Source organism: Amborella trichopoda, chromosome 10 (genome assembly GCF_054954075.1).
Source record: "Amborella trichopoda isolate Santa Cruz 75 chromosome 10, AtrichopodaSantaCruz75HAP2 v2.0, whole genome shotgun sequence".
Lineage (NCBI taxonomy): Eukaryota > Viridiplantae > Streptophyta > Magnoliopsida > Amborellales > Amborellaceae > Amborella > Amborella trichopoda.
This window is the reverse complement of record NC_142345.1, coordinates 39,153,489-39,441,846: the sequence shown is the minus strand read 5'-3', so window position 1 is coordinate 39,441,846 and position 288,358 is coordinate 39,153,489. Positions and strand designations below refer to the sequence as shown.

At 36.3% G+C, this 288,358-nt stretch overlaps 13 protein-coding genes, 2 long non-coding RNA genes, 1 other non-coding gene and 2 pseudogenes across 94 annotated transcripts in view; 10 read left to right on the top strand and 8 right to left on the bottom strand.

Annotated features, from left to right (window-relative positions):
- The first annotated feature begins 2,984 nt into the window (after positions 1–2,984).
- Positions 2,985–10,639, top strand: LOC18434042 (2-aminoethanethiol dioxygenase, putative (DUF1637)). Of its 7 annotated transcripts, none has more exons than XR_016042044.1 (7): positions 2,985–3,244; positions 7,669–7,830; positions 8,239–8,402; positions 9,172–9,325; positions 9,632–9,832; positions 9,928–10,103; positions 10,291–10,639. XR_016042044.1 is itself a non-coding variant. In XM_088848801.1 (6 exons), exons 3-6 carry the CDS (start codon positions 8,322–8,324, stop codon positions 10,041–10,043), a joined length of 552 nt encoding a protein of 183 aa, XP_088704927.1. In that variant the 5' UTR covers positions 3,024–3,435; positions 7,669–7,830; positions 8,239–8,321; the 3' UTR covers positions 10,044–10,248. The 7 variants fall into 7 exon arrangements, 2 of the variants coding, with proteins under 2 accessions (XP_011623281.1, XP_088704927.1); XR_016042043.1 differs by having other exon boundaries at positions 10,277–10,639; XR_016042045.1 differs by having other exon boundaries at positions 3,028–3,435; positions 10,277–10,639.
- Positions 10,640–16,675: 6,036 nt separating this feature from the next.
- On the bottom strand, positions 16,676–36,144 carry LOC18434043 (uncharacterized; annotated as a pseudogene). The gene is made up of 6 exons (XR_016043452.1): positions 34,183–36,144; positions 33,948–34,095; positions 27,238–27,358; positions 26,924–27,118; positions 25,461–25,522; positions 16,676–20,047 (listed from the first exon to the last, which is right to left on the bottom strand). The product of XR_016043452.1 is annotated as an uncharacterized LOC18434043 (transcript).
- On the bottom strand, positions 25,693–26,666 carry LOC110007225 (putative disease resistance protein RF9). The gene has a single exon (XM_088848800.1). The coding sequence runs from the start codon at positions 26,562–26,564 to the stop codon at positions 26,046–26,048; it is 519 nt and encodes a 172-aa protein (XP_088704926.1). The 5' UTR covers positions 26,565–26,666; the 3' UTR covers positions 25,693–26,045.
- On the bottom strand, positions 27,445–29,517 carry LOC148780221 (putative disease resistance protein At1g50180; annotated as a pseudogene). The gene has a single exon (XR_016042028.1). The product of XR_016042028.1 is annotated as a putative disease resistance protein At1g50180 (transcript).
- Positions 33,167–50,353, bottom strand: LOC18434052 (uncharacterized). 27 transcript variants are annotated; one of them, XR_016042034.1, is made up of 11 exons: positions 49,913–50,353; positions 49,234–49,314; positions 47,517–47,576; positions 45,858–45,941; positions 43,565–43,608; positions 43,247–43,289; positions 40,992–41,063; positions 40,802–40,903; positions 40,378–40,555; positions 39,778–39,850; positions 33,167–36,307 (listed from the first exon to the last, which is right to left on the bottom strand). XR_016042034.1 is itself a non-coding variant. In XM_011624980.3 (8 exons), exons 1-8 carry the CDS (start codon positions 50,235–50,237, stop codon positions 40,627–40,629), a joined length of 831 nt encoding a protein of 276 aa, XP_011623282.1. In that variant the 5' UTR covers positions 50,238–50,353; the 3' UTR covers positions 40,250–40,626. The 27 variants fall into 27 exon arrangements, 11 of the variants coding, with proteins under 11 accessions (XP_011623282.1, XP_006844190.1, XP_020522798.1 ...); XR_002280931.2 differs by lacking the exon at positions 45,858–45,941 and having other exon boundaries at positions 49,875–50,353; XR_016042042.1 differs by lacking the exon at positions 45,858–45,941.
- Positions 50,354–61,791: 11,438 nt separating this feature from the next.
- LOC148780220 (uncharacterized) lies at positions 61,792–62,899 on the top strand. Its single transcript, XR_016042027.1, has 2 exons — positions 61,792–61,874; positions 62,006–62,899. It is a non-coding gene; the product is annotated as an uncharacterized LOC148780220 (long non-coding RNA).
- Positions 62,900–79,909: 17,010 nt separating this feature from the next.
- LOC105420640 (SKP1-like protein 12) lies at positions 79,910–83,278 on the top strand. The gene is made up of 2 exons (XM_011625028.3): positions 79,910–80,472; positions 82,994–83,278. Exons 1-2 carry the CDS (start codon positions 80,167–80,169, stop codon positions 83,165–83,167), a joined length of 480 nt encoding a protein of 159 aa, XP_011623330.2. The 5' UTR covers positions 79,910–80,166; the 3' UTR covers positions 83,168–83,278.
- Positions 83,279–89,688: 6,410 nt separating this feature from the next.
- Positions 89,689–95,982, bottom strand: ENO1 (enolase 1). Its single transcript, XM_088848792.1, has 7 exons — positions 95,160–95,982; positions 93,046–93,353; positions 92,752–92,906; positions 92,023–92,340; positions 91,492–91,638; positions 90,530–90,580; positions 89,689–90,059 (listed from the first exon to the last, which is right to left on the bottom strand). The coding sequence occupies exons 1-7, from the start codon at positions 95,594–95,596 to the stop codon at positions 89,994–89,996; spliced, it is 1,482 nt and encodes a 493-aa protein (XP_088704918.1). The 5' UTR covers positions 95,597–95,982; the 3' UTR covers positions 89,689–89,993.
- Positions 95,983–116,616: 20,634 nt separating this feature from the next.
- On the top strand, positions 116,617–163,709 carry LOC18434055 (ARM repeat superfamily protein). 21 transcript variants are annotated; one of them, XR_016042026.1, is made up of 35 exons: positions 116,617–116,932; positions 117,203–117,264; positions 117,416–117,508; positions 117,933–118,040; positions 118,298–118,413; positions 118,584–118,670; positions 118,764–118,880; positions 119,036–119,099; positions 119,252–119,394; positions 121,302–121,349; positions 123,099–123,167; positions 129,395–129,470; positions 135,373–135,503; positions 143,932–143,991; positions 144,159–144,225; positions 144,320–144,384; positions 144,471–144,532; positions 144,643–144,766; positions 144,842–144,899; positions 145,047–145,159; positions 146,212–146,418; positions 149,623–149,700; positions 149,850–149,912; positions 150,092–150,187; positions 150,321–150,430; positions 153,494–153,683; positions 156,195–156,309; positions 158,121–158,233; positions 158,310–158,387; positions 158,781–158,846; positions 160,833–160,961; positions 161,529–161,585; positions 161,730–161,810; positions 163,094–163,156; positions 163,285–163,709. XR_016042026.1 is itself a non-coding variant. In XM_088848790.1 (34 exons), exons 4-33 carry the CDS (start codon positions 117,938–117,940, stop codon positions 163,139–163,141), a joined length of 2,727 nt encoding a protein of 908 aa, XP_088704916.1. In that variant the 5' UTR covers positions 116,617–116,932; positions 117,203–117,264; positions 117,416–117,508; positions 117,933–117,937; the 3' UTR covers positions 163,142–163,156; positions 163,285–163,709. The 21 variants fall into 21 exon arrangements, 6 of the variants coding, with proteins under 6 accessions (XP_088704916.1, XP_020522635.1, XP_011623283.1 ...); XR_016042019.1 differs by having other exon boundaries at positions 117,869–118,040; positions 145,051–145,159; positions 149,816–149,912; positions 150,092–150,176; XR_016042017.1 differs by having other exon boundaries at positions 117,869–118,040.
- Positions 163,710–169,534: 5,825 nt separating this feature from the next.
- LOC18434057 (sialyltransferase-like protein 2) lies at positions 169,535–188,281 on the top strand. Of its 11 annotated transcripts, none has more exons than XR_016042006.1 (13): positions 169,535–169,742; positions 172,028–172,137; positions 172,279–172,352; positions 173,891–173,977; positions 174,070–174,147; positions 174,639–174,739; positions 182,557–182,749; positions 182,861–182,951; positions 183,126–183,190; positions 186,427–186,577; positions 186,692–186,756; positions 186,856–186,965; positions 187,497–188,281. XR_016042006.1 is itself a non-coding variant. In XM_006844132.4 (13 exons), the coding sequence occupies exons 2-13, from the start codon at positions 172,050–172,052 to the stop codon at positions 187,690–187,692; spliced, it is 1,320 nt and encodes a 439-aa protein (XP_006844195.2). In that variant the 5' UTR covers positions 169,535–169,742; positions 172,028–172,049; the 3' UTR covers positions 187,693–188,281. The 11 variants fall into 11 exon arrangements, 4 of the variants coding, with proteins under 4 accessions (XP_006844195.2, XP_020522629.2, XP_088704913.1 ...); XR_016042005.1 differs by having other exon boundaries at positions 186,675–186,756; XR_016042004.1 differs by having other exon boundaries at positions 186,423–186,577.
- Positions 188,282–189,582: 1,301 nt separating this feature from the next.
- On the bottom strand, positions 189,583–202,356 carry LOC18434058 (transcription initiation factor TFIID subunit 10). 2 transcript variants are annotated; one of them, XM_020667090.2, is made up of 6 exons: positions 201,785–202,356; positions 201,488–201,552; positions 194,056–194,130; positions 190,359–190,416; positions 190,227–190,277; positions 189,583–189,883 (listed from the first exon to the last, which is right to left on the bottom strand). In XM_020667090.2, the coding sequence occupies exons 1-6, from the start codon at positions 201,863–201,865 to the stop codon at positions 189,803–189,805; spliced, it is 411 nt and encodes a 136-aa protein (XP_020522749.1). In that variant the 5' UTR covers positions 201,866–202,356; the 3' UTR covers positions 189,583–189,802. The 2 variants fall into 2 exon arrangements, with proteins under 2 accessions (XP_020522749.1, XP_020522750.1); XM_020667091.2 differs by having other exon boundaries at positions 194,056–194,118.
- A 2,204-nt stretch (positions 202,357–204,560) lies between these two features.
- LOC18434059 (non-specific lipid transfer protein GPI-anchored 26) lies at positions 204,561–212,511 on the top strand. Its single transcript, XM_006844134.4, has 3 exons — positions 204,561–205,181; positions 209,648–209,707; positions 212,222–212,511. The coding sequence occupies exons 1-3, from the start codon at positions 204,803–204,805 to the stop codon at positions 212,329–212,331; spliced, it is 549 nt and encodes a 182-aa protein (XP_006844197.2). The 5' UTR covers positions 204,561–204,802; the 3' UTR covers positions 212,332–212,511.
- An 8,077-nt stretch (positions 212,512–220,588) lies between these two features.
- TSBTYPE2 (tryptophan synthase beta type 2) lies at positions 220,589–228,708 on the top strand. Of its 3 annotated transcripts, XM_006844135.4 has the most exons (7): positions 220,589–220,939; positions 224,331–224,664; positions 225,275–225,491; positions 226,375–226,687; positions 227,155–227,379; positions 227,469–227,567; positions 228,040–228,708. In XM_006844135.4, the coding sequence occupies exons 1-7, from the start codon at positions 220,873–220,875 to the stop codon at positions 228,288–228,290; spliced, it is 1,506 nt and encodes a 501-aa protein (XP_006844198.1). In that variant the 5' UTR covers positions 220,589–220,872; the 3' UTR covers positions 228,291–228,708. The 3 variants fall into 3 exon arrangements, with proteins under 3 accessions (XP_006844198.1, XP_088704912.1, XP_088704910.1); XM_088848784.1 differs by lacking the exon at positions 224,331–224,664 and having other exon boundaries at positions 220,727–220,939; XM_088848786.1 differs by lacking the exons at positions 224,331–224,664; positions 225,275–225,491; positions 226,375–226,687 and having other exon boundaries at positions 220,713–220,939.
- Positions 228,709–231,305: 2,597 nt separating this feature from the next.
- Positions 231,306–247,550, bottom strand: LOC18434061 (sarcolemmal membrane-associated protein). 2 transcript variants are annotated; one of them, XM_088848783.1, is made up of 5 exons: positions 247,106–247,550; positions 234,112–234,675; positions 232,546–232,697; positions 232,244–232,347; positions 231,306–231,798 (listed from the first exon to the last, which is right to left on the bottom strand). In XM_088848783.1, the coding sequence occupies exons 2-5, from the start codon at positions 234,648–234,650 to the stop codon at positions 231,526–231,528; spliced, it is 1,068 nt and encodes a 355-aa protein (XP_088704909.1). In that variant the 5' UTR covers positions 234,651–234,675; positions 247,106–247,550; the 3' UTR covers positions 231,306–231,525. The 2 variants fall into 2 exon arrangements, with proteins under 2 accessions (XP_088704909.1, XP_006844199.1); XM_006844136.4 differs by having other exon boundaries at positions 247,394–247,550.
- Positions 237,639–237,786, bottom strand: LOC148780219 (small nucleolar RNA snoR2/U65). Its single transcript, XR_016043501.1, has one exon. It is a non-coding gene; the product is annotated as a small nucleolar RNA snoR2/U65 (small nucleolar RNA).
- Positions 247,551–253,703: 6,153 nt separating the features above from the next.
- On the top strand, positions 253,704–262,723 carry LOC18434063 (zinc finger (C3HC4-type RING finger) family protein / BRCT domain-containing protein). 6 transcript variants are annotated; one of them, XM_006844138.4, is made up of 8 exons: positions 253,704–253,880; positions 254,698–254,846; positions 255,028–255,161; positions 255,609–255,780; positions 256,062–256,202; positions 256,671–257,174; positions 261,613–261,789; positions 262,382–262,723. In XM_006844138.4, exons 1-8 carry the CDS (start codon positions 253,847–253,849, stop codon positions 262,562–262,564), a joined length of 1,494 nt encoding a protein of 497 aa, XP_006844201.1. In that variant the 5' UTR covers positions 253,704–253,846; the 3' UTR covers positions 262,565–262,723. The 6 variants fall into 6 exon arrangements, 4 of the variants coding, with proteins under 4 accessions (XP_006844201.1, XP_011623285.1, XP_088704907.1 ...); XR_016042002.1 differs by having other exon boundaries at positions 253,705–253,880; positions 256,062–256,191; XR_016042003.1 differs by having other exon boundaries at positions 253,705–253,880; positions 256,062–256,191; positions 262,379–262,723.
- A 2,832-nt stretch (positions 262,724–265,555) lies between these two features.
- LOC18434064 (aspartate/glutamate/uridylate kinase family protein) lies at positions 265,556–274,034 on the top strand. 6 transcript variants are annotated; one of them, XR_016042001.1, is made up of 7 exons: positions 265,556–266,398; positions 267,472–267,616; positions 267,735–267,788; positions 267,942–268,033; positions 272,486–272,719; positions 272,913–273,089; positions 273,247–274,034. XR_016042001.1 is itself a non-coding variant. In XM_006844139.4 (7 exons), exons 1-7 carry the CDS (start codon positions 265,710–265,712, stop codon positions 273,342–273,344), a joined length of 1,482 nt encoding a protein of 493 aa, XP_006844202.1. In that variant the 5' UTR covers positions 265,556–265,709; the 3' UTR covers positions 273,345–274,034. The 6 variants fall into 6 exon arrangements, 4 of the variants coding, with proteins under 4 accessions (XP_006844202.1, XP_011623287.1, XP_088704906.1 ...); XR_016042000.1 differs by having other exon boundaries at positions 267,927–268,033; XM_006844139.4 differs by having other exon boundaries at positions 272,486–272,712.
- A 14,110-nt stretch (positions 274,035–288,144) lies between these two features.
- Positions 288,145–288,358, top strand: part of LOC105420641 (uncharacterized) — a 2,780-nt gene continuing 2,566 nt past the window's right edge. The window contains exon 1 of the long non-coding RNA XR_016041999.1: positions 288,145–288,358. This exon is cut by the window's right edge and continues 743 nt beyond it. This is a non-coding gene — a long non-coding RNA (uncharacterized LOC105420641).

The following is a 288,358-nucleotide window of genomic DNA, read 5'->3' as shown; positions in this document are numbered from 1 at the left end:
CTCCTAGTGCACTTGATGAAACTTGATCCCAACCTTATCGGCTCTCCGTCACGGCTTCCTTCTTTACGGCTTCGCCAGGCATGTGAAACAATCGCAAGTAATATACAAGCAATTTAGATAAGGTGTGTAATCATGTCCCAGATAAAAATGGCTAGCCCTCCCAAGATCTAGCTGATTTTTGGATCCTTTCTACCACAATGTCCCATACAACTTAGGAATCCAACCCTCTTTTAGAAGAAGGCCAAGCTATTTACCTGGCAATGAATGGATTCCACACCTGAGCATCTTGCAAGATATCAAATTAGCTCCATCTCGTAAGCCATGCCAATTAGCTTGGTTTCTCCATATTTACGTTAACTTGGTTTCTCCACGTTTACGTGCAATCTGCAGACTACTTCAAACACCTTAGGAACAACCAAGGGTTCTTCATTTGTTCTAATGTCGCATCACAAAAAAATAAGTGTATCATTTGCTTATTACGAATAGGACATTACTAGATCAATGTTTGCCATTTGAAATCCCTAGAGCATGAACAGTGAGCAAGATAGGTTGGCTAATCCACTCAAGGCCTTTCTTGTTTTTGACAAATGTGATATGCTCACATCTCATCTCAAAGGATAGAGGCATCAGAAATAGTAAGGCAAGAAAAAGACACCCGCTTTTAGTTAAACCATTCACCACCGAATTTGCCTCCTTATACACATGAGAAAAAGTAACTATACACACAGAATAAATATCCATAACCTGCAGTTGTAGCGACTTTAAGCTCCAAGGTTGCCTAATCTACTTGAGGCCTTACTAGATCCTTTGGCCATGCCAAGGTCTGAGAATTTAGCCTAAATAAAGGTGTGCAAGGACCTAGTCTTGCCCTCAGCATTGAATGCTATAGGGTATGCTGTTGACTATAATCTAGTTGTTTAGTCCCTAGTAGAGCATGCGGCATAGTCCCAAAGGGATCTTTGTTGTACGCACAAGATCCGTTAGTGTTGGCCTCATTTGGGTAAGGTAGATCTCTTATGAGATTGAAATATGCTCTAGGGGCAATTGGGTTTCAGTTCATCTATATCTCTCACCATGTCGCTTCGAGTTGTTCCAATCAGATCTACTAGTATTAACACCCCTACACAATGACTTGGCTCCCATTGTGGTGGCTCCCGTGTTGCCACGTACATCAGTTTCGCCATGCCTGGCCATAACTGCTCGACCACCGCTATGGGCTACTCTTCATACATTCTTTGACATTCTATGTCAGCATCTGTGTTTGACTTCCACCTAACCTGGTTCTTGCGCTCTTTGCACACAAGGGTGGCAACCCATCCTCTTGTGGATCTTCTTCTACGAGGTTTCTCCTCCATCTATTCCTCAACTGCATCTTTTGAACTTTGATGGTTGCCTTCTTCCATGATCTTGAACTTGTATTCCTAGTCCCCCACCCTCAAGAGGATGAAGAGATATGATTTGTCCCTTCATCTTTTGAATATTGAATATCAGGACATCCAACATGAGGAACCCTTCTAGGAGCACTGCGATGGGGGAGATCCTGATCCCATGATGTGGCTTCCATAGTGCAACGCACAATCAAATCAGTGAATAATTGGAGCCTGAGCAAGGACTTTGCTGGAAGCCTTGTAGGAGAACTCAGAACTATCTCTTTCTGAGATGACCATTATTTTGCACGAAGTGCTATTCATTACTCACAAAAAAAAGAAGAAGTGGTAGCCATTTGTTTTGAGAGGTTTTGTAGCATGTAGAATGGGATGCAACTTAGAAGTTCATTCTCAAAACAAAGAAAACACAAGAATATGGAGTAGAAGTTCATTCTCAAAACAAAGAAAACACCGGTATAATTTCAAAGAATGTTCATAAATTCGGTGATCCAAATTAAAAATCGCCTTAGGACGTCCCAGACCGCCTCTCCCCCAAATTCGCCGGTCGAACCGCTCTGTACTAGTTTTGTTAAAGAGAATTAGACAAATCAACCAGTTATCACAATTTTGAATTTACAAATATACAATGTGGGACAATCTTCCTTTTAACCCTTTCGAACATTTCATTGCTTACTCCATAGTGTTAGGAACTTGGGACGAATGAACTCTGACCAATAAAAAAAAATGTGGGGTGAATAATACTAGTTCATTGAGATATTTATAAAGAAAAAATACAATACTAATTTATGGTATATTTAAAAATAAAAATAATATTAATTTATAGGATTTTTTTTAAAAAAAAATCAATACCAACTCATGGGATAGTTTAAAGTAAAAAAATAACGGTGGCTTTATGGGTACCATTAGTCCGATCAATTTAAAATCTATTTTCGAGTTGTTCTATCTATTATTCTATATTGTAAGTATGAATTTATTTATTTTTTAATTTTATTAAAATATGATTGTAAATTCATGTTTTCTAATTCTATATTTTTATCCATATTTTATTATACATTAGATCTATTTATTTGTACGGGTCATACTCTCTATTAAAACAAAAAGCCCAAAGCTATCATGCACTTCCTTTTTTTTCACGATAAATTTGAGTAAGAGAGATCACTTTATTGCAATGCATGGCATTTTAAATTTCATCTTGACTATAAAATGGATGTAATGGGTAACAAATACTTATACATGAGACATGCTCTCAATACTTATGTACTTTTAATAAAACAATAAAAAATATAGTGCAATAACATAATTAAAAACTATATGTTTTAAAGAAACTTTAGTTAGTTTTTTATTTGTTTTTAATGTTGGATCTTGCTCATCTGGTCGATCCTCCGATCAATCGAACCCAATTTTCAGGATGGACAATCCAGATCATCGATCTGTTGTCAAACCTTGATTTCAAACAATATTCGAAAGAAAAATATCCATTAAGCGTAAATAGTAATTTTGTCTGAATTGGCTTCCACCAAAATCTCATACAATTTTTTAGGAGAAATTTGTTTGTAAGAAAAGGGTACTTGTGTAATTTTTGTATATCATCAAGACGTTTCTACAAGCCTTTGAAAAGTTACCAATTTCAGAGCCTTGAGGGCAAGCACAGGGCCACAGTGACCGCAACGCACACAGTAGAGAGAGAGAGGTTAGAGAGAGAAAGACTCGTAAAGACGAGAGGACGATTCCGACCACAAAAGGGATGGGAAAAAGCTCAGTTCAAGCCCTCTACGATCTCTGCAAGAAGACATTCACTTCCTCCACGCCGACTCCTCCTCCTTCTCACTCCATCAGAAAGCTCTCCGCTCTCATGGGTACTTTCTCTTTCTTACTCTTTTTCTCGATGATTTATCTCTCTATTCAGTTCTTTCTCTCTCTCGATTTTCCTTTTATTTTCTCTCTTTTAGGTCTTTCTTTACACAGTGGGTACTCTCTATTTCTCTCTCTGGCACTTCAACTGCTGTTCTGCCTATATCTCTTGCACTTCACCTGAAAATTTAGATAGGTAAAGCGAGTTTGTGCATTAGAGAGATTCTTTTATGATTGAATTGGGGAATTGATAGTGCTTTGTCTTTGCGTATTTTGGTCGGCTATTATACTGAATGTGCTGCATACAACTTGAATCTTTCTGGTTTTTAAAGTCATATTATCATGTTTTGGCGATATGGATCCTGCATATGTGATCTCGATTCAATACTTGCTAGGAATTTGTCAAATTTGTGGGTGTAAATAGAACATATTTTCCCTAAATGTTCCTCTAAACAAACATGGAAATTGAATTGCTGCAATGGAACTCTTTATCGTCGTCTTTGATTTTCTTTTCATTGCAGGAGTAATTATCTATCCTTTTTTGTCACTTTTAAGGGCAGAGTCCTCACTATGTTGGAGTTAGCAGTGATTATGGACCTTATGAAAGAGAGCACAACTTGGGATTGATTATTTCTGAATACCCCCCAATACTCTTAGGGCATCGGTTGCTTAATTAGCAACTATCAAAGTTAAATTTGATTGCTACCATAGCTGGAGGCTGCCATAAATCGAACTAGACAGTATCGAGACCCTGGAAAGAAGCACCTAAGCCCATAACAATTTGAAATCCAATAGGTACCAACTTTGGAAACGCTTATGTTCCTATGTGCAAAAAATTAATAGAGATGAGATATGTTCTTCAATCACTGGGATCCTAGATTCTCTACCTGTAAAATCTTCTTGCTGTGTTCCAATTGTTGAACTGGCGATTCAAAAATTGTAGAAGAGTAATTTAGCCTTTTTCTTTTCTATGCTATTGTAGAGATTTGAGAGAATGTTCTCGAGGTGGGGAGAGAAAGCAAGAGTCGTAGTGGACTATATGAAACTTAGTTGTTATAATTAAAGATTGTATGGGAGTTTGTCGGAAAATCCTCTATAAATAGAGGTGTTTTTGTGTTAAGTGAGTATGAGAAAGAAGGGTGAAAAATTGTAGAGAGTGAGAGAGAAGAGAGGTTTGTGACAGACTTCGAGGTAATCTAGGAGCTCTACTCTGGCCTTTGGCCCTAATGTTTGTTTATTTTATTTGTGTTTATTAATATACATTTGTTTTAATTTTGTATGTGTAGTTTGAATTTTATTTCCTTATAATATGGAGTGTTATCTTGTTTGAAAATCACCCCTAAAACAAAAGTGTACCTCCCCCTTCTAGTTCTATTTAAGTTGTTAAACAAGATTCCTATTAAAATGGCGTGCTCTCTTTCTCTCATGATAAATAATATTTCTCAACTCCTCCTTTTAGTGCTGTGATTGATGACCAAAAAACAATTCAATGAGATGGAGTAAACCATGGAGGCACTCGTGAAGGACATAAAGCCTTGAAAGAGGAAGTTGAAGATTTGTCTATCAAACTTGAAGCAAACTAAAAAAGGAAATTTTTGAATTAAGGGGGAATGTTGAAATGGTAATTCAAAATTTTTAAAGGGTAATTTAGTCTTTTGCGTCTCTAGATTATTGTGGAGATTTGAGAGAATGTCTGGAGTTGGGGAGAGAAATAAAGAGTCATATTAGAAAATAGGAAAATGAGTTGTCATGAATTAATGGTTGTATGGGGATTTGTGGGAATATTATCTATAAAAGAGGTCTTTTTGTTTTAAGTGAGTATGAGAAAGAAGTGTGGAAATTTGTAGAGAGAGAGAAGAGAGGTTCGTGATAGACTTGGAGGTAATTTAGGAGCTCTTGCATGGCCTTTCGCTACTTGATGTTTATCTGTTTTATGTGTAGCTGTTTTATTTTTTTATGTTCAGTTTGATGCGTCTTTCCTTTAAATATGGAGTGTTGTCTTCTCTGAAAATCACCCCCTAAAAAGGTGCATACCTCCCCTGTCCATTTCTAGTTAAGTCGTTAAACAAGATTCCTATTAGAATTGCCCTCTCTATTTCTCATGGTGAACAATATTTCTCACCCCCTTCTATTAGCATGAGCTGCATGACATACCTCCTCCTTTTTGGACATTCTTAAGATTCCAATATGGTATCAGAGCTCATACTCAGATTATCTTGGGAATATTACAATTGGACTTTCTACCCGTTTCTCTTCCTCTCTCGCCCCCCCCCCAAATTTTTAACATGGAAAACAGGTTCTAACGAACCACAATCCAATTAAATGAGCAGTAAGTTATTTATGGAGGTGATGGCCGAAGGCTCCATTAATGAACAACAAATTCACTTACTTAAAGACAAAGAAGCGCCCAAAGAATAACATTCATTGCAGATACTAAGAATGTTAAAACGATAAAGGAAGGTCCCGACCAGGTATAGAGATGACCAAAATTTTGTGAATGTTACTTCTTGTTTCTTTGTAGGTTCATTAGATGATGTTTTACCATCTACATATGAATATGGTAATGGATTTCCCAGGTGGGGAAATGCCAAGGGCACAATGATCGATTTGGCCAAGATTGCTCAAAAGTGTTACTCCTATTACTTGCAAGTGGGTTTTTCATCGATATTAGACTAGGCTTGTGGTTCATTTGTTCTCTCAAAAGTATGGGTTAGATTGTGGGAAGCCTTTTAGCGTGGTCACAAAGATGACTATGTTAAAAACCATTTTTGCACTAACTAGAAGCAAAGAAAGGTGGTTATGGCCGATGGATGTGAAGAACACATTCCTCTCTGGCGGCGTAGATCAAGTTATTTACGTGATACAACCTCCAGATTTGAGTCTAAGCGACATCCCGTATGTGTAAATAAAGGATGCTCTTTATGGTTTTAAAACATGCACCTCGGGCTTAGTTTGGAAAAATTGTTGCTTGTCTTTTTTTTTTTTTTTTTTTGTGGTTATAAAGTTTCTAATGCCAACTGGAGTTTATTTCTTTAAAATAATGAATAAGAAAATTCCCATTATATTGTTGTATGTGGTTGACTTAAATTGCCACTGGTGAGATGTCAAAAAGCTTGAATGAAGACGTGGCCAACAACTTTCTATTCGATTTGAAATAACGGATCTTGGGGAGGACTCTTATTTCCTTGTGGTAGATTGAATCTGGGCCGATTTGATGGTCACGACTGTATCTCGTATTTGAATTTTAACTTTTTTATACAAATCTAAATCACATGAAATTTGGGGTGTCCACTCTTGTCATCAAGGCGCACCTTATAAAAATAAAAAATAATTCGAAAACTAAATTGACCAAAATACCCCTGAAAATTTTAGGGGTATTTTAGTCCATTTAATTTTTATGAGTTATTTTTTTTGATATTTTTATTAGATTCGCTTATTTTTAAGAATAGTCGCTTCAAATTTTAAGTAATTTGGATTTGTAGAAAAAAAATTAAAAGTAAAATACAAACTGCAATTGTAAATGTTGGATCGACCCAGATTCAATCTGGGCTATTGGATGTTTACTGAGTTGTGAGTTAGCAGGCTGACCTCAGACTCTCCCATATATATATTATATAATTTACATGAACAAAGGAGATAATACAAAATTGTGCGAACTATCAAGATATCAACTTATGAGCCATACTATAAAGCTCTGAGAGCGAGTTGATTGAGCAATGACTAAATCATGAAACAAGTTTATTAAAAAACTAATTTGGTTTTATGCCAAGGAGGTCAACAACCAAGGCTATTTTCCTACTTAGGCAACTGATTGAGAAGTTTAGGACGAAGAGAAAACACCTTCACATGGTCTTTATTGATCTAGAGAAAGCTTATGATAACGTACCTTGAGATTTGATTTGGTGGGTGTTGGAAAAAAAAAGAGTCTCCAAACACCATATCGACTTGGTGAGAGATATGTACGATGGAGCGATAATTAGTGTACGAACAACTAGTAGAGAGACGAATGAGTTTTCAGTGACAATAAGTCTACATCAGGGGTCAGCATTGAGCCTATACCTCTTTGTCTTAGCTATGGATGACTTAACTAGGCACCTACAGGATGAGGTACCGTGGTGCATGTTCACAGATGACATAGTTTTGATCAATGAGACCCGAAACTGCGTCAACACAAAGTTAGAAACTTGAAGGGATGCTCTAGAATCTAAAGGTTTTAAAATTAGCTGGACTAAGACAGAATTGTTGCCAAACATGCCTTAAGTTTTTTCTTAGGGCTGTCAAACATGCCTATTGCACGTCAGATTTTAAAGGGAGATCTGTGAATTTCTTTCCCAGGTCTGCATGTAAGCACTAGTATATTCATTTCTTAAACACATGAGACATGTACTCAAGTCTGCAACCACCACTACTGACCTTGCTTCGTTGGCAGCACGCGAGGTCCTCTATCAGCTAATAGAGGAGATTGATCCTTTCAAGTGGGAGGCTTGTTTTTATGGCATCCTCAGATGTTTCTTGTGGAGCAAAATGGTTAATGTTCGGTTGATGCATCCAATAATGTCTGAATTTGAAAGTTCTTAAATGAGCTGACTAGGTTGGTGTGCTTTTCTTTATCCTTTGTATTTCTTTCACTTGTGTGCGTTTTCTCGAATTTCAAGACAAAGAACTGAAAACTGGGTTCCCAATGTCTTGGTTTAATCATGTTGTTTTGGATCTACATATTTACAGGCATCAGGTCTTCGAAAGCTTTCTGCTTAAATTGGGAGTCCATTCTCCCATCTTAAACTCAGAAAAAATAATTTTATTGTCCCAATGCCATGAATTCTACTTTATGGTTTTGTTTGCAATCTTGGATTTGCTTTTTTGCATCATTTAGCTCTATATTTTATATGCATTACTCACAATGGTTGACACTCTTTTTTTACCTATTTGTTGCATCCACACTAGATCAGATTGCAAATGTAAGTTTTGACGGCTTAATTTCTGCTAAATACTTTTACAGATGCATTTGAACCTGAGGATGTTGGGCTTAGAGAAGATTCTTCTGAGGATCGTGGTCATGGATGTTTTGGACAAAATAGACTAATGAATAATCTTTCGACAAGACTAGCTCGATGGGCTCAACCAATCACATACCTGCACATACATGAATGTAATAATTTTACAGTTAAGTAATCAGTTACTTTATGCAATCAGTTACTTTTACTTTCTGACAATTACTTTTCTCATTGTGATATCATGCTTTTGGTTCTAGGTATCCTCATTAAGATAATATGTTTCCTTGACAGTTGCCTTTTGCCTTCTATATTTTATTCCATATTTCATGGTAAATATTTGTTATGAATATATGTCTTAATATTATACATGCTGGATAACAATATGATACACCACTTGTACTTTTTGGGGTTTGTATTGTCAGTTGCAATTTGTCAGATGCATTGTTCAGAATTGTTTATTGTCAAAGTTGGATTTCTCTCCTCATTGAAAAATTGATGCTAAATCAGGGAATGGTAGTCCCACATGTTCGAGGTCTAGTAGGATTTATTGTTTGGTTTTGATGACCTGCTTAAGGTGTGATGCTGGAACGAGATGTTAATGGTTGTATTTTTAGAATAAGTGTGATGGTGTTGTGATGTATAGGAAGGTCTATAATTCCTACTTTTATTTTGTCATTTTACTCTGCTTTAATCCAAAGTTTATACATCCTTCATCATTAGAAAATTGTAGGGAAACATACCAAGTCTGCTATATGCAACGAGACATCCAGCTTTTGTTCAATTTTGCTGCTGTTTGAAGGTTGTGGCTTGATTTGTTTTTCCTTCATTCTTTAATATTTAGTAATACTTAAAATTGGCGGAAAAATTACTTGAAAGTAGTTTGAATTCCTGTTGTTACTGATGTTCCAAGTGAAGTAAATCATTTCTCCATTTTGCAGATTGGTATATTTTGCCTTCCGACTTCATCAGGTATTCCTCTCCATGACCATCCTGGAATGACTGTCTGGAGCAAAGTACTTTATGGATCCATGCATGTCAAATCCTATGACTGGGTTGAGCCAGCGTGTATACGAACAGAGGCCAACTCCCAATGTAAATCTCTAAGCCTTCCTCTTGCCTCCTTCCAAAGCTACTTGATTTCGAGAAATATAGGAGCTGTCCTCAATGGTTTCTATGGAAAAAAGAGAATATCCAAATTTTTAAGATATCTTACTTTGGAGTCCAGCCCAGTCGATTTGTAGCGGTTAGTGTGGGGTCAGTGTGTTAGCGAAAGTACCAAATGTCTCAAAGTCAATTACTTTTCAACTATCTCAAGTTTCTTAAATGTTGGTTGAACTTGTTTCTTCTGATTATTTTAGTGATTGTTTCAAATGATTCATCTCCTTTCATCTGTTGCAGTGAGATTGGCAAAGTTGAGGGTTGATAATGTTTTAACGGCACCATGTGAGACTTCTGTTTTGTTCCCAAGAAGTGGTGGTAATATACATTGCTTCACTGCTATTACTTCATGCGCTGTGCTTGATGTCCTTGCTCCTCCTTACTCTGAAGCTGCTGGACGGAACTGCACCTACTACAATGATTACCCCCTTTCAAGTTTGGGTAAAGACCATAATCAATATGCCTCTTTTTCTTGTGATTAATGATTTGTGAAGTCTTATCTTTTGTACCAACTTCCTTGATTTGAGTTGTTGCAGAAAATGGATTTGATTTACACGATGAAGAAAGTTTTGCTTGGCTTGAGGAGGTCGAAGCACCGGACGATTTTTACATCCGCTCTGGCAAGTATAAGGGACCGGCAGTACAACCTTAGTGCCAATTTGCCACTGGACTTGATATTTGCAGTTTACCATCACACCTTCTATTTTCGACGGTATATTTGTTGTTCTTGTCTGATGGTCTTCTTTACTGTAATTATTTGACTTTGAACAGATGAAAGTAGAGTTCACCACCATTAATTGTAACGTAGTACATAATGATAGATCATTTGCATTAAAATTTTAGTTTCAAAAGTTAAATGTACTTCTCTTTTTATTTGGTAAATAGGGTTTTCTTTGCAGTGGTTCTACGGCAGGAACAATGCCAGCCACTATTAGTAGAACTTAAAGAATTATAGAGGAAACTTCAGTGAGTGTGATCGCTCTCTTAAGGTATGTAGCTCTAACAAACTGAACCACCCTAATCTGGCCACTGAGTTGACATGTATAGTCTTCTAAGGTTAGGGCCTTCAAACTGTACTTACCCAAAAAACCAAGAAGGAAAGGCCTTCAAACTCCACATCATATAGATTGCATTATTTGCATATATCAGTCTATTTATTCAGGCTGAAGCTTCGATCTTCTTTTGTGCCCATATAATATTTAACAAGCTGATGATTCACTCATCTACCTAATCTCAACTACCCAAAAAGAATTTCCTATGGTTTTCTTCATTTTTCAGGGTTTACTCCAATGTAGTGGCCCTTGATGTAAATGTTCTCATCTTTTGTGTCTAAAGTTTTTAATTTCGAAATTAACATGTTCAATATTCCAAATTGAAATAAAACCCCATAAAAAATGGCAAATGCAAGTATGGAGAGTGTTTAGGTAATTTTATAATGGGAAAAGTTTATATAAGGTTGCAACCTTAAAATGTAGAACTACAAATGCACCTCAAAAATCCATCGGAAAAGGTTGTTTCAATGTTGAAAAAGCCTCTAATTGATCATCTCGACATCTAGATGTATGAATATGAAAAAAAAAAGAAGAAGATTTTGAGTTCTAGAAATAGTGCATCTTGCAACACATTATCTAGACTGTCTATTTTCAAGATTTTCATATGTTTATAGATCTACTTGATTTTAACCATTTTTAGAGTTATAAAATTTTATAATTAGATATGAAAATAGATTTTCAGATAATCCTACAAATTTTTAACACAAAAAATACATGTTATGATAAAGTGTGGAGGTGCACTTTAATTGGATTGTTTATGGTTGCAACCTTATAGAAACCACACCCTTTCATAATACTTGTTAAAACAGGTGGTAAAAAATTTCTATAAGTTGTCTATATTCCATAGTTTCCACTTATTCTGAACACATGGTTATGCAGGTAATTAAATGTTTTAAATTAGCTGCTCCTTCCCTGTCATAAAATTAAAACGGCATATGGTTGTGTGATATGTAGTGTCACACAACCGGTGGTTTAAAAAACGGATCGGTGACCCGGATCGAACATCCTAAAAACCGATCCGGATCGGCGAATCGGTGATCCGGATCGGAAATCGGGCCGGATCACTCGGATTAAGCCTTAAAAAAATTCAAAAAAATTATTAAAATTCATTATAAATGTTGTATTTTAGGAATCCAATAAGAAATGGGGGTACTACATTATTAACTTTTATTGTTTTCATCGATTTATGAATATTGAGATGTTCTTTCTCTGTATGAACTTATGTTGACCATTAAATTTACATTAAACAAAAGAAATCATAGCATTATCATGAATTAATTATATAATCATATATGGACTACAATAAAGAGTTGACTAAATCGATGAAAATTTGGTCACTAAAATCTCGAATTGGCGGAAAACCTTAATCCGCTAAAAAAACCCAAATTATTACAACCTAACTAACTATAATATTATATACCAATAATTTTTTTATTATATAAATAATAACAAATCCAAATTATTTTATAATATCATCTACTTTAAAATGTATTATTGAAAACTGTAAGAAAAATAGTACACTACATGATTTATAATACAAAAATTAATAAATAAAATAAAAGATTTGGTTATCAACATAGAAATTATTAAAATGCGTATCAATTTTATTTAATTTTTTAGGTTTCTAGAATAAATTAGTGAAAGAGATTGTTAGTAGAAAGTGAGAGATTTCAAATGGTTTCATTGTATGAATCCTATCTTTAAATTAATATTACTAAATTTATGTTAAAGACCATCATGTTATAAAAATAAAAAATATAATTAGACCATTTATTCTTAGGTTGTATTAAGAAATACCTTTTATTTTTTTGACAAGAAATACTTATTGTGTTATCTTTTATTTTTTTTTACAAGAAAAATATGATACTTGTTGATTATCGTTGTTTTTTTTTTTTTGACAAAATAAGAAGATGTTGTACTACATTTTTTTTTGCTTGTTGTATTACTTTTTATTTTTTTTTACAAGAAAAATAAAAAAATGATGTTGCCAAAGTACATTTTATTTTTTTATGCCTTTTGTTTTATTTTTTTGCAAGAAATACTTGTTATATTACCTTGTATTTTTTTTACAAGAAAAATAAAAAAATGTTGTATTATATTTTTTATCTTTATCTTGAAAAGCTTTTTATTTTTTATTTTTTCTAATTTTTTACAATAGTATTTTCTGCCTTTGTTTATTTTTGTTATCAAAATTTTTTTTTATGCCTTTTGTTTTATTTTTTTGCGAGAAATACTTTTTATATTACCTTGTATTTGTTTTACAAGGAAAATAAAAAAATGTTGTATTATATTTCTTATCTTTATCTTGAAATGTTTTTTATTTTTTATTATTTAAGCTTTTTTTATAATAAGAAAAGCTTTTTATTTTTTCTATTTTATTTCAAGCTTTTTATTCATTATCTTGAAAAGCTTTTTATTTTTTATCTTTATCTCTATTTTTTATCTTTATCTTAAAAAAAATGTTGTATTATAAACGACGACGCGCGGGGTTCGAAGTCAAGGCGCCCGCGCGAAAATTCAAGGTTGTCAACCAACACCACCACATCGCCTGATAGGATTCAGTAGCTTATATAATATAATACATATTGAATCATCTTGTTTGAATGACTTTTTGTGAGAATTATCCCATGTCGAAGGATGAGAGATCCTTTGTTCTCTATAAAGTGTTGTGTACTAGTCATTTAGCCACGCGTGTAGAAATGCTATGGGGCATACGAGCGAGGTGAATTGTCACGTGTGGAGGGTTGCCACGTGTCGCTCTCGTGAGGCGGCTACGTGTAAATCCAAAACTTTTCGGTGAGACTCGCGATTCACTATTGGGAATAGTCAAGAATCGCCTGGTTATCTCTGGACACGGGCGATTCTCAATTTTTTCGTTGAACTGGCTCGGTAACTGACGATTTCCGAGTCGAACCGGGCGAGTCTGGCTCGACTCGACGAGTTTCAAACACTGTACACAACCTTTTCACCATCTGAATTGCAGTAAACCTTTTCACCATCTGAATTGCAGTAAATCACAGTAGTGATTTCTGTATGACGGAAATGTGTTTGATGAGTAAGCCCGCTGACTCTTTAACAGCCATCTTTAAGATGAATGTTGTGTAAAACACATGGGGTTAAATCATATATGAACGGTGCTAAAAAAAATCCTAAAAACAATTCACATTTGAAAGTTCATTTTTTTTTTCCTTTTTTAATTTTTATGATCAACTTAGGTTTGATGATGAATCCCTAAATTTTGGATAAAAAATATATCTTCAAGGTAAATTTTAGAAGGGGGATGCATGTGAACAATATGATGCCTCTCCATTGTCCCGGCCTTTGTTATCTTGACCATGGCCCCACCGCTGAGTGAATTGGTCCCAAACAATCCTTATCTCAAAATAGCCAGAATCGAGCTTATCTCTTTGAAAAGGGGATTATGCGTCTCTTGATTTATGAAAAAAAAGCTTACATACCGTTGAGTTTTGGCAAAAACTTTTTGCAAATTCGAACATTGTGTAATTTTTATAACATTGTGCCTTTCTTATCATATTTATGATTCATCATCATCATCGAAGTCTTATTCCAACTATCTTGATCATATTTACTAAACGATTATAAATGCACAGTATCAACAGCTGATTGAGATTATCACACATTACAAATCCTTTTGGAATACAACTTGTTATCAAACTCACACAGTCCCTTCTCTCGGAACCCAAATTCCAATATCACCTCGCACTACTTTGCACTCATCCCATTCCAAGACATTGCAGCTGTAACTTGTCAAGCCTTTGCTTTTGAGCTCCGAGGCGAAGGAACGTTTCTCCATTCCTCTCTCTCTATCAAGCCTTTGTTTTTGAGCTCTGGGGCGAAGGAACGTTTCTCCATTCCTCTCACTCTATCTCTCTGCACAAACGCCATATAAATAACGATTCACTTCATAGCAAACACCATGCACACAAACAACCTTCTTAGCAACTGAGCATAGCCACTTGTAGGCACTGGCAGTGGCAGTGGCAGGTCATGCAACTCGTTTCCATCTTTGAATCCAGGAATCGAATATCCATTAGTAATCAGTGAACTTTGCTGCCAGTGGCAGGTCATGCAACTCGTTTCCATCTTTGAATCCAGGAATCGAATATCCATTAGTAATCAGTGGACTTTGCAAGTATCTTCAATGCAAAATCCCATAACCTTTGGGCGTGAACCGGCCCACTTATTGGGTTGTAGACATTAAACATATCATCGACCTTAGGTGACCTTGGTAAGTAACTTAGGATCCTATTACTGTAAGACCAAATGCATAAACAAGAACTTTGTGGGCTAGTTATGCAATAGGAAAGGCGACTTTCTTGATACAGGAAAGATGAAAATTTCCATGCTTTGGCCACTTATGGAGTAGAAAGGGTAATTTGTCAAAATAGGAAAGTTCAGATTCTCTTGTGGTTTAGGCAAAAATTTCGCTAGTGAGGGGAGTACTTGAGATTTGGCTGAAGAAATTTTGGAAGAGGAAACCAATTCATACCACAATTTGCACACGCATTTGAACTTGCATATATATTTTGTGGTGGGTGCCAGCAAAATTGTTTGATTTCTTCCCATATGTAAGTGATCTTTGTGGCTCTTGGCTTATACTTATGCAACCAGTCACTTATTTGGCTATAAGGCACCCTTTTACTGTTGGTTTCTCTCACCCATGTTCCATCCTGTCAATGACTCTTCTCTATTTCCCCCTCTCCCATTTTGAATACCCCAAGTCCTAATCAAATAAATAATTTGTTTATAGTCGATACTCTCTGTGAGCGATTTAAGACAGTTTAGATTAGTTGGACAAACTATAGAACAAAACAAGATCAAAGTTGAGAAATAAAATTGTTTCTACTCATCAGGGCACTAAATCCTTTGTGATCCTCAATGAACCCCATGAAATTGATGTGCATGATTGTTATTGAAAACCCTAATACGATGGGATGAGGGCAATGCGTAAAAAAAGAAAGAGAAAACAAGGAATGATAATCACACAGTGAACAAATCTAAAAGAAATACCACTAAAGAACACCAAGATTCATGCATCATCTGAAATGTCATTATGTAGACAAGAAAAGAAGACCAATGGATTTTACTATCACAAGTTTAAAGGTACAAAACGTCTTGCCTCAGAGAAATCTCACTCTCACTTGAGTGAAAACATATATAGAGCTTATACACCGTCTCAAGCCCTAACTTAGCCCAAGGAATTGTATACATAAGGTAAAATACCCCATAAGAACCAAAAATTTTCAAATCAGAAGCTCCTACTTAAAAATTTTGCATACAATTTCTATCACGAGTTGGGACTTCCGGCAATGACTGCAGCCAAGACCCTGCAGATTTAGGACCGCATCAAAAGAGGGTGGGATGTCCTTAGAATAAATGGTAAGTTACACCATAGAATTTGAAAAGGGCATGATTTGCATAGGATTATAACCTTAAACAATTAAAGTAAGGTGCACATCTAAATCTTATCATAGCATATACATTTGGTATAAAAAGTCCTTAGATTGGTTTGAAAATCTATTTTGATATCTATTTACAAAATTTTAAACTCCAAAAATGGTTCAAATCAAGTAGATTTGTAAACACATGTAAATCTTGAAAATGGACGGTCCAAATAATATGTTGCAAGATGCACAAGTTTTAGGGCTAGAAATTAACTTTTTCTGCTATATCCATATACCTCGGTATCGAGGTGATCCATTAAGGGGTTTTCCATCTTCAAACCAGCTTTTTCCTATGGGTTTTGCAGGTACGTTTAAGGTTGCAACCTTTGTAAACTTCTTCCATTTGAAAATACAATATGTTCAAGGTCTATTTACAAGTCCATGATTATTCTAGTAATGCGTAAGATGTACCATAGAATTGTCCATGAAATATAAATGAGAATGGAAGAAAATACAATATGTTCAAGGTCTATTTACAAGTCCATGATTATTCTAGTAATGCGTAAGATGTACCATAGAATTGTCCATGAAATATAAATGAGATTCACGAGCTTATAACCCAAAATAACATGATTAGAAGTGCTGTATTCGTTATAGTTGTTACTGAGAAACAAATACATCTGCGTATTTATTTTTTCCTCCATCTAGAGACAATATCCAGGTACATACTATGAATGCATACCTGTTGAGACGTTGGATTGCCCCCAACACATTTGACAACAACGTAATCCAGTAAAATATACAAAGTAAAAAAGAGATTTTATCTAGGGACAAAAAAACAGATTAATGAAGTATGCTCTCTTAGCACAATAAACAAAAACCCAAAAGGAGTAAATACGACTGTCGATCGCTACAACAACCACCAAACAAGGAGCAAAGTCAAAGTGATTCCTCATGTTTCTTTTCACCATCAACAAAAACCATCTCCCATCTACAAAATTAACAAGAAATACAATTACTCCAAGAAATCAAGAGAAAGATGACAAGAAGTCTGAATATTCCAGGTAACCCCGAAGGCCATAACCTTTCTAAAGGTGTTCACTTTTCCATTGACCATCTACAGAATCACGGTACATATGTTCAGCAAAAGGGATATGTTGCACCTTGTAATGGTCTTCATTCCTAAGCCGAATCACAAACTCATCAGACACGGATTCAAGTGTCAAGAATTGAAGAGAAATCAAGTGTTGAAAACCTTCAGGCAGTGCCTTCAGATTCTTGCATTCCGAAATGGATACCATACGGAGGACGGGCATACCACCCTGCTCCACTTCTCCCCAGTTTTCCAAATTAGGCAAATCGATTAGAAAGAGAATTTGAAGCTTAGGAAACCCTTGTGCTCTGCATTCTCCTAGCTGCGAACCCAAGTACGCTTGCACGAGATTCAGATGCATGAGATTGGGCAAAGTTTGAAAGATATCAAATGGATCCTCTGTCAAATTGGAACAGCCTAATTCTATCACGGTGAGGGAAGAATTAAACCAACTTGGCTGCGTCTCCAACCTCCCGAAAAGACGCAGTTTCTGAAGACTCCTCATTTGTGGAAGAGATACTAATTCTCTCACCCATAAACCACCCTCGAAGTATATGCACAAGGAATGCATCGATTTCATTTCTTGGATAGAGGCGCACAACGTCTCACCATCTTCCTCACTCAGTAATTCAATCGTTTGCGAACGAAGTTGCGTCAAGTTGGCTAGGTATCTTATAAACATTGAATCCGCAGCTACACCTTTCAATATTTGGAGGTTAGTCAAGCCTCCAATCCTTTCTGGAGCTTTTAAACCTCGTACTCCAATAATACACCCTGTAAATATTTTCAAACATGTCAAAGCTTCCATATTTGAGATCCCAATCGGCAAAATTAGATTTTTGTTACAGTTCAAGTGTAGAGTTTGGAGGCGTGTTAAGTTCGCCACAGCTTCTGTGACCTCCACGAGTTCATCCGAACCCCATCGCCCTAGTGCCAGGTATCTAAGAAGAATGAGCTGCCCCACTTCTTCTGGCACGCGTTTCAATTCCATGCCTTGAAGGTCCAAAACCCTCAAAAATCTGGATCCGCACAACAAGCCAGGCATAACCGGGCCAGTTTCTGTTTCTGTTTGTATATCTCTACGAGTGAAGAACTTGAAGATTGTTCTGAGACAAGATATGAATCTCGAGCTACACAACGAGCCAGGTATAACTGATCCGGCATCTGAATTTCTGCCTATTTCTCTATCTATGTTGAGCATGAGGAACGTTCGGAGACGAGACAGGTCCATGGGTTTATAGCTGCTCATGGATACTCGCCGAGTCGTTGTCTCAAGTTTCTGATTTTGGCCATCATGAAATACTCCAAACTTCTCTCTTTCCAATAAGGAAACGCCAAGTGCACGTACTACATCGTGCACTCGACATTCTCTGACTTGCCCACTCTTACCGGTTCTTCCCACAAGAATCAAATTCCTATCGAGCAGGTCTTTAAAGTATTCCTCAGCTACCTCCTCCTCGGTCATTCCTGGTCTTCCTTCTATGAATCCCTCTGCTATCCATTGCCTAACCAATTGCGAACGGGAAATGTTGTAGTCCTCTGGGAATAAGCAACAATATAAGAAACAATGCCTCTGGAGAGGCGGTAAATCCTTGTAAGACAGTAACAAAACACCCCTCACTAGTTCGCCCCTCACCAATTCAAAATTGGACCGATTGTTCAATTCCCATTCTAGACTTCGGTGAACCTGTTCCCATACACGTGGGTTCCTATCCTTCTTAGACATCATAGCCCCAATAGCCACAATCGCCAATGGCAGACCCCCACATTTTTTAACAATGAGATGTGCTTCATCCTCTATTTCTGGAGGGCATGCATTTTCAGCTTCCATGCAAAATGCATTTATGCAGAAGAGCGACCAGGCATCTTCTTCCGAAAGAAATTCAAGTTCATAGACTTCTCTCCTGACATGTATTGGTGTAGCTACTCCTGCAATGCGAGTCGTAATGATGAACCTACTGGAATTCTCTTAATCCGGAAATGCAGTGCGCAATTCTGCCCATACCCCTTCACTCCATACATCATCCAACACCACAAGGAAAGTCTTATCTACTAAACACCGACGGAGCTCTTGTCGCAAAGAACTCGCGTCCATTTTCTGCACATGCTCACGCTCTTTATCACCCAGAAATTGTACAGTCTTATTTACTGAATACCCACGGTTATCTACTGAATATAACCCACGGTTATCTACTGAATATAACGCGTTATCTACTGAATATAACCCACGGTTATCTACTGAATACAACCCACGGTTATCTAGTCGCAAAGAACTCGCGTCCATTTTCTGCACATGCTCACGCTGTTTATCACTCAGAAATTGTACTAGGATGGTGCTTAAAATCCTTTCTGGTGTGAATGACTGTGACACAGTAACCCAAGCTCGGCAATGAAAATGTCCCTTAACCCTAGGTGCATTATAAATTGCGTGTGCAAGAGTAGTTTTGCCCAAACCACCCATTCCAACAATGGAGATTACCTTGAGTTGTGGCTCACCTTGCAGCAACCACCCTTCTATTCTTTCAATTTTACTCTCAATTCCAAAGATATGTCCTCCATCGACCAAAGAAGAAAGTGATCGTGAATATACAGTTGTCGCGACCATGGCATTTGAGGAGCTGGCTTCTTCATGACGTCGAATGGGCCAGTTCTTTCTTTCTTGGATCTCCCAAGCAAGCGATCTAATATTCTTTCTTTCTTGGATCTCCCAAGCGTGCGATCTAATATCCTGCATCTTTGTTGCAAATAGGTGTTGAATTTTCACACGACGAGGCTCACAGGAAAGGCAGCCCATGAATCCCGTCCTTTGATGTATACTCTCCATCTGGACCATGTATTCATCAAGGGTGTCTTCAGCATCATAGGCCCAGTCTCGCACTTGCCCCATCCATTTATCCACCACTCCATCTCTCTCTTTTATTTTATCTGCGTCTTTGAGGCACTCTAACGTGATTTCGAGCTGGGATTTGATCCATTCAACATCGGCACCGACTCCTGATAGCAGTCGAACTTCGTTATGGACTACTTCATTCAATTTTCCTAACAGAAACGTTACCACAGCATCAGCCATGCCTCTTTGATCTCGCCTAATGCCCTGCCCTGCCCTCTTTCAAAGCAACACACAGATTTTGCGGGCTTTTTATTTTGCGATGCTTTGCTTTGCTGTGTGGCCGGCCATTTGAGCATGATGACCAAAACGATTTCCACCACTGGTGACTTTGTCAGTTGGTGGTGTTTGAAATCTTGTAAAGAGTTCGAAAAAGTCAGCATATTTTTTCTTTAATTTATTTTTGCTTTATAGCTGTGTTTAAAGGGAAAATTACAAAAAAAAAAAACTCCATCCTAATGGACTTTTACTTACTTTTAACTTTCACCCAATTTTTCTTAGCAACTTCCCAAAAAAATCATCTTTCTCAGCAAATACCCCTATACAAAAAGTTTCGAACCGCCGATTCCAGTAAAAAATAATCATGGGACCGCCACCATGAAACGCTGGACCACCATCATGAAAGGCCGTAATGGCCATTCCAAAAAAAATAATTGAAAACCTCGAACCGCCCATTCCAGTAAAAAATAATGGTGGGACCGCCACCACCATCATGAAAATAATTGAAAACCTCAAACTGTCCATGCCAGTAAAAAATAATCGTCGGACCGCCATCATGATACGCTGGACCACCATCATGAAAGGCCGTACTGGTCATTCCAACAAAAATAACTGCCGGACATTATATAGTGGGATATTTGCTAGAAAAAGTTGGGTGGGAGATAAAGTGTGTAAAAATTCCATTTTAGAGGGTTTTTGTAATTTTAATTGCTTTAAATAATGTGTTACAGAAAAGAGTGGAAACAGATTGCCTTTCAATTATGAATTATTTTCTCTTTTCAGCTGTGATTTCTCCTCATCTTCTCAAACTTTTGAGTTCCGTATGGCCCACATTAACATAATGCACTGTGATTTTTCAAAGGTGCCATTTTTGACACACCATGGCTTAAAATATAAGGAAAATTTATGTGCGGACCAGAAAAATTTTCTGGAATTATTTGTTGGTTCATAATTTAAAAAATTTCGCTCGGAGGTCGGTCTTTTTTCCATTTAATCAAGTTTTGCGCCAGTTTTTTTTGTTTACTTTTTATTTTTTTGTTGAATTCTTGGACTGCCCGATACGGAAGTCACCACTTTTGGGGTGGTCTGATGTTTCAAACTATAGACTTCCCCAATGTTGGCACTTAGATGTTCAAGACACGAGACTCGTCTCCATACTTAAAACGCTGTGAAGTTTGGAGTTTTCTATCGTCTCAAACATTGATTCACCTTAAACTTAAAAATATGTGTATGAAGAGGTCCGATGTCTTGAACATCGAACTGCCCAACCTTGGGCAGCCTAATGCTTGAAACATTAGACTAATCCATTGAGGCTATCTGGTCAATCAAAGATACTAGAGTTCAACAAAATTTTAAAAAAATCTTTTTCGTACCAAGAAAGTTTTATGATAGCCTGAAAATTTATTTTCATCGTTAATTGTAAAATTTTAAGCTTCAAAAATAGTATAGACCAAGCAGATCCATAAATACTTGAAAATTCGGTTTAGATATAAGATGCACTATTCCAAGACTTGAAGTCCTTTTTTTTTTAACATGCATCTCAATGTTGAGATGATTTGATTTGAGTGCTTTTCAATGTCGAAAAAAATTTATAGTGAATATTTTATGTGTGTTATAATTTGATTGTTTAGAGCCTCAACCTTAGATGAACTTTTTTCATATTTAAAAGTTTGTTTGCTAGCGATGATATAGGAAAGGTGAGTCCTCGATACAAGAAAGATGAGAATTTGCATGCAGTAGGAAGGATTCGCTCATGGTTTGGGCTAAATTTTTGCTGGTGAGAGGAACGCTTGAGACTTGGTTAAAGAAAATTTGGAAGAGGAAACCAATTCTACCACTCGTGATTTCATCGGTTGGTGGCGTTTGAAAACGTAAATAGGCAAACTTTTTCGTTTTGTTGGTTCCTGTAAAATTGTTTTTATTATATGAAAAAAAAAAATTATATGATTAAGTATAAAAGTATTTTTATAACAATTAGTTTTAATGCATCTTTTCACATTAATCGGCAATTAATTGATGTAAAAAAAATTTAAGATGAAATTAATAATTTCACGCAAACTAAACTTGTGTAATTATTTTCCATTTACAGCCGTGATTGTTTGAACTTTGAGCCTCTTAGGGGAACTTTCGCCTTAAATAATGAGTTCGAGAACATTCGGAAAAGGACACGAAACAGGTCCCATCAATTATAAATTATTTTCTCTTTCCATCTGCGATTCTTTGGATTTCTCTTCCCTCTTTTCAAACTTTTTAACTAGTTATGGCCCACATTGAAAAGGAGTGAAGTTTTTATGCGGCTCAGGCTTTATAAAAAACAAACTAAAGCCTCATCTAGAAAGTACTTTCATCATCAGAAATCTTTATGATGCTTTAAAATTAATTTTCAACATCAATAATAAAATTTGAAACTCAAAAAATGATCCTGATCTTGTGGATATACAAACACTTAATTTTTAATGTGAAATGGATAGTTTAGATAATTTGTTGCAATATACATTATTTTTAGAATTTGAAATCCAAATTCTTTTCCACAACAATAATGTTCAAGCTGAGTAGATCGACTTAAATGTTTTTCTACACTTAGAATTACAATTTTTGATGAATTATGAGATGAGGCTTTACTTATTTTGATAGAGTTGCAACCCTATCAAATTAAACCTTATATGTTGTCTCAAGCCCTAACTAAACCCAAGGAACTGTATGCATAAGGTAAAAACCCCATAGAAAACAAATTTTTTTGAATCGGGAGCTCCCGCTCAAAAAAAATTTGTATACAATTTTTGTTAGTAGTTAGGACCTCAGGCAATGATAGCAGCCAAAACATGTCATATTTGGGGCAGGTCGAAAGAAGGTGGGATGTCCTCTGAATGAATGGTTGGGTTACACCATAGAATTTGAAAAGGGTGCGGTTTGCATAAGGCTACAACCTTAAACAATTGAAGTAAGGTGCACATCCAAATTTTATCATAAGATGTAACTTTGGTGTAAAAATTTCTTAGAATGGCTTGAGAATCTATTTTGATATCTAATTATAAAACTTTAAACAAATCAAGTATATCTGTAAACAAATGAAAATCATGAAAATGGACAGATCCAAATGGTATGCTGCAAGATGCACAACTTTTGGGACTAGAACTTTTTTTTTATTCGAAGAGACGATTGATGTAAACCTAGGAACTGAGAAGGACTCAAGGTTAACCAAGATTGAAACCTCCTTATCTTCTGAAGAACGGGAAAATGTGATTTCCCTTCTCAAGGAATATCATGATATCTTCGCCTGGTCATACGATGATATGCTAGAGCTAGATCCCACATTGGTGCAACATCACATAATATTCAACGAAGGGGTCAAGCCTGTAAGGTAGAAACTTCGACGTCAAAAGACCCAGCTTGAGTTAAAAATTAAAGAAGAAATCGACAAACTGCTCAAGGCGAATTTAATTACCCTCGTCAATTACTCAGAATGGTTGGCCAAAATAGTGGTCGTACCCAAGAAAGACGGGAGGATCCGAGTGTGTCGACTACCGAGACCTCAACAAGGCATGTTCCAAAGACAATTTTCCATTACCAAACATAGATGCCTTGGTCGACAACACTGCGAGGCACGAGATGTTGTCATTCATGGACGGCTTATCGGGTTACAACCAAATCTTCATGGCAAAAGAAGACCAAACCAAGACGTCATTCATAATGCAATGAGGAATCTACTGTTACAAAGTCATGCCCTTCGGTTCTCAAAAATGTAGGAGCAACTTATCAACGGGCAATGACTAGCATCTTCCACGATCTAATGCATACCATTATGGAAGACTGTGTCGATGACATTCTGGTCAAGTCGAAGACCAGGTCTGATCATCTCACCAACCTGAAAACCATTTTTGAAAGACTCCGAAAACATCAACTCAAACTCAATTCACAAAAATGTGCCTTTGGAGTTGAATCCGGCAAATTACTAGGCTTTATAGTAAGCCAAAGTGGAATTGAGGTTGCCCCGTCCAAAATACAAGCCATCACTGAATGCCTCCTCCCCGAAACATCAAAGAAATCCGCGGGCTTTAAGGTCGCATACAAGCCATAAGACGATTCATTTCACAATTGACGGATAAGTGCGCACATGACGAGGACTCCTGTTTACCCCAGGAGTCTCGCGTCAATCGAGGTTGGGCCCTCAGGCTGCCCTGAACCATAGGATTGCCATGCATGGTACGGGCGGTGCAGGGGGCGTCCGTAATGCGTCTCAACCGAGGGTGGCCTGGGACATCATGCGAGGTCAGGGCGGGCTGCCACATGCCTCGATCCATGACTATGACGCACGGGCTGCCAAGGAGTCTGTATGTAAGGACATGCATGCTAGGGTAACTGTCCGAGCCAAGACGGGATATGCCCGAGAGTGGCACATGCTGGGACAGTTCGAGGTTGGCAACACCCGCGGGTGGTGTCGCGTCTTGGTGCCCCACAGCCTTGGCAGTCCAGTCCAGGCAAGGGGGGGTAGAGGGGGGAGAAGCTTGGAGGTCTGTGCCCCGAACCTTCCCAGACGAGGTCGAGGTGACCGGGTCATAATGGACACATGTAAGGCATGCAGGGGAAGGGGGACCATATGGTCCGGCGTCCCCGAGCATAGCCGTAGATACGGGGATGTGAAGCTCCCCGACCTAGGAAAGAGGGATCGGAGGATCCCATAGCAAAACTAGAGAGAGGAGTTAGAGATGGACATCTAGAGACGGCTCAAGCCAACGATAGGGTACGTGTCCCCAGTGGAGTCGCCAGCTGATGTCGGGGTGTTGGTCCAGGCTTCCCCGCACGGTGTCACGCATGGCATTGGAGGGAGCTCTCTCTCAAACAACCGCGGAGGTCCGGGGTGTGAGGCGCATGCGGGTCCCCTTTATGTAGATAGGAGGCCGACAGTGAGAAAGATTTTACGACTAGGGGCACGGGCGCCCTTGCATTGTGGTTGGGTTGGGGGACACGCCCGGACGGATTGCCCTCTTATATGAATAACGAAGCCTTCCGGCTGTAGGTCAGCGCGGTTTGGTCAAGAGCCCTCCCCAAGTCTTCGATCTCTCTTTCCTCTCTCTACTTTGGTTGTGCGGGGTCTCCATATATATTGATAATGATGCGATCTATTATGGGGTTATCCCACATCAAAACAACCTTTTTCAATAGGTTTTTGAGGTGCACCTTAATTATACAGTTTAAGGTTGTAATCTTTGTAAACTTCTTCCATTTGAAAATACAATATGTTCAAGTCTATTTACAAGTCCATGATTATTATAATGATGTGTAAGATCTACTAGAGATTTTTCCATCTCAAGACTATAAATAAGATTACTGAGCTTATAACCCAAAATAACATAATTGGAAGTGGTCTATTCGTTATAGTTATTACTGCGAAACAAGATACATCTGCATATACCTGTTGAGACGTTGGATTGGCCCCACCACATTTCACAACATAATCCACAGCGAACACAGCACCTGTTGTTCAAATGGCAGAAGGCACCTGTAAAATATACAAAGTAAAAAAGAGAAATTTTATGTAGAGAGAAAAAACAGATCAGTAAAGTATGCTAAGTGAGAAGGCTACTTATTCTCTTACTAATGGTGACTGACAATAAACAAAAACCCAAAAATCCAAAAGGAGTAAATACGAGAAAGATAATACTGTAGATTGCTTACAACAACCACCAAACAAGAAGCAAAGACAAAGTCATTCCTCTTGTTTCTTTTCACCATCAACAAAAACCACCTCCCATCTACAACATTAACAAGAAATTACAATTCCTCCAAAAAATCAAGAGAAAGATGACAAGAAATCTGAATATTCCAGGTAACACCAAAGGCAAAGTTTGAAAGATATCAAATGGATCCTCTGTCAAATTGGAACAGCCTAATTCTATCACGGTGAGCGAGGAATTAAACCAACTTGGCTGCGTCTCCAACCTCCCAAAAAGACGCAGTTTCTGAAGAGTCCTCATTTGTGGAAGAGATACTAATTCTCTCACCATAAACCACCCTGGCAGTATATGCACAAGGAATGCATCGATTTCATTTCTTGGATAGAGGCGCACAACGTCTCACCATCTTCCTCACTCAGTAATTCAATCATTAGTGAACGAAGTTTCGTCAAGTTGGCTAGGTATCTTACAAACATTGAATCCACAGCTACACCTTTCAATATTTGGAGGTAAATCAACCCTCCAGTCCTTTCTGGAGCTTTTAAACCTCTTACTCCAATGCCATTAGTCCCTGTAAATATTTTCAAACATGTCAAAGCTTCCATATTTGAGATCCCACTCAGCAAAATTAGATCTTTGTTACAGTTCAAGTGCAGAGTTTGGAGGTGTGTTAGGTTCGCCGCAGCTTCTGTGACCTCTATGAGTTCATCTGAGCCCGATCGCCCTAGTGCCAGGTATCTAAGAAGAATGAGCTGCCCCACTTCTTCTGGCATGCGCTTAAATTCCATGCCTTGAAGGTCCAAAACCCTCAAATATCTGGATCCGCACAACAAGCCAGGCATAACTGGGCCATGTTTCGATTCTGTTTGTATATCTCTACGAGTGAAGAACTTGAGGATCGTTCTTAGACAAGATATGAATCTCAAGCTACACAACGAGCCAGGCATAACTTATCCGCGATCTGAATTTCTTCCTATTTCTCTATCCATGTCGAACGTGAGGAACGTTCACAGACGATACAGGTCCATGGGTTTATAGATACATGAAGTACTGCTGCTCATGGAGACTCGCCGAGTCTCTGCCTCAAGTTTCTGATTTTGGCCATCATGAAATACTCCAAACTTCTCTCTTTCCGATAAGGAAACGCCAAGTGCACGCACTACATCGTGCACCCGACATTCTCGGGCTTGTCCACTCGTACCTGTTCTTCCCACAAGAATCAAATTCCTATCGAACAAGTCTTTAAAGTATTCCTCAGTTACCTCCTCCTCTGTCATTCCTGGTCTTCCTTCTATGAATCCCTCTGCTGTCCATTGCCTCGCGAACGTGAAATGTTGTAGTCCTCCGGGAATAAGCAACAATATAAGAAACAATGCCTCTGGAGATGCAGCAAATCCTGGTAAGACAGTAACAAAACACCCCTCACTAGTTCGCCCCTCACCAATTCAAAATTGGACCGATTGTTCAATTCCCATTCTAGACAGCGGTGAACCTGTTCCCATACACGTGCGTTACTATCCTTCTTAGACATCATGGCCCCAATAGCCACAATCGCCAATGGCAGACCCCCACATTTTTTAACAATGAGATGTGCTTCATCCTTTACTTCTGGAGGGCATGCATTTTCAGCTTCCATCTAAAATGCATTTATGAATAAGAGCGGCCAGGCATCAGAAAGAAATTCAAGATCATAGACTTCTCTCCTGACATATATCAGTGTAGCTACTCCTGCAATGTGAGTCGTAATGTTGAACCGACTGGAATTCTCTGAATCCGGAAATGCAGTGCGCACTTCTGCCCATACCCCTTCACTCCATACATCATCCAACACCACAAAGAATTTCTCATCTTCAAGTACCCACGAAGCTCTTGTCGTAAAGAATGCACGCCCATTTTCTGTACACACTCTCGTTCTTCATGACCAAGAAATTCTACTAGGGTGCTGCTTAAAATCCTTTCTAGTGTGAATGACTGTGACATAGTAACCCAAGCACGACAACGAAATGTTCCTTAACACTTCGCCTTTCATAAATTGTTTGTGCAAGAGTAGTTTTTCCCAAACCACCCATTCCAACCATGGAGATTACCTTGAGTTGTGGCTCACCCTGCAGCGACCACCCGTCTATTTTTTTCACTTTACTGTCAATTCCAAGTGGTCTCTTGTCCAAAGAAGAAAGTGAACGTGAATATATAGTTGTAGCCATGGCATTTGAGGAGCTTGCTTCCTTTTTTCCGTTGAATCATGAGCAAGTTCCTTTTCTCTATAATCCCACTTTGTTTAATTTGCTGCATTTTTGTTGCAAATTGGTGTCGAGCTATCTCTTCATTGACAGCACGAGTTGGAGAGAGAACGTAGGGAATGAATCCACTCCTTTGTTGAATACTCTCCATCTGGACGATGAATTCATCAAGGATGTCTTCAGCATCATAAGCCCACTCTCGGACACCATCAATCAAAGAATCCACTATTTCATATCTCTCTTTTAATTTATCTGCAAAATTGAGGAACTCCTTCGTGATTTCAAGCTCGTGTTCGATCCATTGAACTTGGTCACGGGCTCCTAAGAGTAGCATACGCTCTTCATTCAATTTTTCTAACAAAGATTTGATCACAGAGGCAGCCATCTCTCCCTATCTCCAGCAATGAGTTGCCCTCTTTCAAGCTACGCACAAATTTTTGCAGGCTTCTTTATTTGGTGCTTATCTCCAAGAAAGAGTTAGATTGAGATCGCTTAATGGCCCCTTCGAAGCAGTGCATAATTTTTGCAGGCTTTATACTTTCTTTCCAGTGCTTTGCTGTGTGGCCCCAAAACGATTTCCACCACTTGTGGATTTGTCGGTTGGTGTCGTTTGGAATGTGGTAAGTAGCAATTTTTTCCTTTAGTTTATTTTTGTTTTATAACTGTGATTGTTTGAATCCACTTTCGTGGAACTTTCTAAATTGCTTTAAATAATGCGTTGCAGAAAAAAAAGTGGAAACAGTTCTCCTTCGATTATGAATTATTCTCACTTTCCAGCTGTGATTCTTTCGAATTCTCCTCCATTTTCTCTCAAACTCTTGACTACGGCCCCCATTAACATAATGCAGTGTGACTTTACAAAGGTTCCATTTTTGACACGCCATGGCTTAAAATATAAGGAAAATTTATGTGCGGACCAGAAAAATTTTCTGGAATTATTTGTTGCTTCGTAATTTACAAAATTTTGTTCGGAGGTCGGTCTTTTTGCCATTTACTTTAATCAAGTTTTGCCTCCTCCATTATTATGTTGTCGACAAGGGACAGTTTGTTTTTTTTTTTTTTTCCTTTCTTCTCTCTTTTTTTTTTTTTTTTTGTTTTTTTTGTTTTTGGCACTCTTGGACTGCCCGATAAGCTAGATATCGGACGTCACCAATTCTAGGGTGCTCTGATGTTTCAAACTATAGACTTCCCCAAGGTTGGCACTTAGATGTATGAGACACCAAACTCGTCTCCATACTTAAAACTATGTCAAGTTTGGAGTTCTTTGTCGTCTCAAACATCGAACCACCTTAAACTTAAAAATATGTGTATGAAGAGGTCCGATGTCTCAAACATCGAATTGCTCAACCTTGGGCCAATCCAATGCTTGAAGCATTAGACTAATCCATTGAGGCTATCTGATCAATCAGAAGATACTAAAGTTCAACAAAATTTTAAAAAAATCTTTTCTATACCAAAAAAAATTTATGGTAGCTTGGAAATTTACTTTCATCCCTAATTATAAAATTTTATGCTTTAAAACCAATGTAGAGCAAGTAGATCTATAAACACTTGAAAATTGACAGTCTAGAAACAAGATGCACTATTCCAAGACTTGAAGTCTGTTTTTACATGTATCTCAAAGTCGAGATGATTTGATTTTGGCGCTTTTCAGCAATGAAAAAATATTTCTAGTGAATTTTTTATGTGTGTCATAATTTGTTTGTTTAGAGCCTTAACCTTATATAAACTTTTTCCATATTTAAAACTTTTGCTAGTGAGGGGCAAAATTTTTGTTTGTTGGTGAGAAGAGTGCTTGAAACTTGGCTAAAGAAAATTTGGAAGAGGAAACCAATTCATACCATTGTGTCTCTTCCACCATGTTCCATCTTGTCCGTGACTCTTTTTTATTTCTCCCTCTCCCACTTTGAAAACCCCAAGTCCTAATCAAATAAATAATTTAGAAAAATTATAATTGATATTCTCTATGAGCAATTCGAGACAGTTTACATTAGTTGGACAAAGTATAGAACAAAACAAGATCAAAGTTGAATAAAATAAAATTGTTTCCACTCATCAGGGCACTAAATCCTCTGTGATCCTCAATGAACCCATGATATTGATGTGCAGGATTGTTATTCAAGACCCCTAATAAGATGGGATGAGGACAATGAAAAAACAAAAGATGGAAGGAGAGAAAACAATGAATGACAACCGCACAGTGAACAAATCTAAAAGAAATACCCCAAAAGAACACCGAGCTTCATGCGTCATCAGTAATGTGATTATGTCAACTAGCAAAGAAGATCAGTTAGACCTTATATGTTGTCTCAAGCCCTAACTATACCCAAGGATCTGTATGCATAAGGTAAAAACTCCATAGAAACCTTTTTTTTTAATCGGGCACTCCCGCGCAAATTAATTTTGCATATAATTTCTGTTAGGAGTGACGACCTCAGGCACAGCAGACCCTCATATTTCGAGCAGCATCGAAAGAGGGTGGGACGTCCTTAGAATGAATGGCTAGTTACACCATAGAATTCGAAAAGAGGGTGTGATTTGCCTAAGGTTACAACATTAGGCAATTGAAGTAAGGTGCACATCCAAATTTTATCATAAGATATAATTTTGGTGTAAAAATTTCTTAGAATGGCCTGAGAATCTATTTTGATATCCAATTATAAAAATTTAAACAAATCAAGTGTATCCGTAAACAAATGAAAATCTTCAAAATGGACGGTCCAAATGATATGTCGCAAGATGCACAACTTTTGGGACGATAACTTCTTTTCTTTTCTTTTCTTTTTTCATATCCATATATCTTGGTAACAAGGTGATCTATTATGGAGCTTTCCAACATAGGTTTTAGGTTTTTGAGGTACCCCTTAATTTATACAATTTAAGGTTGTATTCTTTGTAAATTTCTCCCATTTGAAAATACAATATGTTCAAGTCTATTTACAAGCCCATGATTATTATAGTGATGCGTAAGATCTATTAGAGATTTTTCCATCTCACGACTATAAATAAGATTAATGAGCTTATAACCCAAAATAACATAATGGGAAGTGCCCTATTCGTTATATTTGTTACTGAGAAACAAGATAAATCTACCTATTTGTTGCTGCTCCCTTGGGTGTCTAGAAACTCTATGAGGACTATGGAATAAGAGTAAGCGAAGGCTATGCCACCCATGACTTGGAAGGTGTGTCATGCTTTCTGCATTTCCATGATCGGGCCCTGCCAATGCTGATGTTGATCCCGGTTCTGCTCCTTCGATACATTTTCAAATGGCAATTTTCATATGGTTTGAGCTGCGGGTTTACTTTTATTGTGATGCTTAAGCCTCACCTTGACCTTTTCCATTGCCCAATTAATTGATGAATTGTGATGGAGGGAGAATGGGATCCATGACTAAATGGTTAAAAAATAAATCGATTTTATTTGAATGGAGAAAACCATATGAGAGCTCTTTTTGGCGATTTGAATACCCCAATTTTCTATGATAAATTGGTTTTATTTGAAACCAATTAAAGAGCTCATCAACAAAATTGCTAAGGAGAAGACTTTCAAAGGGAGCATGAAAATCGTCAAGGGGAGAGAGAGTTAACGGTATTTTGAATACCCCTTCTCTCGTCTCTCTCTAGATCCCCTCCAAAGATTTTGATAGCAGCAATGGGCATGAGGTACCCCCTCTTTCTCTCTCTAGATCCCTTAGAGATGTTCTTTTTCTCTGGTTTCACCCCCATATGAGGAAATCCCCAAAGTGGTGTCCGATATGTCGAACATCGAACAACTCTATTATTTTGTAAAAAAATTTGACCCTCCTCATGTCCGTTATTTGCATGGTCGATTAAGAGGGCAACTTTAAAAAAAAAAAAAAACTAGGAAGGAGTGGGGTGCCTTCCTCCCATAGTGTTCGTACGTAATTTCCTCTAAAACATATATTCAATTGCCTTACATAAATTGCCTTACGATCTACCGATAATTGGCCCTTTTTTATTGAGATGGTATATTATGTTTCTAACCATCCGATTTCAAATTGGACAATTTGGGTGTCTTAAACTTCGAAAATTCTTTTTGAGCTTTAAACGTAGTTAATAATATACTCAATTGCCTCCCTATTTGAAATCCGACGGACATTCTAACCAACTTCTAGGGGCAAAGGGGTGCTCTCCCATTCCTCTCTCTCTCTCCATGTCAAAACGAACTTGCTATTTGCACCATTTTGTCCATTACACCTATATCTAGAAGATGCCCTTGAGGGGGTCAAAATATGATACGAACTTCTTTGTGTCCAACACAGGAAGTGCCCTTGCAGGTTTTTTTGGAAAGAAACGGCAGATCGGTTCGGTTCGATATTTCAATATTGGACCAAACTCACGGGCGATCCAATTTCTAAGGCATCCGACTATTCTCGTGATTCGTAAGATCAACTGAAGATTTGTCCATCTCAAGATTACAAATGATATTCACGACCGTAATAAACCAAAGGAGATGTATACAGTGATACCATTCACTTTTCCCGTACAAGAAGGTAACAATTATTATTGACCACCAAATGTGAAATCCAATTGATAGGGCGGGCTGCATTATTAATTGGGCACAAAGCCCTACATGAAATTTTTTTAATGTTGAAAAACGTTTTCACATCCAATAGCTAAGAAATTTATGACCTAAAAATTTTTGTGACCCCCTTGTGCTAAAAATAAATGGTCTTATAGTATATAATCCCTAAACCAAAATCACATTTTTAAAATTACTCTATTCGTTATATTTGTTCGAGTGAAACCAAGACAAATGTAACTATATTTTCCTGTCTGGATTGAATTAACATCACAAAACAATATCCATGTACATACTAGGAGTTTGTGCCTGTTGCGACTTGGGATTGCTCCCAATACACATCACAACAACGCAGTCACAGCAAAGCCAACACCATGGCAAGAGACACCAGCAAAGTATGCAAAATGAAAAGAGAATATCCATCTAGAGAGACAAACAGACCAATAAAGTATGCTAATATAATACAAAAATACTTTCCAAAGTGGGAAGGCTCTTATTTTCTAACTATGGTGATGACCCAAAGACACCAAAGGAGTTTGCAAGAGATATGATGAAGTCAATTCTCTTATAAAGGTGCTCATAACAAAGACCCAAAACTAAGGGATTCTTCATATTACTTTCCTTTTCACAACCAACTAAAAACACCTCCACCAAGAACATTTATTAAGAAAATTCCCTTTCTCCAAAAATAGAGACGAACAAACAAAAGTAGCAAATGAAGAGATTTTAAGGGGATACAACAGGGGGGGAAACAATTCATAGAAAGATACAAGAAATCTGAATATGCTGGTTTACAAGGGTGCAAGAATGAATGAAGCTCTAAAGGTCATAACCTCTCTAAAGGATTTCAGCCTTCCATTCACCTTCTTCAACTTCATAGTAGTCATGCCTAACAACAGGCATATGTTGCACTTTGTAATGGTCTTCATTCTTTAGCCGATTCACAAACTCATCAGACATGAAATCAAGTTGCAAGGTCTGAAGGGAACTCAGGTATTGGAAGCCTTCCGGCAATGCCTTCAGATTCTTGTAGATGAACATGCGTACTCCATGCAGGTTGGGCAAAGCACCCTTCTCTACCTCACCCCACTCTCTCAAGTCAGTTAACTTTGACAGAAGGAGATATTGAAGCTTAGGAAACCCCTCTGCGCTGCATTCTCCTATTCGCTCACCCAAGTATGCATGAGATTGGGCAAAGTTTGAAAGATACCAAATGGATCCTCCCTCAGAGAACAAAAGGTTACTTCTATAACGGTGAGGGACGAGAGGGAAGAATTAAACCAACTTGGTAGCTTCTCTAGTTTTCCCCAAAGACGTAGTTTCTGAAGAGTCCTCATTTGGGGAGACGATAATAATTCCCTCCCCTCTAAAGGACCCAGGGATTGGGAGGATATCCAAGGAACGCAACAATTTCATTTTGTGGATGGAGGCGCAGAACACCTCCCCATCTACGTCCGTCTTTAGCTCAATATTCAACGAACGAAGCTGCATCAAATTGGCCAGGTATCTGGCAAACTTTGAATCAATGGCTACATTTTTCAAAGTTCGGAGGTTAGTCAAGCCTCCAGTTCTTTCTGGAGCATTTAAGCTCTCATAGAGCCCCCATAAGACAATTTCAAGCATGTCAAACTCTTCATATTTGATATCCCACTCGGCAAATTACCCTCTCCCCTACAATTCAAGTGTAGAGTTTGGAGGCGTGTTATCTGAGTGCGATCGCCGTAGTGCCAGGTACCTAAGAAGAATGAGTTGCCCCACTTCTTCTGGCAAACGCTCAAGTTCCAAGCCTTGAAGGTCCAAAACCCTTAAAAATCTTGATCCACACAACAAACCAGGTATAACCGGGCCAAGTACTGATTCTGTTTGTATATCTTTACGAGTGAAGAAAACAAGGAATGTTCTGAGACAACATATGAATCTTGAGCTACACAACAAGCCAGGCATAACAGATCCAGGAACTGAATTTGTTCCTGTTTCTATATTTATGTCGAAAGTGAGGAACGTTCGGAGACGAGACATTTCCATGGGTTTATGGATACATGAAGCACTGCTGCTCATGGAGACTCTCCGAGTCTTTGTCTCAAGTTTCTGATTTTGGTCATCATGAAATACTCCAAACTTCTCTCTTTGCAATAAAGAAACGCCAAGTGCACGTACTACATCGTGCACCCGACATGCTTTGACTTGCCCACTCTTACCGATTTTCGTCACAAGAATCAAATTCCTATCGAGCAAGTCTTTAAACTATTCCTCAGCTACCTCCTCATCTATCATTCTTGGTCTTTTCTCTATAAATCCCTCAGCTATCCATTGCCTAACCAATTTCAAATGGGAAATCTCATAGTCCTCGGGGTATGAGCAACAATATAAGCAACAATGCTTTAGGAGAGGCGGCAAATCCTTGTAAGTCAGCAACAAAACACCCCTCACCACATCGCCCCTCACCAATTCAAAATTGGATTGATTATTCAATTTCCATTCTAGACTGCATTGAACTTGTGCCCATACTCGTGGATTCCTGTCCTTCTTAGACATCATGCCCCCAATAGCAACAATCGCCAATGGTAGACCCCCACATTTCTTAACAATGAGACTTGCTTCATCCACTAGTTCTAGGGGACATGCATTTTGAGCTTCCTCCCAAAATGCATTTTCAGAAAAGAGGGACCAAGCATCATATTTCGACAGCAATTCAAGGGGATAGACTACACTGCTTACATGTAATGGTGTAGCCACGTCTCCAATACGAGTCGTAATGATGAACCGATTGGCATTACCTGTATCTGGAAATGAAGTATACACTTCTGCCCACACCAGATCACTCCATACATCATCCAACACCACAAGGAAAGTCTTATCTACTAAGTACCCACGGAGCTCTTGTCGCAAAGAACTCACATCCATTTTCGCACACGCTCACGGTCTTTATCACTCAGAAATTGTACTAGGATGGTGCTTAAAATCCTTTCCGGTGTGAATGACTGACACAGTAATCCAAGGACGACAATGAAAATGTTCTTTAATACTGCGCCTATTATAAATTGTTTGTGCAAGAGTAGTTTTTCCCAAACCACCCACGCCAACAATGGAGATTACCTTGTGTTGTGGCTCACCTTGCAGCAACCACCCTTCTACTCTTTCCACTTTACGCTCAATTCCAATGATATGTGCTCCCTCAACCAAAGAAGAAAGTGATCGTGAATTTACAGTTGTTGTAGCCATGACATTTGAGGAGCTCGCTGCTTCATCACGTTGAATCATGGGCCAGTTCCTTCTCTCTAAAATATCAGCACGCAATCTAATATTCTGCATATTTCTTGCAAATTGGTGTTTAACTTTCACTTCCTTGACAAGACGAGGCTCATAGAAAAGGCAGCCCAACACTCCCCATCTGGACAATGAATTCATCAAGGATGTCTTCAGCATCATAGGACCAGTCTCGCACCTGCCCCACCCAAATATCCACCACTCCATCTCTCTCTTTTATGTTATCAGCGTCTTTGAGGAACTCTTTCGTGATTTCAAGCTGGGGCTTGATCCATTCAACATCGGCACCAAGTCCCGAGATTAGTCGAACTTCTTTATCAGGTAGTTCACTCAATTTTCCTAACATAAACGTTACCACAGCATCAGCCATCTCTGTGTGTCTCCAGCAAAGTGCTAGTAGATTGATATGAGATCACCAAATGGTCTTCTCCGAGCAATTCACAAATTTTGCAGCATTCTGATTTTCTGAACTCTGATGCTTTGCTATGTGGCCGACCATTTTACAGAATCATGACCAAAGTGGTTTCCACCACCTGCAAATTCATCAGTTTGTATGTTTCTGATGTCATGAAGGGTTCTTGATTACTTCGAATAAGTGCACACTTTTCCATGAATTATTTTGGCTTTACAGCTGAGATTTTACGAATCTCTTCTTCCTTTACTCACATATGGAATAAGAAAAAGAGGAAACGGTTCCAAGAATTACTCTCTCTTTCCAGCTATGATTCTTTGATTTTCTCCTACTATTTGCATCAAAACTTAAAAATTGGTTACGGCCCATATCAAAATAATGAAATCTAACTTGAAAGAATAATTTCTCCTTTTGTCAAGCTCAAGCCTACATCTGGAATTGGACAAACAGAAAATGGTTCCCATGAATTACTCTCTTTTTCCATCTGTTGATTCTCTGTATTTCTCCTCCTTTTTCACTCAAGCCTTATAAATTGCTCATGGCCCGTATCGAAATAAATAAATGTGCCTTGAAAGAATGACTTAAAAAGGCACCGTAGCTTCACTCACACAACAAACCACAACAGCACCAAAACACTCTACTTTTTCTCATGGATCGAGGACCCCACCCACTCTTATCTAATGGGTGTGGTTTCTATAAGGCTGCAACCTTAAACAATCCAATTAAGGCACACCTCCAAATTTTATGATAACATGTAATTTTAATATAAAAAACTCTTAAGATTATCTGAAAATCCATTTTTATATCTAATTATAAAATTTAAAACTTCAAAAATGATTAACATAAAATATATCTATAAACATATGAAAATCTTGAAAATTGACGGTCTTAGATAATGTGTTGCAAGATGCACCATTTATGGGACTCAAAATCTTTTTTTTTTTTTTTACATATTCATACATCTCAATGTCAAAATGATCAAGTAGAGGGTTTTTCAATATTAAAACAACCTCCTACAAGGGATTTTTGAGGTGCATCTATATTTCTACATTTTAAAGTTGCAACCTTATATAAACTTTTTCCTCATCTAATTCCTAAGTATTAGTGATCCTAAAAGCCTTCAAATATGCTTGATCTTAGATGGACGGTGCATAATAGATTTTTAGACAGCTGTCCAAGTAGAGCGGTCCTGATGCAGCAATTTCGCAATTTCATAATTGAAACCTTAAACAAGTAGGGTCATTTTAATAATTTTCTAAATTGATTTCTATGGGAAAAATATCATTTAAATGCTGAAATCACCTAGATGGACATACCTGAACATGTAAGTTCCATCACGCTCAGCTACCCCTTTAAATGTATGTTAAAATGACCAAACTGTCCCCATTTCAGAATTGGAAACTTGAATAATTAGGGTCATTTTGATAACTTTCCCGCAAAAAAGTAGCTCGAGCCTAACCCTAGTTGTTCAAGGTTACAAAAACTTAATAACATTTACGATTAAAAAAATAATCATTTGATAACTTTTTACTACGAACCTTGTACATTTGCAAGTATCCGTTGGGATTATACAAATCAAGTAAGGTTGGCAATGGACCCAATGGGGAGACCCAACCTCCGGTCCAGGTATGGGTCCAAATTTTGGACCCAAAAAGTTGGGACCAGGTCCGGGTCCAGCCAAACCCAACTCAAATCATATGACTTATGTTATGGCGGTATTCGTAAATGTCGCCTATACGTTGGTTTTTTAGGAATTTTTAGTTATGTAAAACAGTAAGGAATTTGGGTATATGTGGGTATTTATAATTGTTGTGCAATACCGTAAATGTTGCAAAAAATATAGATATATGATGGTAAAAAAAAAAAAGGTGACGAAAAAAAAAAAAAAGGGAAACTCATAGTCATAAGGTGGTAATAGACCCGACCAAACCCGGGACCCGACAAATCCAAATATGGGTCCAAATTTTGAAGGTCGGGTCCAAATCCAAAACCGAGACCCAAATACTATTCTGGTTCAAGGAGGACCCGACCGTTGCCACCCCTAAACACAAATACGACCAGATTATCAAAATGCTCTACTTGTTCAAGGTTGCAAATTATGGGTGACATCTTAAATAACCTAGTGCAAGGTGATTTAACCGTGAAATTGATATTTCACTTTTTTACAAATGGAAATGGAATCTCTCTCTGTTGCTCTCTCTCCATTGAGTCTTAAGAAGATTTTTTGGGTACCATAAGAAGCCGTTTTGTTACAACAGGATAGATCAAAAAGCAAATATTTCCAATGATTGAAGGCTCTCATTATTTTCTTTACTACAATTGCTTCACAAATTTAGGCCTTCTTTATTTTCTTTAACTAATCCTCGCATTTACGGCTGCATTGGAATACTGGCGCAAGTCAGGTATCAAGAGGTTTTCTTTCTCATATCGGCAAGTGTTTTTGTAATAATCGAATATTGGAACTTCCAATTAAGTGAAGCATGCCAATTAAATATTGAAGGGAAAAGTTTATATAGAGTCTAAACAATCAAATGAGAACCCACCTCAAAATTTTCACTAGACAAGGTTGTTTTGATGCCCAAATATCATCAATTCGACCATCTCGACATCAAGATGCATGAAAATGATAAAAAAATAAATTTTAATTTTGAAAATAATGCATCTTGTAATGCACTTTTGGACCGTCAAAATTTTCAAGTTTTCATAGATCTGCTCAATCCATACTATTTTTTAAGCTTTAAATTTTATAATTAAAGATGAAAATATATTTTAAGGCAATCACAAAAATTTCCAGTATTGAAACCATATTTCTCGATATTGTTTGAAGGTGGGCTCTAATTTGATTGTTTAGAGCCTCGACTCTACATAAACAGCACCCAATATTAAATGGGAATCAAATTAATCCAAAATTAATGAAACTACTAGCCCTTCAACCAAAAGAAAGATTACTTTAATTTGCATGTAAACGTAGTTACTCTTATATATGTTTGATTCATCTATTTAAACAAAATATCCAGGGCACCCACGATTTAAATCCTTCTGCTCAAATTCGAATAGTCTCATTGTAGTTCTGGACTCTGGAAAACTAATTTCCAAGATATTCTTCCTTGGAAATGAACCATCTCTAGTGATTCCAAATGATTGCCCACCAAATTGGGGGAGAAATCTTCCATCACCCTTGTTGTTACCCCATTTTTAGAGAAAAAAACATTTTCCAACTAAATAGGTGCAAACTTTTATTCTCTAAATATGAATTTTCTTTAGCACCCCAACCCAGTCAGCTGGCCCTTAAAATCTAGGGCCTAAGCCACAAAATATGGCCCATGGGTCGGAGCAGGGCCGAGAAACTATGGCCCAAGGGTAGGGCCAGGGCCGAGTTTGGGCCAAGGCCGGCCCGGTTCAGCGCTCTCTTTTTATTTATTCTCTCCTACTATTTTAAATTTTTTTTGGCCCTTTGACCTAGCCCTATCTTCTTTTGCCCGAGCCAGGCCGGCCATATGGAGAATAGTCCTGGGCTAGGGCCAGGCAAGCCCAACCCGTTGACAGCCCCACCATTCCTTCTCAGTTTTGGGCAGTGGAGATGAACCATACCTCTAGTTGACAATACAATGGCGAGGGAACTGATCATCTCTGCTCATTGCCATTGAGAACAGATGGTGGAGACCTACATGTAGTATACAACAATGATCATTCGGTACAGCGGACTTTCCCAAAGAATAAATCCCTCACAAAACCATCTCATAAGGGAATGTTTACTAGGATAGAATTTGGCTTTCAAACAGTTTGCTAGCAGCTTCTCAACCATCCATTGTTGATATCAGATGGTTAAGGAGATAATTGCATAGCGTTTAAAATCTGGATGATATTGATGATTGCTTTTCCATTATATGATATGGGTACAGAACTACAAATCAAGCAGTGAAGAATACGTATACTACATGGACACCAGAGTTTCGCCCATGGAGAGAAATGAAGGAATAGAAGTATTGAACTTCTAAAGGGACAAATTGAAAGAGAAAAGGTGAAAGCTCTCAACAATAACGGTTCATTTTTAAGTGCACAATTTCACGAACATTTTCTTTAATTTCATAAAAATTAGAAAATTATATACGGATGAAGAATATCCCATGGCAAGAAGCCAAGAATACAAATTTCACAAGACAATGACAAGGAGAATATAAGGAGTATTACCTTCTTTGTCTGTTCATAAAATGACAGAGAAGCCTTGAATCAGCAACGCAGCATGCCATCAAATTGCTTTCTCAAGCCATCTTGGCAATGATAATGAAACTTTCATACCAAGTCGGCTCAGAAATACAGCATATAAAACATGCAGTAAGAACACGAAGAACCCACAGTTGAGTAAAAGCTGTTTGAAGACAGAAGGGCGAAAGAAGGGTCAGGTTTGGAGTATGGAAGAAATTTGCATGACACTAAATTTCAATTGTGGCTTCTGATGTTCTCTCTCCCTTGCGTATTTTTGTCAAGGACTGGATCCTGACATCTCTATGAGTTCAAGATGACACCCAGATAAATTTGCTGTTTGGTGGCTTCCAATTATATTCCAAAGAATTACCAAGTAGTAGAAGTGATTCTAAGGAATACGCAACATTACCAGAGTCCCAAATATTGTATATACGGCGTCCATCGATGGGATTGAGTTCATGCCCAAAGCTGCAAGCATGTAAGTGAGAGAAGCATGTATGTTTATGGTGATCTGCAAATCAGGAAAAGAGATGTCCAGAAATGATTTTCCATCTAGAAGATTAAAAAAAGACAATAGCATGAGAAATTGGAATATTTACCAGAGCAAGTATGTTTTCTCTCAACAAGAATGAGGATATCAACACATAGCCTATTGCGCCCATTGCACGAACCTACATAGAAAAAACTCTCTTTTGAGACAGAGTACGAGCATTTGGAAAGGTTGAAATAACAGAAAAAGTGGCAAGAGAGCCCTTGTTAGTCCTCCCAGGTGCAGAATCACCAGGATTGACAATATGTAAAGGAAACCATGCACATAATTACCAATCCATGCATTTTCGCAATTATATATTAGTTTGCCTCCATACAAACATCCATTAGGATTAGAACCTCTCCTCATGGTCAACTGTGCTTGACTGAGGTTCTCGCACAACGAGACCTAGGAGGAGATTCTGCAACTCCTTACGTAGTTCCTGATAAGGATAGCTCTTCTTTCTTCAGCAAGGGGCGTTTTTTGACCCAACAATATGTCAAGGAAACCACGCACATAATTACCAATCCATGCATTTACGCAATTATACATATTAGATATTAATTGGCCTCCATACAAACATCCATTAGGATTAGGACCATTGTAGGGCATCAATTCATATCATGACAGCACTGAACATAACAAAGAACTAGGCAGTTAAGTACCTAGCAAAAACATGCATCTAGATATGCTAAACAAATAACCTCATAAACCAAGAAAAAGAACTTTCAGACTCATATCTGGTCAAATTTACTTAACCATAGTACTGAATGCCACTGATTTCTAGGGAACGCACTTATCCAAGTCAAGTTCCTTTTACTCAGCACAACTTTCAGAGAGTTTGTTTACTCATCTAGAATTCAGACGAACCTGGCCATGCTCATGAAATGAAAAAGACCAAACCACTATTTTCACTAGGAAACAATACTGAATATGCTAATTTTCTTAGGATGTCTGTCCGCCATCATCAGGCAATGAAAGCACTTGGTTTTCTTTGATTTAATCACCGCCACTCAACGTCTCATGTCTCCCTCGACGATTAGGATTCTAGATTTTTTCTATATTTGGGACTCTTATGCATAAGGATTTTCAAATTAATTCGGTTGCAATATTTACACTGATGGATTTACACCTTTTTCTTCCACATTATCCTGGATCTAGATGATTTACAACTTTTTAGAAAGCACCCCACACCCACCTACTCATGCACGCACATCTGCACACTCACATATACAGGTAATTCTTGCATATAAAGTTGTCAAGAAAAGTGTGTATCGTAACAATACATTCGTCTTTTATTGGGATATTACAAAATCCGAAAAAATTTAAATCCAAAAATAAATGGATAATTCTAGGGGTTTTCAAGTTCATGTATTTCTTCAATTATGACTCAATTATGAGTCTATAGATATTACAAACTTTGGAAATATTAAATTCATTTAGGATATAGTCTTGCCAAATTCAATCAGCCTGTCTCCTATCTTTATGTCTTTTCAAAATGGAAACAATTTGTCCAAAATTAAAATGCCAAGAACATCTACTCTCCTAAATTTTCTCCTTTTGTGTCTTCCTCTCTCCAATTGCATGCCCATGCATTGCATTGCCTGTTGCATTGCATTGCCTGTACACCGGTGACAATGAATCATAGTCAAATCCCTGGTATCACCCATGATTGGCTGCCTTTATGAAAGAATTTTCAGTTAGAAATATCAGAAAACCATTGAACTCAGACAAATCTATTTACAAATAAAATGTAACATGAACATGCATTTTCAGTGGGACGTTTTGTTACCCTTAAGGAACGGCATACTCCAATAATTCTATAAATAACCCAGCAAGAAGGCAGAAGTTAATAAGTTAAATTTGAATATTTTTTCTTTGAATATTTCTCTTTGGTAATCAGTTACGAATTTATAATGGTGGAAACCTGCGACAAATTAAGTACCTCTCTAGCATATAGATAATGCCAATATACAATCAATCATCTTCTACAGAGTAAGAGCATATAAAGAACATAACTAAGATCAAATCAATCAATTTATAAAAAAAAAATTTAAGATCAAATTAATCGAGGAAAATGAGAAGAACTCAGCCCAGAGCATAAATTACCAAAAATCTTAAGGAAATTGCTAATTTTGACCATATTTCTGCTTCCCACTCAAAAACATGAGACCAATACTGCCAGGCAGAAGTTTGCCATACCCACACGGAATTTGGGAGGGAAACACGAGTGACAATAGATATTTCCAATAGCGTTTTTATAATAATTCTTAATCAAAACGCTGGCATAAATATAAAATCAAAGACTTAGCAATAGAGACTTGCCAAGGAGCAAAAGATGATGGATAATAGCCAATTAACTCCCAACCTGTGAAGAAGAAGAACATAGATCCAATTAGAGGAAATTGTGAGAAACCGATTTACTCCAAAGATGTATTCCTCTAAACCAAGAAGAATCAGGCAATGCAGTGAACAATGACTGTATTCACAGCAAGGAATAACTGCAGAAATTAAGGGTTTTTTTGTGTGTGTGTGTGTAGAAGAAAATAGAGATTGAAATGAACAATAAGTATGCAGTTTCATTGAAAATATAAAAAATAAAAAGAAATGAACGATGAGTATGAAGATCTCAAGGTAGAGTACCTCCACAAAGAACCCATGGCCAAACCAACGAGCCCATGCATAAGCTGCAGTTAATGAGGCAGTGAAGACTTCAATCATGGGTTCTGGTAACACATATCATCTAATCTCAAAGAATAATAAGAAATCTGCATGCAAAGAAAGTCGAATTTTCCTTGTTTTGACGACTAATGTGCAAGCAAACTTAGAATGTCCAAATGGAAACATAACTCCATGTGTCTCAATCTCTATGCCTAGAAAGTACTATTGGGTACAAAAGCTCAACCTGTGAGGATAATGAAGATGGTATTGCTTCAACTCAAGTTATGTGTATATAAAAGATCAGCACGTATCAAACCATCAGATGATTCATCACCTAAATCCTAAACTGACTATATAAAGTTTCAAATCTCAACTTCAAAATACAAAAGGCGCCATTTCTATTAGGATGGATGTGAATACAAATAATTTCAGGTATCAGGAGATAGAGAATATATTTCTGTGGTGCAATGTTCTTGTTTTACAGGTACTGTTACTGATTATCAGTTATGTAGAGCATTCAAGTAGGTCGTCTAAACATTACAAAGATACTTCCAGAGAATATTACAGCCCAATAAATGGACAAGATGACTAGCAGTGGAGGAAATTAGCCATAGACACAAGACAAATCCAAAAAGTATTGAAGAAAGTAAGAAAGAAACAACAAACCCTCCTAGCTAACAGGCAGTATAGCAGAACTTGGAGCAGACCATGCCCTTCACAAAGCCTAACCCCCACCCCCAACATGAAGCCTGAGCCCCAAACAAAACACTGACCTACCTTATGTATGCTTCTCTAAGCATAGTACCTAAAAAAGAAAGAAAATGGCAAAATTACATATGGACCAGATTTCTTACCCAATATTATGGTCTGGCCCATATTTTTCCCACATTTATGCGGAAACTACCCCCCTAGCCGGCTCTTCTTCTTATTCATTTTTGCTCGCCATGTCTGACATATCCAACATAGGACAGGTGGGAAATTCACCTCCCTACCCGACATTTCCAACACATGACAAGTGGGAAATTTATCATTCTATCTATTTCCTATTGCAATCAAAAAATTCAATTTTCTATTTTCTGTCTAGAATTCTCTATATTCATTTTTTAATTTTTAGAAAGAATGATGCCAAAATATTTAAAATTAATAGAGAACTTATTTTTGAATTTTTAAAATAAAATCAAAAATAAATTCTCTATTTATTTTTGAATTTTAAATTTTTCTAAAACAAAATTCAAAAATAAATTATCCATTTATTCATAAATATCTTCAAAAGTAGATAAATAATTCATTTTTTAAATGAATAATGCCAGGATACTCAAAAATAAATAGTAAAATTATTATTAAATTCATTTTACAAATTTAAAAATAAATTATCTTATTTTTCAATACTTTGGCATCAAGATTTCTAAAAAAAATTCCAAAATAAATAGAGAACTTTTAGAAAGAAAATAGAAAATAGAATTCTTTAAACTCAATAGAATAATAAAAAAAATGGAGTATTTTCCACTCGTCCTATGTTGGAAATGTCGGATAGCGAAGTGAATTTCCCACTTATCTTATGTAGGATATGTCGAAAGTTGACAAAACTAGAGAAAAAAAAAAGGGGGGAGTGGCGAAGGGGGTTTAATCTCTAGGTAAATTTGAGTAAAATATGGACAGACCGTAATATTTGGGGAAAAATCTGGTCCATACGTAATTTTGCCAAGGAACAAAAAATGCATGTTTCTCCAAGCCTTGGTGAACTCTAGGACCTACCCCCATCCTTGATCCCAAACCTAACCAAAATATATTGGCCATGGGCCCATGGCATTCAGTAACCTTCTCAAAAATGCATTATAAGGTCTTTCCAATTATTAAACAAAAAAAAAAAAGTTCCCTTGTACCCATATTTTTCTAAGGAATCCAATATCCATATGTTTTCCTCAAAAAAAAAAAAAAAAGCAACAACTGTCCCTTGTTTCGTTCACTTAAAAAGGGAGTCACAAAATCTCATGAATCAATCCGATCAAAACTTGAATGGAAGTGACCGAACTGTGGGAAGACTTTTTTATCCCAAAACTACATAACCTGGAATCAAACTTTAAGCCTCTTATTAGGTGCAGGGAGAAGTCATTCACAATTCTGAGGCAAAAACTTGTCAAAAGACTTACTGCCAATTATTCAATATTGTATAACTTCTTTAGCTTGTAGTGGATAATAAATTTTTTAGCACTTCACTTAAATATTCACCTCCTCTATCGGTCAATCATGGTAACACCATCCACACATAACTTACCTTTCACAAGCACGCACAACATAATGAAGTGGGGCAGCATCAAATTTGGCTGAAGCTTATGGTTGGTCCTGCACTTTCTCGTTCCTTTGGATCATCAAATAGTTAAATCAATCACAGAAGCTTTTGTAAGGGATGGCAATCATTTTGTTATCGCCTTCTTGGCAGATTATCACTATAGATCATGTTTCAGGGATTTTGCTAAAACGTCTACATGCTTTAAAGATAGCATATATATCTAAGGGAAAATTAGTAATATCCTATTTTCTCTACTATGTTGTAATTATTTCAACATATATGATTTTTTTAAGCTCATTATTTGTATGCATATGGTGTCCTTTCATCTGAGGCGGGGCCATTCAGTCCACAAAACTCATTTTCGATTCATATGACTTTGCTATGGCAGTTGGTTTAGCAAAAGCTACACCTACAGCTAGTACTACGTTCCATAAACAAAGAGGGTTAAATGATAAGAGTCCTTGGTGGCATACCAGACCCTATTCAGGAGTTCCAAATTTCAGGAATGAGGCCATTTTTTAACCTCCGTCCATTTAGAAGTTAAAAATGGCCTGTTTGTCCGGCCGCTATATTTTTGGGTGATAGGCTTTTTCAACCCCCTTGCCAAAGGGGACGCCACCAAAATGACCATCTAGGTAAAAGGAAACATGCTTTCCTCTATCCTTTTAATAGACGGGATTCACTTTTGTTTTTTGAGTAATTTACGTATGGAGACAAAAAAATAGAAAATATGAAATAGGCCAATTTTGGGCAGAAATTATGCGAAGGTCGGTCAACCTGTGTTTTTTTTTTTCAAAGTTGCCCCTCAATCCGAGGATGGGATCCTCAAACCGCTTTTTATTTTTATTTTATTTTTTGTTTGAGTTCTTTCAATAGTAGGGCAGTGCGCTAGTGTGAGGGGCAGAGCCCAATCCAGAAGGCAGTCTATAGTTGGCATCTTCAAGCCGTATTATTTCTCAGCAAACAAATGAGCTAATGCAATCCGAGGAACAAATGAGCTAATGCAGTCTGAGGATGCCAACCTCAGACCACACTGAAGAGCACTAGAGAAGGCTGTCCGAGAATGGGCAGCTCGGACCGCCTCTGAATGCTTAACAAAGTCAGTCTTTGCGGTCCGAGGACACCAACCTTGGACCTCTTTGAAGAGCACTACAGAAGGCGGTCCGATGATGCTAACATCGGACCAATTGGGCACTACCACAAGCATTAGGGCACAGCCCTATTATCAAAAAAGCTCAAAAAAAAAAAAAAAAAATTAAAATGCGGTCTGAGGATGGTATCCTCAAACCAAGGGGAAATTTTGTAAAAAATAAAAACCTTCAAGTTGACCGACCTTCCGCATAATTTTTCCCAAAATTTACTCATTTCGTATTTTAGTATTTTTTTCTTATGTCCGTACGCAATTCACTCTTTTTTTTTAATATCATTTTAATAGACTTGTTGGGCCATCCAAATAGGACCTTCGTTTGCACTCCCATCAAATTATTGATGAAACCAAAATAATTAATTCATATAAAGGAACTCAAAACTACAAATTCCAACTCACAATAGCATCATATGAAATGCATCCAAATTCACAAGAAAAGAAGTTAATAACAGAACTTAAAGCAAACAAAAAGGAGGACTAGTTTTGAAAATGCTTACCAGGTAGGTTAATGCCTTTACTGGGCCAGATAATGTAAGCAATAACATCGCAGTTGCCACCTGCTTAACAAATTGGAGCGAATATAAAGCATACATCACGCAGATAAGTATCACATTCCATTGAAAAAATGTTGGCTCTATGGAAAGAGCAAAAAGGTACCATCCCATTAAGTGGACACAGATTTGTATGCTGAAACTAGAGGTTGCAGTAGGTCTTATAAAGCATATTAGAACCACCAGAGCCCCTCCATGATCTGGAAAGAAAGACTTGGTTTTGTGAACAATATAAGGCAAAAGGTAAGCAGTGGCTGAAATGCTCAATTCGGGCTAGACTCCTGGATTGGGAGAGATCCCCAGTTTAAGTTCTTCCCAACTATTTTCTTCGGCCATTAGGAGTGAAACAACAATGGGAGAGATCATTGAAGGGTCTGGCCACTCCATGGTTTGGACCCATGTCCAAGAAGACCATTGAAGTCAGACAAGATTGAGGCTTTCAAAAAAATGTGCAGCTTATGTTCAATACCTTCTTCTCGCCTACAGTGGAGGATAGACTCATATGGGCACCAAAGTAGAGGCAAGTTCTCAGTTAGGCCGATTTGCAAATCATTACTTGGAGTGGCAAGGTTAACTCAGCTGCTAGAATTGTGTGGTTCATCCCAGGCCCTCATAAGACCCAGGCTTTGCTTGGCTGACAGTGCTATGCAAAGCCAAAACCGAAACAGTAAGTCACATGTATCTATGTTGTTTTTTTACATGACAAATTTGGACGTTCTTCTTGTGATAATTTGGCTTGGTCTGGGTCATTGTGGATGCCTTACTCTCTCAATAGTACTCCCCAGCACTCCCGAAGATGGATTTAAGCTGTGGTGGCTTACCTCGTTGGTAGTCCTTTGGCTGCTGAGGAAAGATAGGAATAAGAGATGCTTTAATAACAAAATTCAAGAAGTGGCAAGTACCAAGGAAAACATACAAGCCACAGCCATTTCGTGGGCAAGAACCAGGAAGGAGTTCTGGGGATGACCAATCAACAAATTTGAAACAAAGTGGAAGAAGATTGCCACATCAAGGGTAACCAAGGAAAGCCAGACCTAACCAGTGGCCACCGCCTCCTGAAGGCAGAGTCAAGCTGAACTTTGATGGGTGCTCCAAGGGGAACCCGGGTTCAGCAGGGGTTGGGGGGGTATTGAGGAATTGCCAGGGCATAATTCTCAATGACATACTTTGGGCCTCTACTAAACTATTCCTCATGCAAAGCAGAGGTGATATCCATGTTAACTAGGGTTAAAAGTATGGCTATGAGGCAGAGTGGCATTATAGAAGAGGGAGACTCTATCAATGTAGTTGCGGGGGGCAGGTGGAAAGGAATCATGTCCCTGGAAGCTACAGAATTTCATCAGAGAAATTTGGAATCTTGTCATGAAACTAAAGGCCACCTTTACTCATACAGGTAGAGAGTCTAATGAAGAGGCAAACAACCTTTCAAGACAAGGATGCCAAACCAGGAGTTGACACATACCATCTTTGAAGTGGCCGGGGAAAATTCATTCCAACTTTGTAGAGTGTAGTATATATATATACTCATTTTCATAAATGGGGAATAAATATACTTGTACATCATTTTTATTAATAGAAATACCCTTAAGGGAAAAAAAAATTGTTGGCTCCTCTAATACCTTTCTATGCATGTAAAAACACAAGTATGTGATTAGAAACATACCATGGTTTTTCTTCCAGCTGCAACACCCCATCGCATTGAGGATATTACAATCGGCAATGAGAAGAAACAACCAAAGTAATTCTGGAAAGGGAATATATAGTATATATGTCAGGTAATGTTAACTTGCATAAGCAACCATAAAATATAAACCACATGCTAAAGTGAATGTATATTTTTTCTTGTAAGTGATAAAAGTGATATAAATTAAATTGGAATAAAAAAATTAACAGTTCTTGGTTTCATGGTTATTAGTTCTTTCCATATTACTCCTTTTAATCCCATTTTCGTAAATTTTTTTTTTTGTTTCATGAATCAGAATCCTCCTAAAAAGCTGAGATGAAACCAAGAGAGTTGCAAGTTTACAAAATGGCGACCTAAAAGACTAAGACTAAACTGAAGAAAAGCTTCAAAGTTTACAAAAGGGGGCCCTATAAAACTAAGATGAAAACAGATGAGAACAATTTCAGAAATGGAAACCTTTAAAGCAAGTAAATTCCTCAGAAATACCCAATTCTACACAGATAAATAAACAAATAAAAGGAATTAAATCTGGAGTCAGTAAAAATACCCATTTTCCACGATAAAGAAACAAAAAACAACAATCGCATATGAAAAAGCTTAAAAAATTGCTGAAAATTTACCTCAATGGCAAGAGAATTGCTGAGAAAATAAGCCAAACCTGCAACAGCTGCAAACATTGCGCACTCCACTAGTCTTAGAGTACTCTGGAAAACTTCTCTTTCCTCTTCTACATCCTCAAACTCCATCAAAGCTCCACCATCTCCATGTACAGGAATTAGGGGTTCTTTATGGCCAGGAGCTTCTCTTTCAGCGGCTGAATTAGGATTTTGGAGCTTCCTCTTATAGAAAAAATGGGGGAAAGAGAGGGAAGAGAAGTCATTTTTGTGACTGTGAAAGGAATTGGACTTGCGGAAAGCTCTTGAGGCGGAGAAGAAGACCTTTGGAAAATGGAAGCTTGTGGGGAAATTGCAGAGAAGAGACATGAGGTTCTCTGCTCAACGTTCGCAGCTTTCAGAGTGCATTTCCAGCCCTCTCTCTCTCTCTCTCTCTCTCTCTCTCTTCAGCCATTAGATTTTTTTGGCACCTAGAGAGTGCTCCCGCAGAATCACACTACGCACTTAATATCTCGGGCAGAAGGTCCCTTTAGGACTTAGGAGTGCCTTCGAGATTTTTGTAAGTATTAATGTTTAGGGGCTGGACGGCATTTCTACAATACGCGGTCACGAGGTATAAAGCATCCATCCTTAAGATGGATGCAAATAGGTAGTCTATCTAAATATAATTTTAATTAATGATTCAAATGTTTTTTTAATATAATTATTATTTTTAGTTTTTTTAAAAAAAATTATATTCATGATCTCCATGTTAAAAATTATATATAGTCTAAAAATTAGAAACAAATTATATTTAAAAAATATATTTATTGCCAAACCCACATTTCTATATGTGCGGGCTTGGCAGGATGCTAACAGCGTCCTAATGTTTATGAAGTATTGGAAACCACAACTCGGGCAGATTGCTCGGCCCACGTCTGATCAAAAGTATCGGACCGAGTCCTCTCGAATAGTGTCAAGTACTTTAGTGACAAAAAAATTGGTTAAACAAATTAAAAAAAAAAAAGATGAAGAAATATTTAAAGTAAGATTAAGCAAAACATATCAAAATGAGGTTTAAAAAGTCTAAAAAATAGATTTTAAAAAGTTAACTTACAATTTATTTTTTAGATATTTCAAAACAGATGGGAAAATATAAAAACCAAACATTTGTAGTCAAAGCACTTTTCAGTCTTTGCCAAAATGATAGAAAACATAATATATATATATATATATATATATATATATATATATATATATATATATATATATATATATATATTCTAAATAAATTCATTACTTTTTTAGAATTTTTTATATTTGTTTGAATTTTTTAATATCCTCGAGTTTGACACCCAACTCGGGACATCTAAGGCTCGAGCTCAAATAACTCGATTGAGTAGTTTCTACTCAATCGACTTTCCAAACACCGATTTATATAATTAAGCTATGGTGAACGCGTGTCACAAAAATAAAGAGAGTTCCTCTAATGAGAGAGGATATATTATAGGGAAAATTATAAGTAGCCCTCAATAATACACTTCTTATGCAACTTACCCCCAACCGAACTTTTTCTCTCATTTTTTTCCCAAAATATACTCTTTTAGCAAATACCCCCAAGTACAAAAAGGCGCATTTCACGTGGGCTGCCGGACTGCCATGAACCCATTGTCGGACCCATTAAACTAAAAAACATGTCGGATTGCGTTCATTCTCTACCAGACCGCATTGTCTCCAGGAAAAATGTGTCGAACCGCTTGTTCAATTTGCCAGACTGCACTTTTGCCTAGAAAAAAAAAGTGCCGGAGCGCATGTCTATTCTACGGGACCGTACTTTTGTCTAGAAACGGCAATGCCAGACCACTTATTCAATTTGTCGGGCCGCAGTTTTGACCAGAACCAAAGTGCCAAACTGCGTATCTATTCTGCTGAATCGCAGTTTTGACCAGAATATGGGATCGTTTGTTTTAACTGTCGAACCGCAGTTTTGACCAAAAGGAAAAGTATCGGACCGCTTGTTTTGACTGCGGGACTGTAGTTTTAACCGAAGAAGGGAAAGTAAAGAGAGACTGGCGTGGGTAAAAGTGTTAGGGTAGTTTAGTTCTTTTTTGGTTTTTTTTTTTGGTTTTTTTTTTTTTTTGGGTGGGGGGTGGGGTTATTTCCTAAAAAAATATGTTTTGAGGTAAAAAATGAGAAAAAAATTAGGCTGGAGGTAAGTTGCATAGGAAGTGTAACCTTGAGGTTTTTTTTAATTTTCCCTATAATTACTTTGGGACTAGGGCTCCATCTAATACCTTGGAGTACAAATGTATTTTTAATTTTATTATTTTAAATTTTTTTATTATTCTTCTATAATCATTACATTTCTTCATGCGGTGCATGTGAATCCATTATGCTAGAAACAATACTCTCTTCATGCATTACGCTTTTTTAGTACGTAGTGAGTTCTCTCACGGAATCACAACACCCGTTTAATATTTTGGAAAAAGACTATAAAGAGAACATTTAATTTTTATACATGGAGGTCACATTTATTTGTAACCATCACATGTGAAATCCAATAGCTTGAATGTGTCATAGAGTTTGTGAAAATTTCCTTTGAACTTTGAGTTTGATCAAGAGTTTGTGAAAATTTCCTTTGAACTTTGAGTTTGATCAAGAGTTTGTGAAAATTTCCTTTGAACTTTGAGTTTGATCAAGAGTTTGTGAAAATTTCCTTTGAACTTTGAGTTTGATCAAGAGTTTGTGAAAATTTCCTTTGAACTTTGAGTTTGATCAATAGAAAAAATGCAGCCGCCCAATTTCATTTATAATGATCAAGATTATTTGTGACCACATTGCACCTAAGATAAACATATATTTTTAGGCATTTATACTTACATTTTTAATCCACCTTTAAAGGACAGACACATATCCTAAGAATAAATGAAGATCCTATAGTGAGAAAGAATATACGAGGTAAGGACTCTTAGCATTTAGGTTATTGTACCTAGGGGCTAAAGATTGTGTACTTTTAATTGTACCTTTAAAAGTACCTTTAAAAAGCTTTGGAGTACATTAAAAGTAGCATTTAGGTTATTGTACCTCATAAGATTGTGTTAATTTTAAGGTACATAGAAATGTTAAAGGATATTGTTAGCTCCACCTAATACCTTGGAGTTAAAAATGTATTTGTAATTTCTATTATTATTATTTTAATTATTCTTTTGTTTTTCATTACATTCTAAGTTCACCGCATGTAATCTACTATGTTAGAAAAAGAAAAAAGAAATTAAGGAAAATATATATATATTTGGAAATTAAAAGATGGGATTGTATAGTTTTACTTAAAATATAGTCATGTAATTTTTAGTCCTTTTGAACAAAAAAGGTACGGAGAAATTTCGCCTCATTAGATTTTGTCTTTGGCTTTAGCTCTCCCAGAAGTCTTATTTTCTCTCATCTTTCATTTCTTTTCCGTATTCCCCATTTTTCATCCTCTCATTGAAAATCTAATACATTCTTCCATCTTCTTCAAAAGCATTAATTTTTTTATAATTTATGCCGAGAACTCTTTTATTTTGACATAATTTTTCCCCAAATTGCCTTGAAATCTAAGAGACATGTAGTTAGGACTAACACGTGAGGGTAGACCTTAGATAAACTATATAACAATTGGGAAAGGTTTCTATACTTCCCCTACATCATAGAAGATCTATGCTTTCCCTATCATCCAACCGTCCAATTTTGATCAAGAGAGTCACTCACCGTTCGATCTTGATCCGACGTCTCAAAATATTTTATTTTTAGTTTTTTTATACAAATTTTATGAATATGAAATTTGGTATGTATCATCTTCTAATTGGAACGCACCTATAAAAAAATATTAAAAATAATTTTTTGATAAAATATAATGACCAAAATACCCCTTAAAATTTTCATGGGTATTTTGGTCATTTTATTTTATTAGAAATATTTTTTATATATTTTTCACTAGTGCGAGTTTAATAGAGGATTGGATGTCCAAAATTTAGTGTCAAAATAGTTTATAGAAAAAAAATTAAAAATAAAATAATATAGAAACGTGACATTGTGATTGAGGCAATCTTAGCCCTCCATTTTTTTTTTGACAAATGTTCAAACTTATATTAAACTCTATAAAACAATTATAGAATTAGAAATAACCAAAGAGGGGAGCCTCCTGCCCCTTGCCAATACATCAGCTCAAGAATTAGCTTCACGATAAATATGAACAAAAGACACCGTGAGAGAGAGAAATATCCATGACCCTAAGCCAAAGTGAACGAAACTTACAAGGCACCCGCTGCTCCCTATTACATTGACTACATTCAAGAAGTTGCCTTCAATCCAAACAATATCCCCACAATTCATCTCCTTGAAAAACTTCAACTCATGGTACACCACACTTAGTTCAGCCCCTATTAGCAGTGGCATAACCAATGGGACCAGCAAAGAAGAAGATGACATTATCTCCACCATCTCTGAGCACACCACCTATACCCGCAATACCTGGATTACTTTGGGAACTACCGTCAAAATTAATCTTTAAAGTTCCTGCCAATGGTGGTGTCCAGAATGATTTGGGACAACAATTCCTTCCTCCAAGCAGAAAATGATTGTTGAGATTTGAAAAAACATCGATCTTAGTTACCTCCCCTCCCTCCCTTCCCTAGTGACTGAAAACCATGACCAAATCATCGATTTAATTACATAAATCAAGCATTCCAAAGAAAGGGAGGCATCCTCAAAAGCTCTTCTATTTCTTTCCTTCTAAACTTCCCATAGAATAACCCCTTTGGCTACATTCCACAAAATTCTAGCACCTTTGGGCAAATGAGGTGCCGACAGTTGAGAAACAATCTTGTCCACCGCCGCTGGAAGAGTCAAACTAATGTTTGTCAGACCAAACTAATAAAAGGACAATGAAGTAACAAACGATCAACAGACTCACCATCAGCTTTACATAGTAGGCAGACATTGGGGAGAATCCTACCTCTTTTGATCAAATTATCGATTGTTAAGATTTTGTTCATTGAGGCTAACCAAATAAAGACCTGAACCTTATGAGGTGTGAGCCACTTCCAAACTTTGGCCACTTGGGGGAACAACCACTGCCATCAATCATTAAAAAGGAGATTATAACACGACTTTACAGTGAAGAGGCCATCACTTTCCAGTACCCAGACCATCTCATCTACAAGCCCTAGAGAGACATACACCTCATCGAGCAATTTCATCAAACTGCATCACTGCTCAAGCCAATTATCGTTAATCCTGTTACAAATCAAAGGAATGTTTCAAGACCAGGCAACTCCTCTTCTCTCAATCACATCACAAACCTTAACATCTTGCATCATAACCACATCAAATAACTCTGGAAAGATAGATTTAAGAGGATATTCCGCAGCTCAAATATGATGCCAAAAAGAAATTGAAACCCCATTTCCCATAGACCATCTACAGGAGCCAGCAACAACAAGTCTACAGCTGGCAATGTTCCTCCATAGATGCAAAGTTTTACCACGTTCCCCTTTCCCAAGCCAAAAACCCATTCGATCAATACCATATTTCACTATAAGAACCTGATACCAGAGTTGGTCTCTAAACTGAAGACTACGCCACCACCATTTGCACAAAAGTGCTTGATTTACCAGTTTAATTTTCCTAATACCCAAACTTCCATCCTTTTTTGGTGTGTCCCACCTTAACAAATGAAACTTTCGTTGCTCGTTACTAGATCCACATAAAAAGTCTCTCATCATCTTCTCAATCTTACGTGCTATTGCTACCGGCATTTGGATAAGAGACATTTGATAAATAGGGAGGTTGGCAAGACAGGCTTTTAAAAGAGTCACCCTACCCCCCAAAGAGAGATACTTTGGTTTCCATAAATCCAACAGAGCTTGAACTCTCTCCAGTACTCTATCTCAGACTGCTATTGGGAATCTGGAATCAGAGATCCTCAAACCCAAATAAAGAATGGGAAAAGTATCCACTTTGCATCCCATCACCCTTGCAAAATCACCCACTACCATTTCTCTACAATTTTATCCCTACAATCGATGACTTATGTAAATTCACTTTAAAGCCAATAGTCACCTCACAAATATCCAGAAACAGAGTCACCTTCTTCACCTGTGAAGAATCTGCATCGCAGAAAATAAGGGTATCATCAGCATATTGCAAATAGGAAATAATAAGATCAAAATTAGCCACCGCAAACCCAAAAAAATGGCCAGGCCCTTCTACGTTATTTAACATTAAGCTAAAACACTTCGAGTAAATAGTAAAAAAGAAAAGGGATAGAGGGTCCCCCTGACGAAGCCCTCTCGATGCCTGGAAGAAACCGACAGGACTACCCTTAAACAGCACAAAAAAATGTGCAAAGGACAGGCATCCAAAAATCCAACTACGCCACCTCTCTCCAAACCCCATGCATTTCAAAATATCCAACAAAATCCGTCATTCCACACGATCATAGGCCTTCTCCATATCCAGCTTCAATAAAATACCAAGCTTCCAACTGAGCACTCTGGAATGGATGCATTCTTGAGCAATAAGAACACTATCAATAATCTGTCTATCTTTGATAAAGGCCGATTAGTTTACCGATATCACCATAGATAAGACAGTTTTTAGTCACTCAGCTAACACTTTCGCCAAAATCTTATAGAGACTGGTAATAAGACTAATAAGGCGAATATCCGAAAGATACGAAATGACGGCCTTCTTAGGGATTAGTGCCATAAAAGTGTTCACCCTTTTGAATAAGTCACCCCTAATCATAAAACCCCAGACAAACTCCAAAAGCTTCATCTTTACCAAATCCCAAAACTGATGAAAAAACGTGAGAGGGAAGCCATTTGGACCTGGGGCTTTATCTCCTGGCATAGAAAAAACTGTCTTTTTAACTCTTTCCAATGAAATGTCCCGCTCTAAAGAAATTCTTAAATCACTTGGAAGAGTTTTGAAAGGCAATCTATAAAAGGAAGGGGTGAATTTAACTTCTTTGGAGAAAGCCCGCTTGAAATGGTTGAGGACAGCTCCTTTCATTGCATTATCATCATCCACATCTATCTCAGGGATAGATAATTTTGAGATCTCATTTTGCCTTCTCCTGGCACAAGCAATAGCATGGAAATACTTCATGTTGAGATCACCTTCTTTCAGTTACTTCAAACGTGACCTTTGTCGCCAATAGACCTCCTCTGACCTCCGAAGTTCTTCCAATTCTTTAACCTTTTAACACCTTAGAGCCACAATCTGCTCCGACAACACCCCATTGTCTTGAACATTAAGATCAAACGTCTCTAATCAGCGAGAGCAATATCAATCTTTCTCTTCATGTCATACCTATTTTCCTTCTTACAAACCAGCAATTTGTGTTTGACATTTAAGAGTTTTAGCCCTCCATTCAGAATGGACTGTTAGATAAGGGGAAATACATAAGTTTTATGCTGTAGGGGAAGCATAGAAAGCTTGCCCATAAAAATTTACCAACATCTTTTGATTTATTTTCAAAATATAGGTCAAAGTATACATGACCATGAGTTGGAATAGTAGAAAAAAGGCAAATAACTAATGGATAGGGTTTCTATGAGTTGATTGACTCACATGTGCATGTGCGGCCCTCTTTAAAATTCATCTTAAACAAGGATTTTAGATCTAAATTTTTTTTAGAGATTCGTAATCTTAGCCATGGGTCTTGAATATGAAAAATAATAATAACAACATTAATTTTTAAGACCATTTTTTATACTTTTTTCATGCACGATTTGGGTGCCCTCTTTCTCCCACAGGGCCACATCCATCTTAAGAAGGACGTAGGATCCCCTAACCTGCGAAGAGCTTTTCGTTACTAAATTGTCGAAAAGTTTTATGATAGTACAATATCCATCCCTGGCGCTCGAAAATTTCCATGCAAACCCTTGGGTGGGGGTGTCATGACCCATCATCTTTATTAGAAGTGCTTAGGGCAGGGCTTGAACCCTAGCCCCAGGCCCACCCTCATCCCCATAGGGCCAATCTAGGCCCAGCCCAACCCTGATTGAGCCAAAAAGGACCTGGGCATTTTTAGGGCCAGGCCAACTAAAATAAAAAAGAATAAAAAAATAAAAAGAGGGTTGGCCCAACCCTACTCTCAGGTTTTAGTTGCCCCACCCTAAGGCCCTACATCCCCATTTTTACTTTGTAGCCGGGCCTACGTTTTAAGAGCCAGGTTGACTGGGCTAGGCCGGCCACCACGCCTATTGCCACCCTTAGATGTACTGAGCTGTCTTAGCAAAAATAAAAATAAAAATAAAATGATGGAAACTTATTAATACCCCAAAGTTGACATTTCTAGATAACATCCCCCCAACCAAAATTTTTTTATATATATATAATTTTTATCCTAAAAAATACTTTTCTAGCAAATAACCTCCACGTCATAAAAAAATAAAAAAAAACCAAAATACCCCTCAAAGTTAAAAAACCTCTCTCTCCTATTTCCCACCCACGATCTTTTTTTTCAAATGCGGTCAAGTGAAGATTACTTGTGGTTCGACAGTTTCTCTCCTCGGTCCGACATTTTCTCTCCTCGGTCACCATTTTCCTTTTCCCAATGGATGTTTGTCTCTCATGATGTGTGCACGAAATGTTCCTATTTTGGTTCATTCCTATATGAATTTACCCCATTTCAATAAGAGGGGAACCTTACCATGTGTCCCTTGCTAGTAATATACGTGTTGTTGGGAAATGCCAGGCATCAGATAGTGATTAGATGACTCTCAGAAGATTAAGTTTTTTTAAAAACCGTTTTATCAGGAATGAGAAGCAGCGATCTTAATGGAGAATAGGTGGGACCGATCAATTCCTAGTTAGAACTAAGTATCAACCTAATTTTGATAGACTTACCCTGTTCTGAAAGAGAACTGGACGAGTTTGACAGAGAATCGGGCAATCTGGATCATCTAAATCACCCAGTTTAAACGTATTTTAATTTTTTTATTATTTTTCGATCATTCTTACTTTTTATATGAAGTTATTTTTAAAAGATGTAGTTTCTATAAGACCTAGGCCTTATAAAGATAAAGTAAAGCCTCACCTCGAAAATTTGTCCAGAAAATACTTATCGTATAGGTAATCCTAATAAGATTCTAAGATCTATTTCTACTAGCGATTATGAAATTTGTAGCTCAAAAAGTAGAATAGATCTTGTGGATCTATGAACACTTGAAAATAGATGGAATAGATCTTGTGGATCTATGAACACTTGAAAATAGATGGAATAGATCTTGTGGATCTATGAACACTTGAAAATAGATGGTCAAGATAATATGTTACAATATACATTATTTTTAGAACATGAATTTCTATTTTTTTTCACAATTATGATGGTCAAGGTCGAGATGATTGATTTGAAGGTCTTCCGACACAAGAACTATAATTTCCAATGAATTTTGGGATGAGGCCTCACTTTTTTCTATAAAGCGTTGACCTTATTTTAACATATTCCTAATTTAAATTCTTTTAAAACCAATTCTCGTACTGGAGAATTAGTCTGATCCACCCCCACTAGGTAATTTCAAATTGGACGAGCAGGTGACCAATCCAACCTACTGATTCGGGAAACAGTGACCTATGACATCGAGTAAACCCCTTCCAATTATGTATAACCCCTAGACCTTAATTTCTAGGCATAGCCTCACACACACACCCCACTCACCCCTAAAAAAAAAAAAAAACTTTTTAGATCGCACGAGTAACCCACATCGCCAATCACATGATTTTACATCCAAATCGATAATGATTGTGACTTTTTTGTATCATAAGTAAATTGTTTCATTGTATATATTTTTTTATTTTATCATCCAATTCCGAAAGAGAAAAATAACTTTGTTTTGGATAAAATACCCCGTATATAAAGCCAAGATTCTATCCCGTTCCTATATTTTCGTTTTCAAAGCTTTTTAAAAAGTTTCTCTTTCTAAAATATTGGTATATAAGATAGTTTTTTTCTTAAAACAATTTTGAGAAAGTTTCTCACTCTAAAAACTTAAAATTTAGAAATAGGTTGCTAGGTGGTCAGGGTGGTGAGACGTCCCAACATGATGTCTTCAGTTCTATTCCAACCACTAGTAGGGGAATCAATTCTCAATGAAAAAAAACTTGATATCGAAGATAGTTTCTCTGTAAAAATTTCAAGATAATCTCTTTATCTAAAAATGCAAATTTCAAGTTTTTATGCGGAGAATTCTCAGATCATACACAATAAATTTTCATCCAAAACAAATCTACTTTCTTCTTTAAGGGGCAGCTGCACAAGTAAATGGTTATTGGGTTGCTTGTAAGATTTCAAACACATTGGGGGGTCATACCCGAGAAAGTATTGACGGGGGTACACATAATTTTCCCTAAATAATTACTTTATAAAGTTTAAACCTACAAGAAGAGGAAGATCCATCACAGCATGGAGTATTAATGGGGGAGTAATTGATAGCAGCAGGCCAACCAGGTGGCTCAATAGAGCAAGCAAGCTCAACTCGTTCTATCTCCCATCAATGACCTAATCTCTGCCACAAATGACATATGCTTTCAATTTTGCTCGATATTATCATAAATTTTTATGCAGAAATTCCCATTTGCCGAACAAATTATCATGGATACACAAGCTAGAAACCAGTAAAAATTGGCCAAAATCATTAAAAGGCTACAAAAGAGAAACATTCTAATGTATAGTTGTGATATTGATGATTATGAAGATAACAATAATAAAATAATAAAGACCTCGTGAACTATAATCTAAGAAACTTTTTAAAAAAATTAAAAAGGCCGCTTTTGAATTTGATGGTTAAGATATCATTGGCCCCAAAAAAATCTAACATATAATAGAAATAATGATAATAAATTAATAATGATGATGAGAAGGACGATGACAAGAGAGCTTATGCTATATTTCAATTGAAAAATTAAGTAATAAAATTTTACGAATTGAGGAATCGGACCGGAACCAAACAGCTAGTTCGAATCAAGAATTATTGGGGTTGGGTCTATTTAAATATCAGGATCTGGCTGATTCTGACCGTCATAGAACTAGTCCAACTTTATTTTTAAATCTTTTTAGCAGTCAATTCACTCGGCTGGATCGTTGGTATGGACTACCATTCCTACGATCTGGACCAAATTTCCAGATAGGTGATCCATATCATTGATCCTTGATTTTAAACCTCGATAAAGAATATTGTTATGTTTATAGTCATAGTTTAGAAAAAAAAATTGATCCTAACCAGAATTGTTCAATTCAGGTCAGTGGTTTAAAAAACGGATCGGTGGCCCGGATCGGGCACCCCAAAAACCCATCCGGATCTGTGGATCGACGATCCGGATCGAAAATCGGCCGAATCAGTCGGATTAAGCTGTAAAAAAAAATATAAAAAAACTATTAAAATTTATTATAAATATTGTTTTTTAGGAATCCAATAAGAAATCGAGGTACTATATTATTATTTTTTATTTTTTTCATCAATATATGAATATTGAGATATTTTTTCTCTATATAAACTTATTTTAACCATTAAATTACATCACACAAAATTTATTTTAACCAATAAATTATATTATTTGTTTTGGCAAAAAATTTTTATTTTTATGACAAAAAAAAGAAATTTGACAAGAAAAATACCACTAATCAATTGATCCTAGCCGGTTTTCTTCGGGGGCGATGCAGGTCATGGGGTATTTTTAATTTGTTTATCACTTTATAGGAGCTCTGGGCCAAGTTTAGTTAGGAAATATGAGAATGAAGTGGTGAGGTTGTACTTGTACAGGGTAATGTAAAACCTTTGTAAGGCCTCTATCAAGGGTTACCTGTCATTTCATTAGAAGTTTGGACCCTTTCTCGGTTTCGTTCCATTATAAATATCCTTCCTGGGGAATGATCTCTCATTCAATCGCTCCATGTCTCACTGTTTTTCGACGATCACGATTTTGCGATTTTCTCTCTCATATACGTTGGTGGATCGCTTTTCTTCACTAAACCAACTCGGAGTTCACTCTCTCTCTAACCCCTGATTTATTCTTTCTAACTGCAAATAACTCTCTCTCTTCATTCTCTTCTTAACTGAGATTACTCTCTTTCTTAATTCTCTCTCTAACTGTAAATTACTCTCTCTCTCTAGATGCAAGACCGAGAGAAAGGCATTTCAGGATGGTGGAGCTCAGAGCCAAACCCCCCTGCAAACTCCACTCTCTCTCTACCCACCCCCCAGTTGGCATTTGCGCCTTCTGTCTCCAAAAAAACTCATCAACCTTTCACTCTCTCTCCTCACCCATCTCAGATTCAGGCCAAGACACCTCAAAGTCTGACATTTTTTGGGTCCGCAAAATTTCCTCTCTCATCAAGGAGAGAGATCCACAACCCATCAGACCAGACTCCACAGAAGTGCTCAAGAGAATCGTTTCTCTCTCTAACATCTTGAGGAGAGAGAAGCACCCACAACCCACTCGAAAGAAATCCTTCCTCTTCTCTCTCTACCACATTGAGAGAGAAGAATTACCCACGATCCCACCATGAAAGAAGCACCTCTCTCTCTCCCAAATTGATGGAAGAGAAGAAATATCTGCAACCCCACCATGAGAGAAAATCTTCTCTCTCTACCATGTTGGTGAGAGAAGAAAAACCCACCTCCCAATAATGACAGAAAAGCTTTTCTCGTGTACATAAAGCGACAGTGCAAGAAAAACAAGAAGAAATCTCAGAAAAACCAGATGGATTTTACTTGCAAAAAGGAAGGCTCTGGTAATGGTGCACGTGGCATTGATGAGAGAAGAGAGATGTTTGGGGTGTTTGATTATTTGCGCATTTTACCGTGTAAACCAAACTACAGTTGTATTGTAGATGGTATAAATTTGAGAGAGAGTGACAAGAGATGGCAGGCTTGGAATTGGGCCGGCAGGGAGTCTAGAAAAGATAGAGATGTGAGGGAGCAGACTGTGGATTAAAAACTCCTGTGATTTTGAGTTTATGAGAGTATTCTGATTTTGGCATTTTGCAGAAGTAGTTTAAAGTGTAATTTGTTAGTGCGGTTGCATATCTAGAAAGGAATTCCGACAAAAATTTATTTTAACTTCATTACACACCTCAAGCCCTCCAATTGGACATCTAATGGGTAGGATTAATTGTGATCAAATTGTACTAAAGATAAATAATTTCATAGTACACAATCCCTTAGAAAGATGGAAACTAGTTTGGTGCAGCTAAGCTTGCACATATTACTATACATGCCGAAGATCTAAACTATCCACCGAAACATAATACCTTGGGTAATTGTCCTCTAAAGAAAAAGTAAATCAATTGTTCAAATTTTTTTTCAAAAGATAACATTTTTAGTTTTAAAAATTTATTTAATTTTACAAATTAATAATCTCCATGTTAAAGATTATATATCCCGATAAAATTTAAGATCAAATTTTATGTCAAAAATAAATTATTAAGGGCCCGCATGCTAACCGTGTCCTTGAAAGATAGTTATTATCATTGAAAAAATGGCACTTTTATGAATCCAAGTAGAAATGAGTACCCTCTCAAAACTTTATTTTTGAGATGGATTTTTTGACTTAATTTTTAAAGACATCATTTTTAACATAGAGATAATGAATTTGAAAAATAAATAAATCTTAAAAATTAAAGAAAATAATTTTATACAAAAAAACATTTAGATAGTTAGTTCAATAATTTTTAGATTGACCACCAAGTGGTGTCCATCTTTAAAATGGATACTTCGGGGGACACAAATGTAGAAATGTGTCCCTGATGCACAGAACAATTTTCTTTCAGAATAAAATAAAAAAGGGAAAAGTTTGTATAAAGCAGAGGCTCTAAAAGATCAAATTTGAGCCTATCTCAAAACTTTCACTAAAAGAGGTTGTTTTGATGCCCAAATATCCTCAAATTGATCATCTCGATATCAAGATGCATGGACATGAGAAAAAAAAATAGATTTCAAGTTTCATAGATAGTGTATTTTATAACATATTTTAGACCGTCAATTTTCAAGATTTTCAAGTTTTCATGGATATGTCGATCTATACTAATTTTGAAGCTTTGAACGTTATAAATAAAGATGGAAATATATTTTAAGGCTATCACAAAAATTTCTAATATTAAAACCACATTTCTCGATACTATTTGAAGGTAGGCTCTAATTTGATTGTTTAGAGCCTAGGCTCAATACAAACCGCACCCATAAAAAAAAGATAGTTACAACTCCATTGAAAAACCAGGATCGGCAGGATGAATCAACAGGTTGTCTAGATCAAGTTGCTGAAACAAATAATATTAAAATATTATTTTTATATTTCGAGATAATTTAAAGGGATTTAAAAAAAAACTATTTTCTTATTTTTAGAATTTAAAATAATTCTATATCTTTCAAATTTCATCCTCAACTCCATCTCAATTGAAGTATATTTTAGTTTCATCTTTTCTTAATACATATGGTCATGCTCAATATTGTAATACCCATATTTTTCATTACACATACCTCTAAAAAATATTAAAAATTTATTTAAAATAATAAATGACAAAATACCCAACAATATTTAGTAATTTTATGTATCTTGAATTATTTTTAAATATTTGTTATAGGTGTATAATAGTGAGAACTATAGAGTACCAAATTTGAACTTGATCCAATATATAGAAAAAAGAAGAAGATAAAACTAAAATACAATTTATACTCTTAAAAAGTGAGACTTGCATGTAATCTATACAATATATGAGATTGAATTGAGCATTAGAATGGAAACCTATTAAGTGGTAGTTTCCAATTTCAGAGAAACCTAGAATGAGAAATAGGCAATCCTGAGCCAAATACTGTTTACAAAAAATAAGGGTTCTTAGAAAGCGGGAATCAAAAAAAAAGATAGGGATAGAGACTCAACGGAAGCTATTCCAACAATGGAGTTGACTTCGTCGGTAGAGGAATCAATCCATATATAGGATTCCAAAAGGGATGATCCTATGTATTGGTATTGAATTGAAATATTCAACGATTAATTACGACCTTTTTTTTTTATTTTGAAAATATAATAAGAACTTCCATGAGCTTCTATAATTAGAAAATCCACAAATATAACGAAGTAAATTGAGTAGGAACTAAACAATTTGTTCGATCCGGATCTGATTCTTAATATAGGCAAAGAACCAGATCTGTCCCCCATCGCTCTGAATGGGTTATATTTCAATCTGGATCGTCGTGGTATGGCAATTTCCTAGGATAAAAGATCATCTGTATGGACTGGAGTTGTGAGTACATGTTATTCACTCTCTGAGGCATGTTTGGTCAAACCACTAAACACATTCACCATTGTCTTTCGAAGACATTAAGCGCGGAAGCATACCACAATCTCTCATCTCCTTTTTTTCTCTGGCAAACGCTCAAACCCCATTCCCAAAATCTGGCTTCCCAAAATCTGGCTCCCCTCTTTCTTATGAGGACCCAGTTTTTATGCTGCCAAGCCCGCACATGTAAAAATCCGGGCCTATAAATAAATATATTTAATTTTTAAAGACATGTTATCTCTAACATGGAGATTATGAATATGAAAAACTAAGTAAATTTTAAAAACTAGATATAATAATTCTAGTAAGAAGACATTTAGACCATTAGTTCCCATTGTTTTAGACGGAACACTTACTTGCATCCGTAAATAGGTGCTTTACACTTTTTGGACTGCATATGTAGTCATGTGGTCCAGCCCACATGAAACAAATTTCCTTCTTATTATTCTAGTGAGTTTCTTTAGATGTTCATGTAGCTCTTACTTCTACAGTGCTCTTTGCAGAGGTGAAAAGCGAAAATCACAAGGGTAAGGTTTGCATAAGGTCTCAACCTTAAATAATTCAAGCAAAGCGCATCTCCACACCTTGTCGAAAGGTATAATTTTGCGGTTGAAAATTTTAAGAGTAATGATACAATGAGACCCTCCCACACTCATGTGAGTAGGATCCCAAATGATCAACATTAAATTTTGACATAGATCTTTAGTAAAGTTATCCATAAACCCATTCACCCAAGTCTCACACCCATGTGATAAATTTTTTAGAGATCTACATCAAACTTTAATGGTGATCCTTTGGGGTCCTACTCATATAGGTACGGGAGGGTCTCTATTTAACATCTATTTATAAAATTTAAAACTCAAAAAATGATGTAAATCAGTTGAATTTACAAATACTTGAATATAGACAATCTAGGTTTTATGTTACACAAGGAATAATCGTTAGGACTTGAAATTATTCTTTTTTTTCCATATCCTTTACGCTGAGGTCAAAAAATCAATTAGACGGTATTTCAGTATCAAAACATCCTTTTTCGATAGATTTTTGAGTTGTGCCTTACTTCTGCAATCTAAGGTTGACACCTTCCAAATCAAAACCTATCTCAATCTTTAGGAGTCTTCAAGTTTTAAAAGTTTTTGTGCAAAGTCTCGGTGTTGAAGCCAGTTTTATTGATGTTCAGTAGAATTCGTTGATATTTCTGTACAAATTTACATAGAAACCAGCGTGTCGAGAGTCGGGACTGGAGGCGAGTTAGATGTGCAACTCGACAGGCCAAATAAATGCTAAAAAAATTAGAAAAATGCACAAAGAATATTAAAAAAAAAAAGAAAACACTGACTCACATAATGGTTAGAAATACGTGTTCAAAAGATTTTGTTAATGTTTAAGATCATTTGGGAACTTTCGTTGTTTTGCCTTTTATTCAAAAATTTCTGAAATGGACGCGGTTAGCATGCCGCCAAGCCCACACATGTAGAAATGCGGGCTAGGCAATAAATATTTTTTTAAAATATAATTTGAACTTAATTTTTAGAGAATATATAATCTTTAACATGGAGATTAGGAATATGAAAAACAAAATAAATTTTGACGATTAGAAATAATAATTATCTTAGAAAAACATTTGGACCGTTAGTTACAATTGTTTTTAGATGGACCACCTATTTGCATCCATCTTTAAGATGGATGCTTTATACCTTTTGACCGCATATTGTAGAAATGCAGTCCAACCCGCATGAAACAATTGTTATTCTGAAATATTCAATGTATGAATCCCCTTTTCAAATAATCCATCTTTTATATCTTTTTTCATCTTATTTAGTCTCCTAATGATTCTATTAATCCTCTAGATTTTTCTGATTTTAAATATTTTTTGACATTTTTTAGTTTTCTTTTTTGACTTTTATTGGGTGTATCTAACTCAGCTGAGTTATTCATCTCGAGCAAAGGCTGAGAACCTTGGCCAAGTTGATTTTTTATACATTGCTAAAAACTATTGGTGAAAGTCAAAATTCAATAATTTCATCTTGAAAATAACTGAATCTACTGATCTTTTTAGTTATAAATGATCTAAACTATGTAAATTCAATCATTTCTAGTGAAAATCCAATGAAATTTACTAATATTTTTGCAGTAGAGTTTATCAAAAGGAAAATTTTGCAAACCACTTTGTCTCCTTCATGGCTTGAATTACTTCTATAACTGATTTGATTTTTCGGTTTATCCAATGTTCAAACACTTGGTGGAGTCAACTCAGACTCGGCCAGGTTACTCGGTCCAGGACGAAGTCAAGCTGAATTTAGCTATGTATAATATCCAAGTGCATAACCTGTTGTGCTTAGCTGCTCTTAGAACTTTATGTTTTAATTTTTGGCTGTTTTGATAAATAATTGGTCAAAACAATTATTATGTGGGCTATATATTAAGCCTTGTTGTTGATCAAAATTGATTAAACTTTGATAAATTTTGATCAGTTCATAAAGAGTTTATCATCTTTTTCCTTGTTTTGTTTTTTGTTTAAACCTACTCTAATCAGCTGATGCTTGTATTTCTTCTTCATTTTTTATCCAAATTCATTGAGATTTGGTTATAGTAGAATCTGATTCATTTGTTATCAATGCCTAAAAATTGAGAACTTTGGCTGGAAGCTTCTCGCGTTTAGGGGAAAATGTAGACTTTTTATTAAACCTGCCCCAATCCACCCTTCGATTACTCCATATTTATAATCCATATCCATTGAAAGTTGGTTCCAGTTGGATGTTATTCAAACCTCTATAAGATCCATACTAGTTTGTTGGATCAAAGTCTAGAATTTTAGAGATTTGGCCCGAAAATTCTTGGTTTTGGGAAAATGCAGGTCTTTTTGTTAAACCCTATGTCAATCCTCCTATGGCTCAATTTCCCCCTTTTTTTTTCCCCAAATGCATCATTATTTTATTGATTGCGTCTTTAATTAATTTCATTGCATTTTTCTGCTTTTTGGATTCTTCTGATGTTATTTCTTCCTCGAGCCCTATGTTCAAAAATCACTCCTTTCTTTTTTATTTTGGCAAAAGAGTTGTAACTTTGTTGAAATTTCTCCATTGATCATATCTATGATGCGTATTCAAACTTATCTTCAATATTTTTTTTCCTGTACCTTTTTAAATTTTTGACGTCTTCATTACATCATCTTAAAAATTGAAGTCCTAACAATAGCATTCGTTACTTTGCCCAAGTTCAAGATTAGGCACTATATATATATATATATATATATATATATAGAGGAAAAACGCAACGCATATAGGCCAAAATGAATCGTGATTTTACCTACCTCCATCATCGTCTAAAGTTCATCGTGTTGTCACGATTGTTCAATAGTATTTTATTTTTCATTTTTTTTTTACAAATCGGAATGACTTGAAATTTGGAGCGTGTATTCATCAAAAATAGGGGAATATTCAAAAATTATAAAAAAAATATTTTACAAGAAACATATTGATCAAAATACCCCCAAAAATTTTCGGAGGTATTTTGGTCAATTTAGTTTATACGGATACTTTTTTTTAGATTTTTATTAGATGAGCCTCAGTAAGATTTACATATCCTCCAAATTTCAGGCCATTCTGATTTGTAAAAATAAAATGAAAAATAAAACACTATCGGATAATCGTGACCGTGCGATGAAATTTGGACGATGATGAAAGTAGGCAAAATCACTAATCATTTTCGCTAATAGGCGTTGGAAAGATTTTTCCGTATATATATATATATATATATATATATATATATATATATATATATATATATATATATATATATAGGAATGGATTCAGTACGCCTACTAGCTGACCGCTGGGGCGATTTGATGGTCAGTACCTCTTTCCGTGTTTGAATTTTAATTTTTTTTCTATAAATTCAAATCGTTTAAAATTTTAGGTATATATTCTTCTCATCAAAAAGCACCTAATAAAAATATAAAAAAAAATAATCCATATACATAAAATTGACCAAAATACCCTTAAAAATTTAAAAGGGTATTTTAGTCAATATTTTTCATGTAAAATATTTTTTTTATATTTTTCAAAGATTCACCTACTTTTATGTATATATAATCTAAATTTCAGATTATTCCAATTTGTAGAAAAAAAATTTAAATTAAAAAACTAACGGACATCTAATATTATCAAATCGGCCTCGATTCAATCTAGGCCATTGGCGTTTCTTGTAGCAGTACGCCATTGGGCTGACATGATCTTTTCCTTATATATATATATATATATATATATATATATATGGATGGAAAAAGATGGGATTGGCCCACTAGCTTATATAAACATATGCACCCAACGGCCCAGATTGAATCGGGGCCAATTTGACGATCACGGATGTTTGGTAGTGCTTAAATTTTTATTTTTTTTTCTACAAATCCAAGTTATCTTAAATTTTAGATATGTGTTCTTCTCATGAAGGCACACCTTATAAAAATTATTCGTGAGAAACAAAATGACCAAAATACCCCTCAAAAAATTTTCGGAGTATTTTGATCAATTTATTTCATGTAAAATATTTTTTCGATATTTTTCTAAGATTCACTTATTTTTGATAAATACATGTTTAAAATTCAAGTAATTTGGATATGTAGAAAAAAAATAAAATTCAAGTACTACCGGACATCTGTGATCGTTAGATCGGCCAAGATTCAATTTGGGCCTTCATATGAGCTAGTGGGATAATCCCAACTTTTCTCACACTTATTTTTTATAAACACACGCCTAAATTTTCAAGTGATTTGGATCTATAAAAAAAAATAAAAAATTCATGCACTACCGGACATCCGTGATCGTCAGATCGGCCCAGAATCAATCTGGAACGTTGGGTTCATATGTTTATATGAGCTAGTGAGATAATCCCATCTTTTCTCATATATATATATATATATATATATATATATATATATATATACAAGATACTAAGACGCCCATTGACTTATATATGCATCTGAGCCCAATGGCCTATATTTAATCCGGGTCAATTTTCTAATAGTCACGACCTTATTTTGTATTTTAATTTTAATTATTTTTCTACAAATCTAAATTATATCAAATTTTAAACGTCCATTCTTCTCATTAAAGCTTACCTAATAAAAGTACTAAAATAATAATTCATGAAAAATAAATTGACCAAAATACCCCTAAAACAATTTGAGCGTATTTTGGTCAATTTATTTATTGAAAATTATTTTTTGATATTTTTTTAAAAAAAATACACACCTAAAATGTCAAGTTATTTAGATTTATATAAAAAGAATTTAAAATTCAAATACAAAATAAAATCGTGACCGTCATATCAGTTCAAATTCAATATGGACCGTTGGACTCATATATTGATATGAGCTAGTGGGTCAACTTCAATATTTTCATATATATATATATATATATATATATATATATATATATATATATATATATAAGTAATAACACGACAAAAATATATATATAAAAGTAATAACACGACAAAAATAATGGCTCCATCCGCTGATTTATCATGTGGTATCTTTTTTAGATGAGCCATATTCAATGGAAGCGCAGTCTAGACTGCAAGGGCGGAATATATGCACCAATATTCTCATCTATAAATTTTATACTAATATAGTAGTACATGTTTCCATTTATAAATCTCATACTAATGTAGTACTATGTGTTGCTGGGATAAACCTGAGCATACATTTCATGTTGTTGAGACACATGATGTGTGATTATATGGAGTTAAAGTGCAACTTGCATGACTTTCTTCCCATATTTCAATTCGGTATATCGTGTAAATCTTTATTATATCGAATATATTGGGTACAATTATTGTTTAACTTAGTTCTTGCATGTATTTTATATCGAATATGTGGGTTAAAATTGTTTTTTAACTCAATTCCTTGAGTTATTGGAGGAGACTGATTTCTATGATACATAATTATTGGTTTTAGTATAATTTTTTTTTAAAAAAATTATTCTCTCTTTAAAGAAAAAAAAGTTAACGTGCTAGGATAAAAAAAGTAGTCTTAAGGATGCTACAAAGTCATCAAACCAAAAAAGAAGACAAAAAAGTTGATAAGATTTATAATGCACAAATTGATGATTATTAATAAAAGCTTTTGAACATTGTCAAAAAAAATTAGTGTCTCAGAAGATGAAATGTTACATTCCGACTGCCAAAGAAAAAAGACATGCTTATCAACAGTCTCACTCACTATAAAACCAGCTTAAAAATCAATATTATGCCTCTCTTCCAAGTTGAAGATGAATGGAAAGGAAGTTGAAGATGAATGGAAAGGAAGTATCCAGTAAATATGCAGTTATGATTATGTGTTGCTACTTTGATTTCTTTGAAAACAATATGATGCGATGGGTAAGTGCAGGAGAAACCAAACTTCCTAGATGTTTCACTAGAATAGCATCAGAGATGGGAGTTGAGCTGAGAGTTGGTTATTGGGCCAAGTCTTTATCTTATTTTTCTTCTTTCTTTGTTATGGGCTAGTCAGAAACCATGAAGGTTGAATTATTTACGTCTTATTGTTATGGGCAAGTCAGAAACAATGAAGGTTGAGTTTTTTACGTCTCGTTTGTTGTATTTTCTTTCTTTCCTGGTTATTTTTATTTTGCTTGTTTTCCTTGTTATGGGCGGGCAAGTCAGAAACAATAAAGGTTGAGTTATTTACATCTTGTCTGTTTTATTTTTTTTCTTTTTTGATTATTTTTATTTTATTTTCATCACATGTGTATAAGGAGTGCCAGATTCAAAAATTTCTTTCCTCATTATTTTTATTTTATTTTTGTCTCATGTATATAATATAGTTTGATTCACTCTTGTCAAATCATTTTTTTTAACTTTGTACACTCTACATTGTTACTTTTATAGTTGAATGTATCTGAAGAGAACTACGTCTATAATTGAGTGAATATATCTTAAGAGCACTACTTTTATAATTGAATGTATCTTAAGAGAACTAATTTGACATGAGTATGAAGTTGTATTTCTTTTCATGTGAGGTATGCCTATGATTGAAACGTGGAATTTATCCCTCAAGAAAATCAAACGTTTATAGGGTTCAGTCGTCAAAATGGATATATCAGTGTTTTTCAAAATTTTGTTCCGAATCAGAATTGGGCTATCTGGATCGGAAATCATTAGGGCCGAGCCAGTTCTAGTAAACACCATGGCCAGTTTTGGTTGGTTCTCAACAACCGGTATGTTCAAACTGGTTTACTAGAGAACCGGTTCCCAGATATTTAATTTTTATTTTTATTTATCACATATTTCATATTTGTGTCATTTCAATTTCGCATCTTAGTTTTTTAACATTTCTAATTTGCATTTTAATATTTTTATAGGAGGGGTGGACCATGGCTCATTCCTTCACGTGGCCCATAACTCTTCATTGGAGGCATGACAAATTATACAATATCCCTACTTTTTATAAGGAAAATTTTATCTATACACACTGTTTTATAAAACCATTTCTTAAGAGACCCAATGTTTCAAAACTTTTCTAACAACATAAGTATCCAAACTGTTATATCTTCTACCCCTAGATGCAAATAAGCCTCTTTGACCACCCATTCTTGACCAAAATAAAATATTAAAAAACATCTCTTTCTATTTGTGTCCCTTCTATCTAAATGTCTCTCTCTGGTTTTTTGAAAACGAGTTCAGAGAGAAAGAGAGAGAGTTTAGAGAGAGATATATTTATAGATAAAAAGGAAAGAAATTTAGATAAAAAGGATACATATATAAAAAGATGTTATTTAACATTTTGTTTAAGTTTAAAATGTGTGGTTTGCAAGAATTAAAATATACACTAGTTGGAATTTCCTATGCTCCCATAAAAGTTTTGAAACCTTAGATCTATTTAGAAATGATTTCTCAAAACTGGTGTACATAAATATTTTCCCTTTTTATAACCTTGTGCTCCCCCACTCAATTTCATACAAGTTATGTCGGATTATACCATGGGGTCATGCTTGAGCATTATAAACCTCATGATGGAATACATAGAGATAGGTATACAAGTTTGAGAAAACGATTAAATCAAAGGGCTTATAGACTTTAAATATGATGTTTTTTAAATAAAATTCAAATCACATTCATTTAGTATCTCATAAATATTTGCTCTCTCTCTCTCACTCTCACTTTATCGTTAAATGTTGAAATAGAGTGTGTGTGAGTTTAATCAAGTTATCAATTAATAGAATAGCCCCTACTAATTACCCAATATGCCGTGGAAATAACTTATTATAAACAAAAACTTGTGCTAATAATAATAAATCAATTTCTTGATCTAAACCATCCATGTTTTAGTCGTAAATAATGTGAGTGTATAATGTCTTAAAAATCTATTTTACTGGACAAATATCTATATCGTATCAATGTTATTATTTAATAAACAACTCACACAAACCATGTTATTTTTTTTGATAGATGTCTAGGTTTCTAGTTTCCTACATAAAGATAATTGTCTCCAATGAAAGTAACTCTCCATCTATATAAATGTTCAAAGGAAAAATGTTCCATGCGGGCTGGACCATATTTCCATATACGCGGTCCAGAAAGCGTAAAGCATCGATCTTAAAGATGGATGCAAGTAGGTGTTCCATCTAAAAACAATGGAAGCTAATGGTCCAAATGTTTCTTACTAGAATTATTATTTTTAGTTTATAATTTTTTTAATTACTATTTTTCATATTCATGATCTCCATGTTAGAGATTACATGTCCTTACAAATTAAGCCTTAAAATCCGTCTCAAAAATAGATTTCTTAAGAGGGCCACATTTCTACGGGGTTCGCCGCATAGAAACCGGGTCTATGTTTAGATACTTCTCCACAAATAGTATATGATAATGATAATTTATAGTGGTAGTTTTGGATTTACATTTTCTTAAAAGTCCTAAAGTTCATCCTTTTTTCTTAGCTTTTGCACACGGTTAGTTGCGGGCATTTCAATATATCTCAAACTAGAAGTTGAACTTTATACTTTGTTTTCCAGTTTTGAACTTATTTATATTATATACACGAGTCTTTTGTATTTGTAGGTAGTAAACAGGTTACAAATGCTAGTGATCAAATATGCTGCAAATTTTCTGTAAATTTTCAGCAATACTCCAATTGCACTAATCTTTGTGAGAACAATAAACACTTTTTGAAAATAGATGAGGAAGAACGACTTGGCAATTACTTGAACAGTAATAGTTTTTTTTTTTTTTTTTTATGTATGTTTACATAGGTAACACTCATATGATATTCTATGTGTTGAATGTTTTGAACTGCAGACGATGTTGGCCATCGCCGTCTGCAACACAACGAGAAGGCAGCACAACCTTTCGCGGGCGGCGATAGGCAACACTGTCTGCAATAGGCTCGGGGTACACAAAAGAATCCTGCAGGCGGTGATAGGCATTGCCGCGACCCTTTGCAGGCGGCGATAGGCATTGCCGCGACCCTTCACGGGTGGCGATAGGTATTGTCGTCTGCGATAGGCACAGGACACCAAAAACATGTCCACGGATGGCGATGACTATTGTTGTCTGCGCTTGAGCAGGACACCGAAGACACGCCTGCAAACGACGATGAGTAGTGTCGTATACGACTCGTGAGAAGAAAGAAAGATGGTTTGCGGTTGGCAATGCACATCGCCGTGCGTACCCGCTGCTGGAGCACAGACCGGCTCACCGTGTGTTCCTTTAGACAGTGTTATGCACAACAACGACTAACATTGTGCGTGAACCATGTTGAGGGAAAGAGACGAATGAAGAGAGAGAGAGAGAGAGAGAGAGAGGAAGAAGCTCGCCATCGCCATGCACGACCAGCGAAGTCACAGGAGGGGGAAGAAAGAAAGAGGCATGCATGACACTACCACTGCCGTACACGACCTCTGGGAAAGACTCAGTAGAGAAGAAGAAAGAGAAGGGGAGAGACGAAAAGATAAAAAAATAAAATTGAAGAGAGAACAAGGGAAGAGAGAGAAAATACTTAAAAGGTGAGAGGGATACCACTCTAAACTTTCTCTCTCCTCTCTGTCTCTAAGCCGTGCTCAAGAGAACTCAAGAAAAGCTTGATTTTTATTGATCAAAAGTTTAAGGCTTGTACAATGATTTTGAGAGATCAAAAAAAACTCAGAACCCCCTATCAATGAGAGGTAGCGTCTATTTATAGACTAGGGCTAAAATATGGGTGGATTACCCAAAGCTAACTCTAATTGATGATAATTAAATTTTATTGGAATTAAAAAAATAAGAAAATAAGGTGCAAAATGACTGATTTGCTCCTATCTAATAATTAAAAAAATTCCAAAACAGTCCCTGTTGAGAACTTGGGACGTTCTTAATTCTTCTCGGACGATCCATTGACGATCCGGCATCCGAATGAACAAAAAATAATTGCCATCGTGTAGGGCTTGATGCTACGATCATTTTGATATCAATTTTAAGCCATGAATCACACTTTAAAGGCATAATCACGAAACTTAAAATTTGAATACATATTAAAATTTTGATTAATAGTGCGTCTTCATGTCGATATTTTTCTGTGATTTTTTCGCTAAATCGCACTGAGCATGTCACCACGATCACGTTGCGACAAACGGGACACGATTTGGCGTCCAAACAAAGTTTTGGCAATCCTAGACTTTGGCAGAATTTGGGATTCCAGCTGCCGAAATTTATGGTGACTTCAACTTGATCTCGTGTAAAATTTGACCGTTCATCACGTGCAGAGTTCGGACTAATAATAGTCACAGACCATTTGCACGCGATACAACTGGTCTCACATCGATCGGGTAAGCGGGCACTGTGATATGGCCATTCGAGTGACCGGAGGTACTGCTGGAAATATGCAACATGCGGCTTCGAACCACGAACTTCTCTCTAGCTTTTCTCCTGGCTCGATCATCGTCACGGGACATGCCACATATCAAAACACTCTTCTTGAGGAGACGAACACGCTCCAATAAGTTTGAGCGTGACCTGATCTCAGACGAGTGAGATATGAGTGTCGCAAGTCACTATGCGTGACTGTCCCTTTAATGGAGATTCCTTGTAGGGTAGCCACACGGGAATAGTGTGCAGCTCCTTCTGTTTTGGTATTTTACCCATAACTTCTTTCTAGAGTGTTCGTTTAAGCTGAAATTTGACCCCCGTGAGTTTTCAATTGTGTCGAATCTAATGACGGTGGTCCCACGGCCGTTTGATGCTCCAAAGACAGGGTTGTAGTGATAAGAGTCCATTTCTGGGTGCTAAAGGTTGATTCTGCTGAAACTGTTTTTCAGTATGCACTGCCTTAAACATGTCGGAATGTGACAAAGCTTGGTAGGAGGCTTTTTGGAGTCCTTATCAAGTCGTTATGAGACTGTCAAAATTTTCACTGTTTGTCATGCTTTATTGACTAGCTTCTCTTTTTTATTCCGCATCGGGGACCCATGGCGCTGAAAAATGTCTTCAAACAGCCACATGCCTAACATACAGATGTATCGATATTCTCTCTCTCTATTCACCCAATATAAAGAAAAGAGAAATAATATCATGCAACTGTTGTATAATGTATAATGCAACCATCTTCAAAAACCATGTTAGAGACGTGTTTGACACAAGTTTTTAAATGTACACTCTTTTCATTGTGAAGAACAGCCACAGAAAAAGAAAATTTTGAAAAACTTCTCTAGAAAGTTTTTATTCTGGCTCAATTAATATAAACTGTCTATTTTATTGAGATGGTTAGATATAGGCCTCAGAAGGATTTTTTTATTCCCAAAATTTTTATATAATGTTATCATCATTATATTAATAATACTAAAAAAAAAAAAGAAGTAATTTTGAATTGGTTAATGCCTAGATCATAAAATTCACCAAATGGATGGTCGAGATTCATTGCTAGATGGGTATTTATTTTGACCATATCTAGGGTGCAAATTGAATTTTTTTTCGTAGGATTGATTATAAGGATAAAGAGAGTGTGTGTGCAAAATTTGGGGTCATACAAATGCCAAAAATATGATTTTCTAGAAGTGTAGTTGCATTATACTACTATACTACCGTTGCATTAGATCATTTTCCTAAAAAAAATATAGTCATTTAGCACACAATTATTCTCGGATGAAGTTTTATAAGGCTTAGGCTCTATGAAAACAAAATAAAGCCGCACCTCAAATCTTCGTCCAAAAACCACTTTTTGCAATTGAAATATCCATGATGGATCTAATTCAATTTCCAACACCAATGATAAATTTTGAAACTAAGAAAATGCTACAGATCTTGCCGATATATGGACATTTAATTTTAGGGTAAAATGGATGGTCTGGAAAAAAATTTTCAATATACATAACTTTTACAGCTTAAAATCCTAATTTTTTTCACAACTAATATGTTTATGCCGAGATTATCAATATAAAAGTCTTCCAATATTTGAATTGAATCATTTTGATTAAGTATAAGGTAAGGCTTTCCTTATTTTGAGAAGGCTTCAAGCCTGACAAAGTATTTTCCTTATTTCCCCTTGCCAAGGGCTACATACCCAACATGCATCGTAATATGTGTGCTCTTTTTTTCTCTAGTTCGGACCCTTTCTTATTTTCATGTCTAGGTCCGGTGACTTTAAATCCAATCAGGTCTGGACCCGGACCCGACGCGACTTGTTGCCACACCTATTTGGATATAGAAATTAGATACGGTATGCATAGCTCTCTCTCTTAAAACGCTCTTTACTCCTCACCATGGTAAAGGTTTTTTTTTTTTTTTACGCATCTCACTGTCTTAAATTTTATTCCTCCTATAAACAAATAAAATAGGTATTTACCATCTATCTTCCGCTAAATATGGTAAGCATATTTCTCTTTTCCTCTTCTAAATTTTATTCTCTTGTAGAAAATGGCATGCTCAATGTTCGTGCACTAAATGGTATCTTGGATGTGGTGCATAGTATTTTGTCCAATAGATAAGGATTGATTTTATTGAATGAAATTTTTTTTACTAAGAATTTTATTGAATGAATTTTTTTACCAAGAATTTTATTGAATGAAATTATTAGATTGATTTTAAACAATGATCAATTTTACACATAACTAGTAAGAAGCACGTCAGCTCTATTCAAACCACACCCATATAGAAATCTTAACTCTCGAATTAAGATATGGAAACAATCTCTCTCTTTTATCAACCCATCACGCACAAATTTTAGGAAAGGTGGGATAAAAAAATATCCTATTTCTCAAAGCTTCTATAAAAATATCTTGTATCTCCTAAAATGTCTCATTCTCTCTCTTTTGTGCGTGCTTTCTCTTTCTCAAAGTCTCTCATTCTCTATATTTAATGTGTACTATCTCTTTATCAAATTAACATATGGAAACAATATCTCTATCTCTCTCATTAAGATAGGAAAACAATATTAATTCTCTAATTAAGATATGGAAACAATATCTCTTTTTTATCAACCCATCACTAAATTTTAGGAAAGGTGGGATAAACAAATATCCTATTTCTCAAAGCTTCCATGAAAATCTCTTATATCTCCTAAAATGTCTCATTATCTCTCTTTTGTGTATACTTTCTCTTTCTCAAAGTCTCTCATTCTCTATCTCTTATGCGTACTCTCTCTTTATCAAATTAACATACGGAAACAATATCTCTCTCTCATTAAGATAGGAAAACAATATTGATTCTCGAATTAAGATAGGGAAACAATCTCTTTCTTTTATCAACCCATCACGTACAAATTTTAAGAAAAATGGGATAAAAAAATATCCTATTTCTCAAAGCTTCTATAAAAATCTCTTATATCTCCTAAAATGTCTCATTATCACTCTTTTGTGCGTACTTTCTCTTTCTCAAAGTCTCTCATTCTCTATCTCTTATGTGTACTCTCTCTTTATCAAATTAACATATGGAAACAATATCTCTATCAACAATATTGATATCTCTATCTTATGTGTACATATATTCTCCCTCTTCCCCTAAACTGAAGAATATGTCCTACAATCTCTATTCTCTATTCCCGAAGAATATGTCCTACAATCTCTATAGAATTAGCATGTAGTACAGTATAGATAGATATAATAATGCAATATAGATAAATATAGATACGGCAATACAAAAATACGGTATTTTAAATTTTATTCTCGTATAGGAAATGTTATGTGGTCTAATGTTTAGATAAGGATGAATTTTATTGTAATAAAGGAACGTATTGAATGGTATTATTAGATCGATTTTAGATAAAGATCAATTTTACGCAAATTCTAGAAACACAAAAATATGGCGCATCTCTCTCTCAAAAAACGTAAAAAATGAATGAAGCAACTTTTCCATTTATCGTAGACATGATAACATGATTATTTATAAACACTTTAAAAATATTAAAATATTCTACAGATAGTTTTATTTGCATTATGAATATGTATTAATTATTAATACATAATGTTATTTTCAGTTATCATGTATTTAAATATATATCGATTGTTATTATTACTACGTAATGATATTTGCAAAAGCATGTTATCATATGAATATATGGTGAGGAGAAGAAGCATCGTGTAAGAAGACAGAACAAATAAACAAAAATCTTTTTCTTCTCATCAATGGTAATCCAATTATCTCCATTTCTTAAAACTAGATAAGTTAAGCAGTTATATAAATCTTTTTTTTGTTTTTTCCTATCTCCTTCCTATAATCTAGGAAATATAAGATATATAGGGGTTAGCGCCCAAGAGCCTATATAAGTTTCAAACGATTTGCGGTTTTAGACAGAGAAGCAGGGTTCAGAGATTACAAAAAAGTTTGGTTAAAGTTTCTCTCTTTTCAGAGAAAGAGAGAGAGTTGAGAGAGTTTTATAAAGTAGAGAGTGAAGGACCGATTGTAGTTTTAGACAGAGAAACCGGGTGGAGAAGTTGGGTTAGAGTTTATCTGGTAACAGAGAAAGAGAGATAGTTTTATTAAGTAAAGAGTGAAAGACACTTAAGGAAGAAGACAAAAGAGAAGAAGATGATCTCCTTGAGAAGCAGTGACGATAATGTATTTGAATTGGCAGAAGAAGCTGTCATGCAATGTGAAACTATTAAGAATATCATAGAGGATGGGTGTACTGCTAGTGAGAAGTGTATCCCACTCCCTAATGTTTCGAGCGAGACTCTTTCGAAGGTGATCGACTACCTCAATCACCATGTGAAGTATGACAAAAGAAAGGGGAAAGTGGGAGAGGAAGAGAAGAAGAAGGCTGAGTGGGAACTCACAGAGTGGGATGAGAAGTTTTTTAGCAATGATATGCAAACCCTCTTCGATATCACTCTGGTACAGATACTTTCTCTCCTCTTCTTTATTTCTCTTTCCTGTTTCCTTTTAGTATTTTCTTTTTTGGGTTTTTTCCTGATTATTTGCTTGGAATTTTATTTTACTGTCTTGTTTTAACTTTGCTAATGCATCATCACTTTTGATCACATAAAAGAACTGGTTCTGTTTTATTCATGGATTTCTTTCTCTGAGTTTGCTTTTTTATCTCATGATGGACTAATTTCTCCATGGATTTCTTTTTTCCTTAAAAAGGTTATAGCAATGTTGCCTTTCTTCTTTTGTTCTTTGAAGTAAAATTTCTTATTTGAACAATTATGTGAAAATTTGTTTTGCTTAGCTGTACTTATGCCTTGATTATGTTACATCATAAGCAGAGTGTTTTCTTCAATGGACTGATTTGTGGAAGTATTTTTATTGTAATGATCCTTTTATTGTAGTATTTGACTATCTCCCTCTCTTTAAGTCTCAAATTAGGTTTTCTTTGAGATTTTAGTTTGTGTTTATTTTAGTGTTTGTAAGTTGATTCTGTGTAGTGGGGTTCTAATAGGATATATAGTAGGGATGAAAGGGCATAATGGATCAATGTGTAGTGGGGTTCTAATAGGATATATAGTAGGGATGAAAGGGCATAATGGATCAATAGCTATGATCTCATTTGAGCTTTTATGGTTTTTAGTTTTTACTTATTGAAGTTCTTTAAACAGTGGTTTAGGGAGTTGAGGGGAGTCTTTGAATATTTACCTCTTATTATTAATTTATTCTAGAGAAGAAAATAAGCTTGTGATGCTTTGGTGATGGACTTCCTTATTTGGTTACTTTGTGCATCAATTGGTATTTGGTGGTTTAATTTTTGCATGTTCCAATATTTTATTATTAGGGCTTGAGTCAAGAGGTTGATTAATTTGGAGGGTTATGCACTGTTTTGAGGGCAGCTTTGGTTGAACCTCGTGACTAAAGTTTTCACTGCTACATGTTTATTATTGGAAGTTCCATGCGAACTTTTTTTTTTTTTGGTATGAATTTACTCTCTGGACACCTTAGTTTAATAGTTTGTTGTTTTTTCTTGTCTGAAATTGTGAACATTTCATGGGGCTAGTTATTTTATATGAATTTAAGCTTTTGTCCATGATGTTTTTTTGGCGAAGTGAAAATATGTTAAACTCCTATTTTCTCTATCATTGTCAAGTCAGGTGAAGTGCTCATATGTTAAACTTCTATTTTCTCTATCATTGTCACTTCAGGTGAAGTGCCCATACGTTAAAATCCTATTTTCTCCATAATTGTTCAGTCAACTCGTCATCTTTCCATATGTTTGAGCATGATATTGTGATTGATCTTGTTATATATATGTGTGTGTATTCAGCAGTGATTTCCCTTCTGGACTTGGTATTTAATATATCGTAGCTTTATTGTTGACAACTTAGGCAGTCCTTTGATCAGGGGACTGACACATTAATACATCATAGCTCATAGCTTTATTGAGTGGTTCTTATTAATGTATTAAAAATAAATAAATAAAAAAAATAAAGCTCGAAAGCCCTGCTAGGTGACTATCAAAATATGGTGATCAAACTTTCAAAAGAAAAAAAGAAGAAGAAGAATAAGCAATAAAGTTGGCTACTTGTGGCCATCTGGTTTTCTTTCAATGGAAAGGAACTTTGATATGAAACAAATATTTCAATCTTTTGACAAACTAATCTTTTAAGGATGTTGTAGTGGTATCCCGTATTCTTCTATTTAGCCATAATGTAAATTTCTCAATCCTCACCTTTTAGGATAATTATCTAGAACAAGCATTTACTTTTGTTTACTGCTTGTAATACTATGTGTAATGCATGTTGTGAATCTTTTGTCCTTCTGGATTGAGTGCTTGACATGGTAAGAATGAGCTGATGATTTTATGGGACTTTTAAGTTATGCATGTTGTAAATCTTGTGTCTTGCTAGATTGAGATTGGCATGGTGTTTGGGTACCTGACTCACCATTGAGTTGAATTTATCGTACCATTGAGTGGAATTTATCATACATGTATTATTTCTCCCTTGTAAGGTACTGCTATTCATTCTTGTTCTACAAGATGACCAATAGATTTATTTTTCTATGTTATTAATTTATAGAATTAATAGTTTTGTATAAATGTCCCTAGTATTAATTTTTCTTGTATTAATTTTTGTAATAATTTCTATGCTATTCGCTCTTGTATTAATTTTTCTATGCTACAATGTCTCTAGTGCTATTAATTTATATAAATGTGAATCTATCCTATTCACAGCTCGCGGTAGATATGTTACATTTTATTTTTCTCACTTAATTTTGTTTTTTGTTAGTTGAACCCAAGAGGATTGTTTGAATTGTTATTTGTGCCATCATTATCTTCCTTTCTTTTTTTTCTCTTTTGAGGCTCCGAATGTTTTAAGTTTTTGTGAATTCTCTTGACTTCATAGAACAAACGATACCTCTCTGTGGGTTTCTATTTCTTCCATATTGATATTCATTGTGTCACTGCGTATTGTTTTTGCAGGCAGCAAATTACCTGAAGGTCAAGAGCTTATTTGACAAGACTTGCATGACTATTGCCAATCACATGAAGGATTGGAGTCCCGAAGAGATTTGGATGACTTTTGGAATTCAAAATGGTATTTCGCCTGAAGAAGTAGAGCAAGTGAAGATGGAAAACCAGTGGGCTTTTGAATGAGTCCCAGTTGCTTGTTATATTTCCCTTTTTCCCGGATATGTTTTATTTTACTTTCATCCTATGTTTAAATTTTGGTAATAATAATTCACCTCCAAAGGTGGCATTTTTTTAGATGGACATAAATATTCCTACATAAAGAATAATACATACTCAAATACAAAATATGTATAAAATTCCAAAAAAATAAAATAAAGTTACACATGTAAAGAGTTTTAAAATTTTCATCAATAATTCATATTGCTCACAATGGCTATGATATATTTTCACATATGTTTTTTCAGAAAAACATAAAACAAAAAATACTTACTGATTCAAATAAGAGAGATTCAAAATTTTGAATGTATTTTTTTAAATTTTTATTTTTAGAGATGTAGGAGAAATTTTTTATTTTTTTAGTGATCAATTTGGGACGATGTTGGGGGATTAAATATGCGTTGAATTCTTGTTGTGACGGACCAAGAGGGAATTTATTAACTGTTATGGGTAGGCAGTGTCAGTTACGTTATTAGTCCTTTGATTTATGTTAGGAGATATCGTATTGGGGTAACGTAAAAGCGCATGGAGTCAGGAAAAAATAGTTTTTTTTGTTTTGGTAATTCAGTGCAGATGATGAGTCCTTACGTACCCGCTTTTGAAATTCATTTTTGAAATCGTTACTTACGTACCCGCTTTTGAAATTCATTTTTGAAATCGTTAGTAGTTTTTTAATGCGTGAGGTGAAAATAGAAACTTAGATCTTGACAACCCGCTTTTGAAATTGATTTTTGAAATCATTAGTAGTTTTTGAATGCGTCAGGTGAAAATAAAAACTTAGATCTTAGCAAGGGCACAAGTGTGCTACCACGATCTCAACCCCATTCTTTTTTAAAAAAAATAACTTAGATCTTGGCAAGGGCACAAGTGTGCTACCACGATCTCAACCCCATTCTTTTTTAAAAAAAATAGTTCTACTTAGAGGAGAGAGATAGAGTAACTTTAGGGTTTTTTTTTTTTCCTTTTAAATAAATTGTGGTCTGCCAGTAGTTGAGGTAAGAGGTCCCCTTATGAAGGAACTCTTTGCTTTTTCCTTTTTTTGTGTGGGGAACTCTTTTTACCAAGAAAGCAGAATTTAATTTCATAGGCTCCTTTCGCATCAGTTAGTATCTCCTCCATTCTTACGATTACCTATGGAAAATAAAACAAAACCATGAACAACATGCCTGTGAGAGTTGCACGGGGTTATCTCCCAGGAGAACAATGACCATAAAACCATGAACAACATGCCCGTGAGAGTTACACGGGGTTATCTCCTAGGAGAACAATAACCACCCCAGAGAGCCTTCCATTCAACCAAAATAACTAAAGAATAATCAGGGACATGGCTCATAGGGTTTCCCATCCTCTTCAAATAAATAGCAAGCAAACCATCAAATATGAAACACCAATATTATGAAATTTGTGTACCCGCAATGGACTTCCTAAAGCATCAAGCTGATCTTGACGGGATTTGGTTTATCTAAGGTTTCATTGGGGTTCGGTATTGTGTTATCAGTGTTTAAAAAATCAACTCGGTCAAGGTACTTGGATCCAGGCCAAGGTCTCGAATCCAGGCCAAGGTACTCGAATCCAGGCCAAGGTACTCAGACCCTGGCCATGGAGATTTACTAAAAAAAAGGAGACTAATGAAAGTAAATAGAGGAAGGTGATTTACTAAAAAAAAAGAGACTAAATAGGGGAAGGTTGGTCCTGGGAGCCTTGATAGGATCTCATAGTTTAGACAACCCGGTTTGTCTAAAGTTCTATTGAGATTCGGTACTATGTTATCAGTGTTCAAAAAATCGACTCGACCAAAGAACTCAGATCCTAGCCATGGTGACTTACTAAAAAAACAAGGGAGAATAATGAAAGTAAATAGGTGAAGGTTAGGCCTAGGAGGCTTGGAAGGATCTCATAGTTTAGACAACCTGGTTTGTCTAAGGCTCTATTGGGGTTCGGTATTGTGTTATCAATGTTCAAAAAATCAACTAAGCCAAGGTACTCGGACCCTGGCCAAGGTACTCAGACCCTGGCCAAAGCGACTTACTAAAAAAAAAAAAAAAATAATGAAAGTAAATAGGCAAAGGTTGAGCCTAGGAGGCTTGGCATGATCTCATAGTTTAGACAACCTGGTTTGTCTAAGGTTCTATTGGGGTTCGGTATTGTGTTATCAATGTTCAAAAAATCGACTCGGCCAAGGTACTCTGACCCTGGCTGAGGCAGTTCATGTCATGCTAAAAAAAAAAAAGGGAATATGAAAGAAAATAGGCTTGTCTAAGGTTCTATTGGGTCGGTATTGTGTTATCAATGTTCAAAAAATCGACTCGGCCAAGGTACTCTGACCCTGCCTGAGGCAGTTCATGTCGTGCTAAAAAAAAAAAAAGGGAATATGAAAGAAATTAGGCGGTCGGGCTTGGGAGGCTTTGAACCGAGGACATGAGGTAGTAGAGACGTATATAATGGCCAACTAACCACTTAGACGCAGCTTAAATAAGGTTACGAATAGCAATATAAATAGAAAATCGGTACATTGTACTCGGCCTCATCCATAGGCCATGCTCGAGTAACTCAATCGAGCCAAGTTACCTCAGCCGAGTCTAGAAACACTATGTGTTATTGATTGTGTGAAGTAGCAACAGTATGGTAAGAGGGAACAAACTGCTATCCGGTTACTGAGTAGGCATTATGTAGTGATAATTGGTCAGAAGCGATCTGAGTTTGTGGCATTAACAGTTATATTACTTGGTTTGGGCAGAGTTTAGAGGGAATTGTTGGTGCTGAGAATAATTTGTGGTGGTGTGGGTACAATCCATTTGCGACCACAACATCCATTTGATCAAGTCACACAGTGGCAATGGTGTGGGGCCACTCTTGTTGATAAAGGGCCTCTAGAGTAGATCATATTGTGTCTTGGTACAATTTCGAATCTAAATTAGATCATAGTTAGCACGTCTGGAAGTAACAATGCATCTGGTAAATTAAAAAGTGGATAATGAATCAATGGCCAAAAAAAATCAGGGCAAAAAATCGTTTGCCAAAAATTAGGTAATTTTAAAATGTGAACATTTCGGATCTAACTCAAAAAAACGGATTGACAAACTGGATATGAATAGTGCCACAAAATAAAATGACAATTCACTACTATAAAAATATAATATAGAGTTATTGAAAAATAACTTAATCTCGGTAGCATTTAGGGTCCTGCTTGATTAACTTTTTGTCTAGATTTTTATTATACACAATGACATGATAGGCTTCTCTTGCTCTCACGACATGAAACATGTACTCACCTTATTGGGAGCATGCAATAGAAGAACAACAATACAAAATACAATAATTTACATTAACGAATAACAAGAACAACAACCGAATTATAGGTTCATTGTTTAGTAAAATACAAAGAACTAAGTAAATGATTGTAGCTAACAGAAAACCAAAAATCCAAAAAAAATGAAATTGCAGTAAATCTAATTTTGTCTTTTGTGTTCACCAGTTAACAACAAAATAACCAAAAGACATGAAATTAATCATTTACAAAGAGAGTCACAAACGGCTTACTTGTACTGAATGTTATGGAGTGATGGAATATACCTCTCTTCGTTTTTTCAACGATACTCTTGGTTTGGAGAAAAAGAAGATTCAGTAATGAGTTAATCTTCCGGTATCACTGCAATCATTTTGAGAGACTGTTTTTTTGGGGAGTATCTTTTTCCTGAATTACATTGGTAACTTTTTCTGCTATTTTTTTTTGGGGGGAAGGGGATATGTTGGTTAGTGCTTGAGGGGATTCTTTATTAAATCAAGATCCGTTATTTAATCTCAATTTTAGTAAGATTATTTCAAAAATGCAATTCCAAGATTCCAAATAATTGAATAGACATGATGTTTCAAGACTGTGAAAAACGATAACAAACTTCAAGTTTTTTACATATCACAAAAAAATAAAGATTTTTTGAAAAAATTGTATTTTAATTATAGACTTGCTAACCAGATTACACGCTTCCAAGGAAAGCTTTCTTGCATATAAAATTTTGTGTACTTGTTGCCAATTGGCTATATCTTTCCTCAAATCAAAAATCACTTTTGATGTTATCATTTTGTCAAAATAATGAGAACCTATGCTTCGCGTTGATTTTCTTTAATTATTTCTGCTAAAAAATTTATCCCTATTAATCGCCAAGATGAAATCCATAGTTCGAAACGGCTGTTAAAAAGGTCAAGCCCTGCGGGCTATGGCACTTTGCAAGAAAATAATGCCTCCCAAACTTGTTCAAGAAAAGAAGCAATATTGCACTATAGTGGCCATTGTTTATAGGTAGTTTAGCTGGGGGAATGGTGCTTAAAACATAGTGCAAGTTTGATTTGCAAAGCGCTGCAACCGTCAATATAAATGGGCATGTCTAAAGAGAACATTTATCTTCCGTCAATATAAATGGGCATGTCTATAGAGAACATTTATCTTTTGTCTTTTAAATTTTAAAATGGGTGGTATATTTTTGTACATGAAAGTAACAAGTGTCTTAAATTTCAAAATGGATGGTTATAAAAGTGTCACTGAATAGACATAAAGCTCAAAAAAACAATTTCTTAGACTTCATAACTCGCTTTAGTCATCCAATTTGACATCTAATGAGTGGGAATGATTGTGACTTCGACGTATAAAAATAAATGGAAAAAGTTTATATAAGGGCAAGGCCCTAAACAATCAAATTAAGATGTATCTTAAAAATTCAAAAGAAGAGGATGTTTCGATGTTGAAAAACCTTCAATTCGATTATCTCAATATCAAAATTTATGGACATGAGAAATGAGAAAAAATAGATTTCAAGCACTGGAAATAATGCATCCTATAATGTATTATCTAGACAGTCAATTTTCAACTTTTTCAAGTGCTCATAGATATGCTTGATCTACACTAATTTTGAATATTTAGATTTAAAAAATAGAGATGAAAAATAAATTTTCAGGTCATCTTAAAAAATTTTTATACTAAAACAACATATTTCGGCACTATTTAAAAGTGTAATGTACTTTGATTGTTAGAGCCTCAGGCTTATACAAACCACACCCAAGATGAATTCTCTTTTGTAGACAATCCCATTATATATATGGGTTTTGTTATGGTACACCACTTTGTGGTGTAGATCTTTAAAGTGCACAACATTTTTTTATACGAAAATACCCTTGAATTGTAATACAAAATTTTTCAAATAAGGACATTTTTTGTCATTTAGAATGGTAGAATGGATATTTTTATAAAAAAATAGTGATATTTTATTAATAGTTAAAAACAATTAATGCATCTTGTAGGTGACACCATATCGGTGATATCATTGTCCACTATTGGTAATAAATGTTTTTGTTTCTATTAGTATTTCTAGTTTAGCTTTGATTAATTACTTAAAATGCCCCTAAACAAAAAGTTATTATACCACAGGATAAGTGTAGTTAAATGTCTAAAATGTTGAGCACTTTAAGGGTCTACACCGAAAGTGGTGTAGCCCAACAAAACCCTATATATATATATATATATATATATATATATATATATATATATATATATATATATATATATATATATATATATATATGGTGTAGTTTTTATAAGATTGCAACCTTAAACAATCCAATTAAGGCGCCCCTTCAAATTTTATCATAACATATAATTTTAGTGAAAAAATTCTTAAGATTATCTAAAAATCTATTTTCATATCTAATTATAAAATTTTAAACTCCAAAAATGGTTAAAATCAAGTAAATCTATAAATATATGAAAATATTGAAAACTGACGGTCTAGATAATGTATTGCAAGATGCACTATTTCTAAGACTCAATTTTTTTTTTTCTTTTCATATTCATACATCTCGATGTCGAGATAATCAATTAGAGGTTTTTTCAACATTAAAACAACATTTTCCGATGGAGTTTTGAGATGCATCTATACTTCAACATTTTAAGGTTGCAACCTTATATAAACTTTTTCCATATATATATATATATATATATGGGTTCAATTGGCATACAAATGCATCCGTAGGTGTAGATGTAGATGTAAGGTGCACCTTCAAATTTTATCATGGTATATAATTTTGATGTAAAATGTTTTTAGAATTACCTCAAAATTTATTTTTACATCCAATTATAAAATTTTTAATTTCAAAATCGTTAAAATCAAATAGATATATAGACTTATGAAAATCTTGAAAATGAACAGAATAGATAATATGTTGTAAAATACACTAGTTCTATGGCTTAAAATCTTTTTATTTTTCATAGTCATACATCTCAATGTCGAGATAATCAGGGTTTTTCAACATTAAAACTACCTTTTCCGATGGATTTTTTAAGGGCATCCATAGTTCTACATTATAAGGTAGCATCTTTATATAAACTTTTTCCTTCCTAAAAATAGTGCATCTTATAACAAGTTACATGGACCTTCTATTTTTAAGAATTTCAAGTGTTAGTAGATCTATTTCAAATTTCATAACTAGGGACAAATAAATTTTCAAGCCATAATATGGTATTCAACACCGGAGCTATACCTCCAAGTAATTTTAGAGGTGCCCCTTACTTTCTATAGTATAAGGATATACAAACATCACCCCAGTAAAAGTAGAAACAAAAACCAACAATTCTCTATTTAACCAACAATTAACTCTGCAGCAACCATTTCAAATATTGCCCCTTTAACATGCTCAACACCCCAAATTGATGCTTCATTCAAAAATCTTTCTCTCTCTCTTCAGAGAGAAAAAAAAACCTCATTTAGCTTATTAGCATTTCTCACCCAAACTCGAAATGACACTCCTACGGAGATCTGAAAGCTTCACCAGCATACCGCACATTCCCAAGCTCCTCTTCGATGCGCAGAAGCTAAAGGCATTTAGAAAAGAGAAAACTCAGTAAGTGTGCTGCTAAATTCAAACCAAAACAAAGAACTTAGTACATTTAGTGATGTAACTTCACGAAAGTAGTAGCCAAAGATAACCCCAGGCATCCCTGTAACCTAACATACTTCTCACTGACTACCCAAAGATTCCTCCGCACTAAAATGAAAATGGATTTCCGTATTCAAAAGACATGGAGTAGACAAAATATCCAATCATAAATGAAAAGTGAAAGTGAACATCTAAGAATTCGAGTTCCTCAAAAGCCACCCCGAACAAGAATAAAGAAAGGCATAATTTAGTTCTGTTCCCACAGCAAGACATGCATAAAGCATATGATGTCAAAACTGTAGTCAGTTCTACTCTTTTTTATTTAATAATAGAAAAAAGGACAATCCATTCCATTTGTGAATAAGAAATTCCCTTTCATTCAATGACAGAAGGGTGATATTCAACCTGATTATACTTGGCTAACCGCTCACTCCGACAGGGTGCTCCAGTCTTGATCTGCCAGGTCAAGAAAAAACAAATAAGGACCTTCTAACCATTTATCCTATTTGAACTTCTTTAATAAGACACCCGGCTCGAACCTATCTATCATCATAGTTTGCCTCTATACCTCATATTTCTTTTTAACATTCCTAATTTGTATTCAATTAAAACAAAGTTTAAATCAATTACGTAAAATGCTCAACTTTTCTTTCTTCTATCTTTCCTTCAATACATGTAAGACATATTTGCCTGTATAGGATAGCATTTACAATATAAAAGCATTACAAAATAATGCTTTCCGATGTGTCACAGAAACTGGTTCCTCATGATACTACTAGGATACAAGGATGCAAAATGTGTGTGTGTGTGTGTCTCTCTCTCTCTCTCTCTATGCAAAATGTGTGTGTGTGTGTGTCTCTCTCTCTCTCTCTCTCACACACACACACTCCCCGCATGGCCCCACATACTTGTCTGTGAACACATGTTCTTGACTGTGGCTACACAGATCATATATGATTAATAACAAAGCACTATAAGAGCAATAATATCATTATCATCATCATCACAATCATCATCAATCACCACCGCCATCACCACCACTATTATAACCATTACTGCTACTGCAGCTACTACTACTGTCACTGTTGTTGTTGCTGCTATGAGAACATAATGCAATTATTGCTGTGAGGACACTATGTGCAACCAGAATTTGCGACCTTCCTGAGTGATTGCTAAGCAATTTCACATGGAACACATCCAGTGTGACCTTATTTACGTACACATTTTTTACTGAGACTGAACTTTATATAAAATAAAATTATTGAGATTCACATTCTCGACTGAAAGAAAATGACACGAAAAAACTCAATTTCTTGACTCATATGAAACACTGCCCAGGATGCAAAAAACACAATAAGACTGCACACCTGCCCACTTGCTAGGCCAACGGAGAGGTCTGCAATAAAATTGTCCTCAGTCTCACCACTCCTGTGGCTGACCATCACACCCCATCCTGCAGCTTTCGAATCGAGAGCAGCCCGAATGGATTCTGTGATAGTTCCAATTTGGTTAACCTGCAACCAACAACTATCCATTATTAGATGGTTAAGAAAAATAAAAAGATGGTGTTGCATTTCTTCATATTATCATACATTGATTTGCCCAAAGTTGAAACAGTCGTAGAATACTTCCAAATTCACAGAACATGGAATGTTTACAATTTTATGATCCATGCCTATCATTTACCTGTCATTTCTTCATCACGAATTTGAGTAGCTCAAATCTTACATACTCAAAAGAAATAAAATTGGATCTTGAGAAAATCATTTGTTTGTTATTATCAGGATAGAAAAAAACCACTTTCAAAGGGAAGCCATCCACCAGCTACATACAAGCAAATAAAATGTCTGTATAATACTAAAATGATGCATCCAAATGATTGTGGTAAGAAGACTTACTTTCAAGAGCAAACCATTGCAAGCCTTCTTCTGGATTGCCTCCGCTATCCTTTTTGGATTAGTAACCAGCAAATCATCCCCGACTAGTTGAATGTCAACCGAAGAACACAATGAAGCCCATGAGCTCCAATCATCTTGGTCAAAAGGATCTTCAATGGAAACAATTGGGAAGTCCCTAGCAAACTCTTTGTACAATTCACACAGGCTGTGAGCCCTATATACGCTGGACCCATCATTTGGCTCATTTTTAAAGTCCAAGTCATATCTTCCATCTTTCATGAAGAATTCTGATGCTGCAACATCCATACCTATTTTGATCTGCAAAAATGTGTATCAAGCTTAAGTCGTTCCTAAACAAACAATATCATAAGATTGTAGATATTGCACACATACGAGTGCGTGAACACACTCACACACACAGACCAACAATTGCACAAGTCACCACCTCCAAGCGACCTTGCAAGTGTCCTCTGCACCATGATGTGCAGCTTGCACACCCATGGCCTTGCACACCCGTTGGGTCAATTATAAAGACCCTTTATTTTTCTAAAGATATCCTAGGTGTTCTATGTTCAAAAAACTAATGGGACATGACAATCACATGTCTCATACTAGTGCTATAGTTGTCATTTCTTGTTCAAACTGATGCTCATTCTTTTTTGAAGAGCCATGCTATTGTTGTGGAACCCTTAACAAAGAAAACGGTTATTTTATTTTTTAGGTCAATACCTTGCCAGTGTAACCAGCTTTTTCGATTGCATCAACAAGTAATACAAGTCCCTCCCTATTATCCTGAACATTTGGGGCAAATCCCCCTTCATCTCCAACATTGCACGCATCTTGGCCATACTTTGCCTTGATGATGCCCTTCAGGATGTGATAAACTGTTCCATACTCAAAGCCAAACCATCATTCTTTGTATCTAGATACTCAAAAGAATGAGCAACTAAGTCAATCCATCAAAATAGGCAAATAAGCAAATAAAGGGGGCATAGGATAGATAAAAATATGGCAGAAGTTCACCTTCACTACCCATTTGTAGAGCCTCTGCAAATGAAGAGGCACCTACTGGTAATATCATGAACTCTTGCATTGCCAAGTTGTTACCAGCATGACTTCCTCCATTAATAACATTGAAAGCAGGGACAGGCATAACAAGCTCCTTAGTTCCAGATAGTTCCTGAATGTGTTTGTATAAAGGAATTCCTTTTGCTCCGGCGCCAGCTCTGCACACGCTTAGAGACACTCCCAATATGGCATTAGCCCCAAACTTGGACTTATTTGGAGTACCATCAAATTCCAGCATGATGGAATCCACGTCCTCTTGGTTCCTGATCGCAAGAGCACATAATAATCAAGCCATCAAATTTCTATGTAAAGAAAAAGGTAAAGGTATGCCTGATAGTCAACTATTTCCAAAAGAAAAAGCAATTGAATGTATACTTCAATGAATAATGACATAACTAAATGAAAAGCACAAAGGGAGAAAAGAGATTCACACAAGGCTTCTAAAAGTACCCTAATTAGGGAGAACATATTAGGTAACAAAAAATCGTTTTCTAGCAATCATTTTCATAGGTTAGAATACCCACTAAGTAAAGCAGTGCCCTATAAAGCTGTATGAACAGGGAATTCAACATATTTAGCAAAAACTCATCGATAACCACAGAGAAAAATTCAACATTCATAATCCCGATTACAAAAATATCAAATAAGTTTTGAAAGACTCACATGCAACCAGCACTAGCAAATGTGCACACAAGCATTTAGTTGCCAGACAATAAATAAGACTGTCAGCCCCTAAAGAACATATTTCGTTTCGGTGTCCATATGGCAAACTAGTAACCTATATGACACTCTGTAACTCATGAACAAAGGGATGCACTAAATGAAGGTAACTTTGCAAAACCCAATAAACAACTCTAGGTTGTACCTTCATGTTTGATAAGTCACAAATTTTTATTATAGAGAAATAACAGAATTACAATTTATTTGTTGGGGCTTCAGACAGCAAGACAGCCCAAAACCCCATGCCGCTTTTGATACATGTGACCTTTGAGTTTGCTCTTTAGAAATGTGGACAGGGGCCTTGGAGCCAGAAGGAGAACTTCATGCTAAGGTGATCAGAGAAACCACTTTAAGACACTTGACAATGTTAACTCAATTTCCTTCATTGGATAAACTTTAAAGTATAAATACTAAATCTAATAAATTAAAATATGATGCAAAATAATCATTAGTTCAAGATGAATAAATGACAAACATTCATTCAGATTTCATATTTCAAGGAATCAACCCTTAAAAATTACGCCTCATCACTTATAAACTCATTCTTTGTCATTTTTAAACATGACTGGCAACACACTCCACCCAAAATACAGCAGATTTTAACTTGAGTTAATCAAATTTCAATCCCAAAATTAATTGACCATCCCTGCAATTTTTCTTCGGTAATTTAGGAAATAGGTAATATGCATAAGAATGTACAGGCATGCAAACTGTTTCAGATACAGTTGAACTCAAGGTTGTCTGCATCTGGATGAACTTAGAGAGCAAGGTAGATTATAATACTAAACTCATCCACTATAATCGACATTAGATCACAAAGTAACCAGCATTATCTAAGCAAATAAACACAACTAAACTAAGCACTAGTACAACATGAAATTCGACATTGTCCCCCATTCCAATAAAATCGGACTTCTTAATTCCCATCAACACCACATAAAGTTCAGCTGGACATTCCAAATTTTCAGAAATATGATGCAAATTGATATGTCAGATTCCACAATATTTCAGAGGAATACAAAATAATAAATCAAAAGATTCCATCCGTACGTAAGTATATACAATATCCAAATTCTCCACATCAAAATTCAAAAATATATCGAAACAATAAAAATTCAACACAATTCAGACTCCCATTTCCTCAACAAACTGAACATATAATCACATTTACGAGCTTTAAAAAAATTAGAACCTTTTAACCAAAAAAGTTCGAGAAAATCACAGAATCAGACAAATAAAAAGCTTACAAAGAAAATCCCAGAATCATTTCCGATAAAAGGCTGCCGAGAACAGTTCAACCAAAAATAAAAGCTCGAAGTTTTCGAGATATCACTGAGAATAACATTTACCTAACATCCACACCAATCAACTTAGGAGCAAGGATCTCATTAATGTTCTTAACAGCATTAAGGACCCCTTTCCCTCCATAAACAGATTTATCTCCATCTCTCAACTCCAAAGCTTCATAGATACCAGTCGATGCACCACTCGGAACAGCTGATCTGTAAACATCGTCAGTCACGAGATCAACCTCAACCGTCGGATTCCCCCTGCTATCAATGATCTGCCTCGCCTTCAAATTCTTAACCCTAAACTCACCCCCTGCCTTCGTCACAGCAGGAGCGTCTGCTACTGCAGCTCTAATGGCAAGGCCCCTGGTTTTTCTCGGTTTTATGTAAGAGAATTCAGGGGAAAGAAACGGTTTCGAGGATGAAAGCCCTAGGTTTTGAGGAGATAAAGACTTGGAGGAAGAGATTGAAGAAGAAAAGCTTTGGGATAATGCCATTTTTTGCACAGAGAGAAGAGCGATGCAAGGATTTTCTAGAGAAAAATACGCAGGGTTTTCTCTAGAAAGAGAGATGCAGGATTTTCTCTAGTGAGAGATGCAACGTCTTCTCCAGAGGGAGAGAGGAAGGGACTGAGAGAGAGAGGTTGGCGTTTTTTTTTTTTTTTTTTTTGAAGGGGTGGGGGTTGGTGGGGTTTTTAGAAAGGGGGAGGAGGAGTGTGGGAAAGTCCGCCAAAATGGAAGTGGGCGGGCGATGAAAGCAGCGTTTGATTGACGACGAGTGAGAGACCATTGTCCTCTCCTGTTGAGAGAGAGAGAGAGAGAGAAGGGCAGTAGATCAAGAGGTTGGTGGGAGAACCTTTTGGGTTGTTAGGAAATTTGAAAATATGAAATTTGTGCATGATATACCCGAATATGAAAATTTTGAAAAATTATTATAAATGTCTTAATTGTTTTTTAAAAAATGACTTCAACTTTCATAAATCTCTTGGACGTTTTTTTTTTTCTCAATTTTGATTTTTTTTAACAAAAATAACTTTCACGATATTCGTATTACCATAAATGCTATCGGGGTATTTTAAATGGCGTAATGACCACGCTAAACATTTTGATAATTTAAATACCGTAATGACCAAACCAAGCATTACGGTACTTTAAAGACTGTACGGTACTTTAAAGTAACGTAATGATTAGCCTGATTATTATGGTATTTTAAGTACCGTAATGTTTAGCCTGGTCATGATGCGGTAGCTATTACGGTAATACGACTGCCGTGAAGGCTATTTTTTGTCAAAATTGAAGAAAAAATATGTGGACGAGGTTTATGAAAGTTGAGAGTTTTTTTTTTATTAGGTAAAAATTAAATTATATTTCTGATAATTCCTCTAACTTTTAATATATTTTCATAGTCCTACAAAAACTTAAGAAAAATAAATAAAAAGGGATGAAAGGGATAGTTTTACTAAGGGTATTGGCCTCCTTCTCATAACCAATTCTGTTATGGCATATTTCTAGTTTGAATCGGCGATTCTCAATTGTAATTATCAAGTTTTAAAACACTTATTACAATCAATGACTCCAAATTTCACTGTAGGTTATAAGAAACGAAGACTTAAGCTTCTACAAATCTCTAGCAACAAGTTCCAGCTAATGAAAATAGGAATTGGAGCTTTAATTCTCGTTCTTGATAGCTCTAGAAATGTTCTTTCTCTATTTCAATTACTGATGTATCAGTTAATTTGCATCATTGTAAGTGTTCCAAATCGATACTGCGATAATGATGATGGATTTGCAGGTATTTCACGAAGGCTTTGGTCTCCTCAATCCACTTAAAACAAATGAAAACTTGAGTCGCTGCAACAGGAGTTCAACTCAAAGTCACAAACTTCACTGGTAAAGATAGTAACGCCACTTTGGAGTTTGGATGGACCACTTGTTCAAGGTATTTTCGTAAGGGATTGTATATTATGAGACCATTTATCTTTGTTATAATGATGTAACAATTACTCATAGCTATTAGATATCAAATTGGATGGTTTGAGGTGTGTCACGAGATTCAAAACATAAATAAAATTAAACTTTAAATATAATCAATGACACTCCTATAACCACCTGATTTAAAATCTGATGGATAAGAATGTTTGTGACCTCCTTATAGCAAAAGAAAATTGTATCTTTAAATACTTGCCCTTTCTATAATGGGAAAGTATATAATGATATCATTTACCTTTTGAATCATGAAGTACAATTAATCTTGACCATTGGATGTCAAATCGGGTGGCTGCATTTATTTTATTGACCAAGCTCAAAGTTCAAAAAAAAAATTCTCGAACTTTGTGACATACCTAAACTATCATATTTTACATCGGATGGTTGTAATTAATCGTGACCTCTTTATATAAAAAGTAAATGGTCTCATTGCATACAATCCTCTCTATAATTGTAGCCCTCTTACTATAAAAGTACAAGGGATCATATACAATGATACCATTTACTTTTGATATAAGGAAGTCACAATTATTAATAACCATCCCAAGTGAAATTTGATGGATTAGGTTTTGACTTTGATCAATGGAGTAAATGCAGCCATCTAAATTCACATCCAATAACCAAGATTAATTATAATACCAACGGTAAATGGTCTTATTGCATACTTTCCCACTTTATAAACAATAAATTAAAAAGTGCATGCTCAACTTGTTATTAGAAGCAAGACTCGATCATCTGCCTCGCTTACACAAATGGGCCATTCCCAGTGCCCAACATAGATGAAACAAGAGAAAGCAAAACATTATCGAGAATTGTTAGTATTCTTCTAGAATTACAAATGCCAAATATTTTCTATTTTACAATCAATTCCCTTTTTCCTGTATTTTTTTATTCCTGAGATATCCCCAATTCGGACATCGAATATTCTTTTGTTGATGAAGGACCTAGTTTTGAGCATTCGATGTCTGAACGATATTTTTGTGATCCGGCTAGTTCAGACGTCCAATTTTGAATCATTATTTAAGTATAAAACAAGAACAAGTGGCCGAAACTAATCTTTTGCTTGAAAATATTGACAATTTGTCAGGTTTGGACATTCAATGTCTAAACCTAACTATTTACTTTTTTTTGAGTAAAAGACCAATTCACTCAAAAAATTTGACAAGTGGCCGGATTTGGATGTTGAATGCTAAATTTAGGTACTTGCGTTTCTTAAGTCAAATATCAATTCGGACATCTAATGTCTGAACCAACATAGTTACCAAAAAAACACTTCGGACCTTAAGTAATTAGAGAATAAAAATACATGAAAAAGTGAGATATGAGATAAAATGGAAAATATGTTAATATCCTTTTCTAAAAAGTGATACGTTTTTTTTCCATAAATACCTCTTAGATAAGATAATCTTTATTTCCATAAATATCTCAGGCCATCCATCCTAGCCCCTACATGGTGAAGTTCATTGGGACGAAGTTAAAGAGCATATACAAATAAAGGAAAAGTAAGCAGTAATACAAAGCAATTTGTGTTAGTATTTTTAGTTTTGGAAAAAATAATACTATGTAATATTTCAAAATAATGTACCATCTTTTGCTGCCCTTTTTCACCCACATTTCTAGCATTTTGTACAAAATGGCTAATTGACAATCACATCAAACGCCTATTTGACTATGGACAGATAATGTTAGACATCCTCACTATATGTCTTCTTGCATGGTAATGGTCATCTTAGCGGTATGTTGTTAACACAAAAAGTAGACCATGCAAAATGGGGTATCATCTTCATTTTAGCTGTTTTCTAGTTAATTGAAGTCTAACATGATATATAATTCCACAAAATGACATGATTACTTAGAAAACAATAGATATTTCAAATTCCTAAGGGGTTCGAAATAAATATTTGGTCAAAGGTGGCAGGAAATTCAAAAGAAAGCAAACTAAATAGGGGTGGGGATTGGGTCGGGCCGACCCAATTGAGTCTAGGTCTGGACCCAACAGATTGGATATGGATCTACTTTACCTTGACCCAACAGATTGGATATGGGTCTACTTTACCTTGACCCAACACCTATTAGGTCCGAGTTAGATACTGTCAAGGTCAGGTTGGGGTCAATCCAACCCAATCCTATCCAATATATTAATATAAATACATATTAAAAATATTAAATATAATCTAAAATATTTATCTATTGTTTTTTTTATTTATTTATAGATATGTCGGATTTGGGTCAAAATTGACCCAAACCCGACCCAACCCATTCCCACCCCTCAAGCTGAAGCACTAAGGGTACTTGGACGGCATGTAAATCGTCAATATAGTGGCTTCACGTAGTATTTGTCCTATTTCCTATTTGGGGCAGGTAGGGCTCGCAATGGACAGGTGGCCTTGCTGGCCATATAAAACTAGGTCCTAGGCCACAAATTACGGTCCGAAGGCCGGCCCACCCGGCCTTGTCTAGCCTTGGCTTCCTCTTCCGTTCTACATGTCCATCCAAATTGGCCCTTAATTTACCTCTCAAGAAAAGCATTTGGCCCTTAATTTGTGAGCAATGCAAACAAATTAGCATTGCCCTTGCTTTCTGCTTATTCTATGAAGCCTTTTCATAATTTATTGACTCGGAGAAACCCTCTAGAGCTTAGTGTTTTGCTTTGAAGTTGCAAGTTAACTATTCAAAGAATAGACATGCCAATAAGAATCGAAGTAAAAGAACAAGGCAAACATTTGAAAGAAAAAGAAGGTTATGAGAGTAAATAGTTGGCATATATAGCCATTCAAATAATGAAAAAGTTTATATAGAGTCGAGGCTTTAAACAATTAAATTTGAGCCTACATCAAAAATTTCATTAAAAGAAGTTGTTTTGATGCCCAAATATCTTCAAATTGATCATCTAGACATCAAGAAGCATGAACATGAGAAAAAAATGGATTTCAAGTTTTTGAAATCTGTATTTTGTAACGCATTTTTTAACCGTCAATTTTCAAGATTTTCAAGCTTTCATAGATATGTCAATCTACACTATTTTTTAAGCTTTAAACTTTATAAATAAATATAAAAATATATTTGAAGGCTATCACAAAGATTTCCAATATTGAAACCACATTTCTCGACACTATTTAAAAATAAGCTCTAATGTGATCATTTAGAGCCTAAGCTCTATACAAACAGCACCCTTCAAATAATACTAATATTTGGGTTAGATGTTAGGTGCACAACATGAGCAAGTTGGAAGGTCAAGCATGCCTGCCCTCCCACATGCATTGAACAAAGGTTGGTAGGCGATGGCGGCGATTGATGCAAGAAGGTTATATATGCAAGAGCAATGTTACTTGGTCAGCTATGCCCCAGTATAATACCATTTTTTAAGGAAAAAGTTTATATAAGGGCAAGGCTCTAAAGACTTAAATTAAGGTGCGTCTCAAAAATTTATTAAAAGATGTTGCAAAAAAAATTCTCAAATTCATCATCCCAACTTCAAGATATATGGACACGAAAAAAAAAAAAGATTTCAAGTCTTGGAAATAGTGCATCATATAATGCATTTTTTGACCGTCAATTTTCAAGATTTTTAAGTGTTTATAGTTCTACTCAATCTACACTATTAGTGAAGCTTTAAATTTTATAATTAGAGATAAAAATAAATTTTCGGGTCATATATTGAAACAACTTCCTTTGATGGTTTAGGGCCTCGGCCTTATACAAACCACGTCTTTTTTTTGAATGCCCACTTATCATTCCATGGAGAAAGCTACACACATGGTTGCCACTAAAATGGTGGCGTAATTTTATTGGTGCTCTTATTTTGATCGGACAATTGAGAACATGTATCATTATTTGAAGGCAAAAGTGTGTATAAAGATGCAACCTTAGTAAAACTAAGGTGCACTTCAAAGAGTCATCATAAAATATTTTCTTAATGTTGAAAAACCTTCTAATTGATCATCTCAACATCAAGATATATGAATATGAAAAAGAAATCAAGATTTCGAATCCTAAAAATAGTGTATTTTACAACACATTATATGGACCGTCCATTTTCAAGATTTCCATGTGCTTATAGATCTACTTAATGTGAACCATTTTTTGGAGTTTAAAATTTTCTAATTAGATATAAAAATAGATTTTCATGTCATCCTAAGAAATCTTGACACCAAAATTAAATTTATGATAAAATTTGGAGGCATGCCTTAATTTGATTGTTTAAGGTTGCAACCTTATATGAACCACACCCTTATTTGAATTTTATAGTTTTATAAACCAGTGTGAGTTAAATTTTAGAGGTTGTGGCTTTAAAAAATATATCAAAAGATAGAAATTATAAAAATAAAATATCTAAGTAGCCCTACAAGTTGTATGGTTATTTTGGTTATTTTATTTTTCTAGAATTATATGTTAAGAAAAAATTTATATAAGGTGCCAACTTTATACTTTAGAAACAAGTTGCACTTAAAACCTACTGGATAAGGTTGTTTCGAAGATGGAAAACTTCCAAATTGATCTTGACCTTGATATTCATAGGTATGAGGAAAAAGAAAAGGGGATTTCAACTCCTGAAAATAGTTCATCAATAAATTATCTGGATCGTCCATTTTCAGATTTCCAAGTGTTTATAGATCTACTTGATAGTCACCATTTTCATAACTCTAAGAATTAGGGGTGGCAATAGATTTTCATCCCATATCAAGGCTTTTCAGCATCGAAACTGCATCTTTCGACATAGGTTGGGATGTGCCTTACTTCGACAATACAAGGTTGCCACCTGATGCAAACCTCACCCTTATATTTATATAGTTTACATGTCTGCAAGTGTGAGAAGCATGTGTGCCTAAAACTCATTATGATGGGCAAAAAAAAAAAAAAAATTAAGTTGCTAACAATCATTTAGTAGATTTTTCCATTTGATTATATTTGGCAAAGTGATATACAATTCTGCTGGTGACACTATACACAAAAATGAGGCAAAAGGACTTAAAGCAAATAATGTTTTCAGACCCCTTCGCTAGTTCACCCTGTGATCGAATTAGACTTTCTCCATACGTGTATGAATTATGTCGCTGGTTAGTCTGGTTTTCTATCTTTGCCAAAATGGATCTCAGTTTTGAGAGACTCTCTATCAGATCGTTTGCCCACCAGATTGCATTTTTCGAATCCCCTTCGATCATCGAGCTGTGAAACTTGCCTAGTTGCCCTCCATGAGATGAACAATTACAAGGGCCTTTATATCCTCCTTATATGTGGTTGCTTCGCAAATGGGCATTGAGAAGGTGAAGATATGTCTTCCTACATGGTCGCGAACCACAGCTTCCCCCACTTTCCTCACAAGATACCATTGGAGTTAAATTTTATATCCCTTGTGGATGTTATGATTTAAGAACCCTTTTAAATGGGGCAAACAAGAATCTCAAAAGTTGGATCCCACCAAGATCGTATACTTATCCAGCTAGAAATAAAATAGGAGAGACCACCAGCATTATTCACAAAATTGCCCGATCTAACTGCTAACTGGCTTGTTAGATCGGAATCGGCCACCGGCCGATTCCGGTTTTGGGCGGATAGGGTGATCAACCGGTTTTTATTTTTTATTTTTTAAAAAAATGTATATAAATTCTAAAAAATAAGGAATGTGATTTGTAATACATTTTTAAATATTCTTTACAGTATGGTAAAGATTATAAATTGTTTCGGTCATTAATACTCATTTTTATATTTTCCCATCTTTTTTATAAAATTTTAAAAATAGCCCTTAAAAGTCTTCATTTGAATGTGTTTTATTTTAATCATTCTTTATATTCATTTCATATTTTAGTAGATTTTTTTAGTGTCTTTTTTATTTTTTTCAACACTTTTTTGACCGCCTGAGACTTGCCCGGTTAGAGCGGTTGAATTGGCCGGTTAGGCCGGTTAAACCGCTTCCAAGTCCATGTCCGGTTAACCATTCCGGTTCGATTTTACGAGCAGTAAGCACAAGCCATAATATAAGAAATAAAGCATAAAATACACATCACATAAACATAAAGATTTATGTGGTTCACCCCAAGATGTCTACATCCACGGGTACAACAAACTAAAATCCACTATACCAATGAAAGTTACAAATACAAAATCCAGTCGAGCAAACCTTTTAGACCCAATCTCCAGTCTCCCGACCGACACCACTCGTCAATCTCTCATCTCTGTTCCACAGCTAAACCACTTTCAAGAATAGACCCATCTTTGTTCCACATCAAAACCATTATCTAGGAAGAAAACTTAAAAGCAACCAATACTTTCTCTCTCTAAAAGGGAAAACCACCCAAAATCTTCATAAGAACCAGTTATCTATAAGAAATCAGCTTCTCAATCTACAGGAAGCACAATGTGAAGTTTTATTATATAAGAAACCCTATTCTCTCTAAATGGGAGGCCTTGTGGTTCTCTCCATATGTAGCTCTCTTCTCTCTGAAGGGAAGACCGTATCTCTCATGCACAAGAGACCCTTGCTTCTCTCTCTAGAGGAAGTCACTTTTCCCATATGGTGACCCGAATAGGGCACACCAATTCTCTAAACTTTCATGCCATATATATAAGGTTGGGAATCCACGCCAAATAGAAAACTTCCTAATCGTTTTGGATTTTATTTTCTTTTAAGAAACTTATAAATATCAATCCCAATCCCACATAATACGAGATTTTCTTATGTGGGTGATTTTGGATAATGGCTATATCTAACAATCTCCACCTTGATATCAAAATCACCTGCTTACCTTGCCAACATCCAATAGATAACTTTATGAATTCATCATCTTTTGCCAAATAAATTATTTCATCACTCTTGTTGAAAAATTGTGCTCACCGTCATATTTCTCCACCTCAAATAAAACAGTCGCATACTTTGCCATGTGTTTTTCTTCAACCGAATGTACGAACATTGGCCTTGTAGTGAACCATGCGCTTTGATACCAATTGATAGGATTTAATAACTCTCTTAGATGCGGAAATAAGAAGCCTAAAAGTTTGATCCCACCAAGATCGTGTACTTATCCAGCTAGAAACAAAATAAGAGAGAGCACGAGCCATAATACGATAAATAAAGCATGAAACACATACATTATAATAATACAAATATTACATGATTCACCCCAAGAGGGCTACATCCACGACCACGAAAAACTGAAATCCACTATACCAATGAAAATTACATAATGGATTTTGGGACATAGATATACATCTCTAACCCTCAACAAAACGCAATCGAGTAAACTCTTTTAGACCCATCCTACCAACTGGTACCACTCGCAATCTCTCATCTCTATGCCATAGCTAAACCATTGTCCAGGAATAGATCAATCTTTGTTGCACATCTATACATAATAGATTTTGGATCATAGAGATACATCTCTAACCCTCAACAAAACCCAGTCGAGTAAACCCTTTTAGACCCAATCTCCCAACCAGCATCACCCGTCGATCTCTTATCTTTATTCCACGAATAAACACATCTTTTATCTCTATTCCATAGCTAAACTATTGTCCAGCAATAGACCCATCTCTGTTCCACATTTAAACCACTGTCTTGGAATAAAACCTTAAGAGCAACCGAGACTTTCTCACTCTAAATGGGGAAACCACCCAAAATCTTCATGGGAACCACTTCTTTACAAGAAATTTGCCTCTCAAATCTTTTTAGACCCAATCTCCCAACGAGTACCACCCATCAAACTCTCATCTCTATTCCACAGTTAAGTCCCCAATGATCTCTCATCTTTATTCCACAACTAAATCACTATCCATGAATAAACACATCTCTGTTCCACATCTAAACCACTGTCTAGGAAGAAAACCTTAAGAGTAATCGAGACTTTTTCTCTCTAAAACGGGAAACCATCCAAAATCTTCATAAGAACTGCTTCTTTACAAAAAAATCAGCCTCTCAATCTACATAAAGCACAATGCGGAGTTTCTCGCCATAAGAAGTTCTATTCTCTCTGAAGGGGAGGCCTTATCTCTTATGCACAAGAGGCCCCTGTCTCTCTCTCTCTAGAGAAAGTCACATTTCCCATATGGTGACCCAAATGGGGCACACCAATTCTTTGCACTTTTATACCATATATATAAGGCTAGAAGTTCACACCAAATAGAAAACTTCCTATAAGTGTTACATATATCTCAAAAACCAATAGATATGTCCAATAGTCCTAATCTTTTTTTTTTTTTTTATTTCATTTAAAAAACTTATCAATATCAATCTCAATCTCAATCCCACATAATATGGGATTTTCTTATGTAGGTGATTTTGGATAATTACCATATGCAGCATTGGAAGAGGGATGCAAGCCCTTGATCTAGCCTTTTCCAGTGGGTTCAATTTTATGATTCTTTGAAGTTGTTGATGACAATCTACAGTTTTGTAACCCCATAATTCCTTTAATGTTTGGGCCCATCATATATGTTAGTTTTAATGTTGTTGGGGACTGTCTATACCTAAGTGACAATGCTTTCAAAGGCCATGTTATCGTTTTCACTCAGTAAGAGGTAAACGTTGCCTTGAGGGAGTGATCATTCACGCCTTGGATCAGAAATATTGAAATTTTATTTGTTTCGTATTTTTGCATGATTCACCCTCTGTTTCCAACAAAACCATGATGAGATTAGATCGCTTATGGCATGAGGGATAGGCGACTGAACCATTTAAGAATAACCAACCATACTTAAACTGCAGAACTGCACTATTAGGATAAATGATTTATGGGTTCCACTTGGTATGTGCATCCCACTGGTACATATAGATAGATGGATAAGGGATTAATTACACTGATGCCAAATTGTGGCACCCATTTGGATTTAGACCTATAAACTATGAAATTGATCACAAACAAGATTGGATTCAAACCCACAAATCTCATATTAAACAATATTTTATCTTTTAGTTTCTTAACAAATGGTTAACAACTTTTATTACATCATTAAAGTTGTACAATTATATACATCAATCTATATTAAACAATATTTCTCTAGAGCAGAATGGCAGATTAGAATTTATGTAGCTGACCTCAATTAATTAGAAAAAAGCTATGATGATGATGATGAATCCATACTAAACAAAATTACTGGTATATCTGTTGTTCATTCCCAACAATGGATGGTACCATGACTAATGAGTTAAGAGAGGATAATATCCATTAATAATGGGAATCGGGCACAAATGTTTATCCGATTCAAGTACAAGTTTTTCCGATGTGTATGGACATTATAAACCTGGGGGAACGTATTATACACCGTATATTTATTGATGCATGCTAAATTGAACACGATAGGACCATCTACCATCCAATAATGAAAGTAGACTTTAAACAATACTAGACATATCTAGGTGTATATGTTTTCTTATAACCATGGCCTGATCTCCATGAATTGTCTTCAAGAATGGTTGATGGACACGGTCCGATCTCCATGAATTGTCATCAAGAATGGTTGATGGACAACGATAACATCGCACCATGAACATATCTTTGTATACTTTCCCAACTCTTATGCTGCTCTTCGTTGGGTTCCAATCCATCACCATCCACCGTATTTATCATATGGTAATGAAATTAATACATGAAATTCCCTGAAGTCATTAGAATTTGGAAAAGTATATAATGAGACCATTTACCTTTGGTATAAGGTCGTTGCAATTAATCTTGACCATTGAATGTGAAATTGGACAACTGCATTTATTTCCTTGACCAAGCTCATAGTTCAAAAAAAATTTCCTCGAACTTTGTGACACACTCACACTATCAGAATTCACATCGGATAGTTATAAGTAATTCTGACATCCATGTACCAAAACTAAATAGTCTTATTATATACAATGCTTTAGAATCATGTAGTATAGTTTTGGGGAGTACAATTCTTCATGACCACGAAATAGCACTGATCATGATAATTGACACCTTCAAATCCTGGTGATAGATAAAAGATACCAGAAGATTTCCACTCCCGCATACATATACTCCCTTGCATAAAACCCCATCTAGAATTAATTTTAAGACCCCAAAATTTGGGGATGTAATATCTTCAACTCATCGATCAACCTCGATAATTTTTTTCCCAATTTTACCCTTTATGTACTTGAAAAAAAAAGTCTCGAGATTGAATAAAGACCATCCAATTTTTAGATGATGATATCTAAGTGTTAGGAAAATCAAAATTTCCATTATTATTTTTTTAGAATATTCACTAGAAATTCTAAAGTGGTTCCCAAAATTTCATATTGAAAACATCCTTCTAGTAGTTCTTTTGATTGAAATTTTGAAACATCCCAAATTTTCATATGGAAATTATACTAAGGGGGCATAGTATAATGCTCATAAAACATTGTATCTTCCTAAGGGCAACCTGTATAGTGTTCGCCCTTCCTCATTCTAGGGTCCTATAGGCATTTGTTTTAGCATGCATCATGAAATAAGAAATGAACAATTGTTTCATGCAGGCTGGACCGTACTTGTACAATATGCAGTTTGGAGGTATAAACCATCAATCTTAAAGATGGATGCAAAACCATCTAAAAACAATTGTAACTAACGGTCCAAATGTTTTCTTAATATAATTATCAATTTTAGTTTTCAAAATTTATTTATTTGTTCATAGTCATGATCTCCACGATAAAGATTATATATTCTCTTAAAACTAAGATCAAATTATATTTAAAAGTATATTTATTGCCAAGCCCAAATTTCTACGTGTGTGGGCTTGGCTGCATGCTAACCACGTCCATAAAAAATTAGACACCAAGTTTTTAGGGGAGAGGAAAAAACAATGCTTTTAAGAATAGATAAAGGGTGCAGTTTGCATAGAGCCTAGGCTCTAAACATTCAAATTAGAGCCTACCTTTAAATAGTATCGAGAAATGTGATTTCAATATTGAAAATCTTTGTGATAGCCTTAAAATATATTTTCATCTTTATTTATAGAGTTTAAAGCTTCAAAAATAGTGTATATCAACATATATATGAAAACTCGAAAATCTTGAAAATTGACAGTCTAAAAATGTGTTAAAAAATATACTATTTCCAAAACTTGAAAACCATTTTTTTTTCATGTCCATACATCTTGATGCCGAGATGATAAATTTGAGAATATTTGGGAATCAAAATAACCTCTTATAATGAAATTTTTGGGGTAGCCTCTAGTTTGATTGTTTAGAGCCTCGACTCTGTATAAACTTTTCTCATAGATAAAACTAGTAGATGAGTATGAGGCCAAAAAAATGTCATCAGAGACATGAGGATGGAGGTAGAAGACGAGGATGATGGAGAGCGTGTAGGTCGTGTCCATATTGTTGAAGGTTTGAAGGTGGATGTGGTTAAGGTAAAGTATGATTTGGGTTCTGGTCTTTTTGCTGATGCTGGTTTTCCTATTGTGGGTTCCTTTTCCCCTTCATCTACTGGCATCTTTCGGTTGAGTGATTGGGCTAGAAGGGGATGAAATCTCTCTTATGCTCCAAAGGTCAAGATTTTTTGGGAGAGTAAGATTGTATTTTTGCTCAATCCAAAGATGATGTTGTGACTGCTCTATCTAATTGGTTTGTTCATATTAGAGGGAAGCTTTTGTTGTTGGATGTTTGGAAACCTTCCTCCCATCTGTCTTATATGCCAAAAGAGAGTCTTTGGATTCGTTTAGATGATATTCATTTTCATGCGTGGACCCTGGCCAATATTCGTTTGATAGCAAATTGTTGTGGGGAATTTTGTGATATCGATATGGATTCCTTTGCCGGGCCTGATCTCCGTGCAATTAGAGTTCTTATTTGGAAATTGAGTGGGGTCCCTATCCCAAAGGTTGTTAGACTATTGGTGGGTCACGATTATTCTGCTATTTCTATTTCTTCTGAGAAGCGTATTTTGCAATCTGTAGCGATGGTCTCTACGGATGATGTTTAGGAAGAATGGAAGATGGTTTCATGCCGAAAAGGAAAGAACCAAAACCGAATAGCAGTCGTGGGGAAAGTTTTTTCAATGGCTGATAATCGGAAAGTAAAACCGTCGTCCGTAAAGAAAGGAAGATTTCAAAATTCAGAAACCGTGGATTCTAATGGGGCGTTTCAAGGAAGATTAGACGCTTTCTAAGGAAATCGTTATAAACAAGTCAGACGTTGCTGATGGTCCTGCAGGTGCACTGGTGTATGACAATACTTTTGAAAGTGATGGGGCGGCAGCTCAAGTTCCGGAGAAGATGATTGACGTGCCGACGATTGAGATGCTGGTACGGTCAGACCATCAATAGTCTTTCTCCTTCTGCCCGAGAACGGTAGTCTCACCTGCAACTATTCCTCCTGCTAAGTTGCTGAAACCCGCGAAGGTGCACCATTGGAGTTGGCTCTTAATCTTCTCGGTGCTGGTGGCGGCGGGTTACCACAGAGGTTCAAAGGTGTTTGTTCAGGCTTTGCTAGCTATCTTAGCTAAGATGTACTGCTGAGACACCATAGGGCCACTCTCCGGGCTACAGTCTCTCCTCACCCTTCCTTCGGTTTGTTGAATGTGGATCCCTTAGCAATTGTGGCGATTGATGATTCTGAGGACAAGCAAGTGTTAGCTGGGGATGGTGATGATCGTCAAAATCTGAAAATGCAAGCATTGGTGGAGCTTGATGCTTCATGTTATCTTGCGCTGGTTGAGGTGGAAGAGACTCCGCCATTAAGAGTAATCCCAGCGCCTGCTCCCCTATTACTCCAGTTCACTGCTTCGAGGACGGAGACAAGGATCGCATAAGTGGAACCAGAGCTCTCTACTCCTGGTGAGGTTGCCGTCTATCCTGGAAAGGAACTGGATGACTCATGCATGGTGGCTAAAGTTCGTACTGTGGTCACAGACTCAGAGATGGACTTCAATATCCCTATCGGAGTAGTTTTCAAGGACATCATCGAGAAAAAGAGAATGGAGAATAAGAAGGTGGCTGAGAAAGAAAACGCCATGGCGGATGATTCCTTGGTTTTGGGTCAGGGCTCACTTATCATGAACGCTTCACCTACACTGACTGCTACTGAGAGAGGTATTATTATTGATGATGAACCTGCTGAAGATAGCTCTGATTCTTCGGATGATGTAGAGGTGTTGGGTGGAAGGTTGGAAGAGGCCATGGTTTTGGAGGATGCCCTTTTTGCCTCCTTTAAGGATGGTCCAAGTTTGTCTTCTGCGCCTTCCTTTTAACGTTAATTTTCTCATCGAATGTGCGAGGTCTAGGTGAATGGAAAAGGGATGTTTAAATATAGACCTACTATTGTAATTCTCCAAGACACTAAACTTCCTGCTTAGGGAAGTATGGGGATCAACTGTTGTTGATTTTGTGGGTAATAATGTTGTTGGTGCCTCAGGGGGTTTATGGGTTTTTTGGGATCCTTATGTGGTTTAATCTTTTCAGTGATGTTTAAATTAAACTTTTTACTTGTTGGCTTTGTGGGTCCCCATTCTGCCTTTAAGTTGGGCCTGGTGAATGTTTATGGTCCGCACACTATTGCTGCTAAGGAAGGTTTTATTAATGATTTGTCTAATGTCTTTCGGTTTACTGATTTTTCGTTGTCTTGGGGGGATTTCAATTTCATCAGATGGTCGGATGAAAATAGTAATGGGGGTGCTATGAATAGTTCAATGCACATGTTTAATCAGTTTATTGAGTCCAATGCTCTATTTAATTTGCTAATTTCGGGGTCTCGATTTACATGGACCAATGGAAGCTTGATTAACCTTTCTATGTCTAAACTTTATAGGTTTCTAATTTTATGTAATTAGTCTGAATTTTTCCCTCTAGCTTTTGTTAGGGCATTGCCTAGACTGTCATCAGATCATACCCCTGTTATCTTATGCACCAAGAAGGTCTCTTTGGGCCCTGCTCTGTTTAGATTGGATATTGGTTGGGTCTATGATAAGGAGGTGATCGGCTTGATCAAGAGTACTTGGGAAAATACTATTTCCTCTGGATCAAGAGACTTTCAGATGCACAAGAAATTGCTTAATGTTAGGCATAAGCTGATTATTTGGAAGAAAAACAACCGGGTTTCTACTAAAGGTAGGATTGACGAAATCCTTTCTAAAATCCAGTTGGTTGATGAATTGATAGAATCCACCGGGGTGTTGTCTAATGAGTTGGCAATTGAGAGAAATTCTTGTGCCAAGGAGCTTGAGGAACTTAGAAGGGTGGAAGAAGCATATTGGAGACAACGATCACGTGTTAAATGGCTAAAAGAAGGTGACCTAAATACTAAATTCTTTCATGCTATGGCCAATGCACGCACGCGAGATAATGATATTTTGGGCTAAGTTATTTAGGGTATTGACTTTGATAGTGATGGGGGAATGTCTAATGCTATTATCTCTTTCAGAAGCCTTTACCACCGAGATTAGGTTTACTCCGAGATTTGAGAGGGTGGGATTTAAAGTTCTTCCTGCTAATTTGGCTTCTTTTTTGGAATGTGGTGTTACCATGGAAGAACTCAAAAATATGGTGGTACCAGTGTTTTCTCTACCTGGTGATAAGGCTCCTAGGCCAGATGGTTTCCCCTTAGTCTTCTTCCATAACTTTCTGGGAGTTAGTTTTTGCTGAACTTCTTGAGATGGTAAAGGGTTTCTTAAGGACTGGAGAACTATTTAGGGGTATCAACTCTACCTTTATTGCTCTTATTCCTAAGAAATCTGTCATTGAAGGTTTGGGAGACATTAGACCTATCAGCCTCTTAACAAGCTTGTATAAGATTATTGCTAAGGTGTTGGCTGAGCGTCTGAAGGTGGTCTTGCCTTTCATCATTTTTGGTCCTCGGTTGGCATTCATTCAAGATAGTATTACTGATAGTGTCCTGATGGCTCAGGAGTGTATCCACTCTAGGGTTTTGAGTGGGAATCCGGGGTTGGTAATTAAATTGGATATGGAGAAAGCATATGATAGGGTTGAGTGGGGTGTGCTTTTGGAATCATGAAGACTATGGGTTTTGGGGAGAAATGACAAAGTTGGATTTATTGATGTCTCTCTTCAGTTCACTTTTTGGTTTTGTAAAATGGAAGTCCAGTTAGTTACTTTAAAACTTCAAGGGGTATTCGACAAGGTGACACTCTTTCACCTTTTCTATTCACAATTTACACATAGTGCCTTTGTTTGCTCATAAAAAATGTTGCAGCTAAAGGCCATTTTGTAGGTTTTCAATTGCCTAATAACGGTCCTTGTATCACTCACCTTCAATACACTGATGATACACTGCTTTTTTATGACGCGAAAGAGGATTTTGTCTTTAACATCGCATTGTTCCTTAAATGTTGTGAAGTGGCTTTGGGGTTGAAGTTTTAATTTTCAGAAAATTGAAATGTTCGGAGTTAATTTTAATGAGGATTTATTGGAGAACATGGCACTGCTGTTAGGCTCTAAGGTCGAACACTTTCCAATGACGTACCTTGGGCTGCCTATTTCAGATGGACGGTTGCCTATTGCCGTTTCGGACAAAGTCATCTAGAGAATTCAAACCAAGTAAGATCTGTGGAAGTTCCGACATTTATCTTTGGGGGGTAGAATTACTTTGATTAAAGCTTGCCTATCTATCCTACCTATTTATCAGATGATAGCCTCAGTGGCAAAGAGAATCGAAATGCTTACGCGTAATTTCCTTTGGGGCTCCTTGAGTGATTCTAAAAAGTTCCATCTTTTACGATGGGATAAAGTGTGCACACCAAAGAGAGAAGGTGGCATAGGGTTAAAGAAGGTTAAGTTGGCCAATCAGATGCTTTTATGCAAATGGTAGTGGAGCAGCCTTTGGCTAAATGATTATTTATGGTATAAAGTGATAACATCAAAATATGGGAGGATCGATTCAAGATGTGAGTGGGATAGTGGAATAACATTAGAGGTATGTCCCCTTGCTGGAAAGCTATCTCCTTTTGTAAAGCTCTAGTACATAGGGATATTCAATGGTCTTTGGATAATGGTCGTTGCATCTCATTTTGGCATCATAAGTGGCTAGGGGACGCGCCTTTAAAAATTGTTTTCCCCTTTGTTTTCCATCGAATGGAAAATAAGAACGTGATCATTCATGATTTATTGGATGCGAGGGGGAATAAGAGGGATTTGGATATTAATTTTGTCTACAATAGCATCTCAGAAAATACGCTTTCCCAGTTTTCAGATCTTCTCTCGATATTAAATACTGTTTATATACCAGTTGACCAGAAGGCAGGTGACGAGATAATTTGGGATCATACTAAAGATGGTCAGTTTTCGGTGAAATTGATGTATGACCTTCTTTTTCATGATAGATGGAGGTAGTCTAATCCAGAGTTAGCAAATATTTGGAAGTGGCCGGTACCCCCAAAGGTGCAAGCATTTATGTGGCTGGTTTTGCAATACAAGGTCCTTACTACTGACAACCTTATTAAGAGAGGAAATTTTTTGCCCAATGTATGTTTGCTATGTAAGAATTATGGGGGATCAGGTCCCCATCTCTTTCTTCATTGTCCGTTTACCTATGGAATTTGGTGCTGGTTTTTGGGACAACTACAGGTCCCATTGGTTCTACCTACGGATGCTTTTGGTATACTATGTGATTTATCTGTTCATTCTTCACCACAAACAAGAGCGCTTATTTGGGATTGCTCGAGGAATGATTATTTGGGAAATTTAGAAGGAAAAAAACAGAAGAGTATTCGAGGGTAAATCGTTGCCTTGGGAAAGAGTGTTGGAGAAGATACTGCATTCTATTTGGATAACTTATCAATTCAAAAGATTGGGAGAGACATTGTTGAGATTGATATTATATTTAATCTGACTACTCTTTTCCAACTAGGAGGCTGGAAATACATAGTTGTTGGTAGATGGTCCTCGCCCTATTATGAAGTTTTTAAATTGAATTTTGATGGTAGCTCTCTTGGGAACCCAGGTACTATCGGTTATGGAGGGAGTTGTGAGGGACTGGGAGGGTCGGGTTATCTTTAATTATGTAGGTCCGTTAGGAGTGCAGACAACGAATTATGTGGAGTGCTTTGCACTTCTTCAGGGTCTTAGATTGTTTAAGACTAAGAATTTGGGATTTAATTGTGTGGTGAAAGGGGACTCTCTGAATGTTATAAACTGGTGTAATAAGGTTAAGAAGATTCCGTGGGAGCTTAGATCGTTCTTGTTGGAAATTTTTTATCTCTCTCGGTCTCTTTTTATTTCCTTTGTTCATGTTTTGCGGGAGGCCAATGGTGTGGCGGATACCTTAGGGAAACAGGGTTGTTCTTCTGTTGATTTGTGGGTCTTTGATGTAACTGTTCTTTAGTCTGTTGTATTTCTTTGATTCTTTAATAAGATTATAGAACTTTCATCAAAAAAAAAAAAAAAGAGTATGAGGCCCTAGAAGATAATTTTCAACCCAAAAGTTTGTACACTTCCTCGTGGTCAAAAGATGAATAGCTTTTCAAAAAAATTAATGGTTAGTTATGTTGGAAATTCGGTTGCATGAAATAGGGGCAAAAGATAGTACAATTTTAGAAAAACAAAAGCTCGAGTCCTTGTTTTCGCGCACACAAGGTTTCTTTTGATACTCCAAAATCTCTATGCACTCGAGCTTGAAACCCACACAGCTCCAAAATCTCTATGCACCCGAGCACTCGAGCTTGAAACCAACAGTAGATATCCAAGTCTTGTATTTAGAGAGAGAGAGATTAGTCTTAGAATTTTAGGGAGAGAGGCATGTTGAGATAGAGAGGTTCATAGTGTACCATCAAGAGCCATTGTGCGTGTGTGTCGCGCACTTTGCGTGCTCCACGCATTCACCAACACTCTCTCTTTTGATCTAAGAGTATAAGGCATGTGTATGCCTATACTTAAATACTATTCAATTTACTCTCTCATCTTCAATGTAATACTAAAACCCCACAGATTTCTCTCTCTACAAATACAGTTTAGGAAAAAAACCATAAAAATCATATAGTTATTTTGAAACACACACAAGTATTTTTTGAAACAAAAAAACTAAGAAGTTCTTAGATAGCTAGATCCATCTCTCTTTGAAATAGACATCTTGCTCCCGGGTTATTTTTTTTTAGGAAAAACTTTCCTTTCTATTTTTCCATGCAACTAGGTTTAAGAAAAAACATGTGCAGAATTTAGTGTACGTAAAATGCCCCTCTAACCATAGTTATAAAGACTGGACCGAACCAATGGTCCAAATGGTCAAGATCGCAAGCAATGTCTTAGCTAATCTAGTCCATAGGAAAAATCAAATTTGGTAAAAAACCAGTATTTAACCCACTGTGGCCGGTCCTATCACCCGATTTCTATTGGTTAAACCTAGTCAAAGTGTTAAACAAAGTCGACAATATTTTTCTTAATATATTATTATTATTCATAGTTTTTTCAATATTTTTTAAGTTTAGTCAATTGATTCAACTAGCAGTTAGACATGTTTTGACTAGACCAAACACTTTTTTTTTGACAATGAGTAGATCAAATACTTAATCGGTTTACTAGCTGATCCAATGTGCCGATCTTAATAAAATTTTCTAAAACCCTAAAAATGAGGGAGGCCAGAGCGCCAAGAGCGGTAGGCCAAAGGCTTCACTTCATCCTTGGGCAGAGGAAGTAAGTTCGTGATGCGTTTGCATCATGTTCTCCTGGTCATCACCACCCACATCATTCCAATTAGGGTGCGGTTTATATAAGATCGAGGCTCTAAATAATGAAAATAAGGCACACCTTCAAATAATGTCAAAAGTTGTTTTTTAAGTATTGAAAATCTTTGTGATGGCTTGGAAATTTATTTTTATATCTAATTATAAAATTTTAAAGTTTAAAAAATAGTATAGATCTATGAACACTTGAAAATCTTGAAAATTGACGGTCAAAAAATGCATTCCAGTTTGCACTATTTCTAAACCTTTTTTTTTAGCTAAGTCATGGGGGGAGAAGCCCACTACTCATTTTTCATTGATAAGAATAAGACAAAAATACAATTTATAATTTGTAAAAGGAACTTGTGCAACATTAAGAAGTAAAAAGAGATTAAGAAAATCTAGCAGTCTAACGTGCCAAACAATTGCATTGGATAAAACTGTAGCTTTTTTGACAAGCGAGTCAACCATCATATTAACCTCGCGATATGTATGAGATAAGGACTATGTTCGGTTGTTGAACTTATAATGGTAATTAGTGGCTATGATATGGAGAGACCACATCGCCTTACCTTATTTTTAAAACTTGAAATCTATTTTTTTCTCATATTCATGCATCTTGAGGTTTAGATGACCGATTTGAAGATTATTGAACATCTAAGCAACCTCTTCTAGTAAAATTTTCGATGTGGACCTTAATTTGAACTTTTAGTAGGTCGCACTTATATGGACTTTTTCCTTACAATTATTACACGGAGGACCTTGGTTTTCTCATAGTCCGCAGGATTATCTATTATGTGGCAAACTTTTCCAGCGCCATCCCATAAGAACCGTTTTACTGAGCAAGTCGCCTCGCCTTTGTAAATTGTAACGCTGATAAACCCTGTATTCTCAATCTCACAACAAGTCTCCTCCCTCTAAAAGGCTCTTTCTAGATTCTAAGGAACGCTTTCTAACAAAGAGCGGGAAAAAGCTAAGACTCATCCAGTTAGGGTTTCTGGAGCACTCTTCGTAGATTAGGTTTTCCAGTGACGCGAATCACTGAAACTATGTATAGAACCAATATCAGTTGAATTGCTTAGCTTCCTTCACAGGAGTGACATCGTGTTTTAGCTTGAAGTATCAACAATGGAGGCACCAAATGTTATTGATCAAGACCAGCAATGGCTTCTGAATTGCTTGACTGCAACTCTTGATACTGATCGTGATGTTCGGTCTTTCGCCGAGGCTTCGCTCCAGCAAGCTTCTCTGCAACCAGGTAGCTCGCCATGTGGATAGGCATTACAGATACTCTGCAGATAGAGGATGGTTTATTCAGTGTTTTAGTGGATGAATATGTGAATTGCTCTAATTGCAGTGTTTAGTAGATCAAAATGTGATTGTTAACTTACATATTCCTCGTTCTGCATATCTTGTAACTGACTGATATTGAATTCAGTGTTGAAGCTGCATATTGAATCCAGTGTTGAAGCTGCTTGTGTTTAGAGTAACTGATTGTGGTTTTTGTACTGTTGAATATTTGCTGAAGGTTTTGGAGTGGCCTTGTCGAAGGTTACAGTGAACAGAGATATTCCTCTGGGACTGCGTCAAATATCCTTTTGAAAATGGTCTAAAGTTCGTTACTTAGCATTGTATTTAATTCAGTAGCTGAATTGTCCACATTATAACTACATTCCCTTTCTTTAAACAAGTTTTGATAATGATTTTTCAATTGCGTGGTCGGACTTAACCTTCTTTTCACCTAGCTGCTGTCTTGTTGAAGCAATTTGTGAAGCAACATTGGCAAGAAGATGACCCAAATTACATACAGCCAGTGGTTTCTCCTGCTGAGAAGGCTAGACCCACATGCCATATATATTTGAACTTGATTTATAAATGTTATAACTGCTCTTATTTCAACATCTTCTCTTTTAAGTTCAAATTTTAGAATTGACAGGCTCTTATTAACATAATCACGAGTTTATTTATTCTTTCTTTATAATAACCTTGAGGTTTTGAATTAGATTTTCTATGTTGTGGACAATTTATGAAGGGATTCATGTTCACTCCTCTGTATAACATTAGTTATTGTCCATTGCGTGTGCTATTTATTTTCCCATTTTCCAATTTGTTTTAGCTTTGAAGTTTCCTTGCAAGCACGATACCACCACCGTATCATGTTGTATTCTAATCTTTTATTTATTGGGAAAACCAGGCTCTTATCCGCAATCTTCTTCCCTTGGCTTTGGATGACCCTCATGGTAAAATCTGTGTGGCAGTTGGCATGGCAGTGGCATCCATTGCCCAGTATGATTGGCCAGAGCAATGGCCTGAGTTGATGCCTTTTCTTTTGAAGCTAATCAGTGATCAGACAAATATGAATGGAGGTAATTCTCAGGGATGTAAATCAAATTGTGTTATGCATTTATTAATAGTTGCTCATTCTTTTAGGGAAAAAAGCTCTCTATATTAATGAAGAAAAGCAAAAATGTTTGTTTCATACAAGTCATGTTGTTTCATATAAGTCATGTTGTTAGTTGAAGAGCCTTTTCCACTTTGACTAGTATATGGTTGAATATTTTTTATTACTAAATTCAATAACTTTTTTCATAAATAGTTTTCTCATTGTTTGATCTTTTTGCAGTACGTGGATCTCTACGATGTTTGGTTGTTCTCTCTGGTGATTTGGATGACACTGTGGTGCCGACTTTAGTGCCTGTTCTCTTTCCATGCTTATACAACATCGTCTCCTCCTCACATGTTAGTCATACATCTATCATTTATCCTGCTGAACATAATAATGGGGCAAATGTAATGTACTTAGATTTATTTTTTGTTTATATGATTTTCCATGTGGTTCTGACTCTTGGTCCTGAAATTGGTAAAGGATATGCTTTCATTTTCACTTTGATGATCAAATAATTTTATAGGTTTATGACAAGAATATGAGAAGGAAAGCTCTTTCAATATTTCATAGCTGCGCGTCAACATTGGGGGCAATGACTGGTGTCTATAAGGTACTGCATATGGCATCTGGTGGTATTGTATTATGTGAATGCACAAATCACATGTCTTGTTAGCTTCAACCAATTTAACTTCTGTTGATGTAGACAGAAACAATGCAATTGATGATGCCAATGATAAAAGCATGGATGGAACAATTTTCATGTGTTTTACAACCTCCAATGCGTACTGAGGATCCTGATGATTGGAGCATTAGGATGGAGGTAGGTTTCATGTTGTTGATGAGCACATAAAATTTAGACTCATTTATGGAGCTGTCTCCCTCACCCACCTCCTTCTTTTTCTTTTGTTGATCACTGGTCAGTGAGATTTTGAATGGTCAAATGATGTTTGGTTGTTGGTCTTCTTTCATTGCTAGGTATTGAAGTGTTTAATCCAATTAGTACAAAATTTTCCCAGTCTCGCAAAAGAGGAGTTCACCAGTAAGTTCTTTGGTCCTGAAGCTTGGTATAGATATGATCTTGTTAGTGTTCAGATAATCTGCATTCTTTGAATTTATAATTTATTGATTCTGTGAGTTATAATCATGTCTACCTTTTTTCATTATGAGTAACTTAATCATGTCATGTCACAGTTATCTTGGCGTCATTATGGAAAACCTTCGTGTCATGTCTTAGAGTATATGAATTATCTGCGATTCGAGGAACAGATGATCCTTATTCTGGAAGAGTGGATTCAGAGGGTGGGGACGTTAGCCTTGAGGCTTTTGTTATTCAGGTGCATATTAGATTGGATTCTTCTCTGTAGACGAGAATGCATTGCATGATCCATTTGAATAGTTATTCTGGAGAGAATGAATAAATGACTGTTTGTATGTGATTCCAGTTTGAATGATCACATTTGAAACTGCTTTATGGCGTGGAGCATGCGATGGATCTTATACATGATTGTGTTCAGTGCAGATAAATCTTGCTTTCAACTGTTGCGCGGAGTTGACTGAAATATGTCGTTTAAAGTATCCATTCCATCTTTCGCTGCTGAACTCATCACTCGCTATTTTCTATTAGACTCCCACTCAATTCTCCTGGGCTGCTGTTTCTCTCTTGTATTTCACCAGTTGGCTCTTGTGAGCTACTCATTTGCGTTTTTTAAGGGATCATCTCTTTTTGTCTGTAAGACAATGAGAGGAACTTACTCTTGCTTTGGGTCAGTACCTCATCAAGACACAAGCATTATGGTGTTGGTGTGTTTCTGTACTCGATCATGTGTGAAATTATGTGTTTGGCTATGTTTCTACTCTTGTATGCTACATGTCACAGCTGTTGAGTGTTCCTATTTTTTTTTTGGTTTTGTTCTGTTTGCTCTGTGATTGTAAAAAACAATGCCGGCTGGGGACTTGTCATAATCCTGAGCTGAGTTGACTCAATGAGACTTGGCTGAGTATCAAATAGTCTTCGTTTACCTGGTAGTGACCTTAGGCGAGATACTCAGACAAGTTCCAAGTGGACACACTGTATGGTTGGGATGCTATGTCCTAGTCTTTTTGATTTCATTGGCTCAATCATGCTTCACAATGGGCTGCACAGGTTCAACAAGTGCTTTTTTGAGTGTAAAGGGTGAATACTTTCGTTACTCGAGGGGTAGACTGTGCATGGATTATGTAGAGATTTCCCACTGTTTGGTGGATTTTTGTGGGAAAAGGCTTTGGGTGGATGATTTAGGAAACTGACATGTTTGGCGAGTTGGCTGCAACAAAGTGGTAGTAGGGGCTATGAAGGGTTCAACCATCAAATTTCAGTGCAAAATGGATTTGTTTATGGTAGTTTTCGTGAGGCTTCTCAGAAGCAGAAGCAGTGAGAATTTGGGTGGATATCTTCCTCAAAAGCAATTCTTTGGAGCTCCTTCCCTTGGAAATGTCTTAGCTATACTCCTGTAAATCTATAGTTTCAGTTTGTGGGAGTTACTAGAGATTGTTTGCTATGATATTCTCTCAAATGGGGCTGTTAATTGGACCTTGTAGTCTTATCTCATCATTACAATGTGAATGTGTGCCCCAGTGATTTCCTTTTTATTCACTTCCATTTTCTAATTGGAAAAGATGCGGGACCTTCTTTTTTGTTTCTTGTTGGTGTTCGTTAAGTTTCGTACTCTTCATGTGAGGATGTGTGGTATATTCTATTTCTGTGCTGGCATCTACATTGCAGTTAATGATGAGAAACTGTAGTGGTGCCTTTGTTGCACATGGATCTGAATTCCATCCCATGTTTTCATCATGTATTGATGATTTGATATTGGGAAATTAGTTGTTCCACCTTTCTCATGTGTTTGTTTCACAGATAGGACATATGTTTTGAACTATGCTAGCATGTATGATGCCTTCTTGGCAAGTAGAATCTTGTATATGTTGTGTAGAATTGGGTTTCTCCTATTGATGTTGCACTTTGCAAGTTGTCAGAATCATTCTGTATGCATAGTTAACATTTTTATCGCATTGTGATGGCAGTAGCATTATGTTCATTGTAGCTTATGATAGTTCAATTCTCTTGATTGCGTAAATACTTAATGTTGCCGTGCATGATGCTGTTTCCCTTGGCTTTTCTTGTTTGGCATGATTGTTGAGACCCTTATTTATTTTTTGTAGTGCTTTTAGCATTAGTTTCTCTTATGGATTTCTTTTGTTGCAGTTATTTGAGTTTCTATTGACCATTGTGGGTGACTCCAAGCTAGTGAAGGTAATAGTTCTCTCTTTCCAAAAAATCCTATCACAAATTGCTCAAATATCTGGCATTCTAGAAGGATTAGTTTATTATCCTCATTCTATTGCAACATTCTTTTTTGTTGACTAACTGTATTATCGATAAAAAATGGTGTGTTACAACCTGTTGTGCAAGTATATGTAATATGATCAAGGTAATGATATACAGGAGGAGGTATCTTTTGAGTATTAAATCGGTGGGATAAAAGGGGTATGTCTGTGCATTCCTTCTTGAGCTAAGGAATCTGCAAATTGGTTCAACACCCACAAATGAGTGCTCTCGCTAGACTCCTTATCTTGTCGGAGATTCTGTTCTGAGATTAGCCATTCTAGTCTAATGCATAATTCCAGTTGAGTAAATTGTCATACCTAGGCAGTAATAACTTTAACATGATAGGTGGACATCTTTCAGTACATATTGATGCTGTGCTCAATTTGAAGTTCGGATTACAATTTTCTTAAGAAAGAAATGACATTTTGGTCATTGCCTTTGTGTGGGGCTCTCTCTCTGCATCTTTCTGATGGAATTGTTGTCTCAGTGCTTTTCGTACACTTAAAGTAAACATCATTGGTCAGAAGCTGCATGGGACTAGAATTACACTTGTCTTCTTTACTCTATCTTTGCACTGGACAAGATTCGCCTCTGTTTTATTTTCTCTTCAGTGAAGCCAGAAAGGAGCCAATCTGCCGATATCTACAAGAAATCTTATTATACATTCTTAATCATATATTCCTAGAGCTCAATGTTAGTTATTAGCTGTATCCTGTTGACTAAGAAGAGTTTATTCTTGAAAGATATCTGTATGAATAGAGCATCCTATTAATGAGATGAATAAAGTTAAGGCACTAACGATTTAAGATATTTTTGGATTCCTACTCAGACCTAGTAGCAGCAGGTGCTTTTTGACTGGCAGTAGGAGGGTGGTCTTCCCCCCTTTTTAGTGATTGTATAATATGAGACCATTAACCATTGTTACATGGAGGTCACAATCACTCCTGGCCATTAATGTCAAATTAGATGGCTTGGGGTGTGTCACGAAGTTCGAGAAATCTTGTTTTGAACTTTTAGTCTAGTTAACGACACACTTGCAACTGCTTGATTTAAAATCTGATAGATAAGAGTGATTATGACCGTCTTGTACTAAAAGTAAATGGTCGTTTTGTATACTTCCCTTCCAAGAAAAAGAAAAAACGAAAAGAAAAGCCTTTTGTATACTCACGGGAGTTGAAAGGTGCACTTTTGTAATTATGTGAAGTGACTTTATACTAATACAAGTTAATCATTACAAAGAAAAAAAGAAAAACTACAAGAATCATTTCTTAACTAAATTCATTGCTATGTTATTTCCAGTTCTAGTTTTTAAAGGGTCGTCAGGATTCAAGCCATTGGATGTCTGATTTTTTTATTTTCATAGCCCTTTTCTGAACATACAATTTGATGATTATTAGTATACTTACATTTTGATACATAATCACTATATTGATTCTATATCCATTTATCTTTTTACGACTCCACTGTTCTTGTGCTTTTCCTTTAACTTACCCCCAAGTCCATTACCTGATGCTATGTGAATGTAATGACAAGTATTATTTTCCATGTATACAAAAGGATATTTACCTATAATGAGTATAATGAATAACTATTTTGCAGTTTGTATAGCATCATAGTGGTAGTAGACTTGTGATTATTGTTTGAAGCTCATGTATTTGGTGATGCTTGTTCTAGGTTGTTGGGTGTAATCTTATAGAGCTGGTATATTATACTATTGATTTCCTTCAGATGACAGAGGAACAGGTATTCTCAAATCTTAACAATAATATATTTTTGGTTTTACCTTCTTTTTTGAATTTCATCAATTCTGCATTTGGCAGAACTTGTGAACTACTATACCATTATTGTGTGCCTAGTCAAAGGGGGGTTATTACTGGTGAACATTTTTATGGCTCATAATAAGAAAATTTTAAAGAATTTTTGAGCGAGAGGAGCTCTTTGAGAAAGTAATTGTGCCCCTCACAATTCTTGTGGTGGTTCTTTCATTGTATATATAATGGTAATACAAGGTGTAATAGACACCTTCCTATCTTGTGACATGCAATATACACTTTCCTGTTTTGTTACATTCTTCTCTCAAAAGGAAAGAGTAATGCACTTTCCTATCTTGTTTTGAATTTTGTTTCTATTACTCCACCTCAAACTCAGTTGAGGAGGCATTTGAAGCCCGAGTTTGAAGCAAAGATCTTGAAAAACATCTCGTGGCAAAGGCTTGGTGAAGATATCAGCTACTTGATTGCCAGATGAAACAAAACGAGTGATAAATAATCCAAGAGCAACCTTTGCATGCACAAAATGATAGTCTCACTCAATGTGCTTTGTTTGGGCATGAAAAACAATATTAACTGTCATGTGGAGAGCACTAATATTGTCATAAAAAAGTGTTGGTGGCTTAGGCAGAGGCACCCCAATATCGCGAAGAATAAAAGAAAGCCATGTCAATTTTGCAGCAGTGGATGATATAGATTGATATTCCGTTTCAGCAGTGGAACGAGCCACAATCGATTGTTTCTTAGCACTCGTATGCAGTTGAAACCAAGATAGGTGCAAAAACTAGTGGTTGAATGGCGAGTATTTGGACACCCAGCCCAATCTGCATCAGAGAAAGCATATAACTCAAGGGAACTAATTAGATAAGATTCTTATACCACAGGACTGTGTACCATTGTCCATTGAGATAACAAAGGATCTGCTTCACTGCTTGAAAATGTGCAATTATAGGGGCATGCATAAATTGACACATTGTATTAACACAATGGGAAAGTCAGGCCGTGTTATGGTAATGTATTGGAGTGTGCCAACAATGCTCCGATAAAGGGATGGATCAGGAAATGGATTAGAATTTTCATGAATATTATTCTTCGGTGTCATGGGTGTGGAAATAGATTTGGCGTCGAGCATCTAAGCACGACCAAGAAGATCCTGGGCATATTTACGTTGCGATAAAAAAATTCCACCTGAAAAATAATATACCTCTATGCCAAGAAAGTAATGAAGAGGTCTAAGATCTTTCATTGCAAATTCTTTTCCAAGTTTGGAAATAAACTATTTTAAAAGATCTGAATTATCACTAGTAACAATAATATCATTAACATAAAGGAGAAGGATAATAGTACCTTTAGTTGTGCGAGAAGCAAATAGAGATGAGTCCGTTATGCTGCAATAGGACCCCAATGATAATAAATATGCACTAGCCAAATAATATTCAAAGACAACTTAGAGGGCTCTGAAATTCTCTCTACATTTGGCGCACCCTTTTACTATTTTGTCTACTCTCTCTGACCACTCTCTCTAAGCTTAAACAATATCTCTCTTTCTCTCTCTCTCTCTCTCTCTCTCTCTCTCTCTCTCTCGCATACACATGACCATAGACAGCCTACTAGGACACTAGAAATTCTCTTTTCATGACACCTTATCCTAAGGATCTTTTAGAAAGCCGCATATTACCTCCTTAAGCCACATGTGACTCCATATCTTTCCTACAACTCCTAAGGAACTAAACTGTCTTTTTTAATGTTGTAGAACACTATAAAAAGCATCGCTACATGAGATAGAGTGGTATGTGGATAACCACTCACATGGTATTTTGCACAGAGAGAGAGAGAGAGAGAGAGAGAGAGAGAGAGAGAGAGAGAGAGAGAGAGAGAGAGAGAGAGAGAGAGAGAGAGAGAGAGAGAGAGAGAGAGAGAGAGTCTCTGCATGAGATAATCACGCACCTCTAGATTATCTCTATCTCGGGGGGGCATCTTTGTTTATCTCACATGAGAATTCTCTTCTCATGAGTGATTCCACATGGGTGATTCTCCATGTGAATGATATCACATGTATTATTTCACATGAAAAACTCAAGTGGAGGTTTCGCAAAAATATGGAGAATCACTCATTTAAAATCACAAAAATATCCCAAAAAACTTGGTGTAGGAATTTGGAGAAATAAAATGTCACCACCTTGGTAGGATTTGAGGAAATAGTCCAAAGTCATTCGAATTACTTTAAGGGGCCATGCAACTTGGAAGGGCGTTTTGAAATTTTGGTTCAATATGGAAAAGGGTTTCTCGAGAAGAATGGACGACACGAAAATGGATATTTGGGGTTTTTTGACCAAAAACATTATTTTTGGGATTATTTAGTTTTGGAAAAGGAAATTTTGAATTTTTGGACTAGAAAAAAGATTTTTAGAGAGTTGTCAACAAGATTTTGAAGGACTTTGTTTGAATTTGGTAGAACTTCTGCGGGCATGTTAGTAGAACTTTGGAATCCCTCATGGGTTTTTGGAAAATCTGGAGGACTAGGGCTTAAACTATTGAAGGTAGGAAGTACCTTGATGGGATTTGGACAAATCTTGGAGGCAACATCTGGACACACAAGAGGAATTAGATAGAGGGGGACTTTCTCAAGGAGAAACCTTTGTTTCTGACATGCGGATGCTCTCTCTTTCTCTAGGTGTGTAATTCTTTCACTTGCTTTTATGTATGTTTGAAACAAGGGTAGAAGACTCTTTTTATAGTGTCCTGTGAGGTTAAGATGATAGTTTAGTTGCTTAGGAGTTGTAGGAAAGATAGGGAGTCATGTGGGCCTAGGGAGGTGGTTTGTGGCTTTTAGAAGATTCGTAGGACAAGGTGTCTTGATAAGAGATTTTAGGGTCTTAGTTTATTGTTAACAATTGAGTGTAGGCTAGAGAGAGAGAGACATGTCTTTTGGGCACCAAGGAAGTGTTTAGAGAGAATGGGCAAAATTATAGGAGGGGACCTCGTGATTGGAGAGAGAGGAGCTTATCTTCTCTGCGATAGGAGAGAGATTCAAGGGTCTTCTGGAATCTGGATTCTCTTGGAATATTTTCTGCATGGGTTTGGATGAATTTGGAATTCTTTGAGTCCATGATTGGTGACCTTAAATGTGAAAGTTCATTTTTATTTGCTAGAAATGGACTTGTCTCTAAGTGGGACTTCTAAGTTCCTCCTGCTTTGTGCTGTTTTGTTGGAGACCAGGGGAAATTCTTAAAATTATTGCATGGATGAGAGAGAGAGACTTCTCTCCTAATTATTGTGCATATGTGTGTGTGTTGAGAGAGAGAGAGAGAGAGAGGGAGATTCTCTCTCCTTGATTGTAGAAGAGTTGGAGTTTTTAAATGTCTTAGTATTTTTGATTGACGATTTTGTCGGAAGATATCAGTCTTCCAGGGATTGTGCTTGCTTGCAAGAGAGAGAAAAGTATATCATTTTCCTATTTTATGGGATGCATGCTTATGTATGGACGAAAGAAATATTTCTCTCTCCTCTTTAGATAGAGGCTCACGTGAGGCTAAGCTTTGTTTTCATAAAAAATCCAAAGTAGTCTTTCCAATAATAGGCCACAAAGTATTTGCAACCTCAAATTTGGGATTTTAAACCTGTTAATTAGAGTGGCAATTGTGAACCAAACCATGAGGATGGTATGCTGTATATGCACCCACATTGGGTTGTTGAGCTGAATCCTGAATCAACTTAGTTTTAAAAACTGGTTGATACATACTTGTGTGGTTGGCATCATTGTTCATGTAATTTAGTACATGTAACATAATGCATTTAGTGTAAGATCAACCAATAGGATGTGCTTTAACATGTGCGATTCAGTTAGTTTATGAAGGGCATAATTTTCAACTTGAATATCTGTTTGGAACGCTTCAAATGTCAAATGGAAGATCTTTTTTTTGAGAATGTTAACTGTTGTGTTACTAAAGTGGTTATACAAAAAATGAAGCACCCAAATGACAGGTGTTTGTGTACAAAAACCACTTAGGGGCCCAAAAAATTCTATGCAAGCATAGTTACAAAAAGATAAGACAAAAGATGATTAAAGCTTAAAAAGATGCTCAAGGGGCTCCTAGGTGCTCTGCTATGAGGCGCCTTCTTTAGCATGGGTGACGGCTGCGGTGTTGGCCTCCCTCCAAGTCTGCTGCCATACCACGTGTATGTCCCTACAGAGATCGAAAAGATCTCATCAAAGATGCGTACCAATCTCCAGGGGCAGGGGGATGATCTGGATGCCCAAGCTATGACGTTGTCAGAATCACCCTCGATGATGAGGGTTTCACTCCATGACAGAACACATTTACAGAGGCCCACAAGAAGGGCTAGAACTTTGGCCACAGTAGAGTTGGTGTTTCCAATGAAATGGGAGTAGGATAGAAGGGTAGTTCCATTGGAGTCTCTGAAAATTCCCCCCATTCCATCAAAAGCAGGGTTGCCAAGGGAGCAACTGTCGAAGTTGAGCTTTACTTGGCCCAGCTCAAGTGGTCTCCAGAGCGAGAAGCTTGGGATCTCTCCCAGATCTAAGACTACTTTCTCTGCAATTTTTATCTGGTTTGGATTTTTCTAGCTCCAAATCATCAAAAGCCTTATGTATAAATTATAGTATTAATTAGGTTTAGGGTTTAATTTAATTTGGAATGTTAGTGTCCTTTTTAAATGTTTATATGTTTGTTTTTCCAAATTTGCAATTAGAATATAGTTTCCAATTTTGTTGAATAGTTCTAGAAGAGATTCTTTGATCTTTTGTTGTGTTCTAGTTTTCTTAAACTGCAAAGGAATTAGTTGCCTAATTTTGTAAGAAGCTTGAGTTCCCAAAATCTAGGAGAGTTAGAAACAACTTTAGTCCCAAGGTGAGTTAAATAGACAGAGGGTCAACCTCTATGAATGCCTGTGTAGGCCACCAATTCAGTTGAAGTTTGATTAATAAAATTCATTTTTTTAATATTAGTGTGAAGCCATCTTTGAGGGAGTCTTTCCTTCATCTCTAGAGGAGTGATTCTTCTAGGCCTTTTTGTGGTGTGATGCCACAAACCCTAGAATTTGTGTTGGTGTGATACTATATAAAAGACTAGGCCTGTTCTTCACCCAAACCCCCTGTCCTTTGTTCACCAACTCTCTTAATATCTCTATATCCTGCCAATTTTATAAGCTGCCTTGTCTTCATCATTTCAGCACCCTGAACATGAACTTATTTCAATCATTATCAAAACCTAAGGCTAAATAATACCAAAACCCTATCCTTGCTGCCCACAATTCAACTGAAAAATTCCTAACCCTAATAACCAATTAGATCCCTCTAAACCATGCTACACTCGTGTAGAAGCCAAGGTCACTTGGATCCTATGTCAATGTAGAAGTTTAATAATAGTGAATCGAATGCCTGTGTTGTTCTCATTTTTGTTATCATCATCAACGTCAGAGCCTTTTGCCTTACTATTTGGGGTCGGCTATACAAATCCTGGTCTGCCATTTTGCTCTATTAAGGGCCATACCCTTAGTGAGGCCATAAGGCTCCATATCTTTTCTCACTACTTCCAACCATGTCCTTTTGAGCTTACTTTTTATCTTTTTTGAGTTGAACCAACTTGTACCTCCTAACAAGTGCTATATTGGATTTGCGCTGCATATGGCTAGCCCACCTAAGTCTACTTTTTCTTATGTCATCGCCTCTTAGAGCCACGCCTATGTTCTCCCGAATGTATTCATTTACTAATGGGTACCCGTACTCAAGACTACACTAACTATAAGCACTAACGACAACAAATTCTATCCCTTCTTATCTTGTCACTCATCCATCTCAACATTCTCATCTAAGCTACATCATCCTATGGATATGTTGTTTCTTGGTCGTCCAGTATTCCGCCCCATAAAGCGATGCTGGTCTCACAACTGTCCTGTAGAATTTCCCCTGTAGCTTTCTTGGTATGCGGCTATCACATAAAACTCCTGTTGCATCGCTCGACTTTGCCCACCTAGCCCGAATTCTATGTGCGACATCTTCCTCAATCCCTCCATTTTCTTGCAGTATGTGGTGGTATTATTCAATTGACTGTAGTCTTGAGCATTTCCAATTCTCATGACTAGTATCCATATTTTTATGAGTGTATTCTCTAGTTTCGTTATATCTATTACAGACATTATGATTGTTACTTTGATTGCTTTTTTTTCCTTCTCTTGCAGGTGCAAACTTGGTCTTCAGATGCCAACCAATATGTTGCTGATGAGGATGATGTTACGTATAGTTGTCGTGTCTCAGGTAGTTACTTGCTGTCCATATTGTGGGTTGACTTCCCTTTGTGAAGCAGCTTAACATGACGTACCTCTTCTATTTGCTTTATGTTTCTGGATGTCTTGTTTCACCAAATTGTTATGAGTCACATATCTTGTGTTTTTCTTATTTTTGGTGTAAAGTACATTTGATCCACAAGATCATTTGAGACCTTCAGAAATAAGAGTTTTGCCGCTCTCTAGCGGCAAGTCACAGCCTAATTGTAGGTTGTGGTGAACGTGAACCTACTCATCGAGCATTTTGGTTCCTTACTTGATCTGCTTGCCTGAATGTTTTCTTCAGTAATACTTTCTTTTTGGCTAATGATTTATTTGGTGTTGATTAATGATTATCCATCGAAATTCATTTATCGTATGAGTGTTTACTGGAAATTAGTTGTTAGAAAATGAAATGAGAAGTTGAGAATTATCCTTGTGGATGAACCAAAAAAAAATGAAATGTACTGGCGCTAGATAGTTGTGTTGTTATCTTGTGTGTTGCTTTTCTTACGTTCAAAAGCCAGCTTCCTGAAGAGCAGTAACCTGGTCACTATTGTAGGATTAATGAGGCAAGGAATTAAACATTGTTTTGCATTGTCAATAATGAAAAAGGAAAAAGAGATCATGTCAGGATAGTTGAATTGATCCTTTTTCTTCAAAGTTTTTCGAACTGAGAAAATTTTGTGAGGTTTGAAGGATCATCCGAAAGCTTACCCCATTTTATTACAATCATTTTTAAGGTGCTAATGAGGTTATTAGAAGACTTTTGGGGTGAGTTAGGGCTGCCACCGGGCCGGACTAGGGCGGGCTCGAGCCCGATCCCGAATAAGCTTGAGACTGGCGGACCTGTTCTGGTATGGAAAAATAAGTTTCAGGTCTGACCTGAGCCTGGCTCGAAAATCTTTGGGGTAGCTTGGGCCGAGCCTGTCCTTTCTTACCTTAGAAAAGAATATGCCATTTGGGGGAAGAAAAATTGGGGATGGGGCACGTGACTAGGGAAAGAGAGAGAGAGAGGGCACGTTTCTCTCTCTTCCTACCCCAACCACCCACCGATTCTCTCTCCTTTTACCCACCTCTTTCCTCTCTCTCTCTCTCCCTTAACCACTTACCGCCTCTTCTCTCTCGTCCTCTCCCAACCACCTGCTCCCTCCTCTCTTCTCTCCCAACCACCACTGGCTCTTCTCTATCTCCCCTCCTCCCCAAAAAAAAGAACCACTATCGCCTCTTCTCTCTCTCTCTCCCCCTCTCTCTCTATCTCCCTACAACCACCTACCATCTCTCTCTCCAACACACCACATCTGTCTTTTTTGAGGGGCAGTTTCTTCTGCAACTGCCTCCCTTTCTCTCTAAACTCTTGAAATTTCTTATTTCGTTTTCTCTCTCTAAAAAGTGAAATGCATTTTGATTTTGCCTCACCGTTAAATGGCAGCCCACTTGGTTCTGCCTGCCTTCCTCTCTCTCTCTTTGAGAAGATGAGAGCAGTCAGTCATAGTGGTTGTGCTCAAAACCCCTTCATGTGATCCTTCAAAAGATCACTACTTCTTCACTAATAGCTTTCTCTCTCTTCTTCTTACCCACCTTTCGTTTAGCAGCTCTCGTACTCTCGGTCTGCAATGAGGCCACCATCTTTTGCCTCCATCTCACTTTTCTGGCAAAACCCACATTGGAAAATGTCTATTTCTCCCCAGAAAACGTGGTCATGGGGCCAAGAACAGTTTCACTCATGTATTTGCTCAAGGAAGAAGAAACCCATCTCTCTAAAGAGCTTGAAACCCATCAGAGTTTCAAGCTTTTGGTAACGAAAGAGAAGAATGAGAACCCTTTAGTTCCCCTATTAAACACCACTTTAGATAACAGGATGAGATGGTTCAAAAGAAACAGGTCCAGGTTCAGGATTCTCGAGTCCAGGCCTCTCACTAAGCAGTTCTCTGCAAGAGCAAGGGGTTTCTTCAGTTATTCATGTAGGCTCTGTTTCGCAGTGAAGAGTGTGTTCAAGTCTCACCCAAGTGCCTGCCTTCTCATGCTCTCAAAAGCAATGGATTCGAGGAAAGGGACCATCGTTAACCAAAGGTTGCACGGTGATGGCAATTGCCCCTAATTTCGAGACGCCACTGCCTCTCTTTCTCCTCCAACACACTGCATCATGGCTTTGAGGTAGGGTTTTCTAGAGAGAGAGAAAGAGAGAGGGTTGCGAGAGAGAGAGAGAATGTACATTTTTCTTTGATAAACACACTCTTATTGTGTTTTGGCATGTCATTTTCGTTCGGTTGAAAATGTGCATCTTAGTAATTTTATTTTATATAAAATCTAGTCTCAGTAAACATTTATAAGAAAATAAGGTCATGCTGGATGTGTTTCATGTGATAATGCGTACCTATGATTCAGAAGGTTGAGGATAGTGCCTCCATGACACAAATGGTATATGTTCATAATGGTAATAGCAACAACAACGACAATAGTAGTAGTAGCTGCAGTAGGAGTAATGGTAAGAATAACGGTGCTGGTGGTGGTGATTTATGATGATGACGTTGGTAATTGTTCTTAAAGTGTTTTGTTATAAATCACATATGATCTGCCTAGCCATCCTCAAGAACATGTGCTTACAGATAAGTATGTGGGGCCATGCGGTGTGTGTGTGTGTGAGTAAGAGAGAGAGGAAGAGAAAGAGAGAGAGAGGGGGGGGGGGGAGACAGACAAGTATGTGGGCCATGCAGGGAGGGAGGGCTTCGGTAAAGAGAGTTTTTGAGAGAGAAAAAAAGAGGGGGGCCACTATGTTTCGACGCCGACCCAGCCCGAAATTAATCTGATCTACCCTTCTTGTTGTATTGAACTTCCCCTTCAATTTCATTATCAAGAAAAAAAGAAAAAAAGAAACTTCCCTTTCAATTTCATTGGTATGTGACGATCACCTAGATTCCAAAAGCACATCTCCACTTCATCTGCTTAGATTTAATTCTGTGAGCAACATCTTCCTCAATCTCTTCTTTCTTATGGATAATTGACGAAAGATATCAAAAGTAATATCTTTTAGGTATTTCTTGGTCATCAATCTTAATTAATTCCTCGTTTTGCACTTATACTAGTATATATATAATAACTATATATAATATTAGAGAAAAGTATACAATGAGACCATTTATCTTTGGTACAAGGTGGTCACAATTAATCTTGACCATTGGATGTGAAATTAGTGGCTACATTTATTACATTCACCAAGCTCAAAGTTCAAAAGAATTTTTTTTGAACTTTGTGACACATCTAAGCTATCAGATTTCACATCGGATGGTTGTTAGTAATTGTGACCTCTTTGTATAAAAGGTAAATGGTCTCATAGTATACAATCCCTTATATTAATACTATTACCAAAATAATAAATATTAATAATATTAGTAATAACAAAATTAATAGTAATTAATGTATTGAATAATAATAGCATTTCATCATCATCAGAGCCTTTTCCCAACTATTTGGGGTTGGCTATACGAATCGTGGTCTGCTTTTTTGCTTTATCAAGGACCATGCCCTTAGTGAGGCCATAAGTCCCCATATTTTTTCTCACTACTTCTAACCATTTCTTTTTGGGCCAACCCTTTACCCTTTTAGAGCCTTCCACTTGAACCAACACCTACCTCCTACCACGTGATGTACTGGTTCTACGTTGTACATGGCCAGCCTAGCTATATCTACTTTCTCTCATCTTATCGTCTATTGGAGCCACACCTAAGTTCTCCCTAATGTATTCATTTCAAATTCTATCATTTCTTGTTTTGCCACTCATCCATCTCAATATCCATCTCAACTATACTCATCTTATGGGTATGTTATTTCTTGATCGCTCAACATTCTGCCCCATAAATCAAAGCTGGTCTCACAACTATTCTATAGAGCTTCCCCTTCAGCTTCATTGGTAATCGGCGATCACATAAAACTCCAGATGCACATCTCCAGTTCACCCACCTAACTCCAATTCTATGCGCGACATCTTCTTCAATCTCTCCATTTTTATTGATTATGAACAAATAATAATAGCACATCATCATCATCATCGTCAGAGTATTTTCCAACTAATTGGGTCAGCTAATAATAGCATATAATAATAAATAAATTAAATATTATTAGATTCTTATTATATTATTATAAATTTGAATAATATTAGTATTAAAACTCATAATAGACTATTGTAGTACATATTTATAATATTATTATTACAATATTACTATTGTTGTTGTTATCATCATCATTATCAGAATTTTTCCCAACTATTTGGGGTCGGCTACAAGAAGGGTGAGGACCTTAAACTTTTCTTTAACCCATCTCAAACCCTGGTAAAGGAGTTCCCTTAACCCTTCTCAAGCCTTGGTAGAGGAGGTGGGTTGCCTTAGGTAGGCAGCCAACATAAAGTTTTGCTAAAACTTTTCATGTTATTATGTTATTATTATTATTATTATCACTACTACTATTACTAATAATAATAATTTTAAAATAATATTTGATAATGTACTCAATAAATTAGAGTAAATAATAAATATGCAAACCAAGTTATTCAAACAGATGACCCGAACAAGGAATTTGCGTAACCTAGGTTCCATTTAGCAGCTATCGAAACAGTCCTGTCCCAATACCAAAGTTTGACATAATCAGATTATGATTCAAACCTGGTTTGCTTACTTAGGGAGCCAAACGACCCATGTGTCTTTAGTAGCATCACAATATTGTATGGCCCGCTGCTTATAAATGGTATGCAGTATGTCTGATAAGTAGAAGTGTATGCGTTATTGTGTTTGTACTTGTGAGACTTGGTACCACGCAATTGATTTGGGATCTCAGTAACCACCATCCCTATTGCCATACACACATGGTGGTAATGGTTTGTAACTGTTTGGCACTCTGCTCAAAGGTCCACCATATTCGTCAGATGATGCTGTGGGCCATCACCAGCATCTAACGGTGATCATCTGATAATGGGTATCCTTCATGGATCATGTGGAGTTGCGTTTTATTGGATCATTTCCGAAGAAAAAGAGTTTGTTGGGTTTAGACCATTTTTTCCCTGTCAAGGAACAAAGGGCGCAACACCATTGTTCAGAGATGGAATCCTTGCATACCCCCTTGGGTTCCATCCAGTGGGGAATATTTTTCTCAACTGGAACCTAATTTAGGCATCACAGGTATGTCATTACTGTTGTGTCAGTTAACTATTTCTCCTGTTTTCTTTACATTCCTTCAGTCTCATAATTTATTAGTGCTAAAGTAATTTCATCAAATGTAAAATGTTCAGCAGCAAAATGCAAAAATGCCTACTCTCCAAATTTCCAGATATATCAATCAATAAATGAAATATTTATAAATGTTTGCATGAAACATTAATGTCTTGGCATGATGGTATGCTTTGATGATTCATTCAACTTCCCCTTTATGTAGAAAATTACTTTAGAAATATGGAATTTTTTTTTCACGATGTGTGAGCGGTCCTTATTTTTTAACGTATTTGTGTTGCTAAATCTGTATCCTCTTTTGAGGAATGCATGGAGCTTCATCTATTGCACTCTTTAACTTTCGAAATATACAGTGCTTTTTTGTTCTCTTTTGTAATTTCAAGTGGTTTGAGCAGTCTTTATAAACAACTTGTCACATATTTCTTTTGCTAAATCAGTATCCCCGTTAAGGAATGCTTGGAATTTTATACTTGAATACTTTCGAAGAGTTAAAAGTTCACTGGTAAATTTCTATGATGTAATGTCATGTTGTGCAGCATATGTCATATCAATTTATTCAGACTTAGTTGATGGTTTTTGTTTTACAATTTGTTGCATGTTTGCTTTTAGTCCTTTTTGGAAAGCGTCTGCGTTTCGGGAACTTGTGTGCTAATGGACTTAGTTATTTCCTATCAGGGATCTTATTGTTAGAAGAAGTTGTTAATGCATATGAGGAAGAAGGGATAAAGGCCATATTAGAAGCTGTGCAAAAGCGATCAAGGGAGTCTTCTGAAGCTAAGGCTTCTGGTGCTGCAGATTGGTGGAAGGTGAGTTGCCTAGACTGAGATGTTTTACCATACTTATTGCATTATAAGCATATTACTGCATCAGTACATATTTGCAAAGACTTTGTGGTAGAACCATATTTACATGTTCATAAACTGAAAATTGTTCACATAATTACTATTGGACAGCAAAATGAGGGGGCTGAATTCCTCATGAACCTATTTTTCTTCTTAATTGACAAACTCATGGACAAAAACCCATATTCCCACAAATTCTCCTCTAAGACCCGTTTCTCTCTTTAAGGCCTCGGTAAGAGCCAAGCAAACCAGATGTTTACCATTCTTTCAGGGTTTTAGTTCTAGAGAAAGGAAAACAATTATAGTGGATTACATACTTTAGTGGGACTGTGTTGGTTGACTGACAAGGGTTGGGCGGTCTATAGCCCTGGTCATAATTGAAACCTGTTTCTCTAGGCATAAGCACTACCATTGAGGGTTTCAAGAGGGTCATCTTTTATTGAGGTCGGAGAGATGCCTAAGGATGGTTTGAAGGCCAATAGAGCTTTGTAGTCTCATGCGCACATTTGTAGGCCAGTGAGTGCAAGGGCAAAATCCAAAACAAACTTTTGCATAGCATGTATATATTATAATCGCATTCTAAGAAGCAACCCTACAAAGGGATATGTGAATAGAGAGAGTTCCCCTTGCATCATAGTGATATGTGCGTGTGACGTGCCCTTAAGGGGGGGAATCCGTAATCCACATTCTTCGAAATTGTGGATCTGCTATTTATTGACCCCGTTTTGACGAGCCAATCATGGGCCTTTGCATGAGATTATGGGTTATGGCTTTCGTTGGGTTGGTTTGAGAAGATAGCTTTGGGATCACGGTTACTGGCATGGATGGAGGGCTCGTGCCCTGACAGTCACTTTTTCTTGACCCAGTGATACCAATCCACTTATAGATGTATTTCTAAGTGTTCTATGTTTTTTTTTTGTTTTTTTTTTAACTTTAGAAATATTGTTTTTCAACCTTATCTATGACTATGTGTTTTTCTAAAATTAATTTATTGCTTAAAACTCTAAAAAGGACAGTGTTGTAATTTCTAAAAGTTCCAGGGGCATTGTGAGACCCATGTGGGCATCAAGGGCCCAACCCCACACATTGGGGCCCTACATGTGTGGGATGTGTGGGCACATGGCCCACACATCCCAGCCTAGTGAGGGGTGCCCTTGTCATTTCTTTAATTGTTAAGGATTGAGTAATGTTAATAATGTTTTAAAAAGATGTTAATGTTAACTTCATCCCAAAAAAAAAAAAATCTTTCAAAAAGATGTTATTTGATTTGGTTACTTATGTTTTCACCAAAGCAGTTTTTAATTAGTTCTTCTATTTTGACTTTTAATTTCTATAGTAATTATAAGTTTTATTTCTACGTGAATAAGAGTTCAAATTTTATGGGATTATGGAAGACCTAGTTCTAGTCTAGATAGAAGTGGATGAGATTCAAAGATTCAAAGGATGAGATGCATCCCTAAATCATAATGACTGATTTTTGGGATAGATGGCTCGTATTTGTTTATCTCACACCTCACAGATAACTTAGCAGTCCTATAACCAAGTAGAATTCTAATTCAGATAGGCATACCCTAGACCCCTTAAAAGCTATAAATAGAGAGTGGCTCTCCTCATTCTATCCATCTTATTTCATAGTCTCTCTCTCTCTCTCTCTCTCTCTCTCTCTCCCCATGCCCCTCTCTTACTATCTCATCTCTCTCTAGTCTCTCTCATTACGTGGCATGCATCACCTTAGTAGCCCTAAGGAGATGGCACACACTACCTAGGGCTCATAGAGGGAGGCAAGCCCTACCCTAAAAAGCTTAAGAGAGTCGTGCCTTGTGGCATGCCCTAAAAGAACCTAAGGGCACATTTGGTTTCCTAGCTTTTCAATCCTGTGGAAATGTGTATCTTAGAATTGGTATTTATTGGAATTGGCATTTCCTGAAATATGGGCATGTGCTGTTTGAATAGCATCTGGTAGAGACCAGAAAGATGCAATTTCACTGTTTGGATTTCCTGGAATATGTTTTTTCTGGAGATTCCAAATTTTTTATGAATTATTTCAAAAAAGAAACTATTTTCCAATGATGTGATAATTGAATCCTTTTTTTTAGTGTTTGTCCAAATGACGTGACATTTCAAAATTACAGAGTTTGCAATACCGAGTTTGCAATGTCATTTCTAACAACACCCTAAATTTGATGCAATAGATTACTCATAAAGACGTATTTTATGGTGAAGCAACAACATCTGCGATAGGTCTGAATTTCATTTTATTTGCGCCATCAGATCGCATTGCTATACCTTTCACCGAGATGAATGCAAGAGATGTAGGGAGAGAGAAAGAGATGAATACAAGATAGAGAGATATATAGCGAGAGAGGCTCATAATGGACCCAAGTGGGCCATACGATAGATAAACATTCACAGTTACAGCGTTTAAAACAATTAATCTGAAAAACTCTACGTTTGGTTGGTGTGTAAATATTTCCCCAAGAAAAGTAAACCACTTGCTAAATGTCTACTGCTGTGAAGTTTAAACTCTTGAGAACAATCACGGTTCTAAGAGAACCATGTTGGCCTTTTAACACATGGGAATCATCATCGTTCTAAGAGAAGTGTATATATATATATATCAAACCATGTTGGCCTTTTAACACATGGGAATCATCATCGTTCTAAGAGAACTGTGTATCTATATATATCATGTCACCATTTTGATTGTAATCTAATGAAACCACACTTCTAGAAAATAATGTTTGTTGCATTTATATGACCCCAAATTTTGTACACACACTCTCTTCATCCCAATAAGGGGGAAATTTTCAAAAATATCCATTTTCTTTGAAAAATTCTGAAGAGCCCCAATTTTTTCAAGAACCTCATCTCTACCCAATATTTTTATTAGGACCGTGAAAGTCATCACGAGCCAAATAGGTCCATGATGCGCATAAATCCACTTTCTAAATGTGTACTGCTGTGAAGTTTTAAACTCATTAGAACCATCATGATTCTAAGAGAACCATGGTGGCCTTTTAACAAATGGGAACCATCATTGTTCTAAGAGAGCTGTGATGGTCTTTTAACTTAGGGAAAAGTTTATATAAGGTTGCAACCTTAAAATGTAGAATCACATATGCACCTCAAAAATCTATCGGAAATGTTGTTTTAATGTTGAAAAAACCCTCTAATCGATCATCTCGACATTGAGATGTATGAATTTGAAAAAAAAAGTTTTTGAGTCCTGGAAATAGTGCATCTTGCAATACATTGTCTAGACCGTCCATTTTCAAGATTTTCATATATTTATAGATCTACTTGATTTTAACTACTTTTGGAATTTAAAAATTTCTAATTAGGTATGAAAATAGATTTTAAGATAATACTAAGAATTTTTTATAAAAAAATTACATGTGATGATAAATTTTTAAGGTGCGCCTTAATTGGATTGTTTATGGTTGCATCCTTATAGAAACCGCACCCTTTTAACTTATGTGAACCATCATGGTTCGAATGGAACCTTGATAGCCTCTTGATGAAGCTGTGCTATCATTGACTTATTTGGCCCATGATGACCATCATCTTGAAGGGCATTTGAGGCACAAACAAATGAACAGTAAAATTTTTTTTGGCATGAATGAGGTTTTTAAAACATTGGGTCTTTTTCAATTTTTTTGAAAAAAAGGGTTATTTTTTATAATTTCTCAATAAACTACAGATCATTTTGAGGTCTAGATGTGGTCAAAATCGGTCCCCTCCAATAATGAATCTAGACCATCAATTTGGTAAATTTCAATATCTAGGCGTTTACAAATTCCAAATCGATATTTTCTTTTTAACATTGTTAATCTAATGATAATAAAACTATCAAAAAAATTTGGATAGGAAATAAAATACTTCTAAGGCTTAGATCTAAGCATATAAAATGTGCTAAAAAACACTTTTTTCGGGCCTGTTTTCAAATTTTGCCTTTTGTGATTGTTCATTGGAATGAAAAGAGTGTAATATATATTTAAAAAATGCGGGGCTAGACTGCATTTCTACAATATGCGGTCCGGAGGTATAAAGCATCTGTCATGGATGAAAATACGTGGTCTAAAACAATTATAACTAATGGTCTAAATGTTTTCTTAATGTAATTTTTATTTCTAGTTTTCAATTTTTTTTTTTTTTTTTTTAATATTCATGATCTCCATATTAAAGATTATATATTCTCTGAAAATTAGGATCAAATTATATTTAAAAAATATATTTATTGCTAAGCCCTGCTATAATATGCGGGCTGGCAGCGTCCAAATTGTGGTCAAGCAAGTAGCACTAACATAGTTTTTGAAGATTATTTCATTACATTACTATAGATCTGTTGCATGAAATCATACACACACACTCTCTTTCTCTCTCTCTATATATATTTGAGATATGTACGAGGAAGCGTTAGCTAGTGTGCAGACAACTAGTAGAGAAAAGTGAATTCTCAGTGATAATGGGCCTACATCAGGGGTCAGCACTGAGCTCATATCTCTTTGGTTTGGTTATGGATGAGTTAACAACTATGTACAAGATAAGGTACCGTGGTTTATGTTCCTTGCGGATGACATAGTTTCAATGTTTTAATAAGCGGTAGGTAACACCTAGGCGGTCGGGGGGGTCCAGGCCGCCCATCGCCTAGGCAAGTGCCCAGAACTTGGTGGGCCTAGTAATTTTTTTTTTTTTTTGGTTTTTCTTTCTTTTAAATAGCCTCTAATGAGTTTTAGATTTCAAATAAACCTAAAACCCACAATTTTGCCCTTTTAGTATTTAAAAAATGACACAAAAATACCCTCAAGGAGCCGCATTTCCGCCGGGCGCCTAGGCGGGTTCAAGGGCGCGTTTAGGCGGGTTCCTGGGTGCCTAGGGATATCTGCCTAGTTTGGCTTCCAAGGCCTGGGCGATTCTGGACCGCCTAGGCACTGGGCGGTCAGGTTTTTAAAACTATGCCTAGTTTTGATCCATGAGACTAAAAACGACGTCAACGCAAAGTTAGAATGTCAGAAGGATGCTCTAGAATCTAAAACTTTTAAAATTAGTCTCACTAAGACAATATATGAAATGTAAATTTAGTAATAATAGGAGTAGAACAAGAAAGTAGTTAAGATAGATGGTCATGAAGTACTTAAAAGAGATTGTTTTCAATGTCTAGAGTCGATAATCCAGGAGATTGGAGAGATTGAGGAAGATGCCGCACATAGATTTAGAGCTGGGTGGGCGAAGTGGAGAAGTGCATCTGGAGTTTTATGTGATTGCTGCATACTTTTGAAACTGAAGGCGAAGTTTCCTACGATGGCTGTAAGTCCAGGCATGCTTTATAGGATATAATGTTGGGTGATCAAGAAACAACATATCCATAGGATGTGCATAACTAAAAAGAGGATGTTGCGATAGATCGGTGACAAGACAAGAAATAATAGAATTCAAAACGAATGCATATGAGGAAACTTAGGTGTGGTTTCAACAGGCGATGAGATAAGAGAAAGTAGACTTAGGTGAGCTGGCCATGTGTAGCATAGACCTAATACAACACCGGTTAGGTGGTACAATTTGGTTTAAATGGAAGGCTCTAAAAGGGTAAGAGAAAGGCCCAAAAAGACATGGATAGAGGTAGTGAGAAAATATATGGTGACTTTTGGTTTTACTGAGGGTATGGCCCGTGATAAAGAAGAATGGGGAACATGATTCATGTAATCGATTCCAAATGATTGGGATAAGGCTTGGATGACGACGATGGCGATGATAAAAGTCGATTAGTCTCTGATCTAAATAGTCTTCTAAACAAAAGTTTACTCAACTCTATATGCTTAACGATTGGATTCTCAAGTAGCTTAACGACTGAACTCGTTGTAGGTTGAGTTAAGTTTAGTTTAGGTTTAGTAGGTTCAAGCTAGTAGCTAAGGCAAGCAAGTAGGTTAGTGTATGGCTGGTAGCTAGTAGTTTATATATATATATATATATATATATATATACTCAGTAAAGACCAATTCAGTCTTCAAACCACCTCCAGAGCTCAGTAAAGACCAATTCGTGACGGTGGCGAACACTATTCATTTTCTCCTATAGGCGTTTTTAAGCTTTTTCCTATATATATATATATATATAATATTACTAATTGCTTTGTTTTGCACTTTACATACCCAAAGTAACTGGTGAATGAAAATCTATTTCCTTTCTATGGTTATCCTACATTTGTAGCTTTCTTTCAACAAGATTGGGAAGCAATGCGTGTCCTAGGGTGTTCATTATGTGGTCAAAGAATGCACCAGAGGGAAAAACATGAAATGTAGGTGTACCTTTACTTTTCCTTTTAAGTACGTATGAAGAAATGTTTTTGTATCCTATGTGGGAATGATCTCCAATATACCTATATGGAAATGATTTTGTATCTAACTTATTTTTAGGGTATAGAAGTGAAACATCAGTTGTTTAGGCTTGCAGCTGTGGCAGCTATCCAACTCCAGAGGGTACCAGCGACTTGGATACCTGGACTTGTATGTTTCATTTTCTGCCGGACTAGGGTTCTTGCTTGAACCATATTGAGTATATTATCCTTGCTAAGAGGATAGATGTGGTTATTTTGATTATCCATGTGATTTAAAAGAGGGCTGAATTTTCCTTTCTAGGAAGTTTCTTTGATAAATGAAATTTGATCTTTTTTGGAAGGAGAATTATGCTATTGTGAATTATGTTATGTTGCCCTCATACACATACATGAATTTGCTCGTTTTATTCTAAGTTTAGTAATCAAAGTGTTCAATTTGGACGTCATTGGACTATGAATGGGAGCTGGAACCTGTCGGGTCTAATTTATGAATCTCAACTGGTTAGAACCAGTTCAAATCGGTCTAAAAAGGTCAAAGCCGGTTTGAACTGGCAGGTTAACCAATTGGACCAGTGCGAACGTTTTGGTTCAGCCTGGATTTGACGGGTTCGGACCAATTTTTTTAACATTTTTTGGTTTCTTGAATTTTTCCCGACTTCTCTTGACTGGTGAGCTAGCTCCTTTTGGCACATCTTCTGTTTTTATGCATTTTTTTCAGGCCATCTGAGTGATGGACTGGCTGGTTTGAACCAGATCGGTGCCCTCACAGGTTCAATAACTGATCTGATTCTGATAACATTTATTGGAGGATCCTTGGGATTTGGTTTGCTCCCTAGCTGAATAAACTTACCAAGTCCTGAGTTTACTGATTTGAGTTTTAATTAAATATCTCTTGAAATTAAATTAAGAACTTAAGGCTTACATGTTATCGACTGGTCAGACCAGTGGATTGAATCTTATAAAGGCCAGTTTAGTTGAAACCTGAGTTCTGAAACTCTTGCAATTACTTTTCTTTAAAACTTGTGCCGAGACTAGTTGTCTTGGCCAACTCATTGAGTTATATAATAGACGTACTGTACGACAATATCTGCTAATACAGTGAATGAATGAAACCCTTCATTGATACTTGGGTGGTGGTGAAGTTTTAAACAGTGCTCCAGTTCCTGGTGGACAGGATTAGTCTCTATCTAGATATGTTCTGATTAAGCATATGAAAGATACTAGATCAAAACTTTGGTTTGTACCAAGTACAGGGCAAATGACTATGTGCCTGAAAGGAAGTTTACAATGTAATTAAAATGTAGGAAAACGGCTACGGCATATGTTTCATGACCACAGAGTCAATGAATAATGCTCCATTGGACTTTAGAAAAAGAAATCAACACATCAATCTGGGCGTGTGCATTTGTGTTAGCATGCACCATATCAGTGATATGCATGTGCATGTTTTAGTTCTTATGCTTCCTTTCCTGTGCCCATATATGTTCCACATTCAACCTGTTAACCTAGTTTTATATCTATATGCATGATGCCCTGCCCACAAATCTGTGCTGGATGAAGTAATAGAAAGGGATATCATTAGTTGCTTTGGTTGGTCTGCTCCAAATATTCATCTAGACCCAGCTGAAGATGTCTCAAAACTGGTTAGAAGTAGTGAGAGCTTTTGGCTGCTCAAATTGCCTGAGTCTGGTCAGCTTGGGTTTGCTGTCAATTTTTTTTTTTGACCGTTGTTGTTCTTTCCAGATGGATTGGCTGGGGGCACTTTCTGGGAGCTTTCTGAATTTTTTTACTTTGGCATATGCGTGTATGTGTACTGCCTACTGCACTCATTGACTTTCTGATTTGTTCATGCCAGTGGATTTGAGGGGCATGGCTGTCTGATAGGTTGCAAACAATCTGACATTTATATTTGATCATCATTTTTTAAGATGATGGTTTTTCTGGTTCTTTCATTATTCAATTTTTGCTCTACTGTTGTTATATTTCTTTCATATCCTAATGGTCTTCACTTGAATATCCTGTTGGACTTACACACTTTCTAACATTCATTGATGGCAGTTGAGGGAGGCAGCTATTTTTGCTTTAGGTTCTCTTTCAGAGTCATTTCATGGAGAACAGGTTTGTCTGTATTCTTTTGCTCAGAGTCCAATTATAATCTGTATCCCACGAATTATGAAATGCAATCTTGTGCTTTCTTCTGGTATTGTAATATACAGGATTAAATAATTTCAATTCCTTGAAACTTCGGTAGTCTAACATTTTTCTACATGGTTTATTCTTGCTAGGTTGATGGAGTGACTCTCGGCTTTAAAGATCTTTTAGAGCATATTCTTACTGAAGATGTCCAGATAAGTATGGCATTCTTCTATTGCTGTATTTGTTGGCGATGTACGAAAAAATATACGTAATAAATATTACTTAGTTATATCTTTTGCTGTCACTGCAGGGGCGCATGAGTATCCTTTTCTTCATGCACGTGCTTTTTGGGCTGTTGCCAAGTTTTCCTCTGTGGTAAATAATGCCTGTTCTTTGGCCTTTTAGAATTTCAAATATCTCTTTGAAATTTTCTAGTTAATTATTTGCTTTACAATGGGCAGGTTGGCCGTAGGATTCATGAACAGTATCTCTATGCTGCTATGAAAGCAATTGCTTCAGATAGGTAAGTTTTCATCATTTATTGACTAGATAGTCGCATCTATACCAATAAATTGAGTATTATATAACATTTACATTAGTACTCGACTATCAAGAACATTTCAATTTTTACAGCCGTTCACCTGTAATAATTGGTGCTTGCCGAGCTCTCTCCCAGCTCTTACCAGAGTCAAGCCCAGAGATTGTTCAGCCACACATAATGGGACTGCTTTCTGCTGTAACTGAACTTCTTAAGCAGGTGTGTATGTCTCCAGAAAATGGTTCCTTCTCTTAACTATTTTGTTCTGCTCATTGAAAAGTTTGTCGTTTGCAGGCTTCTGACGAAACACTTCACTTGGTGTTAGAAACACTGCAAGCAGCAATTAAGGCAGGTCTGACCTATTTTGTTTATTTGAGTCAACTTATTTATGATGTTCTGAGGCTCTGAGCCAGATCATAAGTACATTGTGCAATACCTGATGGCTTTTACTGGTATGTTTAATGTAAATTGCTGTTCGTTTGTGTTTTTGAATTGACAGGGAGTTCTGCATCGTCAGCTTTAGAACCAATTCTCTCTCCTTTGATCCTTAACATGTGGGTGCACTATGTTTCAGATCCATTTATCAGCATTGACCTTGTTGAAGTTTTAGAGGTGGGTGCTGAATTGTGTATGTTTTTGTTTATTGGCTTTTTATATAAAAGCCTTTGATTCTGACTGGCAGTTGATATGCTTACACTTTAATATCTTTAGGTAGATCCTGTTTCATATCATTAGTTGGCATGACAGTCTTTACGAGGGTTTCTGGGCTTCCAAATTTGCTTCTCTGGGAATGATTGTAAAAAATTACATTGAATTGGCTATCTCTGATAGCACAACCAGTTATCTCAAGGTAGGGCTTGTCTGACTCATCTCTGTAAAGCCACTTGATCACATTTCTAGAGTGAGAGTTGATAGGGCTTGTGTAAATGTTCCTTGGGGAGAGTGTTACTTCCTAGTAGTGACCTTTTTTGGTGATGATTTAATGAAGTAAAATAAATATGGTCAATGTTGAGGTATGCTAGAAACAAACAGTGACTGCTCATAATAGATAGAGATCCCAAAATACTGTTACCTTTCCTATCAACACCTCAGTTTGCTAAACTACCTACAAGAGGTGTTGCTTCCCTAGGCATGTGGTAGCTTCTTGCTGTGGTAGTGTTCTTTGCATAGTTACCGGGATTGGGAGCGAGGTCAGATCCCAGATTGGGATCGAGACCACGGGATCAGGAGATGCACAAAGATCTGTGGGATAGGGATCAAGATTTGTACACATTAGTTAAAGGAATCGTGAACTCAATATGAAGGGAGCACAATCCAAATATGTCTAGGACAAATAATATAGGTATATGAGATCGAGGTTTGTCCAACGTAGAATGGAGGCTGCCCTAGAGCAGTTAATTAGGGTACTCTAGCTTGGGAATGAAGCCCATTAAACGATATGATTAATGTTTTTTTCGAAGTCAAAAACCATAGTAATACAAATAATCCTATGTTTAGAATATCTTTTTGTTACCATTGGAGTGTATTCATAAGGCAGAAGTGAAACTACAATCCCAAAAAGTGGATTCAAATTTCAGTCCTCAGGTATGAAAAAAGCTCTGGTGTTTGATGAAAATGCAGTGTCCTTGTTTTCCCTCAATTTGGGTTCGTCCTTCTGCTTACAGGTGATTGGGCATGCATCTGGTCTAACACTCTCTAGATACAAAGCAAAAAAAAACAGAGTCCAAGGACGAAGAAGGGGTCAATCTGCAAAGAATCTTTGTAATGGTGGATATGGTCATTGAGAGGACATTAGAGTCGAAGATCAATTCAATAAAGCTTATAGAGATTCCAGCAAGTAAGGATTTGAGGAGGACATGACGAAACTTTAGGTTTGCAGCTACTGTCTTTTATCTGCGGGTTCCATAAGTGTTTATTTTTGTGACTTACAAGTTAAAAGTTCATACTTCAAGCATCAAACCCTAGTCGCCATTGTGGGCATTGAGAATGTTTCTCAATTTGTTGATCTCAATACTGAAAGCTGATTCAGATTTAACAAGTTTTAGAGAAATATGCTCTTGTATATATATATATATATATATATATATATATATATATAAGAGAGAGAGAGAGAGAGAGAGAGAGAGAGAGAGAGAGAGAGATTATGAGCTAGGGAGTTAGAGAGAGGATGGGTGGGGGGAGAGGGTGTGGTCAATGCATGCGACTTGAATTGTATTGGTGATCTTAGGTACCAATGTAAACGAAACTCGATTTCTTGTTGGTGGAGGCTCGATTCCACTTAGTCATGGACCCATGTTTGGGATGAGAGGGATTTGGTTCCCATTAACTAGGGATCTAGATCCCCAGTTTTGTGGATCTAAAAAACATTTGGAATGGGATCCTTTGTCCCAAAGTGCAGGATCGAGCTTCCGGAGCTGGATCTCCCCCTCTCAAAGTGCTTTTGTCGAAGAATGGCAAATCTAGATGGGTTCTTGTGGTCCACCAATGCAGCCATTCCAGGCACCTAGCAAAATAACCTGGGCTGGTCATAAAATTAGATTGGGAGAAAGCTTATGACCATGTAAACTAGGTTATCTTGGATGAAATGCTCTCTAGGATGGGTTTTGGTAGTCGTTGGAGGAACTGGATGAAAGCGTGTTACTCCCACCCTTCTTCTCTATATTCATTAAGAGGTCACCCGAAGGATTCTTCCCCTCCTCTAGGGCCTTAGCAGGGCAAGTCCCTTTCCCCATTCTTATTTGCTATAATGGCCGAGTTATTCAGCCAGTTCATCTCTCGGATGTTATTTCAGAAAGATTCCATGGTTTAAGTCTGGACCCCAGGGCCCTATCACCACCCACCTCCAATATGCCGACGACAACCTCGTTTTCTGCGGTGCCTCCCAGTAGGAACTTGATAACCTTCTACTCTTTCTAAAATGTTTCGAGTTCTCCATGGCTTTCAAAGTAAACCTCAACAAATCTAAGATGATAGAGCATTGCTCTGGACCTCCAAGTTACAACGAGCTTTGCGGACAGTTGGGGGGGCCAGGCGGAATCTCTTCCTTCTAATTATTTGGGATTGCTACTGTGGATTGGCAAACCAAAGAAGCGTTGTTTGTCCCACATGGTCGATAAGGTGGATCACAAACTTTCTGGCTGGAAGGGCCACTTTCTCTCTCTGTCAGGGAGTCTAACCCTCATTAAGGCAACTCTTGCCAATATTCCGGTGTACCAGCTGTCCCTCTTCCACATGCCGACAGCAGTCGAAGTCCATCCTCTTCTCCTTTGCTCTATTCAAAAGCCATATTCGCTTTCATCCCAGGGAAGGAAGGTGCTTTTGTTTCTGGTACGACCTTTGGTTTGGACATACCCCCCTCACAGACCAGTACCCATCCTTCTTCAGACTATCCCAGAACCAAGGAACGTTGGTGGCCGATGAACTGACCCTCTTGGGTCCCACTAGAACATGGAACCCGACCTTTAGGAGAGCACTTAATGAAGCTGAAAGTGCTGACTTTATAGACCTCGCTGCAGCCCTCCATAACTGGTTCCTCGCACCTCAGGGCCCTGATCTCATCATTTGGACTGAAGTCCCTTGGGAAATTCTTGGTTTCCTCCTTTTACCCTAAACATTTGCAGCCACTCACTTTCCCATTGTCACTCACTTCCTTGGTAGCACAAGCCTGGTCTTCCTTTGCCCCTACAAAAATGCAAATCTTTTCGTGGTTGGCCTTGTCCGAGAGGGTCCTCACGGTTGACCAAATGCAAAGGAAGATGGGAAGGCCCCTAACAGATGCGTTTTGTGCTATGCATAGAGGAAAGCAACACCTATCTCTTCCTCTTGTGCCCCTTTGCCCATGAAATTTGGGGAGCTCTCCTCCGGTTCTTCATATGGCAATAGGTAACACCGACATCTGTCACTCACCTTTTCAGCTCTCTGCACCCCTTCCGTTTGCCAAAAGCAGGCATCTTACTGTGGAAGGCTTCGTTGGCAGCCACTCTTATGAGCTTTGTGGATTGAGCATAACGATAGGATCTTCCGAGGTGGACAAGCTTCGTCGGCTGAACTCTTTGTCAACATCAAATCCTTGGTAATCTTTTGGGCTACCAACCACAAGCATTTCAAAGGTTTATCCCATGCCGCATTCTATCAAGACTGGGAAGCTATTCTTTTCTTAAGACAAACCCGCATCTCACGAGCTTCCCTTTGGAAGCCATCAGACCTAGGACAAATCAAGCTCAACTTTGATGGTTGCTCCCTAGACAACCCTAGCCCCACAGGAATTGGGGCTCTCCCTAGGGACCACAGTGGCTCTACCCTCGTTTCCTTCTCCAAAAATATCAGACACTTATTCTATAACAGCAGAAGCATTGGCTCTTCTAGAGGGCGTCAAACAGCTCAATCCTCAGTGGAACTCCTCGGTAGTGATCGAGGGAGACTTTAAGAGCGTGATAAGTTGGACTTTTGCATCTACTCCCTAACTTGGTCACTCACTCAAATTTTTGATGAAATTGCTCACATCTGCAAGGATATGCAAGTCTTATGGAGGCATACTTAGTGGGAATCATAGCAGGAAGCTGACAGTCTCGCTAAGGGGGCTGCTACATCATCACTGCACAACCCCTTAAGCCCCTTTTTTTGATGGACTTTGACTTGGAAGTGTCTTGTGTACCTACTTGGTTACTAATTACTGGCCTAATGATTCTATCTACAGGGTTCCCTACTTAGGGGTGGCCTTTAATTTATTGTGCAGCGCACCCCTTGGTGGCTTGCACATTTTTTGTATGCAGAGCTCCCGGCCTGTGGAAAGCCTATATTTTTTTTGTCTTGGACCCCTCTTTACTCCTTAATGGAAATAGTAAAGCTAACATGTTCAGAAAAAATATATGCTTCCTTTATCGCATGTTTTCAACTCTAAGAATTCACCCAATTTTTTTTTCAACTCTATGACTTAGTTGATTTGTTGTTGAAGCATTTTAAGGACAGATACGCTTCTTTGTATTTACTTTATCATGTCTTGTCTAGAGGAGCATGGTTGCTGCTGTTTTATTTTGGGTTTAGTGTGATGAAATTTTTGTACTCTGACTTCTCAGGCAATCAAGAATGTTCCTGGATGTCTGCAGCCTCTTGTCTCGCGGATTTTACCTTCCATTGCCCCTGTTTTGGAAAATGTATGTATGATTGGGATTGCAAGATGCCTCAATTTTAAAGCTTTTGATAAGCCAGAATCTCTTTTTTCTTTTGTTTCTGGTAGGCATTGAAATTCAGAACTTTGTTATTATGCAGCATGGTTCTTATTGTGGTATTTGGAATTTGATAGCCGCAGCAGCAGCCTGAAGGATTGGTTGCAGGTTCATTGGATATATTGACTATGTTGTTGAAGGTAAGGACATTATTACATTATTATTGCTTTGTGTGTGTTCTACTGGAAGTTTTAATTTTGTATATGACTACTTTGTTTTCATTTTACAGAATATCCCTCGTGAAATCATATGTCTCATTTGGTTTTTGCTTTAAATTTCAAAGTGGCATATGTATAAGCTTTTTGATCCTGTTTTGCAGAATGCTCCTGTGGAAGTCGTAAAAGTGGCATTTGAGGTTTGCTTCAATTCTATCATCAAGATAGTTATTCAAAGTGAGGATCATGGTGAGATGCAAGTAAGCTTTCTTATCTGTAATGTGTGGTGCTTTTCATTGTTTTGGTTAAGTCATCCCTGTATGGACGTTCATTCCACTTATTTATTTAATTATTTTCCATTTCCAATTGCTTGGGGGTTTGATGCTTCTGCAGAATGCAACAGAATGCTTAGCTGCGTTTGTACTAGGGGGTAAAGCAGAATTGCTCTCTTGGGGAGGAGATCCTGGGTTTACATTGAGAAGTCTGCTGGATGCGGCTTCAAGGTTTGTGTTTCTTGCTCGTTGCATTGTATAGTATCATTTTAAGTTGAATTCAATGTTGGGAAAGTCGTGGGGTGGCGCCTAGGCGATGGGGGAGCTAAGCTACCGTGGCGGGTGCCAGCGAACCCAATTGTCCATTGTTTTTTATTGTTTTATTTTTTATGTTTTTTAAGGTTTGGTTAAATACCAAATCCCCTGGATTTGAGTTCAAATGCCTAATTTTTTTTTAAAAAAAAAAAGAAATTAAGAAGAAGAAGAAGAAACCAAACAGTGAACCCATGCATTTGATTTGGCTTAGGTTTAATGAATTTCGGGCTTCAAATCCTAATCCAAATTGGTAAACAAAATTAAAACACATCAAAACAATACTAACCACATTCTAAAGATGAAATAAATAAAAAATATTGCAAATAAAAAAAAACATAATTATCTATAAATATCTTATGACAAATATATAATTGCTCATAAAACCCTAATCCAAAATTTGAAAATCTATAGCCTGTAAAATGGAATCCTTCAAGCCTTGAAAGGGTGAGCTTTGGTTCCCAAAAACCTCTTTTTACATCCCCTTCAAGCGCCAAAAGATTGGGCGCAAATGGCTTTCGATTTCACAAGAAATCGAAAATTTTGGATTTTCGTTTGATCTTGGATTACTCACATGAATTCCGTATATGAGTATGTTTTTGGCTTGAAATTGGTTCTCCAAGGGATTTGGGGGGCTAAAATGACCCCCCATGGTTTTAATACAAAGAAATTTTGGGTTAAAAGACTGAAAATGCTCCTGACCGAGGGGCACTTTCACCCCTCTCTGAAAGTTTTCTTGGACTATCTGGACAACCAGCCTGGGCTGCCAGCCTAGGCGGTCGCCTTTATGCATGTCCCCCCCCCCTCCCGCCTAGGCTTCGGTGATGCTCCCAAGCCCTTTGGCCGACTAGGCAGCCCGCCTAGGCAGTTGGGCTGGCGTATTTTCCATCATTGGTTGAATTAGTGCAGCTATATTGTAGAATGGAAACTTTAATGCAATTCTATGGCTAAATATAGCTAGTGTAATGAATTTGTATTTGCAAAGAAGTATTTTTCCTTTTCAATCTTCCACTTTTTGTATTTGGGTCCCACTCATACAAACCTTGCAATATTATTGAAAATGTCATGTCATCCTTTCCGAATTTGATATTGGTCGTTTTCCTTCTATGGATTTTGGAAATATTTGTGTGTACATTCAACTCTTATACTGCCATGATGTGGATTTATGATTAATGTAAATCCTGATGGTTAATTATCACAAAGCGAAGTAGTAAAACATGATCATATTTATGATACCTGTATTATGGATCAATCTCATTAGAATTGGGCCAACTCTTAATGTTTAGGAGTTTGGTCTTGTCAAAACCTGTCCAATCACAAGTTTAACTAGTTGTACCAGATTTTTGTAAAAATAAAATTGTGAGAATAGTTTAAAGGAAAAAGTTTATATAAGGTTGCAACCTTAAAATGTAGAATTAAACATGCGCCTTTGAAATCCATTGGAAAAGGTTGTTTTAATGTTGAAAAACCCTCTAATTGTTCATCTTGACACCGAAATGTATGAATATGAAAAAAAAAAGAAAAAGATTTTGAATCCCAAAATAGTGCATCTTGCAACACATTATCTAGACCGTCCATTTTCCAAATTTTCATATGTTTATAGATCTATTTGGTTTTAACCATTTTTGAAGTTGAAAATTTTACAATTAGATATGAAAATATATAGGGACTTATGACGTCACTGAGGATATGACCTTTAATAGAGCAGAATGGAGAACCAGGATTCATTTAGCTGATTCCAATTAATTGGAAAAATGCTAAAATGATGATGATGATATGAAAATAGATTTTTATGTAATCCTAAGAATTTTTTACACCAAAATTACATGTTATGATAAAATTTGTGGGTGCGCCTTAATTGGATTGTTTAAGGTTGCAACCTTATATAAACCACACCCTAGTTTAAAAATATAAGATATTACAAAATAAGTCTTCGTAGCTGGTCAAACAAGTAAAAAAGAGTTTGGTCAAATATTGGTTTTGACTGCATTTTACTAAACCAGGTCCTTGTGTTGGACCAAATAGGCCAAGGCACCGGTTAGCAGTTTGACTGGTTGGACTAACTAGTGCAGTCCAGCCTGATAACGCCGTCGTAGAAAACATCAAAAGCTACTAATAATGATTAGAAATGAGTCAAATCACTGTAAATCAGATTATGCCTTGCCGTTCTGGAACATTATAGTTGAATTTGTCTTACTCTTTATGCTATTGATAACCTAGGTCACAAGGATGTCACCATCCATGGTTGTGTAATTGGCATGATATGTCTAATATGGTTCCTTAAACAGTGGCATGTCAGACACAAAACTCTCGTTTAATGGTAGAGTCTGAGCATTGGTACCTTAAGGTGCTTGTGTGGCCATGTATAAACTTCAAATGCTAATTAATATATGTAGAACTAATATACACATGGCCAATATATCCCATTTGAGCTATTCTAGAAAAATGTGAGCACTGCACACTTCTAAAGAAGCATGTCTTAAATACCACACATGACAGATGTGTTTAAGTCATGAGCTTTGTAATTGGAAGTAGGACACATGCCTCCCTATATCTTAATACACTTGACGATGGGTGAGCAGGGCGTTGTCAGTGCTAGATAAAATAAATATCGAACGCACTTGGCAACACTGACCGGATGTGTCAGCTGCCGGATGTGTCAGCTGGAGTATCTGATGTGATGACACATGGTCAGTTATGGTCTTGGTGCCTGACACGCTTCATGCCAAAGCATGCAGAACACCCTTTTCTTTGCCCCAAAGTTGGTCAATAACCGTAGTCATTTTCTAGAAATCCATAGTGCTATTTTGAGCTTAAAGAATTTTTTATTCTATGTTATTTAGATTTTCTCACAATGCATCTTCTTTGAGCCTCGTGTAGATAGTGTGCTATCAGAAGACACAGCCTGTTTATTATGCTTGTCCCATTTGTATTTGGTGGTCTATGCTATGTGGAGCTGACCTGAAAATGATCTGCATGCAGGCTTCTGGACCCTAATTTGGACAGCTCTGGATCACTCTTTGTGGGTAGCTACATTCTACAACTTATTTTGCATATGCCTTCTCAAATGGCACAGCACATTCGGGATCTTGTTGCTGCCATTGTCAGGCGCATGGAATCTTGTCAGATAGCTGGCTTGAAAAGTGCACTGCTACTCGTCCTTGCCAGACTGGTGCTTTTCGCTTCTATTATTATTTTGAAAATCTGAAGTGAACATGCAGCATTTATGAAATTGAATCAAAGTTTTCAATGGCTTTGGTGTGATTTTTATATTCTGTTCATTCTACCCACCCAGAGATCAAACATGGAGAAAAACTTTTCACTTCATGTCTTGTACTAGTGTATGGTACTCTTCTTCAATATGGTTTCTCTTTTGTTTCTTTTCCAAATGGAATAGATTTGAATTTATTGCCCTATCAAAGGCATCTGGATGAAAGAATAATTGGACAGAGAATGCATGTGACAAGCCTCTTGTATTCTACTCTAAATAGCATCTAGTTTGGGTAATAAGGTATTGCTCTTCATTTATTTGTATTGGAAATGGAAATTGCTATTTGGGGCTAATCTAGACATTGGACAACTTATATCGGTGACATTTATTCTGTCCACTGGTGCTCATGATCGTTTGACTGCTTCATTGGTCATAAGAAGCGTTTGAAATGTATTGCTGCAACTGCAGGACAAAGTTAGTAGACAGATGTTTTCAGGTGGGATCTTTGCAAGAAGCTGGGTATGTTTTTTATGTAATTTTGAGTTTTTATAAGGTTTTTAGTTCTTCGTACCCTTTCTGCAGTTGAACATGGGGTTGTATCAATCATTGTTATTAGGTACGATATCTAGTGAAAGTAATGGAACAATCTCTCAATTAGCTTTGAGGGCACTGCTTTCTATAGAATCTACCCAGTCTCAATCTATGTTTTCCAGTTAAGCAGATGACAGTTGAGCTAAGTTCTCATGTAACATTCTGAACTTCATGAGCATAGAATCAGGAGACCTAATGCTATGGTACCTCATCTTGGGATTCTTGATGAGATGGAGCATGAGTAAAATCGATGGTTAGCAGAGGTGTTGTCCCTATTCTTGTGAGCGCATCCGGCTGAAGCGATTGATATTAGCCTTACCCATGCTTCATTATTTGGAAAGAAGCACCTATTCCTGTTAGCGAAGGAAACATCAAAACTAGTTTTTGAGGACATGGGACGCGTACGTTAATCTTAAATGGCGTATGTGTGACGATCTTAAATGGCGTATGTGTGACAATCGTCACAGGCATGTCTGGTTTCGTTATCATGTTTTCTGTGATGATCTAAAAGTTTCTGTTCAAGGCATGACTGGTTTCGTTATCATGTTTTCTGTGATGATCTAAAAGTTTCTGTTCATGGCATGGATCTTTATAATTCACTGTAATTAAATCTAGAATTTTGGTGTGTATTAGCCATTTCTGGCTCATTAGATGCATGTTCAGGATATTGCTGCTGTACCCATGTCATTGTCTTTGCGGTTCCAATCCTTAAGGTTCCCAAAGGTGTCACTTTGATAAAATTTTAAACAGTTTTGGTAATTCAGGCTTTGACTGCCTGTTAATATTTGATATGCGCCTCCAATCTTGAGCATAGTACTGGAAATTCCTTGGAAATGTCTCAGGGATTGGCAGCCGGAATGGGCCAATAGATGATTGTTTTTTCGGAATCACATAAAGATCACTAGGGGGGCATTAACTTTAGGAACAGAAACAACACCCAAGCATAAGGTTCCTGCCGCTAAGGCATTGTGCAAGATTATGGCCACTCGGCAAAGGGCCACTACATATACATCTCCATTGACTTCGTATTACACTACACACTACAATTTGGCTGCTTTCTGGCCCTTCCAATGGTTATTAGGAAAAGGGTTTAGTGTTGTGTAGACCTTTCAATAATGTCAATATCCATGGGAATGAGGAATTGACTTGGACTTAAGTGGTTAGCAGTTGACTTTAGCAACGTTACTTCTGAAGTTTGATTCCTATTGCCGAACTACCCAAAAAAAATATGTAAAGATATCTCCCTGGGGCTCAGAGAATTCTGGTGCAATCTGGTGACCTTACAGTTTTTGCTTTTAAATCAATTTGATGCATCAACATGGAAATTATTTGGACCAAAAAGTTATATGTCAGTATCAGTGTTGGAATATGGACAGTCATATCCCTGGATTTGATAGTATTGTGAAGCTTATGTGGAGTGCGTTGCAATTCCTATTAGTAATTTGGCTTCATCTAGCAGCTCTTGTAAACTTAGTGGGAATTGTGTGGAATTACTTCATGCCACATGTGGTTGCTCATGAATGCAATCAACCGGTTGAGCTGGTCTTTGGAAATGTATGTTTCTTGGGCTGTGAATTTCCAAAGCAAAATCCGGAGGCACAATTGAAGAAATGGAGATAGGGGTACAAACTTTATCTGCTGTCTGTCTTCGTGATGTTTTCTGCTATAATCCCATCCTCTCTCTCTCTCTCCAATCTTTTTGTTTATTGTTATCAGTGGATCTTCCAGAAATATTTAGAAGCTGGTTAATGCTGTTGGTATTCCCATAACTGTACATGAGATAGCGTTCATTTCTATGCTTGCAATGCCAAGTTATATACGTGGGCCTTTACTTCTTTCCAACATTGTCGTGTCTCATGCTGAGTGGTTTTTCCTTTGCAGGTTCATCTCAGTGCCCCAAATGTTGGCCATTTCATTGATTTGATGATTAGTTTGCCAGCAAAAGGTCATGACAATGCTCTTCCTTATGTGATGTCTGAGTGGACCAAGCAACAGGGTGAGTTTAATTCATTTTTTCAATTCAAACTACAAACATACTACAGAACAGTTCTTTGAAGTGCCAAGATGTGAACCTTCTATACGCATATTCATTGTTCACAGTGGTGCTCAAGATATCTATCATCTATACACATTCTCAAAAAAAAAAAAAGGATATCTATCATCTATACACATTCTAAAAAAAAATAAAATATCATCTATACTATAAAACGGCTTTTTAGCTATTGAAACTTCATGTCTTTTATTCATGAATCCATAATGGACATTTTGTACTGAAATGTCGTTTACCATCTACCAATGATAGGGATTGGTGTACCAAAGGTTGAGGTTGACTTGGGGGTTTTTATGAACTTGTGTTTGAGATTCACTCTTGTGTGTGAGATTCACTTAGGGACTTCAATCTTTCGGAAAATTTATGGCCTTTACTGCTCTTGCGGCTTCATGCAGTACATTCCTGTCTTATGGGGTTTAGCTTAGCTATTCACTCCCCAACTAAACCTTGTTCTCTAAGAATACCTGATATTACCTCATGATACATTCTTTCCTTCTCAAGTGTACCTATCAGCATATTATTTGCAGTCTGTAGGGTTTTAGTTGTTTCCGGAACTCTTGTATTTAGCTGTAAAAGTCTGAAGCAATCAATAAAATAGAAAACACCATGGGAAAACCTGAATCAATCAATAAAAAGAAAAAACTACAGGAAGCGTGAAGCTGATATGGGAGGAGAGGCCTTAAAGCATAGTGGATGGTATTTGCATCGCACATGGAGCTTGGTTTGTATTGGTTCATATAATCTGTGACACCTTATCAAACTACGTTCACTGATGCATCTTTGATGCTTCATTTGGTTGACAATGCTTTCGTATTCTTTGAAGAAACTAATTTTACTTGGATGTGGACAGATAAGTGTGTCATGTTTCTAGAGGAATGTAGGGTGTTTAACTACTTGAGGTCCATAACTTGGATCCATGGGCACACACACAATACCAAGCAAATGTTGAAAATGATTAGAGATTTACAGTCTCATGCAACAATTACAAGGAAAGCACTGGGGTACATTTGCACATTGAAAGTTAGAAAAATCACTGTCGATTGATTGGCAAATTAGTATGAACATCAGTATGTTTTGATGGAAATGTGGCTTGGGTTAATGAGCAGATCCTCTTGAAGTCCTGAAGCAAGGAGATTTAAGTGAGAATTCATACCATTATAGAGGATATTGTTTTCTTGTCATAGATTGAAACTTCCACTAGCAGATGGCTTGACAGAAAATAAAACATATGGTAACTATAACAAAAGGAAGTTAAAAGAGTTGGAATAAAGGGTTACACAAGTCCATAAGACCTGGACACTTTCCCAGTTTCTAAGCTACAGGATTTTCCCTTTCAAGTTGGGGATATATTTGGTTGTAGATCAGTGTTAAAGAGTTTTGGGTATTAAGGATGTTTGCTAGTGATTTCTCTAATTGCGTTTGTAATATAAAGAGATGGCAGGCGGCACTTTCTTCATTTTCAAATTAATTTTGCATGCTGCTTAATAAACTATCGAGGCTATATTTTTTCTCATGTAGTTCCTAGCTGATGGAATGTGTGGCAGTTTCTTGAAATAAATTGTCCCTCTTCTTGATAATTGAAATTAGTCCTCTTCTGATTATGTTAAAGTTTCATATGGTCCTTTACATTGCTATGGAAAATCATCTCTCCTAATTCCGGAGTAAAGTTTTTTCTTTTATAGGTTTGTGGAGGTGGAATTTTGTGTTTGATTATTTTCCGTCCTATCAAACTGATCTTTTTGTGGAATTCATTATAGGAGAAATGCAAGGAGCCTATCAAATTAAGGTTACAACAACTGCTCTGGCTCTTTTACTTTCCTCACAACATGCAGAACTGGCAAAAATATCTGTTCAGGGGCATCTTATTAAGGTATGCTGGCATTGTAGAGCTTTACTTACTAGGACTCTTCAAAAACATTGAAATTTATTCTTGGATATGAATTTAGTCAAGTGCAGGAATAGTGACTCGTTCAAAAGCTAAGCTTGCTCCTGATCAATGGACACTGATGCCCCTTCCCGCAAAGGTACTATATTTTTGGTTCGCTTTTCTTTGGCTGAGGAGCACTGCAAAGGTTTGGTTATCTGTAACAGAAAAATTAATGGTTAGCAGGACACGTACATTTTGTTCCTCTAGTATTTTTGTTTATTATCATTTTTGTTTATTACCTTTTTTATTTCATCTTTACAAAGCCATGCGATGGCAGGCATGCTGGTCCTGCAGACTTCTTTCCTATAAACCCTCATGGTTTTTATGTTTGCATGTATGCCTAGTTAACTAGCTAACTGACTAAACAATTTTCTACCTTATAAAAGAAAAAAATAACTTCACACACATCCAGAGTGAATATTCACGAAACCCTAAAATATGTTTTGTTGCTGTAACATAATGAAAAATTATAATGTTTTGGCTTTGACAGATACTTGCTTTACTGGCGGACGTGCTGATTGAGATTCAAGAGCAAGTTCTTTCTGGAGATGATGTGGTAATAATTTCTCCTCGATTTTTAGTGTTTAGCAGTTAGTGTGTGCATGAGCTTGTCCTTGTGGGCTTATTTGTGCTTAATGGCCAAAACTGTATTTTTTGCTAGTAATGCTGAGCCAAATTGGAATTGCCCGATTCCGCTCGGGAGCAGGGTACTGTGCTGGTTATTGCTGGACTTGGGCATGTCGCCTAGTAACCCCTTTCATGTTAAAATAGGGTAGATAAAGGCTTTTTTAGCTACCCATTAATTGAACCCCAATTTTGATTGATTTGAACACAAATCGCTCCCACTTAGACCCCCAAAATTCCTTCTTTTCATCAAAAGTTCATTTGGACGAGATTTTTTCATCAAAATCTAGCCTTGTTGTAAGCCTCATAACCCAATCAGCCTTTCTTGCAATTTTTCTCGTAATTCTCAACCTAATTATCTGTAAATTTGCTATGAAATTTTGGTTTTGAAGCCCTCTAATAGACCTCTAAAACAATATGTTGGATCGAAAAGCAAAACAGAAGTAGAGAGTCCAAATTTTGGGAATTTTGACTGAAACTCGATAGACTTTGATTTCTCTCTCATTGTTTCACCAAATTCATTCAATTTTTTCCCAGAATGTTCCCATCACATTGACCTACAAATGGCCTAACAAATATTTTTTAATCAAAGCCAAAAATTCTGAGATCGATTTTTGTTTTTTTGTCCCACCATTTTCGTCCAATTTGTTTTTTTAATTTATTTATTTTGATTGCTTCCTATTAGATGGAATCAAGTATTTGATATTGAATATTTGATTTAGTTTTTTTTTTTTTTTTTTTTTTTTTTTTTTAAGATTGGCCAAGTTAGCCAAGTCGACTCAGTGATACAGATGGTTGGACTCAGGGCTGGTGGATGACCTATTCGACCCACCGGTCTGAGTTTTTAAATACTGGCTTTTGTAAGAGGCATGTGTTTGATGATTGAATTGCGTGGTTTGCTTGAGGCGTACACTTTCACCTGTGCAGCTCAAGACAGGCTTAGAGCTACTGTTGTTTTTTTTTTCCCTCTTTGTGTGTGTGTGTTGTGTAGCCCTTCTAAAAACTCTTTTACTGCACAGGGGGTAATATAATTCCATTATAGGAATTGTTTTCTCTAATAACTAGTCAAAAACTAAATTGTCTTCTAAAACCTAATTTTAAGAATATTTGTCTATGACATTGTGCGCCCTTCAGCAACTTAATTATTTATTAGGTGATCTCACTTCGGCAACTTCAATAGTTCCTCACTCATCCTAGAACATCTAGGAGATTGTTCAGGGTACACAGGCACAAATTTCATTCTCCACAAGGAGTTTCTGTTTTGCTTTTCCTTTGTTTTGAAAAAAAATTTCTCTTCTTTCTGTGAACGCTCTTGGGGTCCAAGATGATCACATGCAACATGTTGAAGTTTTTTGTGAGAATTGGGATTTATAGAAAAGTTTTGGTCTGTGAAATTTATTTTGCTGCCTCTGCTGTTTAGTTCCTTTGGAAAGGTTCTTGTATTATGATGTGCATTCTCCCACTTGGGGAGATGCTAAGGTGACCCACCCTCCAAGTGCAATGAGGGTAGAATGGTTCTTGTATTTTTCCTTAGTTCAATAGAAGCTAAGAAGAGGACTTGATGATAACCTTGCAGATGTTAATACCTGCACTTGCCAGTAGTTACCAATAAATATTTCATAATGTTTTGTATCAATGCGTGTTTTCTAGTAACATATTTATGAGTGAAATCATGTGAACGACAGTATTTTAGATTTCGAACCAGATGGTCTTGAATTTCCTTCTGAATATTATGAATATCCTTTCACTTTACAACCTATTTATTTTATCTTGTTTTAGGTTAAATTCCTATATTAAATGTCTAAAATGCCTCAAGCTCACTTCATAATTTAGGATAGCCATATTTCATGCATGAGCATGCATACGTGCTGTTAGGATTAATTTGTCCATCAAATATGCTTATGGAGCATTGTTGCAGGACTCCGACTGGGAAGAACTGGAGGCAGAAGGTGAAACTCGCCTGGATATCCTGCACTCAGTCAGAGCTCTTTCAAACAAAAGACCCACAATTGATCAACTTGATGCCATGAAGAGTGTCTTCAATGAGGTGTAGTAAATGTTCTTTTTGTAAATTGCCAGTTGTATTACTTGGATGCCTATATGTGTCATATGCATCTAACGTTCAGTTTAAAAGCCCAATACAGTGTGGCATGCATGCACCTGCGTGTGCTGGCATGCACACACTCACACATCGCACATGCACACGCATATGCACATGGAATGGACACAGACACTCACACTCACACTCACACTCACACGCACATGCACACGCACACGCACACGCACACGCACACGCACACGCACACGCACACGCACACGCACACGCACATATAGTATAAGTTGCAAAAATAGAATGCAAGGCCTCACCACAAAGGTATGTGCTCTATGTTGTTGGGACCCAGGAGGTGTTGACGCATGTCGAAGCATCAATATGTGTTGACATGTGACATCAGCCCAAGGTTGGGGGCAACACTAATTGCCATGTGAAGCTCCCTACTGATATTTGCTCACATATGCTTGTACAATATATGTACACTTATTTTATTTGTTGGTGTGTTTTGTGTATACCTTTGATTTACTGAGACAATTGTCAATTTTTGTGCTGAAATTCTAGAACCAAGATGATGACTATGAAGATGACTTTGTAAAGGGTGTTGATCCTCTTAATGAGGTCTGTTACTTTTAACACCATAATGTTTCCACTTCATGCATTTGAGTTTATTTATTATGTCACCTAGATTACTGCACACATAAATTATTAAAAAACAAACTCCTAATTTCTAGTACTTTTAACTTACTATATTGTGTATTGCAGATCAATTTGTCAGTCTATCTTGTGGATTTCCTCAAAACATTTTCAAGTACCAACAAACCATCATTTGATCTTCTTTGCCAGGTATCTCTTGAAGTAACTTGGTCTGTTGCTGTAAAAAAATTGCTGCATCCTTTGACTTCGATGGTCATTCCTTCTTAAGTAATCTAGATGGTTATATAGACGATCTTGCTGTGCCCACTTGGTGTCTGGTAGCATGATTTGAGCCTCATACCCTCTTGCATGTAATAAGTATGCTCTTTCTTAGAGGATTTTCTTCAAGCTGCTACATTTAATTAATAGCAGCTACTGGTACAGAGGGCGGTGTAGCAGGGTAGACTTTTTAAGAGCCCCTCTTCTTAATTCAATTCATCAATAAATGATTCAAGAATGAATTAGATGTCAGTCCCCTGTGCATTCTTTTCTCTCCGTGACGCGTACGTTGAGACGTGTAACCTTTGCACACGGCAGTTTCTTCTTTCATTAGGAGTGAGCGAATTGCATGTAGAAGAAATTGTAGGGGCTTATAGTTTAATTGGTCGAAATGTACTGTCGGTGATATCCTATTGTAGTTCGGTGATCAAATGGAACTCTGAACTGGTCAAAACCGGTCTGAACTTGCTAGTTCAGGCTGGTCAAACCGGTGTGACCTGGCAGGTTTAGACTGGCTTGTCCAAAATTTTAGATTTTTATTACTCCTTTGTTTTTTCTTCAGACTGGTCTGACCTGTGAATCGACCTGTCCAACTGGTGCCCTAACTGGTTCGTGACTGGTCTGTGCTTGATAATGCCGATTTGGATAGTTTTTCTTGCATCATCTTTGAAATTTTAGGTGCTGCGTCTATTAGCTTTTGAGATAAAAACATGGAATGAAACAAAGGCATCATATTTTTCGTTTCTCACTGTGCTTCAGCAAATGCCTTGGGCATTCTTTTCCGTATTCATCTATCCAAGGGTTTTGTCATTATGCATATTTTTTTGTTGTTTTTCCTTGGTCTGTGGCATGATATTCCTTGTGTTTGATGCCTTGGGACGAAATCTCTGCATCAAAGCATTGCTTAAACAAATTTCATGTGCTGCTTTTTTAGTCATTCACGACTGTTATTCATTCCCATGCTTTCCTTCGTCGTTAGTGTTGGCAAGTTTCCTATGACAAGTCATATTTGGAAGTTAAGATTATAAATAAATATTGTATTCTCTCTATCACCATCTCCCCAGCCAGTGTTGGTGCTTACTGCTTGCTTAATGAGAGAGGTTCTTCCACATTACCCTCACTAAATTATGTATGGTGCCAGCTCTTCAATCTTATGCCCTTTTCTTTTTCATCGAATATCTTTTTTAAATTTGATTAAAATTTGAAACATGCAGAGTCTGACGGATGCCCAGAGGAGTGCCATACATGCAGTTGTGAAATAACATCCTGTTTCTAAGGTGTTGAATCATTAATCTTGAGGCTGAGCCTCCTTTTTTGACGAATAATCTAGACTTTGATTCTATTTTTTTTTCTCCTTCAATATGAAGTTTCTCCTTAATCATTTGTTTCCACTGTTCATTTGCAGTGAAAAACGATTTGAATATTTTCTCATTTTTCAAACCAGAACCTGTTCCAAAAAGCGGAAAGATTTTCTCACTGGAGGGATTGCAGAACTTAGTCTCCGTTTAATCAAACACTGTGATTATGTTTGGGTTGATAGGAGAGGCCTTAGTTGGAACTATCAAATGAGAGTGGGTTCAATCTTGGTGACAGATTTTGTAATTTATTCCAGGAAAAAGAAAAAATTTTGTGAAGTTCATTTGTAACAGTTGGGACGATGTTCACTTATGGACTGATTTAGTTGTGGCATTTTTTGAATACGTGGTCCGCATAAGGAGTGTGGAAATTCATTGTTGTATGAAGAGTGTTGGTCTCACTATGTATTTGAGCGTTTGTGGCTTTACGCCCTTGAATGAAAAGTAGCAGTGGTCGCTGCCATGGTTTTTTTTATACGCTGTTGTTTCGACCTGTTTTGTTTGGAGTAAAAGTATGATCAGGAAAGCCCCTCTCTCTCTCTCTCTCTCTCTCACAGCTTGTGCCCTCGATCCTTTATTCTTTTATTTAGTTAGGAAATTATCATTGAGGTGCTAAAAATATGCTCCTGATTATATTTAAGTTTTATTTATTTATTTATTTATATTTCACTCCGGTGCCACTTTAAAAATATTGAGAAGATGTTAGAAAAATAATTTTCTTTTTTTAAAAATGAGAATGTATAATATTTTCTCAAAAAGATATTGTCATGAGAATCAATAAATTTTGTTATTTACATTTTTTTTGTTTGGCATTTATTTATTTATGGAAGAAAAAACACCTTAAAACCTACCTTGTATCTTATCAGTTGCCAACAACAAGGAAGTCCGTCATCATCATTATCATTCAAGCTTTTTTTTTAACTAATTGGGGTCGGTTACATAAATCTTAGTACATTTCTGCTCCATTAAAGGCCATATTTTCAGTGAGGTTCTAAATCCACATCTTTATTTAGTATTTACAACTATGTGTTCAAGTTTTGCCCTTTCTAAGGCTTCCACTTGAACTAATTTGCCATGCTATATTAAATTTGCACTGCACATAACTAAACTGTTGAAGTCTATTTTATCTGATCTCATTTATGGTACCATCTAAGTTCTCCTAATGTATTCATTTCGAATTCCATCCTTTTTTGTCTTGCCACTCATCCAACTCAACATTTTCATTTCAGTTACACTCATTCATAAAGCAAAGTTGGTATTCACAAACAATTTTATAGAACTTACTCATCAGCTTCATTGATATGTAGCGATCACATAAAACTTCGGTTGCACATCTCCACTTTGCACGCTCAGTCTAATCTTATGTGTGACATCTTATTTATTTTTTTCATTTTTGTAGATTATCGACTAAGAATACACGAATATGAAGTGCTTCATCTATTTAAAAATTAATTTTTCAATTGTACTCTTTAATTCTCTACAAGTAAGAAGACACAAATATCCTAAAATAAAACTAAAAACAAAATCCCATCTGTATTATTTTCTCGAGGTTGGGAGAAGCTCAACTTTGAACTTGAAGATTCAAATGTTGGATAAAAGACTATCTCAGTTGTCACTATATTGATAAACCTTTGGAGTTTGAATGCTCACCTTCTATAAATTTTATCAGTTTCTTTAGCTAAGCATATTTTTGGATTCCTTTTAGGGCCTTCATATACCCGGTGTCTAGTTCTATTACATCAATACCAAGTATCTTGGAGAAATTCCTTTTTTTATTGAATTTAAGGTGGTGGGAAACCTCCCGTCTTAATGAGGAATCACTTGTGAGTGCTCCATTTTAATTTGCTTAGAAGAAATTTTCCTTTGAATTTTTTATCATCTTTGGTTAAATTAGGAATTTTTGCTTTTTCATTGTGAAGTCGAACTTATTTTGGTGTCCTTGTAGACCTTGGTTAGAATTTAGTGTCCTTGTGGAGCTTGGTTAGAATTTAACTTTTCGTTGCTTTGGTAGTTCACTCGATCCAAAATATTATCAACCGCAATCAATCAATCATTAAAGCCCTCTATGTGGAGCTTCCCACAAAACTACAAGAGGTCAACATTAATGTTTAGATCTGATTAAAGCTCCACAGGTCGTGGTTCTTGCCTCTAAACTTGCTCATTATGTATGGGATGGGCCCCGCGATCGTGGAGCTCAGTTAATGCCTTAGGTGAGATTTGGTGCTAGATCTAGGGGATTACGAGCCGCCCCCTCCTGGACATTGTCGGGTCGACCAGCCAGGTCGATTGGTTAACCCAATCCATTTAACGCCCCTAAGGCGGTGGGTTCATTACTCCTGTTCTATCTAATTTTGAAATGTTACAAAAACATCTTGGGAATTTGAACCTGGACACTTGTGTTTTTTTAAGTTGGGGGCGGTTGGAACGTCCAATATCAGAATCTCTCTCCAACTTCAAGAATTTTAAGTGAATGGGGCACTACACTAGGCGTCCAAACCCACCTCACACTTAAAAAGAATCTTAAGTGAGTGTATTCAGCCACCTAGTGTCCAAACCTGCCCCCTCACGTTCTTATTAAGTGCGAGATAGAATCAGACATTCGATGTCAAACATTCATTACCAGCCCCCTTAGGTTCTTATTAAGTGCGAGATAGAATCAGACATTCGATGTCAAACATTCATTGTTTGAATTTTTCAGACATCTCGAACTTAAAGAATTTTAAGTGAAGGGGGCGCTGCTGTAGGCGTCCCAACCTATCTCACACTTGCAAAGAATCTTAAATGAGCGGCTTCAGCCACCTAGTGTCCAAACCTGCCCCTTAGGTTCTTATTAGTGCGAGTTAGATTTAAACAGTGATGTCCAACATTGATTGTCTGAATCTAATTTGCACTAAAAAATCAGAAGTCGAGATGTGCTAAAACAGATATGTACATAATTTTTCCTTAAAATTATTTCAAGGTGCACATTACTTTGATTATTTAAAGTCTCCGCTCTATACTCCACCCTTATTAAAATGGCCTTATTTAAGATTTATTTTGAGGTTGTGCCAGAGAAAAATTTTTTTTTAAAAATAAACCTCTAATGTACATTGGGATACTTTGACCCTTAATGATCTTGTAAAAGATTTCAATCGGATAATAATAATTTCCCCTATTTTCTAAGTACATGACTTCATAGGCTAGATCCACCTGGCCAGTTTTGATTCTCAAGGTCAAAGATTCTTTAGTTGGAAAGAGGGGTTTCATGGAGAAAGAGATAGAGGGTGAACTTGTTTAAATGAGAAATAATTTGATAGAGTTGGAACCCTATCAACACTCACAAAAATTGCAGTTATAGCTATCTGAAAACCCTCAAATTCATCATCTCAATTTTAACCATTATAGTTGTGAAAATTAGAAAAGGGATTTTAAATCCTAAAAATAATTTCTACGGTATCATATTCTAGATTATTTATTTTACCCTAAAAATAAGTATTAACAGATCCATACGAGTTGTATATTGGAAAATTATGTAAATATCTGTTTTAGTTTTCATTATTATTAAAATACCGAATACTTTTCATTATTACTTATATGTACATTTTTTGAACTTCGTAATAAATTTTTTTTAAAAAAGACAAAACTACCTATTTTCAGTTCTTCAAATAGCCGAAATTTTGTTTTCTCAATAAACCCTGTCTCTCCCTCCTCTCTCATCTCTCTCTCTCTCTTTTTCTGGTTTAAACCATCGAGCATGAATGTTTCAGGATCTCCATTTTAGGGCTTCTGGCCTCTCATACTTCATCAGGGGTTGTGTTATTTGTCACAGAGGAGAGAGAAGCGCAAACTCATGAGGAAGAGGGGAGAGCTTTGGTGCAGCGGCAAAATCACCAGATTTAGCGACCAAAGGAAAGGTTCACGGTTCTTTGGCTCGAACCAGTGTTTTAAAAAACATCGAGTCGAACTGGACTCGCTCGATTCGACTCGAAAATCGTAAAAAGTGGATCGTATCGGCTAAAAAATCGGAAATCGTCCGGTCCTAGAGAGAACCGGACGATTCTGTACAGTGACTCGCCTATTCACTGTACGGAATCGGCGAGTCCGAACAGTGAATCGGCGAGTCCCGTACGGTTTTTTTTTTTTTTTTTTTTGTAATCCATGATAGATTTTTTGTAATCCATGATCGAATTTTTTGTAATCCATGATCGAAATGTTTGTTTTTTTTTTTTGTAATTCATGATCGAATTTTTTGTTTTGTTTTTTTTTTTTTGTAACCCATGATAGAATTTTTTGTAATCCATGATCGAATGTTTTGTAATACATGATCGAAATATTTGTTTTTTTTTTTGTAATCCATGATTGAATTTTTTGTTTTTTGCTTTTTTTGGAACTCATGATAGAGTTTTTTGTAATCCATGATTGAATTTTTTGTAATCCATGATCGAATTGTTTTTTTCTTTTTTTGTAATCCACGATTGAATTTTTTGTTTTTTTTTGTAATCCATGATCGAATTTTATGTAATCCATGATCGAATTTTATGTAATCCATGATCGAATTTTTTGTAATCCATGATTGAATTTTTTTTTTTTTTAATCCATGATCGAATTTTTTTTTGTAATCCATGATAGAATTTTTGAAAAATTTGTAATTTTTTTTTTTTAATCCATGATCAATTTTTTTTTTGTAATCCATGATAGAATTTTTTGAAAATTTGTGATTTTTTTTTTAACCCATGATCGATTTTTTTGAAAATTTGTTTTTTTTTTTTTTTAATCCATATTATTCAAAGAGAAAATGAGAGAGATGATGATTCTGAGGCCACCCTATCCCAGCCATATTATTCACATATCGAGTCCCAACAGCAACAGTGTAGGGATGAGCACGACAGTGCAGGTGAGCATGAAGGATGGACAATCTTCGGGGATTTTAGATTGGGAACACAACAAAACACTAACACTCAGGGATTTGAGAATAGTCAGACGCCTGTTAATATCGATGATTCGTTTTTAGATCGAATCAATGAATTGTTAAACAAATTCAATCAATGGCACCAGCGTGACCAAGAAGAACAATAACGTCGTCTATCATTTTATTTTTAGATCATATGTTACTAATTTTATGCTTTATTGTAGTCCATGTATGTTGATATACTTATTCTATGATAATTATATGTTTATCCTTTTGTGTGATGTAAATTAAATGCTGAATGGCGGTTCATGCAGGGAAAGAACATATCAATATTCGCATATTCATTCAAAAACATGAAAATTCTTAATGGAGTACCCTCATTTCTTATTGAATACCTAAAAAACAATATTTATAATGAGTTTTAATAATTTTTTCGGATTTTTTTTAAGCTTTATTCTGACCGATTCACCCGATTCCCGATCCGAATTCGCCGATCCGAAATGGTTTTTTAGAAGCTCGATCCGGATCACCGATCCGTTTTTTAAACCATTGGCTCGAACTGGTAAAGTGAGGGGGCAAACCCCAAACATACGGAAGCAAGATGAGAAGACCCAAAAATAAGGAAGCAAGATGAGAAGAAGAAGAAGCACAGAGGAAAGGCTCACAAGTGAATACAGTACAACCGCCACTTCGTCACAACTGATTGGTTTTGGGAAGAATAGGGGACCCAACTCCTTAGAGTAGATTGCGGAGTCAAATATTATGAGAAGCTTCATTACTCGTGACTTTGGATAGGGTTTGATTTTTGTCTTTTACTTTTGAAAAATTTACTCTTTTTTTCATTTCTTAGTGGAGTAAATCTGTTAAGTATTTATAGGAGTCTCAAGGCTTCAAGTATTTGAGAGAAACAAGGTTACTAAAAGACAAAAACCAAAATCGGATTTTGAAGAACCTAAAATTTTATGTTTTTCAAAAGCTAAATTTTGTTGAAAAACCAAAAATAGATAGTTTTTATTTTTTTTAAAAAAACAATTGTTATGAAGTCTAAAAAAGAGACATATCAATAATAACGGAAAGCACTTGATATTTTTGTAATAACCTAACGAAATTAAAACAGAAGGCAAAAATGCTAGTCTTTTTTTTAAAAACAATTGTTATCGATATGAAGTATAAAAAAAAGGTCGATATTTTTTTAATAACAAAAACTAAAACGGATGGCGAAAATGCTCGTGGTGAGGCTTTACTTTGTTTCCTACCCTAGGCCTTAGAGAAGCTTATTTTATTGCTTTTGAAATTTAGTGGGCGTCCACAGGGTTCCTTGGACCTGAGGGTCTAAGTAGATTAAGTTTTACGGAGCGGGGCGCGCGTCCATTTGGTTCTATTTGTGCGTGTTTTACAGACTTGATCGCGGAAGACGCAGTTCAAAGAGCTGCTCCGCGAACTGCTTCACCTCTTCCAGAAACGAACTCGGCTTCTCCTTTTTCTCCACTCTCTGGAATCGGGTCCCGAGTCTATCTTTTTTCTACAGCAATAGATTCAGTTTTTTCGATTTACGATTACTGGTTTTCCGCATCAGATCTGAAGAGCCATCGTTTCATTTATGGACTGAAAAAAAAGCAGGTTTTTCTTCTCCTCTGATGAACCCTCTTGCTAATTCTTTCCGTGGAAATGCATGTCCTTCAATTTTCTCCACTTATTCTCTGAGGAATAATGGAATTTTGCTATGGTTTTTGCTTGATTTATGCCTTTTTGATATATTTTGGGCACTATTTCTTCTTGCAAGTTAATTCCATTGGATGATTGATTATCAAGTGTAATCGTTCAATGTCTTTTATTGTTGTATTTTGCATGGCTCAATTGAACCTATTGAAAATGCTGGCTATAACAAGTAGTTTATTACATTGGATTATAGATTAAGTTTTTCACTCAATGCCTCTTACTTTTAACTCAGCATGGATCAGTTGAATCTGCTGAAAATGAGGGCCATAACTAATTGTGATACTTAAGTGTTTCTTTTCCTAAAATTTTAAGGAGATTTGCTATATTTCCTATGTGAGGTTTGGTTATTAACTGTGGAATTTCTTGTGGTGACTTAAGAACTTTGTAAAATAAGTATAAGTTCTTTCATTCTCAAAAAAAAAAAAAAAGAGATGTTTCTTGATGTATGTACCTTGTGTATAATACTTTCATCTCAAATGTGATTGATCTTGCTAGGATCACAACCACAGTGTCTAAAGGGAGCAGGATGACCTTCATTTATATTTTTCACTTTTAATTTTCAAAAGGCCAATTCCTTTGTCAGCGTAGAGCAGCATTGTACGAATCTTTTGTTAGGTCATAGGTAATGATTCAGCTCAGTGATTTGACAATTTCTGATGCTGATAATGTTGAATTAAGCTTGATATAATCGACAAATTTATGAAAGAACATTGTTTTTCTGAATGAAAAAGTTATGGAGAACACTTGTTAATCAACATTTATTTCCCATCACGGTGGTGCAATTATTGATGTAATGTATCTTTCCTCCAATTTAAAGAAAATTTCACCTAATTTTTAATAATTTGAGATGTAACTCTGAAATTTGGGGAGATGACCATATGTTCGATGGAGGATGGATGTGGTCCTTACAACCCGCCAGAGACTTGGGGAATTTATGCAATGTAACGAACAAGGCTACCAATTAGCAACCCAGATGTTTGGCTAGGATGTTGTGACCAGTGATCACGGACTCGACCGAGTTACTCGGCCTCGGTCAATGGTGGAGGCTAGTAGAAGTAAGCTTAGTAGAAGTAAAATACCTTTCTTCTTAGTCTTTCTCATATTTTGTGTCTCTCTAAAGGGGGGCAGATCTGCCCCCCTTTTTTTCCTCTCTCTTGGAAATTCCCAAGGTCATCTCTCTTCGTTTAAAAGGGGGCCAGATCTGCCCCCTCTTCATCTCTCTCTCTCTCTCTCTCTAAAAGGGCCCATTCCCTTCCTGTCTTTTCTCTCTCAAAAACCCTCTCCCTCTCTAAAATTTCCCACATTAGGGATTGATGCTTCAAGGCATCCAAAACTGGGTTTGTCATTCTTTTTCTGTGCAACTCAGCTTGATTGTGTGCCTTCTTGTCTTCCTCGTGCATCCTCTTCTTTCTTCTTTCTCAAAGAAAAGCCCCAACCCTCACCACCAATATTAAGAGGTTAGAAAGAGAATAGAGAAAGCTGTTGGGGGCTGATATGAGAAGCCAAGAGAGAAGAGAGAAAGATTTTGGAGGCATCGAGTGCAACAGGTGGTCACAATGAGCTATGGTGCACGACATGCGCGATGCGGGGTTTTTTCTATTTTTTTTCCTATTTTTTGTATTTCCTTTTTTACCCATTTGTATAGGATTTGGCCAACTCCACTGGGACTCGGCTGAATAACTCGGCTCAAGCCAGGGCCGAGTACTGGGCGCTGGCCGATTTCGAAGACACTGATTGTGACCACTGACAAACAAGGGACATTATAGATAGTCCTGGTATAAACTTTCTAGGGCAAACTCATTTTGTGAGGGTAGAATTAATACCTATTCTGCTATCAATCTTTGACATTATAGTCGTGCACGGAGAAACCCTAGAAGCCAATTGATTCAATTTGCAAGTTTATTTTCAACAGCCTGTCATATTTGTGCTTCAAAAGAATATTTGTTGACAAACTCTACCTGCTATGAAAAATGTGTTAGCCAAATTTAATCATATGCATTACCTCTGAACAATGCTTTAGCTTGGCTTTCTTTCTTTTATTGTTATGCATGGTAATCTAAAGTAAACTAGCTACTGGCGACTCACGCTTTCCATTTAATTTAATTGGTATCAGGAAATCTTTTCAAATGCAATCCCAGAAATCTAACTTTATGTGCTTCTAACATCTTTTTTTTTTTCTTTTTTAGTAATTGATCAGGGGGTAATAAAATGAAGGTTCTGCAGTTGGGACTGGCAGTGGCTGTAACCGCAGGGATTGCTGCAACTATCATTTATATTGTTGGGGTCTCGACAATTGGTACAGATTGATATGAATTTTTATATGACATTTAGCCTTCTTCCACTTAGCTTGTGTTGTTGTAAGGCTCATGCCTGTTTTAGTTCATGCTTATGTATTTGTTATGAGCTAGCTGAAGTTTCTTCTTGATTGTCTTGCTAGGCCAAAAATATGTACTCTCGGATGAAGACGTGAAATCTTTGGAATCTCTGCAGACAAGTTTCAAGAAGTGCGTGGTGAGGAATCTTTGGATTGCTATTTGGTTCTAGGCATTATGGATATCATATCTAAAAGGCAAATTGTGGTTAAAGTTGACTGCAGTGATTTCATATAATTTATGTAGGATAGGATTTGTCGACATGGTCTAAGACGGGTGAGGACTTTAAACTTTCCCTTAACCTGTCCCAAGCCCAGGTAAATTTTCCATGAATTTGGGATACAGACTAGGATTTATATAGTCAACCCTAATTAATTGGGAAAAGGCTCTGACAATGATGATGATAGGATATATCTGCAAATTTGGCAAAGCATTTCCTTAACATAAATAATCTTGGAATTGTATACTATAAGACCACTCACTTTTAGTACAAGGAAGTCACAATCACCTTTAGCCATTGGATGTGAAATCTGACAATTTAAAATCAGTTACATAGTTTGAAAAAGTTTACTTTGGACTTTGTTTCCTATCAATGACACACCTCCAACGACTTGATTTCATATCTAAAAGCGAATGATGATTGTGACTTCCTTATACCAAAAGTAAATGGTCTCATTACATACATTTCCCTTCTTGCTATACTCTTGTAGTCAGGAGAGTCTGTCTTTTCCGGACATAAATAATTTTTTGGGCATATAGGGTTGAGTTAGAAAATTTCCTAGCAATTGACCAAATGTTTTTCTATTAATTTTCCATGTTGTAAAATTGTATGTAAATCTGTTCACATATTGTATATTTACAAACCATGATTTTACTGTATATGTACACACTTACAAACCATGATTTTACTGTATATGTACACACTATGATTTTACGACTGTAACCTATTTTGCTTGGACATAAAAAATATGGATCCAACTTTGTCGCTGAAGCAGGATACAGAACTTCTTTATAAATGACAATAATCATTCAAGTAATGATGAAACAAAAAGTTGAACATATTATACTAATGATATCATTAATCACTGTAAGCAATAATTTCTATCTAATTCTAAAACCATAATACCTTCTCTTGAGTTTGCTTTGTCTGTTATTCTTGCTTTAGCATTTTCTTGTTCTTTAATTCCATCAAGTGTTTCCTTTTGAAGCAAAAATAACTGCAGGACAGGAATGTCCATTACTAGGCTTACTCCAAGGACCATGTCCGGCCTATATTACAACCATATTCTTGTCCCATTCCATCAATCAACAATTTTTGTAGTAGTATCAGTGTCAGACAGGTGTTGTTGGACATTGGAAGCTTCATCTGATTTTCCTTATGTTTAATGTGTAAGTTGGGTTATGATATCCTTTTTCTTAGGGATGCCTGGTCTAATTTATTTGCCACCATTTGACAAAGAAGAGGGCTTACTCCCCATGATTCAAGGCATTTGAGACCTTGTTGATTTTGTTGCTGATTGCGCCAAATTGTTCTGCTCTTACATCGTTTTATTCTGTGTGACTTGAATGATCTCATGTGCATTTTAAAGATAATTTAAAACTTTTAGGATGTAATGTTAGAAGTGTTTTATGGTTGTAATGAATTAGTTCTCATGTTGTGTACTGTATACGATGCAGCGTGCAAATGGCTTAGGTTTGCAAGCATTCAGCAAAGATCACTGCCAAATTACACTTGGTTTTCCTAGTGATACTGTACCCAAATGGGTGAGTTTTCTGCTTCATCTTGCGTATTTTATCAGATAGACCAACGTTCCTTTTTCTTTCTGTCCTAACTTTTTTTGAATTACGAATTCCAGGAGGATCCTAAGACTGGGGAGCTTGAAGGGTTATCATTTGATTTTAATCTATGTGAAGCATTGGCTACATGGGAACAAGTAAGCTTTTTGGTCTTGAACATTGTCATTAAGTTGCTGTGACTCTTTAGCATTGCCAGAACAGGGAGCCCAAAGGCATAATTACTCTTGTTGTATCTAACATTTGTTGAGGCACATGCTGGCTGTGAATGATTGAGCCACTTGATATTGTGGCTGTTCACTGAAGCATCTTTCTGCATTCTATACTTTTTGTCATTTTTTCTGTAATTGTTTCTATTCATTTAAAAATTTGGCTCGTCTTGTAGTCAATGACAAGAAGACAATGGCAAAAGTTGAAAACCGAAAGTTATTACTCAGGCTGTCAAAAAGTTTATTGTTTAGAACTATAGAAAAGCTCTATATTTTCTGTCACATTTTACATGTATTCTCGTAAGAGATCTTCATTTTCTATTTCAAATGGGGAAAATTTGCAACCCGATTGGCTACATCAGGAGTTGAGTGCTCTTTCTTCTATCCTTCCGTAGTAAGTTGAAGTGATTTGACATGGGCAGGTTCGGAATAGTACTACAATTCTTACCAAGGAGTTCATTGATGCTCTTCCGAATGGATGGCAGGAGTATGCTTGGCGTAGGATCAATAAAGGCATTCAACTGTTAGTATGATCACTTGTTATGTCAAGCTCTTTCTTTGTCAAATGTGAATGTGCAGGTCCATAATTTGTCCCATTGTTAAACAGTAACATCAAAAAATGCAGACAGGTAAAAAGAAAATAAAAAATAAAAAAAAATAAAAGCTTAATATGATTTTTTTATTATGAGAACTAGATGCACTTGAAGGCATCATACTTGTAATAATAAAAAAAAGTACTACTGGGTTGTTTTCAGGAATTTGGAGAACTGATCTATCACTTCCTACATTCTTCCGGACCGAGGTTTTAGGAGGGAATAAAAAGCCGCCTAGGCGGGCACCCTAATACCTGAGGTAGCCTCAAAGAAAAAAGGCGGAGGGGGAGAGAGAGAGAGAGAGAGAGAGAGAGAGAGAGAGAGAGAGAGAGAACACATGCACAATACGGCATACACACCTACACAACATAATGAGTCAGATATATAGAGAGAGGAGTGAGACTGGTGAAAGTGAGAGACATAGTAATAACATACCCACAAACCTCCCCATTTTTCAATAGAGAGAATGGTAGAAAAGCAAGTGAGAGAGGGAGGAACAAAATACATACACACAACACAACAAACATACAGGTGCAGTGTAATCTTTCTCTCAAACACACACCACAACACATTTGCATAACATAATCTCGATCTCTCCCCTCCACTCTTATCTCTGTTACACATACACCCCCTCACAAAGCACAGCACATACATAGTGCATGGACACACACAAAACAGCCAAGATGGTGCCGTGGCAAGGCACTTTATGCATGCCTAGTTGACCCCCATCCTGCCTGGGCCTAGGCGGGGTCAGCGGCTGTTCTGCACGTCAAGGCGTGACCTAGATGTCCAACACGGATGCCTTAATGCATTGTCCCGGACAATACCTTTATAATAGTTTTGTGTAACGCCCCCATTAGGTTAATTGTTGTCAAATATTTCCAAAGGTCCCCACTCGTGGATGAGTGTAGTGAAGGTTGCATTAATTGTGGATACCATTCTATCATGTAATTCTACATTCTATGGAAAAAGTTTATATAAGGTTGCAACTTTAAAATGTAGAATTACAGATGCACCTCATATTGCCATCAGAAAAAGTTGTTTTAATATTGAAAAACCCTCTAATTGATCATCTTGACATCGAGATGTTTGAATATGAAAAAAAAAAAAAAAAGATTTGAGTCTAAAAAATAGTGCATCTTGCAATATATTATCTTTTTTTTTTTATACTGTTAATAACTTCGTTGAATGAACTGGTAAGGTACAAGAGTGTGGTCCTACCGAAAGGGACCAAGACCAAAAAGCAACGAAAGGGAGGCCTCTAAAGAGGCCCAAAGACAAAAAGAAGTAATAAAAAACACCTAACCAGTAACACCAATAACACCTCCCAATCTAGCTACAAGCCTTCCGCAGATGGTGTAATCCTCACTCCTTCTTTGGAGAGGGAGTCCGCCAAGGCGTTGCTCTCTCGCCAAACGTGACTCCAAGATATCGAGATGGTCGAGTAAAGATGGCCAATTTCTTCAAATGTGAGGGCCAGAGACCACGGGTAGGGGGCTGCTGCCAATGCGCTATGAATGACTTTGAGGGAATCTCCTTCAACAATAAGCGGAGACGTCCAACCCATAGCATACACACGCGAACCTTCAAGAAGGCCGAGGGCTCCAGCAGTATGAGCATCTGAATGCCCTATGGATTTGGAAAATGATGCCAAAATATGGCCCTCGTGATCCCGTAGGAGCCCTCCAATGCTTGACTGTCCAGGGTTGCCTAAGGAACACCCATCAAAGTTCAGCTTAATGGATCCCGAGGGAGGCGGCGACCAAAGAGAAGATCTAGAGGTCTTGGTATGAGCAAGATGGAGGAGAGGCCGCTAAGAGAGAAGGAAAGCTGACCTATTGACCCCTTTGAAAACTTTGTGGTTAGAAACCTAGAAGGAAACCAAGGATTTAATCTGGTCGAATATCACTTCAAGGGACCTGAAAATTCCTTGAAAAATCCGATTGTTCCGCTCAATCCAGACGGACCAAAGAAGGGCGGAAATGGAAGTCTTCCAGAGCAAACGACTTGGGGCCCCCCAAGGGAGCAACTGGGTAGAGGAAAAGAGGCAAGGGATCGAAGAGGGGAGAGGCCACGCCACTGAAACAGTAGGAGAAGAAAACCCCACAAGGAATGGGCATAAGGGCAGTGAAGAAAGAGGTGAGAGTTGGTCTCCTCTGCCTCTAGACACATCGTGCACCAGTTGGCGATGGGGATACCTCTTCTCTGATGGAGGTCTACGGTCAAGGCTCTTTGGTGAAGGGTCAGCCAAGTGAAGAATTGAATTGGGTGGAACCACAAAGATCCAAGCCCGAGCAGCAACGGAGGGGGGGTTAAGGGGAAAGGTAGGGGGTTGAGATAGTTTACGATAGAAAGAAGCTACCGAAAAGGTGCCCAAAGGGGAGGGGCACCAAATCAGCCTATCAGAACCCCTCAATGGAATAAAGTGTTGTTCCAGCAAAAGAGCGAGGTTAAGAAAGTCTTCCGTCTCTGTTTCGCGAAGTGACCTCCTGAAGATGGGACTCCAAACTTTTCCGTGTCCAACGATTTTGCAAGCCTCGGAAACCAGCTCATACTGGTTTACCGTGAGAAGGAAAAGGGAAGGGAAGAGATCCTGCAAGATAGAAGATCCAACCCACAAGTCGAACCAGAAAAGAGTCTGACGGCCATCCCTAGCAAGAATCCTGGAGTTACATTTAAAAGACTTAAGAGTACTCTAAAGGATACTCCAAACGCCGGAAGATCTGCTGTAGGTTTTCAAGGTGAGTAGCCAAGAAGAAGGTTGAAGATTGTATTTCCCTTGTAACACAGACTTCCAAAGGTGATTGGGTTGCATCGCAAACCACCACCACCACTTTCCTAACAGAGCCGTATTATTGAGCTTCAAATCTCCAATACCAAGTTCTCCAAGATGCCGTGTTGCTCGCACTTTATCCCAAGCCACAAGGTGGAACTTGCACTTATCACTATCTCCTTCCCCAAAAAATTGTTTCATCAAAAAATTGAGGCGCTTGATGATTGATGCCGACATCTTGAAGAGGGACATCTGAAAGATCGAAATGGAAGAAAGGGTAGCTTTGATGACGGTTGTTCTTTCGGATGGAGAGAGAAACCGACCTTTCCAACAAGCTAACCTACAATCAAACTTATCGATGATATGAGCCCATGCACTAAGTTTCGGTCTACCAATGCAAAGGGGAAGACCGAGGTAGGTGGAAGGAAGGGATTCTACAGAGCAACCCCAACTATCCACCAAAACATGCGTGATGCTAGGGTCGAGGGCAACCCCAATCATCTTGGATTTACCTAAATTTATTTTGAGCCCTGTAGCCCACTTAAACAGTTTGAGAAAGCGAACGACAATATTTGTCTCTTGGGGGGAAGCCTGGCAGAAGACAAGAGTATCATCGGCGTATTGGAGGTGTGAGATCACAGGACCCCTGGACCCACACTGGAATCCATGAATGAGAGCAGCATAAAAAAGGCGAGAGATTGAGCGACTAAACACGTCTGCCACTATGGCGAAAAGAAAAGGTGAGAGGGGATCACCATGGTGTAATTCCCCCGAGCCCAGGAAGAAACCCTTCGGTGAGCCATTGATAAGAATCGAGAAGCATGGGCTGGAAATGCAGCCCCAAATCCAAGACCCCCACGTATGATCAAAAGCCATCCGGGGTTGGGCTTCGTCTAGGACGGCCCAATCAACGTGATCGTAGGCTTTGGTCCAATCCAATTTAACAATCAAACCTAGATGCTTGGCAAGATGCCTCGAATGAATATGCACTCATGGGCCACCAAAGCCCCGTTGAGAATTTGCCCATCTTTCACAATGGCTCCTTGCTGAGGGGAGATAACTAAACGGAGAACTTATTTGAGGCAGGAAGCCAACACTTTGGTCAATATTTTGAAAGAGCTATTAAGGAGACTGATAGGACGGAAGTCCTTGAGTTCCTCAGGGCCCTCGATCTTAGGGATCAGGGAAATGAAAGTAGCGTTCAAGGCTTTGTGAAAAATACCTCGCTCGAAGAATTCCTCAAAGAAAGCCAGGATCTTTGGGTGGAGCACATGCCAGAAAGAAGAGAAGAAGGCAACAGGGAAACCGTCCGGGCTATGGGCTTTGTCTTGGTCGAGGTTGTGAATAGCCCTCAAAATTTTGGCTTCAAAAAAGGGGAGTTCCAACCAAGCTACTTTCTTGGTAGGAATAGACAGGAATGATAGGTCGCCTCGCCCAAGCGGGGTTTGGGGCTAGAAGGTGCTGCAAAAAGGTTTTGAAAATACTCTATGATGGCCAAGTGGATTTCTGCAGGTTGTTCCAAGATAGAGCTACCCACTTTGATACGAGTGATCGTGTTGTCCCGCCTCCTACAATTGACAGTTTTGTGGAAGAAAGCTGCATTGAGATCATTGAATTTCAACCATTTGAGGTGTGACCTTTAATACCAATAAATTTCCTCTTTCTTGAGAATCGAAAAGTAATCAAACTTTAAGGCAGTCTGCAATTCTCTTTCAGAGACTGATAGAGGCTTGGATTCTTCTTGTTGATCCCACTGTTGAATTGCCCCAAAAGAAGAAGCTTTCAAAGTTCTAAAGTTGTTGGGAGAATTGATCCTCCACCCCTTCATTGACTCTTTAAGAATCTGGATCTTTTTTTGCAATTGAAAGCCAGCGCGACCTGAAACCTAAGGCGAGAAAGAATTCCACCAGATAGGGATCTGCCGACGGAATTCGGCCTCTTTGAGCCACCATAACTCGAGTTTGAAAGGCTTGGACCCTCTCGGGGCAGGGTTGGTATCAAGCAAAATTAGGCAACGATCCAAAGTGGGTTTGGGAAGTGCCGAGGCGAAAGAGCCCAGGAAAGTGGCGTCCCACTCGGGCTAAGGAGATGGTGCAACTTGGAGAGGGTGGGATCATCTGAATGGTTAGACCACGTGAATTAAGCACCTTGCAATGGGATATCGATCAGCTGTTGCGAGTAATGAAGTCCGAAAATTTCATCATGGCCGGAGTGAAATGCACCCTAGCAATGAAGTCCGAGAATTTCATCATGGCCAGTGAAACGCGACCTCGAATTTCTTTCGAAGGAGAATTTAGTGACATTGAAATCTCCCCCCAAATGCCTAACTGCAGGGGAAAAGGTAGCCACCTGTTCGAGCTCGTCCCACAAGAGCTCGCAAAGGGAGTTCGAGTGAGGGCCATAAATCGTCGCAAATTTCCAGAGAAAGCCATCGATCCGTCAGGAGAGGACCACCGAAACAGAAAAAAGACCAGTGAGGGAGTGGCTCAAAGAGTACAGGGAAGGATCCCAAATGACCCAGATGCCTCCCGAAGCCCCCGAGGTAGGGAGGGCTAACCATTGATTGGGTCTGCGGCCTCAAAGTAATTTGATTTGGGATAGAGAAGGGGCCGGAAGTTTAGTTTCACAGAGGGCAATGAGCGCAGGTGAAGTTGATTTGTAATGTCTCGGATAGCCGAAGTTTTGGCAGAGCTACCCAATTCGCCCACATTCCATGATAGGATTAACATGAATGAAGTCTGGACGGGTTGGTGCTCTTCTAACTGAGCGTCTAAGCTTAGACTTTGATGGAGGCGGAGGAGTCATGACATTGTTGGGTCCCGGATCCACCACCAGGATGGCCAGTAACGGGAGTTGGTTCTCGGCACACTAACCTGGGAAAGGGGGTTGGCCAAGATGAAATCTTGCAAATCATGCTTTGGGCCATCAAATTTAATGCCCATGGATCGCATCACCAGAGGATAATCCCCTTGGATTAGGTCTAGGGCGTTGAGAGACCTAGAATCAGAAGGGGAGGGGAAGGTCGAAGAGGACGAGGAAAGGATAGAGGGAGGGATGGCGACCTCACCGGAGGGCTTCAACAGGGTAGGGGGTGAAGACAGGGAAGGGGGCAAAGAATCAAGAGGGGCATGCGAGAAGCAGAAAGGTGAGGGGTGGGCCACCAAAGAGAGAGGAGAGCAAGGGGTAGGCGAAGGGCGAGAGCAATCCGCAGACAGTTTGGGAGGTGCCGACGAAGGGCGAATAGACGAGGGCCGCAAGAGAGCATGGGGTAGAGACACTTGCGCGGGCCAAAAAAGGGGGGGCCTGACAGGTAGAGAACCAAGTGTGGCCTGCTAAGGGGCCTGACTATAGACATGTTGATTCGATCCCGAAGACTGCAGACGGGGGTCAGCCACCGATGACTTACCATGTCCCAAAACAAAAGACAGAGGGATGGCCGCGTGGTGGGAAGCCACGAAAGCGTCGCAGCAAGAAGACGAGGGATCCAACGGTTGCGAGCCATCCACCTGGTCACCAGCTTTGGTAGAATCGATAGAAGGGGGATTCGGAAGAGGATCTAATGGCTCGTGGATGATCACGTGGCACTGGGTCATAGGAGACAGTAGGAAGAGATGAGGGCGAGGATCAACAACAACGATAGGGGTGTACGTGGTGCATAGAGAGGAATGGTAGTAGAAGAAGGCGGCTGGTCAGAAGCAAGACTGCCATCTGTCGACCCAAGAGGAGACTGGCTGGGGTCGAGGAGTACGGCAGAGCACGTAGGTGAACACGCATCAACCTTGGGGCAGGGGGGGTAGGTGATGCCAGTTTGGTCCCCAGGGAGGGTGTGCGCCATGCGATAGCCAGATGGACCGTTGAGAAGACCCAACTTCCCGTGTGAGCGAGAGACCTAGATCCAACGTCTGGGATCGACAGGGGCTACGGGAGGTGGCGCCGTCGAGCTGAAAAAATGAAGGGGAAGGCAGCGACGCTTGCTGCCAGGTGCATAACACCCTGAAAAAATGTCCATCCACCTCTAACCAAAGAGAGAAGGGAATCGCACTAGGGTCCAAGACTTTCACGAGTACTTGGATAGCTCCCATGGGGAGACCCTCTATTGATTTCTAATAAATAGACACCAGCTTCCCACAAGCATTTCCGAGTGTCCTGAATGTGTCTGCTGTCCAAGCATGGAGTGAGATACCAAAAAATCTTACCCAAACCTTTTGAGCTTTGAAAGCACCACTCTCCGGGGACCAAGGCGAGAGAGAAATGGCTGCACCTTTGAATCTGGCTGAGTTAAACTTCCCCGCGATGGAGGCGACGCTTGCTACAGGCAAAAAGAACATCTTACCCCCCGCTAATCTTCTGCAAATTAAGTCGGGGATGCCCCAAAGACGCTTGGCCCATCTTTCGATCCCACGAATATCATCCCGACGAGGGGAGAAAGAACCTATGAGAGCCGTAGATAGTTTGGATGCAAGCACCAGGTCACAAACACCGTGCAGGCAGCCAGGAGGAAGTTGCATGGAAGAGGGGGCTTCAGCTGCAGGTTGAGAAGGGTGGCCGTGGTGTATGGGGGGGAGGGACGAGTACTGGGGGGCTCAGGTGGATGGGGGTGGAAGAGGTTCGCAAAGGATTTTCTCATTGGATCTCCCAGAGAGATTGTGTATTATCTAGACCATCCATTTTCAAGATTTTCAAATGTTTATAGATCTACTTAATTTTAATCATTTCTGAAGTTTAAAATTTTATAATTAGATATGAAAATATATATTCAGATAATCCTAGTAATTTTTTACGCCAAAATTACATGTTATGATAAAATTTGGAGGTGCGCCTTAATTAGATTGTTTATGGTTGCAACCTTATGGAAACCACACCCATATTCTATATGCGATTCTCAAACCATTTAAGTACCAAATTTGTCTTATGAATTTTTTACTGTTCATAGTTGAGAAGATTGTAACCTACAGATTGTTCATTGTTCTACAGCAACCAATGTCAGAATAAGACACTGTGCATGGAGAAACTTGCTTTGGTCTTACCCAACACTCCCCCCTTTGTGCCGCGGCGGTTTGGTCGTTGTGCTGTTATTGGTAACTCAGGTGATCTGCTGAAAACAAGATTTGGAAAGGAGATTGATGGCTATGACGCCGTTGTTCGAGAAAATGGTGCCCCAATTCAGGTATGACGAAGTAACGAGGTTTAATGATTCTTGGCTTCACTTATCATGCATGTGTTACAAAGCAGGACAGTTGGCTACATTTATCGAGAATGTTCTCTGCTGCTGCTACAGAACTATACAGAGTATGTGGGCACCAAGAGTACATTCCGTCTTCTGAATAGAGGATCAGCCAAAGCACTTGATAAAGTTGCAGAATTGGATGGTAACTAGGAATAACATAGCATCTTTTCTTCTTTTTTTTGTCTCAATGGATTGTCTAAATCCCAATGCGATACCCACCACGCCAATGAGTTCTTTAATAGGAATTACATGACTGCTTTGTTTTCTGAGACTGTCTTTCTACTCAAGGAACTGATTTAGGATTCTTATTATGCAGTAACAGGGAAGGAGGTCTTGATCATCAAAACTACAATCCATGATATTATGAGCAAAATGATTCGGGTATGCAGTCTTTTACTGGTGTAAATTGGTACATAAACTGGCGAATATTGCTTGTCACATTTGATGCATGTTGGGAGTCACCACTGTATCAGGTCTGCTAAAAGGTGCCTTCTGCTCAAGAAAATTTATTAGAAATTGGAAATTCAGAATATAAGGTTACCAATATGACTACTTAGTGGCATTTGGTTTCTGAAACATAAGCCATCAAACTCATCTATGAAATGATATTTGCGTATTTATGTGAGTAAACTAACAGGAAGACATGAAAAATGTGAAAGAAAATAGAGCAAATTACTTATGGATATTTTTTGGGATGGGGGTGTCAATTACCAAATGGGATGTCATTTGCCCGAAATTACGAGCATCACCCCCCCTCCCCCCCTCTCCTGCAGTGTTTATTTTTCCTAATTTGCCCCCAGGTCTGGCAATGTAAACACCAGACAAGGGGCCTATTCTTAAGTGAAATGCTCTTTGTTGTCTGGTACTTCAAATACCGGACAGCTAACCTCATCAAATTCTCTCTCTCGCTGCCTCTCTCCCACCTAAACTCTCTCTCCATCTTCTGCCCCTCTCTCTCTCTTGCTGCCTCTTGTTCACCCCTCTCTCTCTGACTCTCTCCCCCCTCCCCCTCCCTCTCCCTCCCACTGTCTCTCTCTCACCCTCTCTGCCCCCGTCTCAATCTCTCGCTCTCTCAATCTCTCACTCACTCACCCCTCTCTTCCCCCCCCCCTGCTACTTCTCGCTCACCCCTGTCTGCCCCTCTCTCAATCGCTCGCTCAACCTCTCTGCCCCTCTCTCAATCTTTCACTGACCTCAAACTCCTCACGCACCTCTGCAACCAAAAACTCTCTCTCGCTAAGCACCACCCCCACTTCGCTCACTAAACCATGGCCGATGATCTCTCTCTCTCTCTCTCTCTCTCAACCATTGCCGGTAATTTGGAGGTGGAAAACATGTCCATCATGTAATTTTTTCCTTAAATTTTTTGATAGTTTAGGATGAATCTTCTTGGTTTTGTGATAAAACAATTGTAAAGAATTAGTGGGATTTCTTCTTTGAACATGGTTACAAAACACTCATACCCACCTTTTTTTTTATTGGGTGGAAGCATGGTTACAGCCATACCCATTATCCATCTGATTGGCTGGTGATTACACTCATACCAACCTTTTCCTTGTAGTCATGTGTTACAAAATAATTAAATCAAAGAAATTACGTGTTACGCAAAGAGGAATGCTTCAAGCCTCAGTGAAAAGCATAAGATTCATTACAATTTCAAATTGTAAATATTAACTGAGTCATGTAAAAACACTCAAAAAATGAATAACTATGACAACACAAAAAAGAAAAGAAAATATCGAAACGAATAACAAAAACAACAACCACATTAATCTCAACTTCTCTCTACAAAAACTATAAAAGTAAATTAATTTCAACATTTGTTACATGCTTCCAAGAAAATCGCTGCTAATTTTTTACAATCTCTTTCACAACAAAACGAAGAAGACTCATCCTAAAATATAAAAAAGGTTAAATAAATAATAATAATAGAGTGAACAAAACAAAATTGAATATAAAAAAAACAAGAAACATGAAGTAGCTTCATCAACTTCTATAGGGTGACAAGAGAGCTCTTAGATGAGAAAACTTCAACTTTAGGTGGAAGACAACCAATGCTTGGAAGATTAAAGCCCAACTCACAAGCCCTATATTTGTGAAATATTCTTCCAGTGCTCTCTCTCTCTGTCTCTCTCTCTCTCTCTCTCTCTCTCTCTCTCTCTCTCTCTCTCTCTGTTTTCCTTGAATTCATCTTTGAAAGAATGTCTTTATAGGCAGTCATGTGGCCCCCTAGGACCTAGCTGGAAGCGAAATTCTTGTAATCTTGTTGCAAGGCATGCATTGGGGGCCATGACTGAAATCTTGAACATGTTCGCCGGAATCTTGAGAATCTTTGGGTATCATCATTGCAGGAATCCTAAATTGTTTGGTTGCGTTAATCTCGAATGGGCTCACCAACATCTTGCATATGGTGGTTGAAATCATAGGTAAGGTCATCGGAATCTTGCTTATGGTTGCCAAAACATGTAAAGAGAGGGAGGGGAGAGTCTTATTGGGGTAATGTGAGTGAGAATTGTGGAGATAGGATGAGAGATAGTAGGATTGTCTTGGTATGAAGAGAGAGAAAGGGATAAGGAAAGGGGATCAATGGCGGTGGGGATGTGTTCATATGGAGAAAGAGAGAGAACCAGGGAGAGAGAGAACCAGGGAGAGAGGTGTTCATATGGAGAAAGAGAGAGAACCAGGGAGAGAGGTCCAGTGGGTTTAAGGCTTTGGATATCGTCTTTGAGATCAGAAAAATGAACAAAGCACTAGTTCAAACAGTAGTAGTATGGCCATGTGAAGTTTCCATTGAGTGAGAGGCCTTGACGAAGTCCCCATGGAGTCATAGCGAGCAAGAGAGAGTTATAGCGAGCAAGAGAGTTACAGTGAGCAACAAAGCGAGTTTTGTTTGGCTGTAAAAAATAGTAGTTTGTTTTATAGGCGAGATGTTATTTAGGACGGAAATTAAGTTCAATAGAGAAAAAGATGGTTTGGAATGGGAATTTGTAATGCAAATTCGAGGAAGTCCTTGCTACTAGGAAAATACTCCATATTTTAATTTTCTACTAGGTGGCGCCTCAAGGCAATGCAGAGGCCTAGGCGCCTCATACAGGCCAAGACAAGCGTTTCTACATGGGTCAACTTGAGGTGTTTGCTTCACACCTAAGCTGAGGCACCTTCCTCAGTTTGCAAATGGCCCAAGGAAGGAACATGCCTTCGGTCATGAATTTTCGTTTTTCTCCCACACTGAGGCTGAGGAAAACTCTATGGAAAATCAAATCCAGAATTTTTGGATTTGATTCTTAGGGAAATATCACTAGAGGTTATTAAAGGATATCTTGGGTGATTTAAAACTCGATATTCATTCAAAACATTGAGGACTGAAGATCGAGCAACAAAGGTGAGTCATTTTTTGTTAAAGTTCTTAGCATCTGAGATCTTTCATGATGTCTTTGTGGTTATCTTGCATGTGTGAAATGTGATTCAACTTTTAGCCAATCACTTGCAAACTTCTGATTTTAAGATAAGAAAAGAAGAAGATGACCTTTAAGTGTTTCATGCGAGGCCTCTTAACACTGGCTAGTGATAATTTTCTTGCCTGGTTCACACTAATATTTGTTGTCCTGTCTAGGAAGTTCCAATCCACAACCCAGTATATCTTATGCTGGGAACATCCTTTGGCTCAGCTGCAAAGGGCACTGGACTAAAGGCACTTGAATTTGCTCTCTCAGTCTGTGACTCTGTTGATATGTATGGTTTTACTGTAGACCCTGGATACAAAGAATGGTAAGCAAGCACTCTTTAGCAGTTATATATACAATTTATGGTTTGGGCTTTGCTTGAAACAGGAGAAGCATTTCCCATCTGGTTGTTATTTATTCAGGACTAGATATTTTTCAGAGTCCAGACAAGGGCACACTCCCCTACATGGAAGGGCATACTACCAGATGATGGAGTGTTTAGGGGTAATCTCTCTTTAATGGTATACAACGAAGTTAAATTTGGTAAGTCTCCTTCCATTTTATACGTGGGAATGATATCTTAAATTGTCCTCTCTGACTCAGCTTATCAAAATTCACTCCCCAATGAGAGCAGAGTTCAACCGCAATTTGGAGGGGCTCCCAAGCAAAAGTACACTTTATGCTGCAAGAATTGCATTCGAGAAGGTTTTGGGGTAAATATCTTCTCTGGAAATTTCCTTCTCTTTCTATCAATAAACAATTATTCCTTGACTTTTTGATAACAAGTTATTCTTCATTTTTCATTTCTTTGATATGCTGAATTGATTAGTCTGAACTTCGTTTATTAGATAGAAGGCAATAATTCGGATTAACATGGTGCTAGTTCCAGGCCACAAGCACAGTTACAAATATCACCAATTAAAGAACTTGCAAAAATATCTCAAGTAGTGTTAATGAACAAATATTTTCCAAAATGTTGCCAGATCTTCCTCCTATTTTAAATTCCCCTGAGTCTGTCTCTAGAGAAAGTTGCAAGTGATAAAAAAATGCTCTTTTATGGAGTTTGCATTTTTTCTAGTCTTCGTGTCTTCTCCCAACGATTTCTTAACAAACCCAAAATTTTAAACATTCCCAAGTAATTTACCTTGCAAAGGAATTCCCTAGAATGAGATCTTTCACACTACGAAAATGGCCTTTTTTTGGGTATTCACTACAAAAATGACTCGATTCTTAATCTTGGGCAGGAGAGCTGGAGCTAGCATGGAAGACCCACTTGCAGCATGTTCAATCGTGAAGAGGTGTAGCGAAGATGAATCTTTGAGGCTCTCAATCCTAAGAAAGGCAGCCTTAGATCACCACCAGTACGTTAAAGGTGCGACTATGTACACATTAGAACATAGGGTTGTAAATGGAATGGTTTGCATTCTCCCCAAAGCTTAAAATGATTTCACATCAGCATGATCTGATGGTCGAGAAGCTTCAGCATGCCAGATGGCAGTAAGGATTAGGGTGGGGGTTTTTCCTGGCTTTAGTATGGTCAGGAACTAAAGTAGAACCTTGATGAGAAAAGATTTGAACAGTTGAGAGGTTCTTCCTATTTTCATTTCTCTCTGCTAATTTGGTGTCTATTTCATGAATGGGATTGGTGATGTCGACCCTTTTCTACCCACCCTAAAAGGCCTACGTCTTGATTTTTGTTTGAAATCATAAAATCATGGTGTTTTGCCCTTCATGAGTTCAGGAAGGTCAGATTTTCAGGAGGGTCGGGGTTGGTGTCAAATTTTGTGATTCAGTTGTATGAAGATTTTTGTTCTGATGGTTGTTCTTATTGAATTAATTTTCCTTTGGAAATTCAATCATCAAGAATTATGAAGAATGTGGGTCTGGTGATGGTGTTCTTATTGGATTTTCGTTTTGATAGTGGACGCGGCATTTTGAAGGGCCGCGCCATTGTAAATGGTATCATTGACTGGTATTGACCCCTTACAATGGTGGCAGTTTAAATAAAATAAAAAAAGGCATTACCAAACCCAGGCAAACGTTTATCTTAGGTTTTAATTGGATTTATTTGTTTCATTCGGCATTTGCTACCTTCATGGTTTTGACGTTTTGGTTTTATATGGACACGTTTGAGTCTAATGTTTTGAGACGACACATGCAACAGTGGCAAAGCCAAAAGAGTGTCATATATGTGGTGAAACATGTATTAAATTGGTTTGTGTACTGTAATCTCTCTCTCTCTCGCTATCTCTCTCTATCTCTACATGGACGTGGATGTATGTTTAAAATTAGGGAGATTTATCAAAATACCATGGACTATTTAACATTTTACAAATTTACAACTATTCCAACTCATGATTATGTGTCGTAAACTACATCAGTAAAATGTTAAATAGTTTCCTTCTGATATTTTGATAAATGTCCCTTAAGATTGAAATAGCTAGTGGCATGTGGTCTTCTTGTAAAGTTAAATTGGAGTATTGTCAAATGTGCTCTGCATGGGGGCAGCGATGGCAAGACAAGTGGTGCCAAGAGAAAACAAAAAAATAACGACTCCAGTATACGGGAAGGCCATGAAGCTCCTCGCCAAAAGAAATGAAAGGTATGTGAGTTGGGGTTTCACAAACAAGAATTACAATAAAATAGATAAGATCAAAGTGCCAAAGAGAGCATTAAAGGAGATATCTTTCATGAAAAGTTCACTTTTGGTAATGAGGTGAGTTTGTAAAAGTATTGAAGAAAATAGAAAGAGGCAGTAAAGCCAAACACAACAGAGAAACGTTAGGAAAAGGAAAAGAAGTTAGGGTCATGGACATGGAGGTGGCATCCCCACACCTAGACACCACATTGTGGTCCTCCAGCCCTACCACTAACACCTTAAAAAATATAACTCCTAATCTATTGAAAAAAACAGGTAAGGGCAGTCTTTCCTACTGAATTACCCCAAAAAAAAAAAAAGTTCCTTTCAAAAATATTACAAGTTCAATGGACAGCAAAATCAGGCAAAAAATTGAACTAGGATATACCCAGGAGAAATAAAGATGCAGAGAAGTTCAGAGAATGGGTAAAAATGGAGAGAGAGAGAGAGATCTAGGAACATTTCTGGAAACCAAACATGTGGATAATTGAATTTTGGGCCATTTTCCCCAATAGCAGCGCAAACGTATTTCCATTTCATGATGCTCATTTTTAGTCATCTTTACAAAATCCCAGCCTCATATGTCAATTTCTTGATACTCAAAACTTCTATAAGGAAACACTTCCTTAAATTTGAAGTATCACGCGAATCAACCATAAAATTTCGTTGGGAAGGCTCGAAGCTGAGGAAAGTTACACTAAGCATGATACATGGATCTCATTAATCAATTTGAAAAGTTTCCAGATGTTTCACACACAAAACGTGCTCACTCTCTTTAGTATGATACATGTACTCAAAACAACAAACTAAAAAATGGACTAATAAAAGTAAACCCCGAGTATTGTATGACATAACAGCGATCCATTTCTAAACAGAACAAGTATACAAGGCTCGTACAACTGAATTTGTGCACTAATCATCCCTAGCTGCAGATTCCATTCCAGTTGATGGGCTCTCAGCAAAATATTCTTGGCGCTTCATGTTCACCCCATACTGTAAACACATAAAATAATCATCCGAGTTAACGATTTTGAGAAACAATTCTTCCATCATTAGTAGTAAACATAAATAAGTTTTTCTCGTCATCTGCCAAAAAATTTTAAGAAATGAAAGGGCTTGGTAATAAATCAAGAGAACAGGTTGCAGTTGACTGGCAAGGCCATTTAAAAAGGGTAAACCATAGAGACCTGATATTTTTATGTATTCATTTTATGTTGTAGCATATGACACTAATCAGATCAGTATCAGACCAAGCCAAACCATCTTATGGAAGCAATGCCTAGTATAAAATATTATTCAAACATTGCTAGAAGATCATTCCATGGAGGGTACTTACTTCACGTAATGCCTTAGAGAGATCGTCGTTTGTCAAAATGAGGCGCTTATCCTGATCATTATTACCAGCATTAGTAGTAGAACTACAACACAGACATTACATAACTTGCACATAATTTACAATTCACTATACCTTTTGCAGTTTGTCTCTCTTATCCTTGACAACTGCTGATTGCCTAGCTTTGCACAGCCTGTTACAGAACGTAAATACTAGAAAAAAAATTCTAAAACTGACAAGAGCAACATGGTGTGAAACCCATTCAAAGAACCCACACCAGAAATTCTTTAGAAGCACCTATGTTATATGTGGCTTGTGATCAATATGTAAAATATCAGCAAACAACCTGCCTATCATCTCTCGCAATTCGTCCTAGGGATTTCAATCAGTTTTTCAGTCAATAGTTGATTTCCAAAGGAGCTTATGAGATCGGCTCCATTTCCTATTTTCAGCATGTGGACATCACAAGCTTCATCAAAATCTTCTCAACACCAGCGAAGTCCCTGTGAATCTTGTGCAGTGGAAATTGGGCAAGGAATGGACAAGCGAGTGCTAGTTGGAACACTTGCAATTAAGGCCTATTGCGTGAGAAAAGCATCATCACAATGATACAGTAGAACCTCCATAAATTAATTTACTTGGTAGGAAACTCTGTTGATTAACTTGGGTTATTAATTTTAATAAATTGTAAAGAACAAGTTAGAACCAACTAGTAAGCATTTTCAAAGTAAGGAAGAAAACTACATAACACCTGACACACTGCCAATTGAAAATGTTTCATTGTTGAAGTAGTTAATATGACACAACTCCAGAATATTTTCGTCTTTTGGAAGTTGAAAAACTACATGAAATAGGAATAGTTTCCCAAAATATGGGGTCATATGGAGGAAGGTGAGTTCTTTGGGTAAAGAGGTTTCCTTTGGTTGAAAGGTGAGTTGTTCTGTTAAGGGCTTGGGTCCAGTAAGAAAAGACCCAAGGAGTTTTGAGTAGTATGGCCACATCAGGTCATGCCCCAATATACTCGTGGACGATCTCAAGTGAACCCCATAAGAGTGGGAGTTTCGACCTGTATTCCGCTTCTTTCTCATTTCCTGTATTATACAGCATGTTTCACTTTATTGGTCCTTGACACAAGCATGTGGTAACCAAAGCCACCATTTTAGTAACTTCCACATAATTTCTCTCTATGAATGTAGCACATTGGTCCCACAAATACGGAATACCAAAGGCAACCTATAAACTATCTATAGGTGCTATATAGCAAAAAGCTTCATCTCTAAATTTTAAATTTATTGCAATTTTGAAAGTGTGGAAATTTTACTTAAGTTTGAGATCCTTGTGAAACCATTCCAGTGGTTACAGTTGAGGGTAACCATGGTCAGAACCCTTCATCTTGGGTTGCACCTTTGGGGAGCAATATTTTCCATGCACCAATGGTATCAAAGAGGATCCTCTGCAAGAGATGGTGTTGATTCATGATGGTGACATGACCCACACAAGGACTGTTTGATCAATGGGTTGAGGATAAGTGGCTTTTAGCAAAAGATTGAAGCCTTAAAAGATCTTGGTCTTGGTGTAAGTAGCTGTTTTTTCAGATTTTTCACACAATCTAGAAGTCATAGAATGTGAATCACAGCCAATTTTTGATAAATATCTGGATGGAGATTCAGCCGACCTCAATTAATTGGGAAAAGGCTAGATGATGATGATGATCTGGATGGAGATCCAGATGTTGCAGAAAATCCTATTTCATATCAGAAGGGAATTTTGAAATTTGGGTACTCAAAACATTGGCAAGAGAGAAACATTCAAAGGGCATATGTACGGGAGTTCTTCATTGAGACATTGAGAACACAAGAAAAAGAGACATGGACCTCTTGGGTGCCTTCAATTTGTGTGCTTTCAAAACATACATGTATCATGCAGCTGGTTGATGTTGGATGTGAGTAATGGGGGCAATGTCTTCCTCTTTTGCTATGCATAGCCAGACCTGCTTAAAGAATTTGCAATAAACAACTATTAAAGGCGGTATGGACTACCACGGTCGCATGTGTGATAAAGGACAGCAGTAATGTCCTGGCTACTGCAGCAGAGTGTGCAGGCCATGATGGAGCATGGTCTGTAATATGCAGCAGCTGAGATGTGGACCACCACTACAGGGTGTATGCACAGCAGCGGCACTGTATAAAGCACTGTAGTAGGTGTAGGGACCACAGTAGTGTCTGAATCACGCACTGCAGTAGACCTATTATTTCCACATCTGCAAGTGAGTGACACCTGCAAGTGATGCATGGCCTCTCTCTCTCTCTCTTCCCATTTGACCAGTCTTCTTTTCACACATCTCAAGACTATAACCACGAGTTTTTGGAGCTAAACCAGACCTGAAACCAGAGAGAAAACAAAAAACTCATAGAAAACCTAATCCGAAACTCATCTTTCTTCTTCCTCTCTCTTTTCTAAAAACACTTGGTCATCAATTATCACTGTGTCCCCTTTCTCTCTTTTCAAAGTGTGGGTTGCTCCCATATCAAACAAAGGGTTTGTGCTCCCCATTAGCAATGTATTTTCCTCTCTCAAACCAGTGGAAGTGAGTTTCCTCCATTGAGAGAAGTGACAAATTGGCATGTTATTGTAGTATCTTGGATTCTCTGTAGGATTGAGGGCTAGAGAGAACAATAGTGCTTTATTGGGTGATTGTATCTGAGGGCTGATTTGCCAAACACCCTGTTGTATATTGGGCTACCAAGTGGTGGGCATCAATAACACTAAAATAATGTCTCTATTATTGTTCATCCTAGTCCAAAGAAGAAGCACATCATGAAGTCTGTTGAAGCCTTATTTTCTTCAAAATCAAGTTTAATGGACACCAAAACCAACACTGACATCCATATTTTCTAAGCCATATATGAGGGACTATAATTGAAACTTCGTAGCTTCCATGCCCACAATAACCCCAGTTTTGTATTCTACACTTCTTGACTGGCTACAAGATGGATATTATCAACCACCCCCTAGAAATCCAACACATAAATATGCAATACACGAATGACCAATTTGTCTGAATCCACTCTCACTAAGTCATGACACATAGCCAATAGGAGTAGCCCATCCTTTCACTTCTAATCAACATGATGGGAAAATTTTCCACTCCAGAGAAATCATTAAATTGGATTTTGGAGAGCAAATAAAACACCAGGTGTTGTAGCATCTGCCTTCTACAAATAGGCTCAATAAACTAGCATGTAACATGGTCGGTTTTACCAAGTATATATGGATGTGCTGTGTTCAAACAAGCCCCAAGCTCACCCATCAAGGGGAATCATCAGAGAAGTTTCTAATTTTTCAAAATGTACCAAACAAATAAGTGCACAAATACGCCATACAATTGGCGTAAATGATAGGTGAATTTTGTTGCATGCCACACAATAAACTTATCCTAAATAATCCAAAAAAAAGATCACCAATTCGTAATGCCCAAAGTAAATGCAAGCACCACTAGTAATTTCCACTACAATGAAGTACAATACAACGCAGCTTGTTACTAGCCAGCAGCATAGATATAAAGAAATGATAATGTTGGATAAAAACTGTGTGAGGTCAAGCAGGCACCGAATACTAGCCTACAGAACATTAAAACAACTTAGCAATATGTTACACTACGAAAAAAATCAACTAACATAATGGGTAAAATAATCATATTTTTTTTCTCATAACTCACAATTTCACATTTCCTTTATGTATACTCAAAATGATAAGAAATGGCCAAGATGCATGAAGAAAAAAAAACTTGGCATGTTAAAAGAACAGTCAAGTATGGGAAGAAGAAACATACTGAAGAGCATCATTCGCAATTTCTGCAATGAATTTTTGGGTTGCGAGTGCCACCAATCTAGTTCTGCAATCAAACCTAGCAAGAGCAATGTAAGTTCCTGTAGGGTATGAATTGGAAAGCCAGTAAGGTATTACAGATCAATTTCAACTGTGAACCTTTATGCAAAAAAAGACAGAACAAATTCTCGTTATCTCAAACTCATATGTGCATATTTTAAATAAAAATAGAAAATTACAACATGACAGAAGATATGGTAATTCTATTTCACTTTTCTGGTTTGTTTATCTTCTTCAACCCGTCGTCCCTAATCAGCTTGTCCTTAGAAATGGTTTTTATGTGAAAGAGAAGAGAAGCCAAACACATAAAAGATAACATAAGATTTTCATCACAAAGGAAAAGAAAGCACTTCCAAACACTATCTTTAATTAATCATACTTCAAAAGTTATCTAAAACCATAATAACCTACACTATAAGGGCAATCTGGTATGACTCAGTAACTACCAACCAATACTGAAGTCTTACTAATGCATTAAAGAAAATAGAAATCTACTTATTTATTTAGTTATACATGATAAGTGTGTTGACTACCATTTGACCAATAATTGATAGGCTCTAGTGTTTTTTTTATTAAAATAATATCCAAATCCAGCTTTTTTGTCCTTATCATAAAAACACTTGCAACTCTTATTTTACATACCCGTGGGAGGATGACTGGCACCACAGCACGTGACATTTTTTTTTAAAGGGAAATTTATTAAAATATGCAGAACAGGATTCGTTTAGCCAACCCCAAATAGTTGGGATAAGGCTCAGATGATGATGATGATGAGGGGAAATTTGTGAAAATACACCTCACATTTTAATTATTTAACATGTTACGCTTTATTACTATTCCAAGTCAAAATCATGTGCATTTTGATGGGTATTTTGAAATTAATTCAGAGTATATGGGTTCACATGTTAAATTGTTAATCTCTTCTTGAAGATGTTGACTTTAATATTAAGTAGTAAAGAGAGATGTACAAAAAATGAGGCAACCCAGAACATGGGTGCCATGTATAAAAACCCACTTTAGGGGCCCAAACAATGCTCTACAGCAAGAACAGAAAAAAGTAGATACAAAAAGGGGGACTAAGTGCGAAACAAATTGCCAAAAATGTCTGTGGAGGAGCTGACGATGCTCCCTCCCTAGCTACATCGTCGGCTACTACATTGGTTTCCCTGAAAATATGCCTCCATGAGACTCACGTAGTCCTGCAAATCAGTAAAATCTCAGAAAAAATATGGTCGAATCTCCAAGGGCAGAATGCAGAGCCAGAAGCCCAGGCGATGATTTTCTAGATCCCCTTTGACTACCAAATTGGAACTCCAGCTAGGATTGAATTTTCGAAGGCCCTACAAGAGAGGGAGAGCCTACGCTAAAGTGGAATCAGCAGAGAGAATGGGGAGGGAAAGGAAAGAAAAAGGCTGCCGTCGTTGGTTCTGTAGATGGCCCCAATGCCGGAAGGTCCCAAGTTGCCGAGCGAGCAACCATCGAAATTCAGCTTAGTTTGGCCTGGTTCCGATGGTCTCCACATGGATGCCCGTATGATCCTGACGGGTCTCAGTCTCAAAAGTTGCTGCCAATTGAGATGGAGGTCAGAAAACGAGAAATCTCTAAATAACTTTTGGTTTTTGGCCCAGAAGGAGATCAAAGTTTGGACTATGTCAATCAATATAACCACTGTGGCTCTCTCCCCCCCTAAAGATTATGTTGTTCGTTTCTAAACAAATTACCTGTAGAGTGGCAGCCATTGAAGCCCTCTGGAGGAGATTGCCTGACCTGGGCCAAGAGGAGCTAAGGCAGGCAGCAAAGAGGTGAGGGACCGATTGAGGGGTAACCCACCACCAATGAACAGTTGAAGAAGGTTGCTCCATAGGGCTCTTGCGATGTCGTAGTTGATGAAGAGATGTGCAATGGTATCTTCAGCCTCCAAACAAGTCACGCATCTATTGGGTAATGGGAGACCCCTTCTTTGGATATGATCGATGGTCAAGGTTGTTTCATAAAGAGCAATCCAGCTAAAGACCTGACTCTTGGGTGGAATGCAAGAGAACAACGCTTTAGCCACATCGAGGGGAGGCTGCTGGTTGGGTTAGTGGCGAGGTGATAAAGCGAAAAAAGGAGGGCATGGAAAATATTCCAGGCACAGCTGGTACCCATATGATTTTGTCAGCCCCATCTGGAAGGAGGAACACCGAGTGGAGGAGTGCTGCTATTGCCACAAACTCCTCCACTTCATGATCCACAATGGGCCTTCTGAAGTTAGGACTCCAAGATCTAACTGAACCCAACCTTAGAAAGTTATCAGCCATACTAGAATGGTTATCACAAGCGAGGAGGAAAAGGTTGGGGAACTGGTCCCTTAGCGGGTAATGATGAGGCAGATGCCTTAGCAAAGCAGAGCTAGTCTCAACTCTCCCCAGGGGAATTCCGACCCCCCTAGCACTCATCCCTTCTTTTTTGGTTCTGTTGTAGAGTCCCATGTAACTTCAAAGGTTTTTGACAGGGCACCTAGTTAAGGGGAGTGCCTAAAACTCTCTTGTATCTTTTTTTTTTAGAATAATACTCTCCCTTGTATCTTTATATTCTATTAATACCAAGTCAACTTTATCCAAAAAAGAAACTGGTCCCTTAGCAGGGTATCACCCATCCAAAGGTTGGACCAGAACATCACCCTATTGCCCTCTCTCGGACAATAACAAATATGTTGTAAAAAGAGGTTGAGTCTAACGTTGCCGCTGTTCCTGCACGCTGGGAGCCAGGCTTCAAATCAATGGCAAAATTTGTGGCAAATGACCTCCCTCCACAGTTGATTGGGGTTGCGTGGCATAATGCCACCACCACTTGCCCAAGAGTGCAATGTTATTTGATCTGAGGCAACAAAAGCTCAGTCCACCTTGGGCTTTAGTCATGCACACCTTAATCCAAGAGATGAGATGGTACTTGTGGCCTCCTTACCCCGACCAAAGGAAGTCCCACATCAGCTTCTCTAATCGAGCAGCTATTGAGGCTGGCATATGGAACATGGACGTCTGAAAGATAGGAGTGTAAGAAAGGGTGGCCTTGATGTGAGTCTGCCAGCTGAGGAAAGGAACTTTCCTTTCCAGCCTACGAGCCTCCAATTGAACTTGTCGATGATATGACTCCATTGATTGAGTCTAGGTACGCCCAGGCACAATGGGAGTCCCAAGTAAGTGGAAGTGAGGTCGTCGACCGAACAAGCCCACCTTTCAACCAAACTATGAACCAAGTGGTCATCAGCACACACCCCTATCATCTTAAACTTAGTCAAGTTCACCCTAAAGCCAATGGCCATTTCAAAGCATTTGAGGAAAAGGAGGAGGTATTTGATTTGTAATACATTTTTAAATATTCTTTACATTATGGTAAAGATTAAAAATTGTTTTGGTCATTAATACTCACTTTTATATTTTCCTATCTTTTTTAGAAAATTTTAAAAATAGCCCTTGGAAAATATAAAATGGGTTAAAATCCATTTTTTTCATTAATTTTCAACTTCATTTGAATGTGTTTTGTTTTAATCATTCTTTATATGTTTTTCATATTTTAGTAGATTTTTTTTGTATTTTTTTCAACATTGTTTTGACCGCTCGGGACTTACCCGATTAGAGCGGTTGAATCGGCCAATTTACCAGTTAGGCCGGTTAAATTGCTTCCATGCCCATGTACGGTTAACCGTTCTGGTTCAATTTTGCGAACATTGATCTGAAGCCCATTTCTCATGAGGGTCTCATCAAGGATGTTCCAATCTACATGATCGCATGCTTTCTTCCAGCCAAGCTTAATGACTAGATGGGGCGGTTTTGAGAGATGATAGGAGTGATAAACTCATGGTCAATGAGGGCCCATCGAGGATCTGGCAATCCTTAACGAAAGCCCCCTGTGTTGGTGAGATAACCCAGCGTAGAACACATGAGATAACATGTATTTTGATAAATTTCCCTTTTCAATGAAAGTGACGTTATTATATTATGTAACCTTAAATTAAAGATTACAAGTTGATGTGGCACCTTGAAAGATAACTACGACTTTCAATAAAACATTTGAGCTGAACATGTAAAGGTATTAATATATGATACATCTAAGAAAACCATTGGTAGTATGCCATGTGTAAGACCAGCAGCTTCCCCCAACTAACATTTTACGCCCCTGCTCCTTCGGCTTAACCATGATGGAGGGTATTCGAGTCTTAACATATACATGCCAACCTAGGCTTCTACCACCTGTATGGACACAATCGCTAGGATTAAGGTTCTAAAAGCCCAAAAGGCCCCTTTGAGTCTTCTATGGTAGGCCAAGTGGTAGGATACTCCAAGAAATGAAAATGGCTGGCTGCCAAGCAATAGATTGCAGTTACTCTCATATCTGGAAGGGGTGATTTAGTTAATGGCAGTATGATTTCAGTTGTTAGGGAAGAATACAAAATTATGCTGAACAGCATCGGCAAAGGTAGTCTATCACAAGCAAGGCTGAAAATGGAGCAATCTAGGAGTGGAGAGTTTGACATTGAGTGCTCAGGGTTTCCCCATGAGTTGTGTTGTTTGTCTTTATGAAGGTTGGGTTTCTCATAATAGTCGTAGACATTTTGTACAATGCCCATTAATATAAGAAATGGATACAGCCATCTATGTTTCAGATACCATGTCCCCTTGAGCTTCAGCTTAGTGGTACACATCCTGGTCTGGGTGAGAGGGATTAAGAATTCGAAGTTCAAACCCTTGATGTTTCTCCCAACAAACCAAACAAACTGAAGTACTTTTTTTTTTAATACAAGCCCCACCTTCCAAACCCCGCCTCTGACCTTCCCCCCCAAAAAAAAAAATAATAATTGTTTTGGGCTAGGAATTTGTATTGGCATCTAGTGGATAACACTGATAAAAGTGCCAGTTTACCTAGCAAAGAAAAAAGTGAAAATATGGTTCAATTTCTCCCTCATCCCATATCCATGATGTGTCCAAGTTCACTTGTGTCAAAATAACAAACTTAAATCAAATTTATCAGTCTACAATAACATTGATGCTTTCATGATGGGATTGCAGGTGTGATAACAAAGGGACATGTACAACACTAATTGGTCTCTTTTAGAAACTAGGCAGCTATGGTTCTCTGCATTACCGGTGCAGCTTCATGTATACAGTTTCACCATCATGGTTATTTTTCAAAACTACAAAACAACAAAGTGATTTTACCTCAAATCAAGCCCAATTCCCAATGAAATCATTGTGATTAATTTTCCATAGTGTAAATACTCAACTCCACTAATCAAGTGGGAAAGGGACTAGTTCATTGTTGTCCGCTCTACACTTAATTGAAGAGGAAACACTTTGTACATGGATAGCCTGGTGTGTCAAGAGCTCCTAGCTTAAATATAGTATCCATTACTTGTATAAAAATGTGTAACGAAGTAGTTGATCCATGACACAATTGACTCAAGCAAGCATGTAATATCCATTAACCACTACCAATTGTGATGCTGCATGCAATATAATTTTGATGTATTTTGGATACTTCAGAATGTTTTGGTGTTGACCAATAATTGAATGCATTATGCATGAATAATTTCCTAACAATATCCGCCATCAAATGGGTAAGAAAAATAATGAACCAACATTTTATTTTCAGCCAACAAGCAAGGTAACATAACCAAATGAACCAACATTTTATTTTCAGTCAACAAGCAAAGTAACATAACCACTTCCTAATCCTTTTCTAAACCAACAATCTCAAGATGAGAAGGGCCACTATGATTAGGTTCAAATGAGCAGGAGAGGTAAAAGGATCCAAACAAGAGAGAGAGACATATGTTAAGAGATATGGAAAAGAGCTCGAAAAGGAGAGATAAAGAAGCAAGTCTAGAGAGTGATACACTAAAAAAATAAAAAGTTTTAACATGCTCCTGCTCCCACCCCATGAATCTAGCTTTTAGGAGAGAAACTAGGAGGAGGGAGAAGAATGTAAAGGCTAGAGTGAAAAAAAGAGAGGAATCTTTTTGGAAATCTTAATGGAAAGAGAAACAACACGAATTGAATTTCACGGTATAGCTAAACCCCACCACTCCATTTCAGACTGTCTTATCTCCCTCACGTCCTTATGGGCTTCTACCATTCCCTTCTTCTGTCACATCCCTATTTCTAATCTTAGAGGAAGTTGGCACAGTCTGCCGGTATCTCAATCCCCTTCACCCACTATAAGAACCATCTGGCGTCCACCCCCACAGGGAACCCTCAAAACTTAACACAGATGGCACATCCTTTGGCAACCACGGTTCCTCTAGACATGAACGTACCCTGGCCAATTCCAACAGCTTATTCCTCTCTTTCTCGAGGCCTTGGTACAACCAATTCCACCAATGCCGAGGCCATGACCCTATTGGAAGGACTTAAAAAGTCCACCCATTTCAGCACACATTACTCAGCTATACAGGTCGAATGTGACTCCAGCACTGTTACCAGGTGGGCATCCAAGCTCGCTCCACCACCCCGACTGCTAACATCTATCTTTGAATCTATTTCCTTTATTTGCAGTGACCTGCCACCTGTAACTTTTAAGCACATTCTCAGGGGGGCCAATTCAGCTGCAGACTGCCTTGCCAAGGAAGGAGCCTGCATCGCCTTTCCCACCCTCTTATTTTTACAAGAGGAGTTTATTAACCCATCATTTCCCCCTCCCTCCCCTCCTCTCTCTCTCTCTCTCTCTCTCTCTCTCTCTCTCTCTCTCTCTTCCCCCTAGTGTGTAAAAGAAATGAGGGAGAAAAAAAAAAAGTAAAAAAAAGCCTCAAGCATTTCATCATCTCCCCTCACTTTACTCTACCTCTCCCTCACCCTCCCTTCTTCTCGGGTTTCTTGTTTATATTTTTCTCTCCCGTCGCTTATTTCTCTATCCCTTCTCTCTCTCTATTCTCCCAGCCCCATGCTTCACCGTTGCATCTTTTCTTTTTGCACCTTTCCTTACTTTGCCCCTATCACATACCTCTTTTCTCAGCCCCCTTGTAACCCCTACTCTACCCCTTCCCCTCCTCTACCTCTCCTCCAAGTTCCCTTCCTTCTTGCCCCCACTCCTGGATACAGGCCTTCGACCATTCTTCGCTCTCTTTCCCTCCTCCTTTACTCTTTCCCACCCCTGTACTCTGAGCACCCATTTTGTGGGCTGCCATTTTTACCACACTTTGTGGTTTTGTACACTTTCTCTCCATTCAAACCAGTTTCAAAAAAAAAAAAATCATCTCAATCAGTGACCCATAATCTTCATTTTTTAGCGATCCAAATTCTGTGATTAATCTAGAAATTGGGTGACAGAAACACATGAAAAGTATTACCTCATGGTTTCAAATTATTTTAAACACAGAAAAGCAAAGTGGGGGAACTTACACTCGAATGTCTGGGCACTGGAAACCACTCTTTCCAAGATAATGCTCTGCCAATTCGTCCGGTATCTGCAATACACCAAAAAAAAACCATGATTTCAGAGGGATGAATGCAAAATAATCTAGGTTTCAGAGAGAGAGCCAGAGAGAAAGAGGGAGAGAGATTACAGAAATGAAATAATGAGAGAGATTACAGAAATGAATTAATGAGAGAGATTAAAGAAATGAAATAATAGAGAGAGACGTTTTTAAGTGAGATAGAAAATGAAATTGAGGTTAGAACAGAGGGAGAGAGAGATACAGTGGGGGTGTAATCCATGAGGGAGGAGAGGAATTCAATGAGAGCTGCCTCGTCGTCGTGCTTTGGATCCGCAGAATTCATAACTCTGATAACAAATAACAAAACAGAGCTTGCGTTTTTATATGGGCCCAACCCAACCCAAGCTCCAACTATTTATATGTTTATTTACTAATGATGATGCATGCCAAATCCTTCGCCATCTACCAGGGTTTCTGGTTTAGAGAGAGAAATATTTAGTGGAAAAAGTTTATAGAGAGCCGAGCCTACCTCAAAAGTTAGTTTTGATGCTGAAATATCATCAAAGTGATCATCTCGGTATCAAGATCAATAAACAACATCAATAATGAAAAAAAATTGGATTTCAAGTTTTTAAAAATAGCGTATTTTTTAAAGCTTTTTTTGGACAATCAATATTCAAGATTTTTTAAATTCTCATAGATGTGTCGATCAATACTATTTTTAAAGCTTTAAATTTTATAAATAAAAATAAAATATATTTTGAAGCTATCACAAAGATTTATAGTATTGAAATTATATTTCCTAATACTATTTGAAGGTAAGCTCTAATTTTATAGTTTAGAGCTTAGGCTTTATATACTGCATCCGTATTTATTTATCTATCGATCTACCTTACATATAGGAAAAGTTTATATAGAGCCGAGGCTCTAAAGAATCAAATTAGACCCTACCTCACAAATTTCACTAGAAGAGATTGTTTTGATGCTGAAATTTCTTCAAATTGATCATCTCGACATCAAGATGCATGGACATGATAAAAAATGGATTTCAAGTTTTGAAAAATATGCATTTTGGAATGCATTTTTGGACTATCAATTTTCGAGATTTTTAAGTTTTCATAGATATGTCGATCCACACTATTTTTACATATTTAAAACTTTATAAATAAATATGAAAGTAATATATTATAAGACTATCATAAAGATTTCAAGTATTGAAACCACATTTCTCGACACTATTTGAAGGTAGGTTTGAATTTGATTGTTGAGAGCCTATGCTCTATACAAATTGCACTTTTTATATAATTTGTATAGAGTTAGGCTCTAAATATTCAAAATAAAGTGGCACCTTGAAATTGTGTGAAGAGATGTGGTTTCAATACTCGAAATCTTTGTTAGAGAAAAGTTTATATAGAGCCGAGGCTCTAAACAATCAAATTCGAGTCTACTTCAAAATTTTCATTAGATGTTTAAATATCCTTAAATTGATCATCTCAACATCAAGATGCATGGATATAAGAAAAAAATGCATTTCAAGTTTTGGAAATAGTATATTTTGTAACGCATTTTTTTACCATCAATTTTAATGGTTTTCAAGTTTTCATAGATCTTTCGATTTATATTATTGTTTAAGCTTTAAACTTTATAAATAAATATGAAAATATATTTTAATTCTATCAAAAAGATTTTCATAATTGAAACCACATTTCTCGATACTATTTGAATGTAGGCTCTAATTTGATTGTTTAGATCCCTAGGCTCCATACAAACCGCACCCTTTTTGTTATAGCTTTAAAATATACTTTTGTCTTTAATTATAAATTTTAAAACTTAAAAAATAGTATAGATGGAGCTGATCTTTGAAAACTTGAAAATTGATGGTCAAAAAATGTGTCACGAGATGCACTATTTCCAAAACTTGAAATACATTTTTTTTTTCACAGCCATGCATCTTAATGTTGAGATATGATCAATTTGAGGTTATTTGTGCATCAAAACAACCTCTTTTAGTGAAAATTTTTAGGTGGGCTCTAATTTGATTGTTTAGAGCCTAAGCTCTATATAAACTTTTTCCTTTATGTATATATTGTTGTGGTTTGAGGCTCTAACAATTATGTGTGGAGAGATGTGGTTTCAATATTGGAAATCTTTGTAATAGCTTTAAAATATATTTTTATTTTTAATTATAAAATTCAAAGATTCAAAAATAATGTAGATCAAGCAAATCTATGAAAACTTGAAAATTGACTGGCCAAAAATATGTTACAAGATGCACTATTTCCATAACTTGATATCCATTTTTTTCTCATGTACACGCATCTTGATATCGAGATGATCAATTTGAAGATAATTGAGCATAAAAACAACCTCTTCTATTGAAATTTTTGAGGTGGACTCTAATTTGATTGTTTAGAGCCTCGGCTCAATATAATTTTTTTCTTTTCACTTTATTAATAACTCTCTTCTCTCTCCCCCAATCTCTCTCATGCCCATGTATTTAAGTCCCATGTATTTAAATCTCTCTGCCACTATGAATAATCTCTCTCTCCACTCTTCTTTCTTAACAACAATTCTCCCTCGCTCCATTTTTGTAATTATAACTCCCCCGTCTCTCTTCTTCTCTCTCCTCCCCAAACTCTCACCCATCTCCTCCCCGTATTAATCTCTCTAATCACTTTTTTTCTCTAATCAGTCTCTCTCTTTATTTCTTATTAATAAATCCTTTCTCTCTTTTTTCCAAGTCTCTCTTCCCAATATTAATCTCTCTCCTCTCTTCTTTTTTAATAAATATCTCTTCTCTCTCCTCTCCATTATAAATCTCCTTCTCTCGTTAATAATCTTCTCTCTCTTCACAATATTAATCTCTCTCCTCTCTTCTTTCCTAATAATTCTCTCTTCTCTCTCCTCCCTAATAACAATCTCTCCTCTTGTTTTCCTAATAATTCTCACTCTACTTTCTAATAATAACTCCTCCCCATATCTCCCTCTTCTCTCTCCTCCCCATATCTCCATCTTCTCTCTCCTCCCCATATCGATCTATCTCTCTGCGTCTTTTCCTTAGACTTAACCCTAAAAAAGGAATTCCCAGGATGACCGGGGTCAATTCAAAGAGCGAGAAGGGCAATCTGTCTCCTTTCCTTACATAACCCCGTCTCTCTCGGACTAACTACTCTAACAAGGCAAGGTAAAAAACACAGAGGAACCTCCATTGCTACCATATATTGAATTCACATATTGCTCATACACTGCTAAGGCTGGTTCGTTACGTGAGAAACCAGCCATGGCTAGGAATGTGTGGATTGTGGTGGTGGTGGCGGTCGCCGTAGGGTTTGCTGCTTCGAGCCATTGTGCAGGCCCCGAATCGGATGCGAATTCGGGATCATATCCGAATGCGGTTGACAGTGGCACAACTAGCTATGACAGAGACTCTGAATGCATTTTGTCTTTGCTACCATGCAAGGCCTTCCTGAACACAACGGAGCCTCCGTCATCGGCGTGCTGCATTCCTTTGAAGAAGAGCATTGAAACCAATGCCGTTTGCCTCTGCCACCTTATCCACAATACTCCCCTTTTCATCTCCATCAATGGTAACCAGACTATGGCCCTGGAGATGCCTAAGCGTTGCCGCCTCATCGACGATGTCTCCTTGTGCGATAAGAGTAATACAATTTTACTATTCCTCTATCTCCATTTTCTTATTTAGAAATTAAATTCCTAATATATGTCTCAGTTTTCGATTGCATGAACTGGCTGCCGAAACCGGCCATCGGCTTGGGTCCAGGTAACCCGCAACTCGTCTGGGCAACCAGTCCGACTCGGGTTAGGCAAAAAATTGTGTCAAAAACTTAAAAAAAAAAAAAAATCCAAAATATCCAAAAAAATAAATAAAAAATTGTCTAAATGAGGCTTAAGAAAAGTATAAATATTAAATTTTGAAAAATCAATTTACAATCGGGGGTATTTTGAAATAATCTTAAAAAAAAAAAATTTAAAAATAAGTGTTTATGGCCAAAATACTTTAATCTTTACCAAAATGATACAACACATGGAAACAAATGTTAGAAATAGATTTCTTAGTTTTTTGAATTATATTTTTTAAAATCTTTTGTTAAAATCCCCGAGTTGGACACGTAATGCTCAGGGTGGATATCCACGTGAACAATAATTACAAAAAAAATAACAAAAAAATAAACACTAATTACATGGCGATCACGAACAGTACAATGTTAGAATGATGAAATTAGAAAACCAAATTCCAAAGTTTTACCACCATTAATTTCCCTCATAATTTATTGTTTCATTTGTAAAGGGAAGGTTATTGGAGGTCATTTTCTAAAGGGACTTGCTAGTCGAACAATATATATAGATATGAGTATTAGGTGTATTTTAGTGAATATCCACATAATTGAATATCCACATAAAAAAATTCTAAACAAAATGAAAAAAACAATACAATGTTATAATGACGAAATTAGATGACCAAATTCTAGAGTTTTATCGCCATTAATTGCCGTTATAATTTAATGTTTCATTTCCAAAGGGAAGGTTATTGGAGGTCATTTTCTAACATCATGCAATATAAATATTGATGGGTTGGAATAGATAGGGACATATTGTAGAAATGGGGGTTTGGCAATAAATATGTTTTTTAAATATAATTTGATCTTACTTTTTAGAGAATATATAATTTTTAACATGGAGATCATGAATATGAATAAATAAATAAATTTTGTAAAATATAAATAATAATTATATTAAGAAAACATTTGGACCGTTAGTTACAATTGTTTTTAGATGGATCACCTATTTGCATCCATCTTTAAGATAAATGCTTTATACCTCTAGAACGCAAATTGCAGCTATGCGGTCCAGCCCGCATGTAACAATTGTTCGATAAATAATCCTAGGAGTTCTTTCTACTATTGTTTTACCTCTTGGCTATATTTATGCTATGAGAGCTTTATGGGGCGATATTACGTAGATGTAGAATGGAGTCTCATTATTGCCTGTAGAAGGGCTCACCCAAATCAACCCTCTCTTTTTTGGACTTTTTTTTTTTTTTTTGGGTAGATTGGTGGGATTATAGGCCCCTACCCCATTTAGCAAGAGTTAGACTTTTTTTTTTTGAAGTATTTGTGAGAATGGAGGCCGTAACTTTTAATTAGGGCTCAGATGGTATTACCACCAAAAAGCCCCGGCCCTATTCTCAATGATAGGGAGAACGGAACATGTAATCCCTTGTTAATTTGCATGGTGAGATAGTAGTAAGCCACTTCAGTGCATTTTTCCTTTTTGGGATTCTTAGCTTAAATTGCTTCCTCTTTTCATTCATGGTTTCTTGTTTCAACGTATCATGAGCTTTGTAGCTCCTCCTGGACCTGCATGGGCGGGACCAGCACTGGGTTACAACCCTTTATCCTAATTCCTTTTGGGGATGAGTTGGGGGTATGTTTCGTGCATTATATGCATATATTTTGCACTCAATCTTAGATTTCTGTTGATTTTTCAGTTCCAAAAAATGTCTGTTTTATTTAGGGAAATATGAAACAATGAATTATCTGCTTGTGTATGGCAAATAAGAAGGCATCCACCATACATTTTCCAGATGGATGGTGGACACTGAGATGCGCATCATTAGGAACATAATTTGGATGTACAGGTTCAACACGAAATGATTTTCCATTTTATCTCTCGTGTTGAGCTTGTTTTCTTTCTAAGGACTGCACATGTTTTCCTGATTTTTGTTTATGTGAATGTCTTGCGGTGAGATGGTTTCCAACTTGGACAATCGTTCATAAAGTTTGGATAGTTTTTTTCTTTTTTTTTGGATTGTTAAGTGCTTGAAATCGAACTTGAGATGTAGTACTACTAATTATAAATGGCTAATAACTCAAGCCCAAGCTCAATCCTAGTAAGACCCTCAAGATTCCCTTGTGAACTTTCACTCATTTGAAATTTGATGCCATCAGCTCAGACAAAACAAGTACACATCATTCGAGTTGGATAAGTTTCAAATTTGACCCTCCTTCAAAACCTAAAGTTGATTAAAAAACACTACCAATATCTCATAGGGTGTTTATAGTCAGATATCAGTGCTATAAAATAACAATATCTTGTAAAATCCTAACACCCATATTCGCATTCAAACATAAAATTCTTTCACAAGGTGACTTGGTGAGATATTAGCCTTCAAAACTACTACCAGTATTACAGTAATCTACATATTTAGATATTGTAATCTTTAAAAGTACAATTGTGGTGTTTAGAGTGAAATATTAATATTCATTTGAAAAACATCAATGTTTGGGTTGTAAAACCAGTCAAGTCAACACAGAGACCAGCAATGATGGACTAAATCAGTGTTTCAAATAACGCTAGGCGGTACATAGGCGGTCAGGGGTCTAGGCCGCCCTGCACCTAGGTAGGCACCCAGAACCTCAGCAATCCAATAGATATTTTTTTGTTTGGTTTTCTCTCTCTAAAATAGCCTCTCTGATGGATTTTAAGTTTCAAATGAACTTAAAACCTACAATTTTGTCTCTTTAGTATCAAAAAAATGACTCAAAAAAATGACTCAAAAATACCCTCAAGGAGACGCATTTCTGCCCCTGGGCAGCTGCTTAGGCAGATATCCCTGGGCTGCCTAGTTTGGCCATCTAGGCCTGCGCAATGTGCCCAGGCCTTCTGGACCGCCTAGGCATTAGGCGGTCCCCTTTTTAAAAGTATGGACCAACCGTAGATGTGGATCCTAACCCTAGACCGAATAGGTCAAGTCCAAGTCCTATCCAACAAACATAGATCCAACTAACTCCGGCCCAAACCTATCCTGATCGGCTCCAAGCCGTATCTAGTAGCCTCTAGCACTCTCACAAACAATGGGTATGGGACTTTGTTTTTTTAATATTACATTTCTGTATTTTATTTTATTTTTTGGTTCGGCTATAGCAGATGCATATGTCTCCAAAATTTTAGATCAAGCAGAATTTAAGAAATTAAAAATAAATTATTGCTTGCACATGCTAATTGTCAGATCAATTTAAGATTTTGCGGTAATTCGACCTGTAATGTTCTTGTAATGTTCTATTGGGCTGGTGACTCTCAATCCTAGATTTCACACACAAATATATACACGTATGGACGTTTAATTTTTAAATGTTTTTTATTCATTTGAAGGTTTGGGAATGTAGAGGGCGAAAATATTGCACAACAAAGCATAACCAAAATGAAAAGTATATGATCCATATCATGTTGACACTTGCATGGAGCACAAGCACCATCCCAACAATTAAAATTCGGGTGGGAATTTAAAATCGATGACAACGATTATGTATATGTTTTACATTTTTTTTTTTACAAATTGAATTGACTTGAAATTTGGGCGAATAATAAAAATTACTTTGAGAAAATTAAACTTACCAAAATAGCCTTAAAATATTTTGGGATATTTTTTTCAAATTGTTTTTAGATCTTTTAGGTACACTTAGATCACACAAGCATGCCAAATTTCATAAAATGTTATTTATAAAAAAATTAAAATTAAAATACAAAATATAATCATGATTGTCCGTTTTCTTCCCTCTTAATATGAATCTTTGGATGATGCTTTTGCAACTTTCGAGCTCGACAAGAAGAACCCTTATCAGAAATTACCCACCTTGTTGGTGAATGCCGTATAGGCCATTTCTAGTCCTTGTGTATTATTTATTTGTTATTATTTTGGTGTACTTAAGTTACGCACTTGGACTTGAAAAATTTTAGGTCCATCAATTTTTTAAATATTCAACAATCAAATAGTGAGCCAATGCACTAGCCATCATACCAGTCCAAGCTCAATATAGGCAGTTCGAAAGATATTATTCTTGTATAAAGTGCCTGACAACAGTTGCTTGTTCCTATATATATATATATATATATATATATATATATATATATATTGTAATATAAATTTGTTCTTTCATTAAGGGCACCATCATCATCATATAAACGTTATCCCATCCACTATATAGGTTCAGGATTCATAAGATAATGTGACAAAATTTTACATTGGTTACTTACATAACACATACCTCCTTCACTGAGTATGTACACAATGTCACTAATTTTGTTACTATGAATTTCATTGCAGTATTAGCCATGGACTCAAGCTCCAATTCGCCCCTTGCTGTGATGAAAGCTCTTCCTAAAGGTCAATAAACATCTATTCATGTATAGGGAATACATATATGAACTTTACACTAGTTGTGCAGCTATAATGAATAGTAATATAGATAGAATCCCAGCCGTCAGACCTTCATCATGTGGTTCAAAATACATATCACCATATGAATTTTAATTCTTTTCTATAAAACTGATTAAGATAAAATTTTGGATGTATATACCTAACACTATTGCACACTAGATAAAAATATAAAACAATTATTTTCAATAATTTAAAATGACCAAATTACCCCCTTCATTTTTTAGGGCTATTTCGATCATTTTATATTTTGAAAAAAAAAAATTATATATGTTTTAATTGTGCATCTTATTTTTTAGTACACACGTCTAAAATTTTATTATGATCCGATTTTTAGAAAAAATATTAAAATTTATAGGGGTATTTTGGTCAATTTATTTTACGAATTATTTTTTTCATATTTTTATTAGATGCGCCTCACTAAGATGTACACATGCTCCAAATTTCAGATCATTTTGATTAGTAAAAAAAAATTGAAAATTGAAACACTACCGGACAACTATGACCGTGCGATGAAGTTCAGATGGTGATGAGGGTAGGCGAAATCACTATTTATTTTAGTCTATAGGCGTTTTGTAGTATCTTCCATATATATGAGCAATGATTTCATGCATTTCATGTAACCGTTGTTTAGTAATTTGATGTAACAACCTTAAAAAACCATCTTATGGCCATTTGTTTGGTCCAAATATTGAAATATACACACTTCTTATTTTAATGAACAATTACAAAAAAAAAAAAAAATTGAAAACACAACCTATAAAGTACTTTTTTAGCCTAATTAACATAAGCCGTTCATTTGGATGAAATGCTTAGATCTAGGCCTTAGAAGGATTTTTTCATTTTCAATTTTTTTGGATGGCTTTATTATCATTAGATGAACAATGTTAAATAAGAAAAAAAATGATTTTGAGTTTATAAAGGCTAAGATCTTGAAATTCACAGAATGAATGGTCTAGATTCATTTTTAGAAGGGACTCATTTTGACCATATCTAGGATTTAAATTGAACTTTTTTTTTTTAGGAGATTGATTATTGAGATGAAGAGAGTGTATGAGTAAAATTTGAGGTCATACAGATACCACAAACATGGTTTTCTAGAAGTGTTGTTGCATTATACTATGATACAACTATTGCATTAGGTCATTGCTTTATATATATATATATATATATATATATATATATATATATATATATATATATATATATATATGGTGCGGTTTTTATGAGGTTGCAACTTTAAACAATCCAATTAAGGTGCACCTCCAAATTTTATCTTAAAACGTAATTTTATTGTAAAACATTCTTAGGATTATCTTCAAATCTATTTTCATGTCTAATTACAAAATTTTAAACTTCAAAAATAGTTAAAATCAAGGAGATCTATAAACATATGAAAATCTTAAAAATGGACGGCCTAGATAATGTGTTGCAAGATGCACTATTTCTGAGACTCAAAAACTTTTTTTTTTTATATTCATACATATCGACATCGAGATGATCAAATAGAGGGTTTTTTTACATTAAAACAACCTTTCCGGTAGATTTTTGAGGTGAATCTATAATATCATTTTTCCTTTTTTAACATTGTTCATCTAATGATAATAAAACCATCTAAAAAAATTGGAAATGAAAAAATCCTTTCAAGGCCTAAATTTAAGAATCTTACCAAAATGAACGGCCTATGTTAATTGAGCTAAGAAAATACTTTCTAGGTTGTGCTTTCAAATTTTCCTTTTTTGTGATTGTTCATTAGAATGAAAAGAGTGTATATTTCAAAATTTGAATCAAACGAATGGCCATAAGATAGTTTTTTAAGGTTGTTACATCATATTACCATACAACGGTTGCATGAAATCATTGCCCATAGATATATATATATATATATATATATATATATATATATATATATATATATATATATATATATATATATATAGGTGTGGTTTCTATAAAGTTGCAATCTTAAACAATCCAATTAAGGTGCACCTCCAAATTTTGTCATAACATGTACTTTTGGTGTAAGAAATTATTAGGATTATCTGAAAATCTATTTTCATATCTAATTATAAAATTTTGAAATCCAAAAAAGGTTAAAATCAAGTAGATCTATAAACATATGAAAACCTTAAAAATTGACAGTCTAGATAATGTATTGCAAGGTGAACTATTTTTGGGACTCAAAACCTTTTTTTTGGTCATATCCATACATCTCTATGTTGAGATGATCAACTAAAGGGTTTTCTCAACATTAAAACAACCTTTTCTAATGGATTTTTTAGGTGCACCCGTATTTCTACATTTTAAGATTGCAACTTTATATAAACTTTTGAGCTGCACCCGTATTTCTACATTTTAAGATTGGAACCTTATATAAACTTTTTCCTATATATATATATATATATATATATATATTAGTTCACTTGAGCCTAAACTAGTTGGTTTTTCTTTGAACATTTTCAGAAGGTATGAAGGGCTCTTCGGATGCGAGCAAGGCCCCTTCTAAGGCCCCCTTTGGTTTGCTTCTGTCCCTCGCATGGGCCTGCATATGTCTCATCCACTCTTGCCCTTAAACATACACAATGTTTATTTGCACTTTTTTTTTACTTTTTTTTTTTGAGAATGGGTTGGGACCTTAGCGGTAGTATGGTCGAGCTCCATGATGAATTCTTGAATTTTATTCTCACCAAAGAGTAAGGGCCCAAATCCCCATTGACTGCCCTTTTTTTTTATATATGTGTTTTGTTTTGCAATTTTACTGCTTTAGTTGCCATATATAAGTTGCTATTTTAAATGGATCCATCAAACGTCAAGATTTTGTGTGAGAAGAAGAAATCCATCTATTCATTTTTCTGTTAAAGTTGGAGAGAGCATGAGCACAAGATTATGGAGAGAGAAGAAGAGAGATAACACAAGATTAACGTGGTTCAGGTTGAAGCATTACGTCTACGGATTCAAAGCCCAACGAAGCCTTACGTCCACGGATCTAAAGTCGAATAGCTACATCTTCACTATTTGGATAAAAGATTACACAAATACGTGCCTCTATATATAGAAGACAATCACAATGAATCTTGGAGATATAGGAAAATGATATGAGGCATATCACTAATAAGCCACTTGACCAAGAAATTTGACTTGGTCTATCTTCAACACTCCCCTTTAAGTTGGGGGATTGGGGGGAGTGAAGTGAAATGCCCAACTTGCCAAACTGAAATACTGAAATTGGAACGGGAAGGTTTTTTTTGTCGGCTCTTTCGAGCGGATGTTTTTTTTGTGTGGTACCGGGGCCGAAAGTTTTCTTGCACGAAGGTTTTCATTTGCCCAACTTGCCAAACTAAATTTGGAACTTGAAAGTTTTTTTGTCGAGCTGATATTTTCTTTTGTGCGGCACGAGAGCCGAAGGTTTTCTTGTACAGAGGTTTTCTTTTCTTTTGTATGGCACTAGAGCCCGAGGTTTTCTTTCGCGCATCACGGCACTTGGGGCCGAATGTTTTTTTTGTGTGGCACGGTAATTGGGGCCTGAGGTTTTCTTTTATGCGGCACAATTGGTTTTCTTTTGCGCGGCACGGCAATTAGGCCCAGAGGTTTTCTTTTGCTTTGATACCATGTTAAAGTTTGAGAGAGCATGAGCACTGACATACACAAGATTATGGAGAGGTTTTCTTTTGCTTCGATACCATGTTAAAGTTCGAGAGAGCATGAACACTGACATACACAAGATTATGGAGAGAGAAGAAGAGAGAAAACACAAGATTTACGTGGTTCTGGCCGAAGCCTTACGTCCACAAATCCAAAGCACAATAGCTACATCTTCACTATTTGGATAAAAGATTACACAAATACGTGCATCTATATATATAAAGGACAATAACAATGAATCTTGGATATATAGGAAAATAATATGAGGCTTATGACTAATAACTTGATCAAGCAATTTGACTTCTATCTTCAACATTTTCTTTGTACCTGTGGAATATATTTAAATCTAGTCTCTCCCTTTTCACTCCGTTTCTCTGGCTATTTTTGCCGTATTTTTCCAACTTGGGAAGGTATTTATGATTTAAGGGGTGGAAAGAAACCCTTGCCTAGTCATTAAGGTATCAAAAGATCTCAATTAACTTTAAGTCATTTATGTTTTAATTTTCATCTCATTCATATACCTCAAGAAATATCAGCAAAAAAAAGTTGTCCAAATTGCACTTGTTCAGTTGATGGAACCCTAAACAAGTATAGACATTTCAGTAATTTGGCCCATCTTGAGCAAATAGGGGTACTAAGTCATTTCATTGGGCCTCTTAGGTGGATCAAATTACTAAAATTGTCGACTATGAAAAAAGGCAAATGGCTACTTTTGAGAGTACTAGCGGAATCCACGTGCTCCGTATGTGACGTGACTTGATTTCTCTTATAATAAAGTAGAAGGTTTTTAATGAGTATGTGGTTTGCATAAGGTTGCAACCTTAAACCATCATAGTAAGGTGCACCATCAAATTTTATCATAAGATGTAACTTTGGCATAAAAAATTTATAAGATGCCCTGAGAATCTAATTTCATCTCTAATTATAAAATTTTAAACTCAAAAAATGGTTCAAATGAAGTAGTTCTATGAACATATGAAAATATTGAAAATTGGCGATCCAAATAATATGTTGCAAGAAGCACTATTTTTGGGACTCAAAATACTTTTTCTTTTTCATATTCATACATCTCAATATGGAGATAATCAACTACAGGGTTTTCCAACTTCAAAATTGTCTTTTATGATGGATGTTTTAAGCATACCTTAATTTTACATTTTAAAAGTGTTATGTTTATGGTGTTAGTTTGCTGTGTTGCCAGCTCAATTTGTGTGAGGTGTTTAAGTCTCCCATACATACCTAGGGAAAAGTACTAGTGAAAATTTTCTACTACAAGAATAACTTGTGTAACTTATATCGAATCAGAACAAATGTAACTTGGTAACTTTATAATTTGAGTGATAAGTTAATATGTTACTTATAAAAGAGTAAATAATTGATTAAGATTTAAAGTTAACATTCTATTAATATTAATAGTAAGTAAACTACTGTTTAGAACAATACAACATGTCATATTTAAGGTGGCACTATATTGCATTATTTGCACAACTTGTGTTATTATTTTAAAGAAGTATTAACCTTACGTAAACCCCTGCTTCAAGCAATGCAAAGCGTCAGTTTTGCCGTGCCACTATGTTGTGCTACCTACTCAACTTATGAGATTCATTATAGAGTTTTAAAGGGACATGTTCATTTGATTGCTTAAAAATTATAAACAAAAAGTTCTTTAGTACGATCTTGCTAGATTATATTATAGGTTTGTTTTTAATTAATTGCAATGTGTCATTTTTATGTTGGCACTATTTTGTATTACGTGCTTAACTTGTGTCAAAATTATTTCAAAGAAGTCAACATGAATGTAGAATTTATTTAAAATTAATATATTGTTTCATTATATATTTGAAATGGGCATGTACATTACAAACTAACAGGGGGTTTAATGCTTTAATTGCGTTGAAGAAAAAATATAATTTTTTTTATTATGATCTTGACTATACTGCCGGTTTATCTGTAATTAATTCTCTGTTTTTTAAGTCCATTAAATTTATTAGTCAATTTTTAAGAGTTTGTTCTAATTAAAAGTCATCATATACAAAAAATTTCTAGTGAATTATGCATTGCATTATGGCACTGTGTCATGCTACCCACTTATATTGTATCGAATCTATTTTAGAAAAAGACCATAAGTGTAGAATTTATTTTGATATGGTATAAAAAAATCATGATTTTAATCTTGTAATTCAAGAAATTTGTTTTATTCGTTAATAGCATTTCATAACATTTCCATATTTTTTTTAATCTTGATATTGTACTTATAAAGTCATAAAATAGGTAATTAAGATAAAAAAAACTTACCTAAAATTAATATTAAGAAACTTACCTAACAATTTGATCACCAAAGTGTTCAAGTAAATAAATAAAATTGTGAGTAATCTCATGTACACCCTTTATGTAAGAAGAATATTTTATTTATGATTTAATATTTAATATTGAAATATAACTTTAAAAATTAATTATGAAATTTCTCAATTAAATTTTTATTTGTATTTAAAATTATAAATTTTATTTTATATTTATGATTAAAATTTCTAATTTCTAATTATAATTATAAAGTTTAATTATAGTTAAACTCATTGATTAAAGAACTTTAATATTTTATGTTTTGTTATTGTTTTTGTAAGAAATTTATAGTTTTTAAAAATAAATATTTTAAAATAAGATAGTAATAAATAAATAATAACCTTTTATATAAAGTTAATAGCTTTTGAATGAAATAGTGGGAAACAACATGAATGTAAAATTTGTAACAAGAGTGTATAATTTTATAAACGAAATATGTTATTTTATTTTAAATTTATGAAATGGTTTATCAAAGTGAGAGTAATTTCTAATACCAAAATTATAAACTTCAATTTATTTGGGCTTTTAAGTAAATTTTGAATTTTAGAAGTATGTTATTTGGTCCATCTAAGAAACAATTGAAACTAACGGTCCAAATGTTTTCTTAATATAATTATTATTTTTAAATTTAATTTAATTTTTTTATATTCATGATCTCCATGTGAGAGCTTACATGTCCTTAAAAATTAAGTCCAAAAATCTATCTCAAAAATAGAGTTTTAAGAGGTGACTCGTTTCTACATGGACTCATAGAAACCGTGCCCCTCGTTTATAGATGTACTCGATTTGTTCCTTTTTTTAAAAAAAAAATAGATTTCATAAATGGGGTTGAATATGGATTTTGAAGCTTTGTAAGGTTTCCGACATCGGAACTAAAATCTAAAGGTGAGCTTCACTTGTATAGTATAAGATGGACATCTTATAATCTCACCCATTATTTGTTTTGGTGTCAAAGTTAGGTGCCCAACCGTTGTTATTTGAAAAATCCAGCCGTATGTGGTTGGCATCGATGGCAGGGGTGCTGCAATGGCATTATAGCAAGGGTGTGGCATGCATAAGGTTGCAACTTTAAACAATTCAATGAAGGGGCACCTCTAAGATTTATCATAAATATAATTTTGATATAAAAATTTTTTAGGATGACTTGACAATCTATTTTTATTTTTAATTATAAAATTTTAAACTCTAAAAATGGTTCAAATCAAGTAGATCTATAAACACATGAAAATCTTAAAAATGAATTGTTCAGATAATGTGTTGCAAGGTACACTATTTTGTAGATTCGAAATCTTTTTTCTTTTCATATCCATACATCTCGATGCTAAGATTATCGAGTAGAGGGTTTTCAACATCCATAACAACATTTTTGAGGTGCACCTTTAATTCTACATTTTAAGGTCGCAACCTTATAAAACTTTTTCCAGTGTCTCTGGTTGGCATCGATTGCTGGGGTGCACGTCTAACTCTACATTTTAAAGTTGACAAATCTAGCCATCTATGGTCGGCATTGATAGCTTGGGGGCTACAATGGCATTATATAAGGGAAAATTGTTTCATGCGGGCTGGACTGTATTGCTCATACATGGTCCACGAGGTATAAAGCATTCATCTTAAAGATGGATGCAAATAGGTGGTCTATCTAAAAACAATTGGAAACTAATCGTCCAAATATTTTCCTAATAGAATCATTATTTTTAATTTTCACAATTTTTTTATTTTTTCATATTCATGATCTTCATGTTAGACATTACCTATCCTTAAAACTTAGGTCCAAATATCCATAGCAAAAATAGATTTTTTAGAGCGACTCATCTCTACGTGGACTCAGAGAAAACGGGTCCTAATAGGAAACTTGTCTTTCCTCATCTAATGTTTTCGAAAAAGGGTCTAAGGGTACCTTTTTCAAAATTCAAAAGCCTGACAATCAAATCACGTACCTAATTTTCATTCCTAACTAGAGTTCATGGCCCATCACGTGAAACCTAAGTCCCTCATTCAACCAGTAATGATGCACCCAATGTGAATTTCATTTTTTTTTTTTTTTTGTTAATTTACAACAGTAGTCTTTCTTCTTCTTCTTCTTTTCTTTTCTTTTTTCTTTTCTTTTTTTTTTCTTTTTTTTTTATAAAAAACTTACCTAAAATTAAGATTAAAAAACTTACCTAACAATTTGATCACCAAAGTGTATTCTCTCAAAAAAAAGATAACTAGCTTTTTAGTGAATTTCGTTTTGCATTAGGATACCTGTTGTATATAACAAACTCTATTTCCAGTGTTCTAAAATCCAAATTGATGGGTAGATCGCTTGCCCACATATCAGTTTTTGATTGTTGGATGAGTAACTCGGATCAGGTTTGGATCGGATTGAATGCGTGATCAAGAAATATATTAAAAATAAGTGAAATAAAATTAAAATTAACGTTTATGATATGTGGATTTAGAAAGAACTTAAAAATTATTAAATAAGCTTAAAAAAATCATAAATGACTTATGCAAATCTTAATACGGGTTCGGTCTCAATTGATTTTCATCTAGGTTGATGAGTCGGATAAAAAATCACATGCTTCTACGACACTCGTACCAATTTTGAACTCCTAATAAGAAGGGTAAACTTAAATCAAACTGATAGGTATTTTAAAAAAAAGAAATGACCTAGTGAGACCCTCTCACACCCATGTGTGTAGGACCTCAAAGGATCACCATTAAATTTGGCACAAATCTCTAAAAAAATCAAGTCCCACACCCATGTGATAATTTTTCTAGAGATCTACTATGCCTAAATTAATGGCGATCCTTTGGGGTCCTACACAGATGGGTATAGGAGGGTCTCATATGATCAGTACTCTTTTAAAAAATGAGTTATTTTGTAAGGACATGGTTAGCATGCGGCCTGTATAATGTAGAAATGAGATTTGGCAATAAATATAATTTGGTCATAATTTTTTGAGAATATATGATCTTTAACATGGAGATCATGAATATAAATAAATTAATAAAATTTAAAAATTAGAAATAATTATATTAAAAAAACATTTAGACCGTTCATTATAATTGTTCTTAGATGAACCAGCTATTTGCATCCATCTTTAAAATGGATGATTTATACCTTTGGACCGAATATTGTAGAAATGCGGTCCAGCCCGCATGAAACAATTTTTCATTTTGTAAATAAAAAAGGGTGAAAAATGAGTACATGTGGCAATTATATAAAAAAAAATAGGTATTTTGTAATTTCAGAAATTAGAGAGATATTAATTAAAAAAAAATCTAAAGCGATTGATTTTTAAGATTCGAAGTCCATTTTTCTTTATGCCATTAACTGCTAGTAAAATTTTAAGTCTGCGAGTGTAAAATCTAACACGATCTTTTGAAAGAGATTCGTGGGTGGCAAAATAGAACACGTGATATAGCATTCAATGATTTATAATTAGTATTACCACCCATTCCTTGAGTGAAAAAACAAAAACAACTTGGACTGGTGGAAAATTTGGTTGGAACAGAACTAGTTTTGGGATGATATGGATCTCGACCCGACTCACCCTAAACCCCACTTTTATAAAAAAAATTTGTCTCTTCTAAATTTATGTCTCATATATCTCTATTTAATTTTTTTAAATTTTTTAAATATTTTTCTAAATCATCTATTCCGACCTATGTTTAAAAAAAACGAATAAGGTTTGGATAAGTTGGATTAGCGATATGGATTGTTCTCAAATCGTCTGGTGATCCCAAAAAAATAAAAGATAAATAAAATAAAAATTCAAACAAAGGTTTATAGGGTAGGTATTTAGCTAGACAATAGAAAACGCTAGATAAGCTTAAGAACAAAAAAAAAAAAAAAAATGGAAATGGGGGTTTTATAGGGGAAATGGCTTGGGACCCAAACTATTCTAAAACCAGTTTGGCCCCAATTAATTATGCATTGGGATAAAAAATCGCCAGATTTTAAAAGATTGATTTCGACCGATCCAGACCTAATCTAGATCACCTATCTAGGAATCCAACACCCCACTAACCTGGATTTTAAATCAACAAGCCCACCGCTAATATAGTGGCCTTTTCTTTTGCTTGGCGGCTGGACAAGTTGGCCTTGTTTTTTAGTTACATTTTGGGACTAAGGTACAAGGATTAAGTGCATTATTTTTAGGGTTCCGTTTTTATAGAGCCGAGGTTCTAATTAATCAACGTAAAGCACACCTTCAAATAATGTTTTAAATAGTGTTGAGAAATATGGTTTCATGTCGAAAATCTTTGTAATAGTTTTAAAATATATTTTTATTTTTTATTATAAAATTTAAAGTTTAAAAAATAGTATAGATCGAACATATTTATAAAAATTTAAAAATCTTGAAAATTGACGGTCTAAAAATACGATATTAGATACACTATTTTCAAAACTTGAAATCTATTTTTTTCTTGTCAATTTGAGTATATTTGAGCATCAAAAAAACCTCTTATACTTTAAAATTTTTTTTGGTGTGCTCTAATCAGCTCCATATAAATTTTTTCTTTTTTTTTTTTATGCAATTGCTATAGAGCCGAGGCTTAAACAATCAAAGTAAGGCACACCTTCAACTAATGTTAAAAAATATGGTTTCAATACTGAAAATATTTGTGATAGTCTTAAAATATATTTTTATTTTTAATTATAAAAGTTAAAGCTTCAAAAATAATGTAGATCGAGTAGATTTATGAAAATCTTGAAAATTAACGGCCCAAAAATGTGTTACAAGATGCACTATTTTAAAAACTTGAAATCCATTTTTTTCTCATGTCCAAGCACATCGATGTCCAAATGATCAATTTGAAGATATTTGGGCATCAAAACAACCTTTTCTAGTGAATTTTTTGCGGTGGGCTTTAATTTGATTGTTAGAGCCTCGGCTCTATATAAATTTTCTCCATTTTTTTTTTAGCATCTATAAATTTTCTCCTCCTTTTCTTTTTTAGCATCTAGATATAATAATAGTATTACCAATATTTCAGTCAACCACTTAGTTATGGTACTGTATCCTATGTAATCAGAAGTCTGGAGCCTTTGACCACCAATACATTTTTCACTGAACACGCAAAGAGCTCTATAGAGAAACCTGTTAACACTTTCAACACCTGTGTCTGAGTTGAACAGCTCCATGGATTTGCTGCTCAGATATCCAAATTCATCCCTTTCCTCAGCGCAAGACACCCACTCTTTCATTGGTAAGCATCTATCCTTTTTTATCACTTCATGCAGTCTCTCTCTCTCTCTCTCTCTCTCTCTCTCTCTGTACACTTACATATTGGCCTAGTACCATGAACTCATCATACTCTAAGAGATGTATTTTTGTTTTGTCATTCTTCTTCCTCACACTTTTTCATTTTGTTTTGATTTTTGTAATGATAGCTCGCCATGCTTAGCATTTTCTATTCTTTTTTTGGCTGGATAAGCAAAGAGCGGTTAAAATCCAATCTGTGCTTGAAATTTTGGAACATGGGTAGCTGAAGTCTTTCCATGCAAATTTCAAAAATGGATTTATGGAAATGATCTTATGAGCTGAAGTCTTTCCATGCAAATTGCAAAAATGGATTTATGGAAATGATCTTATGGGCTCTATGTGATGTCATGTCATGTTCTATAAATAGTCCAAACGGTTGGATGGGTGCGAATAAACTCAATCGAAACATACTTGAAGAGGAGTTTATGGTTGTAGCTTGAAGCATGAAAGCTTTATACATATATGGTGAACCCAGTTGCATTTTTGCAGGCTTTACAGCACATATTTCACACAAATTGTTGGATAGGTTTGAATCGGTTTTTGCTGCAGGATCGATTAGGCTGATTTCCTTTCTGTGTGATTCATTTCATTGATTTAGTTGGTTATTTTGGTTTACATTAATCAAATTGAAAACTTGAAAAAAAGAAAAATCCAAATGAGCTGATTAAACTGTGATAACTTCTTTTTTTTTCTCGCGTTTGAATGTATCTGAACTACACCTGATTCTTTTCCCAAAGCCGGCAGGAACTCAAAATGGTGGAATTAAATATCATGTATTCGGGTTTCCTAAAAGCATTAATAGTGGATGAATGTGGAAGACGAACCCACAAATGAGTAGTTGACTGCAAAGTAAAGTAAGTTTGTAAGAAGCCTAGCAATTACCATCATCATCATCCAAACCTAATCCCAACTATTTGGGGTCGGCTGCACTAATCTTGTTCTACCACTCTGTTCTAACAAGGGCCATAGCGTCAAACTGACCATAAGTCACCATGTGCCTTCTCACTACTTACATCCATGTCCTTTTGGGCCTTTCCTTTGCCCTTTTAGAGCTTTCAAGAAGCCTACAAAATCAAAAACTGTAATCACAAGTCTAAATTGGCACTAAAAGGGAAAACAGGGAACTAGACACTGTAGAGTCATGAACTAAATATGGTAGAACCAAAAACATTGACGGGGAAGGCTGGCTATTGCAGTGGGATGACCAGTCAATAGCTCAAGAATGATATTGGATCTTTACATGAGGACCATCACATTTTGACCGGCAGATAGGTAGATGGAATATTACGGGCCACAAGTTCTTGACTAGCGGAATTTTTTCTGGGATTGGATCGGCAACCAAGGAGTGGACATTATAATTGTCTGAGAAATGGATTATAACATCGAAGTCTGTCTGTTGAAATTGTGTGTAGCTTTAGATGCAAAAAGAGTGTTTAATGGGGAACCTGGGGCAGATTGTTAAGTTCATGTTTTCAGTGGTTCTCATTTTAAGTAGGAATGGAGAAGTGAGATGTGGCTCCTCACTGTTTAAAGTTTTAATAGACCAGAGCTAAGAGAAAAAAAATTTGGAGTTCAACAATCAGAGAGAAAATGGGGATGTGCAAGGAATATTAGAAGTAATTTTGATGACATCGATGTAGCAAAATATTAGGGTAGGTATTCAGTGGTTAATTAGGATAAAGTTATTAACCTTCTCCCTCATAGAGAGAGATCTGAAACAATGTCAATAAATAATGCCCATGAGTTTGGATAGGGAAGTATAGGATACTATCCTTAAGCACAAAGCAATAAAAAATTCCAATAACTATTATTATAAAGAAATATAAAGCAACCATTATCTATTATCTCTTAATGCTCTTCCCCAAGTTGAATAGTGAATCTTTATGAGCAACCAACTTACTTTCAAGCCATTAGCATCGGTGCTTTAAAAGAGCTCTGCTAAAAATTTCAGTTAAGCAGTCCAAGACCTATTGAAAACTAGGGAATACACCGATTATAAGAGGACTAGTGTAAATATCACCAGAGACCTCAGAGAAATCGATCTCCATATGTTCTGTGGGAATAGTGTTTAGTACATATGATGCACTAAAATTGTCTCAGTAAAGTGCTACTGACTGAGATAAGAAGATAGTAATTTCCTGCAATGAAAAATGTAACCAAATAAGTGGATCTTGTAGGTACTCAAACTTCTGTATATCTGAACAACAAAGAGTTGGATGAAGCTTTCAAAGCATCTACCTCCTAAAGATATTTCCCTATTAACCCAGGTCCTAGAGACATGAAAGAGTCACTTCAAAGGAAACATATCTTACAAAGTCTGCAGCTTTAACATTTAACATCTCCAATAGATGTCTATATTCGACTAGCATCTATGGTTCTCTCATGCATAAGGGATTATGTTAGAAATTGTTCTTCCATTTAGATGGTTTTGGAAATGCAACTGGAATATCACCAACCAAGTATGAGTATATGTGCTAGCATCCACATCGGCCTCTTACATGCACTTGTTTTTCGAAGGCACACACTATTTATGTCTCATTTCCAATGAGCTAATTCTCACATCTAAAATTGGTTTAACTTTTAAGTTTATATAAGGTGCCTTTTCTGCCATGTTGGTGATCACAAACCATTTTATGTTCTTAAATTTCTTTCCCTCATATCTAAGCCTAGCTATCAGAGACCTGGGAGACCCAACAGGAGTTTACTTGATCCGTTCTTCTTCGAGATCTTATCCAAAAACAGCCATTTTACATGCTGTAACGTGGTGGTGGTTTTACCCTCATGATATTGGGCTCTGACTTGCGATATTCTTTGTTCATTTTCAAGGTATAAATGTCTCTAGTATTACACACCCCAGTAACACGTCAGCATGTCAAACATTAAGATTTGAGGCATTACGCATTTTTCTCAAAAAAATATTCATGGTTTTGAAAATGCTCTTAGACAACTTTGTTTTTGACATCTAGACACCTCAACCGCTGTCTCCATTATCGAATAGACCTTAGCCTAAGACTGGTTAATATCAATATATTATTGTCTGTATTCTAGAGAAGTACATTTGACATTCCTATTAGAAAATTTGTTTGAAATATCTTATATCAGGAAAGATGCACCATAAAAGATAGAAAACACGATTGGCCGGTGAATTATGAAGAATGATTTCCATCTGTTGATTATTGGAAGTTTAAACTGAGTCATTGCTAGTTCCATTGGAGCAAACTTTTCTTCTCCTGCTTCTATCCTCCTCCTCCTCCTCCTCTTCTCTCTCTCTCTCTCTCTCTCTCTCTCTCTCTCACTCTCACCCTAGAGTTTTTCTCTCCCTTTTTTCCCTTCAGACAACAGGCAACTCCATGTCTTCGTCAGGCCATACGCAAAGCGCAGACATCATAAGCTCTCGGTTCACTGTTGCATTAGCACTAGAGAATGTCATGAGACTTCTCTACGGTCGATCAGTGTACCCCACAACTGGTACAATATTGTAGCAGACCTCCCCAAGAAACCTCCACCACCTTTGCACCCAAAGACCCTGAGGCCACTTGTCCCAGAAGATCTCTCCCCTCTCTTTCCTAATGCATTAATTGAGCAAGAAGTTAGCCAAGAAAAATTCATCAATATACCAGATGAAATACTCGATGTTTACAGGCTTTGGCGTCCGACCCCACTGATCAGGTGTTAGTGAATTATGTTCTCTTCCTTCACAATTACAGATAAATATATAGGGTAGTTTGCTATAATTCAGATGATTATTTGTAAAGAATAGTGTGGGTCAGACCTCACTGATCAGGTCTTATTGAATTATGTTCTTTTCCTTCACAATTACAGATAAATATATAGGAAAGTTTGCTATAATTCAGATGATTATTTGTAAAGAATAGTGTGGGGTAATTACCATCTGTTGAAATCATGGGTCATGATAGCAAAAGAGAATGGAATCCACCATTTGTGTCACTCCCATTCTTGTCGATCCAACTCTCTCTCCATCAATGTCCATGTTTCATTGGAGGGTGATGCGCCCAATGAACAAAGGTTTCCAAAGTCCATTGGATGTTGATGGAAAGAGCGGGTGACCTACCGTTGGTGTCATCGCCTGTTCTCTATCTGTTACTTCAAGGTGGGTCTCCCTTTCCCTCCATCATCATCCAATTGTCCATCATTTGATTGGATGCTAGTAACATACATACGAATTCAAAGAACTATTGCTCCATTGGACTATGGTATATTATCTGAGATATATTTGTCAGCAACAAGAGCCTAAAACATTGATCAATGGATGAAACAGAGCACGTAGATTGGAGAAGAAACTTCAAACTCCCGCAAGAATTTACTACAAGTATGAAGGGGTCAGCCCAGCTGGTTCACACAAGCCAAACACAGCAGTCCCACAAGCCTGGTACAATGCACAGGAAGGTGTCAAGAATGTGGTTACAGAAACTGGTGCCGGCCAATGGGGCAGTGCACTGGCCTTTGCAAGCAGCTTGTTTGATCTTAATTGTGAGGTATGCTTGGATGAGAAATGTCATGCTTCTTATAATTCTCAATGTAAGACAGTAAGATTGAACAAGTGTGACCTTATTTCTCCCCAAAAGGTGGTGGTCTTTTTGTTACAGTACTGAATATCATCTTACAAACCAAAAAAGTACTTGCTAAGTTTCTGGTTAACCATTGTCAACTTTTTTGGCATAGCGAATTAGGGTTTTTGTGTAATAGTTTATATAAAAAGAAACTAATTTTATCGGCGTAAAAAGAAACTAATTTTATCGGCACTTATGATTCTCTAGTACAACCATCAATCCAATTTGCCGAAGGGCAACTGTAATCCTCTAAATCGAACAGAGAATTCAAACTTCTGATGTTCTATATTAAACATGTATACAATTAATGTTTCAAACTGGACTTTTAAATAAGTCATGTATAAATACTTTTTCTATATGTGTTTCCGTACTTTTCACGCAACATCTAACTACTTATGCAGTTGATAGAAACTCTGTGACTCAGGGTCAGACTCACCTGAGTCACTGAACCATGCAGGGTGCCAGGTAAGTCTCATCGGGTCATGGCCCCTCATGTGTTCTTCTTTCACAGTCTATGCTGACTAGTACCTCTCGCTTGGGCTCAGGAACCTGGCGAGTCCAACCCCAATCTATCACAGGTTTTGTATCCCGACATCTAGGATAACCTATTAATCTCCAATTCTTATTACAATGCCCAAACAAGTGAAAAGATAAAACGCCCCTTAACATAATAAATTACGTAAATACACAGTGCATGAAATGACATACTGAGGCTGAAAGTGACATGTAAAGTTATCCCGTTTCCCGGGAATTCGTACTAATCCATTAGCACATAAAGTTCTGTATACTTCATGGTTATTTGTTTCAGGTTTGGCAAGTACGTGCTTCCTATGATCAAAAACCATACCGCAAATTAATGATGCAGACTTGGGGTGCTAAAGTTCACCCATCTCCATCTGAATTGACCAAGGCTGGTCAAGAAATCCTTCGAATGGACCCAACAAGTCCAGGTAGCTTAGGTATCGCAATATCAGAAGCAGTGGAGGTGGCTGCAAGAAATGAAGATACAAAGTATTGCTTAGGAAGTGTTCTTAATCACGTCCTCTTGCACCAGACTATCATAGGCGAGGAATGCATAAAGCAAATGGAAGCAATTGGCGAGACACCGGATGTGATCATAGGTGTTAACATATGTACTCTTTGCTTTCATGTTACATATTTATTTACTTATATGAATGTCAGCATTTACTTATGTTGGTCTCTCTCTGAATATATGTGTACAGATGTATGCGTGCATCATAGCCTGGCATGCTATGATACTTCTAGCATACTTTCACTGTATTACAAGTAAAATTACTGATCTGTTGTTGGCAATGGACAGTAAATGAGAACTTTTCCTTTGTTCAAGCTCAAGCAAACATTTACAACTCGACTATTCATGTTGCTTATATTATACTGTATTATGCTACAAGCATCGTGACATACTTTCCTACATATATTTGTACCGTGTGTAATGATATATGCATGTGGTTATGTATACATGCACGTTTCACTCATTATTAGTGTTGAATATGTATACATGTATGTTTCATTCATTATAGCGATAAATATTTTGTTTATTCAAAATGCGTGAACTCTTATATAACAGGCTGCACTGGAGGTGGATCAAACTTTGCAGGGCTTACATTTCCATTCATTCGTGAGAAGCTTGGTGGACAGATCAACCCTATCATAAGAGCAGTTGAACCAGCTGCATGTCCATCTCTCACACAAGGAATTTACACTTATGATTATGGGGACACGGCAGGGATGACCCCTTTAATGAAAATGCATACACTTGGCCACGGCTTTATTCCGGACCCCATTCATGCTGGTAAAGTCCATCAGTTTAGATTCCACCTTGTTTACTCTTAATCTCCATTTTTTTGATATTTTAGATTTCAATTCAATGCTTTTTTTCAGGAGGATTACGCTACCATGGCATGGCACCACTAATATCTCATATTTTTGAACTTGGTTTTATGGAGGCATTGGCGATTCCTCAGGTTGAATGCTTTCAAGGTAATAATAGGTCATAAATCTCTCTCTCTCTCTCTCTCTCTCTCTCTCTCTCTCTCTCTCTCTCTCTCTCTCTCACACACACACACACACACACACACAGATGTATGTAGGGAGATCATGTTCATATCAGGGCCATTTAGTCTCAGTCTCTCTTCATCTTCCTCAAAGAGTATAAACTTAGGAAGCAGCCCCTGGTTGCTTCTTATACCACACTAACCTGCAAACTCTGCTCCATAAGATACATGTTCCTATGATAATGACACCTCCATGCATTCGTGTTTTTTTTATTTTTGGAGACGCTGGTAGTTTCATCTCCTCGAGTCACAGCTGCTCTGATTTCCTTTTAACTTAATTCATATGAAAGTCGTAATCTACTATCTACTGGCCTTTTACAACTCTTGATTTCTTTCATTCTATTGGTCTTTAAGGAAGCCTGAACGTCGTGGTGACTTTGATCTCTGACTTTTGACAGGCGCCATACAATTTGCACGATCAGAAGGTCTTATACCGGCTCCTGAGCCCACTCATGCCATTGCTGCAGCAATAAGGGAAGCGTTAGCCTGCAAAGAGACTGGAGAGCCAAAGGTTATCTTAATTGCTATGTGTGGGCATGGACATTTTGACTTGCCATCTTATGAGAAGTATTTACAGGGAGAAATGGTCGATCTCTCTTACTCCGATGAGAAGGTTCAAGCTGCTTTAGCAGATATTCCACAAGTTTGATTTTGAAAGCACGGTACCCAAATGGAAATCTGGACCATATGAGGATTTCAATCAATAGCTATGAACATTGGCAGAGCATCGTTTGATGATGTTGGCAGTTTCTCAAGAACGAAGCATGAGTACTCAAACCAATTTTCTAATAGCTATAGTCATAGAATTTGAAGCTCTTTGGAGAGATTAAAACCAGAGTTATGGTTATGTTTCCACAGGGAGGCATTTATTAGGCTCATTGAATTGTTTGAATTTGTGATTTGTGTTGTTATTGGGAAAGCATCCTCCTGATTTCATTTGAGACCTTGGTATGCGCTAAGGGCTTTGCAGAACATATACTCAAATTGGACAGTCTCTGTTCGCAACGTGGGAACTTGGTACTCAAATGTCTCTGAATTGCAGTTAAGGATCTTGGAAGAAGACTAAATGAGCTTTAGTGCCAATAGAATTTTGCCAATATTCACACCATTGTGACTTTTTTTCTGTATTTTCCTGATATTTAGATCCAAAATTCTGCCAAATATCCATTTTCAGTCAATTTTTTTGCTTTAATTTTCAGGAAATATATTATCGATACTGAATATCAATAGAACCCAAGCCTAATATAAAAATTGGAATTGTTCGGTAACCTGCAGTGGAAAATGTCTCAGGTGGCACTTTTGTGTGTTGATACACCGGATATCTTTGGTTTTTTAGCAAAAGAAAAAGTTTATATAAGGTTGCAACCTTAAAATGTAAAATTACAGATGCACATCAAAGTCTATCGAAAATTGATCATCTAGATATTGAGATATAAGAATACAAAAAAAAATTAGATTTTGAGTGCAAGAAATAGTGCATCTTGCAACACATTATTTAGGCTGTCCATTTTTCAAGATTTCATATGTTTATAGATCTATTTGATTTTAACTATTTTTTAAATTAAATTTTTTATAATTATTTATGAAAATAGATTTTAAGATAATCTTAAGAATATTTTATAATAAAACTAGATATTATGATAAAATTTAGAGGTGCGTCTTAATTGGATTGTTTAAGGTTGCCACTTTATAGAAACCACACCTATTTTTTAAATATAGTTTAATCCTAATTTTTAGAGATCATGAATATGATTTTTTTAAAAAAAATAGCAATAATAATTATATTAACAAAACATTTGGACGGTTTTTAGATGGACCATTTATTTGCATCCATCTTTAAGATGGATGCCTTATACCTCTAGATTGCATATTGTAGAAATGCAGTCGAGCCCGCGTGAAACAATTTTCCTTTTAAGAATGGATTTTGTAAGGGACTGCACACGTACATATGAGTTGGTCGACTCACCACACTTCACTTGGTAATGTGGTCTTCTTCACTGTAGTCTTTCTTCAGTGTTCTCTAATATGGATCCCTAACTTTGGAGGCAAATGGTTCCCTAACGTTGGCCTTGCTTCCATGGCTTTGCATATTCTCTCGTACCTCGTGACAATTATGACAATTATCTATCAACCGTGAGATGTTTTATTGAGCTATTTTTTGAGATTTTTTAAGGGATTGTCTATAAAGAGACCATTTATCTTTTGTACATGGAAGTTACAATCATTCCCACTGATTAGATATCAAATCAAATGGTTGGGGTGAATCACGAAGTCCAAAATTTTGTTTTTGAATTTTGTTTTTATTCAATGATACTCTTACAACCACCCATTTTGAAATTTAAGAGATAAGAATGATTGTGACTTATATGTACAAAATAAATATCTCTTTGTAGCTATAGTATATTATGTTAAATTAATATATTGTTCTATTATATGTAATTATTTTTGTTTGAGATTGATAAATATGAATCCAAATTATACACATTAAGAACATAAACATATTAAAAAACTGTCAAATGGCAAAAGGTGACACTAACTTTTAACTATATCAATTTTTTAATATCAAAATTTAGTCTTTAATAGGGTGTAGTTTGTATAGAGCCTAGGCTCTAAATAATCAAATTAGAGCCTACTTTCAAATAGTGTCGAAAAATGTGGTTTCAATATTGGAAATCTTTATGATAGCCTTAAAATATAGTTTCATATTTATTTATAAAATTTAAAGCTTAAAAAATAGTGTAGATTGATGTATCTATGAGAACTTAAAAATCTTAAAAATCGACGGTCCAAATTTTTTATGCATTACAAAATAAACTATTTCAAAAACTTGCAATTTATTTTTTTCTCTTGTCCATGCATCTTGATGTCAAGTTGATCAATTTGAAGGCATTTGGACATCAAAATAACCTCTTCTAGTGCAATTTTTGAAATAGGCTCAAATTTGATTATTTAGAGCCTCAACTCTATATAAACTTGTCCCTTAAAAAATATATTTATTGCCAAGCCTGCATTTGGGCTGGCCGCAAAGAGCGTCCTAAACAGGAATCTTATACCCAATATTTTGAAATTCGATAATTGAAACTATGATGATATTTATGAGTTCAGATTTTTTTATTTGGGTGTTGGTGGAATTTGTTGTCCACCGTCCATTTTGATATATACCAGTACCTTTTTCTGACGCCCATCTCTAAGATGGTCATGCATAGGGTAGAGGCACATGTTTTGGTGAGTCTGCTGACTCACCAAAACCGTGTCCATCAGAGAAGTCATATCTTTCACATCCATCTCAAAACAATCAATTCTCGTAGGTGCATATTAGTTCAAAGGTCCCATTTTCGCACCCAAAGTAACTTCAATCAGAAGGACAAGAACCCATCTATAAATGAATATAGAATTTCCCTCTTGTGATTTTGCATACATAACGGTATCAAATTTCCCCCTTGTGATTTTACATACATAAAGTGAGACGTGTATCTGCACGCGTGCGCGCGTGCACACACACACACAGTCTGTGTGTGTGTTTTAAAAAGCATTAAGTAGCCAAAATCAAGCATTTGCTTCACATCCATCTGGGCGCACGTTGAAGTGGCCTGAGGGCCAGGATGAAAAATTGTATGGTCCCACTGAACAATCAGAATGTATGAGGAAAAGATTCACACAAATCAGTCGCAAATATACCCTGATACGCATACTCTCTCTCCAATCAGTCAAATACATCACTAAGATATAGTCCAATTCAAAACAGAGCCCCATCAATGGCTCAACCCAAGAAAGAAAGCATAAAAGAAAAAAAAAAAAAAGTGTAAATAGTCTTCTGACCAGAAGATCCCCTGTGTAGTTAAGAGCTCAAGACAAACCTCGGTAGCCTCTCTCTCTCTATCTACCTACCTACGAGGAGGGTTGCCACCACCTCCTCGTGGTGGCATCTCATAAGCTCCAGCTCGATTAGGTGGGGGTGTCGATCCATACGAGGGCCCATTTCCAGGGGTAGCTTGGGCTTGGGCTCCAGGCCCACCTCTCGCTGGTCCATCATATGCACCAGCTGCTCCTCTTGTTGCATCGTAGGCAGCTCGAGCAGGCGCACCAGGACCAGATGCAGGCCCACTAGGCATGGCTCCACCATATGGGCCAGTGTTACTGGGTGGTGGTCCACGTGCCTAGATAAACACATGGCATAAGTGCATATAAGAATGGTGCCCGAAAAGAACTGGTAAGAAAGCAAATGCGCTTCCCTTTCTTTGTTTGCTTCATTTTTTTCTTTTGGTTCTGTTATTTTGGTTCAAGGCTCACTAGGAGCCTTTCAATACAAGATATAATTCTATAAGCCAACGAACTCATCATCATCATTATCAGAGCTTTTTCCTAACTTATAAGCCAACAGACTAATGCTTCAATATAGGACTGTTCACTGAAATAACCCCTCTAGCTCCAATGGGCTTATGCAGCAATATAGGCCCGATGGCTTATAGGATCTTTTCCCTACGTATGTGTTAACATAATTTCCAAACACTGCAGATATTCGCAACCACAATGAACCACCACGTAAACGCCACCAATATTAGTGACAAGAAATTTTGAATCCAAAAGAATAAAACTCCAAACCTGAGGAGCTCCATAGCCATCCCCATACGGGCTCTGCCCAAGAGGGTGGAATCCAGTAGCCTCATTCTCCTTGTATCCGGATGCACCCCCATATGCTGTTGCGCCTGGTTACAAAATATGAGCAAAATATCATAATGATTTTCCAAGACAACTTCTAGTTGAAGAATAATACCAATCATGTGACAAGCCACTGATAATTGAGTTTTACTGGTTGCTTATTTACTAAGAACCATCAATACATGGTTAAAAAACTAAAAAAAAATTGCAGTCATTTTTTATTTGGTCGGAAATTTTGTACGCACCGCCACTCGATCTTCTTTCAAGGCTAGAGGCGTTAGCTAGCTCTGCCCGAAGCTTCTCCACCTCCCTTGTCATAGACATATAGTTCTTCTCCATCACCTGAAGCGACTCGACATGGTCATTATACAATTTTTTCTCGTAATCATAGGTAGCCCTGCAATTTAAGATCCCAGGAATCAGGCGTTAGATCTACCAAAATCAATTATTAGTACATTAATTAAAATTAATAAATGCAAAGAACATCCTTTTGTGCCCTCTCTAATCAACAAAGTCAGATCCCTAGTATCCTTTGGGGCCAAAAACCATAAACTTTGGCTACTCTCAATTTGATATTTTTCGTAACTGGCACTCCCTGTTGAATACAAGACCTCGGAGGATATCGCGGGATTAGAAGCATCCCAACTCAATTTTGACGGTTGCTCCCTTGGCAACCCAGGCCCCTCCGGTATACGAGCAATTTTCAGATCCCATATCGGCTCCATCCTACTTTCACTCTTCCACCCCAAAGGCACTGCTGATTCTTCACAAGCCGAGTGGCTTTGGCGTTGCTGGAAGGTCTTCGAAATTTCAATCCCATCCGAAGCTCTCAGCTGCTAGTCAAAGGAGACTCCTGGAATGTCGTGCTTGGGCATCTGGCGCAGCCCTTGAGACTACAACGCATCTTCGATGAAATCACACACCTGTGTGGAGACACACAGATCCCTTGGCAGCATATTTATAGGGAAGCTAATGCAGCTGCCAATTGTTTGGCCAAGGACGGAGCCTTATCCAACCCCACCTCTGCAGCCTTGTCCATCTCTTGAAGACGTAGTCATTACGAGCTGTACCTAATACGGCTTTTTGGTTTCTTCCATTTTTGGGCCCTGAATGGTTTTTGTATAGGACAGCCACTTGAGTGGCTGTTTCAATTTTTGTACTCTCCTTTTATACTAATACAAAGAAAACAATTTCAAAAAAAAAAAAAAAGAATACGCTGAATAAAACAAAAAGGTGATAGTACTATTTGTATTATATGTAATTTCCACTGTCAAAAATGGTATTTCATGTGTACAAAATCCCACTAGGCTTGATGTTGCCTAGGCTAACCATAAAAATTTCATCGGGGGAAAGGGGTCTGGGGGTGCGAGGTGAGGGAACAAAAGAGACAGGGAAGAAAGAGGAAACATAAGGTGGAGGAAGGGCAAAAAATATTACGCCACAAAGATATTCTTAGTCTTGACTCTAGATGTTTGACCTTTAACAGTGAGCTGGGTTGGCCAAACTAAAAAATGCATGCTTTTCATTAGAAGTGGAAGATGGCCAAGAATAAGCCGAATCTGCCAAGTTTCTAAATTAAATATCACAAAAGTTAACAGTTCAAAAATGGTTCATTGCCATCAATGGAAGAAAACTGAAATGGGTCAGTTGCTATCTAAATGCTTTTCAATTACAAAAGGAAAAAAAGGCCAAAATATACCAAATCAGCCATATTCAACTATAAAAATTGTGTAATGGGTCACTGTTAAAAAGGCTTTCAGCCACTGAACAGAAAGAAACTGATATGGGTTTCAGTGGTAGCAAAGAGAAACCTGCAATGCTGATAATCCTGTCTGAGACCATCAAGCTCTGAGATCAAAGCAGGCACTTGCTGAACCTCTACATGGGTCCTCTGCAAATCCTGAGTCAGTTGCTGAACCTTGGAGAGTAAATCTTGCCTTATAGATAACAAGCTCTGAGCTTCAGTATGAGCTTGCTTCAACTCCGATTTCACAGGCTCTATACCTTGAAGATCAGCCTCCATCTTCCCTATCTTATCCAAGAGTCCCCTCATTTGCTGCTCTTTCTCAGCTTTCATGGCTCCAATATGAGACTGAAGCCTCTGCAACTCTTGTTGGGCCAGAGCAAGCTCCTGTCTAAGAGCCGCATGGGTGGCTGCAAGCCTCTGGTTTTCATTGGCTAGCCTCTGCATTTCCACGTGTTGGGCAGCAAGCTTTTGTTCCATGAGTTCAGGTGGTGGTAACATATCAAAAGGGGGGCGAAGACCCGGACCAAATGGGTCAGGGTGCATCATTGCTGGTCCTGGAAGAGGCCTCCTCATGTGAGGAGGTATCCGGCCTTTACTCCCCATTTGCAGTTTATCTATAAAGAACAATCTGTAGAGACCAAATGAGACGAAAAGGTGGTTAGATGATTAGGGAACCATGGTGGGTGAACTCAAGATCGAAATCAAATTATAGGGAATACTCAGGTGATTCACTACAAAGTAGATGATGAAACTAATTAGGGAAACAATACAAAGCAAATATAAGGAACAATCTGCAGCGAACACATTAGGAAGTATGGCAAAATGAGGGATGCCGAAGTAGGGAATCGTGACGTAGAAAGCCAATGTAAGAGATAATCACACGATATTGGTATAAATATCATGGCTATCGGCATATCAACCTTTTACGAGCTCCTTTGCCAACAAAGTCAAGGGAATACGAGCATCCATCGCACTGCAATCAAAGAGGCTCCTCAATCTCACTTTTTGTTTTCTTATTGACACTCTTTTCATTTTTCCACCCCCCTTAATTAAATAACTAGGATATTTTGGTCTGAATAGGCAGTAGGTCTCCAGGATGTAACACAAACAATGACAAGGAATTCCTCAACTACCAACACTTGCAAAGAAAAGAGATCAACATGAATATTTGGCAAGTAAATCAAAATATTCAAAATGAGGTTATGGCAAAATGTACAGCACATGGTATGGATGTAATATGATAATCAAAGCAAAGGTAAAGGTAAATATGAGTTTAACCCTAGTACTTTGTTGAAATAAGTAATACCCACTAGTGTGGTCCTAATTATATATCAGTTTCCCCGTGTCACCACCCCTTCCATTCAATGCTCTACCACTTGATTCTAAACATTTGAGTTTCAGTATATAATTTCATATTCAAGTTTTGGCCCATCTTTTCTCTCTTGTACAATGCAGTACAATCGTTGGAAGTTAGAACCAGCTTTTACATTTCTTTAACGAGCACTATGCTCAGCACCATCACTTCACTATTTCTATATAAATTCACCTCCCAGACATTAGCTATTTATTCTTCCAAGTTCGATCCTCAAGTCAGGCATAACTTTTACATGATATTCTAACATTTTCAATTTCCTCCTTTCACTTCACAGGTAAGTGGGCTTTGAAAGTCGAAGAATGACAAATAGGATGTCTATCTGGGCATGCATGTCAGTGATCACCTTAATATAACTATTTACATTGATGGGGAAACTTTATGAGCAAAACTCATGAAACAGAGGTATGGAGAATGTGTCTTAATCACCAAGAATGTGGTCTGCCCAAACTTTTGGGGCAGCAATTGATGGCTAGTTGCCAAAGATAATTTCTCACATGAAACCAACTTCAGAATAGGGGTTTCCATTTTCCAAATTTTTGTGTGGTTTGCCAAATGTCATGGAGATAATGGAACAGCTTAAAGCATAATCCCATATGCGTAAGAGCAGTCTATGAGAACATCCTAGGTTTCTTTGACATTACATGCTTTGTTAGTCTTCATCGTCAGGTTTCTCAATTCATGGATAGCAGACTTTTACTAAGGTGCTGCCAAATCTTAATGAGGTGCCACCTGCTTGCCATCTTTTGTTCATTTGCAATGCAGAGAGAAAGTAACCATAACACTTTTGGAGGGCTGAAGGCAGGAGGAAAGTGGTGCAAAAGTGTAGGCATCATACATAGAGAACTTACGAGGTTTGGGCAGAGGATCGAAAGCAATGATGTAACCACGAAGAATTTTGTGGGTGGCAAAGCCCAAAATAGAGAGCTACAGTGCATGGAGATACCGAATAGAAGAGTTTTCGGAATTTTATAAAGGTAGCACCTTTTGGTTACAGGGATCAAAGCAAGGTTTATCAAATGCGGGATGCTGACTACAGCACCACGGGTCCAATGCACCATGCACCTCAATTCCAAAGCATTCAACAAAAAAAAGGAAAAAAAAAAATTTATAAAAGATATAGGAAGACAAAGAATAACATGAATATGTGATTTATGTTATAGTAGGCCTTTTAATTCAGTATTTGTCTATTATGTATATCTTGTTTGATTCAATGATATCCTGATTAAAAGTAACACAGATATTTTCTGTCTCTATTCTCTAATGTAATTAACACATAAAATATATTGATCCAACCATTCACTAAATCAAATAAAATATCCATCAAATCAAAATATCAAATAATACACAAAAGAACACGTATTTTGCCAACCAAGCACTTAAAAATTTAACTACCATCTAGCAACTATGTATAGTGTAGGCCCGTAGCAAAAATGCCCTTTCCTCCAAATAATCCAAAAATTTGTCAAAATCTTTGAAACCAAAAAACAAAAATCAATTCGTGTTTTTTCAGTTTAATTCCCTCAAAACCATCAAAGATTGTTCTAAGGGGCTTTGGTGGGGTGGGAGCACCTATATCCCCCAACCCTAAACCCAGGTGCATATGGGGGTGCATTTCATTGCATGATGTGCCAACATATTTGGACGATTAGCGGCCTATGCTAGCGCATCATGCTAGCATGCATGGGCAGCCATGAGTGGTGCGGCCTTTTGATGCAGCTGCATTTGATAACAATGGATTGAAGTTCTGATTAGGGATGAACGGATGCCGCCAAAAAGGCTTACTGTAATTTCATTGGCATAACATTGAAGGTCTAAATTGCCTGATTGGGGATACAAAGATACAGGCAAAAGGGCCAATCTTGATCTGAAAGGCATTGCACGATCCTTGCCCAAGGTGGGGACTTAAGACATTTGCAACATCACTTACTAAAGTCCAGATAACGAGAAGGGCTCTCTTAATAGGATAATGATAAGATGGTCTAGTAAGGCAAGCAATGGTCCATGGTGTATCATGAATATTTTAGAAAGTTGTTACACTAAAAAAGTTCGCCGTCAAACACATTTAGATGGACTAAATAAAGTGGCTAATGCCCTGGCCCGGAAAGGGTCTTTAAAGTGAGTTAAAGAGTTTCCTGGATTCTTTCAGTTTCATATTGCTATGAACCTCTTGTAACCTTATTTTTCTGAAACGGTTTAGATACAAATCTAGAGAGAAAGAGTGTAATCGCAAAAACCGGTTCTGTGGACTAATGGAAAATTGAGATCCACAGGATCCTATCAAAATGCGAAATAAGAGAAACTAATCCCCTTTAATATGTAACTCTTGTATTATTATATCCTACAACGATAGGAGCTCATTCAAACAAAAAAGTGTAAAGTTTTGCAACTTAAAAATCACATTCCTTCAGAGAGCACATCTTGCCAAAGATGCAGACCTCGCAGAATTCACCACTAAAACCATTTGGTCATTCATCAAAAGTCAACCACACAAACCAGCCCAAGTCAGGAACCAAAGATTCAACTCCAAGCTCGTAATTTGATCATAAACATTCTCCAATTATGCACATTTAAATCTCAATTGTTAGCCTCCCACCTCCTGTGAAGCTTAGATGTACAACAATATGCTAGTTTGGACCCAAAAAATAGTATAATCAATAACAAATGCGTTAAGTTGAATTCTTTTCTTAACACACTCTCACGGTATCACAATGCCAAATACAAAACCAAACCTCTCATTTTAATGGCTAGCAAGTATAGATGAAAAGGCCCAAATCACAAGCTTCAAGACGCCATGCAGGAAGGACATAAAAAACCAGAAAGCATCCACATTTTACTTCATTTGCAAAATTGAAATGAAGTATCATGAAATTAATTCCAAGTGAAAGTGGCCTTACAAATATTAGACCATACACACAAACCAAGAAACCAACTCCCTAGTCATATATTATATTGCAACCTTGCAAGCATAGTAAGAGTGTAGCATCTGACTAAAAGGTCAATTACTTTGTGTATCTCACATGTTCATATTAAACTAAAGCTCAATGCACTGACAAAGGTCTTGCCATCTAGACACTTGATGACAAATTTAAATCTAATTCCAATTAGGAATGACAATACGATAAGAAGTGGAGGGAGGATCACACAGCGAGTTTTCCAGCAAGCCTTGCAAGGAGCTCTAGAAACTCCAAATAGTTACTTGAACACCGCCCCCATGGTTAGGGTGCAGAGCAAAGAATTTTGGAGGTTGGGACAAAGTTACCCATTTGAGCATTACACTGAAGAGGAAATGGGAATGAACTTCGGAAAGGAGATGAGCACAGGAAATGGAGAGAATCAGGTTTTTAGAAGCACAGCACGCACAAGTCGCAAAGAAGACGCATCTATGGATGAGATCTGAAAACGGAAAAGACTCTAGGAAAAAGAAGAAATCTTCTGATTACAGTTAGAGAAGATATGGTGAATGAGAGGCCAGAGATATTGAAAGCAACACTCCTGAGAAAAAAATATTCCTATTTTGAGGGAAAGGAGGGTTTGGCAGAATGTGCCATTATGTTTTCATTCTAAGCCCCGGAGGGAAGGCGGCAGATAGGGTGCTGAACTTGGCATGGTAGAGATTTAAAAGTTCATTGATGTCCTTATATCTGCAGAGTGCGGAGAGAACCTGATCTATGATCAAGTCATAGGGTGTGGATAAGAAAGACAAGAATCCTCTCGATGCCTGGACTTCTAATGTCTTGCGTACAATAGCCAAAATCAGGGGAAAGGTAATCAAGCTAGACTGGAAGATGATTGCAGGCGTGATAATGGAAATGTATGCGCAATGGTAGAAACAGCAAATCAAGAGCATAGCCGAAACTGTTGATCTGGGTGTTAGACATAGAGAGTGCATGGCCCCAATCCTAGTCAAAGACATGAAGACAAATCATGTGACTAAGTATCGAATAGACGAAGGGCTTGACAAGCATGCAAGAGAGATGCAGAAAAAGAATGTTAGGAGGTCACACAACAACCATATCATGGAAGGGGAACAGAAGAATGATGAGTCGAGAGGGGACAGACTTGGAGAATGAAACCAGAGCAGAGAACTGGGGTGAAAGACGTGAAGACAGGCCATCAAAAAAAGGACACGTGGCCAAGAAATAGCGGAAGGGGTGACCCAGGACGGACACATGGTAGAGACCTGAGACCATCCTCCTGAGGTCGTACATTGAAAGGCCACAAAATAAGAATAGACAGGACAATTTGTGCCCAAAAATTCACTCAAATTTAAATTTGAATCAAGGTGGCAGGAATTTGAATTTCATTTCAAGGAAAGACCTAGACAAACCTGGAAGGGAAGTAGAGGGAACATTTCATGTCATCAGGAATAACACAAGGCAACATAACCTCCTCATTCACTTAATCCTCAAATCAGCCTGACGGCTGGATCCAAGTTAACACCAGATCGCATGGCTGCAGTCGATTAAGACACAGATATCGTGGTGGAAAAGGGCTCAAGTTATCATGGACACAACTCGACAGCAGTGATGCGCTATTCAGTGATTGGTCATGATAATGACAGGAGTCCAAATCTCATGCCGGTGCACCAGACAAAATAAACTGTTCATAAGGACTTAAGAATGGAAGGCCATGTTACAAATTTCAAATGTCCTACCAAAATCATGGAGATATGACCAAAAACCTTGGAAAAGGAAAATGGAGGAGTACCAAAATTTCCCCAAATACAGAGGACAAACCAGTGTTCGAAACCACTATTTGGGCCAAGTACTCAGCCGATGCCCGACCCGAGTACTCGGCTCGAGTCCAAGTAACTTGGCCCAAGTAGTACCGAGTACTATAGCAACAAAAAAAAAAGGTTGAAAATCACAAAAAATACAAAAAAAAAAATCCAAAAAACTAAGAGATGTATGTTTAAAGTAGATTAACCAAAACACGTCAAAATGAGGTTGAAAAAGCAGTAAAAAATAGATTTTAAAACTCAACTTGTGACTGGGGGTATTTTTTAAATAATCCAAAAAAGATGGGAAATTGTAAAAATAAGTATTTATGGCCAAACACTTTCCAATCTTTGCCAAAATGATAGAAAAATAAAAAAAAATCATACTATACTCCTTAGTTTGTGGGATTTTTCTATTTTTTTAATATTCCCGAGTGGGACACCCAACTTGGAGAAACTCGGGCTCACCAGGATGGCAATCCTGAGTACTAGGGACTCGGACCGAGTAGTCAAACACTGGAACAAACAATAAGCCAGATACAATTCTTATGTAATAAAACCATGGCTAGGAACATGGTCATGGTGAACGCGACTCAGCTTCAAGAAGGTGGATGCCTGAGGTGTGCCACGAGGAGTATAGAAAGCATGCTAGGTTGGTGAACAGAAGGGATACATAAAAGCATCACATGAGTTTGATCTGGCATCCAAACCTGTTGATCCCTTTGCAAGAGAGAAGATGAAGATAACAAAGAAGACACAATGCAATTTGGTAATTTGCCCGCCAGATAGCAGAAGTTCAAAAGAGAGTAGCTGTATTCAATGAACTTGAACAATCCCTGTCAAATTCAGGCTTGCTATTCAATGATCTGCCGCCAACTGAACCCATTGAATGATTTAAAGTTTCAAGCAAAGTATGGGGCGCATGATCCAGAGACCAAAATATTGCTTTGAATCTGAGTGGGAGCAAGGTGAGAGCTCACACCGCCAAAGAGAGATGCATGCTGGTGGATCTCCAGTATAGAACAGGAAAGATAGAGGAAAATGAAAGCTCTGACTTCTCCACTTTCAGGCATCCGGATGTTCAATCTTTGAGATCCTCACCATGGCATAAAAATTTTAATATAGAAGTTTAGGCCTGAAAAAAGAATCTGAGTGAGTATACATTAGGGAGGAAGAGGAGTCTCAGGAGCTAGCAGTGTCCTTTTTTTCTTTTTCTTTTTTTCGAAAATGTGAACTTGGAGTTAGCAGTGTCTATTGACTCAAAAGAAGAGGCAAAGAATCACCAGCCGAGGGGGACATGTTGCATGTAATGTGAGTTGCATATGATAAGAATGGATGGCATAAGGGATGCCTTTAGAGCAAATGCAGCAAAGGAAAGAAATGAATCAAGAGAACATTCCAGCAAAGATTATAGAGCATTAAAGGAATGGGGGAAAGGCCTTTGCGAGCTGAAGAATTTAGCTTCAGACAAAAGCTACAATCGAAACAGATCAGATTCTGTACCCACTTAAGGAAGACGTTTGTTTGTCAGAAGCCCACCTCAACTCCAATCCAAATGATGAAGATTATATCATGGAATACCAGGATTCTGGCAGACCCAGAAAAACGAAGGTTAGAGAAATTGTTTATTTACAAGAAGAAACCAAAGATCCTGAACCCAAAAATATGAGGTGGAGGCCCAATAAAATGGGCCACAATCCAGGCCAAGTTGCATCAGAAGGAACATGGATGATCTGAAACCCAGACATGCTGAATATGATAAAAACAACAATTCGCCAGTGGCCCTTGTCACAGAAGCAACCTTCAGATTGACACGCACTAGTATGTATGGTCCAACCTACCAGTACACTGGAAAGCTTTTTGGGAAGAGTTAGACATGGTGAACAGAGATAAAAACTTTGTTGTTTTGTGGAGGACTTCAATGTTTTTAAGATGGTCCTTCGAGAAAAGCATGAGGATAAGGAGAACAGCTAGTATGGAGAGCTTTGAAGCATTCATCAATTGGAATGAACTTCTGGAAGTCCCATTAGTGGAGACAAAATTCACGTGGTCAAATAATAGTGTCTAATTTAATTCTCAGTTCCTCACAAAACTTGATAACTTTCTTGTTTCACCAGAATGGTAATTGAAATTCCCAGGATTTAACTCAATAGTGCTGCCAAAACCAACATTAAAACACATGCCAAATTTGCTAGATGCAACGCATAGTCTATCAAGACCAAGTCGGCGATTTGGCCATTTCGAGAAGTCTTTGTTTTTTTATTGTGACATTATTTAAAAATGTAGAAAAACAAAATAATAGAAAATTAAGGGATACAGCAAAGGAGCCTCACCTAAATTTGGGGATTTTGATATAGTCCGATGGACTAATATTAAAGAATTTTATTTTTTTCAAATGGCAATGTTAAACTATTTCTTGATACTAGTAGAGGGATATCACATGCATTTATTAAATTTGATTAAAATGAGATTCCCAATATTAGGAAATAGTGAATGTCTCTAGAGTTTTTAATAAACATCATCAATTTCCCAACTATTTGGGGTCGGCTACACGAATTCTTTGTCCGCCATTCTGCTCTATCAAGGGTCATACCCTTAGTGAGGCCATAAGCAATTGACGTAGATTCAGGATTGGACAGATTTGGCAAACTTTTACGATGGCTGCCTACCTAACACAACCCACCTCCTTTACCCAAGCTTGGGATGGGTTAAGGGAAAGTTTAAGGTCCTCACCCTTCTTAGACCTAGAGTTTTTAATAAACACCAAGATTTTAATAGATGTCGAAAGGTCACTGATTTCTATTGTATAAGGAACTACAAAAGTTAGGCAAAAAAAGAGCTTGCTTCCAAGGGAGCATACTGTACACTTGCTCCCTCATGTAAAACTCCATTTTTTCTCGATCTAAAATTTTGGAACCCACTCCAGAATCGCCAAATGAGTATTTTCCCACAAAAAAAAACGATTTTAAGTTTCTAAACACTTAGATCTAACCATCCAAAATGTGGAAGGTCTGCATTCAATCTTAGGATGCTATTATTTTCAGGCATGTGCAAAATGCATATGAAATATTTTGGCTGGTCCAAGGTTCAAGAGGCTAAATCCCCAAAATTTGGAGTCCTGAAATTCATAGATAGGGCTTTCACCCAAGGGACCATAAAGCACAACCTTGTGAATTATGACAACTAATACAAAAGAAAGTAATTCATGTTTCGTTTTGCATCAGCCTGTGTCAAAAACCCCGAGCCTTCGGCCTCTTGGCCAAAGCAAAACAAACTTGACAACATTGATTAGAAGAACAAAGGCACCTCATTGATGACTAACACTGCCCCAAAGTGGACGCAAGAGGGTGGAAGAAATATTTTGGCACGAAAGATCCATAGTTGTTGGGAGACGGAACAGGAGTAGGGGATCGTTGCTTGTTGCGAACACTCATACAACAAATATTAAAAATAAATAAGTAAAATAAATATTTAAAAATAAGATTAATTTCATAAAGAAAATGGAACAATTTTGATGCCCGAGTACTCTTTTAAAATTGTATATAGAATGATAATGTTTCCCGCTCCTTGTGATGCATTTTGTAGGCCACATAACGGAGGCCGACAAAGGAGAGAACGGGCTCTTCCTCAACAAAAAAAATTAAGGAAAAAATTCTCAAAATAATGGGACTGCATTGGAAATAAGTTCCAGCTCCTAAACTGCATCCCGAGGCAGGAGAGGGAGCCTTAGGAGCACCCAGTAACTATACAAAGATCCAGAGTTATGACGCTCAAGGAAAGACAAAAGCGCAAGTTCCTTCCACAAATAGCAAGTTGCAGACGCATATTGAACAACATTCAAGGTAAACAAGTGGAAGGGGGAACTTATGAAAACAAAGATGACATAGAGGCTGCAATTGTAAGAACTTTTAGAGGTCCTAAGCAAAGACAGAGAGGATAAAGGCGCCGTTAGCAAAAGTACCTACTCAAAGATTATTACAGGAGATGTAAGCTTGGTTAGAACAACCATGCGGAATGGAAGAAATACATAGAGAAACTATTGGATTCGCCAGAGATATTCCTAGTCTAGATGGTTTCCCCCTATTATATCAAGAATATTGAGATAAACTAAGCCACTAAGAAGCCATGTTCCATGAATTCCATGAGAGGGGTAGGAGACATAAAGGCATGAATTCATTATTGCCCAATTTTCAGTATTAATAATGGTACTCTTATAGGACTTTTCTCAAGCTCTAGGATTGTAAGACAATTGGATCCTCTCTCCACTTTCTTATTTGCCATATTAGGGATGCTTTAAGCAGAACATTGCAGGGAGCGTATGATGCAAGGCTTTTGACTAGGTCCCAATCAAGGACTTACGGTGTGCTAATGATACTTTGATATTTTGTGAACCCATTCAAGAGCAGCTGAGTAGCTTGTGGTTATATTTGCAGCACTTTAAAGTGATCTCAGGGATTCGAATAAATATGACGGAGACAGCTTATGTGTATTCTGATCCTTGATGAAGAATTTAGGGGTCTGGCCAGAAGTTTGAGATGTGATACATGGGGGAACCCCCAAAATCAGTATGGAATGGATCAACGAAAGATTTGAGTGGATGTTAGACTCATGAAATACAGGTATTATCCTTTGCTAGCAGCATAACCTTAATTAACTCTACTTTATCCAATCTTCCTGTTTATTCTAGGATTGTGGTAAGTTGATAGGACAGTTCAAATGGAATGTTATAAGAGATAGGAGGAAAATGCATATAGCGAAATGTGATCACGTACATAAACCAAAAACTAATGGAAGTCTAGGCACAAACAAATAGCGGGAGATCAATCAAGATTAATCAATAAGTGGTGGTAGAGATTGGGGGAATAAAACTGAACAATTATGGAAGAGGGAAAGGAGACAAATATGAGGCCGAAGAGCATGGTTGTTTAGTGAGAAAGGCAGGTAAATCCTCTTGGATATCAAACCTTAATTTGGAAAGTAGTCAATCAAGTAAAGGAGAAACTCATAGAAATACAAAGTTACAGCAATGAATGATACAAGAATCAAGTTTTGGCATGACCTGCGGTTATACACATACCCAGTGACCATCACATAAAAGTTTCCTACGATATTATATCTCAGACTAAATTAAGAGGAAACTAGATTCTACAGCCTCCTCCAAAATTCAGAGATGCCAAATATTGCCAAAATCTGGAGCGATAGTACAGTGTACCACTATGATCACAATTTTATGGTACATGTGGCTCAAACAGAACGTTAGGATCTTCTAACCACAGAGTCACAAGCTGGATTGGCTAATGAACAGAAGAGAATCCAACATTGTCTCGTGGGCAACAACAAGATGAAGTTCTTGGAGTACACAGTAGATTTTTAAAACCATTGGATCTCACTAGTCAATAGCAGACTACCAAAGAGAACGAGACACTTTACCTGAATTTCCAAGCGAAGGGGGCAGCAAAATAAAATTTTGATGGGAGTGGTCAGGGTAGCCAAGGTCGGGCAAGTATTGGGGGCTTCATAAGGGATCACTTGGGTCACATTCTGTTTCTCATTTTCAAGCCCTATTCCTAATTTTAATTCGAATCAGGCCAACGTTCTAGCTTTGTTGACTGGACGGAGATGCTTGGATGACAATTTGAGGAAGCCAAATAATGCTATAATGCAGGACCAAGAAAAATAAATTCCCATGGAACCTCTATAACTTTTTTGAGGAAACCTCGATATCATTAGCAACTATGGTAATGCTTCGGCAGGTATGGAAGAAGGAAAACAAAGACGTGAATGGCTTGGCAAAAGAGGGTGTCGCTAAACAATCCCTCATTGTCAGTTGTCACAAAATTCCGGTGCTATTCAAGCCAATTTTGTATAGGAATATACCATATTTTTGTTAAGATTATACATGTAAGTTAACCTTATTCAATGAAAGTTACAGTACACAGCAAGAGAAAGACAAATTTAACTCTCTTTCCCATGAAAAGCATGAGAATGTTCCTTCTGATCTTTGCTACAAACAATCCAACTCACCTTGTCTTGCCTTGCAACTCCATAGAGACATCCAAGTACAAAATGTAATTTTAGCTTCTGTAGTCTAGTTTCTTTTCCATGGCCAAGCCTAACAACTTCATTCCTAGCATGCCTCCCAAATTACATTATTTGACCCATTCAATGATGTGCAGATCTAAACAACAATACCAACCACAACTATGAAATTAGCGATCATTCAATATCCTAAGGGTCATTTTTTGATGCGGTGAATAACTCGTCGCATCAATAATAAGAGAAAAAACGTTCTTCTTACTTTCACCCATATTCCTAAATACAGCGATCACTATAAATGTGGGACTCATTTGCTATGGCCATTCCAACACCAACTCAAAGTTAGCTGGGGCAGAAACTGAAAAACTAATAGCAATACTCAAACTATTTCTTACTTTAAAACAAACTGAAAAATCATGCATTTATAAGAATGAAAAATCCTAATCATGAAGGGAAAAGAAAACCAAATAGTCATTAAAAAAAACCTATTACTTATAGCATAATAACCTCCCATGCAGTAAGAAGCAAGCAACTATTATGTATATTTTCCAAAATACAAACAGTTCGAATTATTAGTAGATTTTCTGATTCACACACACCCAAAGTGTCTATGTCATCCAACCCCAACCATTGCTTGTTCATTTTTCAGGAAAACGCACATCTATCTTGCGCAAAACAAAAGTGTAAGAACATTCTTAACTAACTTATCATCATTATTCACAGATTCACAACGAACTCGCAAGGAATATATACATCAAAAAAAATTGTCCAACAAACATGAAAGAGAATAAAACTTACAAAAGCCTTAGACCTAGGGTTCTCCACAAAAAATTACACCAGCCCAAAAAAATAGAAGAAAATAAATATAGAGAGAAAAGCAGGGTAATTGCAAGGATGTAGGAGCAAAACTACATAAAGCAAGCGTCAAACCTTAGCAAGTGATAAAGGCAATAAAGCAAACATGTTAAGCGAGGATGGGTAGGTCTTGTTTAAAAATGCAAAGTTGAGAAAATGATTATAGGTTGCCACCGCATCTGAAACCCAACTATCATAAAGAGAGAGAGAGAGAGAGAGAGAGAGAGAGAACCAAAGTTTATAAAATGAATATAGGTTGCCACAGCATCTGAAAGACTGAAACCCATAAAGATAGATAGAGAGAGAGAGAGAGAGAGAGAGAACGAGAGAGAGATGGGTAGCAGTATGTAGTGGGGAGCTTACCAGGTAACGAGGATCGGAGACCCAAAGGCTTAGAGAGAGAGAGACGCGGAATGGGGAGGAGAAAAAAAACCCAAAGGGTTCCTCAGCAAATGTTGCAGAGAGAAGAAAGGGTTAAGAGAGAGAGAAGGAGAGAGGGGGTCTTTGTCGAGATAATTGTATCTACCCAGGGGTCTCTACAAGAGATTTTATGGCATGCCCCGTGGGAGCTTGTTGTACAGTTACTCCCCGAGCTATATGGGAGATTCCTCTACCATAGTCTCGGGAGTTTAGACTATTTTTTTTTCTGAGGCACATGGAGAATGTAATTTGAATTTTGTTTTTTTTTCCTATGTTGGTAGTTATATTGAAGGGTGAGATTTATACAAGGCGTAAACCTTATACTATTGTAGTAAGGCATACCTTAGTACACTTTATATTATTAAAGTAAACTTTATATTATTAAAGTAAGGCACACCTCAAATATGTTGTCATTTTTTATTATGATGTTGTCACTTTTGATTATGAAATTTAAAGTCCCAACAATGATATGGATCGAGCACATATGCAAATGATTAAAATTTACAAGATGCACTATTTCTATGATTTAAAATATTTTTTTGACACATGCATTTTGGGTTTGAAATAATTAATTTGAAGACTATTAGCCGCATAACAAACTTATGATGGGTTCTTGGTCTTACTTTTTATATTATTATTTTTTCTTTTTCTTTTTTTTGATAAGGTTACAAAGAAATGAAATTTGAGAGGTAGTGCTATAAAAACGCAACTCTTACCCAAACCTAATTCCTAATAATTATTTCACCTTCAAATATGACAAATATGAAGATGAATTTTCTCAATAAAAAAAGTGACGAAGATATATATTATGGGGTATTATTTGTCAAGCGAGAGAAAAAGTGTTTCTTTGGAGAGAGGGAAGAGCGAATCATATACTATAGATGGGCATCCTATGGATGGATAGACCATCAAAGTTGGTAAGAATAAAACCTAATGTGATAAAGTATTTAAGAAGGAAATGTGGATTATGGAAAAATAACTATGTGGACATCGTTTAGCTTGATAGACCACCAAGTTTGTAATAATAAAACCTAATGTGAGTGTGCAAGATGGGAATGTGCAAAGATCATTGAAGGAGATTCATCAAATGTGGGTGCTATAACTTCTAACACCCCGCTCCGTGGAGACTACAATACCTACTTCATGAAATCAAGGATTACTTAGTGTTGCATAATGTTGAGATTCGTCATTGTTACAGGGAAGCCAATGAGGAAGCATACTGTTTAGCTAAGGGTGGTGTCAACCATACTTTTTTGGTTGTTAATTTCCACTAAATTTTGGTTTTATGTTACTCTTGTATATTTTGTAAATCGTTTTTTGACTTTAATGGAAAGTTGCATGTAAATGTTTATAAAATTATTATTAATAATAATAATAAAACCTGATGTGAGGTAAGAATAAAACCTAATATGATAAAGTATTTAGAAAAATTTACACACATGTCTGTTATACTTTGCATTATTATGGATATATCAAATAGTTTATGTTATTACATGTATATCCGTTTTTTACCTTTTATAACGTAATTTTTTTAAAAAAAGATGAGTTTAACCTTTTTCGGATGTTGAATAACCGAATAGGAAGGTTTTTCGGATGTTCAACATCCGAAAATAGACCAAAATTTTAATGTTCACATTTCCATTTTTGGGTGTCGAACATCCGAATTGAAGGGGCTTTCAGATGTCCAACATCCAAAAATGGTTTCGAATGTTGAACATCAAAAAATGTCATATTTTCGGATATTCAACATCCGAAAATATGAATTTGAATTTTTAGAAAGTCTCTGAAATTTCGTAGTCATTTCGGATGATGAACATCCGAAAGTATGACATTTTCGGATGTTGAACATCTGAAAATATGACAGTTTCGGACGTCCAACATCCGAAACCATTTTCACAAGGAATACAATGTATCGACATAACCCTTCAATTCGGATGTTCAATACCCAAAAATGAAAATGTGAATGTTAAACTTTTGGCATATTTTCGAATGTTGAATATCCGAAAAACCCTCCAATTCGGTTGTTCAACATCCGAAAAAGGGTAAAAGCGTATTTTTTAAAAAAATATGTTATAAAAAGTAAAAAACAGACATACAAGTAATAACAGAAACTATTTGATAAATCCGTAATAACGTAAAGTATAATGGATATTTATGTAATTTTCTCGAGTATTTAAGAAAAAAATGTGGATTATTGAAAGATAACTATGTGGACAGCATTTAACTTGAAGACCTATTAATAAGCGTGCATGTAAATGTACGAGAAATAGAACTTTATTCACATGGATATGGAAAGAAACCAAGCAGCATACGCGTTTGGTTCGTGCAAAAATATTCCTGCGAAATATTTTCACTTAAAAAAAACTTCTTCGTGTGGTTAAGTGTGAGAATATTTCCACACAAATTAGCTACCAATTGGTGTGAAAAAATGCATTGAGACCAAATAGTATGAAAATATTCCTATACTTAACCACCACACAAAAGAATTTTTTCACGTGAAAATATTTTTCAACGTGCCAACTCGCTGGCGAACCAAACGTGCCCAACTCCCTAGCGGGACCGGACTTCAAATATCTCACTATGTGTGTCCTAGAAATGAAAATGTAAGTTCGCATATGGATATGGATTTTGTCTCTCCTTTTCGTTACTTTTGTATTTTCAATCTATACAGCTTCTGATAATAAAAGTTTCTGTTAACACAAAGTAAAAAAAGAAGAAGAATTTGCATGGGTTAGGGCATTTTGCATGTAGTGTACAAGTTGCTACACCGATCTGATCTATTCGGTATGTGTAAAATAGTATTCCATTTGTTCTGTACTTATCCAAACAGTGTTTTGAAAACCATATCAACTAGGCCACCGATTCTACCCATATGGATAGTTAGGATTCACAATTAAGATAAGTGAGAATCGAGAAAAAAAAAAAAAAAAAAGGTGGAAGTTGACTATTTCAAGATTCAAACCCGAATATCCACCCACCAATTCATGGTTGAATTAGGTAATCCTGGTTTGACTCACATATTCTAAAACACTAGTTATTTGGCGTATCATTGACGATCAGTAGGATATGTTAGTAGGGATTTGGGCTCCAACACTTTGGTAAGAATGGAGTTAGAAACTTCATCATATAATTTGTTGGTACTACCGCCAAGGTCCCAACTCATTCTCACGTGCTTATGCATTCAACCTATATATAAAAGGCATCTAAACATACCCAAATGAAGATATTAATTGAGGTTCGAAATGCCTTTAGAGCACTGAGATTGTAACTTCCTTTTAGATATTTTCGAATATGCCTTTTGATGAAAAATAAATTATTTTTCGACAGCGGCTTTGCACTCTAAATGAAGCATCATAGGGAAATTCAGCTTTTTTGTTAATTTATAATAGAAAAGGTTTATATAAGGTTGCAATTAATTGATGGAGCATTCCTATTTGCTACTTTTTTGTCTCTCTAAGCATAGAGAATTATGGAGCAATAAAATTGGAGTAATACAAAGCAAATCGGCATGGCCCTTGTACAAGGAGCACACACACAAGTGACATGCATAAATCGAGTAATGACCCACAATCATTGCCTCTTGTTGAGGAGTGTCCTCAAAAGTAATTTTTTTTTGGGTAATCCAGTGGAGAAGAAAAGTGTCTATTTATTTTTTCATATAGATTAGGGAGTTAGCTTTTTTGAAAGTGTTAGTGGGGCGTGTTAACAGGATTTGAAACCACAACATAATAACTAAATATGGGGCGCTACCATTACGACCCAGCCACTTTCCTTCCACAAAAGTAAAAGTCGAATTACTTTAAAAAATATGCCTAGCATGAAAATTTGGGATTTGGGCATTTACGGCAGTGTTTGTTTTGGTTGAACTTTCGGTTCCACAAAACATGATTCCCATATTCGTTGCACTATTATGCAAACCACAAGATGGAACTCACTGCTTTCACAAAAAAAAAAAAGGTTTTATATAGATTTGGTACTTCAATTACCAAACAATATGAGATTAACACAAAATGTTATAAACATGTACTTTTTTTTTTTTTTTTGGGACATTACCTGTTAATTTTCATTAGATAAATGAGCAAAGTTCCAAAAGGAGTGCAATAAAATGAGGGGAAGAAATAGAATAATACAAGCAGCACTCTCTGCTTCCAGGGATGAACAACCTTGACTTTCAAGTACAGTAAAGACCCTAACCTTAAAAGATTACACAACACCAGTAACTCCAACTAAACCACACAAAGCAACTTTCAAATATTCCATCATAATAACCTCCACTGTCAAATCGCAAACTTCTTGAAAAGATACCTTGTGGGCTAGGGTTGAGGCGAAGCACAACATGCACCAAAGCGACACCCAGGATAAAAAAAAAAAGAAAAAGAAAAAATATACAAGCATACAAAAAGATGGAAACACACAACCAGCAATTAATAGGTAGGATCTCGAAGATTATTCAAATGTATGATTTAAAAATGGATTGGTGACCTGGATCGACCAAATAAAAAACCGTGTCTGATCGGTAGATCGATGACTCGGATCGGAGAATCGGCCCAATCGACAAGATATTGGATTAAAAAAAGATTCACAAAATCATTCAAATTTTTGAAAATCTTGTTCCTGTAGATTTCCAAAAAAATAATTGTATTGCATTATAATTTTTATTATTTTACTATAAATACATAAATGTTGAGAACATGTCTCATGTTTGAGTGTTCGTTATCTATTAAAAGTGTTAAAACTAAATTTCTTTCTTTCTTTTTTTGTTCTTTTTTTTTTTCAAGTAGATGCATACTATGCTCCTTGGAGAGCAAACTTGCTCCTTGTTGAAACCAAACTAAGCGCATTTTTAGGCCTTTAGTTTTGGGATGTAACACCTTCAACTTAGGGACCAACCTTTACACAGTTCTCTTTAGTTTTATGTGCATAGTTAACTAATATCCAAGATTGAATAAGGATCATCTAGGTTTTGTATGTTAGATCTAAATGTTTACGAATTCAAAATCCAATTTTACTTTTTTAAAATAATTTTTTGATTGTGATTTTTAAGTGGATCTCAAGTTTTCATATTGAAAATATCTTATTAAGTAGCTATTTTGCTCAAAGGAGCAAGTTTATAGTATGTTCACACGAGAGCAAGTTATAAACGCACTTACTTGAAAGACAAGTGGGTTGGGCACTCAAAATGTCATGACTCGTGTGTTCACTTGAAAAAGCGAGTTCCACGCTTGAAGTGCCTATCCCCTATTTTCACTCAAACACACATCAAGTCTTGAAACCATTATTTACTTAAAAAAAAGAGGTATTTTAACTCTTCAAATGCCGAAATAATGGGTATTTCGGGAAATAAAAACCAGACAATAGAGAAACTTAGCATATGAAATTTAAAAGGAAAAGTACAAAGGCCTCACACCTTTTGTACAATGTATCACAATTGATCTAAACTATTGGATGTGAGATTGGGCAGCCGCAATTGTTCTATTGACTAAGCTCAAAGTTCAAATGAAATTTTATCGAATTTTCTGATATATCTATGCTATCAAATTTCACATTGGATAGTTATAAGTAATTGCGAACTCTTTGTATAATAGGTAAATGGTATTAGTGTATACAATCCCAATTTATAACAAAAGAAAAGTTTATATAATGTTGCAACCTTAAAATGTAGAATTAAGGTGCACCTAAACAATCTATCATAAAAGGATGTTTTGATGTTGGAAAATCCTTTAATTGATCATCTCGACATCAAAATGTATAAATATGAAAAGAGAAAGAATTTCGAGTCTTAAAAATAGTGTATCTTGCTACACATTATCTAAACCGTCCATTTTCAAGATTTTTTAGTATTTATAGATCCACTTGATTTGAACTATTTTTGAAGTTTAAGATTCTATAATTAGAGATGAAAATAGGTTCTCAAGCTATTCTAAAATTTTTTTATACCAAAATTATATTTATGATAAAATTTGAAGCTATGTCTTAATTTGATCGTTAAAGGTAACCTTAAACAAACCGCACGCTATATAAAATAAGAGGCTACTTTTCAAAGTGGTCACATTAATTTTGACCATTTGGATGTGAAATTGGGTGGTTACAATTATTTCATTGATCAAACTCAAACTTCAAATTATTATTTTTTAAACTTTGTCATACATCTAATCTATCAAAATTTACATCAAATCGTTGTAAAAAATCGTGACCCGCATGTATCAAATTTAACTGACTTCGTATATAATCCCTTTCACTAAATATGAAAATTTAGTTGGGGCAGTTCCGAAATTATTTTGAATTAAAGGTCGTCATTAACATCTGCAAGGCTACGAATAAAGAGCCTTGCACTGTCCTCCTCGCTTTCGTTTTTTTCAAAATTGACGCTGGATGGTGAGTTGAGTTGTGACAGTCATGGAGGGAGAAACCCTAGAACCAGATATAAGAGGTATTAGCTGATTTATTTTCTCAAGATCTCTCCATATTTTTTATTTTCGGTAAATTTGTTTTCCTTTGTCCAAAATGGGATTGTTTTTTGTGCATTCCTTCGATTCTCTATAGTCTTTGTTATTTGTGGACTTCTATCTAAGAGTTTATGGGTTTATTTTCTACAACTCCGTGTTTGGTTTTCTATTTACTGTAATTGCAGGTTTTTAGGTAAGTTCTTAGTTGAAAGAATGTAATTTCATGTCAATATTTGTATATGCTGGCACATTTGGGTTTCCAGTTCGTCATTTTAGATAAAATGCCATGAATTTTACATCATGGATCTATATGTGAAGAGTGAAAATGCCTTATTTAAGATTTTCGCACTATGAAATTTTGTGATGTTAATATATAAATTAATTGGGCTCAACATTTGTCCGCCATTTTTTGTTACTCATTATTCCATTTTAATTTTTTTATATGATTAGTATATACATATAAATATTTCGTTTATAATCTGATATTTGTTGTTTGTTTTTTTTCTGATTGTAAATAAACATAATTTCAATTTTCACTACCTTTACTTTATTGTTTATTTGGTGATTTGTGCATCTAGAGGCCTGATATCATATATAAACTTTTGTTATCTTACTGGCTATTCTCTTGATACTAATTTCGTTCTGGTAGTAATTATTTTGAAAGAAATCTTAATGTCATTTCTCACTTTAAAGTTCCAGCTAGCAGCCCAGTTAGAATAAGGTTAAGCTAACACATTTTCAATTTTTATGAATTTTTGATTCAATGTGCTTTCTTCATTTGAACCTTTTTTTGCCTTATAGTTAAATGGAAGTATCCTGTACCTGGCATGGATTCTGTAGTTGCTACAGTAAGCGGATATCATGGTGTGGGGAGACTCAAACTCATTAAACTCATCAATCAAACCGGTGCTCACTATGTAGGCAATATGTCAAAGTCCACATCACATTTGGTGAGTTTATGTTTTTCTCATTACAGGTGTTCAAAGCAATCATATTTGTGGTTTACTTATTGGAATGTTTGCCTTAAAATTAAGTGTTTCACTTTTTATTTTTGTGATAAAGTTAATGAGATCATGTTTATTTGACTTATGAAAATTGTTGTTTTAACTTCTGCAAATGATGTTTCCTTAGGTGTGTTGGCAATTCAACGGAAGAAAATATGATTTGGCGAAGAAGCTTGGGACAAAAGTGGTCAACCATCGCTGGTTTGAGGATTGCATGAAGGCAGGGAAGCTGCTTCCAGAAAGTGGCTATAACATGCTTTGGTATGCTGTATGCTCCTTTCTTATGATGTTACTTGGTCTTTTTTGACCATGGGAATTCTCTCGTGTTTTGCTTGATAAGGGAATATCTGAGTTTCATGAAAGAATTTGCTGTACAAACAATTATTGTCATGACTTACAAGCTGATTTTAGACCTTTGGCTGTATTGCATGGCTTGCGTATAACCGTATCCATCTTTGAATTCCAACCACTAAGTGAAAACATTATGGTGTTAAAATGTTAATGATTTATGTTTATTCTTTCTTGTTGAATCTAACTTCATTGTGGAATTGAACTTCACATCCAGAAGTTGCAGTTTATTTCTAGAGCTCAATAAGAGGTCTTCATGGTCGATGTTGATGTTGCACTGAAAGTTTCCTGTTACAAATTGTTGTCTATAATGATCCTCCAATTTTTCTTTTCCGCCAATGTCTCATTAGTGTCTTGCAGTGGGCAGGAGGTTGATCCTTTATCATGGGAAGTGCCAGCTAATGCAGTTGAGACTGGGCATAAGAAGAAAAGGTTACCTGATCAATCCCGTGCTTTTCAATCACTTGATGTTGACAGGAGCTATTCTAGTGTTGAAAGTTTGGCTCAGTTTCGGTCCTCTTTAAGAAGTGAGGTAATCAAGCTGTATGTTGCAGAATACTGGAACTAATGTACCGGGTCTTAGCGGATCTTTAAAAATGGTTTATTTTGCATTTTTAAGCAAAAACAGAACATAGACAACCGTATCTTGGAGCTCTATATATTAGGCGTTTCATGGCATTTTGTGCAGGATGGTCTCTAGTTTGTGATAACTTGTGATGTTGGATAAATGGATAAGTGGTTGTAAAGTTAGTCTAAATGTTTTTGATTATACTGTTTGTCATGTCTCAATGTTTAATTGCTGTTAACATGCAGAATGCAAATTCTAATTCAGGATCGAGTGATAGGACTGCAAAGATGAATAAGTTATCCAGAGAAAAACACAAGTTAAGGGAACTGCTGCAAGTCAAGGAAAGGCCTCCGCTACAGCTTGTAGACAGATCAGGTCGAGTAATGGTAATGTATTGCATATGGTTTGCAAGTAAATGAAGCTGTTATCTTTTTGTTCCTTGCAGACTTGCAGTTTTATGTATGTAACTTGACCTGTTATTATTGCCTATCAGAGTTTCAGGAGAAAAGGAGAATGTATTTCTTTTCTTTTTGCACCTTGTTTAGGTTTTCCACTTTCAATGGGTTATGTGGTCTTGAATTACAGAACCTATTAATAATTATTAAGCTAAACCTGTTGCTTGAGGTTTTCCACTTTCAATGGGTTATGTGGTCTTGAATCTCAGAACGTATTAATAATTATTAAGCTAAACCTGTTGCTTGAACATCTGTAACCTACCAATGGAGCTTACCCTGCTGATTGATCTTATAGATATGTTCCCATGGTTCATTTGAGTCTGTATGTACTCCATACCATACCCCTAAAGCTTCAAGACATGCCAGTTACTTAGTTTTTGAATTCTGTTATTTGAACAGTCTGCTGAATCTAAAGCTTGTATTTCATCCACATGCCACAAATCGAGTCTCCATATGACCACCAGAAACAACTCTCCTCCTGCATCGACTTCTGTTCCGACACGTAAAAGTCGCCGGCTTGTGAAGAAAAGTTCATGCTATGATACCATTTTGAGTGATGGCGTTGAACTTGATCAGATCAAAGAAAACCAGCCAAATCAATTTAACATTGTCATTAGTAGCAGCAGTGCTGATTGTGATTCTCTTAATTCAGAAAGTATTAGGAACGAGGATCAGTTAGATACTGGCTTGTTGACTTCACGAAATGCTGACAAAGAGATTGGTAGATGTGAAAGTATAGGGGTAGAAGCTGTTGAAGAAGCAGGGTCAGTGCTTGGCTTGCCTATTTCTTTGGCCGATGTATCATGTGCTATTTGTTGGACCGATTTCAGTTCAACCAGAGGTGTGCTTTCATGTGGGCACCGATTCTGCTTTTCTTGCATTCAAGATTGGGCGGACCAAATGGTATGTATTAACTCTCTAAATTGTCTTGTTTCAGCTTCATCCTCATAAATTCTAGTTATGATTGTTGGTGATAATTAAATTGTTTTTATTGCTTCTTTTATAGTTCTTTTTGTGCTCCACTTGTTTCTAAGGAGGGTCACTCCAAAACTACTTAGCTAAATTTGACATTCTGCTTTACAAATCTACGTGCTACAAAAATGCATTCTGGTGCTTGGGCTAGAGAGAATTGTCAACTGGTCTTTCAACTTGATACCGGCAAGGATGTTACTCTCAAATTTCTACTATTAATTCATTCTGAGCAATTGAAGTTAAAACTCACATGCAGTTGCTGTAAAAACCAGGTCTGAAAGACCAGGAACGCCCTTATGTATTACCTACCTATGCCATTGTTAATCTGCAACCGTATCCTTAGAAAGGAATAATGCAATATATTGTGAATTAGAGATCCAGAGAGAGAGATATGAAGAAGAACAAAAGTATTTGTGAAATAAATGATAAGAATTTATTAAAATATTTGTAGAATATGAAATTCGGACACTTTTATGATGAAAGTGCTGCCAGTTGTTATAGATTCTATGATAACGTGGTGGAATCCTTAGGATTTCTAAGCACAAGAACTTAGTTGATTTATTTCTCTTTTCTTGATGAACTTGGGTGGCCAACTTCTTCAGTTCCTAGCCTTTAGGTCTCCTGTGCTGAATATGATGCTACCATTCCTGAATCTTTGAGCATCATAAGGGTGCTAATGCCAATTGATAAGAATCCCATCTTACTGATGTTTTTCTCCTTTATAAATGGGTGCACAAGATCCTCGAGTCACAAGATATAGATGTGTGTGGATGCCAAGTTTATTAACATGAAAAGTGCATAAAAAAATAGTCACTTTTTGGAAGAAAACTCATATAATGGCAAGTTGGCAACAACACGTTTGTGAGAAGGCTGAGCTTATGACTTTTCTTTCAAGCCTTCAAATTAACCATTATCTAAGTTTGAAAGACCCATACCATAAGGCAATAACAACCATGAGAAACAGTTGTATCATTTCAAAATGGAAATGCAAGGGCTAAACCGGTGAATCTTGTATAGTGGACAGTCAGGTATCCTCTGCTCCTGCTTCTAGTATGGAGGCTATGACTTCAATTTTCAGCTCAACGACTTTGATGTTTTGTTGGCTTTCTTTGGGCATATATGTCCTTTAGCAGACACTATTATTGCTGTAAACATCTACAAGAGGGAAAAACGCTTGTCATGAGAGGGTTTCCTTCTCTGATGCAAATGAAACCACGACATTCTGCGAAGCTGCCAGCTAGGTGCAGAGTGGAGCTCTAGGGGATGCCTGTTTGAATTTAGAATATGTCAAAGATAGTCTCTCAAGACAATTTGGGAATGCACTATGCATGCAATTTTAGAGATCTTGGAACGCGATATAGATAAGACAGTTTGGAATGCACTATGAGACCAAGCAGACTGATACTTTTGAGGACTAGTATAATTCATAAACAAATATGTGAACTTTGATTATTAAAAAGGAATATAGGGCCCTCTAGTTGTGAAAGTCCTCCTTGTTACTCACCCTATTTCCTGTATTTCTAGGATTCTGAACTTGGATACTTGGGTCCTTTATATAGGGTGTACTGATGCTTTCGAGGACTAGTATAATTTATAAACAAATATGTGAACTTTGTTTATTAAAAAGGAATATAGGGCCCTCTAAATGTGAAAGTCCTCCTTGTTACTGACCCTATTTCCTGTATTTCTAGGATTCTAAACTTGGATACTTGGGTCCTTTATATAGGGTTTTTGGATGACACCAAGTTCTCCAACCCACATAGCAAATAAATAAGTTTACCAATAGCTGCAAGTCTAATTTCTAAAGTATGATATGCTTCCCAACTAAGGTTGAAACGATTGGTTTAGGTGGCTGAACTGGTCACCCACTGGGTCCCAGTTGACCTAGGGAACTGGCTCACTCGGACTGGCTTGCCTGTTTGGCCTTAGTGAGCCAGAATAAAATGTAAAAAAATCTCAAAAAATTCTATAAATCGAAATAAGTGGATTTGTGGGAAAAAATTTGATAAATGTGTAGCATATTTTGCTTAAATTATTGAAAATGTGTGAATACCAAGAGTTTGATTCCTGTCTGAGGGCCATATAGTCATTTTACAGTCTAAAATATTAATAATCTCAAAATTGACATCTATAATATCAATTAAATATGAATGCTATGTTTAAATAGTGACATTCGAGATATCTGCTTCCTTGTGCTTGGTGGCACCTGGGCTCATGGTGCAACATCACCCCTCTGCCTCACCGGGTGATCCTTACGGTGACTAATCCAACCACTGTTTTGTATGCCTACAAAATTTACATGTTAACTCTACGGTCTTTTCTAATTCCATACTGCCATGCAGGTCCGACATGGTGAACCAACAAATATAACCAAAATAAAATGCAACATATATGATGTATACACTTTTGAAAAAGAAAAATATAAGATACAGAGCACTGGCCAACAGCCGCAAGACCCAAGTATATTATTAGTGCCAAAAAATTTGGATATTGAAAACAGAGAAGCTAGGAAGTATTTTGTATTCTGAACAATTTGTGGACTTAAATGCTGAAAAGCTTAGAAATGCAAGTAAAATTGTAACCATTGTTTATTTTTGTTGATTTATCACTGGTACTGTTTGATATGAAGTTTTTGGATTTTGGAATACTTTTATTTGTCTAAACCATGGGCAGAGGAATGTCTTTAAAGTGTCTAGGTTCTTCTAGGTGTGAATATTTGGTGTTTATTTGGGTACTGAGGTTGCAGAATCACAACGCGACTTTGTTGCGTAACATTTAACTGATGAGTCATTCGTGCCACCTTGTATGAGGCCTTTCAAATTTCTAATTGAAGTTATTTTTTTGTGATTTTTGACACAGCATGATGATTCTGGTTCTACAACATAGCTTAGAGATCATCATCATCATCGAAGCCTTTTCCCAATTATTGGGGGTCGGCTACAACATATCTTAGAGATGATGGACTATATTGTAGACTTTTGTCAACAGAAAATGAGAAGTTCTATTTTTATCCGAAGAGATGTAAAAAAATACTCTTGACGCTCTGTAGATAGGTGAATCAATTCAAACCTAATTAATATGCCTTTAATTTTTCCCAGTTTGATTAAACTATAATTTAATGATTTTAAAACCTATGATTTCTAGAAATGATGTCCAGCATAGTTACTAGGATCTCCCAATTAAGGTCGCGATCCTACTCTGGGATCATGATTGGGCATTCCTTTGTGGGGATCTCCATGGGATCTTGATCCCTAATATTTGGGGTCTCGTCCCAGACTTGTTGCATCATAAACTACATCATAATGATTGTGTAAAAGCCATGTAGTGCATCATAGTGCTATAACTTCATCAATCTGTGGTCATCATAATATTATTGAATAATAATGAATTAATTTGCATCCTTGATAATTGCTGATGTAAGTTCTATTTTTAATTAATTTTTATTTACTAATGCTAGCATCATAGAATGATTGATTTAAAAAAAAATTATTTGAATTTTTATTTTTAGTTATCTATTAATTAAAAGTGTACAGAATGCACTCCCAACCTAGGGAGCTCCCTGCTAGTGTCGGTATGTTGCTGCCACTGTTTCTTCTGGCCCCCCTCCTGCTCCCACTCCGAGCAACTGTGTTGTCCAGTTTGAGATTGTGTAGTTACCATAACCAATAATATGTAAACAAAAGAAGAAAAAGATATTTAGTCTCCAATCCATAAATTCAGTTCAATGATAATTTATTTCATTATTTGGATAGGTTCTAAGCCATCGTCATTAGAAGGCATTTTGCATTGACAAATGTTGAGTCCTTTTAAAGTTTATGCAGTGGGAGGACTGATTCCCCTTCATTATTCTTCGTCCTGGTTGGCAGGGTGACCTGAACTCAATGATACTTAAGTTTTGTATAGGAATCTGCATTGTTATATTTGAGATGCGTTTAATTGAATTGATTTAGTCACAATGAAGGACAAGCATGGGAAATTTTAGGAACAAAAAGGAAATATGCAATGGTTTAGTAATGACTTGACTATCCTTCGTAGTCTTGGAGAGATGTGAGCGGAACATTCAAACTCAGTTATCTTGCCTTGACTAGGTATTCAGAGGTGAGCTTGATTATCAGTATGATGTTATAGACTCTTCTCTGTCATCAGTGAAAGATAACTATCAAAATGAGCAAAGAAGTATCATTCTTTCTTTGCTTCATAGGAAATGCCCAAAGCATGTGGACATCTTATTCTTGACCATCTTTTTAAGTTCGGAGAGCTGATTCAACACTTAATTCCAATTACTAAATACAGGTCTTGGTCTCTTGTAATACCTCTAGGCTCATGCTTTCTTACCAGACTAAGATTGGGCTTCGGTTTTATGATACAGGCCTCCAAGGGAAAGGAATCGACGTGCCCCTTGTGCAAGGCTTGCTTTGTGTGCATTACCAGGTTAGAGGATGCCACATCCCCTGACCAGAAAATGTTTTCGCAAACTCTGCCTCAGGCTGCGAATACCAGTGTTGTCTTGCTGCATGGGGCTGAAGACCAAAGCTTTGCAGCAATGGTACTAATCAGTTCTTACTCTCCACTTTTTCTTACTTTCGTCCCTTTCTTCTATGAGTAATTTCAATCTTTTATGTTTGTAAAATTTCTCTTTGCTTCCTCAGCTTGATTGTTCATTGACATCTTTACATCAACTATCGTGGTTCTTAAAGGCATGCAATCTCTTTTGTGGTTGACTGGATTTGTGCTTTATAATTGTCAAGGAGTTTTCGAGTTATTTTCAAGCATCAGCATTTTTGAGGCATTGTTAGGGAGACTATTTATTTCTCTTTGTTCCTGTTCAAATCCCCAGCCAAGCATGTGCAGAACATTATGATCTCTCTTTATCTCTGTTATTCATGATTTTTTTTTTTGAGAAATCAATGTGGTGTTCATCATAGCCTGCTTCTTTTTATACATTGCTTCTAACACACACACACGCACTCTCTCTCTCTCTCTCTCCCCCCCCCTTTTCTTTTTCCAGAATTTTTTTCCAGGATCAATCAATGTGGCATTTATTTAGACCGATTCTCTTTATACAGAACTTCTAATACTCTCTCACTCTCTAAATTGTTTTGAATTCTAATTGGCTATCGCTCTTAATACCAAAGCAGGATTTGGCCTTCAAGTGTCATGAATGCCGAAGTGGAGACACAGGGGAGTGTCTATTGAGGTGCCGAGCATGTGGGAATCGTTGGGTTCATACTTTTTGTTTGGACCCACCATTGTCAAGACATTCAGCATCATGGACATGTAATCCTTGTAATCTTCGTAGAAGGCCTTTCTATGGCATCTAATCTTCTCTCCTCCCTATCAATTGGATCCTCTTTCATGGAAATGTGAGATGCAACAAATTTTGCCTTAAATTGCTGTCTTCGATTTGAATCAGGAGGGTGTATTTGACATTTTTCAAAATAGTCTTTCTTAAATGGGCAAATCATCAACTTTGATCAGTATACATCCTGTTTCTGTAGATTGTATTTGGTTCCTTTTTATTGGCCTGTCTGCAGCCTCACAAGGACATAAATGCTCTTCATGTCCTTTTACGATATTGGGTGAGATCGCCTGAAGGCGAAAATGCCCACGAGCTATATTTGACCAGGCGTCTCAAAAAATACACGTCAATCTTTGTGTTTTTGCAATACTCTTGTGCTAGAAATCTCTGGTTTTTTTTTACAACTACTCGTTTGTTTGCATTTTTATCTATGAGAAATCATTTTTACCTTTTGGCAGTTGAGAATCTTATTCAATAATAGACTCTCTATTTGCATGTAAGGATGATTCCTGTCAAAATTTGAGCAAAAGTTCTAAAATATTCCGGACTTTTTCAAGTGTTGACGCAGTTGATACTTTTTTTTGTAAGAAGGTGGACATGAGATATCGCACACCTTGCCTCAATTTGGGCTGTTTATTTGTTTGAATTAGGTGGGAAAAATAAAAGTTTTGGTAAAATTTTATGTTGGCCGATTACATAACACAACTTACCTCTTTTACCCGAAGTTGGGATACAGATAAAGTTTTAGGTGCTTACTTTTCTTAGACCAATTTGTTTGCATTAAATGAATATATAAATTTTCTTAGTCCCCCTGAATCTCAAATCACATTGTGAGATGAAACAGGTTGATATAGGTAACGTGTAAATTTTCAGCGATGCAACTTATTAATGTCCTCATAAGGAGCGATAACAGAAGAGCCCATATTTGTAAGGAAAAAGTTTATATAGGGTGTCAACCTTATAATGTATATGTAAGTTGCACCTCAAAACCATAAAAAAAGATAGTTTTGTCACTAGAAAATTCTCCAATTGATATGAAAGAAAAAATAAATTTGAAGTACTAAAAATGTTACATCTTGTAACACATTATTTAAATCGTCTATTTTTAAGATTTTCAAGTGTTCATATATCTGGTAGATTTGTGTTATTTTCGGAGCTTTCAATTTCATATTGGGGGTGAAAAATGGACTTTTAGCCTATGATAAGAGTTTGGGTGCCAAAAATACGTCTTTTAATGAGATTTTATGGTGCATTTTACCATGATTATTTAAGGTTGATACGCTATACATACCTCACAGTGATTGTTTAAGGTTGATAACCTATACAAACCTCACTAATATTCTTTTGGTTCTCCAATTTGGGAAAGTATTTTGTAGGGTTTTGTGTTTATAAGGTTGCATGACGGATATTAAAGTATAAAAAGTAAAGCTACAGTTTGTAACCTTGTTGGGTAATTTAGTTTTAGTGTGGGAGGCATGTATGCCAGTCTGGATATCTATTTTTATTACGAAGTTAGAAGATAGAAATTATGCCAATGGATTTGTAAACACTTGAAAATGGACGGTCAAGATGATGTGTCACGAACACTAATTTAGTGCTTGAGATCTAATTCTTTTCATATACACAATCGTGTTTGTGGAAATGATCAATTTAATACTTTTTAAGCATCGAGAGAACAATTTGCGGTGAGATTTGAGGCTTGATTAAAATTGCAACATTACATTACCAACCTCTTTCCATAAAATAATATATTTGAGGAGCTAAAAGATGTCTTATAATTTTTGGATCGCCCATTTCTTCATGATTTGAGCCATTTTCAGATATTCAAATTCTATGATTCGGAGTGAGACAGGTGAGCTACATTTTTTGATGCAGTTTTTATAAGGCCTAGGCCTTATGATGAAAGGTAAAACCTCACCTCAAAACTTCATTTGGAAAATATTGTGAGCACGAGAAAGCTCTATGACGACCTTAGAATCAATTTCTATAGCCGATTATGAAATTTGCTGCTAAAAAAATAGTATAGATTAGCGGATTTGTGGATACTTTAGAATAAGGAGTCTCGATAATGTGTTATATGATACATACTGTTTTTAAAATTTTAAATCTTAAATTTTTTATAGCAATAATGATTAATTTGGAGATGAATAATTTGAAGGTTTTTGAACGCTAATGAATTTTGAGGTGAGTCTTTACTTTTTGTCCATAACGCCATGCTTTATTTCAACTTTCTTTATCTTTTTTTAATTATTTATTTATTTATTTATTTTTTATGCGCCACTTTACCGAATACCGTAAAGCCGCGGCCCTGCTCATATGGAGAAGGCGCATATTTTTCCATGTTCCAAATGCTATATTAAGTTGGTAAAATCAAGTCAAATTTTGCAGCAACACTCACCAATTTCTGGGACTAATAAGAAAAACAAATAAGAGAAGTCAAACTTCTTCTCCTATATCCCAAAACAAAAGCCCGCAAATAATGGGCTTCCAATAAGTAAAACATTTATATAATGGTGAGGCCGTAAACAATCAAATTGAAGTTCATTTCAAACTTTTTTTTTATGCTAAAAATCTTCAATTTGATTATCTCAACCTTTGAACGTAAAAGAAAATATTATCTCAACCTTTGAACATAAAAAAGAAAACGATTTCAAGTCTTAGAAACAATGCCTCTTACAACGTATTATCTAAACCATAAATTTCAAAATTTTAAACGTTTATGGATCTTCTCAATATACACTATTTTAAAAATTTTATAATTAAAAATAAAAATAAATATTTAGTTCATTATATAGATTTTTTTATAATGAAACAGCGTACTTCAACACTACTTGAAAATAGGCCTTACTTTGAGTGTTTAGGGCCTCGGCTTTATACAAAACCATACCCCCCATTAAATACCTTCCCCAAAAATTAACTCTTTTTCTCTCTCTAAATGACGTTGCCGTCACTCTCCGTCACGGCGCCGGTACTCCCAGTCTCCATTTAACACGGTCTCTCTCACTCTAACGCCGTCTCTCTCTCTCGAAAGTCTTAAAAATTGACCAAACGTTGCACCTCACTCACTAACACACTCTTCTAACGTCGTCTCCACACTTTCCCTCTGCTAACGCCGTCCTCTCTCGCTCTGTCTATCGCCAAACCCTAACCCTAACCCTAACGCCCCAATGGCGTGCGACGACGACGACGACGACTTCCCTCTCCTCCACGAAAAGACCCCGTCCTCCTCCAACCCCACCCCACAAACACTTGATTTCGCCGGAAAATGCCCCCCATTCTGCTTCCCCGACGACCCCCTCACCTTCTCCGGCGACCGGAAAACCCTGATACGGCCGGAGAAGCGCAAGGAGGCGGAGGATTCCGGCGACTCCTCCTTCGCGAAGAAACACCACCACCACCATCACAGCGGCCCCAAAATCTTATCAGTCTCATCGTCTTCGTGCTCAGAGATAAAGAAGGATAGAGAAGAATGGAGTGATTGTGCAATTAACAGTTTGTTGGAGGCGTACACGGAGAAGTATGTGGAGTTAAACAGGGGGAATTTGAGGGGGAGAGATTGGGATGAAGTGGCCATGGCGGTTAGTGCGAGAAAGGGGGGAAAGGGAGGGACGAAGAGCGTTGAACAGTGTAAGAATAAAGTGGATAATTTGAAGAAAAGGTACAAAGCAGAGAGGCAACGGATGGGAGGGAGTGGAATGAGTCACTGGCCGTGGTTTAAGAAGATGGAGGAGATTGTTGGTGGAGGAGGAGGAGGGGTGAAGAGTGGAGGAGAGGGAGAGGAGGCGGTAGAGAGAGAAAGGGTGGTTTCTAGTGGAGTGGTGAGTGTGGTGGGGAACAGCGGGAGACAGGCGAAGAGGTGAGTGTGTGTTTCTCGCTCTACCTCTCACTCTCTTCCCTTCTCTTTCCTTCTTTTTTGAAATCTATCTCTCTCTCTACAGTGGTGGGGTTTCTTGGTCTCACATTTATTGAAGTAATTGCTCTCTCTCTTTCTCTCTCTCTCTCCCCCTTTCCGGTTTTTCCGTTCTATCTCTATCTAGTGTTGGAGTTTTTGGTCTCAATATGGTTGGGGTTCTGCGCTCTCTCTTCAGTATTAGGGTTCTTAGTTTTTTTTTTTTAAATGTCTTGCTTTTTTTCTATCACTGACACACACACAGATACGCTCTCTCCTCTCTGATCTTGGGCATATGTGCTATATTTTTCCTGTTGTTTGGATTTTCGCTCTCTCTCTCTCTCTCTTGACCTAGCTAGTATGGGGTTTTGCGCGCTACCTATTTGGTGTGGGTTTAGTTTCTGTCTCTCTATTTGGACTTGTGCAGAATCTGGGGTTTTAATGTTGAGATTTTTGCTCTCTTTGAGCTCTTTTAGAATTTTGGATTTTGGGAGTGTACCGTGTGTGTTTGGTTGGGTGGTTGCGTGGGTGGGTGTGTGTGTCCTGCTCCCTCTTATTTCAGAAAGGTGCTCTCTCTCTCTCTCTGTGAAATTTGGAAATTTGAATTTAAATCTTGGGGCTTCTGCTCTCAGAAATGTGGATATACGCATCGGAATTCTGGACTGTCTATGCTTCTGGTTATGGAAATGTGGACTCCTCCTTTTTCTTTAAAGTTCAAAGTTTTGAAGTCCATGCTCCTATAGTTTCAGAAATTCATATTTGTTTGAGGATGGTTAGGAGAACCCAATTTGCATCCCGTTTACACCTCTGTCGAAACATCCTTCTTGATATTATCCTATAGGCAATTGTATGAACAGTTTTAAGGTTTTTCTGTGGAAACATTGACTCTTCTCACTCATTGCTTGGAAATATCCAATAATTGTTTTAGTATAATGGAAATCATGGTACATTTGGTTTTGTAATGTTCTCATTGATGTTGAAGAATTATTCGAGATATTAACTGGTTTTCTTGGTTCTGTTCCTGATCTCCACCCTCAAAGATACACAGTGGTATCACCCAACACCAGTGGGTTGCCAAATACATTAAAGACAAAGTCTTTATCAAACCCAAGATGGCGGAGAGTGGTTTTCAAAATCAGTGGGGCTGCATTAGCTGGAAATGGCTCTCAAAATGTTGACCCAAAGGTATATGAATTTAAACGAGTTACGTATCAAATGGGAGTATTTATATAATGATTAAAGTTTTGGATAGTGTTTGGTATCTAAGCGCTTATATTTAACTTTATTGCATTGATATTTGTAGGTGACCTCATTGATTGCTAGAGAAGTTGTAGCAGTCAATCGCCTTGGTGTAGAGGTAGTCTTATGAAAACCATGTTCTTGCCTCAAGATTTTTTAAAATAGTGCTGCATCTATTTCATTTAAGTTTGGGTTATTTGATTCCTACATGGGGTTCATGGGTTTAGCAAATTCGCTTTGTCTGATGGTTGTTTAGTGTGATATCACTCAGGTTGCAATCGTTGTTGGGGGTCGAAATTTCTTTTGTGGAGAGTCATGGACAGCTGCAACTGGCCTTGATAGGACTGCTGCCGACCAAATAGGGTAAGGATCAATTACCAAATTGCAGTGCTTTAGTAACTTTGATGATGTATTCTGTTCGTAGGGGTTTGCTTAAGGTTTCTTGTGTTACTTTCCAAAAAAAGAAAATGAAATGCCTTGTGACTCATTTATTCCCTTTTCAAATTCTAAAACTTGCTATTTCTGGTATGGTGGCATTGACATCCTGGCTGAAGCGTTTCCAATGCTCAGGAAGAAGCAATATGCTTCTTTTTCAATAAAAGTAGCAATAATCGTTGCAACTTTTTCGAGGGTTTTGTATTGGTGTAGTTCAAACTCGATTGATGATTCACACCAATGATCATGTGGAAAGCAAAAAAGAGGTGCTTGCTTTTTTTTGAGGGCACTGGGTTGTTTATGGCATCCACACTCAACAATTTCTTCTTTTGATTGTTTTTATAAGCAATATTCAACGTTTTGAGACTCGGCCGAGGCCACTCAGACTCAGCCGAGTAGGTTGTACTTAATATTTATAAATTTTATTTATACTAACGTGGCAAATTTTAGTCATCTATGTTTGAATGGCTCTACGGTTAGCCTTGACGAATACGTTTCCCCGGGATTGGGGTTCGAATCTCCCTAGCGACCATTACTTTTTGAAAGCTGTCAGTTGTCATATTTTTTTTATATGAAGAGGGTTCTAAATTACTTTTTGAAAACTGTCAGTTGTCATTTTTTTTTTGTATGAAGAGGGTTCTAAAAAGAATGGGGTTCGAATCTCCCCAGTGACGAGAACTTTTTGAAAGCTGTCATATTTTTTTTTATATGAAGAGGGTTCTAAAAAGAAAAAGTATCCCCGCAGGAATCGAACTCTACACCTCCTACAAATAGGCACCTTTATGTCGGGTAGGCTAACCCACATGCTATTAGCTTTTTGATAAAAAAACTGCCCACTAAGTTTATATATTATGTTTTTATGTTCATTTTCTTTAAAATAAAGTGACTGGACTTGTGCAAGTTACTCGGACTCGCCCAAGAACTCGCCTCGGCCGAGGCCGGTGTACCTTGGCCGAGTCGATTTTCTAAACATTGGCAATATTATTGAACTCACTTTAATTTGTAGTAAACCATACTCCAGAAATTGGGTGCTACCTTTGAAGAATAGGATTTTGGTTATTACTCTGTGCTTAAGATGTAATGAATAGGCTTGCGTGATTCATAATCTCTTTTTATTTGCATGAATGTTGGTATTAATCTAGACATTTTTGCTTGTTCACATAATGTCTTACTAGACAGATCTTCGACCACAATACTTAGACTGGCCTTCCTTCTGCCTGTGCCTGACATCTAAGGCTGCAGATTTAGGCTTCAGCAAATGGTCTTTAGCTACTATATGTGATCCCTAAACATGAAAACTGGACTGACATGGGGCCTTGGTTTCAGATTTGAAATAGTATATTCTTATGCAATTATGTAATTCCTAGAAGTATGCTTAGGAATTCAATGTTATCTTATAAATGATGAAAATGAAAAATATGCACGATCTTTCCTTCTTTATGACCTGAAAGATCGAGCCAGCATATAGTTATAAAGTTGAAGAACGTAAAGACAGATGTTAGGATTCTCTATATTTGGAATTTGATTACCCTAAATTAAACTGGTGACGTACTCCTCTTCTTCCTTTTTCCTTGTATTCCTGTTTCTACCAATGGCAGGTTTAACATCCTTCCTCCACTGATTTTCTTTAGAGCCAAAGGGGAATGATAGTAACACCCTATTGTACCTCTAAGTAATAAAAAGAGTAGATTGTCCAAATAAAAATTGCATTTTCCCCTCTTGCTCTTTGAATCAGCTTATTCCTTTGATATACTCAATGAGATTTGAGTTAACAGGAATTTCAACCACCTATGATTAGCTTGGTTCAGTTGGTTTTGTACTCATCTATCTTTGCTCTTCTATTTTATCTGCCCATTTTGTTTACATAACATACTGTATGTAATCTGTGGTCTCTTGTATTAAAGTAATATAAGGTTATAAGCTAGTCAATAGGAAATGAAATATGATGAGTATGGTGCTCCCTCACTGACAGAGGTTTATTGATTATTTTAGGACAATTATTGTCTGAGGTCTACCCAATGCTACATGCAGAGGCGTATAGTAGATTGATATAAGCATCCTGAACTCTCCCATAATAGAACCAGCTGCTGCTTATACCTCCATCTCAGTTCCTTCTTCCATTACCCTAGCTTGATGATGATTATCAACCTATTAAGTAAAAGAGACACTGTTTCTTAAATTAATTTTATTATATGAGTGGCTCTGTAATTGATTTTGTACATGTCTTTCTATGTATTCACATTTGTTGCATGCAAAGGATTATCTCCACAATGTTCAGGGCTGGGCCCTGGTTTGATGGATATTCTATTTTCCATTTCATCTAATCACAGCTCTTGTTGATGAAAGATTGTTCTATTAGATTTGTTTTTTTTCTAGCTTCTCTCTCTTTCTCTCTCTCTCTCTCTCTCTCTCTTTCTGTCTCTCTCTCTCTCTCTCCATTGAGTTCGTATTTTCTGCATGTTGAAATAATGCTCGGACTTCGGCCTGATTGGTTAATATTTTGATTTGCAACACTCCTTTAACAAGTTCCAATGCTACCACTAAACTACCCCTAAAAGAAAAACAGAAATAGATAATGCTGTGCTGCTTCCTTTAGAATAGGAATTGGATGTTGGGTGCATCACACTATCCTTTTAATCTCTGAATACTAGACGTTTAATTTTTGGAAACTTCAGCATTTGCTTTCTGTTTGTCTTTATTTTGTTGGATGCTATGAGAAGCTAATCGATATGGACAGCAACTAAGCTGAATAGCTTTTTTCTTCAAATGCATTGTGAAGCAAATTGGTCCTTACTTTACAAGGTTTGCTGCCCTATTGAAGGAATAAGAACTAGATGTTCAGAACCACATTATTTGTTGGCAATGGAATTTAGAATCAAATCATGATAATCAGATATTTTTATAGCCTAACTTGAAGAAATCTTATAAATTGAAGAATTAAACTAGAAAAGTTTGTATTAAGGGTAAAGTTTATATGGAGCCGAGGCTCTAAACAATCAAATTTGAGCCTACCTCAAAAATTTCACTAGAAGATGTTGTTTTGATGCTCAAATATCCTCAATTTGATCATCTCAACATCAAGATGCATGGACACGAGAAAAAAATGGATTTCAAGTTTTGGAAATAGTGTATTTTGTAACGCATTTTTGGACCGTCAATTTTAGAGATTTTCAAGTTTTCATAGATCTGTCGATCTACACTATTTTTTAAGCTTTAAACTTTATAAATAAAGATGGAAATATATTTTAAGGCTATTACAAAGATGTCCAGTATTGAAACTACATTTCTCGGCACTATCTGAAGGTAGGCTCTAAGGTGATTGTTTAGAGCCTAGGCTTTATGCAAACCGCACCCTTTTATTAAAGTGGCAACATTTTTTGTAATGTGACTACTTTGAGAAGTTCTCAGAATCGATATTGATGCGGTATTGATATGAAGTGTATGCTTGCTTTGTAATGCATTCAGTAGCTGGGCTGTTAATTTTCTCAAATTACTTTCACGTCACAGATAACGATCTAGAGATTCCACCATCATTTTGTTATCTTCGTAAAATATTATACTGGTTTGAATTTTTTTGGGTAATTTCAATAATTATTTGACAATAATGCAATTGCGTTGCAAACACGATAATATATATTTGAATTTGCATGGAATAATATACTAATCTGAATTTCCGCTGACTCTGACGATTTTCTATTCACAACTGATTGCACAAACAATCTGTAGCATTTAAATTCTTGAGAATGCAGAGATATGCTTGATGGTTTCTATAGCATGCACAGGAAGGTAGTCTGCTCTCTGTTCCCGAGACTGACTGGAGATGTAGTAGTTTGTACAGAAGGGCTGCCATGTCCTTACTGAGATAATGTTCAGCTTGGCTTGGGCGCCGATGGTGGGTGTCATTGCCCATGTAGGGTATCACATATCATGTTCATGCTGCATTGTCCCTCAATTCTTTTTATGGCTCTGCCCAACAAAAAAAAGATGATTGGGTTAATATATTTGGGATCCAGGTGGCTTTTGTTACTATCCATTACGCTAGTTGGAAAGGAAGTTTTAGATCCTCTTTTGTGGTGCGTAATTTGAGCACCTCAGTGTTATGAAACTCTCTTTTCCCCCTCCTCTCTTTCTCTCTCTCTCTCCCTTCCCCGCCCCCTCCATCAACCCCCCACAAAATAATATCTATTTTTTCTGAGAATTGTTCATACGTACTTATTTCTTTCTATGTTCGAGGCTTTTTTTTTTTTGGGTAAGAATCTATGTTCAAGGCTTTAAGTTACCTGTATGACATGAAAGCCTTTTGCAAGTTTATTCTTCTTGCTTTGTTTCTATTTTCTTGACAAAGTTAACCAACATTGCAATCTCTGCAAATGGCATCAGGATGATGGCGACTGTAATGAACTCCATATTGCTTCAGGCTTCCATTGAGAACCTTGGCACTCAGACTCGCTTGCAGACTGCTTTTAAGATGGCGGAGGTTGCAGAGCCCTACATTAGGCGTCGTGCTATACGACACCTTGAGAAAGGCAGGGTGGTCATATTCGGTGCTGGAACAGGAAACCCCTACTTTACCACTGATACAGCAGCTGCCCTTAGAGCTTCAGAGAGTATGTGGTCTCTCTCTCTCTCTCTCTCTCTCCAGAACCCAGGATTTTTGAACCTTTAACTTTGCAATAAGTTTTGGAAGTTAGCCTTCGAAAATTTATTGTTATAATTTTGCATACTGTTTTTGCAGTATTAGCCAGCTACCTGTGTGATGTGGTCTCAGAATGAGAATTTTGATGTGTTTCCTGTTTGTTTCCCTCAGTAAATGCAGAAGCAGTTCTTAAAGGGACAAATGCTGATGGACTTTATGATTGCGACTCCAGAAACAGTTCCAATGTGGGTTTCGAGCACATGTCATACCGAGATATGATATCCAGAGGTCTCTCTGCATCCATGGACATAACTGCAATCCATCTTTGTGAAGAGAACTGCATCCCCGGTTTATGATCTCTCTCTTTCTCTCTGAATATTTTTTTTATTGCTTGTTTTTATCTCATTAAATCATACTTTTTGGGATGTTCGATTTTTGAAGAAAATTCCTTTAAAATGATAAAAAGAAAACTGTATCTGAAATAATTTCCTGATGTCTGTTGCAGTTGTAATCTTTAATTTACTCGAGCCAGGAAACATTTCAAGGGCATTATGTGGGGATCCGGTAGGCATCCTCATCGATCAGTCAGCTAGGATTAGCTAATGTGTGACCCTTTCCCTTTCTTCCTTCTTTCCAAATCAAAGATGCAGTCAGATAATGAAGGACTTCGCTGGCTGCTAATCTTATCAGAACATTGATAATCCCAGCTTATTCGCATGGCCCTTATTATGGGTCAACACTGGATTAATACAACTTCACCCTATTACACATGTTTGGTTATTGAAGATGTACAGCAAAGAATTCACAGCAATGAGACCTCCCAGCAGTTTGATTACTGATGTGTGTGTGAGAGAGAGATGGAATGGAAATCACTGCAGAACCATTGGGTTGTGAACGACGAGAACTTTCGCTTCTGTGAATATGGATAGCATGGATTGTTAAGGCAGATCTGAAGGTCTCTGTATATGGAAAGACGTGTACTCTGAATTTTGGCTGTAAAGTTTCCAAAAACTCCCTAGTGAAGGCCAGTTGCAAGCAAGGCAGTGGCTGTCATGCCATTTGACTGTGGAGGGAGTTGTAATGCTGTACTCAAGGAAATGGTTGTAATTAAGGAAATGGTTGTAATCGCGGTTAATTCCAATAGACAGGGTTTGTGTTAGATATATAGAAATATTGAGTGTAACAGAAATCAGTGGAATGGATTAATGTTTTCTTGTATTCCCCAACAGTTAGGGGAAACTTGTATTAGGGATTGATTTGAATTTTGTTTGTCCTCAATTAAGGACTATACAATCCTTCGCTCTCTCTCGAAACTTGGTTCTAAAGACTCTCAAGGCCTCGTGAGTTCCTCCGAGCCTTTAGCCCTTTCTACTAATTTTTCAAAAGAAGGGTAAAAATACTGACTGAAGATTACCATTGCCCTGTGGACCTCTGTTGAACCACAGTCATTGGGGTCTTCACAAATACCATTTTCAATAGTGGAGGGTATGAGAGTTGCCCTTTGTTATATGGAATAAGTTTATAAGTTCTACCTTATGTAGAACTACGGATGCCCTTCAAAAATCCATCGAGAAAAGTAGTTTTAATGTTGAAAAACCTTGTGATTGATCATCTCGACATCGAGATGTATGACTATGAAAAATAAAAAGATTTAAAGTCTCGTATTTTACAACATATTATCTACATCGTCAATTTTTTAGATTTTCATATGTTTATATATCTATTTGATTTTAATCATTTTTGAAATTTAAAATTTTATAATTAGATATAAAAATACATTTTGAGATAATCCTAAAAAAATTTCATCAAAATTATATATCATAGTAAAATTTGAAGGTGCACCTTACTTCTACACCTACAGTATGTAAACTCACCTCTATACCCAAACTGCGCCCTTGTTATATTATTATTACGAAGGATTAACAGTACAGTATGCATCCGTATGCAAACTGCACCCTTGTTATATTATTACAAAGGATTAACAGTAAAGTGAAGTCCCATAGAGTCCCAGTTTATTGTGATATTTAAAATGGGAGGTAAACATTATTGGAGGGAAATTTTATCAAGAGGGAAAAATTATTAGGATTAGTGTTCTGAAAACCAGCAGTTTAATTCGGAATCCCCCGAGTCAAACTGAACTCGGTGAGTTATGGGGCTGATTCTCTCTTGGAATCATGCGAGTTGGGCCTGCACTCCCATTTCAAGCAAAACCAGAAAAAATGGGTAGTTTAGGTTGGTGTGGCAATGAGTCGCCAGACCCGAAAAGTTGATATGGGACCCAAATCCTGACCCGGACCCAACTTAAAAATTAAAATATTTATGTATTTAATTATATTTAAATATATTTCATATATTGGGACCCGAAAATATTACCGGACCTGGACTCAACTTGCCGGGTCCAATTTTTGAACCCATACTTGGACCGGGGTTGGGTCTACTCTATGAGTCCCGGGTCGGGTTTGGGTCCAGTGCCACCCCTGAGGTTCAGTCATGCTTTGGTCTCTTTTTGATGAAATATTTGATCCAAATCTATTTAAACCTATGTAATTGATCAATTTTGAACACAACCATCCAAAACAAGTTAGGCATATATATATATATATATATATATATATATATATATATATATATATATATATATATATATATATATATATTGGGTGCGGTTTCTATAAGGTTGCAATCTTAAACAATTCAATTAAGGCACACCTCCAAAATTTATCATAACATGTAATTTTGTTATAATTTTTTTTTTAGAATTATCTTAAAAATTATTTTCATTTATAATTAGAAAATCTTAAACTCCAAAAATGGTTAAAATCAAGTAGATCTACAAACATATAAAAATCTTGAAAATGGACGGTCCAGATGATGTATTTCAAGATGCACTATTTTTAGGACTCAAAAACTTTTTTTTTAATATTCATACATCTCGATGTCGAGATGATCAAGTAGAGGGTATTTTCAAAATTAAAACAACCTTTCCGATCGATTTTTGAGGTGCATATGTGATTCTACATTTTAAGGTTGCAACCTTATATAAACTCTTTCCATATATATATATATATTTATATTTATATATATATATTTTTTTTTCTTGAGATTTTTTCCATGGAAAGCTCATGAAATATTAGAAATATAAACTTGATCTGCCTTTCTTTGAATTTCTCCCTCAAAATGCAACAAATCAACTTGAAATTAGTTTTATATTGTTCGAATTTGATCTGTCTTACAAAGGCATGTGATTTGTTAGATCAAAGTCCTTGTTGGATCCGTCTAGAGTCATTGTCATCATCGTGAAGCCCTTTTGGATCAAAGCCCTTGTTTGATCTGTCCAGGGTCACTGTCATCATCGTCTAAGTCATTTCTCAACTAATTAGGGTAGCTACACAAATCCTAGCCCCCCATTTTGCTCTGTTAAGGGCCATACCCTTAGTAGATCCATTCCGGTACTGCGTGTCACTTCTGGAGAATGCTCTAGCATAAGAAGATACTTTAGATTCAAGATTCATGATAAGTTTTGGCAAATTTTTACGTTGGTTGCTTGCCTAACACAACCAAAGCTCCTATACTCGAGCATGGATCGGGTTAAGGAAAAATTTAAGGTCCTCATCCTTCTTAGACCATTAAACATTGTCCCAACGTATTCCTATAAAAGCCTTACAACATTTTTGGATCAAAATAAAAATATATTCAAAATTGGTTTTTTTTTGGTTTGATGTTTTTGACAATTTTCAATCTGTATTTGGGCTATTTTTCCTCTTTTTTATTTTTTATTTTTATTTTTTTATGTTTAGTTTTTGAGTTACCCAAGCTGATTGACCAGACTCAACGAGTCAGCTCATCAAGTGCGGACCTAGCAGGTGCTCAGTTTGGCTACCGAAGGTGGATTTTTAAACACTAATTGGGACATCAAGATGTATGAATAATAATAAAAAAAAGGAGATAAAAGAATTTCAAAATTTAAAAATATTATGTTTTGTAAAAAATTATATCTACCATCTATTTTACATATTTTAAGATGTTTATAGATATGTTTGATCTATATAGTATGTGGAATTTTAAGTTTAACAATTACAGATAAAATAAAATTTCAAGCTGGTTTCAATACTAGAATTACCTATCTAGACAAAATTTAGAGGTGTGCCTTACTTTATAGTATAAAAAATGCACCTTATATAGACCCCACCCTTTAGAAAAATAGAAACTATATGTCCTTTTCTTTATATAAATGATATGTATTCCCCATTTCCCAGCAGCCAGCAATAATTTCATTAGATGGGCTTTGACGAGGCGGTTTAGAGTATTTTATTTTTACTATTTTTTTTGAGTCATCTTGACATAAAATTTGTGAGATAAATTAGCTGCTGACGAGATGGCCTAAGGCAATTTAATTTTATTTTTTTTCCCAAGTCATTTTGATATAAAATTTGTGGTTTGGTGTATCTCAAATGGCTGTAACAAAAAATATAACAAAGAATTTCTATAATATAAAATCACCATAATACCCTTACAAGTGAAGGTGTATTTTGATAGTTTTATTTTATCAAGGTAACAAGCTATCCGTTGTGTCTATTTAGATTGGACAACAGGAGGAAGACAAACATATGTAAATGGGATAATATACAAAGAGATTATTTATTTGTTGTGCATGAATGTCGCAATTATTTTTGTTCTTAAATTTCAAAATGGGTGGTTGTAAGAGTCATTGAATAGACTCCAAGTTCCAAAACATGTATTGTTGCAAGAGTCATTGAATAGACTCCAAATTCCAAAACATGCACTCTCAGACTTCGTGACTCACCAAACCATCCAATTTGACATCTAATGAGTAAAAATAATTGTGACCTCTATATACAAATGATAAATGATCTCTTTGTAGGTAAACCCTATATAAATCTCTCTCTCAGGTGGAGCTTGCATAGGCGGCATATAAAAAGTGCACCCAATTAAAGCACCTGAAGAAATTTTTTTAATTTGCCTAAAAATATTCTGAATTCGTGTTTTTTTTAGTGACCTAAGTTTGGATTCTGAAGTTCACAACCAAATGTCTTTAAATTCAGACACTTTATAACTTGATCTTTTGAACCGCTTATTCACTAAAAAAATTAAACTAGTGTCCTCATTTTGGAACTTGAAGTTCCCAAACAAGTTTCTTAAAATTCTTATGGTTCGGAACTTGAAGTTCAATTGTAGGATCTTCGGCCTATTCACGTAGAAAATGAACAAGGATCCTTGGTTCTAAACAAAGGACATTTGTGTATTTTTTGAGTAAAAATTTTTTAAGAAACCAAGTTCCGAAAGAATTAATTTTCATAAAAAAAAAAGAAAAAAAATCAGTTCGGAACTTGTCCTAAATGTCACTCATAAAGGAAAAAACAGTTTTGAAAACTCTCACAAAAAAAAAAAAAAAAAAAACAAACAAACAGGTTTGGAACTTCAAGTTCCCAATGGAGGGTATTTATAAAAAATAACAATTTGGGAAAAAGGACGTAATCATAAAGGATGAGGAGCATTTTTTAAAGAAAAAGTTTATATAAATGTGAGGCTCTAACCAATCAAATCAGGGCATACCTTTAATTAAAAAAAAGTTATTTTGATGCCCAAATATCGTCAAATAGATCATCTCGACCTTACTATGCATGTACATGAGAAAAAAAATAGATTTCAAGTTTTGGAAATAGTGTATCTTGTAATGCATTTTTGGACTGCCAATTTTCAAAATTTCATAGATATGCTCGATGTACACTATTTTTGAAGACTTTAAATTTTATAAATAGGGATGAAAATATATTTTAAAGCTATTACAAAGATTTCAAGTATTGAAACTACATTCTTGACACTATTTGAAGGTGTGCTTTACTTTTTATTGTTTAGAGCCACGGCGTTATACAAGCCGCACCCAGTTTTTAAACCTTTAGAAATGTTTACAAAATTTTCCTTATATATATTTTTATGAATTATCTTCCATTTTCTGAATTTAAAGGTGGAATCTCGTTAATACTGGCGTTAAAGGTAATCGAGATACTATAGGGAATCCTCAAAGTAAAATACTTGCCGTGAATAAGGTTGTTATTTCCATGCATTCTTTTTGGTTTATTTTTGGGAAAAAGTTTATATAAAGTTGCAACTTTAAAATGTAGAATTACAGATGCACCTAAAAAATCTATCGAAAAAGGTTGTTTTAATGTTGAAAAACTCTCTAATTGATCATGTTGACATTGAGATGTATGGATATGAACAAATAAAATAAAAATTGACTCCTAGAAATAGTGCATCTTACAATATATTATCTAGACTGTCAATTTTTAAGATTTTCATATGGTTATAGATCTACTTGATTTTAACCATTTTTAGAGTTTAAAATTTTATAATTAAATATGAAAATAGATTTTTACATAATCGTAAAATTTTTTAACACCAAATATATATGTTATGATAAAATTTGGAGTTGCGCCATAATTGGATTGTTTAAAATTGCAACCTTATAGATACCGTACCCTTATTTTTACTACTATTACTACTGTTGCTGATATTATTATCATTATAATCTACCCCCATCAACACACGATTTCCATAGGGAAATGTTCTATTACTCACTATGGTGATTGAGTGTGCACAAACGTTCAAAATATAAGTTCTTGAACTGTTCGACAGACTTTAGGTTTGTCGGATTTTACATCAAATCGCTAAAGATAATTGAACCTCTATATACAGAAACTCGATTGGTCTTATAATATACATTCTCGTTTCAAGATAAGGGAATCGTTAAATCTTTTTCAAGTATCTAGTATTTATAATATATTAGTGAGAGTCTCATAACATTCTTGATACTCAATTCCTACTAAGGGTAAGGGCTCCTCCCCCCCCCCCCCCCCCCCCCCCCCGAAACACACACAAAAAGAAGTATCACAAATATTTCCAATATATTGTGATATTTTCAATATAATAGTGGAATCTTAGAGAAGGACACTTCAAACTTTTAACTTCCCATCAAACTTAATTTATCAGAAGGATGCAGTTTCTATAAGGTTTTGGATTGAAGAAAAAAAATAAAGCCCCACTTTGAAATATTGTCCAGAAAAACACTTTGGGCACGAGAAATTCTTGTGTGGTTCCCTGGAAATGGGACTTCTGGGAAATGTGTATGGTGGAATTGATATCTTGGAATTGACATTTCCTGGAAGATTCGTGTTGCTGTTTGGATGACATCTGATAGAGACCTGGAATATCCATTTTCACTGTTTGGATTGCTTGGAAGATGTATCATCATGAAATTAATAAATTTTCATTGTTACATTGTTGTTTTTTAAAATAACCATTCTCAATGTTGTGATTATTGTACTTACTAATTGTTTAGGTCCTTCTTTCTAGTGTTTGTCCGAGTGAGGAATAAATGATGACATTTCAAAATTACCGAGTTTGTTTTATGATATCTAACCATAACCAATATTTGAGGCAAAAATTGAAGTTTTTTCTTTCAACAAGTTTAAATATAGGGTGCTGTTTGTATAGAGCCGAGGCTCTAAACAATCAAATTAGAACCCACTTTTAAATAGAGTCGAGAAATAATGTTTCAATACTGGAAATCTTTGTGATAGTCTTAAAATATATTTTCATCTCTAATTATAAAATTTAAAGCTCCAAAAATAGGGTAGATCGAGCAGATCTATGAAAACTTGAAAATCTTGAAAATCTTGAAAAGTAACAGTCCAAAAATGCGTTACAAGATGCACTATTTCCAAAGCTTGAAATCCATTTTTTTCTCATGTCCGTGCATCTTGATATCGAGATGATCAATTTGAAGGTATTTGGACATCAAAATAATATCTTCTAGTGAAACTTTTGATGTGGGCCCTAATTTGATTGTTTAGAGCCTCGGCTCTCTATAAACTTTTGCCTTAAATATGATATCCATACTTTCGACTCCTTCACTCCAACATTACATTCTAAAAAACATGTGCATTCAAACGTTAACATCATAATTATAATAAATAAATAATAATATAATATAATTTGATTAGTTTTAATATGATATAAGAATAATAATAAGAATAATAATAATAATAATAATAATAATAATAATAATAATAATAATAATAATAATATATTATAATACAATACAATATAACAATTATAATTACCATCATCATTATTATTCAAGCTTTATCCCAATTCATTGCAGTCGGCTAATTATAATAATTATATAATAATACAATATATTTTATTGCTATTAATACAATATTACAATACTAAAAATATCATAATTAAAATATAAATATTTTAATAGTAGTATAATGTAATATTAATATATTAAGCTAATAACATAACATTATAATAAAACTACACTTAAATGATTACTATTTTAGTAATAAATATTTTAAATAATAAAATTAATAACAATAGTAGTAGTAATATATATTAATTGTAACACTAATAACATTGGGGTTTGTGTGTTTAACTTTGATTTCCAAAAAATGTCAATTCAACCTATTTGGGTGGAATTGAAATTTTTTAAAATTTTGCTTAAATGAGGATACATAACTCTATGCAAAAATGCCAATTCCGTTTTTGAAAGGAAATAAAAAAGGTCAGGTTGTTTCCATGGAAATAGGACTCAAGGAGTCCCATTTTCAGGGGAACAAAACGGGCCTTACAAGGCCTCTAAAATCTATTTCCACGCTGATTATGAATTTTGCAGCTCTAAAAATAGTATAGATCTTGTGGATCCATAAACATTTGAAAATGATTTCAGTAGATAATGTCTTACAATATATACTATTTTAAGGTTTGAAATTCTCTGTCTTTCTTTTTTTTACAACCATAATGATCGAAGTTGAGATGATCGATTGGAAATTTGATGACACGGAGTTTTGAGGTGAGGCTTTATTTTTTGGGTGTGGTTTTTATAGAGCCTTGGCTCTAAAGAATCAAATTAGAGCCTACCTTCGAATAGTATCGAGAATGTGGTTTCAATACTGGAAATCTTTGTGATAGCTTTATAATGTATTTTATCCTTATTTAGAAATTTTAAAGCTTAAGAAATACTGTAGATCAATAGATCCATGAAAGCTTGAAAATCATGGTAAAAAAATGTGTTATAAAATACACTATTTTCAAAATTGGAAATTCATATTTTTCTAATGTCCTTGCATCTTGATGTTGAGATGATCAATTTGATTATATTTGGTCATCAAAACAATCTCTTCTAATGAAAATTTTGAAGTAGTCTCTAATTTGATTGTTTAGAGCTTCGGTTCTATATAAACTTTTCCCTTATTTTTTTTCATAGAACTTGGGCTTCTTTTTACCTTTCAATCAAAAAGGAAAAAGTACCTCCAAAGATTAATGTCCATATTTATCAAATACAATAAAACATGTAAAAAATAAGTGATATCAATAAAAGGAATTATTTAGCAAAGTACTTTGGGAATTGACGCAGATAATAATGCGCCACACAAAATTAAAAATGTTTGAGCGGAACAAAAGGGAAAATGAACAAAATAAAAAATACTAGTTGGATTACGTGCATTGTACGTAAGATTGAAATATGAAAATTTATAAAACATATAGAAGTCCCTAGTAAAAATATAAAAATTAATCATGAATTTTAATAAATTTTAAACATCACATTATAAAATATAAATTTATTAAAAAATTTCTAAAAGATACAAAGTTGAATTGCTACTTTGTTGTAAAGACAAAAAAAATATTTTCTAACATTCTAAAGTCTATAATAATAGTAAAAATTGGTTATAAATAATTATGGATGCATAATAATTTATAAAAGTATATTTAAAATTTTGAAATAATGATATATAAAGTTTTAAAAAAGTTAAAATATTTTAAAATTAAAATTGATTAATTTAAAATATAAACTTCATTAATTTAAACTATTTATATTGCGTATGTTGATCTATCATTCATGTCACTCTAAGATGAGCACGAGATCGTATATCTCTACATTTATCTTTGCTCAAAGAACTCTTATGAATTGAGTGGTTTCTAGGGCTACAACCCATTTCCTATTATTGCATAGTATTACTACAAATTTTGAATATGCATTGAACACTGATTTGGTAAAATCATATAACATTTAGTATATGATGGATTTCTAGAGTTATAATCTATTTCTTGTTATTACATAATATCATTATAAATGTTAAAACACATGCTTAGAATTATTTGGGTAATGTATGCGACGAATACAATATCTCTTGAGGCCTAGCATATTTTGGCATGTATTTACATGAACATTAATATAATTCTTAGAATAATGATATTTTACGTTAATATGAAATCTTTTAATATTTTTTCACAATAGAGAAAAATATTGTCGTAGATAAATATTGCACTACATAATAGTGAACGTATCTTATTTGATTTCATGGAAGTACAATGATTAAAAAAAAGAAAATATAATATGCGTGCATGGAGTCAATTTCATTGATTTCGATAAATATTGCACTACACAAAAATGATCATATATTATATAATTTCATCAAGATCTAACATGCATGATGAAAAAAAAGAACATAGTATGCGTGTATGGGGAGAATTCCATTGATTTAGTGGTAGTTTTCATGGGTGCATGGATACACCATCACAAATAAGTAATTGGTCAATGGTTTTATCAATAGTTTTATTGAATATTATTGCAAACAATGAAAAAATTATATTTTTATTTTATTAATTTATTACTATTACTACTGTCTGGTACCTTTAGAGAGCAAATAAATGATTGTTTTTGGTTTATGTGATCGAGAAAATATGGAGTGAGGGGTGTGGAGAAAAAATGTTGGGGCTTCTGGATTTCCAGTTGGGAAGCTATTAAAAAACAAAAGTGAAAACATAATTACTCATTGCACGATTTGGCTATGTTTGACAAAATAAAATCTAATTATTTAATTTATTTAAAATTTGAATAAAGGCCTTGCGCACTATGTTTGACAAAACAAAATCTAATTATTCAATTTATTTAAAATCTGAATAAAAATCTAATTATTCAATTTAACAAAATCTAATTATTCAATTTATTTTAAATCTGAATAAAGGCATTGCCCACTATGTTTGACAAAACAAAATCTAGTTATTCAATTTATTTAAAATCTGAATAAAGGCATTGCACACTTTTCATATATTTAAATTATATATTATTGTGACCGGAAAAGTTTATATAAGGTTGCAATCTTAAAATATAGAATTTCATATGCACCTAAAAAATCCATCGTCTAATTGATCATCTCAACATCGAGATGTATGAAAATAAAGAAAAAAAAGATTTTGAGTCTGGTAAATAGTGCATCTTGCAATACATTATCTAGACCGTCCATTTTCAAGATTTTCATATGTTTATGATATGCTTGACTTTAATCATTTTTGAAGTTTAAAATTTTATAATTATTTATAAAAATAGATTTTGAGATAATCTTAATTTTTTTTTTTTACCAAAATTACATATTATGATAAAATTTGGCGGTGCGCATTAATTGGATTGTTTAAAATTGAAACCTCATGGAAACCACGACCGATTGTGATATATATATTTTTACGCATGTTTGGCTGGAAAGCCGTATCTCACAATTTCCGGAGGTTGAACAAAGGGTTTTTCAAAAGGGTAATTGAAAGGCTCTACAGTGCCCACTAATCTATCCTTTAGTTTGTGAAGAATTCACCTTCACATTTTAAACTAAATATCAAAACACAAAACAACACGAAAGAAATTTGGTAAAAACAACCATAAAAAAAAACTTCAAGAAAATGGGCTAAAAAAAGTACACAAAAACCCAAAGAACATGATTGTAAAACCACCAAACAAAAATCCAATAAAAATTCGGTAGAAACAAAAAGTAAAGCAAAATTGCATGGAAATCACTAAACAAAAACTAGTTAAAATTGGAAAGCATTAAATAAAATCCAAAAAAAAGAGAGAGTAAAAAACAAAATAAAATAAACAAGAAACCCAAAGAAACTTGGATAAAAAAACTGTAAACAAATCTCAAATATAAGAACTAAACATTCTCTATTTTTCATTAAACCAATTCTCAATTACATGGTCATAATGTTGAACTGTCCTATTAACTGCGTACACATATTTGAAGATCACAAATGCAGCACCGCTTACCCCATTGCTAGGTTTAGAGAGAGAAAATCGGACCCAAAAAATACCCATGTCAAACCTCGGCTCTCAAATGGGTTCTCTTTGTGAAGTGGAATGGGCTTTTCCCTTCGTGAAAGACGGAATACAAGTCCTACCTGTTTTTCGATACTGATTTTGGGGTAATATTTTAATCTTATGAGATTTGTTAAGCCCAATGCTTTAACCAAAAGAATATCCAAATCTTGTAATCCGAATATTTTGTGCTTATCAAACATACCTGAATTATGAATTTTTTTGGGTAAATACTAGAATTACGAATTGTTATTGACAAAATAACCAGAAGAAAAGATAATCATTTTTTTATACGAAGTAATCAAACTAATATTTTATTTTCATACAAACCCTGCTCATGAGAAACAAACTTTCATCACTAAAAAACCTTATGTATGATATTTTATTTTGCCCGTTGCCGAAAAACATGATCTCTCTCTACTCTCGCTCTTTCTCTCTCTACTCTCCTCATGACTTCTGCTCCTCTCTCATCTCCCACTGAATAAGTCTCCTATTACCAACTCCAAGATCATAACAATACGAAACCCTAACTCTCCTACTACCAACTCCAATATCATAACGATATGAAACCCTAACTCTCTATCAAGGACTCTATCTCGACCTTTGTCTATAGTGATATAAACCACTATAAAACTAATTAAAATTACCCATGATATATAATTATAAAGGGAAAAGTTTATATAAGGTTGCAACCTTAAAATGTAGAATTACAGATGCACCTTAAAAATCTATCGGAAAGGTTGTTTTAATATTGAAAAACCCTCTATTTGATTATGTATGAATATTAAAAAAAAAGTTTTTGAGTCTTAGAAATAGTGCATCTTGAAACACCTTATCTAAGCCATCCAATTTCAAGATTTTCATATGTTTATAGATCTCCTTGATTTTAACTATTTTTGAAGTTTAAAATTTTCTTATTAGATATGGAAATAGATTTTAAGATAATCTTAAGAACCTTTTACAACAAAATTATATGTTATGATAACATTTGGAAGTGCGCCTTAATTGGATTTTTTAAAGTTGCAATCTTATAGAAACCGCACCCAATTATAAAACTATAATAATACTAAATAATAATAATATAAAAAATAAAACAAAATATAAAATAATATTGTAATATATTAGTATTATGACATATTATAAAATTAATATAATATATAATCCATAATAATATATCAATATATTATATCTAATATATATTACAATATAATAATATAAAAATATAATAATAATAATAATAATATAATATAATTAATTTAATATTATAATAATATTAATTCTGTAGTATAATAATATTAATTCTGTACTATAATAATATTATTATGAATACTATAATATAATATTACTTTTTATAATAATTTTATAAATATTTATTATATATTATTATTTATTCACTAAACATAATAAGTATCATATAAAATAAAACAGAGGAACGTATATATTACTAATATGATATTATAATAATATATATAATATTATCATACATTATATTATATTTTTTGTAATAATATTACAAATATTATATTATTACTATTATTATTTATTAAATATAATTAAGTATTATATACAAAATAAATTAGAGGGGTGTCTATAATTATTGTTTAGTCCTCTCATAATCCCTCACCCCAATATTTTCATTTCCCATATTATTGAATCACATAATTATGAAAATCTTCAAGACCGTATGAAAACATAACTTAATAACTACCATTGATATCCTTTTAACGGATTTTTTTTTTTTAATTGTGCATTAAGCACCATTGTCTTTTAATTCTACCCCAACATCTCTAAAGAATCCATGATATCCTTTCAAAGAAGGAAATATAATGATAATAATTCTATAATCATAGGTATAATTACTAATTATTATTAATATAGCGAGAAGCTCAAAATAGAAAAAAAAGAAAAAGAAAAAGTTAACGAACAATAACATAAATCATGCATATCGGGTTGGAATATACCTTGTTTTTTTTTTTTTTTTTTTGTGGGTAGTTATGAGTATAACTTGTTGTTGGCTTCTTGCTCAATTTACCTCATATGCTTAAATATCTACAATAAGTTGAACACTACACATCAACCAAAAAAATCATAAATAAAAAATATAAAATCCTATAGCAATACACAAATAAAAAAATTAAAATAGTTGAACACCACTCATCAACCAAAAAAATCATAAATAAAAGATAAAATATCCTATAGCAATACACAAATAAAAATAATTAAAAAGAAAGAGGGATGAAAGAGAGAGATGATGTGAGAGAGGTAGTGGGGAAGAGATAGAGAGAGAAAGAGAGAGAGGAATTTGTGGAGAGAGAGGAATTTGTGGAGAGAGAAATCAGATTTATTTCTAAAATTTCTCAATCTCTACCAACGGTCAAATCCCCTTGATTTTTTTTGAATGAAAATCCTCTTGATTTTCTCTAGCATAATGTTAGATATTTTTGTGGGTCTTTTATAGTATTTCATACGTGAGTTTCCCTCTCATCTTTCTCTTAAAATATCTCAATTTTCTACCTATTGTGTAATTTGCTTTGCTTAAAAAATGACAAGATAATCCACATCCTCTAGAATTTAGTATTTACACCAATCTCTCTCACGTACTTACACTTCCTAAAGATGAGTACAAAATTTCTCTCTTTCCCTCTCCTCGGATTGTGACTTACACAATACTCTCCGGGATTAGTATGGAGTCTCCCCTTAATATAGTATGGATAAAAAAGAGACCATATACTATGCTTCCACGGGAGCATAGTGTACATCTACTCCCTCAGTCAGAAGACCTCTTTGAGAGAATTCTTCATTATTTTAGTAACCACTTGATAATCACAAAATGATTATTTTCTTAACAAAACATTTGAGCTTATGAGGTTATGGGTACTAGGATCTCACCCTCTAAAAATTTGACAATCTCTATTCATCATGCGACATTCAATTTTAAGCGCATAGAGGGTGCCATTAGGAAATTGCTTTTGAAAAAGTTACATCCCCAAAATTTGGGGAGATTTATTCGAGGGATAGATCAACATAATACTCCCACAGGAGCAAAACATCTTTTGGCCGTTAATTTTTTTACAAAAACAAATGGGAGAAAGGATAGGTCACGAGACCGTGGATTAAGGAAGAGATGTGGACGACCTCATATTGTATTTATGGTCTAACGTTTTTAAGATATGTGGAGATAGGGTACATGAAATTTATCTCCAAAAGTCGAAAGATTTAAGGATCACATTCACCCATATCAAAAGAGAAAGATACGTGTTAATCTACTTGCGGTTATGATTTATCATTACAAATTCCAAAGGGCACGATATCTACGTTCCCTATCTCAAGTACGTCCGATTTGTTTTTTGACGGCTAGGAACAGATGGCACTGACTCACGAAATCCAAACCGCTATTCGTTCTCCTGCATTGTCTCCCTCTGAGAAAAAATTTATCTGATAGTCA

Excerpts from the sequence above, each read along its gene's own strand:
- LOC18434042 (XM_011624979.3), top strand. The coding sequence starts at position 3,133 with ATGGGAAAAAGCTCAGTTCAAGCCCTCTACGATCTCTGCAAGAAGACA. Across the intron at positions 8,403-9,171 it reads ATGAATGTAATAATTTTACA|ATTGGTATATTTTGCCTTCC; the intron begins GTTAAGTAATCA and ends TCCATTTTGCAG. Across the intron at positions 9,326-9,631 it reads AACAGAGGCCAACTCCCAAT|TGAGATTGGCAAAGTTGAGG; the intron begins GTAAATCTCTAA and ends CATCTGTTGCAG.
- LOC110007225 (XM_088848800.1), bottom strand. The coding sequence starts at position 26,564 with ATGCCTGGCTTGTTGTGCGGATCCAGATATTTGAGGGTTTTGGACCTT.
- LOC18434052 (XM_006844127.4), bottom strand. The coding sequence starts at position 50,237 with ATGTCTCTTCTCTGCAATTTCCCCACAAGCTTCCATTTTCCAAAGGTC. Across the intron at positions 49,315-49,874 it reads GCAATTCTCTTGCCATTGAG|AATTACTTTGGTTGTTTCTT; the intron begins GTAAATTTTCAG and ends TTCCCTTTCCAG. Across the intron at positions 40,556-40,801 it reads ATACAATATTTGGGACTCTG|CTTTTACTCAACTGTGGGTT; the intron begins GTAATGTTGCGT and ends GTCTTCAAACAG.
- LOC105420640 (XM_011625028.3), top strand. The coding sequence starts at position 80,167 with ATGATCTCCTTGAGAAGCAGTGACGATAATGTATTTGAATTGGCAGAA. Across the intron at positions 80,473-82,993 it reads CCCTCTTCGATATCACTCTG|GCAGCAAATTACCTGAAGGT; the intron begins GTACAGATACTT and ends TTGTTTTTGCAG.
- ENO1 (XM_088848792.1), bottom strand. The coding sequence starts at position 95,596 with ATGGCATTATCCCAAAGCTTTTCTTCTTCAATCTCTTCCTCCAAGTCT. Across the intron at positions 93,354-95,159 it reads TTGATTGGTGTGGATGTTAG|GAACCAAGAGGACGTGGATT; the intron begins GTAAATGTTATT and ends TCTTGCGATCAG. Across the intron at positions 92,907-93,045 it reads TCTACAAATGGGTAGTGAAG|TTTATCACATCCTGAAGGGC; the intron begins GTGAACTTCTGC and ends AGTATGGAACAG.
- LOC18434055 (XM_020666976.2), top strand. The coding sequence starts at position 116,803 with ATGGAGGCACCAAATGTTATTGATCAAGACCAGCAATGGCTTCTGAAT. Across the intron at positions 153,684-156,194 it reads TACTCGTCCTTGCCAGACTG|GTTCATCTCAGTGCCCCAAA; the intron begins GTGCTTTTCGCT and ends TTTCCTTTGCAG. Across the intron at positions 158,388-158,780 it reads TGATGCCCCTTCCCGCAAAG|ATACTTGCTTTACTGGCGGA; the intron begins GTACTATATTTT and ends TGGCTTTGACAG.
- LOC18434057 (XM_006844132.4), top strand. The coding sequence starts at position 172,050 with ATGAAGGTTCTGCAGTTGGGACTGGCAGTGGCTGTAACCGCAGGGATT. Across the intron at positions 174,148-174,638 it reads CATTGGCTACATGGGAACAA|GTTCGGAATAGTACTACAAT; the intron begins GTAAGCTTTTTG and ends TGACATGGGCAG. Across the intron at positions 186,966-187,496 it reads GCATTCGAGAAGGTTTTGGG|GAGAGCTGGAGCTAGCATGG; the intron begins GTAAATATCTTC and ends AATCTTGGGCAG.
- LOC18434058 (XM_020667090.2), bottom strand. The coding sequence starts at position 201,865 with ATGAATTCTGCGGATCCAAAGCACGACGACGAGGCAGCTCTCATTGAA. Across the intron at positions 190,417-194,055 it reads ATTGCGAATGATGCTCTTCA|GCTGTGCAAAGCTAGGCAAT; the intron begins GTATGTTTCTTC and ends GTTCTGTAACAG. Across the intron at positions 190,278-190,358 it reads AGAGAGACAAACTGCAAAAG|GATAAGCGCCTCATTTTGAC; the intron begins GTATAGTGAATT and ends AATAATGATCAG.
- LOC18434059 (XM_006844134.4), top strand. The coding sequence starts at position 204,803 with ATGGCTAGGAATGTGTGGATTGTGGTGGTGGTGGCGGTCGCCGTAGGG. Across the intron at positions 205,182-209,647 it reads TGTCTCCTTGTGCGATAAGA|TATTAGCCATGGACTCAAGC; the intron begins GTAATACAATTT and ends ATTTCATTGCAG. Across the intron at positions 209,708-212,221 it reads GATGAAAGCTCTTCCTAAAG|AAGGTATGAAGGGCTCTTCG; the intron begins GTCAATAAACAT and ends GAACATTTTCAG.
- TSBTYPE2 (XM_006844135.4), top strand. The coding sequence starts at position 220,873 with ATGGATTTGCTGCTCAGATATCCAAATTCATCCCTTTCCTCAGCGCAA. Across the intron at positions 224,665-225,274 it reads CGTCCGACCCCACTGATCAG|AGCACGTAGATTGGAGAAGA; the intron begins GTGTTAGTGAAT and ends TGGATGAAACAG. Across the intron at positions 225,492-226,374 it reads TGTTTGATCTTAATTGTGAG|GTTTGGCAAGTACGTGCTTC; the intron begins GTATGCTTGGAT and ends TATTTGTTTCAG.
- LOC18434061 (XM_088848783.1), bottom strand. The coding sequence starts at position 234,650 with ATGGGGAGTAAAGGCCGGATACCTCCTCACATGAGGAGGCCTCTTCCA. Across the intron at positions 232,348-232,545 it reads TGAAAGAAGATCGAGTGGCG|GCGCAACAGCATATGGGGGT; the intron begins GTGCGTACAAAA and ends TTTTGTAACCAG. Across the intron at positions 231,799-232,243 it reads ATGGCTATGGAGCTCCTCAG|GCACGTGGACCACCACCCAG; the intron begins GTTTGGAGTTTT and ends GTGTTTATCTAG.
- LOC18434063 (XM_011624983.3), top strand. The coding sequence starts at position 253,847 with ATGGAGGGAGAAACCCTAGAACCAGATATAAGAG. Across the intron at positions 254,847-255,027 it reads CAAAGTCCACATCACATTTG|GTGTGTTGGCAATTCAACGG; the intron begins GTGAGTTTATGT and ends ATGTTTCCTTAG. Across the intron at positions 255,781-256,061 it reads GGTCCTCTTTAAGAAGTGAG|AATGCAAATTCTAATTCAGG; the intron begins GTAATCAAGCTG and ends GTTAACATGCAG.
- LOC18434064 (XM_011624985.3), top strand. The coding sequence starts at position 265,710 with ATGGCGTGCGACGACGACGACGACGACTTCCCTCTCCTCCACGAAAAG. Across the intron at positions 267,789-267,926 it reads TCAATCGCCTTGGTGTAGAG|TGTGATATCACTCAGGTTGC; the intron begins GTAGTCTTATGA and ends ATGGTTGTTTAG. Across the intron at positions 273,090-273,246 it reads TGAAGAGAACTGCATCCCCG|TTGTAATCTTTAATTTACTC; the intron begins GTTTATGATCTC and ends TGTCTGTTGCAG.